Below are 288,358 nucleotides of genomic sequence, written 5' to 3' on the forward strand. Positions count from 1 at the left end.
AACAATTAAAAAAAAAAAAAAAAAAAAAAAACCAGGGAGACGGCGACACCCTGAAGGAAACAGTTAATTCAGGAACAACAAAAACAAAATCCTTAAACATTCTAATTCACACCACAGAAAGATTAGACAACGTAAAGCTTCAGTAAAATAAGAATGGTCTGCTATAAAAAAGAACAGGATGCTACAAAAAAGACATTATAAATCAAGTAAGTGTTCTGGGTATTTAAAAATGTTATTGTCAGACTAAAAAAAATCAATTGAATGGTTGAACGATTAAGTTAAGTAAATTTCAAAGAAAGTAAAACCAAAGAAAAATAAATGGAAAATACAACAGAAACGCAAGGGAGAAAAGGTTAATCTCAGAGGCTAAGACTCAACTAATAGAAATTCAGAAACAGAGAAAAAAAGGCAACTAAAGAGAGGAACTGGAGTTGAAGGGCATGAGTGATTAGAAGGTATCCACTGAATATTCAGAACAATGAATAAGTGAAGACCAACATTAGATCTATAATTTAAAATTACAGAACACTAAGGACAAAGAGAAGACTCTAAAATCTCCAGAGGGGGAGAAAGGCTGAAGTTTTACAAAAGAATGAGAATCAGACTGGATCAGTCTTCCCATCAGCCATAGCAAAAGACAGCGGATCAATGTCTTAAAATTTCTGAGGGAAAACATTTTAAACCTGGAATTCTACACCCAGCCAAATTATCAATAAAGTGTGAAAACCGAATAAAGAACGTTTTTAGTCAAGAAAGGACTCAGAAAAATTGTCTCCCACATGCTCAACCTTAGGACTTTACTTGAGCAAAATGAAGGGAGGAAGGAGGAGTGATGCAAAAAAGAATGACGTGGGACCCACTGCAGAAACTATTGGCTATAATCTAGGAGAGGAATGAAGGGATGTCTCAGCCTATCTGTTGTGCAGACAGCTTGAAGAAAAATTTGTTAAGATTGGAGCAGAAAATGAGAAGGCTCATGGAGGGAGGTTTTAGACAAATAGTAGATTCCAAAGATTTGATACCATACTCGAGAATCTCCAAAACTTACGGAGGCAACAAAGATAGCTAATTCAAGAAAAATAAAAGCAATAGGAAACTCCAGGAAAAACAGAAAGCCATACAAAAGGAAATATAATTACGGTTATGCAATAAACAATATTTATATTGTCAAAACAATTTAAAAACTTTATGGATTTTCCATTTTATATTTAACATAAAAAAGTAGATAAGTTAATTTTAAAAAAAGGAAAATACAATGTTATCAGTTTTAGTAAGACAAATTCAAAACACAAAGAATGCTATTTGGGTGGCAAAAGATTGGAGGAGACAAAGTGTGAATTCAAAGGATATTATCTGTGGTTGATGCACCAATACATGTGAAAATGTATTATTTAAAATTAAAAAGGCAGATAATGTAGAAACAAACAAAAAAAATAGTGATGAAACTAGATTAGGAAAAGGTATGGGAAGTGGTAGAGGTAAGCTATATTCGCATTTCACCTGGCAGGAAGTTTATGACAATATCCAAAATTAATAGACAAAAAATAGATATATAAATATATTATTTAGCAATATGGTGGTAATTCCCAGAAAAGGGAAAACCAGAAACAGTTTTAAACATTTAAAGTGACTCTCTATGAGGGACTGTAGGTGGAGAAGCGGAGAAAGTTAGGGCAGGAGACTGTGGTTTTCCATTGTAAGTCATTCTGTACTACTATTTAAGCCATGTATGTGCTCTACTCTGATAAAAATTAAAAATATTATGTAAATATGTAATTAAATATAAAGCATAATAAATAAATACATAAATAAATGACAGAGAGAACTCCTCTTACAGGAAAATTAATGACCAGATTAAAAAGATTGTCTACTCAGGGCTGGCCCTGTGGCCGAGTGGTTAAGTTCGTGCGCTCTGCTGCAGGCGGCCCAGTGTTTCGTTGGTTCGAATCCTGGGCACGGACATGGCACTGCTTGTCAAACCACACTGAGGGTGTGTCCCACATGCCACAACTAGAAGGACCCACAATGAAGAATATACAACTATGTACTGGTGGGCTTTGGGGAGGAAAAAGCAAAAAAATAAAATCTTTAAAAAAAACAACAGACTGTCTACTCATTTCAAGTGCTCTCTCCCCCTGCACATGTCCTCCTCCTGTTTCAGGCCTCCTCCAGATGAGACATTCTTAATACTTCCAAGACAATACTTTTGATGGGAGCAAGGAGATTGTTTGCAAATTTATCTCTGAACTACAAAGAACATAACTGTTTGGTTTCATTTTAAGTGTAATAGAAACATTCTCTGAAAATAACGGGATAGGAAAAACAGAAGTGAGGTTGTTGTGTAAGTAGCTGGGGGACCCAATCTAACTGAGTACCGGCATTTCAATTTTCAAAATCGAGTCAATGCTATAGTTAGGGTTCAATTTAATCCCAAAATCTATATCCTACTTAATAATAACTGGTATTTATTATATACTTGTTTTATATCAAGTACTTTGTATCCATTATACTTAAGTATTGCAATTCCGTGGGGTTAGTATTTCTATTGCCAATTTACAGTTAAAGAACTGAGGCTCAGAGAGGTTAAGTGACTTGCCTAAGGTCTCACAATTAAAAAATGGGAAGCTGAGGATGTGAACTCATCTCAGCTGACTCTACAGTCTGTGCTACGCTGCCATTTTATTTATTTATTCGTTCATTCACTTACCAATAGCAATATGAGTGTAGTCTTTAGATTCTTGAAAGCACTTGCCATTTTTTCTAAATATTTCTTTAATTCCTGTGTTCTTATACTTCTTTCAACAAATTGCATGATAAAAGCCCAAACCTCAAATTATACGAGCATCAATTTAACACTGTTTTGTGTCAAGTACTGCCTGATGGCTAAGCGCTCTGTCTCTAGGACGAGATTCCTCCGTTTGAATCTTGGCTCCAGCAGCCAGCAGCATCGTATGTTCTGAGCAGTGAGTTGACGTCTCTGGGCCTCGCTGTCCTTATCTGTAAAATGGTCATAATTGCTCATGTCTCAGAGGGTTTTCCTGGGAGATCGAATGAGCTGATCCACGCAAAGCACAAAGAACAGTGCCTGACACTCTAATCTTCTGGTCTTTCCAAGGAAGTTTAGTTTTTATTTCCCCTATTTCCATCTGTTGGAAGACTTAAAAAGAATTTTATGATAATGGCCCTGCTTAACAATTTTATTTCAAGTTTATGATATGTATTTAGTATTTTGTTGTGTTCATTTTATATTTTTCATTTAGAAGCACTTATAATATAGAAACCATGACAGGAATCACTAAAAAGCTGCCACTTCTCCCAAGGTTCCAAATAGATGTTGGGCATCCTGTATATTTATTTATTCACCAATTAATTCACTCATTCTCTCAACCATGTGCCAGGTATGCTGATAGGAATAAGGTGAAGACATACCAGTGTTCTAACTCTGTCTACAAAAAAGCAGGCAAGATGAGGTGCCCAAATTGGTATTTGATTTTCTGTCTCACGTGAATGCGAGCCGTGGTAGGAATTAAGATAATGCTATCCAGAATTCTAGATGTGTCTCCGTTAAGTCACTTGTAATCTGTTAACATTTAACAATTAAATGGTTGTGACTAGTGCAGCAGAATGGTGCCAAAAATCCTGTCAATGAATGCAAGAGGATCTTAAGCAGCTTATTGAACTAAAAAAAAGGTAAAGTTTCAAAAATGGTATTCAGTCTTTATTCGGTGATGAGAAGAAAAACACCAGTGCTTTAATTGCAAACATGATTTCCTAAAGCATTCCAAGTTTTCCTTGGAGACTTTTGGGCCAGGGCTTGACTATCCTTGTGTCTGCTTGGGTAGAAAAGGGCTTGATAAAAGTGCTATGTCTGCTGGCACGGTTTAATCACTTAATACCTTGTTCCAATTGAAAATATAACCCAACCCCATTCATATGGTGGAGCACCTCCACTTGATCTGTCTATGGCTTGTGCAGTCACTGATATTTCCAAGGGAAGTCTTGTGATTGTCGAAATGGAAATTCATTTCAGGGACTTGGGGCCGAACTGAAAAAAAAATGTTCCGTGTTGTAATCTGCTGTGATGATTCCTGAAAATGTTGCTCAGACTACACAAACTCAGCGTCAGCCTGGAACAGTGGGCCTCGGTGGGACTGGGTATTCACCAACTCCAGTAGCTGGAGGAAAAATTTAAGCTCTTTTCAGAGGCATAAAATTCTCATAGATAACACCATTCCTGAGATCTTCATTTCCTACAACTAAAAGGGGTGCTACTGGAGAAGTTCACATGCATTTGGTGCCCTTAAATACTTTAAGAACCAGCTGTTTCATGCATGCAAAAGAATGTGGATGCAATCATTGCTGGAATTGTTGTGTTTTTGCTTGCGAACATTTTCTGTATAGGTCAATGGTTCTTAAACTTTTTAGAATCATGAATCTCATTGGGAATCTAGTGAAAGATATGACCTCATTTACAGTAAAGTAGATATATGCATAAGGACACACAATTCTTTATAGACTTTCCTGCATACTCATGGACCCTCAAACTGTTAGGGCTGGTGGGCCAGGATGGGAAGTCTTCCTAGATAGTTAAAACATAGAGTATTACATAGAGTAGACAGTTAAATACAGATTAATTGTATAAAATAGCCAGAAATATGTTTATTTTGATATTAACATCGTCTTATTTTCTGTAATTGCAAAATATATTGAAGTAAAATATTTCATAAAACTCACCACTTTGTAACTGTAGACTATTTAGTTCTATCTCCAACATTAAAAAAGCTGAGACTCAGTAAGGAGAAAAGACTTAATCAAGTTCATCCAGCTAGTTTATAGCGGAGAAAAGGCTATGTTATGTTCTATGAATGTACTTATGTGTACTAAACTTTTGAATTGCTATATGAAAAGAGTAGACATAAAGGACAAATTTAGCTTTTAAAGGCTGCCATTGCTTGTCATTTCTACCCCAACATATTAGGGCATTATGTAGCAAAATGAGGAGTCAAATTCAGAAATGCATCTATCTATATTTATTAAATCAGAAAACCTCATTAGTACAAATATTCTTAATATCTATACATTTTTTAAAATGTCGCTTATTTCTAACTCAAATATGTAAAAATATAGTGTATTTGTTTTTTTCAAAGAATTCTGGAAGCAATTAATTTTCATGAGGTTTTAAATTTAAGAAGAAATTTCAACATTACTTTCCAGGGAAGATTATTTGAAAATAGAAATACTTTTTGAATTGTTAAGTCGATCAATTTGTTAAAAATCAAATGGTTTCAGTTCATGAATCAGATCCAAACAAGCAGAACAAATAGGAAATAAATTAGGTGCTATTAGGAAGGATTTTAACGCTGCAATATTATCGTAGCTCTGTGCAAGAACCTTCTGTGAAGAATCGCCTGGGGGTGGAGGGGCGCCCTGGCATCTGCGTCTGCGTGCGTGGCAGTTGGTCCGTGGCTCACACTCTGAGAAACCCAGACGTTGATCCTCCGCTTGTCTTGTTGCGGCATTGCTGCCTCCTCTGGAACAGTTACTGTTTTGAAACAACAGTGGCACATGAGAGACAAGAATCGTCCCCACGTCTGCCTCATCCTCCACCCTTGGAAGCTTAGGGGAGGGAATGTTGCTTTGACCTTAAGCTCCTTCCAGAAGACGGGCTTCTGGAGGGGGTGACGGCCAGGTGACTAATAACCACTCCGGAGGCTGTGACCCGCCTGGTGTCCGCTCGAGGACCGCAGGGCGACTTCCTGCCTCCCTCGGTGCCCCTGTCCCTGTGGGCCCAGAGCTCCGCTCAGGGTCCGATTCCTCTCCGCCCCCCACGCCCTGCCAAGGCTGTCAGGGCTCAGGGTCTAGGCTTTTGGCTTCGCGCACAACTCACTTTCAGAGAACTTGGGCCCGCGTGGCCACAGGGATCAAAGGCTCAGGACTCGGCGCCTGCAGGAGGCACAGGGACTGGCCCTTCGCTTCCTGCAAGTTCTGCCAACTTTGCTTTTGTCCATTTGCGAACCAGCTCTCTCCGGAGAGCTGGGGAGGAGAAAATTGCCCCACAAATCGCAGTGCTGGGAGGCGCAGGCTGGGTGGGAAAGAAAGAGGCGTGGGGGTCGGCCACTTTGCGTGCGGCCCCTGGTCCAGGCCTCCCCCGGGCTGCGCTCGCATGCTGGGGACGCGGAAATCGGTGAGATGGGGCGCCCCGAGGTCTACATTCTCGCTTCGGGGCTATTTTTTGTTTTGTTTGACTTCTTTTGATTTCGACTTTTCGCGTCCTGCTTGGAAACATACCTGGTTTTATTTACACCTTTTCCCCAACACATCCTCTTTGCCCTTTTTCTGCACCCCGAACCCACAAGACGAGGGCATGTGTCCACAGCTATCCTGACTCCCCTCAGTGACCTGAGCCCGCCGCCTCAGCCCGCCAGCTCTTACCCCCCGGAAATCCGGGGTCCTACAACTCGATTCCAGGGATGGGGTCCCTCCATCTCTGGTCACTACTTTTGGGATTTTTCCGCCCACAGTGGATGGAAGTCAGATGGGAGCCACTATCGAGGGCGCAACAGCAGCGAGAAGCCGGGGAAAGGCTGGGCCAAACCCCACCTAAATCCTCTCGTTTGGTCTCAGAAAGACTTGAAGGACCCTGGCCCCTGTTCTTCGGAGCTTTACACTTCGCTCTGTTATGAATTCCCAAAAGGAGGGCAGGCGTTGGGGGAGGGACCATGGAGGAAGAAAGAGCGAACAGGAGACACTCGGATTATATATTTATTATATATAAAGAAATGATACATATGTAATTTTAGATTTTCTTCCGAATTAGAGTTCTGAAGCTATAGGAAATCTATTTTTTAACACCCCCTTCTCTCATAACGGCCTTGATTGCTTAAATTGCTTCTAATTGGGTGGCACACATTACTGGAGACGAAGGACGCATGACAAGCAGCCTTCATTCTTTCGCAGATTTAGATAGTGTCTCTGGCTGAATATCTTTTCCAATCAGGAAACACTAGAAAACTCTTAAACTGCCCGCAGTTGTCCTAAGGGGTTTGTGCAGTAGGGGAGAGAAATGTCCTGACCATCACGCAGTCATGCAAATAGATGGCATTTTACAGAATATACTGCAAAAAATCCAGTGCCAACGTTTTCCTCCCGGGTCTGGCATGGCACAAAGACTAAACATGTTTTTTTTTTAAACTCACTTTGCCTTCCTTCCTTCTCTTATTTGGCATCTGTAAAAGTTTTCAGCAAACCTCTTTAAAACATAAACGTTAGCCACTCCCTCCTCTCTACTTCCCCCTGCCCAGGGTTTGGGCAGCCCTGAGCGCCGCGGGTGCTACGTGCCAGCCCCGACAGCAGCGAGCAAAGGTCATCACCGCGCAGAGCGGTGCGTTTCAGCACCTCGGGAGAGTCAGCGGCAGGCGGATACCCGGGGGCGAGGCGTTCTTGGACCAGTGAGAAGTGTAACCCCACTTGAGCGTGCTGAGGACTAGGCTCCCAGGCGAGGACTGGCTTTTCGAAGGTGCTTTCCGCCCTGGTGGGTAGGGGGGTCTCAGGAGAACAGATGGTGGGAGCTGAAATATTATGGTCAACTGAAGAAATCTGACATGGAGACAAACATCTCGTCTCGCCAAACTGCAGTTTCACTTTTTGAATCACCCCGAAACAAACAAATACATGCATAAATAAAGTAATTATTCGAGGCCAGAGGAAACGTGCCAAGAGGAAGTGCCCCCTTTCTGTGGCAACTTCACATGCGCCGGATTTTCCTTGCCGTTCTTTTCTTTACGAAAAGAAAACCCCAGAATGGCGCAAGGAAGCCCCTTCAGGGGACCTTAAATTGCGTCACAGCAGAGTCCTGCGCGAGGCCGGAACACCCCCGGGTAAGGGTGCTTGTGGGTCCTTCGAAGGGAAGCCCACCCAGGTCACCTGCCTGGAGAGCAGGGCGTGGGCAGCACCTGTGCCCCTACGGGGTCGCCTACACCTTTCCCGCTGTGCCCACGCACAACTTTTCCTTTCCCTGTATGCGTCAAAGTGAGAACACCTGGATTTTGGATGAATCTAACTCTTTTGCTGCATTAAAGGCCCACTGCCTTTACACTGGTCCTCAGAATGAGTTTATTAGCCCCATGAAGAAAGCTTTGGGCGGTAAGGAATTCTCAACGATGGCGTTCCAAACTGGGTCCTGTAACAGGCGTGTGCCTCAGCTCTGGCCTTGGTTGGGTCTCCAAATACTGCCGAAACTCCCTGGCTGTCTGTAGAAGGTGCTCACTTACATAGTTGCCCCTCCACCAGTTCCTTGACGAGCAGGAGGTGCCACGCGGAGGAAAACATCACGGACTGGGGGCCCTGGCAACTCTAAGGGGTCAGGAGAATCCCTCCTGTTTAGGAGATGCCTTGCGGCGGCAGTTTAAAAACTGAGAGGCAACATCAAGGCTTCTCCTTTAAAAAACGTAGCCCTGGTGATTCAAACCCGATCTTTGGGCTGGCAAAGAAGCAATTGCCCGGAAACGAAATTGGCATTCACACAGGGTCAGGTAAAGCCCAGCGCCCCTGGCCACATTTTGGACCCCAGAAGGGCACTACCCGTCCCCACTGCTTTTAGAAAGAGAAAGGAAAAGGAAGAGAGAGAGGGCTGAAAGGGGGAGAGGGGAGAGCGCAGGAGAGAAAGAAAGCGAGAAGAGGAGGATATTTAGCAAGTTAAGAGGTTAAATATTTGAACAGATTTGTAAATATATAGACAGCCCTTGTTATTTGGAATGTGTAATAATGCCTTTTGTGGTGCCGTCTGTCTGGGTGGCTGCGGAGAAGACGGATCCCTGGCACCTTGCTCGCTGGGAAATCAACTGGAAAGCTCAGGAGCTCGCAAAACAAAAACGGGCTACCTTGCTTTGGGGAAGGGGGATTTTCCCTCTCTCCTGTCTTAAAAAAAAGAAAAGGAAAGGAAAAGGGGAGGAAAAAAAAGAAAAGAAAGGCAAAGCAGAATAAATGAAAATGTTTTATTTTTCTTAGGATTTCTCAGGAGCATCTCAGAAAGCCATCTTCAGGCTCAAGTAATTTCAAAGTATTGTTTAAGCTGATGACATACTCAAGCTCTCAGTTATCTATTGTGCATCCATTATTTCTTTGAACTCAACTCTCTTGTCTGACAAGCGTGTGTGTGCATGTGTGTGCATGTGTGTGTGTGTTTACAAAACCTGGGTTCACTAACGGTGCTTCGTGGCTGAGCAGGGTGGGTTTCTTTACGTTTTTCTCGCGTTAGTGTTTTCTGGAAAACTGCGCTGTTGATGGCATCTGTGCTCTGCTTGTGCCCGTGGGCGGATGACACAGACTGTGGGTGTGTCCCGCCCACAATCGCGCGTGCGTGTGCGTGGATACACGCATTTTCTGGTGTGTTCCTCAAATGGAGCCATTTTTTTTGCCCGTGTCTGCGTCCTGCGCATATTAGTATTATGCAAATAGAATCCCTTGAGTATTTTTTGGAGGGGGAGGGGATGAGCCATTTAAATTCTTCTCTCATATTTTCTCGGCAGTCTTTCCACTGCGTGTGAATTCACTTGGATGCCTTTTCTGAGGTCCGTGGGTGTGTATGGACAGGGGAATGGTGGTGGTGGTGTGCTGGTCAGGGGGTGTGTGCCTTGGTGTGTAGGAGAGTGTGGACAGCCTACCAGCACCTTGTGAGTGATGTGTGTTCTCCCGGGGTGTCCTGTCTGTCTCTGCCTCCCCCCATGTTTTGTGTCCTCAGGGCGATTATGTGCGTATTTACATATGTGTGCCTATTCCCTTGCCTACATGTATTGTCTTTCTCTATAATCCACACGTTTTATATATATTCTCTTATCTTTTGGCAAAGTGCCTTTTTTATTCCTCTAAGAATATTTATTGATGTGATAATCCGAAATGAAAAGTGCTCTCCCATGAAGGAGATGGAAGAGAAAGGAGTGTTCATCTTTCTTAATAGACGGGGCAGAGCCAGTTGACTGGATCACAGGGTTTCTCTGCACTTTCCGCGTGTGTCTGTGTGTGGGTGGTGGGGGCAGGGACGGGGGGTGGGGTGGGGAGGAGAGAAAAAGAACCTTTAACAAGAACAAAGATGGGACATCACGCCCCCTCGCGGCCAGGCTTCATATTGAGCCGACCTGGCCCTCTCTGGCTTTCTTTAGCCAAATTAATCCTGTAATTTCCTCCGTTAAACCATTCAGAAGGCGCCTCTCAGACCCAGCCCCCGGCTCTCAGCCAATCACCAGGCGCCATGCAAATCACCTCTTCCGTTCTCCAGACTTGGCATCCGCCTTAGCGGCTGCACTTGCCTCCCCGCCCCCGCCACTTTCCTCCCCGCCCCTCCCCCTCCCTCCTCCGCCCCCCGCCCCGAGCAGCTGCCGGGGAAGAGGGCAGTGCAGGGTGCCTCATGCATATGCAAATAATCGTCCTCCTCCCTCCATCTTCTCCTGCCCCCTCCCTCCTTCCCCACCTCCCCCTCTCTTGCCCCCGCCTCCCGCCGATGCCTCCTCCGGTTTCCCCGCCGCGTCCGCGCGCCTAGACGTGCAGCTCTCGGAGCTGTGGTCCCGGGCAGCTGTTTCCCAGAAGGAGGCCTACGCGCGCGTTCTTGGAACAGCCGAGGGAAAGGGAGGAAGGCACTACCCTTGAAACCCTCTCGAAGGTCAAATTTGAGGCTTGCTGAGCAGGGGCGAAAGGCGTCGAAAATGCCTCCGCAGGGTCTGCGGGAAGGTTCTGCACGCAGACTCATTTTGAAATGCCTTTCTCCTCTTAAACACCAGATTAATTTCTCTGAAACACACAGCGTACTGGCCATGTCCAAAGGCAGGATGATGATAGATGATTTTGTAAGCCCAGAGCTACAGTGTGTATTTGTCTTGTACATCAAGGCTACACAGCTCCTTAAATTGCAGAGAATTGTAGATGAGATCAAACAGCGTTAGATCTACTTAGTAGAGAGAGAGTTAGAAGTGGGGTGGGGGAGGGGGCAAGTGGTAGCGCAAGACCTGCTAAAGGTGTGCAGTTTGATGTTAGCGCCTTGAATGGCACCGGTGAGCAGACTCAGCACAAACGGGGACCCATGAAAAGAAAAGCAAATCCTCGAAGCAAAAACAAGACTTGGGAATAGTAGGTTGTTACTGTAATTTACATCCAGACTCTGGTTTCCTGGCCTTTTTACAGCCACCGGTAAAGGGTATTCAAGCTTTAAATACTGCTCTGAACTGACCTTGAGGCACACTGAGGGGAAAAATGTCACTGGAGAAAATCGCGGTTTGTATAGTGCTTTGAGATCCTCTAATGAGAAAGCAGGAAAATTGTGAAGTGACCTTGTTTCATAGATGTCTACTTCGACACGGGAATATTTAAAGGAATTTCTTGTAAGAATTGAGTCAGTTCCCCCTCAAATCTTACACCTTGGAGAAGTAAGGAGAGAGCACAAGATCTGAAAAAATATTTTGTTGGCGTTTATTCATTCAACACATTTGTGGAGTGCTTATTGAGTGCCAGGTACATAGCATCATCTTCCATGCAAAGCACAGTCTGTCACACTGTGATTCCCAGGTATACTGGAAATTAGGGAGAGGAACAGGAATTCTAGACAATTCCTGCCCTGGAGTTGCTCATCATCTTGCAGGAAGAAGAGACATCACAGATAAATGTGGTACAGTATAACGTGGAGCATGGAAGCAGCCTAAATGTCTGTCAGGAGTACAATGAGTTAGTACATTGGCACATTCCTGCAGTGAAATATTCTGCAGCAGTTAAAAGTGAATGGATTGTCTTGAAATCAATGTTGGGTGAAAAAAGCAAATTAAAAAAATACATGTGATATTGATGTAATATTAATCTTTATTAAAATGTAAAATTTTTAAAAAGCTCCCACAATACAAAAGTTGTTGGCACATAACCATGTAGTAAAATTATAGAAACAAGGAAGGATGCGTGCACATTTTGGGATGGAGGTTACCCCTGGGGTAGAGGGATCCTTTGACCACATGGGTTTTAGTTATATGAGTAGTGTTTGCTTCCTTAAAAAAAAAGAAAGATGAGGGAACATAGAGAAGCATGGGAAAGCTTTATTGAAGAGGTGACAGACATTGAAGCTAAGTTCTTGAAGTGATAAGCAAGTTTAACAGCAATATTCAAGACACACTGAAATGCTGAGCTTTTATACATTTTATATCATTTAAAATTTACATATAGGAAAATTCTCTTTTTTGGGGGGTGTACAATTCTATGAGTTTTACAGATGCGTAGAGTCATGTCATCACACCACAAGCAGGAAACAGAACAGTTGCATTCTGCCCTCCCCAAATTTCCTGTGTGCTGTCCTTTGTAGTCACTCTTGGCTCGTAGTCAACTCCCCCATAACTTTAAACTCTGGAAACTACTGATCTATTCTCCATCTCTATAGTTTTACCTTTTCCAGAATGTCATATAAATGGAATTATGCAGTATATGGCCTTTTTGTTTTTTTGCATCTGGCTTCTTTCACTTAATGAACTGATCTTCATCTATGCTGTCGGGTCTATCAATACTGTGTTTCTTTTGGCTGCTGAGCAGTAGGTCATTGCATGAACATGCCACAGATTGTTTATCCTTTTACCAGCTGAAGGCCATTTGCATTGTTTCTGGTGTACAGTTTCTTGATTCCAGGGACTGGACTCGTTGTTCAGGGTGTTGTCATGTATAATGTGGATCTATGGTTATTGTATTATATTGATAAACGTGTTCAGTTATTTCTCTCTGGAGGCCAACTCTGTAATCTGATCTTAAATACTGTGCAGGGTGGGGCTAGGTAAAACCTACCCAGCCAAATGTAGAGAAAAACACACATGTTCAGTCATTTGGAAGTTGGCAACTGATTTAGTTATCTCGAGTGCAATAGGAGAGACTAACTAGATGTGCAGGTGATCAGCACGTGTGAGTTTACATGTGTGCCACTGATGACCTAGATTTCTAGCTCTTTGAGCATCTGTGTGTTTCCAAGTGTGGAACAATGACTTATTTCCAAATATTTCCCAAATCCTTGCTGAAGGATTGACCTTTGCTCTTGGAGGTCCAGGTTGAGCTTTACTGGCAGGCTGAGTTCCCACCCTTCTGATACAGGATGGCAATGTTGCTTCATTAGTCCAGGAGTTCTAAACATTTGTAAGGATACAGAGTAATTCCAGATCTTGGTCTGTTCTTATTTGGTTTCCTCTTGTTTGTATCTCACCTGGACCCTGAGAAGCTGTCGGCTGGACTGGGCAGAGTAGGTGCTGAGGTCAGAAACAGAGTATGTAAACCTGTGTGGGTATATAAGCATTTCTGAGCGTATGCCTCAGAATTCCAAAGTCAAATATCAATTGTTTGTGAATTACCTACTACTTAAAGCCTTATTTATTTATTTTAAAAACCTCTAGTCCTCTAGTCCTGACAAAGACAGGGCTAGCTGTCCCAGTATTAACGTGCAAGATGGAAAGGGGAGAAGTAAACAAACAATCATAGACTACTTTCTGGGTGTGGTTAGAGGAGAGAAGACAATCCCAGCTGTAAAGAGAGATCACAGTGTCGTGATCAAAGGAGTGCTGTTTTTAATCCTTGTTCTGTTGCTAAAACAGGCTGTTTTTCTAACTTAAAACTGTACCCAGTTTACTACATATGAGACTTTGCATGACATCCTTAGTTTTAGTTCTGATAATCAGCATGCCCCTCCGGCAAATGACTCCGGAAACAAAAGGTTCATTTAACCAGACAACTGAAAGAATAGTTAGTAACATAGGTGCTTGGAATTTACTTTGGATAAGTTCTTAAGTAAAGGTTGGAGAGGTTATAAATCAAGGGATGTAGATGCCACATTTTCGCTTTGTTATGTCTCTGTGAGACCTTGGGAAAAAGTCTTTCTTATTTGCACCACAATTTTCTCACTTATAAAAGGGCAAAGGAGTAAACATGGTGCTACTTACGATTTTAAGATTCCCTCAGCAAGAAGCACTTTATGAGCCCTGGGCTTTGCTGTTCTAGATTTCTTTCATTAATCATGCCAAATTGCATTGATGGAGGCATCTACCATTTTCCAGTTTAAGTTAATTACAACACACCTAAGCTTCATGTTTTCTGGTGTACTTTGAAGATTTTGAGAAAGTGGCCATTTCCTCCAAATAAGATAATTTGCAGCCCTTTATTAAACTTAGGTAATGTAGAAGCATGCACTTATAACTTTTGTCATTACTGCTGAAATTGTGTTTAGTAAACATGTCCAAGCTAAGAAGTGCTGGACTCTGAAGATCATCAGTCCAGTGACTTCCCAGTTGTTCTCCCATTAAGAGAAGATCACCTTCGTGCTTTATGCTACAAATAAATTGGTGCAGCCTTTGTACCAAGAGTGTAACTCCTAATGAAAATGAAACTACTGATGGTAAAAAAAGAAAAGAGACACCTTTCAATGACCACCAATTCCATGATCGTGGGTTAAGCCTGTGAAACTTTTTCTCTTCCAGGCACTGTTTTTTAAAATGAGATTCTGTTCAAGAGGTGTTACAGTAGCATAATATAAACCGGTGGCTCTGGCTTTTTAAACTTTGGTTCTCTCTCCTGTAAAGCAGCATAAGTGAGTGCCTTATCATAATGTTGGAATAATGACATCTCAAGGCCTGTGTGCTGCATTCACAAGCAAGGAAAGTCCCAGAACGGGGTTGACTCAGCAGTACCTGACCAGGCTGCTTAATGCACTGATGAATACCATTGCCCCTAGGAATTAAATATAGAGGTGCCTGGAGCTTGTGTAAAGTTCTCTGTGCCATTTGAAAAAGGTACTCAGAGAAAAGATAGGCTGATTTTTAATTTTAATGTTTTACTCATCGGTTTAAGTACATTTATGGTTTGCTTTGCAAAATGTCAACAGACATCCCAAGTGGGTAACATTTAAAAAAGATTGAATTTCCTGTATTTACTCTAACATCGTCTCAAAAATATGGTCATCAATGCCTACAGGTTCATCGGCAAAGACAACCCATTCAAGTGATTATTAAAAAACACCCAACAACACTTTTCATAATTTTCCACAGTGTCCCAAATTCTCATTGATTAGAATTCCAGTAAGATAGATCTGAAGGTTTCATTCTAGTTCTGATACATTTAGGAAGGACTCCAAATGAAGTTCACATCTACAAGGTGGCCAAAGGATGCTACGAGAAGGAATTATCTATTACCTAATGGCGTTAGTGTTCATTTTGTATTATAAATAACATTATAAATTTGTATATTATAAACTCAATGATTGACAAAACACTTTCACATAAATCATCTCACTGCGTGAAAAGTTATCGCACAATAACTTTATAAGATAGATTGGTGATGACAATTATTTATCCTCATTTTATAGTAAAAGATACTGAGGTTCAGAAATATCGAAAATAGCTCGCTTTATGGAATGCTTTCTTTGTGACAGGCGATGTTCTAAGAGCTTTACGTGTTTGATTCATTTGGTCTAGATAGGAGCTGTAGGAAGTGGATATTGTTATGGTCATCTTCATTTTACAGATTGAACCGCAGAGGCACAGAGGGATAACGGAACCCGTCCAAAGCTACAGAGTGAGTAAATCGTGGAGTCAGAGGAGAATCTACCGCTCTGGTTCCAGACCCAAGTGCTTAACCATCACACCTCTCTGCCAAGCCAAAGTTCAGCAACTTGCCTCAGGAAACTTGGCCACTCAGTGTTGGGTCCTAAATTAGAAAATGGGTCTTCTGACTCCCAGTGAAGTGCTTTTCCATTTTGCATTTGGTTCTGCTTTCTCTCATTAGCTTTTGCTTTATTCCACACTACATTTTACTACTTTATGTACTTCTCATCTTCCCCTAATGTATTGTGAACTTCATTCATGCAGGGAAAAGAGGATGATTCTTTTTATCCATGGATTATCCCCTCCCATGTCTGGAAATTCTTCTAACATAAAAGGGAGGCAGGTAAAATGTATTGAATTCAATCAAAGTTGTGGAACTCCTTGAACATTTTGGGTGTACAAATTTATAACTGGAATTTTGATGACATGAAAGTGGTTGACAATGGGAAGGGGACAGTGATTAAACTAGGGAAAAGAGAGAAAGGACTGATATGATAGGAAAGAGCCAAATAACAACATTTATATAGCCCTTGCTGCGTGCCAGAGAGTTTTCCTCTATCAACCCATTTAATCCTTACAACATTTTATTATTATCTCCTTTTTATGAATGGGGAGACTGAGGCACAGAGGTTATATGACCAACCCATAAATACGCCTGTTTGTGGGTGTGTATGTATGGAAAAGAGGGAGAAAGAAAGTGATATCCATTGTCTGGCTTCCCCAGCTCCCACACCAACAATTCCCGAAGGTTTCCATGGTATATTCATTTGCTTTTCATCAGAGGTTTCCTGTCCCGGATGTCCTACCATACTGACTTGTCCTCCTCCAGTCCAGTCTCTGCATGGCACCACAGATACCCTTCTAAAACATGTATCTGATTCTGCTCCTCCTTGGTTTAAAACATTTGATGGTTCCTCGTTGCTTACGGGTTATGTGGCCTGCTACACACAGCCCTGTTTTACATTTTCATCCTCATTCCAGTCTCCTTCCCCAGACCTTTTTTTTTATGATTGTATTTAAATCCTCTTTCATCCCTAGATGGACCATGTACTTCATTCTCTTATGACTTTATCTGTGTTGTCTTCTCTGCCTGGAATCCTGATCCCGTCCTTTTTACCTGGAGAGTTGCACTCATCCTGCAGGATAAAATTCAAATGTATTTCTTGATGAAGCCTTTTATAATCCTACAGAAAGAATTAATATATCACTCTATTAATATATACTTTAACAACAACAATAACACCTCACATCTACTGAGTGCTTAAATGCTACAATTCTATTATTGATGCAGGAAGGGAGATTCAGAGGTTTTCTGTAACTTGCTCAGATCACTTGGGTAGTGAATCTTCGGACAGATCTGTCTGACCCCCAAACCCATAAATGCAACCACTTTGCTCTGCTTCCTCCGTTGATCCCATATATTAGGTTGCATGTTTAGGTATCTCTTTCTCTTCAACAGAATGAACTTCAGAAAAGCAGTTATTTGCTTTGGATTCTTTGTGCCTGGCCCCGTGTCTCTACTATGGAAGGAGATCCATGAACATAGTTAAAAGACTGACTGGATCTCTATGTTCCCTATTGCCTGGGCTACAGTTCTCTCCTCTGGCCCATCGTGTCCCACGCCACAGATGAGGATTGTGCCACTTTACTCTGTTCTCTCACATTACTGACTTCTAAAGTGACTGTTCCGAAATTGACTGTCTGGACACCAGTTGCCTGTGAGAGCCTTTACTTAACGTCTTTAGTAGCTGTGACCAGAAATTAGTGGCATGTGTGTGATCTGCTCTACAACTCTTGGGCTGCAGGCACTATCGTTTTGTTTTATACTTCTGAGTTGAATCAGAACTGGCTTGAATCTTATCTTATTTTTATTTTACTTTTTTTGGTGAGGAAGATTGGCCCTGAGCTAGCATCTATGCCAACCTTCCTCTATTTTGTATGTGAGATGCCACCACAGTATGACTTGATGAATAGCATGTAGGTCTGAGCTTGGGATCTGAACCAAACCACTACACCACTGGGCCCGGCCCTAAATCTTATCTTTTTGATAGGCATAAACTTCAATATCACACCCTCTGAACACCTCTGCTCCTTTTCTGGATTATCTAAGAATTCTGAAGGTTTACAGAGTCCCTAAAGAAGTCCCCTGGGCCCACTGGTCCCAGGAGAACTCTTGTGCCCTGGGTTGTCTGTGGCCATCGTGGCATTGCTTCCTGTTGTTTCTGCACAAAATTGGGGTTCTCTTGCCCAATGAGCATAAATGAGCATTAAAAAATCCAATTAATTACAGCATCAGGTTTTGGAGGAGAAATCAGCTTTATTCTGTGAGATGGATCTGCAGGGAGACAGGGGGCATGTGCCCTCAGATCTGTCTCCCTGATTCAGGATTTGGGGTGAAATTTAGGAGTTTAGGGAGAACAGGCTGGCACACAGAAATGCTGGGGGGACAGGTTTTGATTGGTGGGCTTCAAACGTTTATGGTAAGGTTTTAAACATTTATGACAGGGTTCTAAACATTTTGATGAGGTCCTAAACTTTTATCATAGGGTTCTAAACATTTTTGATGAGGTGGGGAAGGAATTTTAATGCCAGATCTTCCCGAATGAGGTACCCCTGGCTTCTGATAAAAGTCCGACTTTCAGGTTCCGGTCCTGTCCCCGTCCTTGGGTTCCATGGGAAGGAGGATCTTTGGTTCCATGGTCATTTCAGGTCATGATTTCTTCTTTTGCACATGCTCTGGCTACGTGACTTTTCAGTTTTTCTGAAAGACAATCCTTAATCACTTTGTTGATAAGAGATGAGGTCTTTCGAACAGGCTCCAGGTGGGCCTGTGGTTACGCTGTCACCACACTGTGCTGCACAGAGCTCTAGGTCAGGAGGCTCCTTTGAATGAGGCTGATTTCCTCAGGACTCAGATCTTGGTGCCCATCCTTTAAATTCATCCATGGACCCACCAGCAAAATGCCGTGCTAGGTGGTATCCACTGTCCCACATTCAGCCCCCGGGGGATTCACACACAGGGGTCAGCGGTCTTCCCTTTCCCTGGCCCCAAACAAAGGATGCATTCTCCTCCTTTCTCTGACAATAGAGCTCACCATACAGACGCAAATGTCTATTTGCTTCCACAATCTGGAAACATTTCCCTTCCTTTATGAAAATTCCCTCTCCCAAGGAGAGGTTGGGAGACCTCACGGCATCTTCTTGCTAAGGGTCATTAACAAAGCACCACTTAGAACTTCAGCAGGTTATCCTGTTAATTAGTCTTCAGTGGGGTGCCCAGTTTAAATAAAAATGCCAAAACTTAATGGTACACGTAAGTGAGAGTTGCCCTTTTTAGAGGAGTCACTTGCTGTATGTTATTACAATATACCGCCATTGTTTAAACATTTTTTTTGAATTCATCTTCAGGTTTTCAGAGCCTACAGCCCAATCTTTTTTATTACTCCCAAAGAGAGCAAATATTTATATTTGAAAATGGATTTGATTTTGGAAAGAGCCCAGTGTTATTTGGCTTAGTTTTAGGAATAAAATCAGTGTGAAAAGCTGCTTTTGGTCCAAAAGGAGGTGAAATTATAAAGTAATGACACTGATTTTGTGAGTCTTACCGAGTCCAAAAGGGGATTTCCAAATATAGTGTCAGGGATGGCATGTCAGGGAAATAAGTATATAACTTCCAAATGTGACCACCTAAGAATGACACAAATCTGAATACAAAAATTCTGGTACATTTGTTGCCAACTAGTCTCGTTAGTGTCTGGAGGTACAGCTTGCATGTTATGTCCTAAATTCTTGCTGAAAATATCTAGCGGTAGACTGGTGCTTCTCAAATTTGGTGTAAGCGTGAATCCTGTAAGGTTGTTAGGATGCAGTTTCTGATTTAAGAGCTCTGGTGCGGGGCCAGAGACTGAGCATTTCTGAACAGCTCCCAGGTGATGGTCCAGGGATCTCTCCTTGGGTAGCAGTGCTCTTGAGTCCCCAAATAGCCCTGTTAAGCAAGTTAAATCTTGGTTCGCACATGGGTATTGGCTGTTCACGTGAAACCGCACATGGGTTGGTTTGTTCCTTAGCAAAATATTTGTTTGTGCTCACGTACATGTGAACTTTGCCTCAGAACAGAGAATTTTCTGTGTACTTTGTCAATGAAGCAGCAGCAATGACCCGGTGCCATTTTCCTTAGATCAGATGTTTTCTTTATTACAGAACATAACAGAAATTTCTATGGAAAAAAATTAAGTATTTTAACTGTTCAATCTCACTAATTATTACATGGCAGCTATTATCACATAAGAAAAAGCAAGGTACATTTTGATATATTTAAAGCTGTTATTTCTGACTTGACAATTTTTGAAACTGATGTAACAAAAGTTTTCTTGCTAGCTAACAAAAAACAAAATCCGATTTCACAGCTAAAATCTAAACAGCTAAGATGTAATCGGAGGACTAAATTTCACGGCTACAAAAACACAGATGTGCGACATAACTTTAGAGTGTAATAAAGCCAAATAGCTTTGCATGCAATAATGGATATTACAAATAAAGATGAGAATGACTTCGTTAGGATTTTTTAGTGTTTACCTGTTAACTGAGGATGTTCTCACTAATGTTACCTGTTTAACAGAGAATGTTCTCGAGTTACCTACCACATATGCATCTATTGAACATCTTCTGTGTATGTCTTGCTAGGAACTGGTGATATAGAGTTGAATATGACATTAAGTCATTCTTTCAAGGAGTTCTTTCTTATTACATAGTATGTCCTGTGTCAAGTAATTTTTTTCGGATTATAGAACTAGTGTATGCAAATTGGAAAAATATTAGATTATACAGAAAAGAATTACAAAAAGTAAAATATACCTTATTAAAAATCCCATCACTGTTAACATTTTAATGTTGTATTTTAAGTCTCCATTGCCCTAACTCTAAGTATTATTGTTTCTGACATCTCGGTGTCCTTCATTATTATTATTTTTTAACTGTGGAAATAACTCTTACTGGCCAGTGTCAAGGTATATTTCAGTTGAGTTTTTATGCCTATTTTGGTCTGGGCTGAAATGTGGAAACCAAAACAACTGTGTATATGATGTGTGTGTGCTTATGTGTATATTAGGGTGGAGACAGGGAGCTTCGCTGGGATCAGCTCTTCCTTAATATTTGAAGGCCTCTTTAGACTTGAGTAAGGAACTGGAGAAGCAGCTGGAATCCCATCCAGCTCTGCAGGCCAGAGACTCTTTATGATATAACTGATAGGGTTTATATCCCCAGAGCTACTCACGCCCACATTGTGTTTTGCTTTCTCAATTTTGTGATAAATTTCTTAGATTGTGCTAATTTTGGATTGGGGGATCAGTGGACTTGCTCCTTTACTAAAATCTCTTGTGAATTTTTATCATCTGTAAAATAAGGTACCTAAACTACACGTTCTAAGTTTTCTTGAATTTTTGAAATTCTGTGGCTATTTTCTTCATCATAGCTTGCATGTAAATAGATCCATCCTGGTAGATACCTTTGATAATCATTTTTGAATCAATGTAAACCTAAAGTCTGTTTTAAAATCTACAATCTAGAATGAAAATATAGAACAGAATTTGGCAAACTACTGCCTGAAGGCTAAATCTGGCCTATTGCCTATTTTTGTAAATAAAGTTTTATTGGAACATAACCATGCCGGTTCATTTCTGTATCGTCTATGGCTGCCTTCAAGCTACAACGGCAGAGTTGAGTAGTTGGGACAGAGGCTGTATTTACTCTCTGAACTCTTATAGAAAAATTTGTTGACCCCTGATCTAGGTTAATAATCTTCTGGATCAATAGGTATGCTTTTCTTCAGACACTTAGAGTAAGTATGAGTAAGTATGATATCAGAGTTATGAAAACAGGAGATATGGATATGGAAGATATGCCTGGGCTATATAAACCAGCTCCTGTTTTTTTTAGGGTTATTCCTAGATAATACATACTTGAGCTTGATTTCAAGAGTCAGCTAGATCTGTATCAGGTAAATGTCACATCTGCTGTGATGAGAGAAACTAGGGTGTCAGAGTGACACTCTTTGAGCCTGGCAACATTCTTCTTGAATGACTCAGGCAGGAGAATTTTCAGTTAATGTGGTGGTCCTCTGTAATAAAAGCCAAGCCAGGAAAGCCAAGAGCTTTTAATATCATAGGGTTAGAGGCATTATTTCATAAGGAATAGGGGTCAAAGTCATGTTAATAGTTGATATACACATTCCTCAGGAAGACTAGACAGGGCCTTGCTCAAGGAGACCAGACCATGGAGTCTTTGGAAGAAAATGAACCCTCCCTGTGATATGGGGTATAAACCTCCATGTGTTTAGGAGGGAAGTGAGTTGCAACATTGGTGGTGGAGAGCATCCTAAATGACCTTGAAATACCCACACTTTTCATGGACCACTGACTCAGAAGAAGCTTAAACAGAGACAGACCTCTCTAATTCCCAACAAAGTCTGAGATAGCAGAGTTTGCAAAACAGAAGATGAGACCAGGCCCAGGTCTCAGGTCTCCTAAGGGGAAGAATGGCATGTCCTGTGCTGAGAGGACCTAAAGAGTAGATGGCTGTGGGGAACCTAATGATGATTGGGAGAAAGCTAAGAGAAAAGGAGGGACAGTGTCCACAGGGAACACTCTCCAAAGCCTAAATAGGGAGACCTTGCCTCTGGTACTGCAAGAGATCTAGATAAGTGTAGATAACTGCGGAATTTAATGACCTTGAAGTTTTGGATCCTGTGCTGTTTTGGGACACCCCTTGAGCCTTTGGCAAAGGAATGCTAAAATATCCATCAAAGTCTGGTTTATATCATTCTAAGGAAAGAGCTCTGGAATGAATTTCAGTCTGAATCTGAATGAGTACCGGTCTGGTCTGGCCATTTGTAGACTACCAGCAAACGGCCACCCAGCCCAGGTGATCAGGAGGCTGCTTCCTGATTTCTCCCTCCTCTACTCGACAGAAAGGAGACTCCTGCTGTCTGTGCTAGAGAGCCTTTAAACTGTTAACTTCATGGGAAATTATCAGGCATTTGAGATAAGTGGAACCAAATCGAGGTTTTCTTTTTTTTAAATTATTTTAATGAGGTCATATTGGCTTATAACATTGTATAAATTTCAGGTGTACCTTATTATATATCAGTTTCTGTATAGACTGCATTGTGTTCACCACCAATAGTCTAGTTTTCATCTGTCACAATACCTATGTTGCCCTCTACCCCTTTTGCTCTCCCCCTACCCCCTTTCCTCTGGTAACCAGCAATCTGTTCTTCTTATGTATGTGGGTGTTTATCTTCCACATATGAGTGAAATCGTGTGGTCTTTCTCTGTCTGACTTATTTTGCTTCACATAATACCCTCGAGGGCCATCCATGTTGTCACAAATGGCACAATTTTGTCTTTTGTGACTGAGTAGTATTCCATTGTATATATATACCATATCTTCTTTATCCGTTCATCTGTTGATAGGCACTTGGGTTGCTTCCACATCTTGGCTATTGTGAATAGTGCTGTGATGAACATAGGGATGCATAAATCTCTTCGAATTTTTGATTTCATGTTCTTTGGATAAATACTCAGAAGTGAGATAGCTGGATCATATGGTATTTCTACTTTTAGTTTTTTGAGAAATCTCCATACTGTTTTCCATAGTGGCTGCACCAGTTTGCATTCCCACCAGCAGTGTATGAGGGTTCCTTTTTCTCCACAACCTCTCCAACACTTATTATTTCTTGTCTTGTTAATTATGGCCATTCTGATGGGTGTGAGGAGATATCTCATTGTAGTTTTGATTTGCATTTCCCTAATAATTAGTGATGTTGAACATCTTTTCATGTGTCTGTTGGCCATCTGTATATCTTCTTCGGAAAAATGTCTTTTCATGTCCTCTGCCCTTTTTTTTTCTGGTGAGGAAAATTGGCCCTGAGCTAACATCTGTTGCCAATCTTCCTCTTTTTGCTTCAGGAAGATTGTCCCCGAGCTAATATCTGTGCCAATCTTCTTCTATTTTGTATGTGGGGCACCACCACAGCATGGCTTGATGAGTGGTCTGTATGTCCACACCAGGGATCTGAACCCATGCACCCTGGGCTGTGGAAGTGGAGCACACAAGCTTAACCACTATACCACCAGGCTGGGCCCCTCTGCCCATTTTTAGATTGGGTTTTTTGTTTTTTTATTGTTGAGTTGTATGAGTTCTTTATATATTTTAGAAATTAAATTCTTGTCAGATGTATGATTTGCAAGTATTTTCTCCCAGTTGTTGGGTTGTCTTTTCGCTTTGTTGATGGTTTCCTTTGTTGTGCAGAGTCTTTTTAGTCTGACATAGTCCTGTTTATTTATTTTTTCCTTGGTTTCCCTTGCCTGAGTAGACAGGGTATTTGAAAAGATGCTAAGACTGATGTCAAGGAGTGTACTGTGTATATTTTTTCCTAAGAGTTTTATGGTTTCAGCTTTCAGTATTCAAGTCTTTAATCCATTTTGAGTTAATTTTTGTGTATGGTATAAGTTAATGGTCTACTTTCATTCATTTGCATGTGACTGTCCAGTTTTCCCAACACCATTTATTGAAGAGACTTTCCTTTCTCCATTGTATGTTCTTGGCTCCTTTGTCAAAGATTAGCTGTCCATAGATGTGTGGTTTTATTTCTGAGCTCTCAATCCTGATCCGTTGATCTGTATGTCTGTTTTTGTGCCAGTACCATGCTGTTTTGATTACTACAGCTTTGTAGTATAATTTGAATTCAGGGAGTGTGATACCTCCAACTTTGTTCTTTTTTCTCAGAATTGTTTTGGCTATTCAAGGTCTTTTGTTGTTCCACAGCGATTTTAAGATTCTTTGTTCTACTTCCATGAAGAATGTCTTCGGGATTCTAATTGGGATTGCATTGAATCTGTAGATTGCTTTCAGTAACATGGACATTTTAACTATGTTTATTCTTCCAATCCATAAGCATAGAATATCTTTCCATTTCTTTATGTCTTGTTTGATTTATTTCAATAATGTCTTATAGTTTTCAGTATATAGGCCTTTCACCTCCTCAGTTAAATCTATCCCTTGGTATTTTATTCTTTTTCTTATAATTGTAAGTGGGATGGTATTCTTGACCTCTCTTTCTGCTAGTTTGTTCTTAGTGTATAGAAATCCAACTGATTTTTGTTAGTTGGTTTTGTACCCAGCAACTTTACTGTATTTGTTGATTATTTCTAATAGTTTTTTGGTGGATTCTTTAGGGTTTTCTATATATAAAGGTTTTCTTTTTGAAGTAAATAAAAGACAAGAGATTATTGAAAATAATTTAATTTTCAAGAGAAATCAAGCATCTTGTATCAGCAGCAAATAGAAAAATTAACTTCTCTGTTTATTCCTTTCAGCCTTTTTCTTGTTGACATAGTGTTAACTACTCTGATGTTATCACAGAGAATGGAAATGTGCCAAGTCCTTCTCATTTAAAAAATTACTTTCTGAGGTTCAGAAGATTTGGGGAAAGATTAAAACTGCAGTTTATTCAGGTAGCTGAGTTCAATTTTTCTTTTGATTCTCCCCATCTGCTGGGCCAGTGTAACTACAATGACAGCCTGAGTGTAGGCACCTACTACCACTGGAAAGATCAACACACTAGGCAGCATTGTAGTGAAATGTCTATGAGAATTGACCCAGATCATAATGGCTTCTAGAGAAAGGTTGATAAATCACTTACATGTTTTTATGTTTAGGTAGACATTGACCCTCAAATAACTGATTAAAAAATTTAATACAAATTAATCATATATAATAGGGTAAGTTATCAAGAAGAAAATATTAGGCTGAACCACATGAACTTGCTGATATTTAGACATCTTGAACTAAGAAGATAGACATTTTGTATGTTTCAAGCTAATATCTAAATGGTCTCTTGAACTTTTTCCCCCTATTTTTGTTTATTCTATTGCAGTTTTCCCAAGAGAAAAAAAGTTATTCCTTTCTCCACTCCTGGAAGAAGAATCCAGAGTAGCATCTCTAAAGATCTTAGGTGTCTTTACTGGCGTTCTCTTGCTCAGTTTTCTTCTTCTGTTTTTCAGATCCGCTGATGCCCTCGAGCAGGGAGGGATAGAAGGTGATCTGCATCGAGTTTAAGAGGGGAATAGCAGATTTTCCTGGTTCTCAAGGGGGCTTCCCCAGAATACAGGGAAAGGTTATAGGTGGCATGATGTGTGAGAGAGCAGAGCCGGGCCACCCTGCCACTCAGTGCCCTGTGAAGGGGCAGGACCTGTCAGGCAGTGGTGAGTGGATCTTAGGTTCTAGAGTCTTGGGGGGCCTTGGAGAAAGGTCTCCATACCCAATCTTTGAAAATTGCCTTTGAGTGGATGATATGGGCCTGGTGAACATAATACACTCAAGACTGGTGATCTTTCCTCAAATTTTCTGGACTATTCTCTTATATGATCCTAGGAAACACTCCTAAAACAGAATTTGGTTTGAATTTTCCTTTGACTTCAACTGATACGGGCAGAGCCAGATCCATCTGATTATACACACACACATGTGCACACACACTATGTTTCTTGCACCCACATATCATGGAGGAAATTCATGCTTTTTGCCTGAATTTGGTACTACACAGATAAAACAACTCATTGACTGGACTTTTACTTTCCAAGTGGTTACTTTGAGTCTTAGAAACACAACTGATACTCATCCTTTCTTGTGGCTTTTACTAGGAGGGAACCTAATAAAATTTCATTTCTAGTACTCTTTTCCCATCTCTCTCCCTCACCCTCCATCTTTAATAGTGCCAAATGAAAAAGAGGTGAGAAACACAACTTGCAATAATGTTGAGCATTCTGCAATAGCTGAATGAATGAGGGAAGGGAAAAGATTTGGGATGGGGTTGGTTAGCGCATGAAGCTCCTCTATTCCACCAATTAACAATGCATTTCTTCCCACCTTTCCGTCTCTTTGGATTACCTTCAGTGCACAATCTTTTTTCTGCTGATGAGTTGGTTTTAATTTTCTCTTGAAAACATCTGTTTTTCTTTAGTTTCCTGAATTCTCTTTCTCTCTCTCTTTTTGTTCAGGGACAAATTCTTTTCAAATTTCTTATAATGTTTTTTCAGTTGAGTTATCAATTTGTTCTATTTATCCTTTCTATCAGCCATTAATGCAGGTTAGACTGGGCACAACTCTGAGTGTCACAGTGTTCTGGATACATTCTGACCACACTGTGCTTTTTTGTTGGGTCCTTGGTTTATGATTCTTCATTCATTATTGAACTTTAGTAACTGAGCATGCATTCACCATAATAATTCAAGATAGACCTAGTAAAGATCTGAGATTCACATTTATTATGGTGATCTTTAGGTGGAATTCTGGCACTTCTTGTCCATGATCAGGCGGTATGACCACCATGAATTAAACGTGGGACTTTGATGTGATTGGCTGACTTCTCACTGATTTTTCTTAACTGTATTTCTGCTGTGTGGCTCACATATGGTGAGAAATTTTCTTAAGCCTCAACTGGAAAACCTAGGACGGCAGAGAAATTTTTTGTTCCTTCCAGATGTGAGAAGTAGTCTGCGAAACTGCCCAAAATACTGATATTTGCTGGGCATTTTTACTATTACTTTCCACAATGGACAGAATATTTATTATTGGGACTGTTTTGGGAAATCGAAGAAATATGGCAGTATAATCATGTTGACTCAAATTTTCTGTCTGGTCCTCTCTGAGTGTGGTGGTATAGACACAGCTTATTGTTACCCCTATTCATTTTGTAACCTTTTATATTTTTGGAGAAGGCAGTCCTTGTTTATTAGCATACAAGGTAGTCACATAGGTGGGTATAACTTAGGGGGAATCCGAAAGGTGTCTGGACAAAGAGATGTCTTCCAATGCTTCCTTAAACTTCAACTTAAGTGATTCATTTCCATATGTTGAATGTATTTTTATTTCCTGCTGTTGTCCTCTCTTAACAACTCAGTGTGAATAATTTTTATCAGATTCCTTTATTCCTGTTTTGAACAGATTCAACCAAAATCAAAGATGTTCAAGGCAGTGAGTCTAATAAAGAGGAGAGAAGAAGACAGAAAAGGGAAGAGAGAGGGACATTTATCACATTACTTTACTGTACAAATGTTTCAACACCTTTATTAGAGGCCTCATGGGTTTTCTCTCTTCAAAGGGAACTTAAAAGTTGTGCTAAAGTCAATTTCAAGTGTGACATGATTTAATTCCTTGTTTCCCTATTACTATATAGACTCTTTCATTAGAGTTTAAAGAGAGTTTTCCTTCGATTGTAAAGATGGGGACCACATTTGGTGTGAAATATTTTGAGTATTTAGCAACAACTTAAAGGTGCTCAGCCACATCTTTCGATATTTGCATGATGAATGTATTCACAGAAACCTGCTCTTATATTATCTTGACATTCTTGACTCTAAAATTTTTTGTTGCTTTTTGTTCAACTATTTTCTTTTCTTACCCCAGCTTTATTGAAATATAGTTGACATTTAATGCTGTGTAAGTTTAAGGTGTACAACCTGTTGATTTGATACACGTATATATCGTGAAATGATTACCAACATAGTATTAGCTAGCACATCACCTAATTGCCATTTCTTTTTTGTGGTGAGAACATTTAAGATCTGCTCTCTTAGCACCTTTCAAGTATATAATCCAGTACTGTTAACTGTAGACACTATGCTGTACATTAGGTCCCCAGAACTTATTTGTCTTATAACTGGAAATTTGTACCCTTTGATCAGCATCTTCCCATTTCCCCCACCCCTCGGCCCCTGGTAACCACCACTTTAATCTCTGTTTCTATGAGTTTGGCTCTTTTAGATTCCACATAGAAGTGAGATCATACAGTATTTGTCTTTCTCTGTCTGACTTATTTCACTTAGCACAATGTCCTCAAGGCCCATCCATGTTGTTGCAAATGGCAGGATTTCCTTCTTTCTCATGGCTGAATGATGTGTTCAACTATTTTCTAATTTCTCTCTTTTGGATTTCCTGGTTTCACATCTGTACACATTTGAATGCTTGTCTCTATTCTTAAAAGTTCAGTGGATGTATTTCAATCAGAAAATACACCGCTATGTTCATTAAGGATTAATTTAAAATATTGCCTAAAGATGGCAAGTTTTTTTCTTGTATAATTTTTTAATCTTAGTCTGGTGGAGAAAATACCAAAAGATTTCAGTTTTCTGCGATGGGGAGAATTTAGTTTAGCATCTCATTAATACTGGCTCCAATCAGAAGTCTGCCATTTCCTTGGATCAAATACATTCTCTCTCTTTTTTTTTTTTAGCATGTTGAGACGTGTGTTTAGTGGAAATGTACATTTTACTGTAAACTGTGGGGTGTGTTTCCAGTGAGCAATTTGGTAACTGTTGGGGTTGTGTTCTCCCTATGATATTGTGAGCCCCGTGGGAGTAAGACAGTGCTCTACTCATCTTTCTAGCTCCGGAGCCTAGCGCGAAGTCTAGCGGAATTTGGGTGCATATCTCCTGAAATGTTGAACCAATGACTTAGGGTGATGTAATAAGAGTAAATAGGCATGACTGGGTAAGTAAATATGGCATGGGTGAAAGCAAACACTCCATGAAAACTTTTGTGATTTTTTGTTGATACATTAGACTATTACTATGAAAATACCACATGAGAAAATAACATAGATTTGAATATACATACTTAACGAAGTTTATTAAACATCTTGGTCTTCAGTGACTTATTTGTGGAGAACATCTAAAAGCAAGAGAGATTTGTTGGGAAGATAATTATGTGAAAATGTGAGTATCTGACTCTAATAGTTTATCTTATAGTATTTGGTATTGCAGTTTTCATATGTGTATCTGAATCATCTTTCCAACTAGATTGAAAGTTTGTTGAGGGTGCCTGGTCTTCCAGTAGCTTCCATTCCCCACATATAGTAAAGAATCAATAACATTTATCAAATGTTTGTATTGAGCTCATGATTCATTGAGTGGTTTTGTATATGACCTTCTGCATGTTTCCCAAAATGTGAAATTGGAAGAATAATACATTTTCTATGCTATTCATACAAAGTTTATATTTATCCTTCGAGTCCTATAAGAATGATTTTGTAATGATAAAATTTAAATAAGAATAAGCATGTTAGCAGTTTTACAACTAAATGTTTCAATATGTGTGATAAAAGAGAAAGGTACCAGGGCTTCTGGTTTTTTTTGAGGAAGATTAGCCCTGAGCTAACTGCTGCCAATCCTCCTCTTTTTGCTGAGGAATACTGGCCCTGAGCTCACATCCGTGCCCATCTTCCTCCACTTTTTATGTGGGACACCTGCCACGACATGGCTTGTCATGCGGCACCATGTCCGTACCTGGGATCTGAACCAGCGAACCCCGGGCCGCCGAAGCAGAAGCGGGCACTTAACCACTGCGCCACCAGGCTGGCCCCTTCTGGTTTTGTCTGGCATTGGAATCCTGCCTGTGCTCGCCCTTGTAGCCTGGAGGATGCGTAAGTTCTTCAAGCCTCTGTTTGCTCTCCTATAAATGGAATTTGTAGTATTTTCCTTATGGTGTTGTTGTGAGGTTAAATTTGTTGACACCTGTAACTCTTAATGGTGTGCCCAATACATGTTAGCTGTTCAGCAAACATGAGCAATGTCCCCTACCCTGGCTTTCTGTTGCATTCTCTTGGCAATTTGACTGATTTCATAGCCTTAAATAAAGTGGGTCTGCCTTTAGTCAGCATTCCCCTGTAAGCTCCAGACCTGCCTTTCCAGTCACCTTCCGGAGAGCCATACGTTTGTATCCCTGATTGCCCCTAAAACTTGACTTGGCCCAAACCGCATTTAACTTTTCAGCCCATTTTTTCCCCTTCGCAAATTCCCTATTTGTTACTGAAATTACCGTTCTGTAGTAACCGGTCCAAAGACTATGGGCTGGGTTTTACTCACTTTCTTTTTCTCGTTCTCTGTATTTAATTTGTTGAAGCTTAGGAGAACTGATTTGGTATATCAGAGTAGAAGCCCACCGTCTCCCCCACCCCCAACCAATGCCTACAGGGAAAGTCAATTGCTTGAGCTCAACGTCTTCCAAGTCCGGCCCTAGAGCTGTCCACAGCCTGCAGGTCCAGGACTCTCCTGAGACAGAGCAGGGTAAACGCTGACTCGTTCTTCTCTGGCTTTCCAATGTAGACTCCTGGCTGTGCACTCCAATTTGGGAATAATTTTAAAATTCAGACAGGCATAATACAATTGATTAAATTGCAACTTTCTTCATAATAATCATATTCCAAGTCTGCCAGCTGGGTTAATACCTGGGTTAGACTTGGTTACACCCAGGTCCCCTTAGCGACACCTTTACACACACTTATTTTACTTGCCAAGATTCCAAACAGGACGCGTCTGTTATGGGTTGATGATTCCTAATTTTACTATGAGAGAACTTATTATATACAATGTTGCCAATCAGTCCATGGGATTTATATTTAACCTGACATATTTATCTTTCTTCATCCTATTACTTCCAGATCCATTGACACCATCCTGGCAAGCATTACCTTTCACCAGCATCATTGTGGTGACCTCCTGTATCAGGCTGCTTTTAGCTAAAATTAACAGAAAAAGTAATAGAAAAGTTGCAGAAAAACAAACTTAAAGCAGCTTAAATGGTAGGGACTTAATTTTCCACCCATATCAAGAAAATCCTAAGTAGGGGGCTCCAGGATTGCTTTAATAGTTCAGTAATACCAAGGCTCTGTGTTGCCATTCTGTGACTCCCTTGCCCCGAGCCTCACCCCACCGTGGCCATAATATGGCTGCAGCAGCTCCAAGCATCAGGTCCTCACAGGAGAACATTTAACAGCAGGAAAAGAGAGGGAGAATTTCTCCTCATGTGTCTTTCTGATCAAGGGAGAAAGCTTTCTCAGATAACTCTTGGAAGACTTCCCTTTACATCCTATTAGCCAGGACTGGATCGCTTTCCTCTGCCCTACTGCAAGTGTAGCCAGGACAACGAGTATCTGCTATTTTTAGCCCTTATATTTGTTAGTGAGAAAATGGAAGACTGGGAAAACTCTCAGAGAGGTATTTACATCCATCCTGCATTTCTGCCAAATGTGCTTCCTTGAGTACATTTCTAAAGAGAATGTCATCACTCTGGTCATAAACTTTCAGTAGCTTCTATTGCTAGTGAATACAGTATAATCCAGCTCCTTCTTTTTCTCTCCTACTTTACTCTCTCGTGGCTATCTAGTGAGTCCAGAACAGACCCATCTCATCCCTGTGTTCACACATTTGCTCATGACATTTCCTCATCTTGGAATCTCTTTTCCCCCATCTCCCACTGGATGCCAACTTAGACGTCAACGCTCAGTTCTGAGGCTGCTTCTCTGTGAAGCTTTCCCAGTTTCCCTCCGTCAGCTGTGATTTCTCTCCTCTCTCAACTTCCTCAGCACTTTCTGTATGCTATAGAACCTGACCACTTATGGATTTGACCTTTGAATTTTGATTACTCACAAGACCCCACAAAGGTCCAATTCAAGGGCATTTTCAGCATTGCTGAGGTACAATCCCAATCCTGTCCACTGCAAAGCTGGGTGTGCAGTAGTAAACCTTTTCACTGGGAATTGTCACATGCTGTATAGTATCTAGACCTCAGTGAGGCTTCACTGTTCTTTCTTTGTTGTAATATAGGCCATAAGTTTTGTGAACTCATTAAAGGCTGTGTGCTCCATTGTGGAAAATGTCTGTTAATTGAGAGACAAAACTTTCTTCTTCTTTTTTTTTTAAGGAAGATTAGCCCTGAGCTAACATCTGCTGCCAATCCTCCTCTTTTTGCTGAGGAAGACTGCCCCTGAGCTAACATCCGTGCCCATCTTCCTCTACTTTATATGTGGGACACCTGCCTCAGCATGGCTTGACAAGCGGTGTGTAGGTCTGCACCTGGTATCCGAACTGGGGAACCCTAGGCTGCTGAAGAGGAATGTGCAAACTTAACTGCTGTGCCACTGGGCTGGCTCCCCTTCTTATTTGTTTGATGAGGAATTTTGGCCTTGAGCTAACATCTGTGCCAATCCTCCTCCAGAGCACAGCCCAGTGAGCATTGTATAAGTTCGCACCTGGAATATGAACCCAGAACCCCAGGCCACCAAAGCAGAGCGCATGAGCTTAACCACTATGCTACGAGGCTGGCCCTGAGAGAGAAAACTTTAGAGGAAAATTGAAAAGGTAGTTAACTTTCAGTTTGAGGAGAGGCATGGGAAAGGGGTAATTCTCCAGAAAATGTGATTTATAGGATAGCCAGGAGCTTGGGAAAATACTTGCACATTCTTGAGCTTGTGGTATAGATGACTTCTTACCTGTATTGCAATTAATTACGGACAAGACCCCTTGAAAACAGTTAGACTTCAGAAGACAGCAAGCAAATCATATGGTATAGTGTGGTGGCTCTGCAGACAGAAGAACTGAGATTAAGTTTCAGCTCTGTCAGTTCCCCCAGACTATGTGACCTTTAAGAAGATACTTGACTATGTGAGACTTTTGTTTCCTCATCCATAAAGTGATGGTAAAAATACCTACCTCACAGGGTTCTTTGAGCTATTAAATGGAATAATATTTGAAAAAGTACAATGCAGGCTGTAAGACTATAGACCATTAATTACCATTATTTATATCTCCACAACGTCTATCATGAGAGCAGATACTCAGAAAAGATTTGTTTAACAAATGAATGAATGAATGAATAAATGAATGAAAAGCTATCACAATAACCTAGTTATAAGAATAAAAATACTTTTCTTTCCATAATAGCATCTCTGGGGTTCTAAGGCATTTTATTTGCTTGCATTACTAATAAATGGAAATCAATAAAAATCATTACTGAGAATTAAATACCAGTAGATTATATCAACTTTAATATGAAGCTGAATTTCTTCTTTGAATACATTGGCTATTCATAAACTGCTGGGCCTACACTTTCACTGTTTATGGCATTGCTGGAGGCCTTCATGTGCATCACAGCTTTGTAGTTCCTCTGGGACTATCCATTATCCCACGGATCCATTATCATCTATAATTCTCTTTAAAAACCTAATAAAATTTGCTATAAGATGCCTGTGCTATGCATTGTCTTCAGACATAACCTTTTCCGCATCCTTCTTGAGTGTTGAGCTTTTTAAAGGATCTGGTGTGATTGGAATGGTAGCTCACTTGTGCTTCAGATTTACATCTCTCCAAGGTCACCGACAAGGAGCCGCTGTCCTGGCTAGAAAGGGATTAGGACCATGGGAATCTGTGACCAACTTTACACTGCTGCTGCGCCCACCAAACCTAACAGGCAACAATGCCACGAACCAGTCTGGGTGGGCATTAAATTGTTTAGTTTTTCTATGACCAATTATAGCAAAAGAATTATTTTCCTTCCTCTAGAGAACCTGCATTATTTCCGTTAAATAATTTGCAGGTATTTAAATCAATTACAAGTAATGGACTAGGGGGACCCGGGACACTAGAATGTTTCTCTTATAATTCCACTACCACTGATTTTTTAATTTCAATTAATTAATTGGAATTTATTTATTTATTTTTTAATTAATTAATTTTTATTGCAGTAACACTGGATTATAACATTATATAACTTTCAGGTGTACATTGTAATATATTTCGAATTCTGTGTAGATTATGTCATGTGCACCACCCAAACACTAATTACAATCCATCACCACACATGTGTGCCTAATTACCCCTTTTGCCCTCCTCCCTCCCCCCTTCTCCTTTGCTAATCCAATCTCTGTTGCTATGTGTTTGTTTGTCGTTGTTTTTATCTTCTACTTATGAGTGAGATCATATGGTATTTGACTTTTTCCCTCTGATTTATTTCACTTAGCATAATACCCTCAAGATCCATCCATGTTGTCACAAATGGCTGGATTTCATCATTTCCTTATGGTTGAGTAGCATTCCATTGAGTATATATACCACGTCTTGTCTATCCATTCGTCCCTTGATGGGCACCTAGGTTGCTTCCAAGTCTTGCTATAGTGAATAATGCTGCGATGAACATAGAGGTGCATGTATCTTTATGCATTTGTGTTTTCAAGTTCTTTGGATAAATACCCAGCAGTGGAATAGCTAGATCATTTGGTAGTTCTATTCTTAATTTTCTGAGGAAAGTCCATACTGTTTTCCATAGTGGCTGCACCAGTTTGCATTCCCACCAGCAGTGTACAAGGGTTCCCTTCTCTCCACAACTTCTCCAACACTTGTTGTTTTCTGTCTTGTTAATTATAGCCATTCTGATGGGAGTGAGATGATATTTCATTGTAGTTTTGACTTGCATTTCCCTGATAGTTAATGATGTTGAACATTTTTTCATGTGCCTGTTGGCCATCCATATCTTTTCTTTGGAGAAATGTCTGTTCTGATCTTTTGCCCAATTTTTATTGGGTTGTTGGTTTTTTGTTGTTGAGATGTGTGGATTCTTTGTATATTTTGGATATTAACCCCTTATCTGATATATGGTTTGCAAATATCTTCTCCCAATTGTTAGGTTGTCTTTTTGTTTTGTTGATGGCTTCCTTTGCTGTGCAGAAGCTTTTTAGTTTGATGTAGTCCCATTTGTAGTTTTTCTGTTGTTCCCTTGCCTGGTCACACATGGTATTTGAAAAAATGCTGCTAAGACCAATGTCAAAGAGCATACTCCCCATGTTTTCTTCTGGGAGTTTCACGGTTTCAGGTCTTACATTCAAGTCTATAATCCATTTTGAGTTGACTTTTTGTGCCTGGTGTAAGATAATGGTCTACTTTCATTTTTTGCATGTGGCTGTCCAATTTTCCCAGCATCATTTATTGAAGAGACTCTCCTTTCCCCATTGTATGTTCTTAGCTGCCTTGTTGAAAATTAGCTGTCCACTACCACTTAAAGTTGGCGTCATCATTGGACATCGTTCCTGAGACTCAAGTGCGTTGAAATTGATTTTTGTTCCCAATAAGTGGTTGATGCTATTGTATCAGTGGAGTTATTGACTATTGTCCCTGCTCAGGGATCGTAAGCTTGTTGTGTTTTGTGTCCTCCGCTCCTTTCCAAATACAAGGTTGTAGCTTCTCCTATGCTACTCTGTTATATGTCCCAGTTTCCTGCATTTTGAGCTTACAAGTACCCTAGAGCATTATATGTTTTTAGGGTGGCCATGGGGGAATATTTGAAGAACTAACTGGTTCTTTGACACAGGCAGACATCACTTCTGCAGAGCTGTCCCTGGAAGAGGTGATGTGTAGAGAGAGTGCAGGGTTCTCAGGCACCAGAGGATGGAGCAACCACATAGGTGGTGTGGTAGGCTGAATAATGGCCTTCCAAAGATATGGACATCCTAATCCTCAGAACCTGTGAATGTGGCCTTAAATGGCAAAAGAGGCCTTTCAGATGTGATTGAGGTAAAGATCTTGTGGTGGGGAGGTTATCCCAGATTACCCAAGTGGGCCCTAAATGTAATCACCAGAGTCCTTACAACAGGGAGGGTAGAAAGTCAAAGGTGGAAGGTCATGTGATGACAGAGGCAGGGAGAGAAAAGGTGATGTGATGCAGGGCCATGAGGCAAAGGATGACAGCCTCCAGCAGCTGGAAAAGGCAAGGAACAGATTCTCCCTTAGCACCTCCAGAAGAGACTGGCTCTGCTGACACCTTGAGTTTAGCTCTGTAAGACTTATTGAGACTTCTGACTTCTAGAACTGTTGAAAATCCATTTGTATTGTTTTAAGCCGCTACGTTTGTGGTAATTTGTTACAGCAGCCATAGGAAACTAATACAGGCGATCTGCTTTGAGTGGCCTGAGCCTGAGTGGTTGGCAGTGAAGCCTTTTCTCCCTCCACAATCCAGGGCATTCTGGCAAGTGTGTAAGCAGAAGCTCTTTATTCTTTTATTTTTATTTATTTTTTTTAAAGATTGGCACCTGAGCTAACATCTGTCACCAATCGTTTTTTCTTCCTTCTCCTTCTCCCCAAAGCCCCTCAGAACATAGGTGTATATTGTAGTTGTGAGTGCCTCTGGTTGTGCTGTGTGGACGCTGCCTCAGCATGGCCTGACGAGCAGTGTCGTGTCCTCACCCAGGATCCCAACTGGCGAAACCCCAGGCTGCGGAAGTGGAGCGTGCGAACTCAACCACTTGGCCCCGGGCCGGCCGCAAGAAGCTCTTTAATTCCCGTGCCTGGCTCCTCTTGGGCACCTCTCCCTTGGGGCTAACTTTCTAGGATCAGACATCTGGAGATGAGTGCTTGGAGCCCATCTGGTGAAACCTCTTTCACTCTTCCTTCCAATCTATCCCTTCACTCTTAAAAGAAGTTTTTCCTTTCGTCTTCTTTCTTGATAGACTTCAACGATCCATAACGCCTAGAACCAGAATCACCTGCAGGCGTTGTCCGCCTTCCTCAAATCCATGTAGGGTTTAGTTTTCAAATGTTCCTCGGAGAAGAATGGAAATGTCTCTATTTCATCCTTCCAATGCAGCAGTAGGAGGAAGGTAAACAGAGCAGTGTATTGCACACGAAAACAAGTAGAACATTCGTGTCCTGCTACATGATTATGTCCTGGGATTCCTGGGTGTCCTTTCTTCCTTGTTTTTAAGGCAGAGCTGAAATTACTACTTAGGTTGATGCCCAAACTCTTCCTGGTATGCACCTCGAAGAGATAATAAAAGAGAAAAGATTCCATGCTGTGGACAGAGCTCTGACAAATTATTGTCCACTGGAATTTCTTGTCTGGGAAAAACTTAGCCATAGTCCAGGTTTTATATCACAAAAAGGCATATGACGAGTGCTTGCACATCAAAAGCAAGTATTGTGTAAGAATTGGGAAACAATCTTATCTAGCCAAAGCCATAATTTCCAAATAAAACTGCTGTGAGTTGGCACCACATATGTCTGATTTGGGTCTATTCTGAATAAAAGTGGCTGAGTTATCAAAACTCCATTAATCTAATTTGTTTAAATGGAAGTAGTACCTTATGCTTGGCATAAACAGAATTTAAGTGGAAAAGGAGAAGAAATATTATTCTATGTAATTAAAATGGCAGACCCCACTCATTTATAAAAACAGAAGATGTAAAGTCACTAAAAGAAATCCCATGGTATGGTGTTTGGCTTTGCAAATGCTAAATAAATGAAAAATAATCTAATGGTAACAATAATAGATACGTGATGTTTATTCAGAATCTTCAAATGCAAAATTTCTCTCCCTCTTTGCCTCCTTTTTTCTTATTGATGCACATCTCACTAAAATGCATAAATGAGTTGCATTTTATCTTCTAGACTGTGGCCTATAGTGTTAACTCCTGAGAGCTTTTAGTGTAACCTAAAGAAAACTGTCAATAACATAGCTATGTCTAAATGCTGCCAATAGGAAACTTTATTCCTAGAAGCCATAGGCTCTGGAATTATCCTTGTCAGATCTAAGAAAGCAGCCAACCTTCCCAGCAGTCTCTTTTGCATCTCTGAACCTCTGTATCCTTGCATTTCCAGGGCTAGGAGTAATGGTGCAACAATTGCATGGTGCTCCCTCCTCTCTTCAATCCTGTTTCTAAGGGTTGGAATGACCTACAGTGTGACAAAATAAGCTAGTTTTTCAGTTGAGCCTGGTGTCCTTTGAGAAGCTAAGGAAAGGAATAACAGTGTCACGAAGTCATTAGTGTACTGTATATAATAAGCCATAAATGACAGCTGTGAGTGAGACTATTCAGCTTGGGAGTCTGCCAGGTCCTGCTGAAATCATCCCATGGCAGGCGGGGACTGACACCCCACCAAACATCTGTGTCATCAGGAAGACGAACCAGGGTCCATAAGCCTAGAAATTGGAGCAGGTCTAAGAGAGTTGATTAAAAATGGAAAAAGGAGGATCTAACTAGATAGATAGATAGAGATGGATGATAGATTGAGAGAGCTTCTTTGATTTAGGAGACAAAATTTTTAACACAGCATCATCACTGCCAGGCTATTTTAAAAAATTAAAATGTGGTGAACTGACAAAATTTTCTATAGTTGCTGGAAGGTATAACTGGAACCATTACAGACACACCAAATCCTGCTCACCATAGCTCCCAGTCTGTGAAAAAAATATAAAGAGAGAACCAAAAACAAAATGAAAACCAACATCAGATTACCCATCTAATATTGGAGTTGGTTGATCCTATCAGCTCCTGAAATCCTCTGGTCACCAACTTCTGCCTTCTGGTCGGTGCCAAACTGTGAAATACTGGTTGGATGAGCCCTAGTTAGCTTCTTCTCTCTGAGATTGTAGATTCTATGTCTGGTTAACCTCTGTACCAATTTCGTGCTGATGTCTCATGTATTCTCTGTACGTCATCCAGGCACACACTGTTTCCTTCTGCTACCTCATCCGTCTCAAGCTCAGACCAGGTCTTTTCCCAAGAGTGACCCTCGCACCTGCATTCTCCCAGAGTCTGAAGCATAAGCTTAATGATGTGAATAGGTTGGGGTAGCCGTGAGGTTGGAGAAGAGAGAGCAGGTCTGAGGTGCTGCTGCTGGTCCTAAACTATCCATGAGCACTAGGGTATCCAAATCTTGGAGTATTCTTGCCTAAACTCTCATAGTACTTTCTATGTTGATGAAATTTTGACATTTTTAAATACTGTTGTATTTGATGAGAAGTGTGAGTAGAACATATCTCAAGTATATTTTAAAAAATGTTTCTTGGTTCTAGTTACTTGGGTTGCATACCAGTCAGGACAGGTTAGGCTGTTGTAACAAACAGCCCCCAAATCTCAGTGGTTCAAATCAACAAAGGTTTATTTTTTACTCATGCAACATGTGTATCATAGGTTGGCAAGGGGCTCTGCTTTTCAGAGTCACTCAGGTTCCCAGATGACTGGAGCTCTATTATGACACATGCTTCTAGATTGCCTTAGGTCTTATAGAATGTGATGAATTGTGTACCAGCTTGCAAAGCTTCAACTGGAAGTGACACATGTCAGTTGATCACATTTAATTGGCCAAAGCAAGTCTACATTATGTCTGATTTGTGAATCAGAATATTTGTGAATACCCCTAATGAGTCCTAGATGTGGCCTTTGCCTTTTGGTGGTACCAGGTCCTGTGATTACGCTTCTGCGATTTTTCCTCTATTTTTACGAAACTTTCCTATAGCCTCTATCTCTTTCTCACAACTGCTCCTTCTACTGCTCCTCTATAAGTGAAACTGGCATTCTCATTCATGATGTTACTTTCCATGAAATTCCTCCCAGTACAGCCTTTGCCTCTTCCCTTCCTTTATCACTAACATGGGGAACAAAGAAAAGGGTCAACATCCTTTGTTCTCCACTGACAATTCTAAATTATTGTGCTGGCTGTTGAAATTCAGCAATCTCTCCTCTTTACAGCTATCTCACGCACCATCCCTCTATCCTAGATGCAATGGGATACTAAGCCCTGTAGTACTTTTTTTCCTTGCTCACTGAATTTAACCTGTCCATCACTTATTATCATATCAGCAACTCCACGGTTCCTTATTTCCTTGACACCAATGATCCCCAACGCCACTCCATCCTTGGATCACGTCATCTATCTCCACAATCTCCAATTCTGAGTATCTTGCCTCTTATCATAATCTCTTTAATGTCAGTCATTTTAATTTGTTACTTGTACTGACCCGGATCTTCACTTCCCTCACAACCCTGCCTCTGCTCTTTTTCCTCTTGTCTGTTAGCTTCTCTCTGATTTCAATTCTTTCCTGTCTGTCCTGCTTTCCATGGCCAGCCAGCTCAGCAGTGTCTTTGCTTATTCCCTAAAATTCTCCACTGACCTTGAACTTCGAATTGCTTCCTTGCTGGGCTGCAGAGTGCTGCTAGAGAAAGCTGTCCTGATTGAGTCTGCCACAAATTCACGCTCGTTCACTTTAACTGAGCCGTCATTTCTGCTCAGCACTTCTTTTATTCATCTCTTGCTGACTCACTGCTCATCCCACACAGCAGTTTTTCCAAACATTTTTAACTTTCTTTAAGATTCAAGCCCCGCTCCAGATATGGCCCCAAAATACCTTTCCAGTTTCATCTCTCATTCCTCCCCAAAAGCTCTTTGCCTTGTGCTTTCCAAACTCCACACATTTGCTCATCGTTTTATACCTTCCTCCGTTATCTCCACTGAAAATGCCACCTAATTTACACAGCCTTTTCTCCTCCGAGAGAGGTCTCTATTTGTTGTAAACATCCGTATGATTTTTATTACTTCTTATGGGACTTAGCAAATCCTACCTTGTGCTAGGTACTTGTACACATGTACCATCTCCCAGTTTACTTACTGCATGCTCTGGGAACATAGAAACTGTGATGGTTTGTATGCAATAGTGTTGATAGATACTATCTTGCCCTTAGCAGATGCTCAATTGATGTTTGGTGAATGTATTGGAGAAATAAATGTTAGTCAACTGGCTGGAGAATAGTTTTTCCCCCTTTCTTTTCCAGAAAGGAGTAAAGGTAATACTAAAGAGAAGGATTTTTTTCACCTGTTTTTATTGTTTAAGTTTTTATGTGACAGTTGCAATTTGGGATGCTAGTACTGACAGGTTGAACGTATTTGGAGAGTAGTGAAAGAGTTATATGAAAGAGCAGTATTTCATGTAAGGTTCTTGCATTCTGTAGTTCCTTTATGTGCTTGTTAATTAAGATTATATTTCATTTCTTTTTATTTTTATCCATATATTTAATAGCTGAATCAATAAAGAGAATAGCTTATGCATAGAATTTTTTCTTATAGCAAGCTACTTTAAGTTCTGAGCTCCTGAAATATATTTTGTTTAAACGTGGATATACGTTTCTGGGACTTGTGTGTAATATCTTCTCCCAGCCTGAGTATGGAATTATTCGAGAGCAAAAACAAAAAATAGTCAGACGGAGAGGGCCTCCTTTTCATTGGTAAAGTTGATGTTGGAGAGCGTGGGCAACAATGGAATTCGTCCTGTCATCCTGCACAATTAGCCCTGCTCATCCAGCAGCAGACAGCAGCAGATCAGAGTAGGCCTCGCCACATGGGGTCTGCCCCTGTACAACTTCCAGCACGGAGGAGCAGAGCAGAATACCAGCTTCCTACGGTAGATAGGAGCTACGCACGTCTCTGACCTCGCCCTATACCCGCAAACAGGTAAGTTTCTCTACATGATGAGAACGAAGGGGAATCTACAAGGTGTGAGTGCTTGGGGAAAATTACTTCTTCAAGGAAACCAAAGGAATAGGGTAAGAGCATTCCTCTCTAACACTCCTGAACAGATGATGTGATGTGTGCACATATCAGATGATTGATGGCCATCAAAGATGAGCAATTTTGTTGTTTCTCTCTCTGTCTCTGGTGATACTTCTAATATTAACCAAACGGTATGTTTATTTTGCAACTTTTATTAGACACTCTTAAGACTTTAAAATTAGGTTAAAAATGGTTAGCTTCTTAGATAAAACAAATTGTTGTATATTATTACTTTGCCATTTTCAACTGCATAACACATGGGAACAAAGTCCCTAATCTAAATAGTTAGATTAACAGTTATGTGGAGGCTGCAATATCACCCCACAGTTGAATACTTCACTGATGTGAGATTAACGTTAACAGAAAAAACTGAGCCAGGACAAAACACATCCAGGCAGTTTTTGGCCCATAGTAAGCAGCTTCCCTGAAACCTCTAAGGGATATAAATGTTGTTTTTACTCTTGACAAAAATCCCTCTTCTTACTTACTATATTTTACATAATATTTACTGTATTTTATATAAATATAAAATTATTTTTTTGGCCCCATTAAGTAATCAGCCCAATTAAACAAACAATAGATTGAGGTAAAGAATTGGTTTGAAGGGCCAGCCCAGTGGCACAGTGGTTAAGTTTGTGTGCTCTGCTTGTGTGCAGGTTCGGATCCCAGGTGTGAGCTTACACACTGCTCATCAAGCCATGCTGTGGCAGTGTCCCACACTCAAAATAGAGGAGGATTGGCACAGATGTTAGCTCAGGGACAATCTTCCTCACCAAAAAAGAAAAGAAAGAATTGGTTTGATGGCTCAGACAATGGACAAGTTATTTCATTGGAACCCGGTTTTACCATCCTATGTCCTTATTTTATGCTGTTATGTATTGACTCTCAGATCACTCTTCCATATTTACTGAGGTTTTGCTCCCAACTGTCCACAGTCTACATCTTGCAAATTCTTTCATTCCCTCCCTGAACAATGCTCTTTGATCTTGTCAAGGTCTTCAAGCACCAGGCATCAGAAGGAAAGTTCTGATTCCTTTCACCCCATTGGTTCCTCAGTGTGTGTGCATGTTTTTTTTAAAGTATATGTTTTTTGGTGAAGAAGACTGGCCTTGAGCTAGCATCTGTTGCCAATATTCCTCTTTTTGTTTTTTTTCTCCCCAAAGCCCCAGTCCATAGTTGTATACCCTAGATGTAAATCCTTCTAGTTCTTCTATGTGGGATGCTGCCACAGCATGGCTTGATAAATGATGTATAGGTCTGCACCAAGGATCTGAACTGGTGAACTCCAGGCCGCTGAAGTGAAGCACGTGAACTCAAACACTTGGCCATGGGGCCGGCTGCCTCAGTGTTTTATATTCTGATGTGCACACATGTTCTTTGTCTGCTCAGTACCCCTTGAAGGAATCACTCCTGTCTTAATCTTGGCTTATGGATTAGATGGCACTGATATCATTCCCTGGATCCAGGGTGGGCATGTGACCCAGGCTTGGCCAATTATAATACTCCATTTCTTTAGTCATAGTGACTGAGTCAAGGGTGGACATGTCAATCCAGATTCGGTTGGCATTATTGGGGAAGAAGCATCCATTTTCCCATGGGGTTGCTGCGTTGGTGAAGTGTATGCCTGTTCCTGCTGCTGATCGTTTTGGCTATCATTTAGGGAGAACCTTCAGAGAATAAAGCCCACACAGACAGAGAAAAGCAGAGCTGAGAGATAGCATTAGGTTCCAGTTCAAGCAAATAAAACCAGATATGCCTAAAGAGACATTTATTCTTCCAATGTTCAGTTTCATGAGCCAGCAAATTCCTTTTTTTTCCTAAGCAAAATTGAACCAGGGTCCCAATGAAGTTCCCTTCTTATCTAGTCTGGATGCCATTGAATGCCATTTTGGCCACTTTTTTAACTACCAAGGCTGATGCCACTACAATCCTATGACCTCCATTCCCAGGTGGGCCCTCAACACTGCCTGTTGATCCCTGACTATGTGCCAGGAGCTTTGCTAGGCACTGAGAATACAGAAAAGAATATATCAGGTAAGACTGCTTCCCTGTGAAACATTCTATTAGGGCCAACAGCCAAAAAGCAAAAAGGCAAATAAATGGATGATGTAATTACAGGTAATAATACAAGTTATAAAGAAAGAAAAAAGAGCATGGGGCTAGAGAATGATGTCGGGGTTGGAGTTTATTTTGTATGAGGTGGCAAAGAAAGGCTTTCTGAGAGCCCTGTGAGTGGAAACTTGGATGAAGTGAGGGAATCAGCCATGCAGTGTCCAATAGCCCTGAGGCAGGAGCAAACGTGGAGTGTCCGCACGATAGTGGAAGGTTAGTGGGACAGGAGTGCAGGTGCAATGAGAGGAAAGGACACAGATCAGAGAGGCAGACGATGGCCAGAACACACAGAGCCAGCCATCTGTTGGAATCTCTGCCTGGGTATAACATCAACACATTAAGCAGAGCATGTCTAAAATGAAACTCCTTACATTTCCTCTCACTCCTCAACTTCTCTTCTCTCTTTATTTCCCTTCTCAGCAGGCGGAACCACCATCCATATGGGCACCAAGCTAGAACTGTCATGGCCGCCCTCCACTCCTCCTTTTTCTTCATACCTTTGCTCTAATCAGTCACCAGGTCCTGTCAATTCCATCTCTTAAAGTTAGTCCAAGTTTGCTCTCCAGCCTTCCTGCCAGCGCCTTATCAGGCCTCATCCTTTCTCTCCTGGGTGGTGCCATGACTTCTCTACGTCTGTTCTTGTCCCCTTGTAGTTCATCCTTCATATCACTGTGACCCCTCCAAAATATGGATTTGATTTTGTTATTCAATTACATAAAATCCTCTAAGTACTTCCCATTGCCTACTGTCTAAGCTCCTTAGCATGGCATATAGAGTATTTCATAGTCTGGTCCCTGCCTACCTTTCTAGCTCCTTCTTCCTCCTTCATCTCTCATTGTTTCCCAGCTATACTGAATGGTTCCTTTCTCTGTGCTCTGCACACTTGTACCCTTCCTACTACAGCGTTTACCTTCCTAACTATTTTGCAAGTCTCAGCTCAAGGGCTCCCTTGTTTCTATTCCTGTAGAACTCCATATCAAGCCATGCTCTCGCAGTTTTCACATTGCTTTGCAATTGTTTGTGTGTCTGTCTTTTGATCACAAACTTGGCGAAGGCAAATTATTTTTGAGGTCATTTATTTTGTCTCTAGTTCATAGCACAGTATCAGCACACAGTGGTTACTCAATGATTGCAAACAATGACATTATAATCTTTGTGAAATTCTCCCTTTTGAAACATTTTATCACTCAACTAGTTCAAGATTATAATTCTTTTTTTGAAAGTATTTTAGACTATTTTACTATTCTATTTGTTGTTGTTATATAAAAAGATTCTCATGTATTTAAGGATGCACACAGCCACCAACACACTTATATCGGTATATTTCTTAGAAGTCCATCTATAACCTAGTTGTCTAACTTATTTAGGACATTGTTTTCAAATTTATTTTTTCAATTAATAAAATTGTACCCTTTGTGGTTATTACTCCATGGGGTGCAAGCACAAAATTTAAAACTTCAATTAAAATACATAAAACAAAACAGCAGCAGTTAAAATAACATATTTGAAAAATCTCAGCTTAAAGTGATGCCCCAATGGGGAAGGGCAATTTAAAAAGATATATATGTATACACACACAGAAGAAGCTGTGAAGAAGAAAATGTTGATAATTTAAAAATAATCTTCTTGTGTTATAGAAAACAGATGTGGATTTATACTTTGCTCTTTTAAATCGTCATCTCTTATTTTGTATGCACTATCTCATTCCTAATTGTATAAACAGTCAGTATTTATACCATTGTTAAAAAAAATCACTGAGACATTGGGTCACCATCTTCTAAGTATTTTGATGACAGGAACATGCCCATTACAACAGGAGGGTGCCAATAGAAACCTAAAGATTGAGAGGAAAATCCTTCATGGAGCAAAAGATGTTTTTCTGTCAAGTAAGAATGCTACTTACCCTGAAATTCTGGCTGGTTTTATCTTTAACATTTTGTGATAATCAGAGATCTTTTGACTTTTATTTCACTTGAAATTATGTTTTGGGTTTTTGGTCAAAAAGTAGAAGTTGAATGGAAAACACTTATCTAGCCAATGAAAAAATCTAAACAATGAAGAGAAGAGATATAAAGGCTAGTCTACACAGTTCCAGGGATTGGTGACAGGTTTTTATTTAAACGTTTTATTCTAAAAAAAAAAAATGTTAGTCAAGTGCCTTGAAGGGAAATAGGTTTTGTGAGTTTCTGGATAGAATTTCAGGTAGTTTTCCAACTCTCCAAAAAAATAGACATATATCGAGAGCCTGTTATGTGCAAGACCTCATGGGAGACAGAAGGCAGAATAAGTTACCGTATCTGCCTTGAAGGAGTTTACAGTCTATTGGGGTAAAGGAAGTGTGTGCATGGATAGAAAACAGGCATGTTAAACTTAGTGAGTTGAACACGTATGTCCATCTTGTACCTCCTGAAATACCACTAAAATGAGAGTAAAGAGAATATGAACTGACAAGATAACAAGAATGGGAGAGGACGCGACAATAGAGCAGGCCATTTTTAGAAGATAGAAATGGATGGAAAAGTTGGCAGAGGTGGAACACCTGATTCTAAGCACCTACAGGTGGTATTGGCAACGAGAAACCAATCAAATTCTGCTACAGGACTCTAGAAATTCTCAGAAATTAAATATACCTGGTATATTGTAATGTTTCATTTAAGACAGGAATAACACATGGAATTGAAAACAGAATTGTTCGGAAATTTCTATAATGAGAAACTAGAACTCCTTCCTTCTCCAATGTTAACAACAAAACGGTTTTATTTTGCGAAAAGATTGAGCTGGAGAGGCTAGTGGGAATGGTGGGCGGGAAGATACTGTACTGAAAACAGGAGGACTAAATGAACGTCATACTGAGTGGTAGCACTCTCTGACCTCCTTGAACTGCTTGGCTGTAAGAAGCAGCTTACAGGCAGGAGAGGGGAAGATTTTCTCTGGAGGTTCTGAACTATTGTGGAGTGTCTGTCTATATCTGTCTACATAGACTTATCTAAATCTCTCATCTAAAGGGTGACGTCTCTAGCCAGCAATGAAACCCACCAATTAACAAATTCCACCTTACACAGTTTCCAAACAACTTTCTAGTTATTCACTTTTAAACATGAATGGGCTAGAACTCAGCAGATATCTAAGGATAGCCTCCAACAAGAAAGCCGAAGGAGGAGAGAAAGAAAACCAAAAAGAACTCAAAGGAAAATATAGATAAGATGGGAAACATTTCCTGCTTCAAAGCCTTTAATAAAATCCTTAGAGAGCTGAGAGAACATAGCATATGTGTGAATCAAGAACAAGATGCCATTAAAAAGAACACTTAGAAGACAAAAAAGAGCTTTTGGAAATTAAATATAAGATAGCCAAACTAATAGTAAAAAAACAATAAAAAGTTTGCAAGTTAAGTTCATTTCCAGAAAGTGGAAGAGAAAGACAAAGAAATGGCCAAAAAAATGAGAAAAGATCAGAACATTAGAATACCAGTGCAGGGGCTGGTCCCATGACTGAGTGGTTTAGTCTGTGTGCTCTGCTTCAGTGGCCTCGGGTTTGCTGGTTTCCATCCTAGGTGTGGAACTAAACACTGCTAATCAAGCCACGCTGTGGTGGCATCCCACATAGAAGAACTAGAATGACTTACAACTAGGATAAACAATTATGTACTGGGGCTTTGGGAAGGAAAAAAAAAAGACCAATCCAGAAAGACCAATATCTGACTCATAAAATTTCCAGAAAGACAATGGGAAAAAATGAACAAAGAAATCCTGTAGGAAAATTTCTTAGAACTAAAAGACATATATTTCCACAATAAAGGAGCCAACTGAGTGACCAGCATGAGGGCTGACAAAGGATCTACACCAACACACCTTACTGGGAAATTTCAGGACAACAAGAATATAAAGAAGATTCTTCAAAATGTAGGAAAGAAAAAGTAGCTCACATACAAAGCATTGAGAATTATAATGGCATCAAACTTCTTAGTAGCAACAATGGAAGCTTAGAATTCTATATCCATTCAAACTATAAATTAAGTACACAGCAGAAAGAACACATTTCACATACAAGATCTCAGAAAATTTGCCTTCAAAGCATCCATTTGTAGAAGCCACTTACGACTTGCTCTAACAAAACCAAGGCGTTAACTAAGATAGGAAAAGATATGGGAATGAGGACACAGGGATTCTTCCATACAGGAAGAAGAGGAGGGAACAACTGGGTTGATGATGAAGCAGCAGGACTACAGGACGAACAGTCTGGAATGGAGCAGGGGATGGAGCGTTCTAGAAGAGCTGGGGTGAGAGATGACTGTTTTTCATTCTAAGGTAGCAGGATCAATTGACTTAATGTTCAGTTTCTTTCTTTTTTTATTTTGATGAAAAAGTTAAATAATGTTTTTAGAAAGATGCTATGTGCTATCAAATAGATTTGCAAACGTAGCGCCTTGGATATTGAGGAAGCAGAGACTCATTTTGCCTACAAGGCAGTTTTCCTGGAGGAGGATGAGTGGAGCAGAGACTGTCAGTGTTTGGAAGCATCCATGCACACCTGCACATCTTGCAGAGTCCCTTGCAGTTAGACTGGGCCCATGTAACTGGGTTGTGGCCAATGGGATGAGAGTAGAAGAGATGAAAGTAATTTGTAGGCCTGGCCCTTAAAATGGTCTTGCAAAATCCTGTGGCCATTTCTCTCTCTGTGGTAGCAACCTTTAGGGCCCATTCCAGATGGTGAGGAAGGTGCCTGACCCATGTTTCACTTTGCATGAATGAGAAATAAACTTTACTGTGTTAAACCATTGAGATTTTGGGTTTCACTTATTAACACAGTATGCTTCATATATAGGCTATATGGAAGGTAAGAGGTAGCATAGAATAGTTACTAAAGGCAGGGATTCTGGGACCTGACTGGGTTCAAATCCTAGTGCCATCATGTACTAGATGAGGGATCTTTGGCAAGTTAATTTTAATGTTTCTGAGCCTCACTTTCCTCATCTCTAAAATCAGGCTAGTAATAGTTTCTATCTCATAAGGTTGCTGTGAGGATTAAATAAATTAATATGTAAAGCACTTAGAACAGTTTTTAGGACATAATAATTTCTAGGTAGGTGTTGGCCATTATTGTTATCTCAAAAGTAGGGAAGCAAGGAATAGCATCCTAGGGGAAGTGATAGAATGAAATGGAAGATAGGTTCTCCTTGAGTTGTGGTATGCGAAAGTAAGAGTGGGATATAAAGATGGTTAGGGTGTATAGTTTAGTATATTTATGAGGGTTTGGTCAGGGAAGGAGGCACACTAAGAGTGATATGAAATAAGGGATTTATTACAGGGATTGGACCACACATAATTTTGGGAGCTAGGGAAAGAGTCTATGGAAGGTTGTTGCCTCTGCTTCTAGGTCGGCAGGAATGGCAATTGGGGAGAGAGGCTGGATGTAAAGAGGGTGAGAGTGAGGACAAATGCTGTGTGGAAGCTGCATCTATCACCACCTCCAACCTTGATGACATGAGTGCCCTGCAGAAGGACAATAAGGTGATCCAAAGATTCGGCATCAATGTATGGAGTGACAATGGAGCCTGGTACCCTACGTTGGCTGACTTTCAGAGCATAATGGCTGCTGTTGCACTTTTGGCTTCCAAATCGCATGAAACTTTCTCTTGTGGCCAACCCACCCAGAATCATATAAGGAATAGACTTCTGGAAATGTAAATCCAGATTAGGATCAAATTATGGAGGGACCCTGGATGCCAGGCTGATGAATTTGGGCTCTCCTGTGTTAGCTATGGAGGGCTGTGGAAAGTTGACTAGCTTAATAGATTCAGAATTTAAAGCTGCAGGACCCTCAGCCAAGTTGCTTTTGAGGATATTGATACATTGTTAGAGTTGCTTTTAGTCACAATTTATTGCATACCTACTGTGTATTTGTAAATCAAGTCTGCCTCATTTCATTCCTTAGGAAGCCTCACTGCACTTGCGTTTTTTTGGCTCATAAGGAATAATCTTTATTGCTAGTACGTGTTGATAATTCCACGGACAAGAGTATTAGACATAGTGCATGTGATTCAGTGTCATTGCTAATAAGGTAGTAATAATATCTTGTGTTTTTAAAGTACTTTAGGGCCTTTGGAGGAGAGGTATTACTGGATGTGGGTATAAAGTTAAAAAGGAAATTCAAGATGAATGATGGTTATGTGGTGATGGCTTAATAATGTGTTTCAGAGGGACAGGTGAGCTGCAGAGTGTGAGAAAAACGCACGTTGCCACTTAATGGCACAAGCTGCCCAAGTTTAATCATTTTAAAGAGTAGTTCTCTTTTTTGGCAAGGTTAGAAACAAAGGTGTAGTGACTCCAAATAGAAAAATAGCTCACAATGTGATTTCTATGGTGGTAGATATCCTCTTCTCCATCTATTGAAATTCTTTCATCCTTCAAGGTCCACATATTCCCCATTCCTTCCTCGAAGATGTCTCCGATGGCCTCATCCAGAAGGCATACTTCCTTTCTTTCATTTTCATGGTACATTGGATTAGATTTTGAAAAGTTATTCTCATCATGTACTGCTATCTTTACGCTGAGATGTAGAGCAGGGCAGAGAGTCAGAGAGATCTGGGTTAGAATCCTGGTGCTCCACTGAGCATCCCTTAGATTCAATTTTAATTTTCTCAAGTTTTAAAACTTGCATTGAAGTACCTACCACATGGGTATAAAATGAATGCTAATCTCCCTCATTCTGCTTTTTCTTTCTTTAAATTTGTTACAGCATCCCTAATTGGGTTGAATCACTTTAAAGATAAGAGCGCTATCTTAATCATTGTTAAAGCAAACAAACAAATCTTAATCATTGTTGACTCCCTCTCAGCATTTCACCCAATGTCTGACTCTAGGCATTTGAAATAATGCCTTGATGAATAGACTAAGGAACATGGAAGCAACCCACTCCAGTCTGGGCTCCTACTGGATAATGCTGCTGGGAATGGGCAGATTCCTCATCTGGAGTCTTGATACGTACCTTCCAAGGGCACTTGTTGTTTCGTCAGAGAATTAAGGCTGCACATCTCAATGGAGCTTCCATGTGACATCCACTGCTGAAGGTTAAACAAAATCAAAAGTACTTCTGGAAAGAACAGAAAGGAACTTTTGAGATCTCCCCACCTCTAGTCTTCACTAGGGCCCAGGGGATGCTTTCAGAAGTAGAGCATGATGGAGTGTTGGCTCCCAGAAGCCCACCTTCTTGTCTTGAGCAGAATATCAAAGTGAAGGCGGCCTTTCTGAGAGAGCTTCCTCTCATGCTGGGCCCTACTGAAAGACCATTATTAACCCCAACAATTCATGTCCAAGTGGCATCAATCATTTGGGTCACACAATGCCTGACTGTAAATTATGACATTATCTCTGAGTAGGAAGGTGATAATAATAATAATCATTAAAAAAAAACAGCTCCCGGCATGTCCCCGGCCGGCTGAGGACCCTCGCCGGATCTGTCATATTTGTTCTGAACATGAAAGGCCTGGCTGTTCCCTTGCAGGCCCATACATCACTGGGCCTGTCACAGGTTTCTGTAGGACCAGTTGACACAGCTCAGAGCAGCAGCTGCTGGATGGCTTTGGGGAGCCTGACTCAAGAAACAGTTGCTGGGGTACAGGGACCACAAGCATTCTTCCAGAGACTGACATCCTGTTGTGCTGTCCTGCCACTGCCCTCAGTAAGTCACAACGAGGAGTAAACTGCTGTCACTGAGATGAAAGGCCCCCTTCCTCTGATCTCCCCACTACAAAATTACTTCAGTGCCACACTGTATTTTATGTCAATACCTATTTTATTTTTCAAAATTGAAAAAGATATAAGTACATTGTTCCCTGAATTCCTGATGCTCTGGGTAACCTAGCAACCGAGTATGCCACATAGCACACAACAGAATATTATCAGGCTCTCCACTCAACTAACAAGCAAGCAGCACAGATTTCCCTTGCAGATGATTTAGGCTAAATTAATGGTTAATAGTTGCTGTTAATATTAAAAATAATAATAACCTCCTTTTTTTCATTTCTTAGAGGTAGATTTGTAGGGAATAATGCTTGGTTCTAATTGTACATGTGGGAGAGCATTTTTCACCGAGCCTACATCTTCCCAGTGATTTGCATGGGATTTAGGTAGCCAGCAGCATGCTGCAAAGCGATAATCACATGAAACAGGAGGATACCTTCAGGACATTTGGAAACCATGCAAAATTTTCAAGTTCAGAATTGACTCACACTTTCCACCTCTGGGAAGATGCTGTCGATAAGGGACTTATGGGCACTGATCAGGCTGTTTAGCCATGCTGACACCGCCCCCATCCTAAGAGAAGGCTGCCAGGAAGCCCTCTGGCAAGCAGCTCTAGGACATGAACGAAGCCAGAACAAGAGTCAGGGTCATGGAGAAGTTCAAGGAGCCCTGACCTGAAGCAACACAGGCAAGGTCCCGGCACGGAGCAAGAGCGTGCTGAAGAATGGCAGAGGTCACAGGGAAGAGAAGAAAGTAAAACAGAAGTTGGACAGAACAAAGGAGAAAAAAAGGACGTCTCCGGGAACAAGGAGGCAGAGCATGAAACACACGTTGCGTCATGAAACAGGAGGTGGGTGGGCTTTTTCAATAGCAGACCGGAAGTTCAAGAGTGGGTGGATAGGTACCGAAAACAGGCTTTTATGTCCACTTGCCCTTCACTTTAGATTTCCTTTTGAGTCGACTCACCTTTTTTTTTTTTTTGTGAAAATCAGCTACTTAGTTAAAAACGCACACACACACACACACATTTTCATTAATGGGGCCTTGTGAATAATTCACTGTTCGCTCTCTCTTCTTTCCCTCCCGTTAAAAGCAATCAATTTAATTTGGTAGCTTCTTTCCTGAGCCACCGGAACTTTAAGAAGCCTTTGCAACTTTCTTAGAACTCAGACCTCAAAAAGAACCCTTGAAAAGTCCTGCTGTTTCTCTCCTTAACTAGTCACCTCAATCTGAAGAACTAAGGGCCTTTCATTTTGAGTACGCCCTGCTGCTTTTTAATAATCTCCGAGTGAATTAGGCATTTTCGCCTTCAGGTTACAGCTTTTGCAAATAATGTTTCCTTCCAATCATGAAGAAAATATTTTAATACTTTCTGAGACTCTGAACAACCTGTTATGTGGAAAAAGTACCCAGTGTCTCATCTAAATTGAACTAACTTCATTTGCAGATATCGATATACAGCTGATTTTTGAAAGACTGTTGTTGTTTTTTCTTAGTTAGAACAAAAATTTAAGAACACATTTTGCTTGTCAATAGGCTAAGGCAATTTTACTTATTTAGAAAGCGTTTTGAATTGGAGTCAGGAATAGCCCTTCCTGTCTCTGGTTTCTAAGCGCTCTCAGTTTGTGCCGATTAAGTAGCAAACCATTTGGTTGCACTCCTTGCCACCGGGGAACTGACAGGACACTAAATATCGTTGCAGTGCAGCAAAGCATGGAGATGCTCTGAGGACAGCAGAGCTGAAAACATGAATACAATGCATAAGCTTTTGCCTGGATGGCAGCAGGGTGATGGGAATCGGGAATCAACAGAAATATGAAACTGTGCGGTATTTGGATTTGCTCAATTTTAAGAAAAGTATTTTAGAAAGCAGAGAAACCGGTGTGATGATTTTTCCATGGAAGCCTAGAAGGATCAACTGCTTAAACAAATGCCACATTAATGTATTTGTGCCCAAACGCTTGTAAAAGCCAGACCACCCATGGGGAATGTGGTCTTGTCAAAGCCATAGTGGAGTGACCTGTGCATCCGAGGGTTTCTGTTGCTGAGGTGATGGGATGGGAGCTGGGAGAGATGGCTGCCTTCTGAATTTGCGAGAGCCCTTCAGGGCAGTGACACAGAAAGGACGAATCCCTCAGTGCGTTAGAATCAATCTGTTAATTGATTCAGGTATGGAATTTTAGGGAGGGTGTGACTTCAAGTGATGCTCCAAAAGAAGTGAACTTTTCTTTTCCCTGTTCTAAAATGCTTTCTGTTAAAAGAGCATTTGATACAATGGAAAAATGTCAAGAGCAAAACTGAGAAATCCTAGGACAGATTATGAAGACACCTGGCTGAAATGTTCCTGGTTTTAGAGCATGTGGCGAGTCAGGAACTGGGAGCGTCACTGTCAGCGAGGAGACCACGCTTGTTGTTTTCATCTGAAAACAGCTGTGAAGAGATGGGCATCGGTTTAAAAAAAAGGAACAGCTTTAAAATTGAATTTGAACTTTGTGAGTTTTATATTGTAAAATATCAAGACTACAAAAAAAACCCCTAAATACTATTAAAAAATCTTTCAAAGTTTTATCTAGACAGACTAAAAAATTATCCTCACAGGCTTACCTCAGGATGCTGTAGGTAAGTGAACTCTTGGCCCATGACCCGTGCCCCTGCCGTCAGCCCTGGATGAGGGTGACCCAGGTCACACTGCAGTTTTATACCGAGAACTTGAATACCCTCAAGCACAAGGATAAGGTGGGCATCGTTTGCCCTCAGTGAATCTTAATGCTTTTCAGGGTTGGGTCCTGCTTCCTTTCTTCACAGATCCACTCCCAGGTAAGCAGTACCCTCAGGCCTGTCATTAATATTACAGTGTTAGAGATATCACTTCTGGTCTTCTCAGTTGGGCATCTATATCTTAAAAACAGACACTTGGAGCGGCTATCATTTAACCCAAAGAAATACAATGTTAGTGATGGCATTCTGGACATTCCAGTGAAGGAGATTTATTCTGATGGGGGCCAAGCCCGGGACCCTTCAAATTATTTCATGCCAGCAAACTGCCTAGAAGTATACCCATGCTCCGTCTGTCAATTGAGCGCTAAAGGCCTCATGACACATCACATTTTTATCAGAACATTCAACTTAGTGAAAATCTATTATTTTGGACGTAGAATTTTGCCTGTTTACAGACGCTGCCTTGTTATGTTTTAAATTTAAGTTGTTTGATAACAGAAGATAACATTAGGTTAGAAACCATTTTTAGTAACCATCTTGTGGAACTCTTGATAAAGACAATGATAGGCAATATGTATGTAATAGCATTTTACTCTGATTGGAAATCAATATAATATGCTTTAAAAAGCATTAGAAGGTATTAGAGGATAATATGATATGTTGAAAATTCGCTTAAAATGGTACAATGTTTAAGCAGTAGTCTTGCTTAAAAATGTGATTATGGTTCAATTCAGAAAACAACCAAAAACCAAACCAAAACAAGTCCCTTATGTAATTTCAAGTTAGACATTATTTTTAAGTATGTTAAAAACAGGGCTCCTAATTTTCTTTCACCTATCTACCCGCTCCTTTCTGGTTTTCTCCTTTCACTATCTGCCCCATATTGCAATCAGTCAGACATATTCTGGCAAAACATGAACGCTGTTATCCTGTTCCTGCTCCGGTTGAAGCAGCTCCCAGCTTTGGGGAGCGGGGAGGCTGAACTTCAGAACACCGTGGTTGGCAGCCCTGCCAGCTGTCCCCTGACATGGAGTAGGCATCGTGGACGTTTATGATAAACGTGCTTCAGCTTCATAACAAATACCTTCTGTTGTCTTTTAGTGGCCCACAGAGCAGCTTTTTTTTTTTGCCACTTTGTGAGTGGTATTTCTTAAAATTCAAGTGAGGCAGGTTGCCTGGATTTTGGGTCATGTGGGGCGATATGTAGCAAATCAAGACGGCATAGTCTTCGTAAAGATGTTCTGTCAGATGAGAATCCAGAGCTCTGGGCGGGCATGTGCGTGGGGAGGGCCCACCACGCCATTTCTTAGGAGCCCAGGATGCCTGGCAAGGAGAGAGCTGTTTTTCCTTCTTCCTGAATAATTCAGTGCACTTCCTCCGAGCCCTTACTTCTTTTCAAGCATGCAGTAGAGATCAAAAACCCTTGCTGGAGAAGGTTTAAAATTTCTTTCCCATCAAACTAAAGATTCTGAAATAATCCTACTATTTCAAACCAGAGAAGGAAAAAAGTTGAATGGGGAAGTTTGAAATTGTACGTCCCCTGGCCCTCACCTAAGCCCTTTGCATTGAAGTATTTAAAAAGCACATAGGAAAAAATTAGGAAAATCGAAGAGACACTTTTGTTTCAAAAAATAAAAGGTCCATCCCTGAATGTAAACATGAACTATAGTCATAATTTGTCATGTATTTTTGAATTGTAATTATAAGAATGCCAACTATGGAGTAAATGGCTGGTACCAAGCATTGATCAGTTCACGCGGTTTTAATGTTTCTAGTTTCTTTCACTCAGGGAACACCAAGTAACACACAAACACTGGCACGAGCTGGAGAGCTGACTTCCAAGTTGGGAGGATAGATTTGGCCTCAGTCTCCTGCACTGAACAGTTGAGAAGTGGTGTCCAGTGTGTGTGTGTACGTTTATGTGGCTTCTATTATGAGATGCCAGTTAGTCAATACATTTATGTTTCTAAATATTTTTTCTAATAATTTACAATACCATTATGTGTACTTATCTAATTCATAACCCTTGGAAATCTGCTTATTTTCCCAGGAATTGCAGATATAAATATAACTTTATTTCAAGGTCGATTGACTTAAAATGAAGACAACAACAACAAAGCCAAAAAAATGCAAATAACAATAAGAAACAACAAAGACCACTCCACCCCAAAACATACACCCACACATACGCAAAAAAACCTTTACTAGTGAAGTCCATTAGTTCTAGTCACAAATGGTGGACAATGGAGTTAGATATCAGAGGAATATTCTGCTCTGGTCATCTCCCTACAAGGTCATCTTCTTGGCAGTAGGACAATGCTAGACACATGCTAACAGGGTTAATTGCAGCCACATGTAGGTTTTATATTTGGATGATGGGCCACTGCCTTAAAATTGATCTGTGCACTGTCGAGGGACTAATTCTGGGCTTCCTTTCAGCCCCATCCCTCACCCGGTGACAGACTGCTGCTACCTCCAGGCTCTCGGACACACTTGCCTGAGTTTGCACGAAGTGTGGGAACAGGCGCAGAGCTGGGTCAGAGGGCACGGAGCCAATGTCGCTACATGCATGTCTCTGCTTTTGTGCCGGCCCTGGCTTCGTCCTACTTTATGCAGATTCCACCTCTGCGAGATCCAGATTGTGCCATATGGGATTCCTGTGTATTACTAGCGAGGACACATGCCTGTGGGAACTATTCTAATGAAGGACCAACCCAGGCCCTGCTGCCTGAACAGTTGCTTTTCCCAGGAGAATTTTTGTAAGGGGGGCTCAGGGGTGATGTCTGGGGGCAAAGACATTCTCAATGTCTGAGAAAAGAGTTGTGTCTGGTTCTTTACAAGTGTGTGTATGGAAATGGGAAGTTTTAGGGTTGAATTTTCTGAAGAAAAAAATTTACTTTTTCTTTTCCCCTTATTTTTTTTCCTTTTGGCACTTAGTTCTTTTATTACCATTATTTTTTGTGCCTGGTCTTGTGTATTTCCTTTATCATTTCTGATGTTTGCGTTCCTTCAGTCTAATTACGCTTAATTTTAAAATGTCGCGCTTGGATTTTCTCTCCCATAGATTCGGTTGCTTATCTGTGACTTTGAGTCACATTGCATTTGCTGATGCTGCGTTCCGTTATCAACCTGCACACATTTGGAAGCTCTCTCTTGCTCTCTTCCTCCTATATGCTCTAACTTTGTACATTTCTTTCCTGGCATTGATGTTCCTCTCTCTTCTTTTCTCCAAACCGTGGTGTTTGTATCTCTGTCCTATTGTTTCATTTAATTATTTTTGAAAGAAGCATTCATGTTATAGTTATTAAGTAAAAATAAAAACAACAGACGTTCTTTCGGTCTGTCTTCTCTGTTGTCTACTCAAGCTTCTTTACATTTTTACCCCATTTTTAAGGCGTTTCATCTTTTTATTCAGCTCTCCAATCTCAGCAGTAATTTTTGCTTTCTATTTCATGAACGCATTCATCTCTAAAACCCAATTTCTCTCTCCCCCTTCGCTTTTTATAAATTTATTTCTCTCCTCTTTCTAGTTTAAGAATTTTACTGATTGCAGATTTTATTTGCTTGGTGTTCATAGTTACTGTCCTCTGTATAATGCTATTACTTTTCAGAGCCTGAGATTGGCTCCTGCATGGTTGACAGAGTTCGTAACTTGGGGTCAGGTGATCTGAGTAGAGACCTAACTCAGCCTCTAGTTGTAGGTTCGTTATGTCACTTACTCACTCACTCACTCATTACTTACTGAATTTATTAAACATGTCCCAGGGTCTAGTCTGTGCCACCATGGTCCTGGGTAAATGCCTATTCCCTTGTCCTTTGAATTAGCTTGATCTCAGAATTCTTCATCTGAAAGAATCCTCTTCTAGGTTGATTGATTCATTTTGGTGGGGCATTCAGGCTTTCTTCAATAGGAAGGACAATTCAGCACCACCACCATTTCCCTGATGACAACTTTTCAAGTTGTCAATGGAAAAAAATATTGAGAGCTGAGACCTGCAAGGTTTCCTCTGGCTTTTATTTACAACTTCAATGGAATTGCTCAATGTCTGTTTCCACGTAACCTTGGTCTTTCATAAAGATGTATCTCTGGACTTAGTGTCAGTTGTGTTTATGGCTGGAGGTGAATTGATAAGTAAGGCTTTTCTTACCTGTGGATGGTGTGTTTTAACAGTGCTGAGGAGCCTCTTGGATTCCTCAAATACCTGTGCTGCTTATACCTAATACTCTATGGTTAGAAATTAATTCCTTTAGCTTATGAAATAGTTCTGTGTTAAAATGTAAACACTCCTGGGAGGCTAAAATATTCAGTCATTAATGCCTCAGAGGATCTTTTTCCCTAAAGTATATATTTTGTAGCCAGAGGAACCCAGGTTCAGGGGGAAAAATCAGTAATTGTAGGGAAGTTAGTACTAAAGATATAAGAAATGTGTTTTGCTTATTATCAACCCTACCGCAAAGGCAACTATTTACCATAGAATGAAACCTCTCATCACCCTTCATTGCCACAGTGTTTAAAGGTCCTGGCTTACACATGTTGACCAAGAGGATTTTTAATAGGGCCTACTTCTACATTCAAAAATATCCCAGTTCGATGAAATATATAGTCACTGTACTTCTAGATAACATGGTGAGGCAGAGGAGATAAAGGGGAAAAGTTTAAGAACAATGTTATATTTACCACTTTTTAAAAAGTAATGTTATTTATTTGCTTCTTATTTTATTTTTATTTATTGCGTATTTATTGCCATATGCTCCAATTCTTTCCGTTGGCCTCTTTGATTCTTTACTCATTATCAGTACTTCTTGGTATAATTTGTTTCACTTGAGCACTTTTTCCTATTCTCACCTAAGAACCGACGTATTCCTCCAATTCTCTGGTCCGATGCCGTGTGGAGGCTGATGCATGGCCTTCTGTTTTACATGTATCTAAGGCTCGATTTGGGTGAAACCTTTATTCTGGAAATTCTCATGTTGTAAAATCAGGAGCAGGAGATTAAGGATTAAACTTTTGCCTCTGCCCTTTACAGGCTGTGTGACTTTGGACAAGTTATTTAACTTCCCTGAGCCCGTTTCCTCTTCCGTAAAGTGGAGATAATACTATTTACCTCTCAGGAAGATTGTGAGAATTAAATGAGCTCATGTACACAAAGGGCCTGGCACAGAGAAGCGGAACAAAAACATATGACCCCTTTTCTTGTGTGGTTTCATGTAAGGCAGGCTGTTCTTTTAAAGAGGTGCTCTCTGACGAGTGCTATTGTTATCCTTCAGTTTCTTAGTGCAAATGTCCAGATTCTTTCGGAGACCATCTTCCTGGTACCGATTTACATCTGATTCTCTTTTTCCATTGTTCCAGATTTCACTTTAGAGGATTCAGGAGACATGGAGGCATTCTTTCAAGTTCCATCAGCAAGCAACGATGCTGAGAGTCAATTCCTGACCAAGGGCACAGATTTCCCCAGATTTTCAGGGAAATGTTCACAAACACAGAACAGGCATCATTTCTATTATGTTAAAAAAAAAAAAAAAGAAATAGATTCGAATCCCAAAGCCCTTTCCTGGAGCTCTGTGAGTGCCCTGTGAGGCCTTGCAGCCTCTTCAGGTCCGTAGTGCTCAGCGGTAGGTTTTCAAACCAACAACGAGTAATTCTTTGTTGTTTCTCCCCTTACCTTGGCTGCACGTCACCCCAATCATCTTCCATAAAGGATTTTGGAGAGAAAGAAAACCAGACTTTTTTTGACTTCCTCCTTTTTTCTTTTATTTAATCATGCAGCATTTAATATAGAGAATGTTGTTAAATTTTCACTTGGACTCAAAACCCATGTCAATGTGATTACATGATTTAGGTTCAATTTAGATTAAAAAAAAAGTATTAGGGAAATAAAAAAAATTCCTGCCTGAGTCCAATTTTGCTTCTTTTTGTCGTTTATTCAAACACGCAGTTGAAGGCATTATTATAGTAGGATGACTTTTTAAAAAGTTATGTTTAGGGCAGTTCCAGAGTTATTCTATGACTTTATAAGAATACCATGAGTCAACATAGATTGGGTGATGGTTGAAGAGGATTTGGGCAGGGCCCCATCCTGTTCCTTGACAGAAGAATAAGAATTTATGGTATAGAAATGGGATGGCTTCCTCCTGCCTTCACCTACATTGCTGAAATACTTACAAGGTTAGTCTGCACACAGCAGGACATTTCTTTGGCTGATCTGGTGGTGGTGATTAGGGCAGATCCTATTGCTGCCATTTAGTTGAAAGCCAGAGTAAAGTCATTTTCTTATCCCAGGAGCTTGCATGAAGCAGTACAGAGGGTTAAAAGACTCCTTATACACATTGGGTTGTACCAGTATCCTAAACTTGCACCATAAAGATGATATTTATGTTATCCTTTCAAAAGAGGATTCTAAGTTCTGATTTTCCATTGTTAGAGGTGATAAGCTACTATAGAGACTCAACTCAGAGAGCTACTAATCCCCATAAAAGGCCAGAAAATGAAGAAGAGAGGTTAAGGTCATTGACTACGGGCTACCCTGTTCTTTACTGATAGAGGGATGTTGGCTAAAGAAAGTTCTTTTATTTTCAGAACTACTCTACCAAGGGAGAAAGCATGAACTTGCCACTACAAAAATAACCTTGTTTGAAACACAACTAAGCCAATTAAAGAGATGGCTTCATTTTTGGGAGGAGTCCCAAAAGAACCAACCATGCTTTGCGTAAAGGAAATACTGTGCCCAAGTTTTCCACAGTCATTTTCTTTTTCATCTAGGTTTTGTTGAGCTGCTCCATATGCGTACACAAGCTATGTGTTTATGTGTAAGAGATACTTCTCTATTCAATAGAATAAGTCACTTTTACTCACTGATTCTGTGATAGCTTATGTATTGGTAAATCTTCTCTGCGTTTTCCCATACAAGAAGATTGAAATCATTTGACCCAGATAAAATCTTAAGAAACATTTTTATTCTCCAAATAGAAATAAAACTCTTCTGTTTCCATGTACTGGTCCTTGACTTCTAATGTGTAATGAAGATGAGAGTCTTCTTGAATAGTGGCTTTTGTCAATCACATGTTTGCAGGGGCCTAAGAAGCCAGAGATGTCAGTATTCTAGAAACACATTTTACACAAAGTGTGACTTATAGTTCTCCAGTATTTCTTCTCTAAATTTCATTCAATGAGGTAGACCATGGTAGGGTACGGAGGGTAGATAAGAGATAACGTCACACATCTAACTAACATGGCCTTGGCTAGGTGCTGAGCACCTAGAGGTTTTTAAAAATGCTCAAATATTGTCTTTCATTATGAAAGACATTAGAATATGATGGATACCATTGACACGTACTATCATTGTAATGGCAATATGGATTACTGAGTCCCTTCTAGCCTAGTGCAATTTGCCTTACTGTACATATTCTATATTGCTTTGGATAGTAATTCTTGATTTACTCAATTCTGACCAATAAGACAAGTAAGTTAGTTATCTGTGGATTTAAGTCATATTAATACCTTCAGATCTGGGATAAAAATGAAGTATGAGTCAGGTTGCATTTTAGGTATGTTAATTTTATATTGTTATATAACTAATTACCACAAACCTAGCGGCTTAAGATAACATCCATTTTTTAGCTCATAGCTCTGTAGGTCAGAAGTCTGGCACAGCAAGACTGGATTTTCTGCTCAGCATGTCATAAGCCTAAAATCAAGGGGTTTGTGGGCTGCGTTCTTTCGAGCTCACATGGTGGTGGCAGAATTCAGTTCCTTGTGGTTACAGGACTGAAGATTCTGTTTCCTTGCTGGCTAACAGCTGGGGACTGCTTGCTACTCCTGGAGCACCCCACATTCCTTGCCACGTGGCTCCCTTCATCTTCAAACCAGCAATGGCAAATCTACCTCGTGTCAAACCCCTTTCACGTTTTGAATCTCTTTTTTTTAGGAAAAGCCCTGTTCCTTTTAAGGGCTCACCTAATTAGGTCAGTCCACTCAGGATAATCTTTCTTGAAGTCAACTGATTTGGGACTTTTACATCTGCAGAAGCCCTTCAGAGCAATACCTAGGTTAGTGTGCAATTGACTAACATTTGGTTGGGAGCAGAAATTTTGAGTGCCATCTGAGAGCTCTGCCTACCTCACCAAGAATATTGTTCATCCAAATCTGAGTTAGTGGGATTACCTCAATTTTTCCTTTTTTTTTCTATAGAAAGGAATCAGTGATAACAAAAAAATTTGGCCTTTGCCTTGATGATCAACATCAAAGCACTTACTGAATTACTTTATTTAATCTTATACAGTCTTATGCATTCCAAAAGAATCATGCCAGTTTGGTTCAGTATTTTTATTGGCATAGATATAAAAATAAATATAAATAAAGATATACAAATATAGATATATACTTTATATCCCTGTAGGGGACAGACCTAACGTACTAAGTATCTAAACTAAAACCAAAAATGCAGTGATCTGCTTAAATCAAGTAAGTATTTAACATTCACTTAGGATTTGCTGTGTTTCTGGCACTGTCTTCAATGATGGAGATAGAAATGAGACGTTCTTTCTCAAATTAATTTCTCAATCTAACTAAATTTCAATTAAAACATTTAAGGCATTTTTAGGACATTCTAATTTATATGCAAAGACAAGCAAACAATAATAGCTAATTTTTACAAAAAGTATTAAGAAGGGAGAAGAATCCTTCAAATGATTTAATTTGGCAAGATTACAATGGTTAACACAGTGGGTCAGCACAGGAATGTAGGCAGATCAATGGAACATAATTAAAAACCCAGAAAAATAAGAAACATCCTAATATATATGAGACTTTAATATAATTTTAATATATAATAAAATTGGCATTTGTAATTACTGATAATATGTTATGAGAATTGTGAACTATTTGGGAGAAAATGGAGCTAGATTCCTTTTTCATCACACATAAAAAAATCAATTCCAGATAGTAAAAAATGTGAAAGTTAACAATGAGAATTTAAGATGGTATGAGAACATAAGGTGAGTATTTATGTTATTTTAGGGCAAGGAAAACCTTCCTTTTTGGTGAGGAAGATTGGCCCTGAGCTAACACATGTTACCAATCATCCTCTTGCTGGAGGAAGATTGTTGCTGAGCTAACATCTGTGCCAATCTTCTTCTATTTTGTATGTGGGACGCCACCACAGTGTGGCTTGGTGAGTGGTGTGTAGTTCCATGCCTGGGATCTGAACCTGTGAACCCCAGGCTGCTGAAGCGAAGCATGCAAACTTAACCAGCGTACACCACTGAGCCAGCCCCCCAGGAAAAACTTCTTAAGCTTGATCCCTAAGCATATGTCAACAGAGAAGAAATTGACAGATTTAACTCCGTAGGAAACAAACTCTTCTGCAGATCAGAAAACATCTCAAAGAAAATAAAAAAGTGATAAAATAAGAAAAAATGTTTCCACATATTTGGCACAAAGGAATTAATACCACCACTGCACAGTGAGCTTTTACAAATCAATAAATAAACCAATTCAAGAAGAGAAAAAGGGAAAGGAGTAAATATGAAATTCACAATGAAGAAACATAAACAACTTCCCTCAGAAGAAAAAGAAAAATGCTCAAAGTAACTAATAATAGAAGAAATTAAAATTAAAACAATGAGGTGTGTTTTTCATGTAAAAAACTGGCAAAGATTTAAAAAGTTTGTGTATTAAGTATTGGAGAGAATGTGGTGAAATAGGCACACAGACTTTCTAGAAGTTAATCAAACAATTTATGGAAAAGTCCTGAAAGTATGTATACTCTTTAACACAGAATTCAGTTTTTATTAACATATCTTTTAAAATAGCGAAGAATAAATACAAGGATTTAACCACAATATTTTTGCAATATTGTTTATAAAAATTAGATATAATCTAAATGTCCAACAATAAATCATGGTAACTTCATAATATAGACTATTATATAGTATTCTGAATTATTTTATAAAAGAATATTTCATTCTCTAATGACTGTTAATTATATATACAAGTAAAAAATATCCTTTCCCCACTGTCTACATCTAACTTTCTCTCTCTCTAATTGTTAATTTGGGGGATATATAGATATAAAATTTTTTTGTGTAACAATTGTGTTTATACATATATGTAGACAGTTTTATATCTATATCCCAAAAGGTAACAATTTAATTGTCACATCCTAAAAGTTCACAATTTAATTGTCTCTGGATTATGGGATTATAGGCAATCTAAATTTTATTTTAGCTGGTTTTATTTTCTAAATTTCGCTTGATAAATGTGTTATTTTTGATGATCCATCCCACTCTTATTATAGATATTTTTATTACAAAAAGAAACTGGCAGTGGAACACAGCCTAAAGAGCACAGATTTTGGAATTTGGTGCACCTGCATTTGACTCCCGGCTCATGGGTCTCGGGTCATCCTGTGAGGAGTGCGTCTGCATCAGGTGCTTGCCCTGATCCAATCAACCATGGCTGGCGGAAGCAGAGTCACAGGAAGTCGTAGGCTTTGGGGCTGAATAAAGGGCTGTGGAATCACGAAGAGAGGGGAAGAAGTCTCCTGAGAGAATGTCACTGAAAAGGTGACTTTCGAACGACCGCTGTACACAGTAAAATTCACCAGCTGGAGAAGAGGAAGCAGGGCAGGTAAAATGTACGAGAAGCAGAAGAGTCCTCGTGAGAAGGGTGGAGGCACGAGCAAGCTGAGTGTATCTGGAGAACAGCAGGAAGAATGACTAGAGTGAGGAGTGCGTGCAAAACAAAAGGCCGGCAAGGTAGGCTAGATCCTGACTCTGATATTTAGGGCAACCAGTTTTGTCATGTGTTTGTTATTTCTGAAAATGATCATATTTCAATTTAAAGATTCCCTTGCGATCACTCAGGGGTTCTCAGTCTTGGCAGCACTTTAGAATCACTTGCTTTTGAATCATTTAAAAAGCAGGGATATCTCGGGCCCCAACCTGGATCCAAAATCCAAATTTTGGGGAGATGGGGATAGAGTACGTATTGAAGCTTCTCCGGTGATTGAAATGGCAGCAAAGAAGGTCAAGAGCCTCTGTTATAAACTACGCTATTTGACCTGTCTCCTGTTTTCCGTATGGTCTCTAACTCCTCTTTCGAATTCACCCTACAGTATTTAAAAATACACGCCAAGCTCTCTGGGTATGACTAGAACTTTAGCCTTGGCTTATAATTTTCTAAGACTGTGGAGTCCACTGCATGACTGTTAGAGCTTGATAAACTCTAATAGTTTCATCACATTCCAGTTTCTTCATGATTTGCAACTCTCAAATTTCCAAGATAAACTCACCAAGAATTTTCTGCCACCATTAAACCTTTGTTCTAGAGCCAGGCTGCGGGGACCTCTCCAAACACCTTCCACGGCCTCTGTTTCCAGCTCCTTACACTCAACCCTGCAGCCCTTTTCTTGGCTATGACAACCATTAATGGACTCTTCCCCTTGGGGTTTTTACCTCTCCTGTGATACTTCCCATAAAAGTGGGTATGGCTTTCCTCTAATCTTGTAGGCCAAATTTTTTCCCAAGGTTTTCATTTACTCTTAGAACATTTATTTTTCCTTATAATTGTCAATACCCTGATTTTTTTTTTTTTTAAGACTGACAACTCTAGGCTTTCTTTATTACCACATTATTTCTGAATATGGCAAATGTGGAAGAATTCAAACTCTTAAACAATGCTACTTTTTAAGGAGGACACTGGTAGGATGCAGATTATTTCAGTTATAGGAAGGGTTAGCCAGGCTGCCTAGGTTTTCTCACTTCTATTATCTCATAAGTGTATCAGGGGATTCATTAACAAAAAAGGCACCAACCATGGCCCATAGTCCTAGAACTGATGAATGTGTCATAAATCCCAGCTCTCTCCAGCAAACTCTCGATGACACAGGTTAAGGAACATGATCTTTCAATTCATCAATTTCTGTCTTACCTTGATAGCAGTCATGAATGCCTTCCAATATCCAAGCAGGGCAGAGTTGTAATTCAAAAAGAATAAGATTTGCAAACCTTGAAAAACTTCTTTGGATTTATGGGCCAGAATCAAAATTTTATTTCTTCTCCCAAGTGTAGAACTCTCAAAAAAAAAAAAGAGGGCCATATGGGAGCTTACCTGCCTTGCCTTCACAGGAATGCAACAGACTGTGATGTTCTTTTATGGGCCTCCAATGCATCAACCCAAACGTTTCCAGCTTTGAAACTCATAATCTATAAATGTTCAAAAATAACTGTTACCTCAATTTGCCTAAACATGAATTTGTCATACTGACTGTTGGTCGAGTGGATGACAAGGACCGTTCCTCTCCTCCAGTTAATTGTTCTCTGACAACTGGTGTGCTTGCTTCTTCAGATTTTGTCTTGGCTCTCCGAAGTCTTCACTATGTTCTCAGCTTTTAGGATTTCTATAGGCCTCATATCCTTTGTCATTTAATGTTAACTTCTGGTGCCCTCTGAAAAACAGAATGATAATCTCTGAGAAACTAAATGCTGCCTTTTGGATGGTGAACAACCTATACTTAAAGGGCTGTTTTTAAGTTTTCCTATCAGCTGAAGACATGTTCCTGATTTTCTGTGCAACATGATTAGATGTTCAATTTATAACTTAATTTAGGAACACATTATGTAATCTACTCTTAAAGACTGTGATGGAACAAATACAGTTTTTCCAGAACTGAAGTGAAGTGAAACTAAAAATGTTCAGTAGTTTGGCCCACTGTTAGAAATAAGAAAACTTTTCCTACATGAGTAAAAGCAGCCCACCGTGAACTGACACTTGGAACACACCTGTCATACAGGAATAGGCAATCAATTAAGAGGATCAAAAGTTCTTTCTAAATATTTCTATCCACTGGAGACTTTTGTTAACATTAAAGGAGTGATTAGGATGAAAAGAAACAGTTAAAAATTAACATCTTATTTTCAAAGATGAAAATTGGCAATGTAAAAGGAAAAGGTATATTAGGCATCATTGAGGGATGATTGTGATGCCAGAATATTCAGAGACCATCCAAGTCATCCCTTCCACTTCTCATAGAGGCCGGACCATGAGGGACTTGCTCAGGGCTCCACAGGAAGTCACTGAAAGTGTGCCTCCATTATCTCAGTATTAGAGATGAAAATGGAATTGGGGACATGTGTCCTACATCCCCTTTGGTAAATGCTCAATCTTTGCTTGTTTTTTATGTAGGGTGTATATAATACTACATATAGTATATATATATATAAACTATAAAATGTATATAGGTTTAATCATCATTAACCCTTTCCTTTATAAGCATATGAGAAGGTAACCATTGAGTTTGATCCAATTATGACTAGCTGCTGTTTCTGAGGTGGTTCTCACTGGTGCTGTATGCATCTTTTGAAATATTATACTCTAATAAAAGCAATAATTTACATAATATTGTTGATGGAAAAGGCAACATGTAACTAACTTATGGATATCTAGATGAATGGTTTCAAATTGTATCCATGAAGATGACACTGTGGTCTGTGCAAAAAGCGTCCCTGATGAAAGAAGTTTGGAGAACCCAGCTTAAAGAAAGTTTAACCAGGTTCTTTCTTGTGGGGCGATTTAAAGCCTGTAATAATCTACTGAGCCCTGTGAATCCCCCTGTTGGGGTAAACTATGTAACATTTCCCAATTATATTTGCTCATGGAACTCTTTTTTTATTTTTTATTCACTAAGTAACTATTAACAATCTACCAGGTTGCTGGTGTTTTGAGAAATACTATGTAGAAATATAATTCTAAAGCTTCTCTTTCAGTGTTTCTGAAACTCAGGTTTTCATGTAATTCAATTCTAAATATTTATATTGACATCTATGATCTCAATTAAATTTCCTGGAGTTCTGTTATGAGAAGAATATAGTCGAGGTGGGTTCTGTGACTTGCTGGTTGGCTCTTGGTTCTCCCCATGACATTTGTGCAGAAAGCCTCCCTTGACATCCTGCTCTCCCCAGTCCAGGGGACCTGCCTTCATTCCATTACCATGGATATTACCATTGTTTGTTTGAGTGTGGGCCCTTTTCACAGGACTGTGAGCTCCTTCAGGTCAGGGACCATGCTCTATTCTTTGCATTCCCGTTTTCTAGTACAGGGCCTATTGTTTGTTAATTTAACAAATGTATTTTTGATACTGCAACAAGACAGACAAGAACTCAGGCTTTCTAGGTCTTCTCTAGGCCAATGGAGGAGAGAAAGAAGCAATTGCCATCATGTGAGAAACGCTGTGGTAGAAGAGATGCAGTCTGTCCTCGGAGGAGCGGGCTCCTGAGGGAGGGATACCTATTTGGAGACCCGAAAAATGGCCAAGAGATAGCGAAAAGGGGCATGTAGTAAACTTTCCTGGAATGTGTGTTGGAAGAATTAACGTATTTCTGCAGGAGACAGAACCTTGCTCACCTTATTTTTATGAAGCTATTCTTTTTCCTTTCATCAGAAGCAATTTCTTTTTGACTGTTAAAATTATTGAACCCATTTTTGAAGTTTTATAAAGCTTTTGGAGACATGCTTAAGAGGTTTACTTTCACAAAGTTTTTCTTGCCCTCACCTTCTTATTGCTATTATTATTGGAATTCATTTCAAATTTTTATCAATATAATTTTTTTGTACATATTTGTTGTGCAAAATAACTCTTATAACATTTACAATTAAAATTTTATGCGTAGAAATGATATAAAGCATTGAAATATTTACATCCACATGTATCTGCATCAAAGCATATTTTATAGACTGATAACTTCTATTATACTGATTTTACTCATTACTATAATGCTCAACAAGTTTTCAAAGCCCTTTTGCATATATTATCTCATTTGATATGGTAAATTCACAACATTTTCAAATCAGTCATTAACTCCCCAAACAGCCATGCAGAGTAGACAATACCAGCATTGTCCCTTTCTAAGTAGTCCAACTCCACACATGAAGAAAGAAACTGAGTCAGAAAGATGACAAGTAATTAGTCTGGCTGCAAAGTGGTATTATATAGGGCATTTAGCTATTTTTGGATTACCAAACGTTTATTCATTTTGTTTCTTATGTAAATGTGGCAGATATCTTTATCTCTTGGATAAGCACTTCATTGTAGGGAGCCTTGTGAATTGCTCTTAGTCATCTTACATGAGAAATTATTTGTGCTTAGAGAAATAATAATTTATGCTTTACTTTATGGACCAAATAATGGCCGGGGAAGAAAGGCTGTCTGATACGAGTTTTGGTTTTGGCACTTTGATGTTCATCTGCAGAGACTATTCAAAATGTTTAAGCTCTGTATTGTTACTGTTCTAATGCTATATGTAGGTGCAGACTGCTTGCACACGCAAAGCTTTGTCATTGGTTGTGTGTTTTATGTTTTCTTAGCCTAGGTCCCAAGATGTCCTTCAATGTCTTGAAAGTGACTGCATGAGCAGCAGATTAAGATTTACCTCAATCATAGGTGATTTTTTTCCTAAATACTAAGATAGGAATCATCTATAAATGTAGCAGTTAAAAAAGAAGGTTGTGAGGTGGTTGACTTTTTGGGGCATTAAAAATGACCAGATCAGGTGGTCAGCACAAAGCACATTGAATTTAGCTGTCCTAGTTCCATTTGCCCTACAGACTCAGTTAGAGGTTTGAATGCAGGAACACCTTTTTATCAGGAGATCATTTATTCATCTACTGAAAGTAATGGGGGATGCAGCTAAGAGCAAGGGTAGGCAAAGAAATTTTTGAGAAGTGAACACAGATGCCAAGATGTCTTTGCACTATATTTCACATATTAAAGATAAGGAGAATGCCTCATTACCTCACATAATTCCAAAGTTAAGTTATTGGTTTCCTAGCCAATTAGAATTTGATATTAGCGTATTAAAATGACTACTGGACACAGGAATATTGATAGCAGTAAGTAGGGACAGCTGAAAGCCCACAGAGATAAACATACATAAATATCAGATATATGGAAATAAAAAATAGCCGTATGGAAGAATTTCTTTTCAAAGCAAGTAAACTCATTATTAATAGCCAATAAGAGTCTTATTGCACTATAATTGATGTTTATGATGATGATTCCAAGGCATCAATAAAATGATGATTACATCAGTATAATCAATTTGAGAAGGCAAGGAAGTATGAACTACATTTCAGAAAGAGTTCTATAAAAAAAATATTGAGGTCAACAAGAAAAGCTTTGGTATTGAGCTTCGCTTGTGCGGAAAAGCTTAGCCCCCGTCAATGCTAGAAATGTGGGGTCATTGTACCTTGTAAAGTAGCTGGGGACTTCACAATAGGGTGGAAATTTCCCCCAGACATTTAAGTTTTTAAAAATAATATTGAAGGGCCCCAAGTTTGGAGGCTTTATTTTCTGAGTGATCCTATGAAAGGAAAGAGAGATCGTAATAACTATTCTCTTTTTAGTCATTTGCCCTTCCATTTGTTTTGTTTTATTGTATTTTTCATGAAAATTCTGATGTCTCTTATCTCTGTGCCCTCTTCTCTTCAGAGAGCCATTTAAAGTCTGTCGTGTTGTATGTTATAACAACATCACGTTGTTATATATAACACCATAAAATATATGTATGTGACGGCTAGTCATAACTACGTCAATGAAGATGATCAGATTCCATAAAACATTTAAAAAATTCTATATGATATTTACATCATAGGCTACTCCCATGCTCATCTCTGTGGTGCTAATTTTTAAAGCCATCCCTATTTTTCCCTTCAAATTAACCGTTACATGGAAAACAGATAATTCAAAGCAAAATTACGTTTTTGGGACTTAAAGATACATTCTTTAAAATCTCAGATTTTTCCTATTCAACTCTAGTGGTCAATGCATAAATTCCACGCCATCTGAAATAAATTATTTGTAAGCATAAAGTAATGCTCCCAAGCATGTTATTTTAGAAAATTTGCAAGAAAAAATTTACAGTGACCTTGAAACAGGGGAGAAAGTGAAGTCACGTGAGACTTGATTTGCTGGGGACCCGTGATGGCTACAGCCGGCCTCGGAATTGCTGCATTTAGATCTGTAGAAAACCTTAGGAGGAATCCTGAGGGACTACTTTTGCTGCCACGACCATCATTGTGGCATTTCCAGGGGAAGCCCCTCTGCTTCTTTTGGGATTCTTGTGTCATGTTTTTGGCAACTTTTACATTTTTTCAGAGGTTTCATTAAAAAAGTCTCACAATGAACATTTCAAGCAAGTGCAACAGAAAGCCTTTAAACAGACCTGAAGGATCTTAACCATTTTCTCTCGGTGTCTCTTAGAAATTAGCTGAATTAAAGCCACTTCGTAATGTTACACTATCAGAACTCAAAATGGAGGAGACAAAATGTTTAATATTCCAAACATGACCCAAATACACAAAACAGAGATCTGAGAGAAAAGACTTCTGCCGAACCCTCTGTAGAGAGCTATAATTGAGAAGAAAAAACCCAACGAAAATAACCAATCAATAAATAAAGTAAAATAAAAAGACAAAGCCTCAAACCAAACCAACCACACAAAATCTCAGTGGCTACCTAACTTATACTTCACGTCATTTTCCTTCATGCTGAGGGAATGACTAGCTAATTAGGATTTTTGAATAGAACTATGTGCCCCCCCACCCCCATTTTTTACTTTGCATCCTCTTAGTCAGGTATCTGCAAATACTATTCGTGCCAATTGTCTGAGAGAAAAATATAGACTAATTAAAATGCTAATCTTTAGTAAACACATAAGTACTTGCATGAAAATTAAACACTTGGGCTGCTAATTTATGAATACGTGCTCACACATCAGGAACACTGCAACTAGTGTGGACTTCACAGTCTTGAGCTTAACAGCTTCGTCTACATGTCAAATCCACTTCGGGACTGAGAGTATCTACCATTGAAATCACCCAGTGTGCCTTCTCTCAAGAGCGTCTAAGGAGAAAAGAAAAGTGATGTGCACTTTGAGAAGATTATTTAAAGCCTGCAGATTCATTAGGGGAGAACTTAATTGTGATCGAATCTATAATCCTTTCGGTTCATCCCATAAATAATAACAGTCTGAACTCTATTGAATCACATGGCCTCTTTTGCACAAACCTATAGAAGAGAGTCCTTAAAATTGAATAGATGGAATTGAATGGACCTGGGAAGTGGGAATTGGAATTGATGGACAGCCTTTCACCTCTAGGTTATTGGTTTGTCTCTGACCCAGGTGATGAAAAGTCGTTGTTCTACAATGGCTGTTTAGTAGTTTTCTGTATAATGAGCTGTTGGCTCCAGTCCATTCCTCAGTGGACAGGTGTCTGCTCACATTCCCAAATCACCATTCCACTTGTCAGTCACATTTGAGGTCAAGGGCTAAATAGGAACTGGGGCCGAAATACTTTCTCATTCTGATGAGTACAGGCCTTCCTTTGTTGGTTGACTTCGTTGAAAAAACGAAAACTGCCATAGTCACTCTTCATGTTCTGCCTATTTTCTGTGTAAGAAGATTTTATTGTTTAAGACTTCTATCATAATGAAAAATTATTAGGTTCATGAATGTACGTGTTTTTATTGTTACATATCATGAAAAGACATGCCTAAAGACACTCTCAGACCCAAGAGATATTAAAATTTAAATTTATTAGTCTAACTGCAACAGGATTCTATCATGCCCAGAAAGTATTTGCATCCGGCTTTTCTTCACTGACATACAAAAATCGTGGTATAGGCTCCGAATCCCCATAAAACTGGCAGGTACAAGATATCTAATGGCCAAACATTTTAGATATTTTGACCGGAAGAACAGCCCTTTTTGAGTTGGGAGGTAGAAGACATATAGACAAGTATTTAATGCTTCTAGGAATTTATGAAATGGTGATGAGACGCTTTAGTTTAAACCTGGTTTAAATACTTTTGTTTCTATAATTTCCACAATTCTACAAATATGTATTTATATTTATAAGCATTTCTGGAAAAGTTTGTTCCCTAGAGTGACTGGTCAAGGTCAGAAGCCAGGACACTCAGATCTCTTCACCCTGAACTCCTAGGAGAGTTTTCCACCACCAATGTATGATGAGGTTTTCTGTATAAATTAACTGGATATTTCAGACAAAGATGTGTTGTGAATAAGAGTTGTACAGTTCTTGTTCACTTGCTCTGTAGATCTGGTCTCTGTTCACTTAAGAAAGAGCATATCAACTTAGGTCATTTTATTTTCTATCCTGATGGAGTTTATTGCTGAACCTATTTCTAACTTATTGAAAGTGACTGGATTGAATGACAAACTTTAACTCAACTTTAATCATCGTGGGCCTCCCAGCTCCTTTTTAAGCCTGAATCTTTTTTTGTGATTACAAATTGTCAGTTAGCTCATCAGACTGTTTCTTTATAGATCTAATAGCAAACGTTTTATAGCCATAGTTCTTTGAAATGACAAAAGTAAGAAAATATAGGAACTCTGAGGTCTAATATGAAACCAAGTATTTCATCATCTCTTGAGAGAGATATTTTCATACCTTTGGTCAGTTTTTTAGGCCCATTGAGAAAATGATACATTTTTCTAAATCTTTATTGATAAAAATGAGTGGGAGAATTCCCATGAGACCATCTGAAGATAAACATCAATTGGTGTTTTCTCTATGCCCTCGTGATACCAAAGGTGATTAGCAAATCTAAAGGATAAAAGTTTGACTTGAACCCTGACAAGGCCTAAATAGAAAACAAGCTTTATTAACATCAATAACTTACTTAAGTTTTTGAAACATCAGCAATACCATAAATATTTATTGAATGCCAGGTAGATAAGAACTAGTGAGGGCCAAGAGTCTCAGAAGAAATTATGATAAATTTTATTACAAATTAGAACCAGTGCAGGTAATCAGGATTATTTGTATTATATTCTCTTTCTCTAATGAGATTTTAAGAATAGAATGAGTACCCCTTTGTATGGGAGGAGGTTTCTTGAAGCAAGGGGTAGACGATTTTATTGATGGTTATTTCTACTGGACTTGAGGGCCTGTGAAAACCCTGACACACCGGGCATCTTGTCCCACCAAGGCATCCATGTTTAACCTCCTCACTTGATTCTTATTGCTCTTGTCTGTATTCAGTCCGATCAGTCAACACCTGCCTCATTTGGAAGGATTTAATTCTTAGTGCTTTTCTGATGCTTGTTCAATGATGCTTACTGTGCTCATCATGGCTTCAGGCCCACAATGCAGGATCCTGGTGATAGAGTGTGGTAAGGGGGTGCCGCTCAAATTTCTAGTGCCCAGATCCTCTACCAGATCCTCCACCTGAAGAGATTAATCTTCAGAAAAACAAGCAAGTTGAGTCCAGAATCCTCCAGGTTTGCTTAAAAATCATGCCAGATGCCGGTTGCTTAGTAGCTGTGTGCCGTGAAAGTTTTGGGCGGGTGATAGAGGCAGCTTGTGGCAGCCCCCCTTCAGAGTAAGTGATGCTCAGTAAGGACAGATAGGTGGAGGGGGACCTGCTTAGGAGCCTATACCATCGTCAAAGGTGTGGCACGCGTGCGTGCGTGTGTGTATGTGTGGTGTTTTAAACATAACTCTGTTCAGTTAATTGCATTGGTGGGAAACAAGTCTTGTGGTGACATTAGTAGGAGGTTTGCATCAAGTTATTCAGTCTGGCAATTATTGCAAATTAGAACTTGATTCAGGGAAGGATATCAATTTAAGAGTAGACGGAACACATTTACTATAGTTAATTCAGACCCTCTTTGAATGGGGTAGATTTTCTTAGAAGCAGCCATAGAGATAAATGCATCACGTGACCCTCGGAACCAACCTGCTGAATGAAGATATTGGAAGACTGGAGCTATTCATTTCCATTTACAGAATCCAAATTGCCGAAAAGTCATGGGAAGGCAGGAAAGAGACTTGTTGTTTTTTAAAATGCTCCCTGGCATTTGTCTGCCTGCGTCATCCAATGCAGTATGTCATTCTGCTGCCACCCGGAGTCCCATTCACTGGTTTGTTTAACCTCAAAGTGGGAAAGTAACTAACACAAATACATTCATTGTCCATGCTCTAATAGAATTAAGATTCCCAATACACTGCCTGCATTTGAATGAGGTTTGTTACACACTAGCTTTTATGGTCACACCCTTTTCCCTTGATAGTTCTTAAGAATGGCAGAAGCGAGAGACCAGAAATTATGTAAGCTCATAAATATGAAGCACTCTGTGTTTAAATAATGCCAGGGTGGTGATACAAATGGACCAATGCCAGGAAGCTCAAAGTTAAAGCTAACAATTCATCCTTACACCACTATGAATAAGAGGGAAGGAGAAAGGGGCACTGTGTTCGTTATAGTTGTATTGCCAGCCGACTAGGACAGCTCTGTCTAATGGGCCAGCACAGAATTTGAATTGTACATTGTTTACCCAGAAGACAGGAAATAGATCTATTCTGCTCCAGAAAGGCCGACTTGGTATTGGGGAACTACATACTGTAGTTTATTTCACACTGCACATTATCAACTTGAGTGATTGCAAGCTTTTGGAGTAAACCTATCTCTAGTACCCTGCTGGTCAGGGGCAAGGACCAGCCCAGGGCATTGGAAATGGAAGTGGTCACTCTGTGACCATGTGGGCAGAACCGGAACAGGTTTCATCAGCTCTTCTTCCTGCCCTGCTGCTTAGCTGTCGCTGCCCTCTGTTTCCTCCACCTGCAATAATAGCAAGAACCTGAGCGTTGTCTTGTAAACACTGGGATGAAGAATATCAGAGAACTAGGCTCGCTGTCCTTTAGAGATGGACTCACAGCTTTGAAACAAAATGCTATGTTTTGATGGCTTTAAAACATTTTTTTTGCTTTGACATCCTGGAGTTTGCCTTTGGTTATTTGGTGACTCTCAGGGATCTTAATTTTGCTCAATCTTTGCCAAAATGAAACTAGTGGTGTGCTTTTGATGATTAGCATGAATTACAGTTGAGATTGTGGAGAAGCAAAGGTTTGTCTTCTTTTAAGGCTAAGGTGAGAGGAAGATAAACTCCTTTTAATTAGCAATTCTTGAAGAAGTAATTTTCTAAAATACAAACACTTTTAAAAAAATAAAATGATAAATTACATGTCAATTTCTTCTTGATATGTGACTACATTGAAGTGGCCTTGTTCTTAATATATGCATTTTGCTTTCATAATATTTAACTCTATATTTCATATAAACTAAATTTCTTATAATTCCAAATTGCAATGCTCTGCTTTTTGCTTTCTTTTCATTTCTTTTTTAATGAACTTTAGTGCTGGCCTACATTTCTCAATGCCTGGGTAACCCATGATTGTAGACAATGCCCCTTTGGCAACCACATTAGTTCTTTTGGGGTTCTAGCTTCTCTTGTAGCCTAATTAAACCAGAAGGATGCTTGAATCCTTGAGTGTTCTCTACCCCAGGCTCAGGACTCCAAAGGTAGTGTGCTTAGTGTGCTTACCATGTTGGAGGTATATTCTTTTTCCTAGCAGGTTTCAAAATATAATAATGATGATGATGATGATACTATTACTATTACCACAACTACTAGTACCACTACTAACTAATAACAGTTTACTCAGTTATCCCTATGTGCCCGTCCTGTGCTTAAGTGCTTTATACGAATTATTTTGTTTAATCTTTACAAACAGCTCTCTGGAATAGGTACTATTACTAATCCCATTGTATCAGTTAGAAATACTAACAGCTGCAAGTAACTGAGAGCTCAGCTTATAATAACTTAAAATGAGTGTTTATCTTACATAAAAGGGAGTTTGGCAGTCAGCAGTTATGGATGATTATTCTGTGGCTCAATGATGTCAGGCCAGTGTCTCTGGGATTCTGCTTGCATTTCCTTCAGGTTGTAAGATGTTTGCCTCAATTTCAGACATCTCCTCTGTGTTCAAAGCAAGGAGGTAGACAAAAGGGTGGAGCCAGCTACCATGGTCCCTTTTACAGGAAAGCAAATACTTCCCTAGTAACTCCCACAGACTGTTGGTTCTGTCTCACTAGCCGGAATGACACCATGTGACCAGCCCTAACTTTCCGGGAGTCTGGTAAGCAGGTCCTTAGCTCTTTCACCTTCTGTAGGTAAAGGAGAAAGATGTTAGGAATGGCACTGAGTTAGCCTGACTCAATGCTGCTCCCACTTAGAGACCAGGAAAGCAAGGCACAGAGGGGCTACATGGCTTTTTAAGGAGCTGGTACATGGCAGAGCCAGGATAGGAACTCAGGGTCTTCCAGAGCCCACCTGCTTTAAACATGATGCTACACTGCTTCTAATTCTTCAGCTCATTTTTTCCTTTATGGAGTCTTGGTGACCGGAAGAAATGCTTAAATAAAATAGTTCTCATCAAATTTGAATCTAAGACTGCAGGACTGTACCAATGTTAGTTTAGTTTCTACAGCCCTTATTTGCCACTGTATTGCTAAAGATGGAAATCTCAGAGCATATTATCTAACTGTATTTAGACAGGCTATCATCTTGTCACTTTCGTGTGTTGTTGAAGAATCTCACCACTTATGGACAAATGCTGGTTTTTAAAGAGGTTTAGTTCCTTTTATTTATTCATTTTCCTGCAAACCAAGCATGCCTAAGTACACATTGTTATCTGTAATTAAGATACAGGCTGTCTTATTTCCAAGCGATTTTTCCTTCGCACCACAAACCCAGTAAGATTTTTCTATTGCAACCAATTGTCAGAGATATTAATATATTTTCTCCAAATAAAAAAGTGACATCAGAGCTTCCTCTCACTTTTAAGACCCTTTGGTTTAAATTTATTTGTTAGCTTTGTTATCTGACCAGGAATTAGTTGTAATAATAGACATTTTGGGAGATATCTGCGTATCTTACCAGAATATAAGGAAGATGGAAGATATACAGGATTAGTTAACTAGAAATTAAAGCAACAAGGAATGGCTTTCTTCAGTTCTCACTGCCGCTCTTTTCTCTGCTATTGCTAGTGAATAGCACAGGTGTAATACCTCGCAATACCACATATATTATACACTAGTTTTATTTGGTTCATAATAGAGGTGATGCATTCCAATTCCAAAATGGATGAGACTTACATAAAGTCTAAAAAAAAAATCCAACAACTTTACACCGTGAAGGTCCTGGGATGTGTAAACATAAAATATGTAATCTATCTTTGATTTGCGCCATAATGCTCCTTTGCTTTGAAATCATGGCTGTATTACCAAACTGACAGTTTTAATGGAAAAAGTGGCTTTCAAAAGCTGCTGTTGAAAACACACTGCATAATTCTCTAAGTCGTGAATATTTTACTACCAACATATGCAGGGAGGCAGGGAAAACACACTGACATTTTATTCCCTGGAAGCTGGGATGGAGGAAATTCACTGGTGTTAAAACCACGTGTTTGTAATATGATGCAAATTCATAAATACCTATGAATGTACACTTGTTATTGGCAAGCAACAACGCTTTGTAGAGTCATTTGAAAGATGATAAACGGGTATGCTTTCATTTGTAATTTGCTTATTCAGCAAACATCTATCAAGGGCCCACTATATTTCAGGCACTGTGCTAGGCTCAATACAAAGATGAATGGGGAAAACACACCACAATTACTTTAAATGACTTGTGAAGGTGTTTCATGCAGAAGGTTGTGGGCTAATACTAGTCGCCTGGGCAGGCTAGAACTCCTGGGCACTGATCATCGAGTGCATAGTTCCTTGAGTCTCTTGCATGCTGTGGAGGGTGCATTTGGGCCAGAGCACTGTTGATATAGCCCTGTTTGACTGTGTACCAGGAGATAGACCCCATCCTTTCTAGACTGTCACTTTTTATGAGGTGAATGTGAGAGTGGCCCATGGGATGGTGGTTGGAGGCCTGGGAGGTAAGTATTTTCAGCTCAGGAGCTGAGGAGTCTAGCATCGGTGCTAGCTGTTTAGGGGAGAGATGAGAAATGTCAGCTTCCTACACCTAGAGCTTTGGGACCTTTCGTCCCTTGGGAAGTGAAGTTGGGGTATGGTCTTTTTTTCTGAAGGGAGAGATTGGCCCTGCTTCCTGCCAGCTCAGTGACAGGCCACCAAGGATGAACCTCGATTGGATCCTTGATAAAAGAGAACAAAAAAGCTATCAATACCATTTTGAGGATAACTGAGGGTATTTAAATATGGGCTCTATATTAGATGATCATTGATTTAATTTTAATTTTTTTTGGATGTGATACATTTTTATAGAGAATGTTAAAGTACTTAGGGGTAGGGTATCATGATAGAGGCAAATGATGTTCACATTTTGAAATGTGTGTGGGTGTGTGTGGAGAGAGAAAGAGACAGAACAAGCAAAAGTGGCAAACATTACAATTAGTGAACTTAGGTGAAAGAAACAGGAATGTTTATTTAGTTTTTAAAACAAAATTTTAGCTTTGGACATTTCCAAAATAAAAAGAAGTTGGGAATAAAAGGAACGTAGAAATAGCAGCAAGTTGGGACCTTCATCCCATTTCCCTTCTGGCTAACCACTGCCCCATCAGGAGCCCTTCCCTGGCCTCTCAGATCCAGGGGAGGGACCCTGCACATCCCCGTGAGCCACGATCACCCGGTGTGCAATTGCTTATCTTCTTGTCTGCACATTTGTCCAGATTACAAGCTTTCTGAGAGCAGGACTGCAAGGGACTGGAAGATCTCATTTACCGCCGTATACACAGTTTCTGGCATATAAGCATCATTCAATAAATATTTGTTAAATGAAGGAATCCATGAAATTCATAAATGTTGACAGTATATATGCCCTAATTAGGAAAGCTCGCACAGAAATTGAGTGGCTAAGCTTGGCTCACTGTTGTAAAGGACAGAGTTGTGAAATTCAAATATGTTTATGAAGCTAAAAAAACTCTCATGTATCATTATGTTACAATTATATTGTAATTGCTTAGCTAAATGAAAATTTAGTTATTTTGAACAAAGTCCATGATGAAAGTAATTAATACATTTTCTGGTTTTTCTCCCAAGCTAGGCATATTAGTCAGGTTTCTGATATTCAGTGTTTAGAAATGGATGTAGAAACAGATTTATACTTAGAGAAAAAGATTGTACAATTGGATTTGGCAAAAATCTGTCCTCTGCTATCTCCCCAACCCCTATCACTACATTTTTGGGAATGCTTCTTGTTTTGTTATACAATCTACATCAATACAGTTAGATGTTGATTAATCAGTAAGATTATCGAAACTTTTGGATTTTTCTATCTCATTCTTACTTCCTGCTATCTATGTTAGTATCCATTGACTTTTTGTCAACAGAGCAGGTGGGAGAAGAATGAAGAATGTTATGGACTGAATTGTGTCCCCCCAAATTCCTATGTTGAAGCCCTAACCCCCGCCCCGTACCTTAGAATGTGACTGTATTTGGAGACACGGCCTTTGAAGAGGTAATTAATGTCAAATGAGGTAGTAAGGGTGGGCCTTAATCCGATATGACTGCTGTCCTCATGACAAGAGGAAGAGACAGCAGGGATGCTCATGCACAGAGGAAAGACTGCATGGGGACACAGCAGGAAGGTGACTGTCTGCTAGCCGAGGAGAAGGGCCTCCGGAGAAAGCAAACCTTGATCTTGAACATCCAGCCCTCAAAACTGTGGGAAAATTAATTGCTTGTTGTTTAAGCCCCCCAGTCTATTTTGTTATGGCAGCCCTAACAAACAAATGTAAGAGGAAAAGACTGAAATGACTTAGCATGATTGGTGATATGTAAATGTTTGTAAAATCTAGGCTGGGGAATGTATGTAAATCCAATGGTTGATTCAGTGGTTTCTAGTTCTGTTTTAACTGTAGTTTAATATTTGATGGTTTACTACAACGTTGGAAGTGACCTACCTGTAAAGGTGCTTAGATTCCAGTTTGGCATTCCTGGCACGTGACCATCTAGCTTTTGCTGAGAATAGCTCTAGTGGTGAGGAACATTCAACTTCTCAAGAAACTCTGCCATTCTAGAGTTATTTATCAGTTAGAAAACATTTCCTTATGTTGATTTGGCATCCCTGTGGCAGAGACCACTGGTTGTCTCCCAATATCTGTTCTTGTCCTTTTTAAGTGGTAGAACTCTGATTATTAGCCAGATGCGTGACTACCTGGACTAAAGATATATTCCCCTTTGAAACTGAGTATGTACATGTTATTAATTTCTGCCTAATGGAATATAACTGGATTTTGTACGTACATTCCAGAAAATATTCTTAAACAGAGAGAGTGTAACTCTTTCTCATTCCCCCTCCACCTTTCTTTTCTTTGCAGCTGACTGGAATCTAGGTAGGATGACTAGAACTTGAGCAACCATCTTAGACATGAGGAGGCCACATGTTGAGGTTGTTAAGAGCCTGGGTCTCTGATTGTAGACTCTTTCAAAGAGACTGAACTGTTTATTTCCAGATTTTGTTTACTTGGGAGAAACAAAATTCTCTCTTCTTTAAAGTAGTTTGTATTTTGGGTTCTATGTTATTTACAGCTAAACCTGCTTCTAATTGTTAGCTAACTGCTCCTATGTAACTTTCACTCATATGTCCTCCATCTACTCTTATGAATTATGTAGTATAGAACAAGTCTAAATCTATTTCCCATGAGAAACATAATATTTGAGGACTGTTGCCCCATCCTGCCTAGGTCAGTAGACAAAACATAACTGATTCCTCAACTCTTCCTCTTAAGACAGGATTTCAAGCTCTCTGACATCTTGATTACTCTCCTGGGGTTCTGATTTACTCAGACTTTCTTTATTTCCACAAAGTGAGAGTTAGCTGCATTGTACATATTTCACAGAACTAGGAATGGTACAAGTTAGAAAATAATACCAGAGTGCAATAAAAGGACATATTTGGTAGGGAATGAACTGCCTTAGAAACAATTTCCATAACAGACAAGATTTTCAATTTATTCCCATTCTTTGAATCACAGATCTCAGTTGTACTAATAGATGAGTCAGTTTGTTTAGTTTATTACCCAATAATGTTTATCAATATCTGACGATTGAAATCACTAAAGAGGAGAGAGAATCTTCGGTCGTTGGTGGGCAGAAGTAGGCATGTTAATAGGTAATTTGTTTCTGACAATTCTGCAGCTGGTCTTCTAGTTAACATGGTGAAAGGTAAGCTGGATGGTCAACATGAGTAATTTGCTACAATCTGCAACATGGAGAACATTTTTCAAAAACCGTCTTTTACCTTTGCATGCATGATTCTCACAGACTTGAACAAAAATACCCCTGCAATGTGTACATCCTGGGTCTTGGTCAGTTGGCCAAGAACATTTACTGAGAATTTAAGTAGTATACGTAACACATTCTGTTGAATTTAAAGGAAGAAGAAGATAGAATTCTTGACCTTGAGAAGTTCATGTGCAATTATAGACTTTTTGTTAATTGTCCAAGATTTAAAAGAAACTCAAAGAACTGAATCTCAGTGGTAAAATATAATCTATACTAGGACAGGGACTTGGTCTGTTTTGCCTACTACTTTATCCTGGTACCAAGCACGGTGCCTGTCACATTTTACGTGCGCATGGTTTATTTTATTTTATTTATTGTAATTTAGTTTCTTGTGCTTGAATGGAATAGAGATTTTAAAGTATATTCTTCTGATTCAATGCCAAGTGCAATAAACACTGGTAAAACTAATATCTGTTTTGATCAGTGTTTGTATAATATAATACACAAATGGAAATTTAGCATTATTTAGTTGATCCAACTAACTTGGCAAGTTAGTCCAAATTTCTGTTGGTATATTTGACAGTCTGAACAATATAAACATATATTAAAACTCCACCTGTTTGAATTTGGTGTATATAAACCCATAGAGATACTCTAAACTATTTTAGTAGTGTCTTCTTCTAAAAGGAATTAATTATGATGTATATTTTTAAACTTTTTATTTTGAGATAATTTTAGACTTCTGGCAGAGTTACAAAGGCAGTATAAAAAGTTTCCATATACTCTTCACTCAGCTTCCCCTAAGGTATCAGAGCACAATTGGCAAAACGAAGAAATTAGCATTTGTACAGTACTATTGACTAAACAAGAGACTGGATTTTACCATTTTTTTCCACTGACATCGTTTTTCTTCCAGGATCTAATCCAGGACCCCATGTTGAATTTAGTTGTCGTATCAGCTTACTCTTCTCCAATCTATGTTCCTCAGTCTTTCCTTGACTCTCATGGAAGAGTACTAGTCAGGTGTTTTGGAGAATGTCCTTCAAGCTGGGTTTATCTGATGTTTTTTCATGATTATATCGAGGTTATGCAATATTAGGAAAAATACCATAATGTTTATATGTCCTTCTCAGTGCATGCTATGGGGGTACATTATGTAAATGCGTCTTGTTACTCATATTAATTTTGGTCACTTGGTTAAGGAGCTGTCTGTCATGTTTCTCCATGGTAAAGTTACTATTTTTTCTTTGTAATTAACAAATATTTATTTTGAGGGAGGAACTTTGAAATTATGCAAATATTCTGTTTTCCTTAACTTTTACCCCCTGATTTTAGAATCCATCACTGGATCTTGCCTGCAGGAATTATTACTGTGGTGTTCTAATGGTTATTTTCTATTTCCCTTATTTCTTGTACATTTATTAATTGCAAGTAAGTAAGTAAAGAAGAGTTGTCCCTTCTGCTCCATTTTAATGGAGCTCCATTATAAATAAATATTTTTAGGCAAATAAATATCTTAAATCAAGGGTACTTATTTTTTGGTTTATAAACCAATATTATTGTTATTTATTTTGTTGTTCAACTTGTAGATTTGGCTGTTTGGGATACTTTCTTGTTGGCTCCTGTATCCTTGCTGTATCTGTATGCCCCATTCTATTTTTGGCTCCACAGGATGCTCCCGGCTTAGCTTGTATTTTACCTGCCCCAGCCTTGGAATCAACCACTGTTCCAAGGATGCTTTGTTCTTTTTATTAGAAATGGTACTTAGAAACCAAGATCTGGATACTAAATGTGCTAATTCCTACTGGGATGTCACTATTTCTAGGTCTTCCCAGTAGACAGAGCTAGGAATATGTATGTATGTATAGTTACCTGTGCCTACACACATCTATATTTATTTTTGCATCTCTCTATCTGCGTATATATTTTAAAAAGAAAGAAGCATGAATTGGTACTGATATGATGACATTCATACTGACGAGCTCATACTGAAAAGAAACAGAGTTCATTCTAGTCTTTCCCCTTTATAAATAACTTCTTTCTCTGACAGTGAGAAACTTAGCTCTGAATACTACAATACATTTACTTACTTTTTCAACCTTATCATTCACATAAAGCAGTTTTAGGATTCCTATTCCATACCCCTGTGAGAAGAAGACTTATCAACTAGAGTACACAAGTACAATGTTTGGGCACAGTTCTTTTTGTCTTTCTCTTACCATCTCTAGTCAAAACACTGTTTTCCAGAGTTGCTTAGGTCAGCCCCATTATTCCCCACCCCCTTCAGGGTTGTTATGTGATTTATTTGTTATATTGTTAGACTAATTTTTCATAATCTGCATTTACTTTTGGATTCTCTCATATCTTAGTACATTTTAAAAAATTACACATAGCAAAATTCACTGTGTGATGCACAGTTCTATGAGTTTTGACAGATGCAAAGAGTTCTGTGTGTACCACTACAGTTCTTTACGTAATAGTTCCATTACTCCCCAAATTCTCTTGTGCTTCTCCTTTGTAGTCCACCTTCTAATGTCTATTTTTACTACTAGAAAATTAAATTTTTGAGAGCATCCTTTTATGTCAACATTTTTCCATTCTATGTGCTTATAACACTAAGTTGATGCTCAATAAATGCCTGTTGAATAATCTGTGCCCTAACAGCCAGCACAGAATTGGCACTGAAAAAAATTCTAAGTGAATGAATAAATGAATGACTCAATAGACATATATATGACAAAGGTGACATGAAATGACATTTTGTTTCAAGACTGAGCACTTAACTATTGTTGTTAACAAACTGTATCAAAACCCAGTAGCTTAAAACGATAAAGATTTATTTAACTTAGGAGTCTGTGGGTTGACTGGATAGTTCTTCCGGTCAAGCTTGACTGATCTTGGTTGGGCTCATTCATATACTGGTGGTCAGCTGGTTGGTTAGCTGGAGTCTGGCTGGTCTAGGTCAGCCTCACTCATCTGTCACTCACCAGGCTGGGCTTGTTTCATATGGTAATGGCAGGGTTTTAAGAGAGCCAGTGAGTGGCAATGTGCAAGGCCTCTTGAGCTGTAGGCTCAGAACTTAACAGCATGGCTGCTGCTGCATTCTAATGGCCAAAGCAAGTCACTAAGGCATGCCCAGATTCGAGATCGGACATAATCTCTCTTTCTACATGGGAGAAGCGTCAATGACAGATTGTTAAGGACATAGATACAGGGAGGAGTAATGAATTTCAGCCACTTTTGCAACCCATCTATCACAGAATCTATGCAAATACATTTGGAGGCCTCTCAAATACTCTTAATATAAATATTAAAGTCTTCCTGCCCCCTACTGGTCATGATCTTGCGTGTTCATGTTTCTTACCTGCTTCCCACTGCCCCAGCATGCCTTTAAAAACAATCTGATTCAGCAAAACTGATGTGAGACTCAGAGACCAAAAATTGTCTCTTCTGAGGGGTTCGTCAATATTAGAAAAAGAACTTCCAATTGTTAGTCATACTTTTCCCCCTTTGTTTTCTCCATTATTTCTACCCATTTTGGTTGTAGGCAGTTCTCCAAATCTAAATTTATTAACTTAATTGAGCAGAGCCAGTGAAATGACAACCACACATTCACACGTGATAAAGGGAAACTTTGTGAAAATTGATATCCTAGAAGTGAACTATATGCTGAGAATGTAAAGATTTGATCTTACGTTCGCTTCTGTCGGATGCTTGTTTCTTTATTGTAGGCTTAATTACTTGTACACGATTACTTGTATAGATTAAATTAGTTGAACGATATTATTTCTGGTATTTGAACTGTTTTCCTCCTAATCATCCCATTCCAATCAAAGTTTTTCATAAAATTTCCTGCATTGTTTTCTCTTCACGGTCCGCATACCACTCCCAGTGACAGCTTTCATTAGAGTGCAGTCAGTTTTGCTTTAATAGTTATTCTAAGCATTGAACAGTGATGGTGCATGTATCAGGGCTGACATATTCCATCAATCTAGGATACTTGAAAAGGAATGGTTAAATTGATGGCCCAAAGTTTGATTTTTGCTTCAATACTTTTTGTTGGTTTAAGCAAACTGCTGGGTACAGATGTCTCAAAGTTCCCAGACAGCCTCTTGGAAATTCAGCACATCTTGAATAAAAATGTGTTGGAGAAAAGAAAATGATACCCAGAGTCTAAACAGGTGCATCAGGCAATGCATTTAATGAAGTTGCTAAATTTTGATTGTGCAAAACAAGGCTTCAGTAGGAAAAAAAATCCTAAGAAAGATGATAATTATGTGATTTGCTACAATTGCAATATATGTGTATTGCTGTCTTTAGGGAACAATGAGTTATTCTAATAAATCCTACATCTATCGTGGAGAAAGAAATCCTCTTTAACTATATTTAATAGTGTTAGTTTAGAGGCAAATGATATTAAAATGGCTGGACATTTGGGAATAAAAACAAAAATACCTTACACTTAAAATCTTTTAGTCATTTGCTAAAAAGATAACTCTTTCTTATGATAAAACCACCCTGGAATTGTACCTTTAGGAAATGAAGGGGAGAAAGTAAAGGAGGCAGTGCGTCAGTCAGCTGCCCCAGAGCAGGGAGATTTCAAACTGGGCTCTGGGGATCCCGAGGGGTTGGGGATCGGGGGCTGTCATGTGGGGCTCGTGCTGGTGAGGATGCACCCTAACTACTCTCCCGTTTTCTATCTACCATCACCATCCTCAATCTAGGAGTGTAATTATAATTGAATTTGTTTTGTATATTAAGTTTGTTGGAAAAAGTTCTTAAAAAAAAAGAGAGAAAGAAAACTACTATCTTGGAGTATCAAAAAAAAAAAAAAGCTGAAATTACAGTAGGTCTTTTATCTATTGTGTCTGATTATTCCACAGTATAAAAGTGGATAAGGCCAGAAACATGGGACAGTGTTGGTGCAAATATAAACCAGCACATGACAGGAACGTGCACATGTTTATAACACCTTTTACTCACATATTGGAATTGTCCCGCCACTCCAAGTAAGAGCGACCATAAATCAATGCTCACGTTTTTCATTTCTACATGATTCATTGGTTCTTTAAGAAAATATACTTGATCTTATTTTAATGCTATCCTGTTCCTTGTCATATTTTTGATTCCATATTTTATTTCTTTAATATTAAGCATGTTTATTTAATAGTCTAAGTTTTATATCTAATCATAACAATTATGTAAAGTTTATAGGAGTCTAATTGTACTGTTTGATGTTTCTGTGGATTCTCTCTCATGGTAACTTACTTCTTTACGTGCAACTCTAGATTGTGAGATTATATTTGGCTGAGCCTTACCTTTGGGAAGCCAGTAAGACCTAGCTTGAGGTTGACTTTGCTTCCTTCAAGCGTCCCAGTGTGCCAAGTCCACTTTAGATTAATTTTCAGTCTGGAGTTTCCTGGGCCACATGGGTAGCATAAATTTGAACCTCAAATCTGTATGAAGCAAGGCCCACACATTCTCAGGAGAGATTTTTTTCCCCACTCTGCACCTAGGCTGAAATAGATAGATTTTCTTCACTTTCTTTGTTGGTGGAAAGACTTTTTCTTCTGGTCCACTTTTTCACTAAGGATGGAGCTCTGCCAACGTCCAAACTTTATGTTGGGGTCCTCAGCCCTAACACTTCATCTTTGCAGGTTCGAGATCATGTCTCCTACCCCTGGTGTAGCTGCAAACACTCTCAAAACTGTTGTAACTTATGGTTTTCAGCTTTTTTGCTTTGAGCCCCTGAGGACGTGCTTTTTGTTTTTCCTTGTGAGTTCAGCTAAACATTTAGAAGGATATTTGCTATCATATATGTGTTTTGTATTATGAACTTTTTCAGGATGTCTGGTCTGTAACATTTCCTTCAAATGGAAGTCAATTAAAATTCAGTGGCACTGTTTTGAGGATGTTTAGAGAAAGCAGGCATGGTGTATATAAGACCATATATCTTAGAATCATGAAAAATATTGGGCAACCAAAAAGGAATCTTGAATCGCTCTTTCTTCCACGCAGGGGCAGTTGGAGTTGTCTATCTTCTACAGTCATTAAGTGATAGTTCTCAGGATGTTGAATTTTATGGACGGTAAGATTTTAAAAATGATGAGGAACAACATAGAGGATGGCTTCACGTTTTTTGAGGACATTCACCAACAAAAGCTACATCTACTGACATCATCATTTCATAAAAGGAAAGAGAGTTTAACACCAAAACTCTAAGAAGGATGAAATCTCAGAAATTTCACTCTGTATAGTAACACGCCATCTGTCTCTCTGTCTGTCTGTGTCTCTTTCTCTCTCAAACAGACTAGTCCAAATTGTTTTCTCTCTATTTTTTGTTGGCGCAGTGGTGATGGGGATCGAAGTTGTTTGTAGTCTTTTTTTTTACTGATGAGTTCTAGAAACTTTTCCAAAACGTTCTGACAAGGTAGTTCACTCAGGCACAAAATGTATCATGGCTGCCTCCAGGATGTCCTGGAAATGGAGATCGCACTAATCGGTTTCACTTTGCATCAGAGAAGGTGATGGCTAGAAAGGAGCCCTCAAATTTACTGTCGGCTCCCTAGATATATCTAGGTTTCTGTGACTTGACCCAGATATTTATGGTTAGGGGAGTTAATCAAAAACACAAAGTGACCTTGTCACAGACCAGATTTCAGATCTTTGAACATTCTGTTAGAGGCTCTGTGAGGTAGGGAAACATAATAGTTAGTATTTATTGACCGCCTCATGTGTTTCAAGCAGGATAGTAAGATTTTTACATACGTGTGCCATTTAATCCTCAAATAACCCTTGTTTGGTAGTTACTATTATCTCCTTTTTACTGATTGGGAAACTAGTCTTAGATAATGTAATAGTTTAAATAACTTGCACAAGAATACACATACACACGCACATGTACACGCACACACACAGGAGAGAGAGAGAAAAAGGCTTGCCTGCAGCCTGGGCTGCCAGGACCGTGGATAGGTGGGAGGAAGTCTTAAACTCAGCTCTTGCTTCTCCCCTCTGTGGGGCAATCACTGCATCACTTCCTTGCATGGCAGGAATCAGTGGCATGGCTCTTTTACCAGTGCAGGAGTCCGCTGAGTGGTAACATGGCAGGGCATAGGCCTTGCGGTGGTGAGGACTGGACGAAAGTGTGTGCTGGCTCTTGGTCACTCAAACATTCGCTCTTCTACTCTTTCACCTCAAACTCCTAGTGTTCAGCTCTCCCCCAATGGCACTGTCAGACAGAGAAAGCAGTATATCCAGGGCTACATGAACTCACAGGTGAAAATAACTAGATACCTGAGAGGTATAATTCACAAAAAAGAAAGACCACGGTGGTGGCTACTGTTAGCTTTCTACAAAATTAATTCTGCTCTTCTTATAAGTTAGACAACATTTCCAAGCCTCCCCTTTGGTTAGGTTTGGCCGTGTGTTTAAGTTTTCATCAATGGGATATAAGCTACTTGCATTTCTGAGTCTTAAGGTGCTGGGCATGCCTCCTCCAGGCTTTCCTTCTCCCTCTGCTAGCTTGGACCCTGACTTGGTGGCTATCCATCTTCAACTACGCAGAGAGTTCTAGTGACCTGGGGCTGGCTGAGCAGCACAATGGGAGGGATCTGGTATTCTGAACAATCACGTGGGACAGGGCTACCTTGCTGACCTTTGCTTTCCCCAGATCTGTTAAATGAGAAAAGTAAGTGTCCATGTTCCTTAAGCCACTGCATATTTGGGTCTTTCTGTAATAGCAGTTTGGCCTAATCCTAACTAATGTAAAAACAAATTGAACAATATATGTACTTATGTGATCTAAAGCAGATTATTGAAGCAGAATTACCATGAATTGAAAAGAAGCATGATAAAATACACTTGAGGAGATTAGTGAAGTGAGTAACCAAATGAAATAATCAGGAATGATAACACAGTGGAAATGTTAGCTATCAGAGTACCTTGCTTTTCTACCATTCTGCTTTCTCTGAAAGTCACAAGTACCTGCGAAGTCACGGGTACCTCTCATCTGTCCTCTCTCCTCCTTTCTCAACTTGTTGACATCTCTTGTCTGCTGTCATCTCCCCTCCTGTTCATCCTTGTGAGTTTATGTCTTTTATATTCCTTTGCTGCCATCTTAGGAGGAAACAGAAAAGGCAAGCGTGTTCATATTCCACGTCTAATGGGAAGGCTCAGTTTCTTCTTAGAGATCTTGTTTTTTGGATCATGGATGCTTTTTACACGTTTGCATTTTCTATAGTGTAAATTGCTTTTATAAAACGTAAAATTTATAAATATTTGTTCGAAATTAGGAAAAAGCTAAGTACATTATGGTATCCATGTGTTGGAATATTATTTGGTCATTAGAAATGATGTTTATGAAGAGTTTTTAATGAGAAAATATTCTTGTTACAATGTTAACTTAAAAAACCCATACAAAATTGTATATACATTAGGTAACTCTAGTTCGTCTAACATAAAACGTGCATAGGATAAAGATCAGTAGAAAATCGGACAAATTGCTTTGTCACATCCAGGAGCTAGGGTTACCTTTCTTTAGTATTTTCTGATTATTTTCCTCAAATGTTTATTACTCTGCTAAACAAACAAATATGAACCAATTGTTCCATTGAATTTACTCATAGCCTTTTAAAAGGCCTTCTTAGATGATTTGCCTCTATTAAAAGTTTAGGGATAAATCATGTATTTTTCTTTGACCTTGTAGATTTATCTGTAGCTCAGTGATATACAGTTGGGGTTGGTAAATTACTGCCTGCAAGCCATATGTGGTCTGCTTCTGTTTTTGTAAATGAAGTTTCATTGGAACCTGGCCACACTCATTTATTTATGTATTGTTCATGGCTGCTTCCATGCTATGATGACAGAGTTGAGTAGTTGTGTCAGAGACCAAAAGGCCCTCAAGACCTAAAATGTTTACTTTCTGCCTCTTTACAGAAGAAATTTGTTGACCCCTGGTATAGAGGAAGATTGCTTTGCCATGTCTTACACATAATATATGCACCTGTCCCAAAGTGTCTTGCTAGAGGTCTTCTAAATTGAGCTGATCTTTTTCTCACAATGCTACCATGGATTATTTTTAATAAGTTGAAAAGCAGTCAAATTATTATTTAATTATCCTAATAATTTGAAAGCACTTCAATTTAAATCAATTCAGCAAATATTTAGAGAGGTCCCACTGTGAACCAAGACATTAAGCTAGTCATGATGGTGGGTGGGGTAACAGTGGAATGAAACAAAAATGGATATATAACCCAGCCATAACATTTTTACAGTCTAGGTCTAGTTGTGGGAGAACTGATGTTCTGACTTTATCACTTAGTCTCCCAAAGAATTGATTTCTGGGTGATTTTTGTTTTTTAAACAATGCAAAGAGTGAATTTAAATGCTGGACACAAACTCTTGTGCTGATAGAACTTTTGCTTGTGCATGCAGGCAGCCATGTGCCTTTTTTCATCAGCTGAATACTTTCTGAACACTCTGCCCCACTTCCTCCAAATAACTCTCCTAATGACCTTCTGGGGAGATCTCCATTCAGGCTGAAAGTTCCCACCAGTAGAAACTGAAGGGGATATTGCTGCTGGAGTATACTCTGGGAGGGCAGAGACCCACCTACTTTGCTGGCAGTTGTATTCCTTGTATCTAGTAGTGCAACTTCTAAGAATAGTAGGTACTTAATTACTACTTGGCCAACAAATAATTACATAAACAAATGAATGAAAGGATCTGGCTAGTCTTTTCCTTTTAGCATGCTACCACAATTTTGATGCAATTAAGGAGCTGATTCTGGGCTGGCACAGAAGGCCCTGCTAAAAAAGGAGTCAAATAGAAGAAAAAGGGCCCATTTCATAATTTTTTTCCCAAGTGGATGCACATATAAAAACTACTATGGTCAGTTTAACGTAATAATAATAATGCTTGTTAATTCAATTAATACTGGTATTTGTATGGTACTTAATGTTTCCCAACATAACGTCATCTGCCTTTATGATTTTAATAAGGGACAAATCAAATTGACGTCAATTTATTCAATTTAATAGACATCTTGAAATATCTACCACATGAAATTCACACTGATATGCCATGCTCAGAAATGCAAATTTGGAAAAGATCTCAGAGACTTTCGAGTATCTTGGTTTATTTCCAAGAGGATAAAGTCCAAGCCATCAGTTTCCAGAATAAGAAAAAATTGTGGCTTTTTGAAGCAATTACAACTTGTCTTTTAGCAGAACTGCAAACACAATCACCACATTAGGTGATAGTTTGTTTTACTCTGATTTCAAAGGATGTTGGCTTGCTTTGTATTCCAAATTTGCAGCCTGATCTAGAACTCCTACCATTGAGACTTGGCTGAGGTTCCTTAGCTAACCTCAGACTGTGTTGTAACCATTTCTCACATTGCAACTTGCATTGTGCAGCTGGCTGACTTGATCTGATACCTGACTTCTGGAAGAGCCCAAAGCTCAACACATATTTAAAAAAAAGTAGAGAAATGAAATAATAATTAAGTAAACAAATTTTTCTACTAGTTAACATTGACTTTTAGAACTAGAAGATATCTTAAAAATGAGCTCATTCAATTCATCCCTAGTCATAGTGCCCTGATAGGGAATCACCCAGGTTGGGGATGATTTAAGTTTATAAAACTTGAGGATCTACTCTATGTCAGATGCTTCATGTACTGTTATTCTATTTGTAAATCCAGTGATGGAAAATTCCTTATGTCAAAAGAGGGCCTGTTTCGTCCTCTGGAAGCTCTAATTGTTAAAAAATTATACTGTATGTTGCATATTAATATATGCCTTCCTGCAAATTTGAATCATTGACCCTAGTTTCAGGAAACTAAATTCTTCTGCTAAATGGCTGACATTCATATAGTTGTAGACAGCTATCATGTCTCCTTGGAATCTGGAATAATCTCAAACTCTGGGGCTCCCTAGAACAATTTGAAAACCAGTATGGCATGGACGTATTGAATCACACATTTTCATTTTTTTCTTTTTTTGATGTATTAAAAGAATGTCTTTTTTAGCAAAAGGCCTGAAGATCTTAAATGAAAAAATGTTTCTAATATTCTGAAAACAATAATGCTACTATCAAATGTTCAGCCATTTTGAACATCAATAAGCAGATTTAGTAGCATGTAAACTAGAGATTATATCATTTATGCCAAATTCTACTTTATGACCCTCTTTTATAGACTGTTCCTCTGTGAAATCTAAGATCGGTTTTGAGTTGTCACTGACCCAAATGCTGTTCTTTCTTTTTATTATTTATTTTGCTGAGGATGATTTGCCCTGAGGTAACATCTGTGCCAATGTTCCTCTATTTTGTATGTGAGTTGCCACCACAGCATGGCTGCCGATGCATGGTGTAGGTCAGTGCCTGGTTGCACCAAACTTAACTGTTAGGCCATGGGCCGGCCACCTGTTCTTTTGTTTTAAAAGAAATTAAAAAAAATATGTTGGAAACCAGCAAGACCATGGTTTTCCATCATCATGGATACAAAGCACATTAAAATCTGCTCATACTTAACTCCGGGGAAGGGAGGAAGGGTAGTTAATAGGTAATTCTCCTTACTCTTCCACAGTCAGTGAGCATTAGGTGTGAGTTTGCTGTTCCCCCTGCTGGCTACAGCAATCTGTAATTCTCTTAGCGTGAACCTTTTGTTGCCCTGGTTGTAACTCTAGTGTTTAAATATCCGTCTTTTTCCAATGACATGACTCCTAATTACAAGCCAACTCCATCATCTGGTTCTTAACTGAGGAAATAATTGTTGGAATCAGTACAGGAAGTGCCTGTGTTGGACTTACCGAGAGATGTCACTTAACTCTACTTTGTGGTTAATTTGTGGGATGTTTTCTGGTAATTGTGACTATGTTTCCTCTGTTTAGACTTTAAAACTTATCCACAACTAGAAAAGATTTAGCCTAAAGGCTAACGATTTTTTCTTCTTTTAAATGAATACTTTACAGGGGAAGAAAGGAAGATTTTCATAGAGATCCTAGGAAAGGATGAGGCCAGCACTGCATTAGCTGTTGAGTAATTGTTATCCAGACCGAGAGTGGAAATGCAAGTATTAGAAGCTCATTCAAATCAAAGGAAGAGGTTTTGACTTTAAGCTTAATAGTTTTACAAGAATAACTGGAAATTTGGCTTTCTTTACAAAGATGCAGAAATATATGGATTGGTGGAAATCTCAGTGTGTTCTTTGGGAAGTTACTCTCCACCGGACCAGTGCTGCTGATATAGACAAGCAATATGCCAAAGTGGTTGCTGCAGGGAAGTTAGAAGGAAGATAATAAAAAGCAAGTCCCTTTAATCCCTTGATGTCATTTCCTCTTGGCATTTTTGTGTTTCCTAGAGACTCTGAGTGCTTCTCTGGGTGGGAAATGGAGAGATGCAGTAGTCACTTTACTTGTCATTTACAATTTTTTGCTTACAGGAATTTGAGACATGTGAGTGACAAGGTGAATATATAGGATAGAGGAGGAAAGTGTTGTTGAGTGATGAGAACCGAATTGGGTCAATGTTACTGTTCGGTTTCACGTGTGTCATCCAAGTGATTTTAAACAAAAATACTTTAGTTTCTTGTTCCCCCTCTATCTACACAATAGGCAACAGATTTTAAAGCAAAATGGAGTTGATTTGTTTTAAATATACACTTTAATTTAATAGAAGACTACTGACATTTTCTTGTTTTCATTTTTATATAACAAATACTTAAACATTGTTTACTAAGTGAAAGATGCTGTTCTGAGCACTTGACAGATACTAATTCATTAATTCCCATAACAACTTCATGAGGTATGTACTGTTATTGTGCCCATTTTACAGATGGGGAAACTGAGGTGTGGAGTGGTTAAGCAACTTGTCCAAGGTCATATGCTAGTAAATGGCAAAGCCAGGCTTAGTCTCTTCTGTTTAACCTCAGAGTGCCAAGTAAATATTATTTAAAAAGATGAGTCCTGATGAAAAAATGGTTGAGAAGTACTATTCTAGAGAACAAAAACAAAACAACACAAAACACAAAAATCCTACTACTACAAAGAACTGAAAAATAACTAACATACATTTAAAGGCATGACTGTTCTCACAAGAAAGTAATCACTGCGTTTTAGAAATTAACCTCAGTGGTGAGCCCAATAGCTGATGCTGCAGCTACTAGGCGTAGGGGTGGGCGATAAACTGGGTAGTAGAGATTATGGGACATGGAAATCACAGGACTTTATTTCTGATGCTCAAAGCAGAGTACGATTTGGGCCTGTCCAAAGAGGCGTATTGAAACTGAAATCTCCGTATATTTTAGGATTCTCAACAGGCTGCAAATTCAGTGAAAGTAGGAATAGAAAAACATCTGCCATTTTCTTTGGGCTTGGATTCTAGGTGGAATAAAAGAGTGCTTTTTAGAATGTGTAACCATGGCCCGTGCTTCTTGCAAAGGTGAGTGATAAACCACCAAGTGGAGAAGGCAACAGGTCTAAAGAAATTCTCCATAATGCAGCAAAGCGAGTTACAGGTTGGAAATTATAAAAGAGAGAAGGAGGATAAATGAGAAGTTTCAACCTATGCCTAATAGGACTTTCAGAAGGAAAGAATGGAGGTATGGGGGAGAGTTTTCCAGTAGCACAGTGAGTCCCAAGTGTGATGAATAAAAGTGTTTTCAGACCTTGAGACAACACAGTAAAGCTTCGAAACACCAAAGACCAAGAGAGAAGTCTTGAAAACAGCAACAGAGAAAAGAGGGATTGTCTATAAAAGAATTCCAACTAGACTAAACTGTAGACTTCTCAACAGTAATAAGAAGCCAGAAGATAATGGAAAGTCTGCAAAATGGTGAAAGAAAATAACCGTCAACCTAGAAATATACATCTGGTTAAACTCCTAACTATCCAGGAGTTAGGGAACAATATATCAGCAACAAACGAAAAAAGCATCTACTACAGTAAGAAGGAAATTGAACCTAAGAACAAGGACTAAGATGTAAGAAAGTTGAGCAAATAAATTTGTAAATGTGTCTTTAAACAGATATTGACTATAAGTAAATATAATAAAAATTGAATAATTTGAGGAAATTAGTTCAAGTAAAGTGGAAACAAATCGCTTGTATAATTAACATACAACGGGAGGAAACACTAGAATGAAAACATCCTGCAGTCCTATCCTTATTTGCTTGTCACGTAGCCTCTTTGATTAAGTCTGCTCAAGTCTTTAGCCCATTTATATATTCTGGGTACAACTCCTTTTTCAGATATATGGTGTACAAATATTTTCTCACAGTCTAGCTTATTTTTTCTTTCTTGTAACACTGTTTTTTACAGAACAAATGTTTTAAATTTTGATGAAGTCTGATTTGTCAATTTTTTTTTCTTTTCTGAATTGAGGTTTTGATGTCATATCTAAGAACGTTTTTCCTAATGCTGGATCACAAAAACTTTCCCCTATGTTTTCTTCTAAAAGTTTTATCATTTTGAATTTGATGTTTAGATTTGTTTCATTCTGAATTGATTTGTATAAGCTGTGTCATGTAGGTTAAGATTCGTATTTTGGCATATGGATGTCCAATTATGCCAACACCACTTGTTGAAAGATTATCTTTTCTTTCTTGAATTGCCCTCCACGCTTTTTGTCAAAATCAATGGGAAACATTTGTGTGGGTCTATTTCCGTGTTCTCTGTTCTGTTGTGTTGGTCTATGCATCTATCTCACTACCAGTACCACACCATCTTAATTACTGTAGTTTTATGGTAAGTCTTCAAATTTAGTAGTGTTATTCAACTTTACTCTTTTCTAAACTGTTTTGGCTGTTCTAATTCTTTTGCCTTTTCATATAAATTTTATAATATGCTCGTCTATATATATATATAATTCTACTGGGATTTGGATGGGATTGTGTTATAAACGCCGCTCGATTTGGAAAGAATTGACTTTACTATACTGAGTCTTCCAGTCCGTGAACACAGTATGCCTCTCCATTTATATCGATTTCTTCTAACCATGCTTTATCGTTTTCAGCATTGTTAGGTATCCCCCTCCAAATTCATATATCAAAGTCCTAACCCCCAGAATCTTAGAATTCGACCTTATTTGGAGATAGAATCTTCAGAGAAGTAATCAAATTAAAATGAGGTCATCAGGATGGGCCTTAATATAATATGCTTGGTGTCCTTATAAAAAGGAGAAATTTGGAGACAGACAGGCACACAGCAAGAATGCCATGTGAAAATGAAGGAAGAGATTAGGGTGACACAGAAGCCAAGGAACACCAATGACTACCAGCCAACTACTGGAAGCTGGAAAAAAGCATGGAACAAATTTCTCCCTCACAGACTTCAGAAGGAACACGCCCTGCCCGCATCTTGATCTTGGACTTCTAGACTCCAGAGCTGTGAGATAATGCATTTCTGTTGTTGAAGGCGCTTGGCTCGTGGTACTTTGTCACGGCAGCACTAAAGAAGTAATGCAAACTTCAAATGTACATATTAGATTTATTTCTAAGTATTTAATTTTTTGAACTTTCAGTTCTGAAGTTCTAATTATCTCCCATTTGCATCATAATGAGACAAGAATTTCTCAAATTTGTCAGTGTTTGTGATCTTTCAACCAAAAATTCTGCTATTTAAAAGGAAAATACAAATTTCCAGTGAGTTCTCTAGGCCCTACCACTACTTAATTTGTTCACTTTTATTATCTCTTTAATTTAATTTGCCCAATTAAATATCCTTGGGTGCTATTTGGAAGCTTCATTGCATATTTGTGAGGAAACACTTTGAATCAAATTGTATCCTGACAATCTGTGATTTACGCTGCGTGTATTTTCTTGAAAGTAGCGTTAAGGCACACACTCACTGAATTCTCCCGCATGGACCACCGATGCGCAGAAAAATCATTTACATGTCTCATAAAATTCAATCAGTTACATCTTCACTAAACCCATTTACTTTTCAAATAGAAGGCATTTTAAGGCCATGTCTATGAAGTCTGAAAGTTTTCCTTTAACTTCTCCCTCTTTTCTCCCCAATTCTCTCATCACCACCACAATATGAGACGAAAACCAGCCTCATATTACATTTAAAATCAAATGACTTTTCTAAATATGTCCTGAAGCCATGCACATCTCTTTCTTGCCACCAGGACGTCTGCCTTGGTTGTCTTTGGGCCCTTCCTGGTGGGTCAGGGGCCTCCATGGAGCACCCCATTCACTGCACTCTGTCGTCTTGTGTATCAGGGACTGTTTGAATGCACTTCGCGGCTCTCCTCTAGCAGGGGGGACAGAGGGTGTCCTCAGCCCAGCACAAGGCCTAGTCACTATGCTCTTAGCCCTAGTGTACGGCAGCAGGTGTTCCATGTACATCTGTGCATTTAATGAATGAATAAAGGGAAAAGAAAACCAAGCTGAGTTGAATAGTTTTCCCACAAAATTCCAATTTTATAACCATTTAATGTAGACAATTATCTTTTTGGGCATTCATTATCCATTTTACTGGAAGGCTAAGAAAGCCAATGTATTCAAGTTTATAGATATAACCTAAATTAATCATACCTTCCCAGCTAAATTTGCTTCCAACACTTCATTCCAATCTCCTAATACTTACCTCAGGATTGACATCCAATGTTCAAATAAAATATAAGCAGCCTGAACTTTCTTAGGGAACTTAAACTGAACATGCCAGGAGTTGCAGGGCCAAGGATGTTTCTTCCTTCACTGCAGGAAGCCTGACTTACTAAGAAGTAAGCTGAGGCATGAGAAGGAGGTCCGTGTTTTCCTGAACTGAAACTCTGCTCGGCTGTCTCTGGGTGTTTTCACATATTGGTGAGAGCCAAGTAGACCTACATTAGCCTGGATAAGCAGCAACAGTGATGACTCTAATGGACACGTGAGGAGTATTTCTGCAAGTGGATTGGTGCAGAAGACATTTTAGACAGTGGATAAAGTGCTGCCCTAAGGGGCCAGCAAGTGGGTTTCTAGACTCAGTTTCTTCACTTAGGCAAATCATTCTAAGGTCTCTCTTTGCTTTCGTTTTCCCTCTTTATTGTGGGTCTAATGGTACCCACCTTGCAGGAATGAGTGTGAATTAATTGCAGAGGGTCCCAGGAGCTCCTTAGAAAAGAATAATATTCTTAACCTGAACATGTGTTTTGTACTGAAACTGAATTAAATAGAGTCTAGGTCAACTTTATTTAACGCTTATCTCCTAGGACATTAGCAGCTAGAAGGTTAGTACTTGAACTTGGTGAAGTATTAAGCATCCTGGGCTTGTGTCCACCCAATTGTGGCTCCACAACTGAGTTTTTCTGTTTTTTTCAGGATATTTGGAGGTGCTTAAACCTAGTCTGTGAATGCTGAGGAAATGCTGACTCAGTATGTTTCATGAGTGAGTCGTTCATCATCACATGTTTGGGCGAGGTAAGTAAGATATTGTCACCCTCACCTGCCCAGGCTTACTTGATAAATGCTAATTGATATCATCTGACTTTCAAATGAATTGTGAGAAGGTGGGTTTGTTACATCCCTTCTTGTTAATTTCAGTGACTAGTTCTGACTTTCGCCTAACCCTGATGAATAGCCGGTATCTGATTGTCTTGTGTTTGCTTCACACCTCAACACTGTTGGGAACAATACAAAGGAACTCTGCCTTCCCTAAACAGGAAAAGCAAAGAGAAACCTAAGGGAGTCAGCATAAAAAAGATAAAAGAAGAGTGAATACCATGATTATATAGAGGCTCATAGATCCTTGTATATCATCACAGCCCCCTAGAAAGAAAAGTCTTCTCTAAGGAGGAGTCTGAGGTCCTACATGTTTTCTATTAAAAATATAGACTAATGAAAAATTTGTAGTATTTAATTTTAATTATTGTCATTTTTTTTAAGATTTTATTTTTTCCTTTTTCTCCCCAAAGCCCCCCTGTATATAGTTGTATATTCTTCATTGTGGGTCCTTCTAGTTGTAGCATGTGGGACGCTGCCTCAGCATGGTTTGATGAGCAGTGCCATGTCCGCGCCCAGGATTCGAACCAACGAAACACTGGGCCGCCTGCAGCTGAGAGCGGGAACTTAAACACTCGGCCACGGGGCCAGCCCCAAATTATTGTCATTTTTAAATCAATGTGCGCAAACATATGAGTTGAAGCAGTCTTTCTTTGTATATGTGTGGATTGCCTTAATGATTAATAGACTAATATGTTTTAGAAGAACAAATCTCACCTTCCAAATGCTTCCAGTATGTCAATTATTTAACTCAAAACCTGTTATTAAATTTAACAATTAAAAAATGTACTTTGTAGAGTAAAGGATTTTCATTCCCATAATGGTTTTATGGCCTTAATCTTTCAGGCTTTTTCCTGTTTTAGCAGCAAATCAATTGAAAATATAGTAAGAGTTGACAGTACAGAACCAATTCACCATAATTATTTTGATGAAGGAATTAACCTCAAGCTAGGCTACACTCTCATTTGCTTGTGACCTGTGTTCAGGGACACTGATCGTAGAAGAAAATGGAATTAGCTTTTGCCTAATATTTCTCGGTTGCACTGTGGTCTTAGCTTTGTTAATGGCTCTGTTCCCTAAACTGTTTTAAAAGGAAAGGAATAGTCATACGGCCAGTGGAGAGGCCTGCAGGGCACCTAGAGCTCTCTGTGTAGAATGACTTGGGAATTCAGATGGCTGAAACTCTTGACATAAAATTTAGTTTGGAAGGCACTCTGAAAATCACTCTCAAAAGGCACACTATCAATCATTCTTCTCCACTAAGTCTACAATATCATCTTAAAGGAGCAGTGGAGGTACATCTTAAATTTCTACCAAAAGATAACTGAGTGGCTTAAAAAAAGTTTATTCCAACAACATCATTAACACTAAATCACTCTCTGGAAGAAGGTAAAAGAGTGGAAGCTGTGAGGAATGGAAGCAGCGGAGAACGGGTCATCATACTACCATTTTCTACGGCATCCTAAACTGCAATGGGTACCTGAGCATAGCTGTGTTGCAATTTCCAGCCTCTGAGTCAAGTTAGCACCACCTGGTGTGATTTGAAATGACCCCAAAAGAGCTGGTGATGCCTCATGTTAAATTAAGAAAGACATTCTATTTAGCAAATGTTATCCCTCTTCAAGTCAAAAGGTTATTGTTTTTTCCCAGTTCATTTTGCTCCCTTCATTTCTGACATTAGCTCAGAGGATCTTTGTTCATCAGAGGATCCACTTCTGCTTTATTCACTCCAGATTTGCCTTTAGGTTGGGGCGTAATAATCCAGCTCTATTCTTGCAAAGTAGATTGGGCCAATATACCATGGATTACTTAGCCTGTTGCTTTTTCAGGTGTCCTGGGTATTGCAGAAACACTGCCACTGGAGTTCTATCTCTCAGACTTTTATTTTATGTCTCCCTGTAAGTTCTGTTTCCAGTCCTGATCCTGGATTGCCAATGCATCAGTGACGGGAAGTAAAGAGCAGAGAGGGCAGATTATTGATGCAAGTTACTATCAACGCTCCTTCCTAAATCCTATCTACCCAAGGGTATTGTAATTTCAAGAGACATTAAAAGCCATAAAACACCATTTTGTTCCATGGGCCAGTCTTGCTGATGATAATGTGCTGATTGGCTGTAGTCCAGAGAGGTGCCTTCCTTGACCCCTGCCCACTCTCTGTGAGTCAAGGGAATAGGTTGATATTAGAGAATTTTAGCCAAAAAAATTTAGTGAAGCGTCGGGGTAATTGGTTTGGCAATCTCCGGTCACTTTGTCCCTGGGCTCAGCAGCCTAGCTTTAGGAGTGCACAGTAGCACTAGAAAGGATGATATTTAAAAAGGCAATGGTGATCTGCTCTGGAGCCCAGTGGGGCTTCGACGTATTCTAAAGGGACCTAAAAAAAGTTCCCAGTTCAACTAAGACCTGAACAATACACCTAAAATGAAATAATCTGGTTTCTCCAGGGCGTGACTGAGATTGCAAGATTACACAGGCTTTTAGGGGGAGACTGAGAGTCTTTCACATCCATGTCATTCTGGCTACAAGTGTGTGGTGACCTTTTATGATGCCTCCTATACATTTTTAGGGGTTTTGCTCAAGGAAAAAGACATATGCAAACTCCTTTCCTACCCACCTATGGAAGGGTAGATTAGAGCTCTCTCGTTTTTTTTTTTTTTCACTTAAAGCTACCATGAGACCACGTGGGATTATCTAGATGAGGGGCTGGCCTGGTGGCACAGTGGTTAAGTTCTCATGTTCCACTGGCGCAGCCTGGGGTTCGCTGGTTTGATCCTGGGCGTGGACCTATGCACCACACATCAAGCCATGCTGTGGCAGGCATCCCACGTATAAAATGGAGGAGGATGGGTATGGATGTTAGCTCAGGGCCAGTCTTCCTCAGCAAAAAAGAGGAGGGTTGGTAGCAGATGTTAGCTCAGGGCAAATCTTCCTCACATACACACACAAAAAATAGATGAGAGGATGAAGAGAAATGAAAAATTGCCAGAAAGTAAGAAATGTGGACTTCTTATTCCAAATCTATTGTTTCATAAAATAATCTAAGCCTTTTCCCATCTCGCATAAGGAGATGACACTTCTATTCATGATTCCTTATGAGAATAGTGTGATATTCATCAATTGCATGTGAGGAAACAGTGAAGAATATTACATAAAACAATACTGTTATTTATGTATCTTTAAGTGGAGAATAGTTGCATGTTGTTCAAAAGGTGTTTTTATAGAGTCCAGCCCAGCTGCCAGAGTAGCCTAAGCCAAAATAATTTATTTCAGAATGTCCTGTCACTTGGTGCTGGCACATTAATGGAAAAGGTTCTCTCACATTCGTTTTAAAGAACAATTAATTTAGGGGGTGTCGCCTGGATAGATAGATTGTCGTCTTGTACTGCAGAGTTGAAACTTAATGATTTCAACACAGTGGGCTTCAATACCAACATAAACCAGAGATAAATTGTATCCAATCAGGGGCTGGCCTGGTGGGGCAGCGGTTAAGTTCGCATGTTCCGCTTCGGTGGCCCCGGGTTTGCCCGTTCAGATCCTGGGTGTGGAAATGGCACTGTTTGGCAAGCCATGCTGTGGTAGGCGTCCCATGTATAAAGAAGAGGAAGATGGGCATGGATGTTAGCTCAGGTCCAGTCTTCCTCGGCATAAAGAGGAGGGTTGGCAGCAGATGTTAGCTTAGGGCTAATCTTCCTCAAAAAAAAAATTGTATCTAATCAGTAAAAGGGTTTAATATATGGCCTCCAGATTATGGTAAACAATATTTATAAGCATATTATTTTAAGCATATTTTTTATTATTATTTAAGCATATTAATTATTTAATAATTAAGATAATTATTAATATTATCTAAATTCTTAAGTGAAAGGCATCATAGAAGTTGTATTATAGTAGATTGTGTTCAAGTCACAAAACAGTTCTAACTTGTATTTTTCCTGGAGAAGAGGAAATGAAAAAGAAAAAAAGACACTTTTAGTTAGGCTAACACTGTATCCTCAAATGTAACTTGGATGTTATAAAGAAGAATAAAACACTTAGAAAAGTTTAATAAAACTAGCTTTGAAAAGATTGACAAAGAGCTGAGATTTTTCCCCTTCCTTTTCCCAAAGGCTAACCTCCAAACAAAATCTTAGGCTGAAGTTTTGAAGCGTCTGCTGCAGACAATTGCCACTCCCCAAGTGCAGACTGCCAAATGCACAAAGAGCAAAGTTTAGTCAAAGTTCATTTTCAGGTCATCCACCCTGGAACCATCAATCTGGACAACCTCTGGGTAACCTCTCCCAAGCTTGTGGACTGGAGCGGGATCCTTTGCAGCCTCATTAGAGCATGCAACGATTAATTTGTCTTAAATAGGAAATTAAACAGTCATGTACAGTGTAGAGAGGAGGTCAGAAAGTGGGTCTTGAGGTGCATTCACAACCTCTGTTTGGGAGTCTCCCAGGCCTGCAGGGAGGTGGGGCAGACTCAGAAGAGAAATAATTGTGTAGGACAAACATTACAAAACCTCCGTGAAAAAAAGCATCCATAAATAGGAGAGAAATTTGACCTGAGAACAAATCGCCAGTGTTTTTATGTTGCTCAGGCATGCCTGTCTTTCAGCAGACTTAGGGTGAGAACTCAGGCAAAGATGACTTCACAAATCCAGTGTGTATTAACCCAGAAAACTCACCGTTGTCCTTGAACTTACTTCTGATTGTATCCTAGACTTGTATTCATGAACTAGAGATTCTGCCATGAGAAAATGGGAGAAAAGGTCTGATGTGGAGTTCTATTGAGTCAATGCTATTTGTGAATTCATAATGAATCGAACCATTGTCTTCCAGGATACCATTTTGACATAATTAGAAAAATTGAATGGTTAGCATTAGCAGTGCACACAGGAAATTTTGAAAAATAGATAAAATCCTATTTATTTCTTAGCAATAGCAGAATGCAAAGTTTCCAACTACTGTCTTATCCAAAAACTTATATTTATCTATCTAGTTAGAATTTTACTATAATAAATTTCATTAATTGAAAGTTAATTTGTACATAGTAAAATAGAAATTAAAATATTGTGGCATTATATATTATATGTGAGGATGTGATCAGATTTATGAAGATTTTTGGTCTTTTATTTAATGAACTTATTACAATATGTCCATAATGACAAATTATAGATTTATTAAATAAGATAGTATGCCATGTATGTAGTAAAGAATAAAATTTAAACAATGAAATAAAGGTAAAGGCAGGTAGTTGAAAGAGCAATTGTTCAAAGTTGCAAGAGTTGGAAAGTAAAAGACTCTGAAAAATTAGAGTATATTAGGGAAATCTATGGTTACACAGCATCAAGAGAAAAAATGATATCATCCCCCAAGTCCATTGACTATTTTTCCATAGATCTAAAAGAACCACATCTTTGAACATTAAAAATTCTGACCATGGCACTACTATTTGATATTAACTCTCTATCTCTTCTTCCACATCATGCTCATTGTGAAGGCCAGCACCTTAGTCCCATAAGACTATCATTTTAATTTTTTCTCCGAAAATAAGCAATAGTCTTGTAATCTGGGTTTTTTTCAAACATCAGGTTCATTGAAGTATAATTGACATAGAGTAAAATTTAGTCTTTTAGGTGTACAGTTCCATGAATTTTGATAAATACTTATGTAAATATCTAACCACCCCCGGAATCAGGATATTGAACATTTCCGTCATCCCATAAAATTTCCTCATACCTCTTTCCCAATCTCCTTTCCCAATATCCTGGCTACCACTGATATGATTACAATTCTTTTAGTTTTGCCTTTCCAAAATGTCATATAAGTGACTAATTCATATGATTGTTTCTGTCTTCTTTCACTTAGATAATAAATATGTTATATTCAGTAGTTTGTTCCTTTTATTGCTGAGTAATATTCCATTTTATGGTTGTACAACAATTTGTTTATCTGTTCACTGGCTAATTGATATTTGAGTTGTTTCTAGTTTTTAGTGATTATGAATCAAGCTGATATAAATAGTCATATACAAGTCTTTGTGTGCACATAAGCTTTCATTTCTGTTGAGTAAATATCTAGGAGTGGGGTTCCTGAGTCATATGGTAAATGTATGTTTAACGTCATAAAACTTTGCAAGAAATTGCCAACCTATTTTCCAAACTGGCTGTACCGTTTAAGATTCCCACTGGCAATGTTTGAGTTCCAATTGTTCTGTGTCTTCACTGACATTTGGTATTGTCAGTTTTTGAATTTTAGCGGTTCTAATGTATGCATAGTAATATCTCATCATGATCTAATTTGCATTTGCCTAATGGCTAATAATGTTGACCACTTTTCATGTGCTTATTTGCCATCCATATTTCTTCTTTGGTGAAGCCAAAATACTATCAAATTGCTGAACAAATGCCAGTAGTTGCTTGCCTCCAAACTTCTTGTTTAATGAGGAACATAAACCTTATTTGTGTTAAGCCACTGGTAGTCACATTCTTCATTGCATCAAGCTGGATAATCATTCCCAAAGTATACAATCTTCTTTTTAAATTAAGATTTTGTGTTCACATTCCTATATTTCCTCTTTTCATTAATGGCATCACCATTACCCTATCATCTAAGTCAGAAAATTAATCCCATTTTTATTTTTACTGCTTTCTTATCTCCCAAGGCAACAATTCACATCTATTGCATGAACTATCGCAATAGCTCTTTCACTAGTCTCCATGCCACCAGTTTTTCCTCCATATTGATATTAGATTTAGCACTTTAATATGTAAATAAGATATGGAAATTCTTCTGCTTAAGACTTTTGGTAGTTTATCATTACCTATAGGACAAGATCTGAGCGTCTTAGCATAACATGCACAGTCTTTGACATTCTTTCCCCTACTTCTCAGCTTGGTTATGTGCCTCTGCTGTGCCCTTTCCTTCCCTCCCTCACTTACTTCCATTGCTCCTGTGCAACAGAACCTTTCACCCCTCTCTTTCACAACTCAGGGTCCTTGAAATGTTTTTGTTTTGTTGGGAAAGACCTCTCCCCTTTTTCTCCTCTGGACAATCTCAATTCATCTTTCAAGGCCAATGTCCTATGTCACTTCTATAAAACACTCCCCAATTCTCCTAATGAGAATTACATACTTTATCCCCCCTGCTTCCATGAAACTTTACTTTCTCCTTGATTCTTGTACTCTCTCATATTATGTTTTTATGTGATTGTTTCTCCTACAGTATTTTTGAAGGAGGAAATAAGTATAAATGCTACTTTGAGATCTTTGATATAAAACAATCTGTGGTTTTTAGAAAATGGTTACAGAGCGACAGTTACTGTAATATTACCATAGTTTATTGTATACCTTCATAATTGGAGACAATACTGAATTTGAGTTAGAGGTTAGTGGAAACAAAGATTTAACTTTTCCTATTCAAATTCACTTCTGCTTTGTTAAGAATCTCTGTTGTAGAGTACAAAGAAGGAAAGAAGGTGAGGGTACAATCTTTAGGCATTCTAACATTTAAGGGTGGAGCAGAGGTGAGTAAAGGAGGCTGAAAAGAAATGGTCAGAGAGGTAGAAATGGAATCCGGAGAGTAATTAACTGAGCCAAGGAGTGGGAGCACCCAAGTTTAAGGGAAGAGGCCAAGAGAGATTTGTTTTAAAAAGAGTCTCTAGGATTTGATCGACAGAAACCTTTACTTGAATGATTTCTGACTTTTATGGCAGCCATTAGCTTTATATAGGTTTGGGAGGAGTAAGTTATTTTTTTCCTCTGGCTCATCAGACCATCAAGTTTGCACTCACAGAGCTTAGAGACCAAATCCTATAACACAAAAAATAACCTTGAGGTCTTTTCTGGCCATAAAAATACCAGTCTCATAAAATGATTAAAAGTGATAATGTTCAGTCTATAAATTAATCAGGGGAAATGGGGACATAAATTTTAGCAACTTTGTGTCATTACAAGTTTGTGTAAAGGATTTTCTTAGAAGAAATAAAGAGTTAAGACCACGTGACTTGTGAACTATGTTTCCAGATAAGGAGATGGCTGGGCAAATGACTCCTTGTTTAATCACCTGTTCTATTTTTTATGATTTAATATATGAATCTCTTTTACATGATTGCATTTTAGATTTGATTGATTTTCCTTTTTAATTGTTAAATATGGAATTGATTAGACTTAGTTTTATGGGAATATAATTGGACGTAAATTAGGCTTTGGTAAAATTTAAATTGAAAATACATTAGGGCAAATTCCTTAACCTTTTTTGTTTTTTGCCTCAGTTTCTTCATTTGTAGAATTGAAGCATTGGACTAGACAACCTGGAAGGTCCTTATGAGATCTAATAGTCGAAGGCCACAGTTTTATGTAGAGGAAATAACTATGTAGTTAATCAAATCCTTCATTTTTCAAGTGATTATTTTGGCTTCTGAAAGGTTCTGAGAAATCCCTTCATTATGACTATTTGTATCCATTATCCAGACATTGTCCTTATATAGATGGGGGCGAGTAGTCGCATCAGTCCTAACTTGGAAAATGATGTCTTTCTTTCCAGTTACCAAATTTTAAACATGAAGGATGGCAGGCTCCAAGCAACCAGTGCTCTCTGTCTGACTTACCTATATGGAATTATTGCAAAATCATATTAATGTTCAGAATTGCTTCAAATCTTGAGAAAGTTTAATACTATAGAACCTACCAGATCACACGACCTCGGAGGCTGAGCTGCTTGCCTGCAGCCCATTGCCGTGCTGGAGAGTTCTTTCCTGTCCTCCGCCACAGTCAAAGCTGGCTGCCTTTCAAGTTTATGTAGAAAGTTGGGCAGAGCATGGAATATGCTGCTTCCAGAACTTGAAGAGGATACCACGTGCCATTCTTCTTTCTTAGTGGTGGGAATTCCAAGATGTAATAATTTGTGCTTTACTTTTGAGGGGATGTTCTAGCATACTCCAGACCATTCGACCCCTTAAAATGTCTCTGTTATGGGAGGTCCCTGCATCTTTGTAAGGTTTAGTCTCCACTCTCTGGAGCACATGTGTCTTACCAAGGCCTCCCACGTAGTTGCCAGTTCTTGCTCATCTGGGCTGATTAACATGATGTCATCAATATAGCGGGCCAATGTGATGTTTCATGAAATGTCCAGGTGATCCGGGTGATTCATTTGGACTGTCTTCTGACAGAGGGTGCAGAGTTAACATCGCCTTGGGACACAACTAAATGTATTGTCCATCCATGTAAACGTAACTGCTTCTGATCCTCTTTCCTGAAAGAAGCAGAAAAGCTCACATTTGCGATGTTAATGGCTACATAGCTTGTACCCGAGGCTATATTAATCTGTTGCAGTAAATATACCACATCGGCACAGAAGCTGCAATTGTTTGTTTGTGGTTGTCAAATATCATATACAGTATCTATCTGACTTTGTAGAATTCATTTAGGGCTATGATGAATTTAAATGGCATGTGATGGTGTCTACCACCTCTGCATTCTTTTTTTTCTTTCTTTTTTTTTTGCTGAGGAAGATTAGCCCTGAGCTAACATCTGTTGCCAATCTTCCTCCACTTTATATGTGGGTAGCTGCCACAGCATAGCTGACGAGTGGTGTAGGTCCATGTATGGGACCCAAACCCACAGACCTGGGCTGCCCAAGCAGAGCATGCCAAACTTAACAACTACACCACGGGGCTGGCCCCTCTGCATTCTTTAGGTCCACAAGGGTGGCACTAACCTCTGCTACTACCACCAGGATGAAATACTTTTAGTTGTGGAAGGGACGTTCCAGAAGTTCTCACTGGGCTTTCTCTATCATGGTAGCTTTTACCAGATGTGGAGGTTCTGTTCTGTAGACTACTAAGTGTGTCCAATCCGATTATACACTGGAGACCAAGGCAATGACCATCATGGACCTAGTAGACCTGTGGTAAGCCAGACTTAGACCAAGACTCTACTTAGTACATGGCTCACATACATCTCCACTCTAACAGGGGGCCATGATACCTCTTTGGGCCTCAGGTTATCATTGCTAATTTGGACCCTGTGTCCAACAGTCCTGAAAAAGTATGGGTATTTCTCTTTTCCAAGTTTATGGTTATCTGAGTAAATGGTTATAGGTTCTTTTAAGCAAGGACTACCATATACATTTGCTGTGCTGTTGCAAGTTTCTTTCTCCTAGGGACCCAGTGTCTCTTCCAGTCATTGGATTTTAGGTCTGAGAACTGGCTCAGGTCTACAAACTTGGCTTTTTACTGGGGCAGCTGCCCTAAGCATCTTGATTATCCATCCTTGATTTCTTTTTGTTCTACAAATTAAGAAATATACTTGTTGGTTGCCCACCTCTTTCTCTTAGGAATACCATGTTCTTTGAACCGCCCCCATAGCAACTTGTGAGTAATTACCCACTCACAATGCTAATAGCTTCCAATTTGCTTCTGATGGCTCAGCATCATCACTTGGCCTCTATTATCACCCCTATCAACCCTATGGGACTCTCTCATCTCTACTGCTTTCAGGGAGAGAAGTTTATAATAGAATCTCCTACCATTAGCTCTGGCCTACAGAGGATATTCACCGCTGATGTTTTCAATGATTCTGGGGCCCCTCTAACCAGCACATTCTTTATCATGTTATTTAAGCCGTCCCATGGAATGTAGTCCATGGGTGTGTTCTCCATCCTCATGTGGTCTCTCTACTCTAGAATGCCTATGTCCCTGAACCTGTTGATCCTTCCTGCCACATCTGCCGTGGCAGTCCTGGCATTCTACTCTACTTAGTATGGATCATAGCCATTTTGGGACTTCTAAGCGCCATCTAGGAATATCTTTGCACTGTTACCACGGTCCTTGCCAGGGTATTAAATCATGAATCAGAGGAGAATGCTTCTATAACAACAAACTCTCTTTTATGCAAATTTATGCTCCACACTCCCTTCACCCAGCACCATCAGGATCTAGTCCGACTCTCCTGGTTCCCACTAGTATGTTTTCTAGGCCCTGTAACTCCTTCAGCATATTTTTCCTTTTCTCCATCAATAAGCTCAGAACTTTCTTGGCCAGGTTATGTGGTGACTTGACCCTAACAAGTGTTTTGGTAGCCAGAGAAGGAAGAGGGGGTGGATTCTGAGGAGGGAATGTCTTGTCTTTCAAGGTAGAGGCTCTGTAACACCTGCAATGAAGGGTGGAACACTAGCCTTTAACATGAATGAATGGGCCACTTATGCAGGTCCAGAAGGTTCAGCAAAACTTAAGGATTCCAAATTTTTGAGTGCGTCAACCTAAATGTTCCCATCTCATGTTTCATGGTCCTATTCTTTCCTCACTGGGGCCCTGACCTTGGAATAGCAGACCTATTGGGGCTGAAAATTCAGCATTTTCTGGAAGTATGCTACCTCATAAGTACTGGGTCTGATACTTAACTTTTCTTGCCTTTTGGCTGCAAAAGGTTGGAGCCCCTTTATATGCTGCCAAGGAGCCCCTCTGGCTTTCAAACTTAGCCTTAAATTAATGGTTAATTATCCTTAGCCCTTCATGATAATCTCCATTACTAAATCCTCCAGGCTTCTCAAATACCTGACATATTGTCCACACTATTGCATTCGCTTCCACCAGTTTGCCATTGGTGAAAGTTATACCAATGGAACTGTTATAGCCTGCTAGGGGCTACCAGTAATCCATCTAGCCCCAGTGACAAGGTCCTCATTGCCGATTGGCCAGTGGGTGATCCAGCTCCAACATTCCATCTTAGAGTCTGCTTCCTAGAATTACTCTTGGTACTAGCTTTCTTAGATCAAATTCCCTGGAAAAAAGACTCTAAGACAGAGATATGTGTTCAGGAAGTTTACTGGTCAGTGTTCCTGAACCAGTAAAGGAGCACGGGAAGATATGTAAAGGAGTAAAGGAAGCAGAATTGGGCAAAAAGAGAGATTGATTTGCAATGTAGTTGTAAGAAGGGCCTCAGCTGATTGTATGGGGAGCTCTGCAGCTGGGATGGCCATTTGGAGCTGTCCTAATTTGAGGCAGGCAGGCCAAGCTTTTGTATTCACACATTAACCAGATGGTAAGTGAAGGCTACCTTTAAAGATAAAGTGAAACTTTGGGCAGGTGGCTTTCTTCTATCAAAGGCAATTTCCAGAAAAAAATTTGATTGTAAGCAATCAATAGCCAACACCCTGGCAGATAGGGGAATAAATGTCATGGTCCTGGAGGGGGTCTTGGTGACACACCACAGCATTCACTACTCACGTCATAGGAAGTGATGCTTTAGCATTCTTTAAATTTTTCTCTGATTTGTGTCATTTTGTGTTAGTACTATTCTTTAAAGTGAGTGTTCTCATTTATAAGAAAGTAACTTGAAACTTCATCAAAAAAACCAAAGCACATAAGCTTTGCAATTTCTAAATTTCTAATCATCTTTTCTCTGATTTTTAGATTAAAGTTTTTTCAAGTTTTGAAGTAATTAGAGAAATTGATATGGTTTTGGAGTACCTTAATATAATTAAATCAGCAGAAAAGTCAATGTCAGAAAACACTGATTGATGAACCATACTTCTTATGTAAAAATGCCATGATATGCTACCCAGATTCTTCCCAAGGGAGATCTCTCCCCAGGTCCCCCATCAGGACCAAGGCATGCATTGTCTCAGCTGCTGAGAGTGTTGGTTGCCATAACTCACAGATGAATTCCCTCTATAGGAATTGCTCTTGGCCAAAGGAGGCCACTTTGATTATGGTTATGCCTTGCCCCAATTCCATGGCACCCCTCATCCCATGATAGGGCCATGTGCGTCCAAGGCCTTGATCCCCTTTTCTCAAGTCAGGACATTCTTGAAGGACCATTGCAGCGAGAGCTCACATAGGAAAAGCTAAGATCTCTGGTGCCGTTGCCTCATAGTTCAACACTTCCCTCTGTCCCATTCTGCCTTCCCTTTTTCCTTACGCATATTGTGCCTTAGAGCGTTTCCCAGTAAACTTCCTGCAGGCAAACATCCTTCTCAAATCTGTTTCTAGAAAACACAGCCTAAGTAAACACTGTTTTTGTATCTTGATTATGAGAGATTATCGTTATCCTCCAAATAATAATGAGCTAGATACATAATACGAAGTGAATACATAATGTATTGTGTTCTAAAATTCAATTTTCAAAGAGAAGAGTTACATTTCCAATTAAGCATATCAACATGAAAATATGTTTAAATTGATTATTCTGACTAAATTTTTAGTGGCTGTTATCCAATTGTAATTAGCAGTTTGTTACTGATAATCAGAAATTTTCAATTACTCTTTAATTCTCGGAGTGGTCTTTCACTAAAATGAGCTTTGTCAGAAAATCCAGGAAAAGACATTGCAGAGATTTTAAGGGAACTATACCATTGCCAACCCTAAGAAAAAAGACAAATAAAAAAAGAAAATAATGTTCTCAGAAACAAAATTGGAGTCACCCTGGCAAAGAAATTTAATGTTTCTGAGCATCACTTCTTCTTTATATAAAACAGAGACAATGCTGACATCTTAGTACAAACTTTAGTTTTGTGTTCATTCAGCCTAGATTCCACTTAAAAGCATCTTGAAGTCACATTATAGACTTCTGTTGCAGGCAACATGGCCGAGTAGATGTTTGAATATTTCTTTATTTTTTAAGTTTATTTTATTATTTTTTTCTATTTTATTGATGTCACAATGATTTATAACTGTTAAATTTCAGGTGTACATTATTATTTATCAGTTTCTGTATGTACTGCATGGTACTCACCACCAATAGTCTAATTTTTTTTTGAGGGGGGGAGGGTTGAGGAAGATTGTTCCTGAGCTAACATCTGTGACAATCTCCCTCTGTTTTTTATATGTGGGATGCTACCATAGTGTGGCTTCACAAGAAGTGTTTAAGTCCATGCCTGGGATCTGAACCCACTAACCCGGGGCTGCCGAAGCAGAGCACGCAAACTTACTGACTAGGCCACGGGGCAAGTCCCGGCCAATAGTCTAATTTTTATCCGGCACTATACATATGTGCCCCTTTACCCCCTTTGCCCACTCCCTGACCCCTTCCCCTCTGGGAACCACTAATCTGTTCTCTTTATCCATGTGTTTGTTTATCTTCCACATATGAGTGAGATCATGTGGTGTTTGTCTTTCTCTGTCTCTACTTACTTAACATCATACCCTCAAGGGCCATCCATGCTATATCAAATGGGACAATTTTGTCTTTTTTTATGGCCAAGTAGTACTCCATTGTATATACATACCACATCTTCTTTATCCGTTCATCGTATTTTGGGCACTTGGGTTGCTTCTAGATCTTAGCTATTGTGAGTAATGCTGCAGTGAACATAGGGGTGCATAAAGGGAGAACACTTCTTAGGGAAGAACATTGAATAAGGGACAAACACAAAAAACACATTTCTAAATGCATGGCTAATTCATGAGCTGAAGGGAAATCTTTGAAGGCCAAACGAGAAAGCATGAATCTAGAGATGTGAGCGAGCACAGTACTGGGCATTTGGCGGAGGGGGAGTATCTGCATTTCCCGGTAGCCTACTTGGATTTGTTCAAGTTGCATGTGTGGAACAGGCAACAAAGTCTGAGGCCTGTATAGGCATCAAGATCACCTCGCAGACCCTGCACAAAGTCTGCTTTGCTGGCAGAGGCCTCTAGAACAAACTCCTCTCCTTAGATTGCTTAGGCATGATTCTGACATCAGTCCACTGTGCTTGCCACACTCAGAGGACGTGTATTAGGACCTCAGGATGGTCACTAAAGTGAGAGGCAGGTGCCTCCCACCCTTCCCCTTAGGATCTCTCCTCACCATGTGCAAAAGTCAATTCCAGATGGCTAAAGGAGAGGCAAGACTTCAACACTTCAGAAGTAAATATGTAATCTCTGCATAGGAACGGATTCTTAATCAATACATCAAGATCACAAAACATGAAGAAAAAGTGATAAATATGATATTAATTTAGCAAAAGACCCCCCAAAATAGAGGAAATTTCAAATCACAAGCTGGAAGATATTTGCAACACATATAACCAAAAAAGGATAGTGTGCAGAACATAAAAAGAATGTCAAACCAGTAAGAAAAGACAATCTACTGGAAAAGAAGGTAAAGGACATTAACAGACATTTCACAGAAGAGGAAAAATAAACAGCCAATAAACTTATGAAAAGATGTTCTACTTTATTGGCAATCAGGGATACGCCAACGCAAACCACAATGAGATATATGTTACACCCATTATATTGGTAAAATGTAAAGGTATTGTAATATCAAGATTTGGAGAAGATATGATAAACTGCACAATCACTTTAGAAAACACCTTGGCATAATCTAATGAAGTTCATATGCATCATATACTTCTGCAACCCATCAATTGCGTATATATACTTTATAATGTTTTATAAGCCCTGGTATGCCTAGAACAGTCTGATTCATACCACTTTTCCTAGGATAATTTTTAATAGCATCTCTTTGCTCTCCTAAAATTTTTCTAGTTTGATGCAAAAGTTTATGGTTATTTTGTCATCACCATTAAAATACATATATATGTATATGATTTACTTAATGAATTCCTATTATTAGGGATTAAGTTTTGGTAATTTTTTACTCTCAGACTTTATACCATCATTTTTTTTTTCCTTCTAAAAATATGCAAGCACTAGAAAACAATTAGATTCAACGTTTAGATTGTGGCCACCATTGATACGGGACACATGGCCCTCCTGTGGAATCTGCTCAAGTCAGGCTGGGATTTAAGAACCTCCCGACAGAGAGCAGTACCTGATGGCTAACATAGGGGAGAATCTGACCCAAACATTCTTTCTACTTCTTTATTCATCTCTTGATGATCATATAAATCTTTTTCTGATTTCTCAACATCGTAAAACAAAATTATTTTCCTTCAGAGAGACAAATTTTTTCCAGATTTCCTTAGAAATACTTTCAGAAAGAATTACCCCTTGAGACCACCATCTCAACCTCTAAATCACTTAAAAATGTCCTTGAGAGTCTCCTGAAAATTTTCTACCTGGCTTCTTACAAAAATAAGTCTATTTTTCACGAAACAAAGCATTCTTAAAACAACTAAAGAAAAAATTATAGTAGTCTTGTTACTTTTTATTATGTCTTTACATATTTGTAAATTAGTGTTGCAATGGTGGTTCCCATATTTTTCATCATGAATGCATATTTTTTCAACCATCACCCGTATACGTTATGTTCAAATATAACTTAGCGTTACATGAAAAAAATGCATTCTGTGTAAGTAAATTGCAGATTGACAATCATGCTAAATGGTGCCACCTTGTAATATTTTAGGGCCAAGCACTCTGTCTCAATAATTCATAATGTGTTCAGCTCATCCAAGTAAACCCCATTTAAGCATGAAGATATATTTTACCTTTAGTAAACTCCTTCCATAGTCCCTTCCGTCTTCCCATCCTCAAATACTTATTAAGCCTGAAATTTGCTAATGATAGAAAGATACAATATGTGCTAATGATATAAAGGCAGTGTTTCTCAGTGCTGGGTATATCCTACTATAAGTTATCTGTCTTTTAGAAAGCACATTATTTTCTGATGTCCTAAGACATTTTAGAAAATAGACACCGTGGCCTGGGCTATTTGACAGCAGTAGAAATGTACAGCATACAAACCATGTCAGTATGTATTGTCCTAGCAGTCTGTTAAGCTGGTTCTAAGTGTCTCTACCCTTTATATATTATATCTCTCTCCCCTTTAATATCTCCACTCTTTAATATTATGGTATGAAGGTCAACTGTTCTAAATCCAACTGGCCAAATTTCTTAGTTACATACAATTCTACCGTGAAATAAAGAAAATTCTATTTGTAGACTGCATAAAACACTAACAGACTGAAAGAATACCAGCAGCTTAAAGAGGTTCCTAACACAATGGCGGAGCTGTGCCCATGGAGGGTCAGAATGGCTCAGTTCAGGATGTTTTGGAGGCTTGCATAAAGGCTATGATTTTATTGATCATTTTGCCCATGTCATAACCCAAGAGAGTTCATAAGGGGCTTTCTAAAATTTTTCAGAAATAGAAGGATATCCTTTATATCTTCATTGGAAAAATAATTTGTTTAACAGCAATACTGATTAACACTTACGTGAGAAACTCTAGGTTTGTTCTAAAAGAACTTCATAGCACAAGCTTGGGACAGTTCTCCCCCTTCTCTTTTTTTGTATAAAGAAAGAAAAAAATCATTCTCAATGTCACTTCAAAAGTAAGTTACCCAGTTTAAAAATGATCAAAGAAAGAGGAAAACATGTTGAAGAGCACTGTGACTGTCTTGAATTGCATTTCTAAGGGCGTGACACCAGTGACATGATTGCTTACCTTTTGTGTTATTATACTACATGGGAAATAACCAGTGAATTCTGACTGAGGTAAACCATCACAAGATTAAGTGTTTCCCATATCAAACTGTCAACTCGTGCATCTTATTTATCTCTTGGTTCTTCCCATGGGAGGCCAAATATGGGTGAATGCGAGTGTGACATTGGAAAAGACTTGGACTGTTTTCACCTTTCAAGACTCAGCAGTTTTGCTTTTTCTGCTAAGTACAAGACACCTTCAAATAACTTTTGCATTTTTTTTAGCTTTATTGAGATAAATTGACATATAACTGTGTAAGTTTAAAATGTCCAACATAATGATTTGATATATGTGTATATTGTGAAATGGTTACCACAATAAGATTAGTTAAAATATCCACTACCTCGTATAGTTACAGTTTTGTGTGTGTGTGTGATGAGAACTTTTAAGATCTGCTCTCTTAGCAACTTTGAAATATACAACACAGTATGTTGACTATAGTCACCATTTTGTACATTACATCCCCGGAAGTTATTCATCTTATAACTAGAAGTTTATGCCCTTTGACCATCTTTACCCTTTCCACCCTGTTATGTTGGACATTGAAGGGTGATTAAAAGGGAACACTAGAAAAAATACTTGGCCTGGAGGTGTTTTCAGTTAAGCCAAGAGGAATAAGGACAATCACAATAACGAAATTTAATTCGTATTACAATCAAGGAAAAACAATTATGAAAATGATAAGTTTCTCCTTGCCATAGATCAGGCTATCGGGGAGGAGGTACTGAGCGCCTGAAGCATGCAGTAGGACTGAGTGTGGGCTTGAGGAGTTCACCTGACCAGGTCACGTTTCTTCTCACCCGGGTGTCTCCCAGTCAAAGGAAAGAATGACTTTCGGGCCTGCTGTTCTTCCTTCCCATCCTATAACTTTCAGATTTAATCAGCATTTTAAACCTTCACCAAAAACTAAACTTCTTATTCAAATGGTCTTATTGGAAAATTCTACCTACTATAGAAGGAAAAAATAACACCAACCTTATGCAAAGTCTTCCAGAAAATAAAGAAGAGTGACTGCGTTCCGATGTGTTTATGAGGCCAGCATAACCGTAACACCAAAACCTGAGCAGGGCAGTATAAGGCAAATATCAGGCCAGTCTCACTCATGAACATAGATACCAAAATCTGAAAACAATATTAGCAAATTGAATCTGGCAATATATTAAAAGGAAGTTATATCATGATCAAATAGATTTTAACCCAGAAATGCAAAGTTGGTTTAACATTTGCAAATCAATTAGTGTGATTTACTACATTAATAAGGTAAAAGAGTAAAACAGATACAGGAAAATAATTTTATAAAATTCAACATATATTCATGATAAAAACCTTCAGCAAACTAGGAATAGAGGGGAAGTTCCTTAATCTGAATATGAGCATCTACAGAAAATTTACAAGCATCATACTTAAAAGAGAACTGTTGCAAGCTTTCCTCTGAGCTAGGAATGAGTGAGAAAGACCTGACTTCTCGTCAACATTGTTTTGTAGGCAAGAAATATTAAAAGCCACAAGGATTCAAAGGAAATGAAAATATTGTTATGCTTAGACAATATGATTGCATACATTGAAAAGCCAAAATAGTCTACAGACAAGTTCTGTAATTAATCAGTTTAGCAAGGTTTGTGGGTACAAGGTCAATCAATATACAAATTTTTATATATTTCTATATAACAGAAAAGTGACTATTTTCAGTAGCAATGAAAATATAAAATTCCTGAATATAAATTAAAGGAAAGGTATGTAAGGCGTTTACACCCAAATCTATAAAACATTATTGATAGAAAGTAGACATAAATCAAGGGATGTATGTACCATGTTCATTGATTAGAGAATGCAATATTGTAAAGATGTCAACTCTCCCTTAATTCATTTATCGATTTAAATCACAACCAAAAGTTGAGTGGTTTTTTTTGTCATTAGTGTTGTGAAAGTTAACAAGCTGATTCTAAAATTTATGTGGAAATGCAAAGGGCTGAAAATATCCAAAATACTCTTAAAGCAGAAGAAAAACGTGGACAGCTTGTGTTACTGAATATCTTAGCTAAAAGCCATAGCTATTGGTGATAGACCAATGGAACAGAATAGAGAATCCAAAACTAGACATACGCAAACATGAACACTTGGTTTATGATAAAGTTTACAATATAGGAGAGAAGTAAAAAGAGGGTCTTTTCCATTGATGGTGCTAGGTCAATTCGTAGGATATTCATACGGAAAAAAAAAAAAAGAAACGACTACTATCTTATACCACCATTAAGAACAGTTGGATAGTGGAGCTAAATATAAATAGTAAACTAAAAAAATTTCTAGAAGGCAACATAAAAGAAGATCTTCATGATTTCGTCATGAAGAAAGATTTCTCAACAAGAGGAAAAAGCATTAGTCATAAATGAAAATATTAATAAATTGGACTACATTAAAATTAAGACATTCTAATCATGAGAAGATACTATGAAGAAAGAAAAAAGGTCAATCACATAGTATGAGAAGATATTTGAACTACATCCAGTTGACAAAGGTCTCACTCCCAAAATATAGAAAGAATTTCTACAAGTCAGTAGGAAAAAGACGTAGACAATCCAATAGACTCTTGAAGAGGTACCTTACAAAACACCATCTCCAAACGGTCAATAAGCGTATGAAAAGGTGCTCAACTTTATAAGTCATCAGGAAAATGTAAATTAAATCCACTCTATGATACCACTACATATCCAACAAATTGGCTAAAACTTACAAAGACTGATGCAGAGAAACGGAACACTTTATATCCTGCTGGTAGGAGTTTAAGTTGATAAAACTCACTTTGGGAAATTGCTTAACATTATTTACTAAAGTTGTACGTGTCCATAACTTATAATAATTCTACTTCCAGGAACACGCTCAATAGATATTGACACAAAAATACATACATACGAATGTTCATGGTACCATTATTCATAATAGCCACAAGCTGGGAACCACCAATGCTTGACAACATTAAGATGGATAAACAAATTCTGCATATTTATACCCTTAAACGCCGTGCTGCAATAAACATTAATAAACTTCATTTGCATGTAACAACATGAATTGATTTCAAAAGAAGAAAGAAGACAGACACAAAAGAATATGTATTGTTGATTCTATTTACATAAAGATTGAAAATACGTGAACCAACGGTGTTAGAAGTCAGGATAGTGGTTATCCTTGTGGAGGAGGAGACGTGAGTGGCCTTTTTTTCCTCCACCTGAGTGATGTTTACATGGGTGTGTTCACTTTGTGATAACACATGGATTCATATGTCTGTATACATGTTATCCAGAATCTGAACCAATTCTCTCCAATGCCACTGCTAACCCCCAGGTCCAAGCTACTATCATTACCTTTATTTCTCACCTGACTTGCTGCAATATTTCTTGATTTTTCTCTTTGCTTCTACTTTCGATCCCCTTTAATGAATTCTCAACATAGTAACCTGAATGTTCTCCTTAAAATTAAGTCAAGTTATATCACTCTGCTGCTCAAAATCCTTCAATGGCTCCATGTTTCACCTAGTGTGAAAGGTAAAGTCCTTACACTCGCTGGCAAGAACCTACATGGTCTGGTGGTCAGTTAGCTCTGTGTAGTGATCTCCTACTCCTCCCCCTGAGCTTTCCCATCTGCTTCTGTCCGCCACTGCTCCATGGTGCCCACACTGGTCTTTGTGTAGTTCTTGGAACACACCGGCATGCTTCTTCCCTTAGGCCTTTGCAATGTTGTTCCTCTAGTCTGGCGTGCTTTTTCTCAGGCTATCTGTGGGCTAACTCACTTCCTCCAAGTCTCCTAAAGATGTGAGGTGTTACCCTCACCACCCTATTTAAAATGGCAAGTTGTCCCATCCCCATCAGTGCTCCTAGTTCCCCTTACCCTGACTTCATTCTTATTTTTTGTGTAACACTTACATCTCTTCAACATAATACATTGTACTTTTATTTTTCATTCTTATTATTAATTTTGTCTTCTTGCTAGAAATAGAACAATGCATTTATCTGTCACTTCCCTTCAGGGATCTTTGTTTCATTCACTGATACATCTCAAGCGCTTAGAATATTGTAGGTTCTCAATAGATATTTGTGGGATGAATGAATGAATGAATGCATTTATTGAATGTCTAACATGTGACAAGAATTCTGCTGAGCACCAGAGTGTAATGCTGAGCAAAACCAGAAGCAGTTGCTGCTCTTGTAGAGCATTTGCCAATTTAAGAGACAGTTATCATTTGATAACACAAACAAATATTTAATTACAAAATGTGGTAAGAGCTAAGGGTGCTTTGAGAATGCATAATTAAGGAATTTATCCTGATCTGAAGGTGGGTCAGGGAAGAATTCCCAGAGAAAGTGATGTTTGAGCTGAGATATGATGAAGCTGGGTGATTCTGATGTCATAGGCCTGGAGCGGGGTGCAGGTTTGGACATTTTTAAGAGAACTCCCCAAGTATTTCTAACATGCAGGCAGCACCGAGAACCACTCTATATGAGGGCTTCTCCAGCTTTGATGGGTATATAAATCACCTGGGAACCTTGTTGAAGTTCAAATTCCAACTCAGAAGGTGAGATGTGGACCCTGCGATTCCGTAGTTCTACCGAGCTCCCAGGTAATGTTGATGTGGACGACACATTGAGAAGCAAGGCTGTATAGCACTGGCCCCACAGGGCTTTCTCATGACCGTCGTGTTTTCTAAATTACCAGCTGCTTTGGAATCCTCCCTCTTTGCTTCAGCTACGTGAACTATGCGCCCTGAGAATCTAAATATTTCAGCTCAGCCACGTGGATATTGTTCACCTGCCTTCTGAATTTGTGCTGTGTAGACTTTGCATGTTTTGTGTGTGTCTGTGTATGTTATGTTTTCTTCCTCCCCTATGGGGCGCGTTCTCCCAAAGGGCAGGGATTGGGTCCAAGTCATCTTTGTGTCTTCTGACTAATCTACTGTGGCTGTGATAAAGACTCGGTTAATTTCTATTGAACTACTGACTCTACCCAGGTAAGTCCTTTTCTTTCCATATTATAAGTATAAAGGATAATTTAAATCATCCTTTGACATCAACCATTCATTTTCACCTTGCCATGGATATGAATGACAATATTTATATTTACAATATGCCTGATCAAACACGTATTCATGAGAAAAAGGCAATAATAAATGTAAAAACTCATTGTTAACTATGGAATGTTATTGGATTTCAGATATTATCATTATTATTTTTATTACTTAAACAGTAATAATAGGAAATATTCATATTTCCAGCTGAGCATCACAGTATTTTCAAAACTATGGGGAGAAGTTGAGTTTATAAAAATAGGACACTATGGCAAGTTTATTTGATGAGAATAGAGTTGTACCACGGAAAGCATGCTTAATTTTTTTTCTTTTTTTTTGAGTCGTATCCTAATTCTACAGCTTTGCTGCAAGCTTTCTAAGAGCAGGGATTTTAATAACTAATTTTTGAATTAGTATTTATTTAGCACCTATTATTGGGGCTTGAATTGATAGGAATATTAAAGACCTATAGTGGTGATTAGGAAAAGGTCCGAGTATATCAGAACGTTGGTGTTTACCTTCAGTGGAAGGGATAATGCTCTCCTGAGATATCTGACCTATATTGGCCAAAGTCTCATACACTGATTTTCTCTTTAAATCAGAAAGCCAATGAATTGATTGTTTAAAATTTCAACAACAACAAAGGAACACTTATTGAGTGCTACTCTAGGTACTTTGCGTGTATTAACTCATTTAAAAGGCAATTATTATTATTAGCTCAATTTTACAGGTTAGACCCTGAGGCTCAGAGAGGCTAATATTGAAAATTACCTCTTCCTAGGACTAGAGTGTATCTCAGATACCACTGAAAATTAGAATATTTCAGAGAGGCAATGGAATGGAGGAAAAAAAAATCATAGCTCTGGAATTGGACAGATTCACATGAGAATCCTGGTTCTGCCACTAATTCCCAGTAAGTCCTTGGGCAAATCACTTAACTTCTCAGGATTGCAGTTTTTCGTCTACAAAAGGGGATAAAATCACATATCCTACTTAGTTTACTTGAGTCACTTATGTCATTTCTGCCCTATCACTACCATGGCTAGGAAATGGGTATCAAGAGCAACTGGCGAAGACAGACCTGTCATCATAACGGGCACCTTCCAACACCAACATAATCAGACCGGGAAATCACCTTTCCTCTCCCTGTTTCCCTCCCTCCCTTCCTTCCTTCCCAAGTAACTACCATTTGTTATCCACCTGCTTCATGCCGAGTGCTTTACAGACACAGACTAAGCTTTTCTTTTTTTCTTTCTTCTGTTTTTTTCCCCCCAGTTATTTTTTCCAACAGTCTGGTGAAAAGGAGTTGGTAACCCTAAATTACAGAGGGGGTAGGGAAGGGGGCTGGTCTAGGTTGTCATTGCACGTCATACAGGAGTGCTTGGACCACACACTTCAAGTGATAAAAAACTAGAGCAAGGTTAATTTAAGCACAAGAGGGATATGTTTGTTGATATTTAGTTACGTCACTTGGGAGTCAGTAAGGAGAAGGGATTTGGAGAGAGTGTTATGAAAATTGGGATGACCAGTTAGAAGGCAACAACCACGGCTGCTGTTGATAAATGTGTCAGGAACTGTGCTAAGCACTTTCTGTGCATAATCGCACAGCAACTCCATGAGGAAAACAGTATTAACCTCATTTTACACGTGAGAAACTGGAGGCCTGTGGACATTAAATAACATAATTTTGAGTTGATATCCACCTTTTTCTTTGCATGTTTAATAGATTCAAATATATAGTTTCTTGCATGTGATGAAATTGTTAGTTTAAAAATAAATATTTGATACCCCTCGTAATGCATTATACAATATATGAATATGGATAAGCCTCACAAACAGAATCTTCAGTAAAAGATGACCAAAAAATCACATACTGTATGATTCCATTTATGTAAAGCTCAAAAATAAGCACATCTTAGCTAGGATTTTGGAAGCAAGGATAGTGCTTAACTTTAGGGGGTAGGAACTGGAGGGGGCAGGTGTTCCTGGGGGCCTAGTAATGTTCTTCTTGATCTGGGTGCTATTTTACATTTTCATTTTGTGAAAATTTCTTGAGCTACACTTAAGATTTTTATACTTTTATGAGTATATGCTGAATAGATGTACACTTAGATTAAAAGTAAGTAAATAGAAAATTCATGAGTAATCTTTCTCTTTAATTCCACTTTTATATCACTTCTTTTCCTCTTTGAACCTATATTTCTATTCTGTTTTCCTCATAGAATTGTATACTAATTGAAAAAAATTTGGTTATTTTATAACCATAATGTTCTAAGTCTTAAAATGTTTTTTTAAGATTAAATTATCCTTAAGATCTTTTATTAACACACAATTGGTAATATGTAAATATATTTTGAATTTTGATATAAAATTACTAAGCATTAGAAGTAAATTTTATTAGAAGTGCATTTTTAAGTCAAGTGGTTAGCTTTTTCTCGGGGATGAATAATTGGAACGAAAGATGGTTCCATATCAATTCTATTCCCAATATAGAGCGAGCATGGAATGGATTGGAAGGCCTGAATTGGAATGAAAGGAATTTGTTTATTTTTCATAACAATCTCTCACAATTATTTGAATTCATTCTGAGTTAAATAACAAAAACCACAGTAATAAATCACAAAAAAATCGTTTTTAATAATCTGTCATCGTGATAGGTTCTTCAGTTTTGTTGAGAGCAAAGAATTGTGAAAGAATTTGGAAAATAGCCTTTATGTTTATTCAGTTTCAGAATTTCTGGTGAGTGTAACAAAAATGTTTCACTGAGACTCGTTAAGTAACTATTAATTGTTAAGTAACTATTAATTGTACCTGTTTCACTTTCAGTAAGAGGCACTTTTAAAAAACAACTGACATATTCAGAAACTTTTGGGAACATTGAAACATTGTTAATTTCAGTATACTTTTGCCAATTCTGTAACTTTTTGGTAAATTGCATTTATTATATCACATGGTTTAAATATTTTTTTCATCAAAACTTTGGAAGTACAGATTCAACTCATTCAAATTATGGAACATATCTGTCTATAACCAAATAGGCAAGGCTAGTTTTCATTATCAAACCAATCATGTAAATTAGGATTATTTTCTTTTAGACAAATCTGACTTTATTTATCAATTTGAATAAATTTGTTAATACACACTGCCTGACATCTCACTTTTTTTTTTTTTTTGAGGAAGATTAGCCCTGAGCTAACTTCTGCTGCCATCCTCCTGTTTTTGCTAAGGAAGACTGGCCCTGAGCTCACATTCGTTCCCATCTTCCTCTACTCTATACGTGGGATGCCTACCACAGCATGGCTTGCCAAGCGGTGCCATGTCTGCACCCGGGATCCGAACCCGAGAACCCCAGGCCACCAAAGTGGAATGTGCACACTTAACTGCTGCACCACCGGGCCGCCCTGACATCTCACTTCTTAATGCTAGTTTTAGGATAGATAAGTTACAGAGCCTTACTAGGAGTTTGTTGCCTAAACGAAAAAACGTTCCGCTGTTTTCAATATTGCTTACCCATACCCTCTATGCTTTATTCTCTTAGGCTGTCCTTTAACAGTGTTGCAGTTTTTGGTAAATAGTTGAGTGATGGAAGAGATGAAGTCCTTAAACTCATTGTCACTCCCTCTGCTGCGCTGCGTAAAACCCCTAAATCCATGACATCCCTGCAGAGCCCCAAACTTCCTATTGCTATGCCACACTTGGCTTTTAACAGAAATATGTATAAGACAAAGAAAAACATGAAGCCTACCCAAGATTTATGAAGTCTTGATTAAGGGAAGCTTTAGTACCCATATTTTTGAATTTTTTCTTTGGGACCCTGGAGGTTTTCAATATCTCAAAGCATTGCAATACAGTAAAATTAGAATGAGAAAGATTTTATTCACTTATCTACCTATGTATGTCTATATGTATGCATTTACGTGGGAAAAGGACAAATGAGGAATTGAAAAAAATGAGGTGGAAAGGAGAACTGTCACGATGCCTTCCATCTAAAACCATCCTCAGACAGATCAAGTTCATAAAAGAACATATATGCAAGGTGAGGGGCTGGAAAATGACCCTTAAAACCAGAACTGGTTGTGTATTCTTTGAAAACTTGGTACGTACTCTCAAGGGTTCTTGTTGTCTTTTTGAAGAATGCTGATATAGAATTACAGATGAGGAGGTCAACAGAATGGTCCCCAGAGTCCAGGGTGGAGTGACGAAGGTGACCGAGGTAGCTCATGGAGTCAGTAGTTGTGAAGCTGAGTGTGTTTAGAAGGGGACAGAGGCCTGGTCTAGGTCAGGAGTGAGTGGCATTGGGGGGCATTGATAGTATTGAGTAACTTGAAATTTGCCCTACGGTGGTAGAATGCAGTAGATTTACTGTCTGTGGGGAAAGAAGCAAGGTGCTTATCTTTTGTCAGAAGGACCTCCACATGGGTCAAGGTGTGGTCGTTTGACACAGTGATTGATTTTTGGGATGACAGGATAAGAAATTTGAGGATCAGGAAGAAGATGGCAGGGATATTTCTGTCACTGAAGATTGTATTGTGATTAAGGGGATGAGAAAAGAAAACATATTTTTATTATATCCTTATTTGTTTCTAGCAGTGTTACATATACAGTAAATACTTTGTTAATTGGTTTCATTAATTAATTGCTATTTTAAATTGTTATATTTAATTGTTAATTATTATTGAAAAATACTTGTTAATTGATTGGCTATATTAGTTTATAAGCAATGTAATTCAATTCTGTGTCTGTTAAAATCATAAGAAGGAAACTCCTAAAAAGGAAACATGGAGAGTGACTCTTCTGTATTCATCACATATCAGATAAATGGTAGATCAAACTATAGTAACTTATTAAAGAAATTAGAATTTGGGGAATATTTCCTTCTGAGAAATTGTAAAGAAGTCAAATAATCTCTTTGTAGGCTAAGTTACTTCAATTTCCGTAATCAAGTCACTCAATAGTGGACTTTTGATAATAGTTGTGATAATACACTGCATGTGTTAAACAGTATCTGAGAAACATCTTTCCTATTACTTCTGCATCTCTCTAAAGGACAAGTATTATGTAAAACAAACATGGAAGGAGGTTCTGGGAAAGAATGAAATTGTGTATATGCTTTAATTAAAGCAAGGTTTTATTCTTCAGAATTTGTGATAACCTCTGAAAGTATGAGAGAAAACACACAAGAAAATATGAATGCAGTTACGCGCACCTTGGTAGTTTCCCAAAGGAGAAGAAACCACTCACATTAGTTAGCAAAGATAAGAATAGAAAGAATGGATTTGAATTTGAACAAGAAGCATTTGGAAAAGTGCGGAAAAATTTAACAGGAAGATCAACTGGGGAATCAAACCAATTTCTGGAAGACATGATGGGATCAAAGTCACATGAAATCTTAAGGTTGCCACTTGTCGCACAGCTAGAAAGAAGAGGTGAGAGATGAGATAGATGCTGTCCCACGAAGGAGAGCAGATAAGAAGACCCTCCAAGAGTCTCCTTGAGGCCTCTGCTACAAAAGAAAGATGCACCCACGTGCTTAGTGTCCCCTAAAGACACAAGTGAAGGAAGCAGGTGCGAGCATTGAGCAGAGGGACAGAGAGGGTGTAAATCTCTATTTTGGGGGGGCTTTCTTTCCTCTGCAGTGTGACAAGAGAGGAGCTGGAGACCGTGCCTGTGCCTGCATGGTGGGTGGGGACAGTTATTCCATTGTTGTGTGATAGCCGTCTCTGCCTGAGGCTGGGAGCCAAGCACAGGAATCCTACGCTTCTTTTTTCCTCCCATTGGTGTGGAAATTCAGGGAACATGGAGTCAGATTTCCTCTTTATCACCAAGAAGTGTAGTTTTAAAGGGATAACAAATACTCTCTCCTGGAAGAATGGGGTCGATAAGTGGTCACGGGAGATTCATTACTTTTTAGGACACAATGAGGTCTAGGAGAAATCAGGAAAGCTGAGCACATAGGCTGGACAGATTTTTCCCTGAGTAGCTCAGGAGTCACTGTAGAGAACACTGTCCTGTGAGTGGAATTTATCTTCCCAAAGCAAAAGAGGATATGGAGAAAATAATCGAGAAGAACAGAAAGTGCCTATGACCATTTCTGTCATACCTTAGGAGCCGACTTGAATGCAGAAGTAGTGATGTAGGACTGATTATAAAAATGATGCCTTAACATGTTTTGTAGCTTATTTTATAAGTTGACTGTCAGAGGGTTAGAGTCTACTGCACATAAATTAAGCTATCATTTAAACAGATTCTAATGCTAGCTCTTTTGCTGTGAGAGTAGGCCATTTTGTGAAGCACAGAGGCCCCTGCACATGCTTCCCATGTCCTTGAAACAGCTGGATTGTATTGTGGCCAGCTGTTCCCCCTGTGGAGAACGTCTTTGTCACCTGTGGTTGTGAGTTGACTTGTCTTCCCCTCTAAATTCATATGTGGACGTCCTAACTCCTGGTGTCTCATAATGTGAACTCATTGGAGACAGGGTCTTTACAGAGGTAATCAAGGTAAAATGAGGTCATTAGGGTGGGCCCTAATCTGGTACGACTGACGTCTTTATAAAGGGGAAATTTTGACACAGAGATATACATGGAAGGAAGATGATGTGAAGACGTAGGGAGAAGTTGGCCATCTCTAAGCCAAGGTGGGAGGCCTGGTAGATCCTCTGCTCATGGTCTTTGGAAGGAACCAACCCTGCTGACGCCTTGCTTTTGAACTTCTAGTCTCTAGAACTGTGAGCCAATAAATTTCTCATTTCTAAGCCAAAGTACCAAGTATCACTTTGTTATGGCAGCCCTAGAAAACTAATATACCCACTAATTATGGATTCACATAGACTAGATTCATTCATTCAGTCATCCTGCTATGGAGCACATGCTATGTGTTGGACACTGAGAATACAGTAGTCTTGACCCTCAAAGAAACTCTAACGACTTGATGAAGATAGATACACAAACTGACGGTTTTAAAGTGCTGAAGTAGAAGAAGTAGGAGATATTCAATGTAATTATTTGGTGTTGATTGCGTACTAAGCTGCATGATTTAGGGTTAAGAATTATATTTGAAATCCTGCTCTGCCACTGCATTTTCTTCAGGCTGAAGAGCTATTTAATCTAATTGTCAGCTTCCTCATTTGTAAAATGGGGAAAATGATATCTCCTAATGGGATTTTTGTAAATTTTAAATGGGATAATGAATGTAAAATGCTTAGCATAGTGCCTGTGACTTAGCTCAGGCTCCTCTAACAAAATACCATAGACTCGGTGACTTATACATAAGAAATTTGTTTGTCTAGTTCTAGGAGTCCAAGACGAAGGTGCCAGCAGATTCAGTTTCTAGTGAGAACTCTCTTCCTAGTTTGTAGACAGCCACCTGCCTGCTGTGCGCTCACGTGACCTTTTCTCGCTGCATGGGTGTGGAAAGGGAGCCATCTGTATGTCTTCCTCTTCTTTTAAAGGGACTAATCCCACCTACTCTAAACCTAATTACCCCTCAAAAGCCGTGTTTCCAAATACTATCACATTGGGAGTTAGGATTTCAACATATGGATTTGGGGGGGACACATTCAGCCCCAAATAGCCTATAATAGAATGCATAGCAGATATTATTAATTGCTGCTTGGGGAACATTTGATAACTGGAATGATATGCAGACAAACAATTGAGTGGAGGGCTGAAAAAATAACCAAACAGAACATGTAGTCCGGAATTCTACTTTGCTATTCAGGTAAGCTTTTCATTGTGTAGTGTGGGAGGCATGGCTTGAGTTTGTACAAAGATGGCAATAATGCTTTATTTAGAAAGATCTGGGTTAGGTATTCCTGCCTGGTCTCAAGGTCTTGGGGCCCTGAAAGCACTCTTCCTTTAGGAGCAATGGGTTTTTTTGGAATCTCCAAGGGGAGCAAGAGTACTTCTGGATTTGTCTATGACATTCCCATTTTGAGCTGGGAAATGGAATTTGTATGAGTGGTGTCTTGATGATTTTGTGGTTGTAACTTGGGAAGGTGGACATGAGATTTGATGGTTAAAGCCATAAAAAATAAATTTTGGCTATTTGGAAATTGCCAGCTTGTTAAAATAGCAAGCTCAAGCAGAGTGGGAAAAGGCAACTATTGTTTTAGGAGGAGTTGGGTAAAATGATCTTGCAATACAGTTCAAGAATCTTCTCTTGCATTTTTATTTCAAGAGCAATGACAGAAAATAATTTTAGCTTCAGTGTTCAGAAGCTTTTGGACAATGGAGGTGTTGGAAATAGTTTAGTATCTGAATGGCACTTGTCTGTCCTTGACTTTGTTAAGATAGGGATATTTTTAAAGCATAGAACTCTATGGTTCTCTCTCAGGCAAATACAGTCATCAACGTGCCATGTTCTTCCTCTGGAGAAGGCTCTGGTCACCCTTCAGGCTGTGTGGAACCTGAGCCAGGCTAGGATCTTCAGGATCTGACGGCTTCTGCTCCATCCTTGTCCCTGAGTGACTTGGGATCACTAACAACCCTCTGGCATATAAATGTGGCAATTTTCCTCATTTCCATTAGAACAAAAAACAAAAAGCAATAGATAAACCATTTCCTTAAAAAGGCAGTAGGACAGGGGCCGGCCCCATGGCCGAGTGGTTAAGTTCTTGCCCTCCGCTGCGGCAGCCCAGGGTTTCGCCAGTTGGGATCCTGGATGCAGACATGGTACCGCTCATTGGGCCACACTGAGGCAGCATCCCACATCCCACAACTAGAAGGACCCACAACTAAAATATATACAACTATGTACCAGGGGGTTTTGGGGAGAAAAATAAAAATCTTTTTTTTTTAAAAAAAGTAGTAGGACAAATCACTGAGGACATAGTCAAAGGAGTTGTGTTACAGTTGCATAAGTCTGGGAAATGATTTCATCTCTCGGAACCTCTGGGTCCTCTTTTTAAAAAACTAGACCTGGACTAGATGATCTCACGGATCCCTTCCAGCTTTGAGGTGCTCTTGGATGTACACAAAAGTATCTGGAAAATGGTACAGTGCTTTGATTTCTGTAGAAGGAGTAACTGGCATGGAAATCTTTCCGCAGAAGGTAAGTTTTGAATTATATTATGAATATTTGTAACGATATAGATTGGCAAATTGAGGATTAGAAATGGAATAAAAAAGGCATTGTTGGGAAATGGGAAGAACAAAACGTTTGGGATGGAAGTTTATGAAAGCCAGAAACATCAGGGCCTCCCTCAACTCTGGCCCCCAACTCAATCAGACATCAAGTCCTTTCCATTCTTTTTCTTTCCATCTACTTTCCTGAACTGAAACTGGCGGGAGAAGTTGTATCACAACTTGAAGTTGTGCTAGGCTACGCCCAACGTTACACTCCTCAGGCATTGATTCAAATTATGACAGCATTAACGGAGAGTGAGAAGACTTAGCTTTCATCCCCACATGGCTCTTTCAGGTGAGGCTTCTGTGTGGCCTCACCTATTAAAGGCAATTGGTGATACCTGCCCATTTTCATTTCGCCAAAGACTAATGATTTTAACCTCACCAAATTTGGAAAGAAATTCCAGATAGACTTCAAAGGAAAACAGTGATCAGTGTGTTGATGCATTTTCTATATTACAGATATGGCTCTTCATAAAATTATTTTTAATTATTAAAAATAGGTTATCTTATTTCATGCATTTGAAGCAACAGGGATAAAACCTGCTTTTGAAGTAAGGATGTCAACCCAGATGTGAGGAACACGTATGTTGACACCAAAGTTAAAAAGACCCCACAAAAAAGACAAATGATAAAGAAAAGCACTATTACAGCAGATTCTGACCTTTTGAAAATATGATCAGCCTGTCAGCACTAATGGTTTTCCGTGTTCATAGCAAAAAGCTATGAGCGCCTATATTTGGATAGAGGTCAGATGATATCTCAATATAAAAATAATGAAATGGTACCCTGTCAGACACAAAAAGATCATTCTGCAACTCTCTTTTTCCTTTCTTCTCATTTTGCAACATAGATGTACACGTTTGCATAATATGCATATGCACACTGGGCCTGGCTCTTTTTCCTGCCAGCATCCCAACTAATCCAGTCCCAAAGAGGAGTCTTAACGTCTCTGAAAGGTATAATGGCACCTAGACTAGTTATTAGGACCAAAGGGTTTTTTAAGACTTCAGAGAATGGGGTAAGGAGTCCGGAAGTGGAATGTAAGTGGAACGTAACAGTGACATCGAATCAATTTGATCTACTTAATACCCTTATCATGCGCTTGCAACTATCGCCTTGAAGCTTTCTTCAGAGGAATCGCCCATGGCGATAATACACCTCCTGGAAATTTATCCTTTTGCCTAAAAATTCTTCCTCCTTACCTAAGTTTCTTGAATTTATCAAAGAGAAACGTAGTTTTCTGGAAAGGTCCAGCAAAACAATGTTTTCCTGATTATCTGGATTTTTATTAATGGGTCTCATAGGTCGATAGACAGGAACTCAGGAGAATAACATCTTGATTTGTACAAGAAGTGTGTGCAAGGTGGGAGGAAGCCCTCTGGAGGCTCCTTTTGTTCCTTGGCAAAGATTGACCGTGGTTATGGTTTAAAGGATAGTAAAAGAGAGAAGGTTAAAGGTCGGGTGAATTCCTCCTGAAAATGAGAAAGAAATAAGACTTCAAGGACTGCACTGGTACACAAGAGTGTGTAATAATAGTAATAAAATCCTCGTAAAAAATATGAGAAATAAGAGTTACAACTGAGGCAACCCGCTATTGCGGATGGCTGGTTACTCAACAGGAACCGTGAGCAAGTCAGGTACTTTGACCCAGTGTCTGGATATGAGGAAATTCTAGTTAAATAGGATTAGCTGCTTTAACTGGGGGAATCAACTGGTCCATGCAAAAAAGGTATTTAATTCATTGAATTGATCCAGCAAACAAAAAATAGAAATCTAATATCAATTTGGCCTGTATCAAGAGATTTTTCTGTAGGCTTCTTGCCTATGTGTTGTGTTGTTATAGCCAGAGACTGTATCCAAAACTGTTTGAGTTTAAGGATAAAGTTTCAATTTGTAATTTTTTTCTTGTTTTTCCTCACCCCATCAATTCTACACTTATTGTACCCGTGATGTCACAGACCTGCTTGGGGAATCGTTTCTATTTTCCCCCAATTCTCCTGTATGAATCAAATTAAGAGTGACTTTTTCTTTTCACCTCATGTGACATAGCTTCCCAAGGCAGGGCAGCCTTGTCTGTGGAGAAAGAGGGTGAGAGAAAGTTCAGTCAGGTCTCTGAACTCTGGAAAGGCACAGTTTCAGGTCTTAGAAGTATCTTGAGGGATTCTTCATCCTCAGGTTACATTAAGTCAAAGATTTTCATTTAAATTTTATATCTCAATGGGTAAACTCCATATTAATCACCTCTGTGGGTCATGTTCTTGCTGGCATTTCTCTTATTCCCAGTCATTTGACATTTCCTCCTCAGGGTAGCATGACATACATGAGCTATCTCAGAATTTCTTGAATAAATATTCACTATAATCATTTCAAGGGAGGCAATGGTAAGTCATTGGCATGAAGGGTTCATTGGAATTTTCCTGAGTTTCGAGACTATTTTTCTTTGTGGCCCAGCAGATAACTGGGAGTCTGACATTTATTTCCTTCCTGTTCCATTTGGCCACAGGGGAAATATGCGTTGTTTTACCTCAGTGATTTCATATGCAAAATGGGAATAATTATACTTTCTCTTTGGCTCACTGGAGGATTAAGAAGATTAATGCATTTTTTTATTTAGAAAATACGTGTACTTCATGAGTGAAATATGCTTTGAGTAGGAATTATTATTAGGATTATCATCGATAAGGATTTAAATGTATTCTTTGTCAAATAGAATCCTAAAAGTTAGAATTCAAGCTAATAAATTAAAACAAGCTTGAGGGGATATGAACTTGAATGTCTGTCAATGACAATTGGATGCAGTGAGTAATCCAATTTACTTCAGGAAATACGTGGCTGTGGCAGGGGTGAGAAGTAGGTATGAGGATGGAAGACTAACAAAGGGAGTATATAGATATTCATTAATTCCTTCAGGAAACAGTGGGAGGAAAAGGAGGGGTCGGAAGACATATTTACCAAGAGAGGAAAGGAAGGAAGTGTAAAAGGATAAAATAAGAAGAAAGCCCTGAGAAGCCAGAATCACTGAGAAACTGGCAAAATTCACAAAGCACAGACTTGGATGTTCAGGAAATGTCAACTGACTGACAGACGCAAAGGAGATTCAAGGAGAAATCAAGGGGTTTGAAAGAAATAAAAAAAAGCCACCCAAATTATTCCATAATTAGAGCTAAAGTTTTACTTAGGAGGAAAAAGAATGGTGGAAGATATATGAAGCTGGGAGAAACCACTGAAACTGTTCCGGAATTCTATATCCCTAACTAAATCTACACGTCTAGAGAAGAGAACTAAGGTACTCAAGGGCATGGGGGCGCTGGCCTATGATGATAGACTGAAGAGCTTGGGCTCTTCTGTCTGGAAAAGGGGAGGTGGAATAGGCACACGATAAAAGTCACTAATGTCACAGATGGTTTCTATTGAGAAAGTACAAACTTCTCCTGTGAGCCCCACAGCTGAACTGAAGGCAACTCCCCTGGAAGCCGGGAAGAGCCCATTTAGAGAGCGCAACAGTCCAACAGGTGGTAATAACTACATGTAAATAGATGTAAGAAGATACGTTAAATTCAGATATGGATTTTTTTAAATGCTTTTTACACTTTTATTCTTTACAGTGAGATGAATAACTCTAAATTAAAATTGGTATAAACTATTGGTTGACTAGGAATACATTTTCATTTTAATTTAAACTTTTTATTATAAAATAAAACACAAGTCCAGAAAACCACACCAAACAAATGTATAGCTTAATGACTTACTTCAAGCAAAAATCTTGTAACCAGCATCCAGGTCAAGAACTAGAAGTTTTTGTCAGTCACCTTCCCTGTATGCACCTCATCCTGGTCTTACCTCCTTCTTCCCCCAGAAGTAATCACTGTCCTTTTATAGCAGTCACTTCAGACATGAATTTTTAATTTTGATGTTAAGGTGAGCAGATCCTGCCCTTCGTCAATGTCTCCCTGGGTGTTTCTTCTAGACGCAGACCCACAACCTGCACGGGCCAGGAATAGCACTAACTGTACATATTCACATGTCTTCATATCCTAAGTAGGAAATCAGCGATTTTATGTCTCACCGTCTTTTGATGTGAAGGAATGAAAAAGGCAACATTCCTCTTCTTAACACAACAAGCTTCATTCATGCATAACTCCCTGCTCATGGACCTGAAAATGTGGGGCGGGTAGGGGAAAAGCATATCTGTTTGCCCTCCCCTCTGGTGCATGCCTTCTCCTGCCTGTGCAATCTGGGGGCAGGGAGGGGGTGGTTAGAAGGTGCTGGATAGCATTCTGCAGCTGAGGCTGCCACGTGGTGGTAATTTAAGCTTAAAGAGGAAGGCCTGAACTGAGGTTATAATTTCATCAATTTTTGCTTCATCAGAAATAACTCTCAAAGGCCAATTTTCCAAGGTTAGCTTCAAATATGGGAGGTTCTTGAAATTTCTGTGTGAGCTTTGTTGACAAAGCAGTGTGTTGCACATGACAATAGTGTGATATTCGTTTACTTATTCAACATGAATTTTTGAGTACCCTTATTTTCTAGGCAACAAGATACAGAAATAGTCCTATTCTTCGTGGAGTAACAATCTGAGGCAGTGGTTTTTGTCTCTAGCTGCACATGAGAATCACCTTGGAAGTTTAAAAAAACAAGATGAGTCCTTCCTTCCCCTCTCCTCCAACACACACACAAACCTGTAGATATTCAGGTGTTTTTTTTTGTGGAAGATTAGTTTGAGCTAACATCTGCTGCCAATCCTCCTCTTTTTTGCTGAGGAAGACTGGCCCTGAGATAACATCCGTGCCCATCTTCCTCCACTTTATATCTGGGACACCTACCACAGTATGGCTTGCCAAGCAGTGCCATGACCGCACCTAGGATCCGAACTGGTGAACCCCGGGCCACTGAAGTGGAACGTGCAAACTTAACTACTGTGCCACTGGGCCAGCCCCAGAGATTCAGTTTCTATTGGTCTGGAAATTTTTTAAAAGCTCCTAGGAATTTTTTAATGTGCACCCAGAATTGGGAACCATTGGCTAAGAGAAAAGACATTGAATACATGTAATCACAAGATAGTGACTGTTATGATAAAAAGTAAATGTGTTACAATGGAAGTTTGGAATATCATGGACAAACATCTATGTAGAATAGATGCAAACGTTTTAAAATTTATAACGTAAAAGTAGCAGGTTTGAAGGTTATTATTTTATTGTTGAGGTTTTTATCATTAAGGTTACGTCTAGTTATAAAATTCACTTCCTAAATTGCCTTGCCTAAAAAGATCAATGGAAGACAATTAGTGGGTGATAATGTACAGGTTTTCTCTGAAAACTCTCTGGATCAGGATATGTATGCACTTGCTTCACTCCAATATATTACAGCAGAAAGAAATGTAATGGAGCACACTCCTTCCAGGGTAAGGGAAGAAAGTTTCTCTCCAATGCTGTAGTTTAAAAACAAAATTACTGGGTTAGAGTATAGAAAACTAAGCCAACTTGAATCCTTTGGAATGTTGCTCTAAAAATTGACAGTCATTGGTCATCAAAATAATCACAAGCCAACAAGCCAATAACAAGACAGGAGCTTAGCATCTTCCCGTTATTGGCAGGTTACATGAGAGTTCTAGTTTCTACACGGCATTATCACACCGCCACGCCTCAAGTACCACCTTGGCAGAGGTATTTTTCATAACAAAAGACTCTCACACATTGTGGTTTCTCTACAACAGTGCCAGATGGTGGTCATGGAAATACTCTTTCTTAAAATCACATGGATCACTTAGACTCTTATTTAACCTGTAGTTATGGGCAGGATACTATATGAATGAGAACTCAATCTGAGGTCACAGGTTACAAAAGACGACTAATTACACTCGTGCAATTTTATCCTTCTTAAAGTCACTCTTCTTTTTTTATGGCACATTTTAGAGTAGCTCTTCTCAGCAGTAGAGTTCTTGTTTATTTGCAAATAATTGACTTTATCCTCAACATCTAAAAACAATGTTACCAGCATACTCCAGGAGGCAAGGAAGTTAGACAGATAGTTCAGAGCAGAAAGGCCCATTTGTTTTTGTAATTCCAATCTATGTAAAGAAACATCATCCCCTGAGGGCCAGTCCGGTGGTGTAGTGGTTAAGTTTGGCATTCTCCATTTCCTCGATCTGAGTTTTATGGTTGGGATCTTGGGTGTGGACCTACACTACTTGGTCAGCCATGTTGTGGCAGCAACTCACATATAAAATAGAGGAAGATTGGCACAGATGTTAGGTCAGGGCTAATCATCCTCAGAAAAAAGAAAGAAAGAAACATCATCCCCAAACAGATATTTAATAGTGACTTCTGGGCCTCCGGTGCATTCTACAATTATGGTCTGATGTAAACCTATCAAGATGGAAAATGTATATAAGTTACAATTTAACTTCCTCTGACGAGCTCTTCAATGTCAATGGATCTATTTGTGTGCTCTGATTCGTTAAAAACAATCAGAGCTCTCCACAGACCTGGGGCCTCTCTGGATGGATTATCATCAATATTGGAAGACTTCTCAGCTTAAGTGGAAACTACTGAAAAATTGGTCCAGGAGCCATCACTGACAAGCAAGTGTTTCTGTGGCAACAGGTGCCCTTTTTGTGTAGGAAAAGAGACCTAAACCAACCTTCCAGGGGCAAGGGTTGGGGGCAGAGTGCTCAGCATGTAGGTCTTTCAGAAGGCAGACCCAAGGCCCCTCAGGAAAGAAACTCCAGATCACTTCCTTTGTTACTTGTGCCTTAAATTACTTCTGTTGACCCTCTGAAACTCAGGGGGACACCATTTAAGCTTGACATGGAAGTATCTAATATTTTGGCATTTCTTAAAAAATGTGCTCTGTTGGTAAAATAGTGAAGCATTCTCACTTAGCAAGCACTAAGCTCCCTTGAGTCTCCTGTTACTGGGTATACACCGCTACATGCTGCTGTTTTAACCAGACATTTACATACAACCAAAGATTGCAGATGGTCTTAGATTCTTATCACATTCTCCTGAGAAATGCTAGGAGGCTATAAACATCTGGGGTTTTCATCCTTTGGCAAAACATGGATATAAATGCTTTTCATTTTGTTAACTACATATAGTTTTATCTCTGGGAGGTGCTCTGCCTTTGTGGCATCTCAGCAAGACACTGACAGTGTCTACTTTTCTTATGAGTAGAATGCATTGCTACGAGGTTTATAATTACATGTTTGTGACTTCATCCCCAACAGCCTCCTCCCATGAATACAGATAACATCTTACAAAAGGGGAGGCTGGGAATGACTCAGACAGACAGGAGGAAGAGAGGGAGACTGATGTGCTCAGTGACCATCTCCTGGAGAGGCTCAGGGACAGCCAGTGGGGGAACTCGGCTCTCCACATTTCCAGAGCGGCCTCTCGTCTAAAACACTGGCCTTCTGTTTCACGGGCCGTGAAGCACCCTTGGGAAGAAGAAGAAATACTCAACCTATAGGTTGACATTTTATTTATATCACATCCGTTGTTGAATCATTATGAAGAACCCAAGGTGGCTGTGGCATTCCTTCTCTTTCTTCACTTGGTTACAGTTTAAAATTTGAATAGCTGTTTATGCTGGAAGGCTGAACACCCAATCAACAGTCTTTGAACTGAAGCTGTATTGTTCACTCATGGAAATGCCTGTTTCATCTGTCAGCTCTCTTTTATAGCGAGCCTAATAATTTATGCTTCCTAAAGATGTTTTCTGACCTGTGATTCCATTGCCAGTCAGGAAAGGGCTTTGGCAGTATTCACACTTCCTTTTGTAATAGGGGACCACTAAGGTACAATTTAGGGAAATTACTGCTCCAGTGCGCTAATGGTACCCAGACCCAGACTGAGGGAGGGCAGGGAGCAGGGATGAGGGACGGATGAGGGACCCTATCCTTTAGAGAGGGCCACTAGACTCCGAAGAAAGATCTCCTGGAAAGGGGCCTCCCTGGGGGCCACCTCCCTCCTGGAGGTCTGCATGACCTGGTGGTGCCCTGATGGCTGAAAGAGTTAAACACGCCGCAGAAATGCCGGAGGGCACCGCACACATGGGACTTCACACAGTGTCCACTAAAACAAATGAAAATGGATCATTTCATCCAGGAAGTTTGCATCATCTTTTCCAATTTACCTTATTTAAAAAAATATTGTGATCCTATTAGATAGGATGACCCATTTAAAAAAACTCGACAGTAAAAATCCCTTGTGCCCTTCAAAAAAGAGGATCTATATGCGCTTGAACTATGTACTCTTTCTCTTATTACTGTTGAAATCACATTTTGTTAAGTGGGACTTCTTTAAATGGGCCACCTTGCATTATAATTATAGTCTTTTCAGATATTTAATTTGCAAGTTATTGGCAGACCCGTCCTGAAAAGAACTTTTCTAATTGCAAATGGAATTATTCTCCAGGAGAAGTGTACCTTTTCCTTTTTGTGATTCTCTCATAAAACTTTATTTTTATTTCTCTTAGAGAATTTATCTTATCCTCAGTAATAATCATTTGTGTACCTGTTTTATTCTTTACCAGTTGGGCTGTTTCTTGAGGTCGCTGACTTAATCTCATTCGTTTTGTATTTATCATAGACGCTATCTCAATGCCTTTCTTTCAGAACGGACTTAATGAATATTGGTGAATTGATTTCAAGAATATTTTTAACAAAACATCCCAAATTGAAATAGACTCTCTCCCCACATATTCTAATTAGTTTGAGAAACAGATCTGAATACGCAATGACGTTGATGAGTATGTTCAGAAAGCAGACTTTGCCTTAGCATATAGTTTAATACGACAAGGAAATAACAGTCGTAAATAAACACTTCAAAGAAGAGATTCCGTGAGATTTTGTAATTTTAAACAATGTAAGTAGATATTTTGCATAAAATATTTTAGAAGTTTATTCTTATTGACTTTTGGCTTTAATTGTTCTGGTAATAAAAATGCTGAAACAGCTCTGGAGAAGCTGAGGTGTTATGGGCATATTGTTGAGGCGAATAAAGGTTCTGAGGTGTTCTAAGACAATAATAACTGGTGGTGTTAGAGCACGTTGACGTTCACAAGGGGCTTCCATATTGAGGCAAGCATTAATAATCCATCTCTGTGGATGACTTCAGAAAGCTTCCCTGACTTGCTTGGGGTCATTCAATGAGTAAGACCCTGAGCTGGAGCCCAACATGAGACTCTGCCTTTCTGTTACGCCTGCTGCCTCATTTTTGTCTTCCAAGTTATGTCTCCTTTTTAAAATAAATAAGCAAAAGATGGTCTTTATCATCTTATTTAATTATCGATTTCTGCTTTACAGAAGCAGAATTTCAGAGTTAGGAGAAACTGCAAACTTTGGACACAAAAGTTTCTATTTTACAATTAAGGAAAGGAGAGCCCTTATTTTATTACTTTGTTGTTGTCAAGAACAACCAGTTGTGGAGTTTGTGGAACTCATTATATTCTAGCTGTTGAGCTAACAGCTCTGTGACATGGATATGATTTCTCTTCTACCAATAAAGAAACAATGTGCAGAAAGGAGCAGTAATTTTACAAACATCACACTTAGAATATGACAAAAATGGGTCAGCTATACTCACAGCCAGGTACAGCAGTTCAATCGTATGTTATGCCAGCTATGCCATGCATTAACTACAGTTAACACAAACAGTTAATGGTAGAATTAGGTGTCATGACAGATTATAGCATTCCACCCAATGCTTTTGCTAAATAATCAATAAAAACCGCACGAAGCTCCTTGCCTCCATCTTCAAATCCCTTTCTCTAACGGAACCTTTTCTTGAACTGCTCTATAGGAGCAACGGACATAAAAAATTGGTTCTAATTAGTATTTTTCTTTCTTTTTTTTTTTTGAGGAAGATTAGCCCTGAGCTAACTGCTGCCAATCCTCCTCTTTTTGCTGAGGAAGACTGGCCCTGAGCTAGCATCCATGCCCATCTTCCTCTACTTTATATGTGGGACGCCTACCACAGCATGGCTTTTGCCAAGCGGTGCCATGTCTGCACCTGGGATCTGAACCGGTGAACCCCGAAGGCCACCGAAGCAGAACATGCAAACTTAACCGCTGAGCCACCAGGCCAGCCCCTAGTATTTTTCTTAACTCAAAGTTTTGGCCTATATTACTCTGGACTTAGATCTGACTAAATTTTCCTTCATGAAGATTTTTACATACCAAGTTCAAAAGTGTGTTTATACTTAAACATACTTAATGGAAAGTGAGAAACAAGTGAATGCCACTGGAAAATGTCCAGAGAAGAGCCACTGAAATGATAAAAGGGTTAAAGGGTGTTTTCTGAAGGCAGATAAACTAAAAGACAAAATTTGACTTCAGTCTAGAAAGATGAAGGCTCTAACGTGGGCAACATCTTGATCAAAGTTAAAAAGTTGTTATGTAATATTTCTAGGGCAAATGTGGACACGTTCCCAAGACCCCAGCACTCTCCCTAGGGGATACTTCTTTTAGACTTTATATACAGCTTATGTGTAATTTTCCACAGCAAATTTCTTGCTCCACGATCATTGCAGACACTGTGTCTGTGTATGTCTCCCTCTAACTGATTATCTGTTTTCTGAAGCTTCCTTGCCCACCTTTGCATTTCTGGTTGTTCTTGCATAGTTCCAGTCATTAGAGAACTGAACTGTAAGTGTCAGATAAACAGGAAGCATGGTTTTATAAGGTGCCTAATATATATATGAGTCTTGTTACCCCAAGAAGTGACGATAGATTTAAATTCTCAGCAGATTCAAGAAATCTTCAGGTAGGTTAAATACTGGCACACCTATAGTTCACTGTTAAGGAATTAGTTACATTTGCAGAAATAAATTACTTTTGGAGGTGTGAACCTGAATGACGTATGTCCTTCCATAGTACAAACGCCTGTGGCATATTGGACTGAATGATCCTTGGTCTGACTTAATAAGACATTATCTTTACTGATATTTTTACAAGTTGTACTAGATGTGTGTGGAAACTTCATCTATCAATTTCTTTCAAACATTCTGCCAGGTCATAGTCGTTATGAAATATTATCATGCTTGTCATTCTAGCTGATATTCCTTTGACTAACCTCAGTAGTTTGGCTTTTTGGTGAGGTGAAGACTTTGAGAAAGCCAGTGTGTTAACACACTTTTAACTCGGTGTTAACAATGGGAAAGAAGGATTCTGTTTTTCCTTCCTAACCAGTATCACGCTGTTCCTCAGCTGAACTTCTTGGCTACGATCTCCAGACCTTCTAAGATAGGCCCACCTAGGCTGCTGACATAGATGGATCAGAAACAGGTCTCAAAGAACAGCTGTGGATAGCTTCTGATTATGACTTGTGATAGTGGAAAGCTCTTATTACCTATTGTCACCTCTTTTCCCTTCCTCTCACCTTCTCAGTCTCCGGTAGGGATACAAGCACCACAGCTACTAATAAAACAATTTGGCTTTTTGTAACAGATGGGGAGCTCCATCTGGTGTAAACATGTAGAGGGATGCCCTTGGTGCTAGTGAGAAATGTGGGAAGCAGAGACGAACTCATCTTCATGAACCACTTGCCCTGGGATGAGCTTGTCACTCAGTAAAGGCTCTGGCAGCCCGTTAGGCCCTCCAACTCAGGCATGACTTAGGAATAGATTGTGGTTACTTATGAACCACAACTCTGCTGTTGAAAAGTAGTTACTGGTGTAAAAGTACAAACAACTCTCCTACACTGACTTTAAAAAGTAAAATGATCTCAGTTGTTATATTTGCACAGAATAAAGCTATTGCTCAGAACCAAGCAGATTGTAGACACTCACTCTGAGATGAATGCATGAAAGATGACCAAAGCACAGCCTGACTATGTCTAGGTGAGCTGGCAATGGTGGAGGATATGAGGGATATGTTTTTCCCTTTATATCTAAAATGAGAGGGTAGAGGTTGAGGGCAGAGTGAGTTGGTCATAATTAAGCTTCAAGGATGGGGGCAGAATTCCTCTTGCTTATGTTTATCACCTTTTTTCCCAACCCAACAACTAAGTTGCGTAAAACAGGAGAAGTTAAGTGAGCATAGCTTCTGTACAGCTTCTATAATCGGGGAGACTCCGAAGAAAGTAGTTTAGCGTGTGGTGCTTTCCTCGTGGAGAAGGTATGTGGTGCATCCTGATGGTTAATTTATATCATCATGCTGTGGCTGTTATTCTCGTTTCTACGGACTAGGCAGTGGGCCGTACTTTTCTGTGGGGCAGATATCACTTCTCCACAAACAGAATCCTTTGGCTCTCCTGCTTTGGTTAGCTATTTGATGAAAAGATTAAAGAATAAAGCTGTATCTGAGACCCATTTTGTAGCCTACATATATTTACATAAATTCTTTGAAAAGTAAACAAAAAGAACCGCATGAATAAAATGGCAAAGACATGTGAGATCCAGAGCAACTACTTCTTTGAAGGGAGGAAAAAGACAGTCTTGTGTCATTACAATTAAACCCAGGACGCCGGTTCATTTACTATTTTCGGTGAATTTTAATTGAGTTGTGTCTCATTTTTATAAATGTTGTCAATCTTCATTTTCTCTGTCTCCCATGCACCAACTTAAACACACACACACACGCAGATCTACACCGTTGTTCTGGGAGAGCACTATCTACAGACACACCCTGGCACCAACTTATATATAGTGACACGTAGTGCTATAAACACTAAAACATCCAACCTTGAGAGAACACCCGTAAGACTGAAAAAAAACCCACTGCTTTTAATGCATTTATTTTATCGACACAAAAGCTCAGCTAGTAATCAGTTTTGATAACTTTAGATGTCTGTTTCCCTGATGTAATGACTAGACTGAGGCAATAACAATACTTCATTATGCTATTCAAAGTGTACAGCAGGATTCAGTCAGAGCTACACTCAAAACCTGGCCCACGGCTGAAAGCAGAGATGATGCGTTAATCCACAGCAACACCCTCTCCCCCACTGCTCCCCTCAGCCTTCAGCCACTAATAATGGATATCATTTTTCTTCGTAAAACTAGTGGTACTTGAATCAAGCACGTGACAGTTAAGGTTTGTTGAGTCTTTCAAGCAGGTGATTACAGGATTGAACTTCCCAAGTGAGAAGCCGATGGAATACAAATAGTTAAGAACACGTTTGAAGGGGGAAAAATTGTCCAGCCCCATCTGTCAAACTGTGCGTATGACATCATCAGATATTCTGCACTTGTCCGCAGCTATTCAGGCCGGCCCGCCCCGCAGTCTCGGCTTTGTGTTCCAGTTTCCTTTACAGGGCCAGCGGGCTGGAAAATTACCACATGCTGTCACAGTTAGCTCAGCCAGGTCTTGTTATCATTGTTTCCAAGGAATCCATTCATTCCGTTATTTTACATATTGGGCAGACGTCCTGCCACTGAGGCTTGGGCTGCAGTAACTTGAAGGGCCAAACGTTAATGGGCCTCTATTGTTGGTACAATGGCAGTGCAATACGTGGGAAAAAATGCCCAGACAGCTCCCTGACACTGGTTTAGGACCTCTAGACTTAGGGGGTAGCCTGTGAAGATCTTTTATGTAAACAAGCCTTCAATAAACAATGAATATCTCTTGTGTCAATATTCATAACCCATCAATAAAAAAATATATAAATCTTCAACTAGAAAGAAACCCAAATGTATTATGGATGATGGAGCTTTTCCTTAAAGTAATCTATAGAGTATGGGCAAGTCTCCTTCTAAACACTGCTAATTTATGGGGGGGAGGGCAGCATTGTTGGGGCTTTGAGGAAAGAAAGGCATTTGATTTGGGGCTGGCAGTATTCTCATTGCAATAGATAATACAGTGTGTAGGTTTTGCAGCTTCTACCACTGCTAGATGGAAATAAAGACAAGGGCCTTGGTGACACATTACGTCTTCACCATGCTGGCAATTTAAAGAAAGTCAGTGAAAATATTAGAAAAGTTGCTTAGGATAAAGTCTAACTTTAGGATGGATTATGTCATCTTGATTAAGTACAGCACAGATAAGTATAACGTTCCCAGCATTGAAAAAACCCTAGCAATATAGAAGTAGGAAAATACATTCTCTATGAAAAATATACAGTGGAGCTGAGGTTCTTATTATTGCCCCTCCTTCTTTAAAAAAAAAAAATGGGAAAGTTTCTGGTTTGAAGATGAATCTGATTTTTTTTTTTTTTTTTTTTTTGGTGAGGAAGAATGTCCCTGAGCTAACATCTGTTGCCAATCTTTCTCTTTTTGCTTGAGGAAGATTGTCCACGAGCCAATATCTGTGCCAATCTTCCTCTATTTTGTATGTGGGATGCCGCCATAGCATGGCTTGATGAGTGGTGTGTAGGTCTGCACATGAGATCTGAACCCTGCATGGCCTAAGCAGAGCGCGGGAACTTAACCACTACACCACCGGGCTGGCCCCTGAATCTGATCTTTTGACCACATAGTGTCTTGGGAATGGATCGCAAAATGATATGGCTGTTCCAATTCTTATTACCAGCTTCAGGAACTTCTTCCACTTGATTGTCTTTGCCTCAGGCAAGAGAGGACTTGATGATAAGACCTGGATACTCAAGCTGGGACAGATATGGTAATTAGCTAAGTTCGTTGGCATTTAAAAAAACTTTAATTCAAGTCATCATTTTAAACAGTCTCATGATTAGTTCAGCTGTAATCAATTTGTTTTATTGTTTCTCCACGGATGGATCTCCAAATGGCCTTCTAGAAGTTTACATCAGAATGGATCTTATCCAAAATCAGTTTTGAAAAATTGGAACACAGTGTTGAACCCCAGGAGTTGGAGAAAATGAGAAAGAGATGGAAATAGTCTGGTTCTGACAAACACAATCCATGCCATATTTAAGATAAAATATACTATATTAAAAAAGTTGCCTTGCCCTATCCAAAAGTCGTTTTTGTCATGTTGTCTCTCTTATAAAACATATTCTAATTTCAACTAAGATGATTTTTGTGTCTGGCAGCTAATTTTAAATGGTTCCCCTTTCCAGCTGACATTAAGAGCCAATTGAGATAAATTTATTTTTCCATAAAAGTAATATATGTCAGGACTAGATTTCCTAAGCCAAACCCTTCAAGCAATCATAAGCATTTTGTAAACCATTGATAATGTCGTCTTCGAGAAAAAAATCTTTCTTCAGTGTATAAAATGTTACATTAAGATAAATATTAAAATGTGGCAATCTTCATTCAAATATAGTATTTTAAGAAATCTTATCAAATTTCAAAATCAGTATTTTTAAAAGAGTAAATAACATCCTTTACATTCAATTATTTTATTCTTCCAACATTTCTTTCTGTTCTCAGCTTGATTCCTTATGCCAGGTTTCTGCAACATGAAACATAGGTTTTGATAAAGAAGTCTACTTTGAGTCTAAAGTCACATTAGGCACATTACTTCTGATACCCCAAGGTAACATCCTTATGCCCAGATTGAAAGTAAGCTTTAGGTTTCTACACTATTTAATAAAGCAAACTACTGAATGATATTTTATCACATTTAATAGCTCAATAAATTAAAATTTTTCAGTAAGCACTAAAATACTGTTCTCTTTACTTAAGCAACACCCTTCATTTATTCTCGCATAGCATATATCAAGCTTATTGCTTAGCAATTAATAGTAACTTTCACATGAAAGCAAATTATGAAGGGAAACATTACTAATAGTGGCTTTCCCTACAAAAAAATAACCAGAAAAACAAAATCACTGTAGCTACCTCCTGCATTAAAAAAAACCCACCACCAACAACAAAACTCAACCTACTAATCAATACTCATAATTGTTTAGAATGGATAAAAAAAATTCATGTGATATATTATCTACCTGAAAGAAATATTTTCCATTCATGAATCTGTCCAGCAAGGATGTCTTCACGCCCAATTTCGCCTTCTTTGTCACCACCTGGTTCCTATAAGGAAAATATTTCCAAGAAATCACACTGAAGTAACTTAAACTTTTTTTTTCCAGATGGGCCTTCACATCGCATTAGAAACTTTTTATAATATTAGCAATTTTCTTTCATCTTATATTAGAATCGTATAATTTTAGAATTTGTCGCCTAACAAGATATGACCATGCAATCATTTTAGCAATTTTCATATCATATTAGTGAAAACAAAAACTAATGTAATAGGATGCTAACATGAAAAACCTTAATAGAACATGACACAACTTTTCATATTTTATTTACGCATTCTTGTTGTTCTTTTCCATCTCAACATTTTCTACTTCAGTTTATGGGAAAGTAGCATGGGCTTGCATGTTTTTGAATATCAATTAAGCAATATTGTAATGCAACAGTAATGCAAAAGTTAACTACTATCATTTTGCTATAGGACCGATAGACTTCTCTGGGTCATCGAGGCTTTGAATGATAATGCTTTCATTTGGTGTTGTTATTTATTTCAATTAAGTTTAGAAACTGAACTATTTGCAAGAAGAAAATAGAAACTTTGAAGTTGAGTATGAAGATGCTACAAGTTAAAGAAATAATGCAATTATCTGGATAGTTTACTGCCTCTCCACCACTCCAAGTATCCAGGTAATAGAGAGAAAAATGAGCTTTTGCCTTGACTTATGCAGCCAATTGCTTTCATTTTATACTCTCATTCTCTTTCATTACATGGAGCACGTTCATCCAAAGAGTCTTAAACCCAGTTCGTCTGAGCAGGGTTGCCAGCAATGCCCAGTGAGGAAACAAACTGGAAGGAAATAGTCTAATGTCTCATCCTGAGAGTCTACCAGTAGAAAGGAAGAGCAAAGACACTGTCAAGGGCTTTTTATGCGGGAGGGGATGGTGAATCCAGCTCATTTGTGTCAAGAAGCATTGCACTGCCATTAAATATAGTATTCTTTCAGGCAAGAAAAGATCTCGTCCTAATGGTAAAATGCTTTGATCTCAAAATTGCTTTGCAATACTCAACAGTTATAGCTAAAAGAAAAGAGAATGACCTTTACAGTGTTTGGCAGAAAACACAACCCTACCATCGCCCCCTGCACTTCATTTGTGTACATGTATTGTGATCTGTGAAATCAAACAGGAAAAATTTTGGCCACTTAAGTGCCTGGAACTTTTCTTTCCTATCATATACCACCTTGTCATGGAGTAGAGACATAGCTTATACATTTCAGTAAACAGGATTCACACAAGGTCAAAATTACCTTTGAAAAATCCTATAGGAAGGAAGCACATTGGAGGATATATTTATTCCTCCTGTCTTTAATAATCTACCACAACCTATTTGTTTTCTAGACTGCTATTAATTTGATTGCAGATAAAATGAAGGCAGTGACTTGTGTTTGATGGTCAAGGCGTCAAAATACTCAGATCATTCATGGCAAGGTGTTCACATTATGCATGGCAGGTGGTAATTGAAATTTCATATTTTCTGGATCATGTTTACTTCCAGACACGTTATCAATGGGAAGAGAGGCAGGCAGAGTTAAAACTTTTTATGTTTCTCTTTTCCCCTCTGCCAACTCTTCCTCTTCTTTCCCTTTTTTTTTGATCTGCATGAGTATAGGTGACAATGAGTAAGTTAAGTACATCTATGACTGTCTCCACTGGAATTACTTGGCTAATTTTCTGTCTCCCCCTATAATGGAGGCTCCATGAGCAACAGAACCAGGTTTATCTTGCTCACTCTTGCGTTCCTGGCATCTAGTTCAGCTTTTGCCATGAAGCAGGCACTCAGGAAATATATGTTTAATAAATAAATGAATTACTCAACCAATTTCATACTGGTAGGCTCACGCACACTTGACTTAGAAGCAGAAACTAAAGGTATTTCACACCACAGATGCAAGCAATGTGGAATACTCTTGGAGCCATTGCTAATGGAGGTCCACTGGGTACTGGGGCAGCCATGCTTCAGTGCTGGCATTGGGAGAGGTTGGACTGAGAAACAAGTTATCGGACTCCTTTACAGAGCAAGTTTGGAATTGGAATTGTGGTGGGAAATGCCCTGGGACCTAGGTTATGGCAAAAGCACTCAACATACTTCCACACAGTCATAACTGTGCTCATTCACTCCAAGGTGCTACTTTATTACACGCTTTCCTCTCCTGCCAAATGTTGGTGAAGCATGGTAGAAAGGGAATTATAGGACCTGGTTCTCCAACAGATCAGTTGAGTATATGACATAGTTCTCCTTTTCTAACAGTTTTCACAGGAATATATTTGGATAAAGTGCTCTATAGGGTGATAAGACATTACCAATAAGATGCTGCCTTTTTACCCATTTGGGCTAGATAACTCATCCTCAATGGATGCTCTCCATCGCAGGACATGACCTTGCATAGGAGACATGACTTAGGTATCTTTAGAATTAGCAGTGAAATACTGCCAAGTGGCTTTTTGTGTGATGGGCTTTAAGCCATGACCAGAGGGACATTGTAGAAATGGAAGGAAAATGAGAAGTCTTGGGCTCATCAATATGCAAATCTTTTAAACAGTACATGAATGATTTACATGTAACACATTTGGTTTCCTAGAGAAAATAATTTTCTTTCAGTGATGGCAATACGTCTCAGAGAACAAGCAACATAGTAGCAGGCTTAATGTCCCCTTTTTCACATTTAGGGGAGAGCCATAGTAACCTGTCCCTGCCCCACGTTTTGTGCCTGGTGTGGAATCCTGGAGCCTCCTTCCTATTCATATCTTGACTGTGACAGTTCCAAGAAGCTCCACGTTATGCAAAAGTGCTCTGTGCCTCCTGAGATGATCTTGGTGAATTGGGTGGGGATAAGGAGGTGGTGATACAAGAAGCCAGAAAGGCTGTGGCAGAATTTCTTCATTTTGTTGAAGCATCACAAAAAACAAAATACCTAATCAGAGCAGCCGTGTATGGCGAGAGTTGTCGTAGCTAGGTATGCTCTCAGAACCTCAGGTGAAACGGAGGCAGGACAAGGAGGCAATTAGAAGGGCAAATACAGATTAAGCTATATTTATATTTTAGCTTTCTCACCTTTATAACTTGTATGACTTTAGGCAAGGTACTTACCTCCCTAATTCTTAGATTCCTTGTCTGCGAAACGGGGATAGTAATGGTACTTGCCTTTTAAGATAGCTGAGAAGATGAAACAAGATAATGCATCTAAAGGGCTTAGACACTTCCCGGCTCTGTAAAGTGTTGGTCTTTATTCAGATGTTGGAAGCCTGCTTTAGATCACCCCTTATTTCTCTCTCAGTTGGAGAAAAGTAAGTTTGTATATAATACGGCATATATGAATGCAAAATTTTAATTAGTTCCAGGAGATTTATTTTGGTACTTGGATCTTCTAAGAAATGGGAATTTTAGATTTTGTTTCTGGACTATCTTTTAAGATAATATTTCAGAAACTACACACATTTCTTGTTTTAATTTTCAGTTGTTTTAATTATTGTTCAATTGTTTTTCAAACAATTACGATTTTTAAAAGTGTACAACAAATTACTTAGTGAATTCATATCTTTTCAGGAATAAAGTAATGTGTAAATGAATAAATAAGATTACTCAAAATCAAATTGCAGATGATTGTATTTTTTCAAGTAATTTTATTGAGATCATAATGGTTTATAACATTGTGTGGTTTGGGGTCAGCATTATTATTTATCAGCTTCTGAATACACTTCATTGTGCAGATGACTATCTTTACTGAAAATATTCTATTTGATAATTTGAAGAAAATTAAAAGAATGTGTTACTTACATTTTGTATCCTTGGCAATGCATTTTGGATGTTCATTCATTAAACACTGTGCAATCTTTCTTTTTTACATATATCTTTAAAAGTCTTTTTTGGTAAAACCATTTTCCCTTCTGATTTTCTTGAGTGTCTTTTCTCAGAGGTGTTAATATGATTAGCACAGTCTTCCTAGTGAAAACACTTAGAGTCAAAGAAATCAGATAAATTACTTTATACTCTTTAAGTAGTTCCACATGTTTTCTTATTACTACCAAGGTCTTGCCGAATTAAGTGTTCTGTTAAAAGAAACCCAGTTTGTCCCCGGCAGAGTAGGTCCCAGATCCTGCCTCTTTCTCCTCAGTCGGTGTTATCCACCACCATTCCCTCAGGTAACAGCATTCTAGCAGAAATGCAATGGCTGTGGCAGACCCACCGGGGGCCATGTCAAGATCTTTTTACGGTTCTTTAAGTAGAGGATGACTTGGGTTGTACTCTCTCTTTGGGTTATAGCTGAGTTCTTAAGTTTCTATTCTGATATTTCTATCCTGATATCATAAAAAGTTAGATTCTATAATGCTCAGAATGTATTTTAAATCTTTATATTCTCGTTATAAAATACCAGGCAAAATTATCTGACCTATCTTAAAAGCTCCTGATTTTATTTATTTGGAAAATCCCAAGGAACTTACACACTTTTTTGAAATTCTCTTCTAGGATGCAAAGAGATTGTCCTTTGCTTTGGTGTTCATTCTGTTTAGTTACGTTTTACTTTGCTTGTCTATTCATAGTTCATTCAGTGTAGGACTACAGCAATAGACGCACCTGATAATTTTACAAAGCCTTATATGACCTGATGTTTTCATTCTGTGATTAGAAATTTTCAGATTAGTTTTAATCTGAAGAGAACTTGAAAGCCATGTTAGTGCTGATTCCTTTTTTCAGGGGACACTTAACTCCTGGAATACACCTTCAAACAGAGTTTGACTATCCGAAGAGATGGGAGTCTGGCTCTGGGGCCATTTCAGGATATTGTTGACAGCTGCCCATTTGGGATTGATTTGGGATTGGGCCATCTCTTCCAGTTAGAGCAGAGGTTTTTACACTGTGTAAAGAACCACTGAAGCATTTGTTAAAAATGCACATGCCTGTGCCCACCTCCAGAAGTTGGTTATAGTAGATCTGAATTGGGTTCCAGGAATACGTATCTTAAATAAACTCTCTCTGTGATTTTAATGAATGCAAACTCTTCACTCAACTACTTCAGAGAACTCCAATGACCTATCATAGTCTGTCTGCTGTCCTTGTGGCTGAGCTACAAATGGGATGGAAATGAAGAGAAATTTCACACAAAGTTGGCACTCTTTGGACAGAAAACAACAGGTTTCTCCCCTCTGGAGAATTCCTATGTTTCTCGTTTTGGGAGGCAGCGTTGAGGAAAAGATGGGCAATGGAGCAGAAATCCTTCATGTTTCAAGTTCACTTCAACTTCTGACTGGGCCGTTTGCTTGCTGATCGAGCTTGGACAAGTTATTTGACCTCTCTAGCTGAAGCTAAAGCTCATCTCAAGAATGGTGATCGTGTCATTGTAGGGCAGGTTTACAATAACGGAGGTATGTGATTGTGTCTGACAGGTAGCGGGCACTCGTTTTTAGTTTTTGCTTTCTCTCGGAAATGTGGTATTAATATTCTTCTATCCAAGGGTGACACAAGACAAAAGGAACTGAAATAGGCCCTGGATTAATGATTTTCAAATACCTTGGATGTGCTAATGTTCCAGCACATTGCATAAGCATCTGAACATTTACTTCATTTCTACTCCTAGGGATGTGGTCATGACTACTGCATGCATGTTATCAAGTGCTGTCATAATTTAGGAGCAACTTCCTTTCCCTCTCCTTATGAAATGTTGACTTTTCTTTGGGTAAACATTTCAATGTGGTCTCATGATGTGAAACCCATTGCAATGTGGAATTTTATTATAGGGAAGCCAGTGCCCAGGCTGTGATCTTTTTGTAGATTAATCTGTAGTCTGGGTACTTTTCTGGGCTTTTATAATATGTGCCTTAAAAATAAAACTCAACAGGGGCCAGCCTGGTGGCATAGCACTTAAGTTCTCCTGCTTTGCTTCGGTGGTCTGGGGTTCGCTGGTTCGGATCCTGGGTACACACCCATGCACCACTTATCAAGCCATGCTGTGGCAGGCGTCCCACACATGAAATAGAGGGAAGATGGGCACAGATGTTAGCTCAGAGCCAATCTTCCTCAGCAAAAAGAGGAAGATTGGTGGTGGATGTTACCTCAGGGCTAATCTTCTTCAAAAAAATCAATAAATTAATTAAAATAATAAAATAAAACTCAACAAAACTCCAAAGAAAATATATTAACTTACGTGACCACCTTCTGTCTTTTGTTGGCAAATTTTCCATTCCATGACATTATACTAAATTAGATGTTTTTCTTTTTTGCCTCTGAAACTCTTGATTTGAACCTCTATGGAGATATTGGAAGTTTGGGCAATGATCTTCAAGCTCAAACACCACACAAATACGTTGTTAGGACTTTTTTGAGACTGAATTATCTCAAGTGACTTTCTATGTTGTCTAACTTCACTGTAATTGCTCAATTCTGTTGCTTGAAGAGAGACCATTTCTGGTCGTATTTAAACACAGTTATTGGCTCACCACAGAATAGAAGTGGCCAGTATATTTTCCAAAGGCCTGTCTTAATGATTAAGTAGAACATAGTGCATTTGGCCACCATTCATTTAAACAAAACAAAAGAAGTGGTTTCTACATGTTGTACCTGTTGGTTCTGTTGCGGTGCTGACTGACTCACAGTGACAGGATGTTTCTGTCTATATTGTCATTTTAGTAGAAAATAGCATACTCATTCTTCTCCCACTGAGACAAACATTACAGACATTTGTCAATATGCCGAGGCAGCATGGGTTGGATAGAGCATACTCAAAACGACAAATGTGACTTTATGTTTTTGCTGAATCATTCTGGAGTGCCAATTTTACTCCATATTGGGGACCTGTTACTTTTATTTTAAAAACAAATGCGTAGAGTGAAGTCCAAAATTCATGTGGGATTTTATGCTAAAGTATTGAGATATTAAGGAAACATTAACCAGATGGTAGACCAGTTTGGGCTAAGCTCACAGGCCACCAGGGGTTTAAATTCACTTTTTCTGGTGGGAGAGTTTGAGACCAAGCATCTTCAGGGACCCTCGGCAAGCCTGTCACCCTCCGCCCGAATCTTCTCTTATCCACTGGATAGTGATAGTTCTTTTCATAACACTTTGAAACCTCTTAAAATGCAAATATCTCTGGGAAGGTAATGATTCAAGCTATCAGCATTATATAACTTTTTGTGTCCAAAGGATACCAGAGTTATTTTTGATATGGGGAGATTGGGAGGAACTAGCCATTTTCCCTTCACAAACTGTACCAGCGACTAAGCCTAAGAACAACCTTTTCATCATTCTGTCATCATAGGAACATACGTAATCATCTTTGAGCTATTTCTTTAACCTCATGCTATGGTATGTGAGTTACCTTTTGGTGTACTGAGCTTTATTAGGATTAAGATCTACTTTAAAATTCTGTTAATCATAAGACGCTATAGTAAAGGATTCTCCCAGTTCCATAACTCAAGCCTTGATTGCGTTGAGTTCACAAACATTTGCCTGAATCTTAAACCTCTAAACACTTACCATCTAGAAAATATCATTTCTTTCATTTCTGCCTTTATATAGGTTCGTACTTTATAGTTTAATTGTAAAGTCCTTTATGTTATGGTTTCTTGTTTCTTCTCTGATAGATTCTACCATTATCTATCATATTTAATACCAGGAGTTAAAATTTCGCTCATAGGGCGTTTGTTCATTGTTAATTAGGAGGGCATTTTATGGAAATGTGACAGATGGAAGAAGCACATAGCTTTAGGAGGGTTAATTTTCAATACTTGAGTATTTGTAGATTCTATTCAAAATTGGGGAGGAAACCACAACTTATAGGAAAAAAATTTCCAGGAAAAAATATGCTTTTCCAACCAACTAATGGTTAATATAGCAAGAATACACTTCCAAGAGTTGTGGAATTCTTCCTCTAAAGGAAGAAAATTCTCTGAACAAGTGGATTATTTAGTTCCAGTCTGTTTTCTTGCTCAATTTTGAAAGAGAAAATTGTGAATTTAAAACAAATAGGTGTACAGAAAATTGACCCATTTGAGAAGGCCATTACAAGACAAAGCTTTGAATTAGGAATTTTTTTTTTTCTCACCCTGAGCTAACATCCATTGCTAATCCTCCTCTTTTTTTTTCGCTTGAGGAAGATTAGCCCTGAGGTAACGTCTGTGCCAATCTTCCTCTATTTTGCATGTGGGATGCCTCCACAACATGGCTGATGAGTGGAGTAGGTCTACATCTGGGATCCAAACCTGTGAACCCTGGGCGGCAGAAGTGGAGCACGCAGACTTAACCACTTGGCCACAGGGCTGGCCCCCAGGAAATTTTTTTTTTTTTTTTAAAGAATTAATTTTTTTCCTTTTTCTCCCCAAAGCCCCCTGGTACATAGTTGTATATTCTTCGTTGTGGGTCCTTCTAGTTGTGGCATGTGGGATGCTGCCTCAGCGTGGTTTGATGAGCAGTGCCATGTCTGCACCCAGGATTCGAACCAACGAAACACTGGGCTGCCTGCAGCGGAGTGCGCGAACTTAACCACTCGGCCACGGGGCCAGCCCCAGGAAATTTTTTAATTTGACAACATCTGTATCTCTCCCTAAGTGCTTTTTCCTTCTTGGCAGTATTTTCCTCCTCTGATCATCTTCTAGGCAAGTTCATGCCAAAGTTTTACTTTCTTTCTAAATTGTCCCTCTTCCTTTCAAAACTTACCTGTGTATATCTCTTTGCCCCTCAGCCAGTAAAAATTATGTAAGTTTTTTATCACCAGATAATGGCTTAATATAATAACTCTATTGATAACTTTACAGTTTTATGAGGACTTTTGGAGATAAGCATTCCAAAAATTAATTCAGAGAAATTAAAAAGTGATGGTGGAATTAGAAATACTAAGGAATATATATTTTTGTACTGACAAAAGTTTTGCAAGCATCCTTCAAATTACATCTACTTACTTTTATATAACTACTCTGCTAATATTAAACACACTGAATTCATATAACAGAAATGGTTCACTTGTTATTTGAAAATGGAATTCATTAATTATTACAGTGGTTTACATTTCTAAAGTAATTTCATATGCATTTTCTCATGTGATTACCTCAATAACCATAGGAGGAAGAGCACATTGTTTCACTTTTTTGCAAATAAGAGAATTGAGTCTCAGAGAGGTAAACAGATTTGCTCAAGGTTGCCAACCAGTGTGTGGTAAGAATAGGCAGAGAATCAGTCTCTGATCTCCTGGTCTAATAATTGTTCCATCATTGTTAGTTAAGAGATATAAGTGATTGAAATTCAATCTAATATCCTTCGCTTTATTTTGTACATGTATATTAAGCACCTGCAATATGCTTCGACCTATAGGATATACAGACAGGCACAGACATGACCTTGCTCAGAAGGAGATCCCAGCCTCGTTGGGAAGGTTAAGGCGTCTAAACAGATTAATGTAATTGAAGGTAGGAAGTGAAAGTTCCACAGTTGAGGAAGAGAAAATGATGAATGAATCTAGAGGCAAATTCTTTAGCTGGGAAGGGAACATCGTAGTCTTCATGCTGGAGTAGGCACTTGGGCATGGCTTTGCCGGATATCTTGGACGTGGGCACATAGAGGTGAAAGAGGAAGAGAGGACACAAAAGCAGAGAGAAGACTAAAAGCAAAGATTCAGACAAGGTAAAGGGAAAGTGATACAGAATTTGTCTGCATTTTGTTTGCCTTCCATCAATATCCCTTCCTCTGTTCACACAACCCTAATGCTTCTCTGGGCAGCCACCTCTCTCCAGCTCTAAATTTATGTGTTTTTTCAGGTGACCAAAGAGGACCATAGTACTCACGCTTGGCCAGTCAGAGTTACAGTGGTCCATGGATATGCGTGTTATCCGGGACTTTTGAGAGAAAGCACATTTTTTCTTCCTGCCAAGGTGACTCAGATGGTAGAATACAATTGGTGGGCTTCTTTGCTACCTAATAGAGAACGCCTTCTGTTGGGAGACAATTCTCCATGGGTCTCTCATGTTTCTGCACATCTTGTGGACAAAATACTGATCATTCTTTGTTCCGACTATATTTTTATATATGTTTGCTTAGTAAACAGCCTTGGGAAGAGAGGGTTAGGGATCCAGAGCAAAGAAAAGGAATGCTTACTGCCTATTATAAAAGATTCAGGTTCCCCAAGCTCAGGGTTCTTCTCCTGTAACACAACATCCTGCCTTTGCAGGCATCTACCTGGGCTTGTCTGTGTCACCCCTGTGGGACTTGGGGATACGGGAGATTCACAGAAATATGCTTATGTTCATACTGCTGGCTGTGCCATGGGCAATAAAGTCCTTTGTCTGTTCAGGAGTCTCATGTCTTCTGTCAACATTATGTAACTGAGGCAGATTGACTTGTTAGCTTACAAGCTGGGTCAAATCTCAGACTTGTCATTTTCTGATGCTTTCCACATAAAAAAATCAACATACAGGTTTCTAGAAGGGTATGTAGAGAGAGAAGTTTGTGACAATATTTTTTTAAACATCTGTATCAAATTGTGCCTGAATCCAGATGTCTCTATACCTCTCAGTTACTTGAGCCAAACCATTTCCTTTCTTGCTTATGCTTTTTAAAGTTCCTATCACTTGCAATCAAAGAATCCTGATTAATCTTGATAATGCGCACTATCTAACAATTTATTTTAGCTGAAAGTATAAGATTCAGGAATGCGATGACAAAAAGATTAGATTAGAAATGGATTTCTAGAATAGCTGTGGATTCGACTTGGAGAAAACTAAAGGAATGGGATCTTCCCATTAGACTGCAACTTTGCACACATCTAATTCTTGAATTTCAATATGGTAATTTCATTCCAGTGTGTTCTATGCTCCTACTCAAGTAGTGAAAAATATATGTAGGTCTATAATTATCATCAACTCTGAGAAGACAAGGAACAGACATTATTTACCCATAAGCAAATTCAAATCGAGTGACTTACCTGAAGCTGCACTGGGGTCCGAGAGCAAACCATAGTTTATGTGATTGCCTTTAGAGACTCTGTGCCTTTTCTCCTGGTATATTTCACTTCAAAATATATCATCAGGCTAATAAATTTGAAAAAAACACATAACATAAAATAAGAGAAAATTTGATATATACATTTAAAATAAAATGATAGTCTATAAACTCAAGGGTTTCATTTTTTAAGTAAGGGACAAGATATATGTAATATTATGAAAAGAGCATTAGCTTGGAATAATTTTACTACATTTTTACTGGAATTCTGGGTAAGACTTAAATTCTCCAAGTATTATATGTAAATTAGGATATTAATCCTATGTTCACAGAGCGATTGAGGATGAAGTGAACTATACGTGAATGTGTTTAGCAAGTCCTTGGAAGAAACATAAGAGGTACTTTACAATATTTTCTTTCTTTTCTTTTGTATAAGGTGCAAATATAAGAAGTGTTTTTTGAAATACTCAAAGATAATAAGAGGGGATTTAAAATAAATAAATGTTTATCTTTTTGGAATAAATGCTGAAATTCTTACGATAAGTTCATCTGAAAGATTAATACATGACATATGAAAAATAAAAACGATGGGACTTGCTTGCCTTCCCAAATATTAAAATGTAGTACAGAATGAAAATAATTAAAAGAATGTAACATGTATATAAGAATCAACAGACAGCTCAGTGGAATAGGCTAGATAATTTTAAAACAAATGCTAATTTGTAAGCTAACATAACATGAAACAAATAGAAAAGAAATGTAATTCAACAAATGTTAGAAAAATCGGCTCTTTGGGGGAAAAAAATCAAATCATTATATCATTTACCAACATAATTTTTATTTGAATCTACAAAAGAATTCTTAAATGGCAAGGTATTTTTTAAGCATGAAAACATGGACAAAACCATATAGGTAAATATTTAGTAAATTGACCACATATAAACGTAACACTTATGTATGTCTAAATCTAAATACAAAGCAAATGATGATCTGGGAAAATATTTATGAAAAATGTGAAAAAAGTATAGTTCTTGAAAATGATTTAAAAATTACAACCTAGTGGAAAAATGAATAAAGGTCATGCACAGGTACGTAAATGAGAAAGAAAAACAAAAGGGCCATTTCTAGATGGAAAAACATTCAACTTCAGTAGTAATCAAAGAAATACTGATAAAATGAGATTATTTTCATCATTATTGGAAACTTTATAGTGATCTGGATTGCTGATAGGTGTGCAAACTGATACAAATGTTCTGTAAAGAAGTTTGTTAATATACATGAAGAAACTTAAAAGTTCACATCTATTGCCTCCCTAATCCTAAATCTAAATTTAATTCTATCCATAGCCATAATCACTATTTCCTAATCTACTTTAAGCAAATGATTCAAATAAAGTAATCAGTAATCCTGATCCAATTTAATATACATTTACTATAGTGGGATTTATAATAAAAAATTAGGCAAAGAAAAGAATACAAAAATAATGAAATAGTTAAATACTACATATACATGTAAAAAGTTTTATGCCACCATTAAAAGTTACAGTTTCAAGAACCGTTTGAGAAAATGTCTATGATATAACATTAAATGAAATACAGAAGAAAACATGGCACAGACAAGAACACGATCTGATACCTATTATGACCAAAAGGAAAATACTTTTAAAAAAGAAGGAAAAGAATTGCACCAAAAATGAGATCATGCTTATTTCAAAATGGTAACATTATAGGTGTTTTTTATTTTATATTTTATAATTTTGTATTTTCTAAATCTTTTTTTACAATGCAAAATATTTCTATAATAGAAAAAAATCAATGTTTTAAAAACAAAGTGCACAAGTGAAAAATAAACATTCTTCCCTTGGATCAAATCAGCCCATCTATAAAATTTTTTACTACTCAAGTTTGAGTGTATCTAATAAGTAAGAAAATTAATTTGATTTTTGGTACAAAGGTTCAAAATTGAGATGCACACTACATGCTTGTGATATGAATATTTCTAATACTGGAACCACCAACAGAGAGTACACTATTTTGCATATTTTAGCTCTTTTCTCTTAGCATTACGTGACCTTATGCTTGATTTGCATAATTTAAATGACTCCTTTGAGTGGCATGTAGTTGCATAATTATTCTTTTAATTACTGTTATTAACCTGTTTGTGTAATAGCAGATAATTTGAATAGATCATTTTCATCTTTCAATTTTTGCAGTTTCATATGCAATGTAGATAGACTATATTAAAATGGCAAAATTACATGAATAGGCATAAAGAGAACTGTAGAAAGATCTTTAGGATCAAAGATTTGTCTTTTTCCTAAATAAGCACAGAAAAGAAGAATCTACATTATTTGTCTAAAGAATCAAAAGGTAAATATTTAACTGTTACATCGTGCATAATTGTGCCAAACCATCTGGAACAAAAGAATGGAATAAACATTAAATTGTTTGACTCTGTTAAATAATATACGTTATCTTATTATCTTTTAGGAGAATTTTTCTTATATAATGAATCTGAGAAGAAAATCATATATCAGTAAAGTACATATGCTCAATTCTAGATCATGATATAAAAATAATATTCAGTCAGATGAATTTTGATTCTATTTTCACTTTCTAGAGTTCTCTAAAAGCAAAATAATTTGTTACTTGTAAGAATCCTTAAAATTTAAATTATTTAACAACCACTCCCACTCTTAGATTTATTAACACTAATAACAAAGCTCTTAGAATTATAGGGCATGTCAGATCCTTTAAATTTCCTTATTTATCTTCCAAATAGAGTGGGCATAAGGATTGTGGAGGTGAGGCAGATGTCTGATACCCCATGAGGCTCTGAGCATGGTTCTGTAACTTGGGATCAGAAGGGACTGGGCAGCTTAGGCTGGGATGTTACAGCTGTCACCTCTTCCTATAATTAACCAACATTTCTTTAAAATTCCCTCCACTTTGCCATAAGGAAGCATCTGATCGGCCATAATTGAAGTCAATTTTGTTTTCTTTGGGCATATGTCTATGTCAGGTGTTGTGAAGACAACCAAGAAATAGAAGGCAGGGTCTTGTCCCTCTCTACAAAGAGTTCACACTTCCATTAGGGGAGGCTTGTCAATGTGTATGCCTCTTGCCCCCAAATAACAATAGGACAAAGTCGTGTGCTTTTGAGCATCAAAATGTGTGGTATAGAAAACAAGTCCCCCAAAACAAGTCACTGAGGGAAGATATCAGTGCAGTCAGAGGACTAAATGCAGATGGAGGGTTTTAGCTAAGGTGGAAGGGCCAGGGCTTGCCAGGACCAACAAGCGGCCTGAATCAAGATACAGAAGAGAAAAGCAACAGAGTTAGAATCAATTACACTAAACAGTAGATGTGTAATTACCCACTTGAGCCAGAAAATCTTCCTAGGAGTATCCTTTTATCTCTTACATCATAATTGCAATAATTTACCAAACTTGTCAGTTCTACCGCTTTAACATCTCTCGCACCTGTTACTCCTATACCATGTCATCCTTAGTGCTCTTACCCTAATTTAGTACCCCAGGAGTGCTCAACTCAGCTGTTGTAATATCTTCTAACAGATCTCCTTGCTTACTGTTTTAGACCACCATAAATCCATCCTATATTCTGCTGTCCATCTGACCATTCTAAGGTGCAAATCTTGACCATGTTAATCCCTCACTTAAAACCCTGATCTCTTCATATTAGCTCTAAGGTCGAAGCATATGTAATTGCTGATATTGGACTGCTTTTGACCTATTAAAAGACCAATTCTATAATAGAACTGCTTAAAACCTGTATCAGGAAACTTTGGGCTGCAAGTAACAGAATATCCAACTAAAAATGGTTTTAAAATGAAAACATTATCTCATATAAAGAATGCATACATATCCTTCAAGGTTATGCTTCATACCATCCTTTTTAAAGAATTTCTTCTCATTTTTACTTCCCCTAGGTAGAATAAACTATTAAATATCCTTCCTAGCAACAGCATTTATTATTAAAGGTCATTCTTCAACCTATCATAAGTTTTAGTGCCTTCCTCTCATAATAACTTCAAGTTCTCTGAGGGCAGGAGCTATGTCTGATTCACCTCCATATTTCTGCAGCCTTGCACAGTGCCTTATGGTTTAAGAGAATAAATGAATGGCTAGACAGATTAACAAATAATTGCTAAATAGGGTGAGTCAGATCTTATACTTTAGTCGTATGGATGCAATACAAATGTCCCCAATACCTGCCCCCCACCATAGGTTACAGATTGAAGATTTTCAGAAGAACACATCCTTTTCCCAGATTGCTCCAAGTGAGTATGTGATAACTGAGGTTGTTGCCAAAACAACTATCTTCTCGTTTAAAGGTCTGACAATATAAGTACAAGTTAACATCCATATCATATTAATTGTGTAACTTGTCATCCAGAGGCAATCAAAGAAAATCAGTGCCCTCAAAAAACATATTCCTTTACTCCTATTCCACATAAATATTGCAACCATGTATATTTATAATTGTACTCTCAGATAATGTGATTAAAATAAACTTCTATTTTTTTAGTGCTAAATTTCAGCATAATATTTACTACTGTCTTCAGAAAGTATTTTTGAAATTGCTAGTTAATATTCCCTGCAATATTTGTAAATAGAAAAATAAGGCTTGCTTCATTCAAAAGATGCTCATCTAAAGACGTGTAAATCCCATATGGAAATTTAAGGGATTTATTACAGCTTATATCTTACTATATCTTAAATTAAGTGTTGATGCACTTATGTGAGAGAGTAAAACAAAAACAAACTGCATTCTGAGAGCACACATTAAGTATCCAATGAAATAGCTCTGTAGGTTATCAACCTGACAGGGGTCGTAAGGTTATATAATATCTTTGCTTTCCATAAAATATTTTATGGTATATGCCAAATGATTTATCGTTGTTCCAGATTAATAGAATAACATGTTTGTCCAAATCTAGACTCTTTGTACCGTTCTAAGCATCATATAAAACATAGATCCCTAAGAGGTTTCGCTGAGGTTCTCATAGCTTATACTCAAAAGAAAGTTCCCTGCTCAGAATTGCATACAATGGAGTAAATTTATGATTCCTAAAATAGATTGCCATTTCTAACATTCAGGGAAGTACAGTGGAGTCAGAGGTGTCTGGCCTTACTTATTAATTCCACCTCTCCAATTCCCTCTTTGAGCTTCATACTTTTGTTTCCCAGTTGAGAATTTTGCAGAGGTGAGTGCTGAAAAGAATATAACCAAGTCTTGCATTATATAATAAAACACACAGTTAGAAATTTTATGTGGGCTACAAAAAAAAGAGTAAATCTCAGAGTACAGAAAGTTAACTCTAGGATAACAGTATATTCCAAGGTGACTTATCATTATAAAATGGAAGGACGTGTGTGTGCAGGCATGTGAGCACTATTATAAGCAAAAGTACCATCCTGCAATTTCACTATGAAAGATGGTTCAACAATTAAGTACCCAATTTTTATCTCTTATTGACGACTTTATTTTCAGAAACTTTAGTGAAATTCGAGGCATCTAACATATGGCAAATTGGAGGAAGCACTCTGGATTTGGGAGGTCCCTACTCTGTGACTCAGTGACTCAGGAGGTATCTAAGAGTGGAGAAAAATTCACAGCAATTTACCGGAATTACACAAATTCGCAATTCCACATAACAAGTGATACCACCGTGAATTTCTGACCTTTTTCTCCTACACTGTTCACATCAGGAATGAGGAGAGGAAACGTTAAGCCAGACCAAGGGAGGACTATAACCAAAATCTGTCCTAAATTCAGTTATAAGGAGATGGGATCTGCTGCCCAGTCAAGACTAGAGTATCTGGATATATCATATGTCACAGGATATATCAACCTAGAAGGTGGATCTGAGACAAGCATAAGGCAAAGAGACATGTGGGACACATCGGAGTCCCTTTGAACAAGTCTGAAGTCATATCTAAGATACAGGCTGTCAGTCCAGGTAGAGGAAAGGGTTATGGGCAGCAGCAAGTAGTACAACTTGTTCACAGAGAGCCTGGAAACCAGTCAGAACCAAGTCGGCCACAGGAGGATTTAATGGTGAGTGCTCTCAACAGCTGGGGACCCTTACCTCCCCATTTTTGTTGTTGTTAATGCTGTCGAGTGGATTCTGACTCCTAGCCACGCTTCATGTAGCAAAGCTGAACCCTGTCGAGTCTTTCTGCTCCATTCTCTTACCTTTCAGTGCCGTATCAGATAATGCTCACAGGGTTTTCATGGCCAATTTTTTCAGAAGTGAGTGGCCAGTTCCTTCTTCCTAGTCTGTCTAGACTGGAAGCTCTGGACACTCCTGTCTACCTTGGGTGACCCTGCTGGTATTTGAAATACTGGTGGCATAGTTTTCAGCATCACAGCAACAGGCACCTGCCACAGTATGACAACCGGCAGATGGGTGGTGTGGTTTCCTGACCAGGAAACCAACCCGGGCAGCAACTGTGAGAGATAAATATTAACCACTAGACCACCACGGCTGGCTTCCTCCCTACCCCAGGCCTACCCAGGATTAGTCCAAGTGTGGTCTCCTGCTGAGCCTACAGGTGGGAGAAACAGAGGAATGCAGAGGCTGGTACTGTCAGTTACTGTTAATTTTTGAGGCAACGCAACCTGGGCTGATTGCCAGGCAACAATGGCAACCCTGCCTCTGCCTTCCTCCAATTGCCCCAATCAGAATCTATGGCTACCATCTGCCTTCATCCTCTAACCCCGCCCTGCACACACATCTCTTGGTTTCTCCCTGCACCTCTTTGAGAATGTTCCTAGAATTTTCACGGAAATGGATAAGGAATTTTCTTCCCTCCTGGACAAGGAAATGTTAACACTATCCTCCAATCAGCAATCTGTCCACATCTCACTTCCAAGTGACTCTAAACCATCTTACAGATTTATGTCACGAGGTTGTTAGGCTCGCTAATACGTTCATTTTGCCATTTGACTCCTTGCTTTCCAGATAATCTGCCATTTCTCTTCTTCTCTAAACAAGTGTTCTTAATGTGAATTCTATGAATACATAAGATTTAGATGATCTGTGAGTCTCTTGAAATTATGATTAAAATTTTGGGTATATTTTTGAATGGGAATTTTTCTGAAGAGATGCCATGATTTTCATCCAATTTTCAGTGGGACTGGTGACATAAAATAGGTGACATTTATTTTCTTCATTGGCTTCCTGTCATTTCCTTTCTAATGCAACAATAGTACCACTACCACAACCACTAATGGAATTTGTGCAGCACTTTACAACCTACAGTATTCTCTAAAATGCTCTTTCGTGTTCATACTTTCATTTGAAACTCATGACTCCTCAGGGGAGGGAAGGTCTTATTACATCCATTTTACAGATGAGAAAAATCAGTCTCAGAGAGGTTAAGATCCATCCAGCTAAAGATATGGCAGAGCAGAGTTGGGACCAGGGCCCAACTATCTTGACTCTTGCTCTGAAAGTAAAGAGATGGATCCTTGCATGGGCAAGCCATTTAGTACCTACTTGGGACTTTTCAATCTTTGGGCTGCATTTTTTTCCTCTTTAATACTGTCCTTAATGCTGTAGAATAAGGTTGATGTGCATTTTATCCAGATTTCCTCTATTTCCAAATGGGGGGCTGCTACATAATTTTTCCATTGGACTGTAAATCTCCTCCAGTATATTTAGAAGCAAAATGATTCACTGACTTAAAACATAAGACAGGAAGCCAGTAGTTCAAGGAACTAAATGTGCCCCTGGTTTAGGTTTGCTGAGCGACCTTAGGCAAAACACTTAACCTTTCTTTCTCAATTAATCTGTGAAATGGAGTTAAAACATTATCTTGTACTAGTAAAGTCACAGTTAATAACTCATTGAACGCTTAGAGATTTACACATACTATGTAAATAAAAATGTTTCTCATGCTATTTTGAGCAGGTCAGTGTTTCCTGGGCTAAATTAATAAAAAAAAAAGTCCTGTGAGTACAAGATTGAATGTGTAATTCATTTCCTGATTAGACTGTTTATAAAAGAAATCCACATTTTTTTTCTGCATTTCTGGTTGATTATTTCTCCCACTAAATTTACTGTCTCATCAAAGCAGTGTTTGTTCATTTGTAGAATCATTTAGCATGTATTGGACTATGGGGACCTGAGATGGAACTTTTCCCATTTAAGAAAATAGCCACTCTGTATTTAGATTCCTGTAGGGGACACTTTAGGAGAGTGATGTTGTTATAGCATGCCTGCAAATACCTCATCTGGGTTTGGAGTCTCTGATATATCTGCTCATTCAAGATAGCGGCATTTAGCAATTCAACGAGATGTAAGTTGGCTAATCAACAAAGCCAGTATTCTCTGGGGGTTTGAACAACACTTCCTGTGTTTGACTCTGGTTGCCCTGAAGTTGTTTTAAGCCCAGCACTGCTGGTGATGTTTCCCCTGGTGCACTGAACAGCTCATGCCATGTCAAAGGGCGTTGACCTTTTCACTCCTAGAACAAAAAGACTGGAAACAAATTATGCTCTGAGAACTGGTCAAAGGATAACAAAAAACACAAGGAAGAGGAAGAAAAAAAAGTGCCTGACCCAAAAAACGAGTGATGAACACAAATTCTAAGCTTTAGGGCATTATCTTTAGAGTATTTGCTCTTTAACCAATTTTTCTTGAAAGTGTAATATGAGCATTTGCTTCAATTTACTCTGAAACCGCCCACCCAGACCCCCTTGGCTCCCTTTGCAGAACACGATGAACCAGCTACTGTTGTCTCCACTCCCCCTTTCCAACTGAATCTATTCCAATTTACGAGCTGTCCACCACGGTGCAGAGGCTTCCAGGGAGGGTGACTCATCTGCAACTTTCACTTGTGGTTTCTAAGAGTATATTTAGTGTGAAGAACTGGAGAATGCAGCATCTCCAAACACATGCTGGGGTACAGAATTTGAGTGGGAGGAAGAGGATGGGGCTAAAATAGAACTGTAAGAAGCCAACGAATTGGAGGCCTGGCTTAGCCTTTTCAGCTATGTAGCTTCAGCAACACCTACAGTTCCCCGCCAAGAATGGCACGCCATATTAATGCAGTGAAAAGGAGGCCTCTCTGGCGGTTTGCTTTGGAAGGGAAAAAACATACTGTAAAACATACTTAGTGTAAAAAGTAATCGAAAATAAGATGAATAAATGATGCTGTGCATCACTATTGTTTCAAGCTGATGGACAAATAATTTCTCCTTATGTTAGTGAAACCAGACAGCAACACTTGCCCAGGAGCTACTTATGCAGATAGCTGTGTTGGTGGGCTGATCTTAGTGCTTAAGAAATTGTTTGGGCTGGATCTTCCATAGTCAACCCAAGTTGAATTTGACGCAATTGCAGAGACTGCTCTCCTCTTCTTTCTCCCAACTGTTGGAGGTCATTTATGGAGACCCAGTTATGATCTCACGTTGGGAGAGTTCATCACTTCATCAGTGTTCTGCTCCTGAGTCCGCATTTAAAAGCAGTGACCACAAAAGTTAACAATCAGGGGTCCAGGTCCCAGCACACTCTACAGTGTGACCAATGTACCTCTCTTTTGCTGGAACTAACACTCCCGTCAGAGTCTTTGACCACACTTCTGTCTTCCTTCTTTCCTTGCTTTGTGGCTGTTTGTTTGTGTTTCTCTTTTTCTGTGGTTATCACCCTCTTTTTCTTGTGCACCCATCTCTTGTCTTTTTATTTCTTCTGTGTTCTTTTCATGCAATCTTTCCTCTCCTGTTTCCCCCACCTTCATCTATTTTTCTTAACTGATCATGTCATTGAACTAAAGACTGTTTAACTAATTGTTGTAAATCTCTGCAGATTTTCTCTTCTTTAAATCTATAATCAATAAAACCAAAGTTTTATACTGCTCTCTTAAAAAACGCTTAAGTTATTGTGTCTTTGTATGAAAACTTGATTTCGTTTTTCTCTTAGCAACTTTTGATAGAAAAAGGAAAAATTTTCCTCAATCCTGATATGAAAACAAAATGGATTTTAGGAGTAAAGCAGTTCAAGTTGACCAAATAACCAGGAAAAACTTGTGTCTAGCCAGTTGCCTTGAAAATGATTTTCCTTCGGTTATCCCCCAAACTGATTCTTGGAGAGATAGTCTTTGATTTGCTTTATGGACAAGGCTAGCAGGCTTCAGTAATTTTAATTGTAATTTCAGTCATACTTTATAAATAACTCAGATGGTTTCAATTTTCATATCTTTTGTTGTTAGTCTAATGTATGATCCATTATATTTAGGTTAAATCTTTACTGTAGTCTATAAAAATATGGCAACAAAATCATCAACCTATCTGATAATCAAATAAATATAAATTAAAAGAAGAGATAGATATCTCTCCTTTTTTGGCCAATCAAGTAGGCAAGATGAAAAAAATTATACCCCCAATGCTTGCAAGGGTTCTATGAAATTCAGAATTTAGTTTATACATTGTTAGCAGAGTAAAAATTGGTTTTCTTTGTCTCTCTCTCTCTACACACACACACACATATATATACACATACATACTTATGCATAATACATATGCTGTAAGAATGCATATATATTATGTATTTTCTCTGTAAGAGCACACACAAATGTGTGTGTGTGGGTGTGAGTACATACAGATACTCACACATATACACATATTTATATCTTTTGACCCAATAATTACACTTTTGATAACTTGTCTTAAAGCAACAATTCTAAGTTTAGGGGTAGGGGTATAGGTATTATGATGTTTTTTAGAGTATTATTTATATTTTTGAAAAAGATAAAGCAAATCAATGCTCAATTATAGATGAATGGTTAAGTAAAATTTCAGTGTTTACTTAATCTACTCAAAAACGTTTTATTCAGACATTGAAATAATGGTTTTGAAAAAGAGGTAATAATGCAGGCAAATCCTTATGATATAACGTTACACTTATGCAATCTACGTACAGGAAAAAAAGCTGGAAGGAAAAACAAAATTGTCAAAAATATTTGTATCAGTATTAAAACTGTTTTTCAAAAATTTCTTGTGTTGTCAAGTTTTATTAATGCACACATATAACCTTTTAAAACACATGTAAATATCTATACCAGTCACTATTTTCAACTCCTCTAGTAAGATAATTGTAGTTGTTTTTGAGAATCTTAATGCTCTTGTGTATGCTAATAATTTGGAGGAACATTGCACCAGAGTCTTGTAAACTTTAAAAATGTTGAAAGGTAATATCTCTAAATTACTCTGCACTCTGAGGGAAAAATTGTATTTGAACATGTGACCTCTCTTGATGACCATTATTTATGATGTTGTAGTAAAAAGTTGCTCTCCAATGCCACCAAGTAAAAATACTGTTTTCTAAATATATAAAGAATTTTAAAAATCCAATTCTTATAGGCTTATTCATACAAAAAAAAAAAAAAAAGAAAAGATAGGGAGAAGATGTTGTTAAGAGTTTGGTACCACCATGAGGACAGAAAAAAAAGTGAAATGCAAACAGAATTCTTATTCGTCTTACAAAACAATTTTATTTCTGAAAATTTTACCTTACTTTTCTCTTTGCGCAACACTTAATATCTGGGGCTTATACATAACACAGACAAAAACATACCTGAACAATTGTGATTATGAGTGTTGTGTTAACAACTACTGCTGTTCTATCAAAACTGTGAACAGAGAATGGGTATTAATTAATGGGAGACATTACCAGGCGGGAAAAGTTGGGAGAGTATTCAATAAGCTGTCAAAACAGGAGCTGAATTCTATAGAACGGGTGTTCACATATCTGACAAAAATTGATCCTGAAACTTTGCTTTTCCGTTTTTGCACAGAAACAACATTACCCAGACTCTCACCTACTAATCTTTCAATAGCTTAGAATAATGGTGTTTATAGCATGAACATCAAATTTATTTTAGTACCTTTGAGATCAACAAAGCCACTATGAATTGTGACACAAAAGGGATACACAAGTGTGTATTTAGATCTCTGCTTGAAATTGTCTTATTTTATCTTGGAGGATTAAAGACTTCCGAAAAGTAGAGCTTGGCTTGGGAAATAAATTGTGTCAAATATTCCGGTTAAATAAAGGCTATAGAAATCTTCAGAAAATAAACTGGTTTTTAAATTGTAATTTCAAGTATGTAAATTCTATTTTAATCTGTGTATTTAAAATTCCTGTGGGAAAAACAGATGGTGCAGTGCCGTGTAAACCATAAATAAAATCTCTGACTTCAGTCAATTAGTCATAAGCATTTTCAGTGAACATCGTGAGGGATAACTTTGAAGAAAAAGCAAAAAATTTAATAGACAAATACCTTGATTTTCTAAACTCCTGTCTCACAATGGAATACAACCTAAGGAGAAGCTCCCGTCTCTACAATTTGGACATCTGACACAGTGTCATTGTTATTCCTGGCAAAGGCTCATAAAGGTCTATGATCTAAAGGACACTTAAAGGCAGATTTACCAAAAAAAAGTCTTCATCCTTCCCTTCACTCCATACCTGAATTTCCAGCATTAGTTACGTTATTATGTTTCGAGCATTGACAATCATTTGTGAAACACTTATCAGAACACTGCAACAACGGGCTATAATAGTAAATTACAAAAGAGAAAATACAAATGACCAATAAATCTATGAGAAGATGTTCTGCCTCACTGATCATTGTAACATATATATTTCTAGCAAAAATCATTGTGTCAATATTTACAATGAAAAACAATAGTCTAAATGTCCATCAATATGTTAAAGTATGTTATATCCATATTATGAACTACTTTGTTGCTGCTAGAATGAGATTTACATGATATTTGTTGACACAGAAAAGTGTCTGTGGCATATAATTGAGTTAAAAAAATCAGATTACACATAAGAGCTTGTGTAGAATGATACCATTTCTGTAAAATTGTATACCTGTGTTTATAAATGTCTGTATGCCTAGTTATCTCTGGATAGCTGGTCAGCCTTGTGATTGTGACTTTCTTTCTGGGCTTTTCTATACTGTTCAAATTTTTTAAAATACTCTAGATCATTTTACAAAAAAATTACGCTATAAAAATACTGTATGCTGTTCAAAAATGTCTTAACGTGCTTCTTAAAAATCAGTTTGCTGTTAAGTCTTCTAGTTGGACATAGTTAAAGTTCAACAGATCATTTTAGCATTCATTGATAGCCTACACTAGTAGGCCTTTGGATAAAAGAAAGACTAAGACATGCTTTGTCTCCAATTTCCAGGTAGCCACAGTTTAGTGGACGAGATCTACTTGTAAACACATCATTATAAATCCATACAATAATATAAAAATGAAAAGGATAGAAAGGCTATTGGAGAAAGAAGAATAACCTATGACTGCGGGGTAGGAGTTGGAAGTTAAGGAGAACTTGAGCAGAGGAAGTAAGGCCTAGGCAAGGTTTGAAAAGAAAGGGTAGAGAGTTGTCAGGAAGATGGCGAGACAGGCAGAGTGAGAGGGAAAAGCGAGAACAGAATACGGAGGAGCATTAAGTCTTGGCAAAGCCATGGAGTTGTGAACCTACAGAGCTCAGTGTAGTTGAAAATGAGGCTGGACAGGCAGGCTGGAGAGAGACACACGAAATGTTTCCCAGGATTAGATGTTGGTTCTAATCCCCTTTTAGGAGCTGATCTAATTACTGGACACAGTTGTAATTTTAATCAATCATGTCAGGATTTTATAATTTAGACTTAATGGGAATGTCCACACTTTATTTTGTCCTTTAGGATGAGACAGCAGAGACCCAAAATCACCAGTTTAACTGGCTTTTTCACTGGCTCTGCTCCTGGTAGATTTTGATTCATAAACTTAAGCTAGTAAAATAAACAGTAACTGAGATGTACAACATTGTTCTTGAAGATACTCAGTTAGCTGTGCATGTCTAGTGGCTTTGCATGCTGGCAAACTGTCATTTAGTTGGAGCAGTTATCAGCCAAGTCGGGCGGAGGAGATGGCCGCCTGAAAGCTGTCAATTTCTACCTCAGTGGTCACTGAGACGAGCTCTGCCGTCTGTACCATAATTCTTCATTATTAAGTAACAGATCCGTGTTCTTCTCGTGCGATGTTATTGCAACACATATCAAAGCAAGGAGCAGCTTAGAACTTCCATTAAAGTGGGAATTAGAAGGCTGGCCTGTGGAGAAGATACTTGAAAATTATAAGTGGAAAGAAAATTAGGCTGATGTGCAACTAACTTCAGAAACTAATCAGGAGTAAAAATGCTTTAGACGCAATTTCTCTCCGTGCATAGACATGATTCAGCAGCTTTCTTCTTTAGGTCTATCAGCAACTTTGAATTGATTGTGATTTCACTGGCCGTGCTTCCTGGACCGGGTCCTTGACAGGGCCTGCTTGTGGTACCATCTGAGAGAGGGGCCCTGCCCTGCAACTTAGACACAGTTCCACTAGACTTATACCTGACATTTTGAACCATTTTTATCTATGGTCTCTTCAGAGGATATCACAAACTGCTGCCCCATATTAAGAAGGCCCTGGGAGGCACAACTGATAAACTAATTGCAAAACATTCTGCAATATAAAGTGCTATGCAAATGCTACTTAATACTAATATTCAGAAGTTCCTAGATGTGCGAGGCCAATGCTGTATATTAGAAATTTGAAACCATGCACAACCAATTCAGCAGTTCAAAGTATTGAAGGTAAGTCATGTGTTTTAATCTTCATTGAGATAATTGTCATACATGTGTGTATCAGGAAATACAAGTAATTTACTTTTTATTTTAAAATATAAAAATGAACGATCCATAAACAGAAGAACAAATAGTGCAGTTCAACTCTTTAACTGACTCTTAAAATTTAAATAGAAAATAAATTAGGTGACCTTATTTAGTGACTCGCACAGAGGGAGACGTCTGGACTGGTAATGAAGGCTCCAGGTTTGGGCCCTAACCTGGGCTGACAGGACTGTGATGAGATCAAACTCACAGCTTCAGAGCCAGGCAGCCTGGCTTCAACTTACTCTCTGGACTTGTTAGATAGGTGCCCTTGGGCAAGTCGTATGACCTCTCTGAGCTGTGTCTATTCAATGCAGGAGGACTGCAATGAAGAACAATACATTTAACACACTGGCACATGGTATGAACTCCAGAGGTGTCAGCTACTTTGACTCTCATTTACAAGCTACATCCCCTCGGGTAAAACTAACATCATTTATCTTCTGTGAGGTCCAATTCTTTGTCTACAAAGTATGGAGACTAGACAAGAAGAAAAAAGGGAACAAATGGATATTGACAAAAAAGTTCAATGCCCAAATCTATTTGGTAAGAACCTCAAGTACAGCTCTCTTCGGGGGGTTCACAATCCCCATCAACAACGTGAGGAAGGCTCCAAGAAGCCCTTCAGGAAAGAACCTTCTATTTTTCTTTTTAACCAAACGTTTGAAACTTTGTTTAAACACGAAATACTTACACTTTTCAGAGCACCTGTTAACATCTCTTAGAACAATTTGAGATCTATTTGATCAGCATTTTCCATAGTCTCGTTCTGGTCCGTGAAGGGGTCTTTGAAAAAGATTAAACTTTTTATTTGGAAATAATTTCAAACTTATAGGAAAAATGCAAGAATAGAAATAGTTCAAAGAATACTTTTTGCCCAGAATTCACCTGTGTGAACATTTTGCCCCATTTCTTTTATCATTTGCTCTATCGTCTATCTATGAATAATACTGTTTTCTGAACCATTTGAGGGTATGTTTTATACCACATGGCTCTTTATTCCCAAATACTTCGGGGTGTATTTCCTAATACAATATTCTTTCACATATCCATGGTGCCACTTCTGTAAGTTTAACATTGAGACAGTACTTTAATTTATTGTCCATTTTCCAAATCTTAAAATTGACCTCATAACGTTCTTTACAGTATTTGCCCTCCAGTATAGGATCCAGGTCAGATAACGCATTCATCATCATGGCTCTTTAGCCTTTAACCTGGAGCATTTCACAGTCTTTCTTTGCCTGTAGTAGCATTGATTTCTCCCTTCTTTTTAAAATAGAACATGTCTCAATTTGGGTTTGTGTGGTTGTTTCTTCAGGAAACTTCAGATCCAGTTTATTCATTCTTGGCCAGAACACTTCCTGGGCAATGTTGTGTCCTTCTCAGGGTATTACCTCTGCACATGCGTGATGCCCTTTTATTCCTCATTGGTGATAATATTTTTGTTTATATGGTCAAAGAGTTGTTTGATTTCTCCACTGTGTAATTGCTATTTTTTCTTCCTTACCGTTAATAAGCAGTCTATGGGGACATAATTTAAGATGATGCAAATATGCTTCTCCTTGTCAAAATTCCCCTCTAGATTTAGCATCTACTGATAATTTTTGTCTGCCCCAATATTTTCTGTAACGATTGCAAAATGCTGATTTTTCAACTTCAGCACTCTTACCACATTTATGAGTTGGCAATTGACATTCAACCTTAAGCAAGATCGCTTCCTTTTTATTTATCTATTTATTATTGAATTATTGATATGGACTCATGAATTCTTGTTTTTTTAATAGTTTTTTAACTTATTACTGTTCTTAATTATTTTAGTTGACAAACTGTCCAAGCTCTGGCAGTGGGAGTCCCTTCAAATAGACTTCTTTGTTCTTGTGACATATTCCATCATTATTTTTTTGACACTTTCTGGCCTAACAAAATATTCCAGGCTCATCTTGTATGTTCTCTGCTCCAGCCCTGAAATAAGATGCTTCTCTAAGGAGTTCTAGTATTAGAGACTAGGTGTGCTCGTTGCTTTTTGGGTGTCATTGTTTCTTGGCCCTATAAAAGCGTCTTTTTATTATCCAAACATCACGACATTAGGTAGCTAGCTAGTTGGATAAATAGATGGATGATTTTTTGGTCAACTCTAGGATAAAAATCTGGCAATGAGGGGCTGGCCTGGTGGCATAGTGGTTAAGTTCACGTCCTCTACTTTAGCGGCCTGGGGTTCATGGGTTTGGATCCCCAGCACCGACCTACACATCGCTCATCAAGTCACGCTGTGGTGGTGTCTCATATACAAAATAGAGGAACACTGGCACAGATGTTAGCTCAGGGCCAGTCTTCCTCAGCAAGGAAAAAAAAGTCTGGCAATGGAATGACAACAATTTAGTTGTCATCTGGTCTGACTTTTAATGGATACAAGAATCTAATCGACAAATACAATGAACCTCTAATATAATAGATTTAATATCACTAAATCTTGCAGAAAACTTTCATTTCTATTTTAGTTCATATGATAAATCTATAAAAATTTCCTATTGATATCTTCTCCACTTCCACATTCTCTCTATTTTCATCACCTTCCTCAGATTATTAAGATGTCTTAAACATATTAGTGAGTAAAAATCTCAAAATATTTTTAACACTTTGCACAAAGCATAAATCACTTTGATGTAGGCCAACAATAACAAAAAAGAATGAAATTTGTTATAAAGATACAGGAATGTCTTGTGAAACAGGAGAACAGCATTACACTCACGTGTTAGGAAAGCCTGTGATCCAGAGACTGTTATGAGCCTCTCGTTTTGGCTTCTTTTTAAGCGCATGCTTCATTCTCCTATCTTTACAGTCCAGCTTTCTCTATTTCTCCAAACACATCTCTCACAACCCCTGAATTTCAGGTCACGATTTTTGCAACATGTAGAAATAATCTAACTAATAGTCTCTAAGTATAATTGCATAATTAGGGGAAGAGGATCTGATTAGAGGAAGCTAGGTGAGGTGACCACCCTGGCCTAGTCAGCCCTAGTCATGAAATATAAGCTGGCTGGCATAGGGCCCATTTCTGTAGAAAGCCATTTTAAGGTAAATCAGGAATCCTTGCGAACTGCGCCGAGTATCACAAACAGGGGTATACTGTATTGAGCCATGTTCAACACGGAATCTTTCTAAAAATATAAACTAGAGAAAGCATGCCAGGGTAAGGATTTTCACTGGAAAAAGAAGACATAAGTATCTCCAATATATGGAGAATTGCTTTTTCTTAACAAGGGTGAAGGAGTCTAACAGAGCCACGGGGCATGGAAATAAGCTGTTAGAACCCCTTTCAGAATATGTATGTGAATTAACAATGGGAAGCAAAGTTAGAGGCCCTGTAAATTTTAGGATCTGCTTTTCCCCTATTTACTATTGATGACACAATGAATTTTGTAAACTTTACAGTGCTGAAATACATTATTATCACAACCGCAAGGAGGACCTGGGAAGTGGGCATCACCGACATTTTCCTCACTAATGAATGCTTTTGAGTCCCTTAAAAGGGCCAGCGTCAGAGATGCCAGCAGCCAGAGAGTTTGTTTGGGATTGACCTTGTGCACAGTGGAGGCAGACAATCCCAGGAAGCATGATCACCACTCACTCTACTGGACAATTTAGATGGCAGCAGGAGGTAATAAAAGTATTCATTTTGGGGGCCGGCCCAGTGGCATAGTGGTTAAGATCGTGTGCTCCGCTTTGGCAGCTCGGGATTCGTGGGTTTCAATCCTGGGTGTGGACCTACACACTGCTTATCAAGAGATCTGTCATGATGTCCCATATACAAGAAATAGAAGGAGATTGGCACAGATGTTAGCTCAGGGACAATCCTCCTTATCAAAAAAAAAAGTCTTCATTTTTCTGTTGTATATCCTTTTAAACTAAATTAAGTTAAATACCCTTTCATGCATATTATTTTATTGAATTTTCATTCAAAAAACTCGATAGGTGAAATTTGAGAGCATTGGCGTTATCAACTCTATTTTACAGATGTGAAAACTGAAGCCTGGAGAAGCTGTGCCAAAATCAAGCACAGGCAGTTGGGCCATGATTCAAATGTGAGTCCCCGACTTCACTGCCTTTTGTTCCATCCCACAATACTTAAAAGCGACAAGCAAGAGTCTAAATCCTGGCCTTGTGTTTGGCTGGACCAGGCCTGGTGCTGAGGTGGGGGCTGGCTGACAATTATACAGCACATGAATGAACAAACAGGAGCATGCTGGATATTTGTTCTAGATGGCCTGAGTAATAGGAAAACTCCCAGACTCTCTCAGTGGGTAAGGACTCGGCCTCGCATCTGCAGATAAAAAATATTTTACTAGCCTAATAAGACCACATATTTGTTATTTTTTTATTGGTCCAAAATGAATTTTTAACTTTTGACTAAATCTCCTTTGCAATTTAGAATATGTTGAACTAAAGAAAAATCAGAGTCAAATTTCGTGTAGAACTCAGAATAAGAACGCAGAAAGACCTTGAAATTATTGAGTAGATTTCAACACGGAGCCTTTTCTAACGAAGAGATTCCTTGCAGAACCCTGCAGGAGAGAACGAGGTCATAAAGATGCCCCAGGAATGATGCCCCTTGCTGAATTTGTACTCTAGCTGTGTTGCTCTTGGTCAAATGCTCGGTTTCCCAGGCGGGGAAAGGCATCTTCTCTTCTTTGGATGCCCTTGGCACTCTCTCCTTTGTGCAGGTTGTGTTTGTTGCAGGCACTTAGCAACATGTTTTCCACCCCATGTTTTTCAACCACTGCTGTGTGCTTCCCACACTGATTTTGACTTTCATCTTTGAAGCCTACAGGTACTGTTTGCTGGATTTTAAATGCTGGCATGGCTGGATGACAGTCCCCAGAAAGATGTGCACTACCTTTCAAGCTTTTATGCCACAGCTTTGACGTGCCGTTGGTTGTCAGACATAGACCAGTGTGACTTCCAGCTCAAAGTCCTTCAACGTCTCAAGTGGAAGGAAGCTGGAAAATGGTGCCTGGGGAATTGTACTTTATGATTAAAATCCCCGCACCAACTTTCTTCTTATCAAAAGCGGAGGGAAAAAAGACAGGTGCAGTCTTACACAAACATACACTTTTTTAAAAACCAATTCAGAAAAAAGTCATGCTACCTGCCAAGACATGTAAAATCCCAAATATCTGCCAGCAGTCTATAAGATCACAAAGTTCAAAATTGGCCAGACCCTTCAAACAAATTAAAATAAAGAGGTCGTGTCTCAATCAAATGCAACCTACTTCTTCCTACTTTAAGTGTAAGTGTTGAATTTGCTTTGTTGCAGCTACATTTTCTGATGTTGTTAACAGAGGCAAGAGACCTCTGGCAGTTCAGTAGCGGGGTGGGGAGAAAAGTCTTTTTCAATGTAATGGCCGTATTTTAGTTAACATGTTGTCAGTCTTTAATGACTAGTGGTGCAACAGCTGGTTTTGATGTAATTTCTTTTGAGACCACTAGATTACAAGCAGTTTATTGCATTCTTCCTCTCAGACTGCTCCCTGGATACAACCTAAAGTCAAAAGGTTAAAGGTCTAAAGCCATAATCTAAAGGATTTGTCTTCATTTAACAGGTCACTTGTTGCTATGTACTATGCAAACTGAAAAATTTTTAGTGAGCCTGCCATTCTGATATACATATATATGAACATATTGTATATAAATATAATATTTGAATATTTACATATACAAATTTTTTTCTATTTCAATAGGAAGGAACTGAGAAAATCCAGTTGGAGACAAATTCTCAGAAATCAGAGTATACTTTAAATGTGTATATATGTATAAGTCTTCAAAAAGGTGAAAGAAAAGTTAAAAAAATTGATTTAACTTTCGCTCAAAGGATCTGAAATTGGGTAATTAACTTCTGCAGAAACATGTTAAGATGACACCAGATCTTTGAAAGAGCTGTAGGTAATATATCCAAAACTAAAAGTGAGAGAGACAAAGGAATGGGGTCAGACAACTCAGGGAGGTGCTAAAGGTCACGGAGCCCTATTGTTGGTTCATTGCAGATTTGTAGCTTTTCAATCTGTCAGAGTCTGATGCTCCAGCTACACTGTCCCAGCCAAGGGCTTTCTTTGTTTAAGGAAGGAGCCAATCTTTGAAGAGCGGGCTGGGTAAAACAGGAAAACAGAAAATCTAGAAGAGAATTATGAAACGGAAGCCTAATTCCTGTAGACATCAATGGTGGGCTTGAGGGAGCTTTGCAGAGTATGTTTACCTATGTAGAACTCTGAAAGAAATAGAGCCAATTTCCATTGCGTTTGATTTTATGTAGGTTAGCTTGTTAAAAAATTCATGTTTTTATATTGTCACAAAATGCTGTAAATAAAATTTCGGAAATGTTCCTAGACAGTTTGGAGTCTTTTGAACCCATGGCTCATCCATAGCATCACCATTCTGGACTCTGCGTCAAGATGGTGACACATTGTGTCACTTCAGTCAAACCCATTTTCTGTGTATCTGTTGCCCTCTAGGGACTCCAACACGAAAAGAAACATCCGATGTGGACATTTACCAGAAATCATTACACCATTGGCTTTTCTTCCTGTCACTCATTCAATTTAATCTCAATTTTCATTCTTAAAAACTTGTATTTAGCATTTCTGTGATCTGAGTAAAATTAATTTTAAAAAAATAAACCTAAAAAAAATCAACCTGAATTATCCTTCCAAACTCTAGATATATTGCAAATATTACAACTTGGTAATCCTGATTATTTTCTATTTGGTTCTGTGAGTTTGACAGAAACAGAAAAATAGTATAACTTTTTGGGATAGAAAAAGAATAGATTATAGTAGTAGTAACATGAAAAAGATTTCTGCATTTAATAAATTAGTTTTCTATTACCTTTTAGAGTTTAGGTAAACTTATATGAGTAAAATGTTGAGTTTAAAATCACCTTTGTGCTAAATGCATAGTTTCTTCACAAAAAAAGGAACAGTCTGTAATAAGTGGACATGTTTTAGGCTATGCTAGCAAATCTTCCTTGGCTACAGCTGGCTAAGTGGGTGCCTGATCTGAAGACAATAATCAGCTGGCTGGACAGCTGCCTATGAGGTAGCCTGGGGTAAAATGGTATTCTGAAGTAGAAAATAGCTAAACTAATCTGATGCACACTTTTAGAGATATTTGGGACATATGAAGAGTATCAAATAGGTAGCAGCTGATCATGATTATCGTGATGCCAAGGGGCATGCACTAGAGCTACAACGAAGGAAAAGCTGTGAGGTAGAAAAAAGATGCAGAGTAAATCCAGATGGTAAGAAGTGGAGGAGAAAACACAGAAAAATAACCAAAGACCAACAGAGAACTGTTTTACGTTAATGGTCAGCACTAGGGTAAGATCCCATAGTCTGACTGCCATGATCCCCAGAGCTGATGCAAATCTGGAATGACCTAGTCCAGCCTCCTTGAGAGCAGGTTGTATCTCGGTTCCTTGCCGGTTCCATTCCTTTCATTACTTCTGGTAACTGAATTGCACCTGAAAAACCCAGACTCCATTCAGTATAACAAAATCCCTATAATGAAGATATCAAAAAATTCTCTTCTAATTAATCAAGCAAGGGCAGGTTTTCTCTAGTATGTTACTTATGTAAAAATTGTTTGTCTGGATGTTTAGAATAAAATTGTTTTTAGTCAGTGTTTGTGAGCCTAGATGGGCGAGGAGGTTCTCGTACAAAAGCAGATATTATTCTCCGCTGTCACCTGTGTTTCCAGTTTTCATCTTCCTGTTGCCAACAAACATGTAAAGGAAACTCCCTTGGCCCTCAACACAGGTTATTTAATTTCTTAGAGTCTGTTTACTCAGTGGTATTGAGGAAACTCAGTTGTAGGGAAGTGAAATAAACCATGTTATGTGTGAAATTATTTTTTAAATAAAAGAAATTATCCAAATAGGAAAAATTGTTACTCTGTTTCTGGACTGCCATCGGGATTACCACCATCTAGCAGTGTGACCCTAAATTCTTAACTTCATCTCTTGGAACGTTGGTCTCTATGTTTACTAATTCTTTGTTTTCTTGATTTCTCAGTTTCTGAGAGAGAGTCCTTAACTCTTTCATTGCTATTATAAATTGGTCAATTTCTCCTTGTCATTCTATTGAGTTTGTTTTGATGCTGTGTTGTTAAGCACATGAAAATTCAGGATTGTTAAATTTTATGGGTGAATGTGTTTATTTACCACTATATGATAACTCTTATGTTCTTAATCTTACGTTTTTACTTAAGATCCACTTTGTCTAATACATATATTGTGACACCAGCTTTCTTAGATTAGTAGTTTTCTGGAGTATATTCTTTTCCAACCCTTTTCCTATCCTTTACTTTCAAGCTTTCAGTGCCATCATAGAAGATAGTATAGCATTGTGGTTAAGAACATGGCTTCCAGAATAAGACTGACTGTGTTACTTACAGCTGTGTGTGCACCTTGGGGTAGTTATTCAACCTCTCTATGCTTCAGTTTCTTCATCTGAGAAGTGGGAATGATAATAGCACTTACTTCATAGATTATTGTGAGTGCTGAATATGTTAGTATGGGAAAATTACTTAGCACTTTGCCTGTCACGCAGTAAATACACAACAAATGCTGGCTATTTTATTCTTACGAAAATGATAGTAGGACACAGTGGTTAAACACAGATTATGGAGCCAGACTGCTTGACTTTAAAGTCCCTTCCCACAACTTCCTAATAATAAGGCTTTAGGGGTTGTTGCGATGACAAATGTAGTATTAAATGTAAAGTCCTTAGAAGATAGCCTAGTATGCAAGAAGCTATCTATTATTAGTCAACTGTAGGATGGGTCTTGATAATTGCTTATGGTTGGATTTTTTTTTTTTTTTGCCCAATCTGAGAATGTCTGTTTTACATTTATCTATGTTATAGTTATAAATACATTTTCTACTTATCATGCTTTATAAAAATTTGTTTCCTCTTTTTTTCCTGCTCTGTCTCTCTCTCCATTTTAAAATTCCCTTTTCTCTTCTAGAGGGTTAAATGTTTGTATTCTAGTTTTTTATTGGATATCTTTAAAATAATTCACATACATGCTAGATTTAACAAAGTCTACGATTAATATTTTTTCCCTTCTTACCAACAGTACAAGGCTCTTTGAATTATTTGATTCTGATTATCCATTATCTTATCTTCCAAGTTATTATTGTCCATTATTGTCTCTAAACCTGTAAAATATACATTGTAGTAATTTCTTTAATAGCTAATGCTTTATCAGGCATGTATTTGTGTTTCTCAATATTTTGCTCAAATTTCCTCTTTCTAGTTTTAATTTCTCACTTAAAAGTAGCTAAGAGTATTTAGAATCTAGGAATGGTAAATTCTCTCAGTTTTTAAAATAGAAAATATGTTTATTTTGTCCTCTTGAATGATAGTTTTAGATTAGCAGTTATTTTTTCTTGCTCTTTAAAGATATTATTCCATTCTCTTCTAGCATCCATCATAATTGATGAGAAACCTTTTCTCAGTACAAATGTCATTCACTTGTACATCTTTTTTCCTCTAATTGCTTTTAAAAATTTGTCTTTGATGTTTTAAGTTACATATATGTATATTTCATGTATATACATATGTACATATATAATGTATATAAACATATGTATATACACATATATACACATGTAAATATATAAATAAACATAATATATAAGTATATATAAATTTATTTTTACTTTTTTTATACCTGGGTTAATCACACTTCCTTATTCTAAGTATTCATGGTTTTCATATGTTTTTGAAATCCTTAGCCATATCTTTGGCTATTACCTTTCTTCTGTTCTATTCTCTCTTTCTAGAATTTCTGTGAGATATATGTTGAACTTTCTCAATCTTGCTCCATTCCTCTTAGTCTGTTTTTTGTATATTCAATCTCTTTGACTCTCTGTGCTGTAGTTTGACTAACTTCCTCAGCTCTGTCTTCTGGTTCACAAATTCTCCCTTTAGTCGTATCTAATTAGCTTTCAGTCCATCTACTGAATGTTTAACTCGTGACTATTTTTCATTTCTACAAGTTCAATTTGAGTCTTTTTCAGTTTCAACTGCTTTTTTCTTCATTGTGTGTTCTTTTATTATAGTTTCTATTTAATGTTGTGAACCTACTTGTTTTGTGGTCTCTTTCAGGTTATTTTATTATGCCAAGGTCTTGGAGTGCTAGTCTTATTTTAGCCCTGCCAACTTTCCTTCATGGTAAATCATATACTGTGTGGTTTGTAATTTTTGATTGTATACTTATCTTCAGTTGTGGTTGTTTTTTGGAAGCGTCCAAATTCAGTATTTTTGTGTTAGCTCTCGCAGGCACCCCAGAGGTTTTATTGGTCTTTAACTAGTCTTTACTCTAATACCTTTTTGTGAGATTCCACAATAATACAGGTAGCATAATTCGGATTGCAAATCTATGTGTGGGAAAGGGTTGGAGATATTCTTTCTCATGGCACTTTTTATTTTTCTTTTGTCTTAAGGCTAAGACCAGAGATTTTACAACTCTCTTTTCCCATAGGATGGAGTTGTCCCAGGATACCAGATTTATGCAGCACATTCAGTTTCAGCACCACATTTCAACTGAGTCCAAGGCCACATGTCTTGAAACTCTCTGAGTAGGAAGACCAGAATCCTTAACAATAAGAGTTTATAATGACTACCTCCCTGGCCTAATATGGTGTCAACCATATTATAAGTACATAATATAAGTACATATTTGTTTTTAAGTCAACTAACCTAAGTATATATCTGTTTTTAAGTTTCTTCTTCATTCCTGGTGTCTGAGAATTTCTTTCCTTTCTTCAGAGCTCAGCCATATATTTTAAAATTCTTTTTAAACATTCTATCCAGCAATTGCGTATTTACAACTAGATCAGAAGGTAGTTTTTATTAGCTCAATATGCCATGTAGGAAAACTTAAAATGAAAGAGTTCACCACAATTAGGATTGGTAAATAGGTTTCATGTTCATAGCTATTCCTGATAATTGGTAGTGGTCATCTGGAGCATTGGGCTACACGTGATGTCAAACCAAGTTTAGGAACAAAGGCAAAGAATGTTGTGATCGATTAGTGGTATCTGCATGGGGGTTTAGGGTGGTGAATGTTAACATGCATGTCTTGCATTTACTCACGAGGGTCAAATAATTTCTGTCTTTTACAGTATTAAGCTTCTATGATATCTTAGTGTGTAAGTGCATACCTTTAAAGTCTTTGATTAATTTTAAAAGGTCAATGAAATATTCCTTTTCATTTCATTTTCATTCTTTTAGTTAAAAAGAGGTTGATAACATTCTCTTGATGTGATTTTACTGTGTAGTGTCTTCATCTTCACAAATATTACTTTGCCCAGATCTTTTTTTTCTAAACACAGAAAGTAAACAAAATAACTTTTACCTAGGTAATTAGATAATATTGGTTTTCTAAAGAAGAACCCACCACACTTAAAGATATTTAAAGAAACGAAAAAAATTAAGATATGGGCATCCATAAACAAAAACCAAGGAATTGAAACGTACGATCTATCCTTTGGTCAAGGAATTACACAAGTCCCTTACATGCATCCCATAAGTGAAGCACTAAAACTTGGACCTTCATGGCTTCTTTTGTCATTTTTATATATGCCAGTCTTCTTTGCCCTACTAAAGATTTTTTTCTTAATTCATCAGAGTCTCATGGTTTCCTCTAGTATATTTTACACAAATGTATTACTCAGACCACTGTTGCAAATGAATGAGAAACAACTTCCTGTTTCTCTGTTCATTTCTGAATAATCTGTACAGAAGTACCAGGAAGAGGGGAGTGGCACAAAGTACCCCATACAGCCTGACATCCTGCATTTCAAGGGGAGTAATAAAACAGCTTTTTCCCTTTCCTTGGGTTAAGATTTATTACTCGTATACCATCATCATTCATCATATAATAAGTACCCATTGGACACCTGGAAAAATAGTAGTTGCTATGGCAAACCTCTTCATCTGAAGAGTAATACTTGCATGCATTCTTCATGGCTTGATAGGAAAAGAGGAAATAGATGGGTGACGAAGAGGTAAGAGAGTTGGGAAATCTTTCTAATGTTGTTTTTCAGGTTACCATGAATCGAAAGCATTTTATATTGGGAAGCTTTCTCTCTCTTTTGTTTAGGAGTATACATGCTGGCTTTTAGTTTCATCAGACTCAGATAGGACTAGCGGTGTGCTGACAAATGTTAACAACCTCTATTCGTAGCATTTACTGATTTTTCTGGTATTCTCCCCATAGCAATTTTCAAGCTACCAATTTGATGTTACTGAACATAGAATTTGGAAGAAATGCATAAAATTGGCTCTCGTGAGCTAGTAAGAGCTGGCTCCAGCACACTGCTGACTAGAATGCAAACTTTTAGAAGAAAAGGATTTTGTGTAACCTATAATATATAACTATAATAAATTTGCTACATGGGCCTTTTTAAAAGTTGGGTATTTAAAACCTTAAACTTTCTATAGCAAATAAAGAATCAATTTTTAGCAATTCATGGTGACAGAAACAGGCACTATTATGTGGATGAAATTAAATACATGGAAATACCCAAACCCTATTATTAGGCTTTAATTTTTGCATTATATCAAATCTTTAATTAAAGCATCAAACAAGTAACAAAAAAAAAAGGATATCACTTTTTCCTACTTTTTTTTGTTTCCATCCTTACCTACAGGTCACATGTAACCTGAAACCATAAAACTCCTAGAAGAAAACATAGGCAGTAAACTCTTTGACATTGATCTTAGCAATATATTTTTGGATCTGTCTCCTCAGGCAAGGGGAACAAAAGCGAAAATAAACAAATGGGACTACATCCAAGAAAACCATCAACAAAGCAAAAAGGCAACCTATTGAATGGGAGAAGATATTTGCAAATGATGTATCTGATAAGGGGTTACCATCTAAAATATATAAAGAACTTATACAACTCAATATTAAAAAAACAAACAATCTGATTAAAAAATGGGCAGAAGACCTGAATAGACATTTTTCCAAAGAAGATACACAGATGGCTAATAGACACATGAAAAGATGCTCATCACTAGTCATCAGGAAAATGCAAATCAAAATCACAATGAGATATCACCTCACATCTGTCAGGATGGCTATTGTCAAAAAGACAATAAATAGGAAGTATTGGTGGGGACATGGAGAAAAGAGAACCCTAGTACACTGTTGGTGGGAATGTAAATTGGTGCAGCCACTATGGAAAACAGCATGGAGGTTCCTCGAAAATTAAAACTAGAACTACCATGTGATCCAGCAATTCCACTTCTGGGTATTTATCCAAAGAGAATGAAAATACTAATTCAAAAAGATATATGCAGCCCTACATTCATTGCAGCATTATTTACAATAGTCAAGATATGGAAGCAACTTGTGTCCATTGATAGATGACACTGTGACATCGATAGATGAATAAAGAAGATGTGTATGTATACATATATGTATATAAGTGCATGTATATACACATTGTATATATGTATATACATACACACACACACACACACACACACAATGGACTATTACTCAGCCATAAAAAAGAATAAAATCTTGCCATTTGTGACAATATGAATGGACCTAGAGGGTATTATGTTAAGTGAAATAAGTCAGACAGAGAAAGATAAATACTGTATGATGTCACTTACATGTGGAGTCTAAGAAACAAAACAAATGAACAAGCAAAACAAAACAAAACCAGACTCGTAGATACAGAGAACAGACTGGTGGTCACCAGAGGGGAGGAGGATGAGGGGATGGGAAAATAGGCAAGGGAATTAAAAGGTGCAAACTTCCAATTATAAAATAAGTAAGTCACAGGGATGTAATCTACGGCACAAGGAATATAGTCAATAATATGGTCACAACTTTGTATGGTGACAGATAGTTACTAGACTTATTGTGGTGATCATTTTGTAATGTATATAAATGTCGAATCACTATGTTGTACCCCTGAAACTAATATAATATTGTATGTCAACTATACTTTAATAAAAATAAAGTCAATATAATCCACAATCTGAAAAATAAACATCTATAGAATTATACTAAAGCAAAGCTGCAAAAAGATTTGAAATAATCTTGTAAATAATTTACCTTCATTGGCAGAAATTAGTATATTTGATTCCATTTTTCATAATTTAATTTGGTAGAAGAGTCTCAAGCAATGATTGTAGGTTCATTTCATTCATTCATTCATTCATTTAACAATATTTTTTAAGGGCCTTCTATGCACTAGGTGCTATTCAATATACTAGGACACAGAAGTGAACAAAACAGACAAAAATCTCTACCCTCATGTGGCTTACATTTGGGAAAGGGAACCAAAAACTAGATAAATAAGCAAAATACATAATATGATAAATAGGGATCATTGCTAAGGAGATAAAATCAAGTAAAAAAGGGAAATATTGTGAATTTTAGATTAAAATGTTAGATGGGTAGATAGAGAAATTGCGGCAGCCATAAAGAGAAGTCACCCAAGGTCTTGACCTTTGCCTTGTCTCAATTTGTGAAGCGCTCTACTAACCAACCCAAGCACCCAAAGCTAGTTCTGAAAAACAGCAAATTTCCAAAGCCCTTGAATAGATATTTCTTTAGTCTGAAACTACAGAAAAAAGAAAACACATCTAAGGACACATTTAAGAGATAGAGCCCGTGAGGGGACACTCTGTAATGAGATGGGAGAGAAGTTTCCTTTGTCTTCACCAAGAAAGGCTCAGGGAGGAGAGGGTCAGCAGTAACAAAGGGGTGAAGAAAGCATATATTTTCCCTTGATTCCTTATTTTTTTGCTCAAAAAATAAAAGGTTAAACATGTTGAAGATTTTATGTAAAAAATTTGAGATAACGAATTCAAAATCGCTCTTAAAAGTTAGGACATATTGCCACAAACCACATTCTCCACTTTCTGATTTATAAAAAATTTCAGAAATGTCCAGTGTAACAATGATAGAGAGTCTAGAGAGCAGAGGAAGGGCATAAGTACCCATGAAATGAAGAAATGGTGGAAACTCCTGGGCAATATGTTGGTGGAATGTAATTTTTATAACCTCTTTAAAGCTACATCTTATACTTCAAAAATCATTAAAGATGAAAAATTTTAAATTTATGAAGTTTTACTCGATTCCATTTATACAGTATGCCATGAGTAGGCAAAATAAAACATATATTTCAGTTACTATGAGTTCTATCTTTTAGTTTAGAATGTGAGCCGTTTGTCTCACAGTGTGGTGAATGCCGAGATGGGGGTGGGGCGGAGATTTGGCGCGATTCAGGATAGGGCAAAAAGGATGGATTTGATCTTGGTGATTCAGGGCCTGGGAATTCAAGTCGACTTCAGAGTGTGCACTTAGGCAATTTTTGTTTAAATAAATGGAAAATTGGCACACGAATGACTCAGAAAGAGTTCAAGCCTGCCTAATATGCAATCTAGGGAGAGAGAGAATCCAATTTGATAACAACATTCTAGAGAGAAAATTTTACCAAAAAAATCACAAAGGGCCTTTTGCTCTCTAAAAAGAGTTCTTTTGGCAAAGTGCCTGCTTTCACATTAGACTCCTGCTTATGATGTTTTCTTTATACAATTTACATATTCTGCTTTTTTTTTCATTTCACAAGTTTTACTTAAAAGTCTTTCTACAGCATTATTTATATTTTATCTTATTCTCATTATGGCAGTTCCTAAAATAAAACATACAAATGCTCCTTGGTTTTGCTTTTTTTTTTTCTTTTTTAATGCTGCAGAATCCTGGGTACTGTGCGTGTGGTAATAGACAAATGAGAAACTCCACGGGGGGTATAAAATTGCAGATACATAGGAATTTGGGAAGATACACCGGTGATACGTGAATTGTTAATTTTAGATTTTTATGATAAAATACATCAACTGCCACTAAATTGTGTGCTCCTTTCTCTATATTGTTTTAAAGAAGAGAAAATAATAACACCTAAGATTCCACATATTGTCAAACTGAAAACTTGCAGTAATTTCTCCTTATTACACTAATCTCAGACATTCTCAATAAAATAAATAGAGAGATCAATAGCTCTCTAATTGGTAGAAACTCTTGGTATGGTTGTATAAAGTTCATTACTGTTCAGACATTTAATAAGCAAATGTCCTCTCAGCAATTCCAAATAGCTTCAGTTCCTATTGAACACAATTCTCTTTACAAACCATTGATGTGAAATGATTCTATTGACACTAGCTATTGAAGAAAACCTTTAGTTGGAGGGAACTATGTCCAACATTTATCTCTATTGGTGGAATTTTTTCATTTTATTTATTATTCTTTTATTTTTCATGTGAGAAGGAAAAAACAAGGTCAGATCAAACACATCTGTAGAACAAAACAACAGGGTTCGCACCAATGTACAGGGTTGGGAAGATTCTACTCTCATTTGCTCTGAAAAGCCCCAGTGCATTTTCCCATACACAGGCAAAACAGGGAATGCCTCGGCCACTTTTGTACGATGCCCAGGAAATGTGTCACTTATTAACATGCAGTTTTCATGCTTTCCTGGACATACCTCTTGAACTTCCTTTTCCTTCTTAGTTCCTGTCCTTTTTTAAAGAAAATAGTAGATAAATTTAGAAATAAGCATGAGTGCAGTGACTTATTCAATTTGGAGAGGGAGCGGTACTTTTTCATTCTCCCAGGTGAATATTTGAAAAAGGGTCTGCAGCTAAATTTCCCAGACTGACTGTTTTTATTCCACGTTAAGTAGTGATACCAGTTGAGTAAAGACACTCAGAAAAGCCCTTCTGAGCATCACAGGGTTTCTCTTCCCTTTGGCTTTTGAAGTCAATGCTTACTACCTACCTACCGTCCACCGGTCCTTTAATCAGTGTCCAGCCTGTCCGATGAGAATAGCCCCAGGATGGTGCCCCAGACCAGGCCATGGGCAGCACCCCTTTGTCCCTCTCACATAGATGGGACATGATTCCACAGGATTAGCCAACAATTATATGCTCTGAACTGATCAATTCAGTCAATTTACTGTGCAAAGTAAATTGATCCTTCAGAACAAAGGGTTCTGTCAGCAGGGAGCTACCTGAGAAAGCAGCATGCCTGTGTAAACAGTTCTGTCCTTGTCCCAGTGTGGAGTGGCCCTGCGCCATATGGTGCCACTATGAACTTATTAGCTGACGGATTAACTGATCTCCGCATTTGGGATCCCCAGTTTCCAGCTGTGAGAATGATTGATGGGCTAACTACTGCTCCAGTCTTGGAAGTTATTTCCTCCATTTAACAGAGTCAAGAAGACAGAAAATTGCCCCCTTTGTAAATGCTAATCTCACCACTCCTTCGAACACCCAACATAGCAATTTATTCAAGGCAAAGTCTTAAAATTGGTATAGTGCACATCAAATGCATACTAATTAGCAATTTCTTTTGAAGGCTCCATCACTTATTAAGGGTCTCCTTTTCCATATGTTCATCATGCCCCACTTCACCCTTTAATTACAAAACAGCACTTTCAACTAATTGTGAGAAGGTATATTGTGCCCGGAATCTGTATTAAACATTATACCTTCTGAGGCCTAATTTAGGGTCACATGGAAGGCAGACAGATAAGCGGGCAAAAAAGCTCACAACTGTCGTCTGCAGTTTTCGGCATATTTGGGCGTTGTTCAGGAGGAGCATTTTATCTAAGATGGCAGCTATGACACTCATCAGTGGCCATTACAACAAGCACTGGGCAGAAAGAATGGGATTAATCGTAGGTTAATAATTGAGACCTTTCCTAGTTTGAGAGGAACTCACATGAAATCAACAGATACATGATAATATTACTTGCAACTTAACAATCCCTTCACCCACAAAAGGACCACACAATTTTATAAAGCTAATAATTTGTTACTGGATTAAATGCCTCACAGTTAAATATATATACCATAATTGCCTTATAGAAAGGGGAATTTTACAAAATACACCTGAACTATACTTAAAATAAATTCCTCCTCTTTGAAATCTTGGTGTTTTGCTTTATTAAAATTCAGAGATTTCAAGCCACCCAGGTAACTCTAACCTTGATCCCAATGATACGCCTGTCATTTGGTCTGTTATTGTTAATCTTGCTGCAATACTGGGTGATAAAGAACTGGTCAACTCCTTTCCCTGGCCAGTTATTTCCACAGAATTTTCTAGACAATGTAGTGGAAATTCCTCCTCAGGACGCTGGCACTTACAGAAAGACTTGGCGGGAGTTTAGGATTCAGGTATACTTAGGCTGCAAAATGGGGACTGAACCAAAGAACCCTTTGGATTAGTGGTGGGGAAAGGGTAGAGAAGGGATCCACACTTTTTAAGAGAACTTCCTTTTCGGAATTGAGGGTTTTTAGAGACTGTCTCTGTGGAATAAGTCCCATAAAAGTCCAGTGAACCTGTCTTCATCTGATAAGAACAGCATTCCATAAATACTCCAAGGAACTAGTCAGATCCGTCCATCTGTAAGTGAAGACCGCTTTGAAGCAGTCTTCAAAACCCTTGCTGAATTTGCAGCTGATGGATGGAAGAGATGGAAAGAATGTGAATGGCAAAATAGGTATAGACTTTGCTTTTTTCTCTAGAAAATAATTGCAGGAACTCTCGAGCAGCTTCTTTGTTGTTGACTGTCTTCAGCCAAATGTCCTTGTTCAAATCCAGACTGCCTCTGTTTCTGATGGTTATTAACACTTTAACTCCCAAGCTCTCAGGTTCAGAATCACTTTGCTTCACGTTTGTTTTAGTGAGTTCCAACCAAGCTTCATCCAGGATTTGGATCCTGGTTTTTTAGCTGTGTGACCTTCTGCAGATTTTGATTCAGTCTCTGAGTCTCAGCTTCCTCCTCTGAGACTCATGAGAGAATCATACCTCACCTCAGAGGTTTGGGTTAAATCTGATATGCTGATATGTGAGCACACTAGAGTGTCATGGAACAGAGATGGAGGCTAAAACATTTCTTTTCTTTTCTTTCCTTCCTTTCATTCACTAATCACTTTGGCAACTTGATTTCATCAATTCTCAGTACCACACTCACCATTTAGGTTCCTTCTGTGGGAAAAGAGCTTGGGTATTTCTCTTCCCTAAAGTTAAGAACATAAAGAAACTGTCATAAGGAAAATGAAAAATACCATATTATCTTCTTTCAAGCAATACACAATATACTAAATATTAATGTAGTATGAGGTCAATCATTATTTTAAAATGACTCTCTGAAATTTGGTTGCTCTTTCTTTTAATAACCAGTTGAATTTCCATATTGAAATTGTGATGTGTGCAAAGAGAACAATTCATGCGAATACTGGAGTTAGAGAGACGATCATCATATTTATGAAAAATTGGTGTCAAAGGCAACTTGAAGAAGTCATCTGTATAAACCTGGCAAATAATTGTCAGGTATCAAGGATCTCAGCATTCTTTTTTTTGTCTTTTGTAGGTTTAACAATCTTAGCAAGTTTATGTTGAATTGGGGTTGTGCAGATAGCCAAATAGACTGCCCCAAATATCTTCAGATTCACTAGACAGTAATTTTATTTTAGCTTTGAGGATCTGACCAAAATAAATGCTTTTATTATAGAAAGGTTTACAGTATTTTAAAAATTAGATTCGATGTATTTTGTTGGGATATTAAGGTTGTAAGCTACAATTTGTACTTTGAAATAAAATATGTAAATCTTGTTTCTGATTATCCATGCTCATTGAGAGGTTTACCTGAAAATAGTGTGTGGCAGATAAGTGATTTATATTTGGTTGGGAAATAGAGTCTATTATTTTTCCATCAGATTTATCTTTTTTTCTCTGCCTTGTCCTTCCCCACTTACGCGATTCTCTTAGACAAATGCCAGCAAGCTGAATTTCCACCTCTATATCAGATTACTCAAGGATAATCACATGTTTAATAACGACAAAGGTGCCACCAGATTTCAAAAAGTTGCTCTTTATATTTGCTGTTGATTTTTTCTGCACAGGAGAAACCATGAATGATATAGCATTCAGGTTAAAGAACTTCCACCCCCAAATGTTAGGGGAATTTTATCCCTCGGAAAACCTCTCCCCAACCCTTCACCCTGACCAATTTTTGAATTGCTAGTGACTTGAGGGTAAAAACCCTATTTTGTATATCTATTTATATCTGGTCTTTGAAAATCAGTCAGTATTCAGAGTAAATGTGGTTGAACACAAGAGATAGTCATGGTCTATGGAAAGCAAACAGCTATTTGTACTGTCAAATAGGAGCCGAGTGTCCAAGAGCATCTGTGATATCCACCAGCCTTGTACATGAGTCAGAGCTATATATTCTGAGTTTTTAAATTGTGACTTTTAGAGAGTGGAGGACACAACTCACACCTCTTCTCATCTTCTCTAAACGTTTACCTACAAAGATTGAGTTGCAGAGCGTTACTGATTCTATATGGGCTTCTTCACAAAATTTTATCTGTTCCTCTGTCCTTCCATTTGTGTGTGTACATATGGATGTGTCGGTGGCAGGATTGGAGTGGGTAGGCCAGTAATTAGGTGAGGAATCCTTCCCTCCAAAGATTGATTGAGCTTGGGAATTTCATTGATGAGTGTGTATCAGTTCATTTGATATTACAGAATGAACAAGAGCTGTGAGATTACCTTAGTTTTATCCCTTGTGAGTTCACAAAAGCTACTCTTCACATTTCCTAAAGGCCACATTTGGAACCAGCATTAACTCCTTAGTTTAGCATAACTTCTTCAAGTGTTTGGACTTTTTAATTTTACAGTTCAAAGGTTGCTACTGGATGTTGTTTGCCTTCAGGACCCTAATAATATGACCAAGCTTGAAGTGTTCTATTTTGAGTGATAAATATATTCACAGTACAAAATGTAGAGTACCTAAGTCAACATCAGAGATTTTCCAATTTTAAAAACCCTCACAAGTTTATATGCTGAAGTTTTCCTGAAAGAAAAGAATTGGTTTCAATATTGCTTTGTATTTCCTGAAAACACATCAGTCCCAGCTTGGGAAAGGAAGGCAGACAATGGCCATAGGAGAATTAAGTGTTTCCCTCATATCTGTCGTAATGTGGGTAATACACAGATACACAAGCAACAGTTGACCAACACTACACTTCCTTCTCAGCCACAGACATGGAAATGCTTTACAAAGCAAGATGAGTAGTAGTGTGATGTTGGACTTGGCACTATTTTCGTAACAGAAAATGAACGGTCCTTAAGAATAACCAAGTCAGAAATGTGCATCAATTTGTCAATAACTACATCATCAATGAAAAAGAAGGTTACATAAAGAATGGAACATACATGAGATTCCAGAATTTTACATTTAGTGGAAATTTTTGAGATTTACTCCTAAAACTTCTAAAGATGAATGTAAAATTGCCGAAAGAAATCATTAGTCATATTAGAAATACACTAGGAACTATTCCTATGCTGGGAAATGGATCAAAACCCACATTTCTAACTGACATTTTACAGGTATTTTGTCTTCTTTTTTGAAAGAACAGTGCACTTTTTCTCTCCTTTTAAATATTTGTTATGACAGTAATCCCCATTCAAATGAATAGAGATATTTTTCATTCATTTGGATCAAAACCAGTATTGAAACATTTTTAGACTAACTCTTTTGCACATTTCTTTTAAACTAGAGATTGACAAAAGAAGCATGAAAATTGTATACTTTTTTATTTTTTTATTCAGAACTGTCTTGAAAGACTTCAAATACTTTTTTTTCTTTTCCATAATGGCAGCTGGACTAACAGCCCATATGCCAAGTTAAAATCTGAAGTAGTTTTAAATGACTGAGATTTTAAACCTCAAAAATTACTGTTTATAATGGAAACTCAGACATAATAGTTCACGATGGAAATTCAGTCACCATGGTCAGGTGGATGGCGATGCTGCAACAAGGAAATGTAATTAAATTGTCTATATCAGGAAGAGAGTTGACTAATCATACATAGGGAGCCTTATGTGCTATAGTTTTTTAACTTTTTTCCTTAATCATCCTTAGGTATTTTATTTTCAGCTCTAACTTTGTGCTGATCAAACTTGCTTCTGATTTCTCTTAATTACCAATGCTGTGAAGATGTTGTATCTTTTCCATGCTCCCTTACAACCGACTTTCAAATCAATTTAGGCATCTCAAAAGCATTTCTAAAATACCAGATGCTCTGTCAGCTGCACAGAACAATGTGCTAATAATTATATTTCTCGTTCTTACAGCAGATCAAAGCCAGAGATGAGGTGGCATACACCTAAGATATTCAAACTCTGGCTTGAAGGTCAATTGGATCTGCCGACATGTGTTGCTGATTTTGTAACATGAAAGCCAGCTAGAAAGAACAGGTCAGTGAAATGCATGTACTCCGTATTCCTCATCTCAGCCCTATCCAAATGTTTACAGAATAGTTTGAAGAGACTTGCAGTTTCCTGTTATCAGTCTTAGTAAAGCTTGGCAAACCTTTAATAACAAGTCTATCAACAACCCACCAGGGATTTGATTTTAGTCTTTGAGTGCTTGAATTTTTATGTTTATTGAGCAATTTTTAATTGGATGAACCAAGACCTTTCTTGATCAGTTGCCCACATTGCCTCATGGAAGTGTGGCATGCATGCTCAGCTTGAAAAGGCAATGGCAGCTGGGGAAAAACAGCACTTTGTGTAAGCCGAGAAGAGGGCAGGCAGACAGACAAGAGGCAAGAGTCCCCTGGAAGAAGCTTTAGTGTGAGTGCTTTAAGCCATCCAGAGAAACTAAACTCGACTAATCACTACCTTGCACTTGTGTTATGTTTCCACGGTTGAACGTCAAACATTGGAACAAGGAGACAAGCACCATTCAAAGGCCAGAGTCCCTCAGCTAAACCAGAACTGGGGGTCAGATTCACGTCTGTCAACTACATTGCACATTTGAAACTGCACTTTAGAAAAAAGAGAGAAAAATAATGTAGCAGCAGTTTCCTCTGTAGTCAACGCCACACACCAGTGCCAGATTAATTTTATCATGTTTTAGAAATGTCAAAACCTTCAAGGATTTCCCTGTGCTCCCAGAGTAAACCGCCAGCTCCTACATTTGTGTTTCGAAGCCTGCTCTAATATGACTCCATCCTACATGGGAGCCAGGGTTCTGAAGCCAGAATATCTGGGCTCAAATTCCAGCTCCCTTGCTTACTAAGCTGTGTCACCTTGCACAAGTTACTTAACCTCTTTGTGCCTCTGTTTTCTCCTCTGTAAAATGGAAATTAAAATGCTGCCTGTATTATGTGGCTTTTATGAAGATTAAATGAGCTAACCTGTGAACGTTCTTAAAACCATGCATAACACCTGGTGAGAATGACACCGTACCAATGCCTAATAAGGAAAGGAGGAGCCGCTGTACCACAGTGCGAGTCACGCTCATTCACCTCTCTTATTCTCTACTCATGGCCTTCTGCCCTCTTAAAATTCTTTATAAGGTCAGAAACGGTAGGAGGCAAGAACCAGAAATCTAACTAACATGAGAATCCCTGGGACGGGGTTTAGGTTGACCTTCCAGAAGGGTCTGCTCAGAATTCCCCCAGCCCTTTTCAGGCTCTACTCCTTTGCTTATTTGGTTCTTCTTCTTTGCTCTGTCTTTCCTTCTCCTTTTTATTCAAAACATACTCATCTTTCAGTGTCAAGATCAAATTCTCTATGATGCCTTTCTAGAATGCTTTGGGCTCTCTCTTTTTTTTAATCAACTGTATCTCTTATGGTAGTTGCCATTTTTTGAGTCCTTAATCATACACTGATTTGTTAAGTTAATATTTGCTTGTATATTGATCTCATTCTTCCCAAATATATATATATATTTAATATATATACCATATAGATAATACCACTATATATGTGTAATATAGCTTACCAAGGACAGGGGCAGATGCTTCTTTTACATCTCCTGTGAAACTGAGCCTAAAGTAAGTGCTCAATAAACTTTATTGAATATAATTTAATACAGTCAGTTAATGTCTTTTCTTCCAGTCCTCTCTGCAAAACTAGTCACAGTAACTCAAAAGAAAATGTTTAAGAAAAGACCAATAAAATACTAAAAGATACCAGGGACAAAAGAAACCTATAGCTACCAAAGCTAAAGTAGATTTTCATGGGCTGAAATGAAAAAGATGGCCTTTCCTCTGAGTTACTTTCTAATTTATTTCGCATATTTAAAATACATTTACAAGCAAAGAAACTGGGCACAAAGAATCCCACAAGTTAAGACAGAACTGGTGCCAGAAACTCTGTCTTCTGGGGTTCTGTCTGGTTCACCTTGTGTCTACACCACCATGGATTAAGTTGAGAAAAGGAATATCCAGAGTGGTTCAGTCTACAGATTTGTTAATCTAGGTGGAGTTAGGAATTAGATAGGCAATCATATTGTTCCCTGATTTCCATGAGTAACTGCTATTAGAAAACTATTGTCATCTGAAACTCAGTGTTTTAGATATGCAGTGGGCCTTTAGCCCTTGATGAAAACCAGCAATCTCATTCTTGAATTTTGATGCCAGGCTAGTTGGCATGTGTTCTTATTTCTTGACTGGTTATGGTTTATGCCAATTATGCCAAATTTATATTAAATTTGTCCAAATTTTATTTGTCATCCAATAGTAAACCTTGGCTATCTTGTCAACTTCTCAGTGCATATTTAGCCAAGAAGAATTGAATTAGAGTCAGTATCATTCTGATGCCAGTAAAGCTATATAACAGAAACTAATCTTTGGTGATCATATCTGTATATTTAATATTAAGTATAGATCAAACATACATGCTTGACTTCTGATGCCACTATTTGAGTTTTGAAGTAAATCTGAGGCTCCTTGTAGGGCTATACGATGGTCTCTTCAGTTGAATTTTCATTGACTTTTCTCAACATGTAAAAATCTCTCTCCCTTAATTTCCCTGACTCTACCCAGTCTAGATTCTCCTTCTGTGTCTTCCTCATCCCTTTTCTAAACCTTAGTACTTAGCCCTTATTCTATTTGCTTTATAACCCCTCATATTTCATCTTAGTCGCTTAGTGGTTTCAATTGCTATCCCTATATGGATGACTGAAATCTACACCTCAGCCTTCAAAATTCCAGCTAGCGCTCCCTCAAAGGCCTGCTAGACATTTCTTCTTGGATGATCTCCCATTATCTCAAGTCTAATGTGTTTTAAACTGAATTCATCACTTCCCTGGACTTGTCTCTGCTTCTTGTTTTTCTTACATATTCCTTCCATTAATTAGGAGGGAAACTTCGGAGTCTCCTTTGACTCCTCTCCTTTCCTGACTGCCTATAGTACTGCCTGTTCGATCTTGCTACCTGCAAAGTCCATCCCTTCTTTCTGGCACTACCTTTCCCGTTTCTTCAACTCTGTTGGCACAATAGGTCAGTGCCCAGAACTACACATAATAATTGCTTATCAAATTAATGAATGAGTAACTTCTCTGTCTCAATTTCATCACTCCTTCAACACATTCCAGATTAATTATTCCTTTAAAACTATGTATTCATCATGTCACTGCTATGTTGGAAAACCTTCAATGGCTTCCACTGATCTACAACAGTGTTTTCCAGCCCTGCCTTCATAGGAGAATCATCTGGGGAGTTTTTAGAGCATTCTACATCCAAGTCTCACCCAGACCAAATAAAAGAGACTCTAGGGGGAGGGCCCAAGCATTGAGGGGTGATACTCAAAGAATTTGACAAGTGATATGACAGAACACCAACCAATCAGACAACACTTTACTGACCAATCAGTATGGACACTGGCTGCAAAAAAGATAGAATGGCCCTGAATACCAGGTAATTGTTAGCCTTGCCAGTATCCATAATTTTTAAGATCCCAAATAAGTCATTTTAATGAAGCACTGATTTACAAAATAAACTGTGTTCCTGACCCTGACAATCAAGGTTCTTTATACTATGGCCAAATCTCCCTTTAGAACTTTATTGGTTCTACCCTTTATATGAGAAATCTGCTTTAGTTCCCATGCTCATACTCACTAAACATGCTCTGTATGTTGACACTTCCTTGCTTTTACTTACAGAGTAGGTTGGCTATGACAGAGCACAACTTTGCCTCACTTAATTTTAATGAGGACTACAACAAACATAAACTGGGACATAACATACTCAACCAGTGATGCAGCAATTTACAGTGTTGGTGAACTTTTTAGGACATCTATGTTTACTTACCAATAGTGGCACTGAATACCAAAGAATGATGAAAAGTTATAATAATGGAATAAAAGGGAGCAGAAATGAGATTTTCAAGCCTTGTGTGTAGAGGAAAGCAATTGCTGAAGGAAAGAGAGTAGCTGTGTATGTCTATTAAACACTATACTTCTAATCTTTTTAAAAACACTTGTTTATGAATTTCTCACTTGCCTTTCATGAAGTTATGTTTCCTTCTTTTACATAATGTGAGGACATGTTGACTAAAGAAATGATGAAGTGGGTTGAAAAAAGGATAATTTCCAAGAATAATGAAAAGTAATCCCATTATTCCCACTCCATGGAGCTCTTTCCTCCCATGGCATTTCTCATGTCCTTGGCCACTTCTCGTATCCAGCATCGACAACAAAAATGCTAAAGAGTAAAGGGCATGATTTAGGAACCAATAAAATTTTATCTGATATATGTCTCATTCATAGGAGGACTCAGAGGACACATAAAGGGCGCTGATGTAGGGATGACTAATCACCGTTAGCTGGACTCATGGCCATGTGAACCATAATTCCCATATTTAAGCAAGAGGAAACTTTAGATCACTGGATTACATCACTCAGTCTCAGAAAACTGTTTCAGGCTATATTTGTGTCCTGAGCATTTCTGCAAATTCAGAGGCCCATTAAGAGGATAAGATGATTTTATGGGGTTTGATACCAACCTGGAGTGGAGTTTCCAATTAACTCCTAAAAGTGTGGGCTGGGGGACCGGTTCTCTCTTTTATGTCTACCTGGAATAGAGCTTCTGCAACATGGGGCAGGGCGTATGAAAATTGGCAGCCTGTTTCTCCTGGGGTTAAAATGTAGCCCCTCACGGGTTGCTTGGAGGAGACAGGACTCCTGTCTTAGCTGCACATGCCCAGTGTAGACTTCCTGAACATGGAGCTTGGGACGAGTGGGTAAATGGAAGAGTTGTGGCTCAGATGCCACGGCTGTTCTTACTGAGACTGGTAGATTTTCTTTAATGAACGTTTCTTCATTTGTTGTATGCCTTTAGGACAATTTCCGGAGACTTTAAACACATCTTTTGGTTTGGTTTTTAATTTTCACCAATTAAATTCTTGTTTTCTTATGGAGAAAGTCTGACGAGCTTCTTACTTTGTCGTTCTGAAGGTCCTCTCCCCTCATATTATTTTCTTGAAGTATTGCAGGTGGCTTTTGCACACTGTTAACTAGCCTGCCCAATGCTCACCCATTACTCCTTTTATCTTAGCCACCTGCACTTCACATTGCAGGTGCCCAAGTGAGAAAAGGCCACTGAGATGTTAGTAGAAGCTTGTTTGGCGAGAGGTTTCTGTGTGAGCTCCTGCTTTCCATTTGCCATTTGCCTCTTTCCTCTCTTTCTGCTCATTACATGCTTGTGGTATCTTGAGTGCTGCAGCCACATTGCAATCATGAATTGACCAGCACATGAACAACACGCTGAGATGACAAAGACGACTTGGAATCCGGATGGCAGTGTTAATTCAATGCTAAGGAGCGACCCCAGCCTGGCACTGTCTACCTTTGGACTCCTTTTTATTTAAGAAAAGCTAACCTTCACTTATTTAAATCACAACAGTCCGAGTTTCTGTGGTTTGTGAAAGAATGCACTAACTGGTGTAGTGCAGAATGCCAACAACCAAAGGTATCCTTTACTCTCTTTGAAGTGAATGTTGAAGATAAAGTTTATTAAGTACATACCTCAGTTTAACTCAGTTATACGTTTACTAACTATTGAAGAATCAGGAATTTTGAGGGTCAGGACCTAGTTCTAGACCCACTTGCTGAGGCGGGGATGTACACGTCAGAACCAGTTTGGTATGTGGAACGTAGAATCCAAAGATTATGAGAACAACGGATAGTGGGAAGGACAGGTAAGTGGTGAAATCTGAGAACTTAGAGATTTAGAGAAAAGTACAGTGGATCTCTTCAGGATTGCATATGCTGCTGAGGAGAATCCAGCAGGAGGAAGGGCAGAGATGAAGGAAATTGGTATTTATTGAATCACTGAATTAGGCAGTGGACATATCCGTGTCATTTTTACCCTCCCAGCAACTTATAAATTTTCTTACTCCTATTTCATGTGGTCAGAAATTGAGGCTCAGAGAAGCCAAGATATTTACCCAAATTCACAGAGGAAGCAAATGCTGGAATGGGCTTAACATCCAGATCCATTTGTGTTTGGCATCCATAATTTATTCCTCTACCCTGAATGGCATTGGAAATGCAGAGACCAGTAGCTAACACCAAAAAAAGCTTGTCAGTAGGGAGTATGGCTCTAGCTAAACGAATGGTGGTGTTGGATAAGATTCAAGGCCCAGAGAAACAAACTGGCAAGGGTAAGATATAGACCCACTCCCAGGGACCATCTTCCTAATCAATTATAAGGAAAGGGACTCAGACACAGAGGTGAAGCAGACTTACAACTCAGACTATACGAGGCCCAGATCTCTAGACAAGAAATTCAATTCAAATCAACTAGTATATTGAGCACTTGCTGTGTGCTCAGGACCATTCAGCACACTAGGGCTACAGCAATGCACAAGTCACTATCTGTGTCCTCAAGTTGTTCAGAGTCTAACGGGGACTCAGGAAAGTTGACAGGCAGTTGCACTGTTGTGTAATACCGTGTCAGAGAACATAAACCTGGAAGTTTTACAGGTTTACAGAGAACATAGGCGTATCTAACTCAGTCATAGGAAGTCAGTGAAGGCTTCCTAGAGGAGGTAAGGTTTAAGCTGAGAACAGAAAGACAAGTTGGACCTAGACAGGTTGGGAGGACAAAGTGGCATTTAGGCAAGGTGAACAGCAAGTACAGAGATCCTGAGGCAAAAGAGCACATGGCATATTCAGGAAGCTGCAAATGGCTGAGTCCCACTGAAGCCAAAAGTGTGAGGGTGGGGTGGTGAGTGATGAGGCTAGTAAAATAACCAGAGGCAATATAAAGAAAGACTGGCTTGGCATGCTAAGACATTTGGTCTTGATTCTGTGGACAATGGAGAGTCATTATGGGATTCTAAAACAGGGAGTGATATGTCCATATTTTTAGTTGAAAGTATTATTTTCATTAGAAGGCAAAGAATATTTTATAGAGACACAAATCTGGGAGCAGGAAGACCAGAGTGGAAGAAAGTTTACAAGCTGTAATTTAGGTAGAGATAATGATGAAATACAGTTACAATGAGGATGGACACATTGATGGAAATCTAGAGCTTCTAATGAAGTAAAGTTAGCAGGACTCAGTGATTGAAGAGGATCAGAATTTGTAGAAATCTTTAATTTGCAAAAGAAAGGCTTTTATCCCATTAACATCAGGGAAAACTGAGCATATTTTAGTTCTGTTGGGAGAGAGTCAGTAGTAAGAAGAGACAAGTAAGGAGTAGAGCAAAGTCCTTGAGGAGAAAGAAGAAAAAAGGGGTTGAGAGTCCAGCTGGAGAGGTTAGCTTTCTTTATTCTTAGATGAGGAACAGCATTTCCTCCATGACAGGAAGGGATAGAGGTCACATCTGAGAGATAGCAAGAGCTCAGGTTGTAGATTCCAGGTCCTGGGGAAGGGATCGCCAAGTGAAGAAGGAGAACATGGATATGTCACCTTCCCTAGAAAATTACTTGAGACCCTGTCCACTTACCTGTGCTCATCCTAGTTGAGTTCCTGCTTGGAAACGGCTACTGTTTTGTTAAGTAAGTTATAGTCTAAGGGCAAAGAGAAAGTTTTGAGGAAGGTGGAGATGATTTGAATAATCACCAAAAGGCATAAGAGAGAGCACTGACTAGGAGAACAACAAGATTGCCAGGGACTGTTAAGATCCCAATTAGTGGGAAATTATAACCTTTTGATGGCACCAATCTTTGCCATTTTGTGGCTCTCTCTGTAGGCACTTGGCTGCCTCAGTGTGAGGGCAGGAAGGCTGGCAAGTTGATCAACATCAGGGTTTTACCAAACAGAGCAATGACAGGGCAAGGTAAGCTGTGATCAGAGAGTAGGGATGTTAGAATCTAAAACGGTAGAGATTCTTCTCTTCCACGTGTTGACCAGGTCCACTGGTTGAGTGTAAAAGAAAGCTGATGAGGTAATGTGGAGGTGAAGATCTTCAGAGATGAGGAGGTCAAGATTTGGGATTTTCAAGGGAAATATATCACTTATAGGGTGTAGAGTCTACATGAACACGTTTGACAGAAATTCTGCTTTACATAGATTACAGCAGTCAGAATTTACAACATACCTATGAAGAAAGTACTTTTGTTCCAATTTTCAGATTAAAGAATGGAATCTTAGAAAGTTTGAGTAACTTGCATAAAGCTACACAGATATTAGCAGTAATAATAACAAACATTTTACAGAAATTTACTATGTGCTCCCAGGCATTGTTCTAAGTGCTTTACATTCTAAATTTAAGTGCTCAGAAAATTTTTATTATTTTTTATTGCCACATTAGAGAGGAGACACAGGAAGTTTCTGTAACTAAGGTCACATGGCTACCAAATGGCAAGAGCTTGGACTTAGAAGTGTCAGAAATAGGCTGTGAATCAAATTCCATATTACTCCAAAACTCATGTGTTAGCCACTCAGAAATAGCATGTATTTATGACATTTAGAGTGCTTTTTGTCCAAGAGATTCTATTAAAAATATCTTTCAAGAATACTAATAAACAGTTTAACCTGTACAAGTTTAGAATTTTAAACGTAATGAAATAGATGAAATGAGGAGTTGGTGTCAAGATAGTGGCATATGTGGACTCTGAACTCACCTCCTCCCACAGACACAGCAAATTTACAACCACCCTTGGAACAATTACCCCTGAGAGAGAACTGAAAACTGAATAAAAAGAACCCTCACAACAAGGGACAGTGCTGACTGAGGCGGAAGAGGCATAAATTCCTTTCTGGAGAGAAAAAAATGCCACCTTCCCAAGCCATGGTGCTTCATGGCTGACTGGGAGCAATCCTAAGGTACACAGCCTTCCCTGGAAGAGTGAAGAATCTGAGTGGGGGAGCATACCAGTCAATAAGCAGCTGTTGGACTCAGTACAATCTAGATGAGTGTCAGAATACCTGGCTTTGCTGGCTATTAACTACAACAGAGAATAACCCCAGAAAAGCTATCAGACATGAGGGGAAAAAAGCCAGTTCCTGAAAGGCCCATGCACAAATTCTCCCATTTCAAAAAGCAACCTAAAATAACCAGAAAGAAAGGTGCACAGTCCTTTGGTGAAAAGAGACTCACCTGATAGGCTTTGGGTGCATTTTGGTGAGAAGTGAGACCTCTCTAGGGACTGAGACATTGGCAGCAGCCATTATTGTGACCTAATACAGGCGTGCTGACCCGGACACTGGCAGACACTGTTGGAATTCTTCTCCTGGCCTATTAGCCCAGGGTCTGCCCCACCTACTAGAACACTGATTTAATCCAGCTCAGCCAGGACAGGCAGCCCACCCTAAGGACTGGTCCCACCCAACACCAAGCCCTTGGGCAACTTGTCGGCCTGCATAGGCTGGGTGCCTGGATCCTCTGCAGCCAGGTGAGTGGGTCCACCTCTGCAGAGCAGGCATGCAAAAGGAGCAGGTTGAGTGTGTGAGGCATTGGTGGAGTGTGTGGGGCCTCTGCAGCAGGGTGACTGGGTCCACTTCTGGGGGTCGGGGCATGTGCATGGAGCAGGGCCTTGTTGATGATGTATGTATAGACAGTGGGGTTTGTCAGCAGCAGAAGACTTGTGCTTCTCAAACAGTCACATAAGAGATTGGCCCTACGTTCCAAAGCCTGAAATATTTGGGTGCTCCCTTGCCTGGGGCAAGCTTCATTCAGCTGCAATCCTGAGAGAGCTGATAACAACCTTGCAGGCTGGAGGCCTGCAGCAATTGTAAGCCCCTGAGACTAGCAACCAGTCACACTGGGGGCCTACTTACTTAACAGAAAAACTGCAACAGAAATGTGCTATTAGACCTCGCAGCCAACTGTGTTGGGGCTCCCTATGCCTGATCAAGTGACTGAAGGGTCCATAGCAGCCACATAAAGCTGTGCATTACAGCCAGCTGGCCAAGGGGACAGCCTAGCTTGCCTGGGTACTTGCAACAAGAGCAACTCTGCTATAGCAGAAGGACACATGTAGCCCACACAGTGGTCACTCCTGGAACACTTGGAACTGATGATGAGAGGGAAGAAAATTGCAGGGCCTCATGAGGCATCTCTTATATAAGGTCACCTCTCCAAGATCAGGAAAGGTAGCTGAGCTACCTAAAACACAGATATAAGCACAGAGAAAGAGGCAAAATGAGGAGGAAAAGGAATATCTTCCTAGTAAGGGAACAGGACAAAACCTCAGAAAAAGAACTAAATGAAACAGAAATAAACAATCTGCCTGACAAAGAGTTCAAACAAAAAATTCATAAGGATGCTCACTGATCTTGGGAGAAGAATGGATGAACTCAGTAAGAACTTCAACAAAGAATTAGAAAGTATAAAAAGAAATCAATAAGAAATTAAGAATACAATACTGGAAATGAAAAAGTCACTAGAGGGGCTCAATGGCAGAGTACAAGATACAGAAGAACAGATCAGCAAGCTGGATGAAAGACTAGAGGAAATCACCCAAGCTGAACAGATAAAAGAAAAAAGAATTAAAGAGAACAAGAACAGTCTAAGGGACCTCTGGGACAACATTAAGCACACTTACATTTGTATTATAGGAGTCCAAGAAGGAGAAGAGAGAGACAAAGGCACAGAGAATCTATTTGAAGAAATAATAGCTGAAAACTTTCCTAACCTAAGGAAGGAAACAGACATCCAGGTACAGGAAGCACAGAGAGCACCAAACAAGATAAACCCAAAGAGGCCCACATCAAGACACATAATAATAACACATCAAGAATTAAATATAAAGAGAGAATCCTAAAAGCCACAAGAAAGAGGCAAAAAGTTACAAACAAAGGAAACCCCATAAGGCTATCAGCTGACTTCTCAGCAGAAACCTTACAGGCCAGAAGGGAGTGGCACAATATATTTAAAGTGCTGAAAGGAAAAAACCTATAGCCAAGAATACCCTACCCAGAAAGGTTATCATCCAGAATGGAAACAGAGATAAAGAGTTTCCCAGACAAGCAAAAATTAAAGGAGTATATTACCAAGGAGCCAGTCTTACAAGAAATGCTAAAGGGACTTATGTAAGAGGCAAAGAGAAGACCACAAATAAGAACAAGAAAATTATCTGAAAAAAATCAATAAAATCACTGGTAAAGGCAAAAAAACAGTAAAGGTAGCAGATCAACCACCTGTGAAGACAATATGAAGGTTGAAAGACAAAAGTACTAAAATTATCTGTTTCCATGATAAGAGGGTAACTGATACACACACACATGAAAGAAGAGGTTAGACATGATACCAAAAATATAAAATGTGGGAGGAGGGGAGTAAAAGAGTAGAACTTTTAGAAAGAGGTCAAACTAAAGAGACCATCAGCTTAATATAGATTGCCATATATGTAGGTTATTATATATGAACCTCATGGTAATCGCAAACCAGAAACCTATAATAAATACACAAGAAATGAAGAGAAAGGAACCCAAACATAATATTAAAGAAAGCCATCAAACCACAAAGGAAGGGAGCAAGAAAAGAAAAAAGGAACAGAGAAGAACTACTAAAACACCCAGAAAAAAAGTAACAAAATGGCAATAAGTACATACTTATCAATAGCTGCTTTAAATGTCAATGGACTAAATGCTCCTATCAAAAGGCAGAGGGTGGATCATAGGAAAAAAAAGACAAGACCCATATATATGCTGCATAGAAGAGACACACTTCAGACCTAAAGACACTCACAAATTGAAAGTGAAGGGATAGAAAAAGATACTCTATGCAAATGGCAAAGAAAAGAAAGCTGAGGTAGCAATACTTATATCAAACAAAATAGACTTCAAAACAAAAACTGTAACAAGAGACAAAGAAAGGCACTACATAATGATAAAGGGAACAATTCAACAAGAGGATATAACACTTTTAAATATCTATGTACCCAATGTAGGAGCACCTAAATATATAAAGCCATTATTAACAGACATAAATGGAAAAATAGACAGCAAGAGAATAATAGTAAGGAACTTTAACACTCCACTTACACCAATGGATAGATCATCCAAACAGAAAATCAGTAAGGAAACATTGGCCTTAAACAACACATTAGACCAGATGGATTTAGTACATCTATACAGAATATACCATCCAAAAACCACAGAACACACATTCTTTTCAAAGGCACATGGAACATTCTCCAGGAGTGATCACATGTTAGGCCACAAAACAAGTCTCAATAAATTTAAGAAGATTGATATAATACCAAGCATCTTTTCTGACCACAAAGGTATGAAACTAGAAGTCAACTATGGGGAGAAAATCAGAAAAGCCACATATATGTGGAGATTAAACAAAATGCTACTGAATTGCAATTGAGTCAATGAAGAAATCAAAGGAGAAATAAAAAAAATACCTAGAGACGAATGAAAATGAAAATAGAACATGCCAAATTTTATGAGATACGGCAAAAGCAGTTCTGAGAGGGAAGTTTACAGAAACACAGGCTTGCCTCAACAAACAAGAAAAATCTCAAATAAACCATCTAACAGTGCACCTAGAGGAACTGGAAAATAAGAACAAGCAAAGCTCCAAATCAGTAAAAGGAAGGAAATGATAAAAGAGCAGAAATAAATGAAATAGAGACTAAAAAAACCCAGAAAAAAATCAATAAAACTAAAAGCTGGTTCTTTGAAAAGACAAATAAAATTGACAAACCTTTAGCTAGACTCTCCAAGAAAAAAAGAGAGAAGATTCAGATAAATAAAATCAGAAATGAAAGAAAAGAAATTGTAATGGACACCTCAGAACTACAAAAGATTGTAAGAGAATAGTATGAAAAGCTGTATGCCAACAAATTGGATAATCTAGAAGAAATGGATAAATTCTTAGAATCATGCAACATTCCAAAATGGAATCAAGAAGAAATAGAGAATTTGATTAGACCAATCACCAGTAAGGAGATCGAAACAGTAATCAAAATCTCCTAAAAAATAAAAGTCCAGGACAAGACCACTTCACTGGTGAATTCCACAAAACATTGAAAGAAGACTTAATATCTATCTTTCTCAAACTCTTCCAAAAAATTGAAGAGGAAGGGAAGCTTCCTCACTCATTCTATGAAGCTAACATTATCCTGATACAAAAACCAGACAAGGACAACACAAAAATGAAAATTACAAGCCAGTGTCACTTATAAACATCAATGCAAAAGTCCTCAACAAAATACTAGCAAATCGAATGCAACAATAAATTAAAAAGATCATACACCATGATCAAGTGGGATTTATTCCAGGAATGCAGGGATGGTTCAACATCTGCAAATCAATCAACTTGATACACCACATTCACTAAATGAAGAATAAAATTTGCATGATCATCTCAATAGATACAGAGAAAGCATTTGACAAGATACAGCATCCGTTTACGATAAAAACTCTAAATAAAATGGGTATAGAAGGAAAATTCCTCAACCTAATAAAGGACATATATGACAAACCCACAGCTAATATCATTCTTAGTGGAGAAAAACTGAAAGCTATCCCTCTAAGAACAGGAACCAGAGAAGGATGCCCACTTTCACCACTCTTACGTAACATAGTATTAGAAGTCCTAGCAAGATTAATCAGGCAAGAAAAGGAAATAAAAAGGATCCAAATTGGAAAGGAAGAAGTGAAACTGCCACTATTCGCAGATGATATGACTTTGTATACAGAAAACCCTAAAGAATCCACCAAGAAACTTTGAGAAATAATAAATGAATACAGTAAAGTTGCAGGACACAAAATCAACATATAAAAATCAGTATAGAAACACTAACAATGAAGTAGCAGCAAGAGAAATTAAGAATACAATCCCATTTACAATTGCAACAAAAAGAATAAAATACATAGGAGTACACTTAACCAAAGAGTTGAAAGATCTGTACCCTGAAAACTATAAAACATTGTTGAAAGAAATAGAAGACACAAAGAAATGGAAAGATGTTTCATGCTCTTGGATTGGAATAATTAACATAGTTAAAATGTCCATACTTCCTAAAGCAATCTACAGATTCAATGCAATCCTTACCAAAGTTCCAACAACATTTTCACAGAAATAGAACAAAGAATCCTAAAATTCATATGGAACAACAGAAGACTCCAAACAGCCAAAGGATTCCTGAGAAAAAGAACAAAGCTGGAGGTATCACACTCCTTGATTTCAAACTATACTACAAAGCTGTAGTGATCAAAACAGCATGGTACTGACACAAAAACAGCCACACAGGTCAACGGAAGAGAATTGAGAGCCCAGAAATAAACCCACACCATCTACGGACAGCTAATTTTTGACAAGGGAGCAAAGAACATACAATGGAGAAAGGAAAGTCTCTTCAATAAATGGTGTTGGGAAACTGGACAGGCACATGCAAAATAATGAAAGTAGACCAATACCTTACACTACACACAAAAATTAACTCAAAATAGATTAAAGACTTGAATGTAAGGCCTGAAACCATAAAACTTCCAGAAGAAAGCATAGGCAGTACGCTCTTCGACAGTGGTCTTAGCAGCATATTTTCAAGTACTGTGTCTGACCAGGCAAGGGAAACAATAGAAAAAATAAACAAGTGGTACTACATAAAACTAAAAATCTTCTGTACAGCAAAGGAAACCACCAACAAATGAAAAGACAACCTAACAGTTGGGATAAGATATTTGCAAACCATATATCTGATAAGGGGTTAATATCCAAAATACATAAGAACTCATATATCTAACAAAAAAACCCCTATCAACCCAATTAAAAAATGGACGAAAGATCTGAACAGACATTTCTCCAAAGAAGGTACACAGATGGCACATGAAAAGATGTTCAATGTCTTTAACTATCAGGGAAATGCAAATAAAAACTACAGTGAGATATCACCTTGCTCCTGTCAGAATGGTTATAATTAACAAGACATTAACACTTATTTAACAAGCGTTGGAGAGGATGTGGAGAGAAGGGAAACTTATACACTGTTGGTAGGAGTGTAAACTGGTGCAGCCACTTTGGAAAACAGTACGGAGATTCCTCAAAAAATTAAGAATAGGACTACCATATGATCCAGTTATTCCACTGCTGGATGTTTATCCAAAGAACGTGAAAACATGAATGCGTAAAGATACATGCACCCCTATGTCCATCACAGAATTATTCAAAATAGCCAAGACTTGGAAGCAACCTTTGTGCCCATCAAGGGATGAATGCATAAAGAAGATGTGGTATATATGCACAATGGAATACAACTCAGCCGTAAAAAACGACGAAATCTGGCCATTTGTGACAACATAGATGGACTTCTAGGGTATTACGCTAAGTGAAATAAGTCAGAGGGAGAAAGTCAAATACCTCATGATCTCACTCATAAATAGAAGGATACACAATCCCAACAACAACAAACAAACACATAGAGACAGAGATTGGATTGGTGGTTACCAGAGGGGAAGCAAGGGAGGGAGAAGGATGAGGGGGTGATCAGGCACATGTGTGCGGTGATGGATGGTAATTAGTCTTTGGTTGGTGAATGTGATGTAAGCTGCACAGGACTCGAAATATAATGTTGTACTCCTGAAATTTATATAATGTTATAAACCAATGTTACTGCAATAAAAAATAAGAAATAGATGAAATGAAACTAAAATTCATGTTGTAAAAAAATATGAAACAAAATAGAGCATTTGAGTCTAAAAGAGGAGAAAGAAAGGACAGGCAAGGCAGAAATATGAAAGACAGTGAGACAAAAGTCAGAAATCATTGAAAAGTTCTCTTTGTTAATGTTTCCTATCTATAAAGTGGCAACTGAGTTTTCCTGCTGAGGATTTGGGTTCCCATGAGCATGGTTGCAGTTTTCTTAGGCCAACAGCTGAAGTGCAAGGATTTTGCAAGGAGGAGTTTCACACCTTGTGCAGTTTTTCCTACTACTGTCCACCTGAACCCCTGGGAAAGAGGAAGGCTGGCAGCTTCTCTGACAATCAGCCACCGCTTTTTCCTATCAGTCCACATGGACCCTTCTGTGCCTACTTCATCATCTGGACACCAGCCTCTGTTTTCCCTTCTACTCAGTGGCCTACTGCCCTCTCTTCCACAACTACTGATTAACATCTGCCAAAGGGGCATCAGGAAAGTGAGAGTGGTATGTCTCTTGGCTTGCTAGTTATGCTATGTTTAAGTGTTTCTATATGAGTCTGGACTTACTACAGTGACAGTGACCACAATTTTTTATTTACAAATAACATTAACAGACGATGGGAACCCAAATATTGAAGAAGTGTCACAAGCACAATACTTTTCCTTCAAACTTAGGAAATCAGTATAGTTTAAGGAAAATAAAAGCCTGTGTGGCTGAGGTTGAGTTTTAGAGCCTTCTCTGTCACATCATTTGATCTCCCTGAACCTCAGTCCCCTTGTCAATGTAGATAATAACCATGTTCAGAGAATCATTATAATAACCAAATTATTGTAATGAAAAGAGGTAACATACGTGAATAGTCTGTGACCTATGACAGAAAACTAGCTCATTAGAACTCTCTCCTTCTTCATTTGGAAGACATACATCTCTAGACCTGGGCACTGTTTTATTTGCTAGGTACCTGGTACTAAGATCAGTGTACACAGCTGAAGTCAACGCAGAATGCTCAGGTTATGACAAAGACATTATTTCACATTTGTTTCCTCGTGGAGCAAATGAATATTTCATTCACTAAAAGATGAAGGTGGAGAACTTTCTTACCAGCCCAGATGTTCAAAGTGCACAAAATATGTAGATTATTATTATTTTCCTTTTTATCTGCATAGGTCTGTTTTTTGAATCAAAAGGACTAGTGCACGGGAGCAACATATAATTGGAGTTACTGTAAAACTCACAACTAAATGAGAGCATATTTTTTCAAATATGTGGTTTTGTCAGCAAAACACTTGGGGATTTTATTATCAATTATTGTTTGCTTTATTTTGGGGGAAATAAGCAGAAAGTAGGGAGATCTTTATCTCCTTTAAGATAAAGGAGACTTATCTTTTGACTTGGACTTTTAACCAAAACTCTGGCTGGTAGAATATTGGCTTTCTTAATTGCTCTTCTGGTTAATTTTAATTTGATTATATCAAAATTAAAAACGGCCTGTGACATCTAGTCTCTGGGCTGAATTCAGCCAAGGGATATGTTTTGTTTGGGCAGCACAGATTTTACAGGTTGAGAACGGTTGGACCCCTGGGACAGGTGTGCACTGTCCACCATTCTAAGGCCCCACCTCCGCACACTCTGTCTTACACCCAGTGGCTTCAGTCATTTATGTAAGTTGCCTGGTTCCAGCGGGCACTGGAGTTTGGAGCTGCTGATTCATGGAAAGGAGGAAATCAGAAATCACCTAGGTATTTCTTTTTGCATGACTCTGTCACTGTAGAGTGGAAAGAGAGTTCCATTTTTATTATGAATGCTGTTACTGCATTCTCTGACTTTGAAAAAGTTCTGCCACTGAAATAATCTAGATGGGAACTAGTTTTCCAACAATTCATTCAAGCGTTAAGTAAACAGCCGAAAAGAGAGTAAAGGCCACTGGATATTCAATTAGAGAGAGAGAATTCCTGCCAACCTTACTGAAGGAGGCAAAAAAGGCCAATCGGGCAGGTGGACGGCAGTATGACTGCCTGCAAAGCTCTCGCGATCTGGCGTCAGTGACAGCACAGCTCCCTTTGCTCATGCATGGGAACACTTTTTGTTGAAGCTACTTGAAAACATTTAATGTTTATTGTCTACTTGTCATTCCGAGAAACTACACACAGACTGTTTAGGTTACCCCTAATGGCAGTTTTTATTCATTTTACAGTTTAATGTTTCTTTTTATTTAGCTTTGTTATGGTTTCACCATTCTTTTCATTTATTGGAATCGTAGACACGTTTGAAATGTGATTGCCCCCATAAGACAAACACACTTCCTTACCTTTCCCTCTCCTGGTGTGCAGCCCTTTGTGAAATCTGCCAAGGGAGCAAGATGTGGCTGCGGTGACAGAGAGAGGGGAAGGATGACTCTGGAATGCTGGTGGATTTCATGGATATTTCTTTGAGAAGGCTTCTTTGGTGAGAAGGGAGCTGTGGGATAAGGGACAAGGAAGTCTACAAAGTGCAGGGCAATAATAAGACTTCAGCAAGGATTTTTCTAAAAATGTAAAGTCCTTGGGGAAAAGCTAGCATTTAGTTCCCTTTCCTCCCTAGTCCTTTGGACAGGAAAGTTATACACACTTGTGATTAGAAAGGAATCACCTGTGGAAAATCTGAATCTACACTTTGCACCCTATCCTACCTTCAAATTAGCTAAAACTAGGAGGTAGAGGAATGAATATTTTACGTGGGATGGGATATTAATGCATATGACAAATAATTAAGAATATTGACCATATTTGACTTACTTTGGCCTTTATATCACAATAAGACTCACAAAACAAGGGAGCTGTTAGCTTTTGTGTACCTGCCTCCAAGAATGTTTCAGCTCCTGGATCCAATGCTGAAATCCATTAAGCTACATGGAGAAAATGAATGTGAGCCAAGATGCCACACTTTTGGTGTCCAAAAGAAAGTTACGGAGCCGAAAGAAAAAATTGAAAATACCATTCAGGAATAACCTGATATTCAAATAGAATCAAGGAAATATTGACATTGGTAGTTGAAAATTGTAGCGTTGGACTGGAGAAATTTGAGATAAAATAATAGAGCTTTGCTGAGAGTTTGCTGTATACAACAGCACAAGTTTGGGGAAATAACTAAGGCTTCCATAACTACTTGTGCAGGTAGTGGCCCAGAAGAAGGTACGTCTCAAGGGAGGGTAAAGCTACAGAATAAGTTGAAGCTCAGGTCCAATAGGAGCTTTGTGAAGGCAGGGAGAGCTTGAGATGGAGGCCATACGTCACAGAGCCATCTTCAGTCCATGGGTGGTCCCAGGGGATTTCATCAAAAGCAAATTGAAACTACAATCTAGTTAAAAATGAATAGTCCCAGCTAGCAGTTTTTTCGTGTATTGCTAATTTGGGTGAACCATCGGAATCAGATTTTCCACGTTTCACGAGTCTTTAAACAGTTAGATCAATTTTTAGTTTTGGTTACTTGTTCTCTCAATCATGGTTTTATTTATTTATTTTTTTAATTAATTTTCAGGCCACTTAGACTTGCTGTGATGTTTGACTATCTTCATGATTTTTTAAAGAAATTACAAATTGGTGGCAGATGAATGCTTCCAAATATGAGTTTATATTCCTACAACCTTTTCATACTTATGGGTGATGTTAAAACCCTAAAAAATTATTTCAAATAGGGTTGATAAGGCTCCTACCACAGGAGGAGGGAGTCCCAACAGTGAAATCTCTGTGATGTGGAAGGCCGGTGAAACAGAAGTGATGAGGGATGGCGAAGGGTGAGCCAAAGAAATTGTGTCTTTCATGGGTCATGGAGGCTGTGGTCAGAGATGGTCAGTGGGGCTTCTGAAGAGCTCATGGATGTGCCGCAAAAGAAAGAGTCCACTTTCAACATATGTCTGGCCGAGAGAGTGGGAAGCCAAAATACGATTTACCACCCATCAGCCAAATAAGAGCCATTCCATTCTTTCCCTTGATCCTTCTCCTCCCATTACCTGTGACCCAGAAGAGAAAATGAGAGCAGCTAATGAGGTGAGGAAGAGGTTAGTGGAGAAGGCAGGTGGCTTGCCAATCACAGGCTGGAGAGAGGAGAAGGCTTCCTTTGTAATGAAGATTGAAGGTTTGCTTAGTATCTTGAACTTTTGAGAGTTAACATTTCTAAATGAGACTGTTTTATGACTTAAAATGACTATAGGATTTTCTATTACCTGAGTGTGAGCAGAGGAATCAGGGGTCCTCTTGAGTTTTCATTCAGTGTCATGGGGAAAAATTTCTACCCACTAAATAATATGTCCAGGGATTATAGGAAACAACATAAAATCACATTTACTCACATCCCATGTATGTTTAACACATTGGCTAAAAAGTAATCAAAAGAAAATCTTCCTCAAACCGGCTTAAACAAAGAGAATTTATTACGTTATGTGACAGGGCGGTCCAGAGGTTGGGTTGACATCAGGTAAGGCTTGACCATTCACCCCTTTGCTTGGCTTCTGTGTAGACCTAAGATGTTTGCTAACAGTACCCAAAGCCACATACTTTCTGTTTCTTGTCTAGCTGGAAAGAGAGTTTCTTTGTTGTGACTTATTCAACAAAAGTCCTGAGATTCCTCTTAGTTGAAAACACCCATGAAACGATCTGTGTGAGCGGGAGCTAGATGTTGATTGCTTAGTTTAGACCACATGCCAGAGGGTAGGATCATCTTCCCTGGAACCACACAGGCCCTGCCTAGAAATCACTGCATTGGCAAGGGGGAAATGATTAATGAATTCCAGAGATACAACTAAAAATGCCTGTTAAAATCTTTAATCTTCATAGCAAACTTGTGAGTTAGGTCATATTACCCCATTTTTCAGATGAGAAAAATTTCCCAAGGGCAAATAGCTTGTAAGTAGTGACTTGAGAATCAAATCCAGGTCATCCTAACATCCTCAGAGTCATTCTATTTTACTGCACTCCCAAGGTTGCACAAATTAAACATATATAAGGTTATCTGATCTACGTCAGGAAAGAATTTTAGGTTTTGTCTTCCATAAATTTCAGGCAGTAAAGGAACCTTATGGGAAACTTAAGAGTCTTGAAGTGATAAATAAATAACTTTCTCTTCCAGGAACTGAAAATCTTATCAATCATATATAAGAAGAGTTTTACTTAACAATCATATATAAGAAGAGTTTTACTTAAATTTTTGGAAACTTTAAAAAGATTCTTTTATTCTTGTTTATGGAAAACTCGGAAGAAATATACCTTGAGAGCAAAGCTCCTGTTGATTTAAGAATTATCTAATCACCCCAAATGCCACATGTAACAATAGTGGTTTTTAAAAAACAATTAGTTTGGACTGCGTATGGCAAGGTGTCAAGCTTAGGAAGTCAAAGAAAGAGAGATCCTAACAGCCGAATCGACTGGAGAATTCAAGAGCTGTTAGCATTATGAATGGAAGCTATTACCTGAAAAAATATTGCTGCAGGAGGTTTAGAGTGGGACATTAAAACAAATCGTTGTCCTGGGCTTTGGAGTTAAATAAGGGGGCATGATAATGAAGTTTCATTGTCTTGAATCTGTGGGAAATAGATATTCCAGGGCTATGAGCTCTTAAGCATTAATGCTGTAGGACTGTACCTTGATGAGGCTCCTTTGGGGAAAAGGGAACTGAGCAAATTATGCTGGTGGTACATTGGCATATCGTATAACCCACTTCTTATTTTAGAAATGCTTAATATTATTAATTTACCTAAATGCCAGGGGAGACAGATGCTCAGAGATTTTCTAATTGCCCAAAGAGTTATAGTCTAAAACTGGAACCCCCAGGAGGTCCCACCTCAATTCTGAATGGCAGGAGCGTTGGCTCGCTGCGGTTCTCTCCCCTTATCCAGCAGAGCGGATAATGCCTGGTCACTTTTTCCAGCCAGCTCTCGCCTTGTTTCTCAGGACAAGATTCAAATTGAATTGCTGAACAATGACAGCAGGGGCTTCAGAAAAAGCAGGATGGATTCTTTCATATTTAACCACCTCCTTCTCACACCAAGTTTCTGAACTGACACTGAAGCAGGAGTAGGGGAGCTTACACAATAAATAGAATTCCAAGGCTTATCTTAATCAAATTTCTTTCAAGAGGAGCCCCATTTCTTACTTCTTGAAGTCTCTCTTCCCAATAAGAAAGAAAAGGAAATAAGAGACATGACTTTCGTATTGCAACATCTATATGTCTACTTTATAAATGTTATTACAAATGCTTTTAATGTAAATCTGGGAAACTGATGAAGTAACAGATTTTGTTCTGCCTGTATAGGCAAGTCGCAACCATCCTGAAATGTCAAAGTCTTAGGGAGCTCTGTCTTTAGGGCCTTAAAACTAATATCCTTTTAGGGACACAGACATATTTACTGAAATACATAACATAGAAAATAAAGTTCTTTGCCTTGCTTTACACCCTGGAGTGTGATAAATTTTGTGGGCTGTAGAATAAGCCAGTCTCCTTATTTCTCAGAGGATTTAGTTCAGGCCCAGAACGTCATTGGAATTTTAGTACTCGATCTTTCGGCCTTTGGAATGACCATTTGTTTTGTAGAGTACATGATGTAAACTCCTCTGAAATGTTATTAATGCCTTTTAACCATTTCCTATAATTATTTCAATAACTTAAAGGAAAATTCTTGTTTTAAAAGATCACCTTTCTGGTGAAGAACAATTTATAGCTGATGCGTAACTCAACAGGAAGTCAAGAGAGCAATCACCAAGAGGAATGAGATAGTTGCAGTTGCTCCAAACTAGCACATAAAAGGATTTCTTGGGAACTAAACTCAGCAGTAAAAGAACACAGTATTAGTCATACTGAATTGGATGCACCAGCCCCGCTATTCTTTCTCCTGAGGGGAAATGCCTAGTGTTCTATAGGAAAATAGGAAGGCCTCCGGATATATTCCACCAGTTGTTTCCTTAAAGGGAAAAGATTATTTGAAAAATTCTTGGGTGGGAATAGGAGAATAGAGGCAATGGAAAAAAAATGTACTGAGTCGCCAAGTTTCCATAATTGGTTAATTTTTAGTTTTTATGGCTATAGTTATCAGAGCAAAGAATGATCAAGTCCTCAATTGTTTCTACATGTAGAAATTATCACTTTTTTGTCCCATAATCACAGAAAATATTTCAGTAGAAAATACCTCTCCATTTTCATCATCTACTGTAAACTGGCAAAATATAATGGTGAGTTCCTATTCAATGGGCACAAATTTGTTATGCAAGATAAAAGTCTTAGAAAGCTGCTGTACAACATTGTGCCTATAGTTAATAATACTATATTATACACTTAAAGATTTTAGAGGATAAAGCTCATGTTAAATGTTCTCACCACAATAAAAAACAAGAAATCAAAAGCAACAACAACAACAAAAAGTAATGTTCCAGAAAGTGGAGCCCTCACTTGTTGTCAAAGGCAATGCTAGCTTGGACAGAATTGGGTACCGGATTGGGTTGGAGCCACTTTGATTCCATCTTCTCTCCAGTTCAGAGGTTTCAGTATGTTCCTTGGGATTCCATGTTGGCCCTGGGAAGGGCCTCACAGGAGCCACCAGTGGAGAGACTGGGCCCTACCCCCATCTTCATATGTAATTCAAAATGAAAGTTTAGTTTTCAAAAGGATACTACTTAAAGTGGTGTAGAAAGGAACAGCGTTTCCTTATAGATATTTTTCAGTTTGCAAAATTCTGGATACATTCATCAAAGAGGAACTTGCCTCTTTTTGATTTCATTCCCCACCTCCCTGCTTTGTTGAGACGAGCGACTAGTCTGCTTATTGGGAAAGCCAGCACAGGCCTTATGCAGCAGTAGGTTCTATTGCATTTTCCTTTGATCTTCTTCTAGATCTCAAAGCCGTTTTAAAAAAATCAGAGCTGACATATGCTTTGCAAAAGTTTCTTTGTCTCTATTTTTGTGGTTAATCAGCTTAGTTTCTAAAGCAAACACATTTCTCAACTGCATTTTAATTTTTCTGGTCATAGCTGTTTTTATCTTCTACTGCACAAATTGATGCAAAACTTGGCAATGTAATATCCCTTTAACAAAACGGTCTCCACAAAAATATTTGCCACAAATCACTGCCTTCCTAATGCCACTAAGTGTAAAGGATTTTATAAACCTCCCTGGTTTTAGGTGGGTCAAGCAACGAATTTGGAATTTGTTGTTGTCTAAAAACCTTGATCATCTAGAAACTCTTTACTGTAAGTCATTCTCTCATCCTACTCTTAAATATGCCACCATCTCCCCTTTCCTCTGCCCAGATACACTAGGGAGAACTAAATATGTCCTCTACTGCCCAACCTCAGTTCCTTGCTATGATTTTCCCGTGTCAATTCTCATTGCCTTTTGAATACTCTTACCCTTCGAAGTGGCTTGGGAAGTGGCTTTTGGAAATTTGCTCTTAGTGGTATCTCCAGTTATTTTGATTTTTTTAGACCATTAACCCTTATTTTTTCTTCAATACCAAATATGTAGGATTTTTTAGAATAGTTTTGTTTTAACCATATAATTTTTTGCTCTCTTTACTTCTCCTGGCTGTATCTTTGGAGAGATATCAAAGTGGAAGGAAGAATTGGAGGAGTAACCAGCCCTCACCAAAGACATGAAAGTCAGCTGTTAATTCACAGTACAGAGTTTTAAAGATGACAATGTTGCCTCGGATACTTAATCAAGAGTCACCAGAGAATGTGTGCACTTTAATAACTGAAGGTCCCGAGGAAAGAGTCTCAAGTGTGAGGAAAGAGGAAGACAGGGAAATGGACTAAAGTCAATATCTCAAGTTTGAGAATCTTGAAACCAAGAGAAGTTGCAGGAAACTTCCAGGATCCTATGAGACTCAAATTTTCACAGATGAAAGAGACTTCCAAAAACTTCTCATAGATTTTCTCTTTCATAAATTAATTTTTTAATAATACTATAATTAAGTTAAGACCAACAATAACCCAAAGATTCGTTTGGAGCAGTTGACAGATTCAGATATGCTAGGGAAATAATTTATAAACTCCACCCCTACATGTAACCACCATCACCAGTTCCTCCGTGCTGTCCTGGATTAGGGGACACATGAAAATCAAGGGCTAATTCTACCATGGTGTTGCCAGGGACATGAGCACTGAGGGACCAGAAATACAGGAAGAACTGACTGTCCCAGTGTTTGCACTGCTACCACTAAAGATTTATTTCTCTGAGACATGAGCCCTTGTCTTCAAATCACAGAATCCTAAGGATGAAATGAATCTTAAAAATGAGTCGAATTCCACCATTTTATAGATGAATAAACTGAAGTATGGACTAGTCAGTTTCTCCAAAGTCATAGTTAGTGTGTTAGCTATTTAGCTGGGACTAGAAATTAAGTCTTTTTTAACCCATAACAATTAGTTATGACTGAAATCTAACCCAAGGGAAATTTGCTGAAAGAATACTGGGTGTCTTAGCCTGGGTTCCCTCAAAAGCAGAGCCTGACACAAAGGGCTCCTTAGAGTTTATATGGGAATATGATGCCAGGGAACAGGGGTACAGGGCAGAGGGAGAGAAACAAGGAAAGAGGAAAAGTCAATTGAAGGAAGAGTTATTAAGGTGGCCGCCCTAACTTGCATCAGGGGATCAGGTGACTGGTGCTCAACCTCTCTGAGACCCTTATGAAATAAGCCTGGGACAAGAGGAGAAAGACTTTATCCATTGGCTTCCATTGGTCAGTGGTGGCTCCATGGGCACTAAGTCCTCAGACTCCCATATTGTGCACACAGGAGTATGGAGCAGATTCCCACACTGTGGCATCACGGAAGTCCCCAGGTAGGAAGCAAGAAGTAGAGAGTTTGGGCCTTCCATGAGATGCCATCTAAATGTACCTTCAAGAAGTTGATGGAAGCCTGCATCGAACCAGTGGCCACAGTATGGCCGCCAAAGAAGTTAGATCAGAAGGATTCTGAAGGGAAGCTTGAGAGGTGTCTTCTGGACTCCAGAGAGCTGCTAAAAACAGCTGTGGGAAGGGCAGGAAAACTGCTTGGGCCCCGTTCCTCACCACTCCTCCAAATAAGTCTTGTGGAATCAGCATCTCTAATGTTTCCCAAATTCTTTCTGTCTCTAGTTGCTATATATCAGTGTCATTCTTCTTTCTTCTGGTAGGCTGGCTTTCTCTGTATAATATAAATGTGGCCACCACTGCTTCCCAGGTTTACTATCTTATATGTTTAATCCAGGAGAGAAACTGCTCTGCCTCTCTCTGCCCCAAGTTTTAAATATGAAGGATGGGATATTGGTCTAGCCAAGGCCGAGTGCCAACTCCTGGGTCAGAAGGCAAGATCATAGAGGACATGGGAAATGTGAGTGGAGTAGGAGGGAAAGTAGTTGTCATAAGAAAGAAATGTGGTTTGTGATAAGTGGATGAAACAGTAGGTACCCCTAAACCAGCCCAGTGTTTTTCCTTTTAGATGTTTTCTACTAAAATGAGACTAGAAGAAGTAACACCAAATTAACATCTTAGTGGGCATTCTTCAAGCATGGATGGTCTCTGAGACAGTGGAATTGGGACCCAGGATAGATCCCTAGTGAGGGGGAGATGACACCACAATAGGAAAGACCACTTTTTCTAGAATTAATCAGAGGGTTATCCCTGGATTCAATCCTCCTAAAGACTATGAAGGTGTAGGCAGTATGACACAATATTAAGAATGAATACTCTTTTTAAACCCTTGGATAATACTTTTGTAAAAAGAAGAATCTCTGCAGATTTTTTTCTATCTTCCAGTACATCTTTATCTATTGAGGTCATTTTTTTCTTATGGTGGAACTCACTTGGAGATGACAAGAGGGAATTAAATCTTCAAATATGGCAAAAATGTTGGTTTACACCCTCTCATCAGAAAATGAAAAGTCAAATGGTGATTTCAGCACTTGACACATCTAGAATACTTGTTATCCCCAAATAATGGCTAATATCCTCTGAATACTTACCATGTCAGTCCACGTGCACCCCTTGTGCATGCGTTCACTTACATGATCCTCAGAACCACCCTGTGAGATAGATGCTATTCCCTTTTGATTTTTCCGGTTGAAGAAACAGAAGCACAGAGAAATGATGTGCTCTAGTTCTAACAGCTGGTACACGATAGACCTGGGATTCAAACCCAAGCAGTCTGGTTCCATAGCCTGTTTCCTTAACCCATTTGCTATATTGCTTTTCGGATGAATTATGAAATTAACTTGAAAGAGATTGCTCTGAACCACTACATCAAAAGGGAAAAGCGCCCTTCAGATGGGTTTTTAATTGCAGACTTATTTTTGTTTTGCCTGAATTATCCTGACTTCTGCCTCTACAATGATATTTATATAAAATTGACATCTGTTAGGAATGTTATGTTGGTTCACGTCCTTTCTGGATTGTGAGATAATTGTGGTATTTCATTCCCTATATTTTCAGAGATGTATACCATAAAGTAAACTTTTGACAAAGTAAACCAAAGAAAGATATAAACAAACAATGGTAAACCTGATAATTAAGAATGAGCAAAGTACATGGGAAAGAAGCTTTAAAATATTTTTCCACCTGAACACAGGTAGAAGTGAGAACCTTAGCCACGATAATATTCTTATAAAATACTCCCCATACCTTGTTAGATATTAGATATCTGTCCTCTGATCTCATATTCTTGAGATCATTTAATTCAAGTACTGCCTGTTAAATTGAGAACTACAATTCAAAAGACGTCCTGAGGGGGCAGCATAAGCTTAAATACTGGTCCATCAGAAAAAAACAATTGTGGGCCCCCTTAACCTTTATTAATCACTAAATAATATGTATACGTATGTGTGTGTGTTCAGTGGAGAATAGTGTTCCCCTTTTCTTTCAAATTTCCCTTCCCAATCCTGCTTCCTGGAGACACTAGGCTCCATGAGATGAACAGTATTTACATTTATCAACAGCAGCCCACTCTTACCGAGCCCTCTCTGTCCACGCAGTGGCTGTGATAGAAGCTGGGGCTACATCAGATTCTATGCCAGGGTGCCTGTCTTACAAGCTAAATGTGGAGGCAGAACCTGCATTCAAAAAGGTAAACTATAATGATAATCACATGTTGAGTTCCAAATGAATGATGCTAACACATGAGCGCTATGAAAAGTCATGGAAAGACCGGTTGCTGAGAGCTGGGGTGGGGTGATAGCAGTAGAGACAGGAAGGGTGGGATCTAGATCCCTAATTGTTAGGGTTTTCTAACATATGAATGTTTTCCCTAGCAAAACATTGCCTGGATTTTAAACACTCATTTGAATCCAATGTTTTGGGGAGATTTTGAGATTGAAACTGTTAAATTATCACAGGTTTGTGCCAAATTTGGCATTATCACAGTTGAAATGAAAGTATTTAATTTTAAAAAAAGATTTTATTTTTGGTGGTGAAGTGGGAGCAACTTATTACAGGTTGTTCTTTGCAACATAGCACAAGAGGAACAGAGAGAGAAAGCTGCCAAGTGTCTAATGAAGCAAAAATAACCTTTATTGGTAAGTGAGATAAGAGCTGAGTGGCAAACTCTAGTCCACTTTTCAGAGTCGGGATGAGAGATTGAGAATTAATGGAAAAATTGGGAAATGTTGTTTTGCTCTAGAAATTGAGTGGTGAAACAGTGTCCAATAGTGATAATTATTAGAATATATTGGATACATCATGTGTCATCTACTGCGCCCACAACTGATCATATCACCTTTAATATCACCTTTCTTCCAGCTTGGGTAGCAGTGGAGGAAGGAGGTTGGAGTAAAGATCTGATGGACGGACAGCAGTCCAGATGCAATAAAGGAATTTACTCTTTTATAATTGTAGAAATGAATATAAAAATAAAATTCTATGTGTGCCTGGTTAATGCTACTATCATTTCACCTCAGAAAACTGCATATTAATTAGAGGGAATGCTATGTTCCTATAAAAAAGGAGGTCCAACAATCTTCTTTTTTTAAAAATTGGCACCTGAGCTAACAACTGTTGCCAATCTTCTTTTTTTTTTTCTGCTTTTTATCCCCAAATCCCCCCAGTACATAGTTGTATATCTTAGTTGCAGGTCCTTCTAGTTGTGGCATGTGGGACGCTGCCTCAACATTGCCTGATGAGCGGTGCCATGTCCACACCCAGGATCCAAACCTGCAAAACCCTGGGCCACCACAGTGGAGCCCGTGAACTTAACCACTTGGCCACAGGGCCAGCCCCCCAACAATCTTACAAAAACAGAAATTTATTTATCTCTGATATAACAGGCCTGCTTAGAATGGTAGGTAGCTGTGCTCCACCAACTTTTAGGAACTTGGATTCCTTTCATCTTGTGGCTCCGTCATCATTTACAAAGTTAGGGTTTGGGTTGCTGTCTCATAAACAGTCCTGCTTAGTGGAAATAAGAGCCCAAATCCAGGAAACGCAGGCTGTCTTCAAGTCAGAGATAATTCAGAATTCATATACATCATTTTCACTCACATCCCGTTGGCTCCAACTTAGTAATGACCACACTCAGCAGAAGGAAATGTTTCTGGCTGGGCATTTTCATCAGTGACTAGAATAGTGCCTGGCACATAATAAATGATCTATAAGTATTGACTGTTGTTATTATTATTGTCAATATTATGACATCATTTGCTGGAGATTTGTTGAAAACGTATCTGAGCTATTAAATCAAGGACCCAATTTGTGTCTTACCCTGACCTTGGAAGGTCCTAAGCATTGTTCAAGACTGGACAACTAACCTTCTCCCTTGACTCCTGCTCCTCCCACAGTCTTCCCCATCTATCCTTCTACCTTTTCAGCTTAGAAACTGTGTAATCACCTTTCATTCCTCTTCCTCACACCTCAAATCCAATCCATCAGAAAATCTCATCCCTTTATCTGCAAGTAATATTCAAAATCCACCTGGCAGAATCTAGTTACATCTCCATCGCTCTTGTTTGGGTCCAAGGCACCATCATCTCCCACCTGGATTATTGCCATTGCTCCTAACTAGTCTCACTGCTTCTAAGGTTTTGTATCCTGTATATGAAAATACAAAAGAGGAAATGTGCAGTAATATTTTAAAACAATATTAACTCTGTTAATATCTTGGAGTACTTTGGAAGATATTTCTAATCTTGGAAGATACCTCCAAATGTAAGCTCCTTCATGCCAAGGATCATGTCTATCCTGTTGATTGCTGAACCTTCAAGTTATGGTAGTTAGTAAATACTCAATGAATAAAGAGGTAGGAGTTTATTTAAAATATTCCCTCTCTAGTTCAGAATACCTCCAGAAAATTACCTCACAGATGCCAATAGACTCTGCTGGCAAAAAACAATTAATACTAGTACTCCATAGTGCTCTGGTCCCATCTGGAAAGTTATCCACCTTTCTATTCATCTATCTGTCCATTTATGCATTAATCTATTGATCCATACATCCATACTTCTATCTACCCAACAAGTCGTCATTGAACACTTACCATGTGCCAATTATTGTTCTGGGTGCTAGAGATACAGTTGTGAATAAAAAAGATAAAAATAAAAATTTTTTCATCCTAATGTAAATTCTTTTCTAGGGAGGGGAAACATCTCATAAGCAATTATGTAAAACTATAATATTTTGATGATTATAAGTGCTATGGAAAAAAATAAAGTAGAAAAGAGGATTAGGGAGTGTCAGGGGCAGTGTTATTTTAGAGTGGTTAGGCAAAGCCCTCGTTGATGGACATTTAATCAGATACCTGAAGGAGTTGAGGGAGTAGCCATTTGGATACCCGAGGGAAGGTCATTCCAAGTAAAGGGGACAGGAAGTGCAATGTCCCTGAAGTGGCACCATGCTTACCAAGTATGTATCAAGGGGACAAGAAGACTAGAGTAGAAAAAGCAGAAGATTGAAAGGTAAGAGAGAGAGTGGAAGCAGCAAAAGTTCAGCTCATTTAGGGCCTTATAGGCACTTTGATAGAGGCTTTTTCTCTAAGGGACATGATCTAATTGATAATATACTACATGATTAAAAGCAGGAAGACAAATTAGGAGGCAATAGCAATAATCTAGGTGAGAGATGATGGTGCCTTGGACCAAGACAACAGTGGCAAAGATCTATTAGGTTCTGCCAGGTGGATTTTTAATATTATTTGAAGATAAAGAGATGGGATTTTCTGATGGATTGGACTTGTGGTGTGAGAAAGAGGAATCAAGGATGATTACATGGTTTCTAAGCTGAAAAGGTAGAAGGGCAGATGGGGAAGACTGTGGGAGGAGCAGGAGTGAAGGGAAAGGTTAGTTATCTTGGACAATCATATGGAGAGTTCAAGTAGCCCATTGGATATAAAGCCTGGACTTTAAGGAAGACATCTGTGCTGAGATACAATTTGTGCATCATTAATGGATCAATGTGTTAAATCCATGAGTCCAAATGAGATGGTTGAGGACATATAGAGAAACAAAAAATATATATTTTTGAATTCTTTAGAAATAATAACTATCTCAAACTGACTATCAGGCTAGGGAAAGCATTCACTTTAATTTTCAGAGGTACTTAATAAAATTTGAATTCATTTCAACCAATGACTAATGTTTATGCTAGATCCTGAGGATTCACATATGAACAAGACATGTTCCCAGCACTTTGGGAACTCACATCCTCGCGATAAGACAAAAGTATCAACTCTCTAACTCTCTAACTCACTAACAATGAGAGAGGTTTTGGGGAAAATTCTCATTCATTATAACATTTTATAAGAATATCACCTCTAAAAGCCACTTAAGATGATGGCAGAGAAGGTGTTAGCTAGAAATGTTAAGCATATGTAACAAGAATAATATTGTTTTAAAATATCACTGCACTTTTCTTTCCTCTTTTGCATTTTCACATACAGGAGTTTCCTTCTAGTCATCCAGAAACATTTATTTTTATCTGGAAATATTAGTCATGAAATAGGGAGAACATGAGGAGATATAAACAACCAAAATTCAGGTTTTCTCTACCGAGGTAGAACTTTTCAGCACCTAGTTAGGAAACAATCTTAAAAGCCATAAAAGTCGTAGGAGAAAAATTTTTTTTCTAAATTCATTGAGCTCCCAGCTTTACCGTGTGCAATGAATGTGATGTATGGGAAGATCCTACTACATAGTAAAAATCCAAACTTCAGATGCAAGGGGAATTGGAAAGACTAAGAAGTCCAAGCATGCAGGCGGACATATGCATCCAGACTTCCCACTCAGGGCCAAACTTGGGGAATAGCATTGAATGAAGGGGGGAAGGTAGAGATATCCAGAGAGAAATGAAGGAATCTTAGTTTATCTGTGATAGTGGCCTCTTTTCTTAAAAGTGGCCAGAGGATGAAGCCAATGCTTATCCCAGAACCATTTTCAACCTAAAGCATAGCAGAAGGCATATTTATTTAAATAGACATGAGATAACCCTCCAGGTTTCTCATGGCTGCACATAGCAAGTAGATAATCCAGAAGAATGGTCATACAATGAGTTGACCATTGAACCAACAGAGGTATAGCCTTGAAAGAAGGGGTTATATAGGGTAGTATAGGGTATTTGAGACTAGATGCAAATGAATAGGACCATGAATATCAGCCATGGGAACGTGACGTTTCATATGCCTCAGCAGATATTGCAAAGGGCCCTACAAACTCAACCAGACTATCCTGGATCAGTCACCCTTAACTAAATCCTTCCAGGGTCCAGAGTACAGCATAAAGCACTCTGAATCAAATCCATTACTTCTCCCCCTTCCCAAACTTCCACAAAGGAACATAATCCACCTCCCAAATACCCCAGTGCTATCCTGGGATAATTCAGGGGCAAAAGAACTCTGAAGCGGAGCATTACTCCCAAATAGACTGTTTTGAAATGAAAACAGTCAAATGACTATTGTCAAACTGGAAAATAGTAAGACATACTATTTCTCACATATATAACTTACAGGGTAGGTGTTCAAGTAAGATGAACTCAACTATATAAAATGACCCACATTTCAAAAATACAGTAGCCATTTGGGTTACTGAGCATCTTTTAAACACATAAAAAGAAAAGCTTAATTTTCTTTGCATATTTGAATATTGTAGTGACATAGCTATCAAGCAAGAACTACTGGTCAAGGAAAGAGACTTAGAGCACAGAGAAGGTGGACAAGATAGCCCATGGTCAGATGAGGGGAAAGTAGACTCTTTTCCACTGGAAAGAGAGATGACCACAGTTCAGGCTCATGGCTAATACTTTCCCGGTCAAAACCACACCACATTGAGCTAACAATGGAATCTACAAACTTCAAAAAATTCAACATAAGCAGCAGTTTCACATACTTCTCTCCACTTGCAAATTCCATGGGGAACACCTCTGTTGCCCACAATGGTGAACCAGTCCAGCTGGAGATGATTCAGGCCTTGCTTGGTCAACAGTAAGTCAGCGAAATCAGCGAATGGTTGTCTGGCCTCTCCTTTCCTAGCCCTTCTGTTCTGGTAAAATAGGAAGAGAAAGAGAAACAATAAATGCAATTTAGAAAAAGTTAAGTACCTCTGCCTTTATTCTGTTTGGTTTTAATTCACCTTAGAGGAAAGCTAAGAAGAAGATTAACATACTTTAATTTGAGCTTTGAGATTCAAATCCAAGTCAGGGAATTTTTCAGAAATAAGGTATCAGGCTGCCAGGGCAGAATCAGGGGAGTCCTGTAGGCAAGTCTGCTCTGAACAAAATATCTCTGTCTATCCATTTAACAAACAAGAGATTCATTTGGGTTAAAATCTGCTTTTAAAAATTAAAAATATTTACTAGTAAGATTACAGGTTGTCACAGTCCCGGAAAAAAACATGAGACTGGTAAGTTTTCGGTAATATCTAGCCTTGCCACACTAGTGTAGTGGGAATTTTGATTGGGCTGAGAGAGAGGTAGGAGTAAGGGAGCAAATCTGCTTGTGGGGGTGGGGGGTAGGGTGGGGAGGGTTATACAGAGGCATGGTGGACACTGTGGGTCTTTCACCCACACTGAAGGGCCACTGACCAAATGGAGGCACTGATCAATTGGGGACCTAGGAAACAGGAGAGTTTTTAGGAAGGTGGAAGTGGTCCAAAGGCAATTGTCTTCGGTTTTGTGGTTGCCCAGGTCATCCTGGGGAGATAACTCTTCATACCACAGGAAACTTACTCTTACAAATAGTTAATCTAAAAAGCTAGAAACAGTTCAGGCAAAGTTCTTTCTCAATTTCCCTATAATTTGAAATCATAGGAATAGTTGAACAATTTCCATGATCTTTTGTTTGTAATGAGAAGTTGATGATCTTCCTTAATTTCCATACCTACAATGATGTTATTCTCCCCAAAGGTGTTCTCGCTAAGCAGAAGAGCAGAACAGGAGAGAAGCTTGTTTCTGGAACATGAGGGAATTAAGAGAAGATTTTGGGGCAGTTTTCAAAATCCTGTGTGAGTAATTATAACAGGACCTGGATGACAGTGATGGAACCAGCAAGGTTTCTTTAGATTACATAAATCTGTATAAAGCTAATTTCAAGGTCCCTGCTTTCTGCATTGGGTTGTGTTCTATTTTAGAGCAACACGCCCAGTTGGAGAAAAAAAAAAGTCCAATAAAAAATAGGCATTCTGTGATGAAATAGGTTCCTTAGGAAATAGGAGCAGATAGACTTCATTCATTTATTCACCCATTCACTCAGTTATTGAAACAACCATCTTGAAATGATCCTGATTTCTCAACCAAATCAGCTGAAAATTGTCAAGTCTAATTTAGCTGAAATTGCATCCTGAGCACAATATTAAAATGCACAGTTATAGTCAGAGAATTGATACGTGTTTTGGCATTGTCACTTCTCGCCTCACTATTTTGTTATATTCTTACTGCCTATCAGTTCTGGAGAAGGTCAGGAAAGGTCAATGCTAACTTTGGGATGGTGTAGATGGTGGACTTTTGCACTAGTGTGTGCGTGTGTGTGTATGTGTCTGTATAAATAGTGTGTGTGTGTGTGTGTGTGTGCCCTTTAGAAGAGAAACAGAATTACAAGCTCTCTGGGCTCAGGTGGAGTCTCATGACTCATCACTCTGTATCTAAATCAGCCTCCAAAGACACAAGAGCTCCTGCAAATCCTGAAAGCTCCCTTTAACACTTACTTACCCCTGACCTCCTATTTAGGTTCCTGTATGCGGCACTCTTGTTTCAGAAACAAATCGTTTTCTATTACAATTCAGAAACACTCAGGTCCCCAAACGAACCTGAGATTTCAGCTATTCAGCAAAATTTTTATTTGCAAAGCACATGCCTGCTAGCCTGTGCGATTGCAGTTTTATTCATATGAATGTTGGCAACATTTCATTGTAGGGGTCAATTATGGTCATTTACCATGATGACATAATAACAACTGCAAAAATGTGAAAGCTAAAGTAGGGTTATTATTACTGTTTGTAAAGTGTGTGTCCCAGATGTTCCTGCCAGGAGAGAGAAAAGCTGGAGCGCAGAGATAGCTGACAATCGTGCTAACCATTCAGATCGCCAGCGGATTGAACAATTTGCAAGATGGGATGTAACAGGAGGCTAAAGCTGGCATTCGGGTTGCTGCCCCTCCCTCACCTTGAACTACAAGCTCCCCCCGCCACTGCGCCGCATGTCATACAGAAACACTCCCTCCACACCCCTGCACTCTATCCCGGGGTTGAAAGAAAAGGAAGAAATACAGGCAGAGCATTGGCCCAGAGAGATGGGCCAACAGCCAATGTCATCCAATGATATACAGCCAAGAAGGAATTTATTTCCAACTAGTAGAGGATTGGGGGGCTCGTAAAACTGTATAGCTTCAACCCAATGAATTAAGGTTAGTAAAATACATAAACTCTGATACAGCGCCGTGAAGTATGCCTCTAGTCACCTGCAATTCACCAATGGCTGCGTGATAGATATTGCCAGCACCTGGCTGTTCCTTGTCAGCTGTGACCGGCGTGTGCCTTTCAGCAATGCTTGCCCTCCTTCCCCCCGCGACTCTCCTCCTTTTCCACCCTGGGCACAGGGCTAACGCTCGGCCAGCAGCAGGCTTGCTGATTGCCAAGGTGCTTAGCAGACCATCCTACCACACATACCTTGAGTTATAACATTCTGACAGCAAGCACCAGCATGAGACAAAAGCAGCGTGTTTGTCGAATGAAAAATACGGCTGCGGTTGAATAGAGGAAAAGGTATAAAAAAAATCTAGCTCTAAAAAAATATTCAGATCTAATGATGCCTGTTTTTTTTAATAGAGAAAAAAATCACAGTAGGCAGAAGCGCCATTTTTTTAACACTTCATACTTCTGTCAGTGTGATGTAGAGCAAGTGCCATTAATCAAGAGTGCTGTTATTCATTAGGCACAGTGATGTACTTGAATTGTTACTTTAGTATCATTGTTCAGAGCCTCTGGAACAGCTTTAAAGAAGAAGGGAAAAATTTACAGCTATAGTTTACAGTTAGGACTGGAGAAGAACTTTCCCACTATTAACCGAATGTTAAACTTGGTAATAACAGTAATAATACCTTCTATTTATACAGCGACTGTCTTCTGAGAAACTCAAAGCACTCAACAAACAGTAGTATATTCATTGTCAACAACATCCTTTCGAAGAAAGCTACGGGGGATATTGTTATCCTCTTTGCTATCAGGCCAATAATAGGTTCTTTGTGTTTACAGTTGTCTCTGATGTATGCTGCAGGGGAGGTGACAGCCGAAGGGAAGGGAGGATGGGGAGATGGTGTATGTGTGGTGGTGACGGGAGTGGATTGAAGGAACGTGTACCATTTGAAGAACTAAGCCGAAATGAATCCTTTTACTGTGTAGTGGTTGTGAGGGATTTGTATACACATGATGGTAAAACTAGTCTTTCTGGGCATCAGAAGTTAATTACGGCATACTACAAACAGAATGCACTTCCTGAGTAATTAACCTGATGGACTCTGCCTGCTGGGAAACGGAAGAGCCCCTCAGGCTCTCGGGCAAGGGCTCTGATACCCAAATCTGAGAGAGTCAAGCTCCTTCTCAGAGCGGCTGGTTCCGGCCCTGCCCACTTACTCACAGCTGATTGGTCCAGGTCTGGACCAATCAGATTCCTTCTCCCTGGTGTTTGGAAATGGTCTGTGAGGAACCTAGTGCGTCTGATGGATTCCTGAGCTGTAAAGTGGCTTAAACCAGACCTGTAATGACTCTGTTTGGCCCATGTGGATAAGAAACAGAGAAAAAGAAGGAGAGGAGCAGGGAGAGAGAGCACTTTAGTTCTGGATGGACGTTCTGTTTCTATCCTAGTCAGAGCCTTGTCAGGCTCTACGGTCTATCCCTGATTTTCTCCAATAAATTATCCATCCAACTTAAGAGCTGTTGATTTTTTTTGCCTGGAAGAAACATACGTTCTCTGATTAAGATAGGAATGTCCCAAGATAACTGCACACAGAAGACTTTGTCAGGGTAAAAGACCCTCCACATATTTTATTTGGTGGGCCCTTAGCCCCTACATATCTATTAGCTCTTACAGAGAGTTCAGCCCAGCAGAGAAGTTTCTAACTCAACTCTGAAAAAGGTGATTTTTGTGTGAGTTTTATTAGCCTGTTTCCTTTTCCTTAAATTGAATCCTATTTTGTTTATTTATTTGTACCCACTGCAAATCAGTGGTTTTTAAAACAGCAACAACTTGAAAGAGCTTGGAGAAGATCGACCCGTATTTGTGAATCACTTTGATCCCATAAAACAGGAACAACAAAAATCTTAACACTTGACACTTGAAGCAGACATTCAGGTCTGAGGGGAAAACCAGAAGTCTGCTGAATCATTAAGAAAAGTACTCAAATGCAATATTGCACCCTCCAATTCTTGCTCTTTTGACACAAGAAAAAGAAGCCACATTTCAATTCTATTCCTCTGCACATCTCCTCTTATCCTGAAGCATTTTCATATCCACCTCTTTATAACAGAATAGAACAATGGGTGTAGATACTCAGGGCAGAAAAACAGCAGTGCTCATAACAATAAGTGAACAAGAATGGGCCATTTAAAGACTTCTCCAGGAGATCAGACCTGCCAAAACAGTGACCCTGGGGGTTGTCTTAGAGGCTGTGACAGGCAGGCCAAGGACTTTGGCATGAGGTAGGCCTTCCCAGCTTTTTAAAAGAATGACTTTGGATAGGTTATTTAAACTTTCTGAGGCTGTTTCCTTGTCTTCCTTACTTGTAAAATTGAGTTAATAATAGCTACTATGTTGTGACGATGAAGTAAAATGATGTATATAAAATACCAGGCATTTGGTGGCAGAAAGAGAGTTCTGTGTGTTTTGGAAAGGATTTGCAAAATAAACCTGCACTACCATGACTCAGTACCCCAGTGATTATATGAAGACACTGAGATTCACATACATTTTTCCCTGGATGTTTTTAATGTTTGAAATTTAATGATTAAGCCTCAAAATAGATTCAGATGAAATTAGATGATCTTGTGCCTTGTGTTACTAAAATAACCAAAGCGTTTCATAAGGTTTCAAGCTGCGATCCCTCAGCATGAACACTGCTGACAGTGAGGCTGACAGGACTTCATGGGTAGTGGAGGGACTAATCTGCACCCTCTCATTTTGGAAAGCGCCACTTACACGATTAAAATTAGACTTTAGGGTACAAGGGGGCTGCTGCCATCACTGAGCAAGGCAGCTGTATTCTGAAGTGGCTTCAGCAGCTTGTATGTGCTAACTGACAGCAGACAATTCGAAGCATCTCCCAACGGACTTAAACTACAAGCTGAATAAAGCCTCGGGTCCTTAGTGCCGTGACCATTCAGGTCCTTACTCAAGAAAACTTAAATATTACAGGATGTGACTTTTTTACACTAAAAATGTCATAAATCTTTAACATGTCTGAATCTATTCATATTCCCAAAAAGTTCACTGGTTCTCTGAATCTAGAGCCCAGTTTCCCAAAGAAAGCCTGAAAAAGCCATCTCTTTAGGACTTTTGATTAAATTTTACTTCCATCATTCATTCATTCGAGAAAAATTTTTTTAGTCTCTACTTTGTTTCAGTAGTGATGATACAACACTGAGCAAAGCTGATTTGGTCCTGTCCTGGAACAGATCCCCCTGTCCCTGTCTCTTCAGCCTCTGGTCTCTGATCTCACCATTGACAATCTATAGTTTCCACTCCTGAGCTTTCATTTCCCCTTATATCTCTGCGGGTGGATGTACTTTCTTGTTGGAAATCATGGGATTTAGGATAAAGTCTAAACTCCTTAGCAAGGCATACAGGGGTGTTTACAATGTGGCCCCAACTTAAGTCTTGTAACTTCCTTCCTCCAGTCCCACAATAATCAAATTAAACTCCCTGTTCTTCCTGGTGAGCCTCCCTCTCTTTTCTCCCCTTGTCCCTCCCCCTTGTCCCTCTCTTGGCTGTCCAGGCCCCATGGAACATGTAATTACTACCCAGAATTTCCTCTGTGACACCATAGGATAAGCAAAAGGTATTTGACATTGAGTCACTGTGCCTATAAAGGGATCACCTTGGGGTGAAAGGACCTCAAGAATTCTCAAGGGAGCATCTTAGTGGGGGATAGAAGGAGGACTTTGATGAATCTCAGGGTATCAGCTGTGTCATCAAGAGTCAAAGTGGAAGCCTGGTCAGTGGGAAGACAACCGGCTCTCCAGAACCAATTGTGAGGCATTGCCCACTCCAGGGCAGTGTTGCTCTTGGTCACTGCCGCAGGAGAGGGGCCAAGTCCTCCAAACCGGAAGTGATAAGCTCAGCTGTGGGTCAGAGAGAGCCAGCAGAGACCTTCATGTGAAAACCTGAGCCCCTCTGCTGGGATTGCAAGACCTTCTACGACCTGATATCACTGGGGAAATAAATGAGGAGAAGAAGAATAAAAAGCACACAATCTGCATAGTAACCTCCCCGACAGCCTTCACCTAACATGAAATCAGGAAAACTGATTTACATTAAATTAGTAAATTAATGTTTAAAAACATTTTTGCTGCTGAGTGAAAACAGAAGCACAAGAACACGATGAAATCGGCTAAAGAAAAGAGGTGTGTGTGTTTGTGTGCGTGTACAGTGCAGTATTTTTAAGTTGTAGTGAGTAAATTTTGACTCTACTGTACATTTCTGTCTATTCTACTAATTTGGACTCAGCCCATGTTCTGTAGGATTGTTATCCATCCCTTGTTATATACCTCCAAATAGATTTAAACTCCTTTTTTGTCAAAGATTGTGTTTTACATCTTGCTATCCTCAGATTCTGATGATGTCCTATACAAAGTAGGCTCTCAATGTAATAATAAATCTAGTCATATCCCATGTCATTATTACACCAACGGAAGGCTCTATGATACACTAATTCTGTGAGAGTGCACTAATTCTATGAGAGACAGCAGTGGCACAAATTTGACGGCATTTACTTCTCCAAATTGAGGAAGTTTTCTTGAGGGAGGTAAGCCTTGAATAAAAGGAATGAAGAAGCTTGGAAAGTAAGGCTGTCCTTGATAGAATGCTGGTTTATGAGAAGCTCCATGCCAGGGAAAGGATAAATGTCCATGGGGACTGGCTTGGAGATCAAAGTAGACAGGAGATAATGAAACTATTTTGCGAAAGAGAGATGGAAATGTGATGGTCACTGTCAAGATATTGAAAATGATTCAATGTGACCTGGGGACGAAGAGATTTATCAGCCTGTAAAAGAATGACCAATGGGACAAGAGGTGGGAGATACATTTGGTAAAATCATTTAGGATGATCAAAGGAAAGAGAAAAAAGAAGTGGAGCAATCTTTAAGAAAAGAGTAGGTTTCTGTGTGTGTGTGTATGTATGTTTGTGTGCAGGGAAGTGCCTTGTGAAAACTCATATTACAGATTAAATGACTTAATTACATAACATGAAGTACAAATAAAAACAAATAAGACATACAAAATGGTTTATGAATGCGATTATATATAAAATATTGTGCGGTATCAAAGTTATATCTGCTTCACTGTGAAATATTCATTACCTATTTCTGAAGTACTAGTTTTCAGCATAACAATTCATGATCCTAAGTATTATTAATGTTTTTTATTGGATGGCTACTGAACTTCAACGTATGCTAAGTGCTATAGAGGACATCAAATAAGACATTGTTCTTTCCCTGTGGGTTCATAACATAACTTAGAGGGGCTACCTTTTTTTCCCCCACTTAGTGTGGTCCATGGCTCATCAAGCATTTTAATATCCCAAAGGCCAAAGATGCACTGCACATTTATATTCAGGTTCTGATATTTATATATTGTAATGTGCTTGGATCCATATTACTTTCAGTAACACCATCTAGTTCTAAAGGGCAAAGTACATAGAATTCCGAATAAATTCATCTTTTTTTTTCTTCTTCTTCCCTAAAGGAAGGAATGGGAAATTGTCAATATTCTTAAGAATTTTAGAGCGGGGAACAATGGAATCTTCTTTTATTCATTGCTGCTTGTACCAACTACTTGATATTAAGGACTCTTATTTTCATTATTTCAATAATTATTTCTTAATTTGCAATGAATCTTCTTTTACTCTAATCAGCAGCAACTTTGATCACTAAAAACTGATTAGAAGGGATGCAGAATCCATTTTTTTCATTGCCTTTACAGAATCATAGCACTTTAGAATTAGCAAGAATCCTAAAGATTATTTATTCCAGTAATCCCTGAAGCCTGTCCATAGACTTGTTGCCACAAAACATTAAAACATATAGGACATTAAAAATGCTAATTCCAGGGACTCACCTACCTTAGAGTTATTGAATCAGAATCTGCAGGGTGTAGTCCAGATATTTGTGACAAAAGGGATTCTGATGAGGAACCAGACTGGGCCCTGGTGCATCGAATTGACTATTTTTCCGTTAGGGAAAATGGCTCTCAGATAGGCTCACATAATGCCTTATGCCAGGTTCATGCAGGTAGATGCTGTCAGAGTTGGAAACAAAATCTGGATTTACCTTTTCTTAGTCTAGTCCTCTTTCTGATACACAACACTTCATGAGATATTTCTTAGTTCTGGGCAACCTGTGCAATGTCAGTTCAAATCTTTTATAATCACTAATAGAACTCTCTTCAAAGCCAGTTCACACACTGGGCAAAAAAATTCATACAGTTTTGACCCAGTGGCTTACCTAGATTGATCTTTCAATCTGTGTATTTTGCCAGTTTTGACTCTGAATGATTTTTGGTTTTAGCAGAATTCCAATCCATCCTCAAAGGACCACTCTTGTCCTCAATGGAATCTAAGTCCATCTTCTACAAATTCTGAGTTGCCATAATATTTTAAACAATACTACGTCATTGGAATTAACATCTAGCTTCTGTAAAATACTTCTTTTGATGAAAAACAGGTATTTAAAGCACTGAATTCTGCCCAAGATAATTTAAACAAACCTTTCTAGGCACACCTTTGTGTTGTTTCACTTTTTTCAGTTTTAACCAACACTACGAAGAACATCCCACTACATACATCTGTACTAGTGGGTTATAGTTATTAAAATTTAAAATGTGTATAATCTCTGACCCAACAGCTATACGTCAAGGACTTTATACTGATTACTTTTTTTAAAGATGAGAAACTCCAAACCATAGCCAAAGCAGAAAGATAGCACTTCCATTTCTACTTATATATATCTTCTAGAGGATTCTACTGTCCATTTGATTTGGCACATATGCTGGCTAATAATAACAGCAATTTAGGGTGCTATCTGCTGTATGACTCTTTTATTTTTATTTCTTTTTTTGTCAATTAGTTCATTTGGTTGAAGTATGCTGCAAATGAAAACAGTCATGGGCTCAATCCATATATCTATAACATATGTAGATTTATAACCTAAGACATACCATTTACAAAAACTTCGAAATACATGAAACATTTAGGGATAAATTTAACGAAAAGAGTGTAAGATCTGTTCATTGAAAACTACAAAGCATTGATGAAAAAAATTAAAGACCTAAATAAGTGGAGAGATATATGGTGTTCATGAATTGAAAGAATCAATATTAAGATATCAATATTCCCAAACTGATCCATAGAGCCAAAGCAATCTCAATGAAATTCCAACAGTTTTTTAAAAAAGAAAACACAAAGTCTATTCTAACACACACAGAAAAATCCAAAGGACCTAGATTGGCCAAACAAGATTGAAGAAACAATTTGTACTACTTATTTCAAGACTTATTATAATGCTAAAGCAATTAAGACAAAATCGTGTTGTTATGAGGATAGGCGTATAAATTAATGAAACAGAATAGAAAAATCTAGAAATATACCTACACAACAGTTGTCAATTGACAACTGATAATCCAGGAATTTCACGTCTAGAGATTTATCCTAAGAAAACAATTAGAGATACACACTAAGATTTATCTACAAAGATGTTTAATTTAGCATTATTATTAATAATAAAAAATTGGAAATAACATAGTCAATAATAGAAAACTAAAAAAATTAATTTTGGTATAGCTATATGATGGAATGCTATATGTCTTTCAAAAATACATATGTATGTGCACACATATGTATTGTATGATTCCAATTTTGTATAAATAACTTAATGGATGCAACAGAAGTGACCAATACAGCATAAATGAAAATGTTAACAATGGTCATTTCTGGGCTACAAAACTGTTGCTGATTTTATATACTATATACTCCCTAATACTATATGTTAAACGTATATTGCCTTTATGATTAAAAAAAATTTAAAAAGTAAAATAGTGATCATCTTCCTCAGCAATATTTTGATAGCAAATGGATACAGTTATGACCAGCCATGTCTCTTTCTGTTATAATTCTTTAGCCTCATTCAAGCTAGAAATCCAGAAGGAGTAAGGATTTTCTATGCTTAGATATTCAGCAAATGGATTTTTTCAATAAAGTTGAATGTGAAACTCCATTATATGGAGTTCTTTCTCCAGGATCAGATGCTTAACTAAGTCCTGGAGAAGAAACTGGGATACGAAAAACAAGATATTGGCAAAATCAAGGAAAGAATCTCATTTTTTGACTTTCCAGTCCAAATTTTGTTTTGCTTTTTCCTCCTAGGGATACTCTACCTACCAGGGTACGCTCCATCCCCTGCCATTGCACTTGACAGTTGGTTTTTGCGGTCCGAACCAGCAGTTGTAGACACACTCTTGTTTTCTAGAGCAATGGTAGTATAAATCCACTACAATACATCAGCATTCCTGTTGCAAATGAGTTACTCCATGAGGATTTCTAGTCCATAGGCCAGTATATGGGTTTATTCACACGATCCTTCTTCTGCGGAAAATAAAGTCACTCTCAGGGGATTTCTGTTTGTTTCTTTGCTAGAGACACTGAATTAGCTATTTCTTTTCTTAAAAAAATCTTATTGATGTACATTAACTCACACTTGACTCTTTGAAACCTACATATGTAGAAGGAAATGTGTTGGAAGGGGATTTGAAGTTGGGAGAGGTTTGGTGTGAGGACGTGCCCAGAAAGAAGGGAAGGAGGGATGTGAGAAGTTTGTGTCATTTCCAGAGATATAACTGCCCACACAGTTCAGAGGCCTCCTACAGAATCCCCTCTCGGAGATTTCAGGCAGAACCCTCCCCTGTTCTGCATAGCATCTGTGCACAGTGCTATGGTACCACTTTGCCACCAGTTACTGAGATTGTCTATTTCTGAGTCCATCTATCATTTAGCTATGAGCACTTGGAGGCCAGGAATTTTTCTTTCTGTTTTTATTTTTTTTTTTCCCAAACAAGAGGTATAGTTGGCATACATTAATTGCATATATTTAAGTTGTACAATTTCATAAGTTTTGATATATGTCTTCACCTCACCTCAATCAAGTTAATGAACGTATCTATTACCTCCTGCAGTTTCCTGATGCCCCTTTGTCACCCATCCCTCCCACTCCTGCCCTCCCCTTCTAAACCCCATCTCCAGGCAACCACTGATCTGCTTTCTGTCTCTATAGATTACTTTGCATTTTTTGAATTTTGTATAAGTGAAATCATTCAACATATGCTTTTTAAAAATCTGTTTTCTTTCACTCAGCATAATTATTTTGAGATTCATCCATGTTGCTGCATTTAACAACAGGGCCTTCTTTGTTATTGCTGAGCATTACACTGTTGTATGGATATACCACAGTTTGTTCATCCATTGAGCTGTTATGGATATTTGGATTGTTTCCAGTTTTTGTCTATTATAAATAAAGCTGCTATGAGCATTCATGTATTCACTTTTATATAGAAATACGCATTCAATTCTTTTGGGAAAATACCTAGGAGTAGAATGGCTGGTTCATATGATAGATATAGATTTAAGCCTGTAGTTTTCTTTGTCAGAAAGCTTTTGACTCTAAAATTAAATATCTTTGCTAGACATTGCACTATTCATTTTATCTATATTTTTTGTGACCTTTGGTGGTTTGTGACTTTCAAGGAATTTACCCATTTAATCTAGGTTGTTCACAATATTCCCTTAGTGTCCTTTCTAATATCTGTGGATTCTACAGTGATATCACCTCTGTCTTGCACAGTCTTGGTAATTTGCGTCTTTTTCTTTTTATACTGAATAGTCTAGGTAAAGGTTTATCAATTTTATTCACCTTCTAACAAAACCAGATTTTGGTTTCTTTGATTTTCTCTGTTCTTTTGTGTTTTCTATTTTACTAATTTCCTGCCTGATCTTTTAAAATTTTCTTTCTTCTCCTGACTTTAGGTTTTATTTGCTCTAGTTTCTTAACATCCAAACCAAGTTCATTCATTTGAGACCTTTCTCCTTTTCCAATATAGACATTTAATGCTATACATTCCTCTAAGTCAGCGTTCAGCAAATCTTTTCTGTAAAAATACCAGATAGTAAGCATTTTGGCATTGCAGTTCCCATGGTCTCAGCCTCAGTTACTCAACTCTGATGCTGAAGCTTAAGCAGTCTTAGAGATTATGCGAAAAATTAGTGTGGCCATGTTCCAATGAAACTTCATTCACAAAAGTAGCTTATGGGCAGAATTTGGCCCATGGGCTGTAATTTGCCAACTGTTTTATCTGCATCCCGCAAATTTTGATATGTTTCTGTTTTTATTGTGAGAAATGCTGTCCAATTTTCCTTTTGATTTATTCTTTGGCCCATGTTTTGTTCAAAGTATGTTATTTCGTTTTCAAATATTTGGGGATTTTGCAGATATCTTTTAGTTATTGATGCCTAACTTAATTCCACTGTGGTTAGAGAACATACTTTGATTTGAATTTTTAAAAATTTATTGAGACTTGTCTTACGGCCCAGAGAATGATCCATCTTGGTAAATGTTCTGTGCTCATTTGAAAAAAAAATGTGTATTCTGCTGTTGTTGAGTGAGGTGTTTTATAAGTGTCTCTTAAGTTGGTTGATAGTATTTTTTAAGTCTTCCAAATCCCTATTGATTTTCTGTCTACTTATCTTACAGTTATTAACAGCAGGATGTTTAAATTTCTGACTATAATTATCGATTATTCTATTTCTTCTTGTAGTTCTATTAGTTTTTGCTTTCTAGGTCTTGAAACCCTTTTCCTTCTGTCTGAAAGACCCCTTTTAATGTTTCTTATAGTGCATATCTACTGATAATGAAATTTTTCATCTTTTTTATGTCTGAAAACAATCTTTATTCCACCTTCTTTTTTGAAAGACAGTTTCTCTGGGTGTAGAATCCTAGATCAATATTTTTTAAAATCTTTCTCAGTACTTTAAAGATAGTGCTCCACTCTCTTCTTACGTAGGTTGTTTCTGACAAAAAATCTGTCATCCTTGTGTTTGTTTCTCTGTACATAATGTATCTTTTCTCTTTGGTTCTTCATCGCTGATTTTGAGCAGTTTGATTATGATGTGCCTTGGTATAGTTTTCCTCATGTTTCTTGTGCTTGGGGTTCATCGAGCTTCTTAAATCTGCTGGTTTATGGTTTTCATCAAAGTTGGAACGTTTCCAACTATTATTTCTTTTAATATTATTTCTCATTTCCCTCCTCTGCTTTGAGAATTCCAATTACATTCTTATTAGGCTGCTTTAATTTTTCCCCAGAGGCCACCAATGGTCTGTTAAACACTTTTTCTCTATTCAATTTGGATAGTTTCTGTTGCTATGTCTTTAAGCACACTAATTTTTCCCTCTGCAGTGTATAATCTGCTGTTACTCCATCCAGTGCATATTTAATTGCACAGATTGTAGTTTTCCTCTTTATAAGTTCAATTTGTGTCTTCTTTGTATTTTCCATGTCTGTACTTAACTTGTTCAACTTTTCCTCTAACTATTGAGTACATGGAACACAGTCATAGTAACTACTTAACGTCTGTCTCGTAATTCTAACATCTGTGTCAGTTCTTGGTCAGTTTGGATTGGTTTGTTTTTCTCCTTATTATGGATCATATTTGCCTACTTCTTTGCATATCTGGAAATTTTTAATCAGATCCAGATAGTATGAATTTGACCTTGTTGAGGCTGGATGTTTTTGTTTTCTTATAAGTTTTCTTGAGCTTTGCTGTTGCCTGCAGTTGAGATACTTGGGACAAATTTTGGCCCCTTTGGGTCTTAAGATTTGTGACACAAGACCAGGCTCTTTTTTCCCTACTACTGAGGCAAGCGCTTCTACTCAATGCCTCATGGATTACAAAGTTTTCCAGTTTGCCTGGTGGGGACTGGCACTATTTCTGTCCCTGTGAGTACTGGATGTTTCTTCCTCTAATCCTTTCAGGTAATTCTTTCCTGGGCCTTGGGTAGTTTCTTTACATGCATGTAGTGATCAGTACCCTGATGAACACTCAAGGGGGCCCCTCTGCAGATTTTTGGAGTACTTTCTCCTTGGAACTTTGTTCTCTCCGATATTCTGCCCTTTGTACCTCCTTTGCTGGATCTCCTTCCCAGATTCTCAGACACATATTCTCAACTCAGGGAGTCCACTGGGCTCAACCTGTTCCTCCTAGTGATTGTTCTTATCAACATGTATTCCTGGGGTCTACTATAGTGTCTAAAACATGGAAGGTTCCATAGAAATTAAACAAAATAACTTTTTCTGGATAAAAAATTTTTGCCCTAGCCACAAAAAAATGAGTGGCTTTCCACTAGAGTGAAGCATTCATAGAAACATATCTGTGCCTCTTAGCCTTGTGGAATGCCTTATGAATCAAAGACTGGTCTGGATATCATTGATTTTCTCAAGGAAAATATTGAATCACCTGTAATGATGCATTGGCTTTAAAAAAATCACAAGATGAGCACTATTTACTCAGCTTTCAATGGTGATAATACAGGTGAATATAAATATGTATTGAATTAGTGTAAAGATATGTGTAGATATACAATAAGCAATGATATTTAAAATCCATTACATTGGTGGTTCTTAACCTAGTATGCATCAAAATCCTCTGGGGAGCTGGTTTGTTCCTGAGAGATTCTAGTTTCATCAATGCCTTCTAGATGGTTCTATTGGGGGTTAATCCACAGGTAAAATTTAGCGGGTCAATTTCCTCTTCTGCAAAAATGAGGACAATGGTTATTCTCTACCGTATTGGGTTGTTATGAGACTCAATGAAATAATGCATTCAAATCATGTCACTCAGTGGTTGCATTTAGTGAATACTTAAATATCATAAATAATACGTAAAACAGATTTTCTCGAGGAAAGATATACGTGTATGCAAGAGACAATTTGTTGTTTGCTTTTAAATAGCAGTAACTTATACCTAATCTCCGGAGTTTCCTATTAATTTAACCCAAGTAGTCTCTAATGACTGTTAAATTACTGAGAATTTAGGAAATTAGGAGTTTTCTATCAACAGATATAAATGTAAGTAATTGGGGCTGAGGACCACGATGGAAAATAGGCAAGTGAGAATAACTGGGAAGTGGCCTGATTCTAACTACAGGAGTCATACAGAGTATTTTCTTCAAGAAAGTGAGTCACAGAGGGTGTTCAGCTTAGAAGATTTCTTCATAATATTGTGAGAACCCAAGGGAATCTTTTCTCTAGGCACCTCGGCACTTCTAACTGGTCTTATTTCCTTTTATTTCCTTGGATGGAACCAAAACTTGGATAATAGCACAGAGAGGTGTGGGAGCATTAGTATTAGAAAAGAGCTAGTTTTCCTAATACTTACCTAGGAATCCAGGTTTTTGCTAGCTGTATTAAGTTGTAATTCTGCAAACCTGCCTCAGGTAAACTTCAGGGGCAGGTCTCTCACAGCTCATCTGGGAGTATTAAGTGTCTATTAACAGACTCTAGTCAAGTCACACTTTATTCTTATAATGTACCAGGTAATATAGGTCAGTAATAGAAGTGGGAAAATCCCATGATCACCTAAAAATCAGATCAAGTTGGAAGGTAAAACTGTTGAACAGTGAAAGTATCTACTATGAAATGCATTACAAACAAGGAGATCCCCCTTATTTCTCTATGATTGTCCATATTATGTATGTCTGGGGAGTGATTTCTTTTGTTAATAACCACCCCTATAGAATGTATTGAGATCTTACAGGGTGTAGTTCACTACTTTGCATGAGACATGGTGGGAATTTCAATAGAAAAAGAATACTGCATCTCCCAAAGGTCCAAGATATTGAAAAAGAAAACTCAAAACTTAGAATTCCTTAACAGCATTTTAACTATATCCAATACAAAAAAATGAAGGATTCACTCTTTGCCTCAGATCTGAAAACTTTCCAATCTACATTTAAGCATATTCAGGATGTATTATTTAGCTAAAAAAAAAAAAAAGAGTTATTATGAAAAGAACTCCATGGATCTGATGCCCAAAGATCCAAAACATAATACTGTATGCTTGCAATTTTCAATGATGGATCTGTTATTTGTATCAACAAGAGCAATTTTACCTCCTAGTAATTAACCCTTCAGGCACCTCCTAAATTCATGATATTGTATAATAATGCATGCCAAAGTGCTTTGAGCTTGGTTAATGACATGTAGAATCAATTGTTCTATGTCCAAAAATAAAGCTAGACAATTAAAAGGAAAACATCATCTGCTGGAATTGAGACATCACAAGGGCACTTACACTGTAGATTGTGTATGTGTGTAGATCGTAGGGGGAAAGTGCTTTACTGAAATAAAGGTAAGAAAATGATTGCGCTAGCTACAAAAACTGAAATTGTGTTTCATTTTCAAAACAACTTTCATTTTGATAGGAGTGATGTTAGATATTTTTTCCACACCATTTACCTAGCTCTTCTCTTTATTCAATTATTTAGCAATGATAAGTCAAATGGCATTTAGTTTACTAAGGTTTGTGTAGTACCATTTGTTGAAATCAAAAGTGATTTATAGCATGCAAAAAAAATTTCTGTGTACTAAGTCTAATTAATTATATTTATAGCAGACAGTAAATATTTCTGTACATACTAATTATACTTTATTATATTGAGAACAGATAGATTGATTTAAATAGCATAGCCACAAAGGACACTGTTAATAAAGTTAGGGCATGAAACTAACCACAACTGCTTTTTGGAAAGACATGAAAAACAAGTATTTTTATGTTAAAGAAATGATTTGAATGCATATCTATTTTCTGCTTCAATTTTACCTAATAAGTCAATGCTCATTTAAAGAAATTACACATTGGGGCTGACCCACTGATGTAGTGGTTAAGTTCAGTGTGCTTTGTTTTAGCGGCCCAGGTTTGTGGGTTCAGATCCTGGGCATAGACCTACACCAATTGTCAGCCATGCTGTGGCAGTGACCCACATATAAAGTGGAGAAAAATTGGCACAGATGTTAGCTAACCTTCCTCAACAACAACAACAAAAACTATGCACACATCTTTTGGATATATAATATTTTAGGGGATTATCTAACCTGTTCTGTAAAGTTCAAGCTTTTTCCCACAGATGTTTGTGGTAAGTGATTAAATACCTGTGTCCAGTTTGAATCAATAATGAAAGTTGGTTGGCAGCTAGTGACTAGATGTATTTTTTTTTTTTTAAAGATTGGCACCTGAGCTAACATCTGTTTCCAGTCTTCTTTTTTCTTCTTCTTCTTCTTCTCCTCCTCCTCCTCCTCCCCGCCCCCCCAGTACATAGTTGTGTATTCTAGTTGTAGGTCCCTCTGGTTGTGTATGTGAGACACTGCCTCAGCATGGCCTGATGAGCGGTGCCATGTACGTGCCCAGGATCCAAACTGGCGAAACCCTGGGCCGCCAAAGCAAAGAGAGTGAACTTAACCACTCAGCCACGGGGCCAGCCCCAAGAACGTGTATTTTTCTTCCTGAAGAGGTTACACAGTGCACCTCAAACAATTTTGACATTAGGCCTATTGAGAAATCATCTTTATAAGCAGCGTGGATTTAACAGTAGCTTCCTCACAGGTTTATGTGTTTAATTAGCTGACAAGACAGACATAACAGTAGGAGCTGAAGACTCGCAAGAGAAAATAACATGGAAGTGTAGGCTAGTTCTTATTGTGTCAAGCACTATTAATAACAAAAAGTGAAGAAGAGGACTAACTGAACTTTTTCATGTCTTAAAGAATCCAAATTTCATAATTCACCTGGTTGTAATAAATTGTAGATCCCACAAACCACTCACTCAGTTAAAAAATGCCCCAGTTCAGTTCAGTGAAACCAAATTGAAAAATAGGAATGAGATTGTGGTCCCGGAGGTGGTGAATGACGAGAGATTGATGTACTCTAAGTCAGCCTCTCATTTTATGTTTTTAATATCTAAATGGGAGCTCAAGAAATAGTTCCCTCATGCCACTTGCTTTGTTGTATCCCAGATAGTATGTATTTTTCTTATGTTTTGATAAAATCTCACGTATTTAAAAAATATACATACATATTCAAGATAGTGCTTTTATTTGCGCATGTTTATTTATAGAAAATAGTCACATGAATATGTAATATTAGTATCTTATATATTATATTAAAGCATGGAAATACTTTTTAATCAATACTTCTATAACACTACCAAAAAATATGTGAGTTATAACAAAAACATATTTAAGAAAATAAACTAGTCTAGGTACTGAGTTCGCTGTTGCATTTTACGTGGTGATCACTGATAATGGTAAAATGAATTCGCTAATTCAGAATTTGTTTGAATCTCTTGGTTATAGTACTTGATTTGATTTGAGCCATGTGGGAGTTTAATTTCTCTTCAGATTTTTTCAAAAAGAGAACATCCTTATTTTGAGAGAAAGAGAATGACTTTGAAGAGATTATACCAAAGATTCTAGGGATTCTTGCATATCAGTTGGTTACAAAATAGAATTTTTGAGGTGTTATCTGTGAATAATTCCAAAATGTGTAAATTTAGACACGACTGCTCTTACTTTAGGATCAAGCGCTTGGAAAACTATATGACAATTTTTGCAGGATCAAAATGCAGGTGGCAAATGGGGAAACCTTTCTCTGAATCTCAAGTAATAATTATAGATTAAATTATACTAGCTGTTTCTTAAAGTTGTCAGTTCATGCATTTGGGTCATCTGCCGTATACTTCTTTGTACCTGTGGTGGGACTAGCAAGTCTCATTGCCCATGAGGTTTCACAGTTGGAGCATCTGGACTTCGCCTGAGGCACACAGACCTAAGACAGGTGGGGACCCATAACACTCCTTTATCAAGGGAACTCCAAAACTCCTTAGCCAAGGAGTTTAAAAGCCCTTCGAGGCCTGGAGATGCTGATCTGTGAATGCAGCCCCAAGGGCAGATTTGAACACATCCGGCTGGGGAGAACCATAACAATCCTTGGGGTAAAAAGGGTTATTTGAGGAAAAAATAAATATTCGAAGATCAACCCCATTCAGAAGAGAGCAGATCACCCGTATTCACCTGCTTAGCAGGAATCTAGGGTTTCCAGAATCAACATGGGAACCTTGCCTGTGGTCAGAGAAGCCCTGGTGTCTGTACCAATTGGGACTGATGCCTGGCTATTGGATATGGTAACATAGCTAATTTCCCTTTCTAATTAATTTGAAGTAAAGATGTTAGTCAAATTTATTAACATTCTGCACATCATTGGAAATTGGTTAAAGCTAAAGCCCCTTTCTCCAAGAAAATCATATAGTTCCTGAAGGCCTGTGTGTGGGGGGGTGTCTCTGATAGGAATAAAGATAAGAAGTGTTGTCAACAGATGGCTCCCACTGTTACCTTAGCTTGACAGACTTACCTTGGCCCCAGCAATATATCTGGTTTGGTTTATTGTTGTCTTTTGAGAGTGAGTCGCCATTGAAACATGACAAAGACTGGCTTTTACTTGGGGAGCCAGTCCAGGTCTGGTAACTCAGGTGCTTGGGGAAAATAATAATTTTAGGTCTATAATTTTGTGATCAGTGCAATTCTTGATGAGTGAAGGTACAGTAATAATAGTGGCATTCACTGAATATGCTCTGATAGGTACTTTCTACACATTATCTCATTTAATCCTCACAGCTCTCTGAGGTCGGACTAATATTGTCCCTAGTTTACAGATGAGGATAGGTAATTTGCTTGAGAGGGCAGAGCTAGAGCGATAGTTGCAGGACTGGAAACCATGTGGTCTGACTTCAAGCCCTGGTGATCACTATAGCCACAATAACAAAGCCATCTTTTAATTCTGCTTTTGGTTGTCCCAAACCCACTCCCCACACTTCAAGTGGGTAAGAAGTATTCGAGAAACAACCTCCCATCTTTTGCCTTAATTCACTGCTCTGCTTCATCTTCTCATTTTCTTTTTAAAATATCCTCCCTTGCATTCTTTTCTTGTAACTTCCCAGTAGAGTCAAGAAAGGGAGACTAGCTGGGGTGGGAGGGGGAGGTGCTCATGCTATTTCGATGACACAGTCAGGGTTGGTAAGAAGGAGACAGAGTCTGATTTTTTAATTATGGGGATTACTGCAGCTCTTTTTCTATCCCACCTTAATCCTTCACTAAATGGTGACGGTATCAACACAACACTCCTGAATAACTGTTCATGTGTACGATCTAAGAGAGCCGGATAACACAGGTGAGGGAGAGTTTGAAAAGACAAGTTTGAATATAAGACAGAAAAGATCAGGACAAACCAATAACTGCCACACGAATAAGGCTCGCTCAACTTTTCCTATTAAAGTGTTGCCCTCTATAGCTTTTTCTTGTGTTTTGTCTCTTGCTTAAAAACAGTTGTAAATATTTATTTTTAAATAAACTTTTAAGATATAAATACAACTAAAAATTTTGAGTCAGTCACCTAAAAGTTTAATGCTATCTAGACATTTCTATTACATTAAATCTTTGCATCCAATAAATCATCAGGGACTCTTAATTTTTACCAAAAAACAGACCAAATAATTGAAAGGCAAGACAAAAGCATGACTTGGAGTACAAAACAATTGATATTTGAATATCATTATTTCAAAGAGCTGCTTTACTTTAATTAAAATAAATTGATATCATTAACATTTTGTTCCTCAGAATAGTCTATATGATCAGTATTATCTTTATTTAGAGATTAGGAAAATAAAATAGGCTATGTTTTATTCAGGATTTTGAAGTAAATTGATGAGAAAAACCAGTTTTACATGAAGAAAATGAAAAGGAAAATTGAGATAATCATTCATATAATAAAATCTCAAACTGCCATTTTTTGCATTGATTGCATTTTGTTCGAATGAAAGGTTTTTTTATTCCTTAAGAGCAAATTCCTAAAATAGATATTTTTCTCTCTTTAAGAATGGCATTATTTAATTATGGAACAGGCAAGAAGGCTTTCGACTGACTGACTCACGTAGCATTTCTTTTGGTGCATCTATTTAAAGAAAGTCATAAAGGAGAAAATCACAGCATGGCTTTATGTTAATGACTGATGAAAAAAATACAAAGTAGAGGACAGTTTTTTGGTACACAGTTAACCCTTTAAAACAACTAGAGTACATAGCTGAATTTGATAGCTATATTTCCTAAAATTTTTCTAAAATGAATTCAAACGCCCAAACTTGAAAACTACACTCCACGGCATTTGTAACAAACTAATAAATTATTCTAATTATATTATATTAACAACTAACTGATTTTCAAAACAGATTTTTGGACAAAAACACAGAAATTAAATACAAAAACTGGAAGTGTGGATGTCAGCGCCAATGAGAATAGGATTTAAATATATGTTATCATTCACAAAATCACACAAGTTCTTTTCTCTATAAAGGGGCTAGAGCATAGAAACGAGAGCTGTATCCCTTTACTCTCCCATTTGCCTCTGAAAAAACAGTCTAATCTCTTTGTTTCCTAACCTGCAATGCGAAAACACAATAGTGTGTGATTTTCCTGAGGAAACTATTTCCTTTTCTTAAATCACAGCACGAACCAGAAGGCTCAGTTGTTCTTAACTTCCTATTTTCGCATATCAGCAATTCAAGGAAAAGGAATTCTGTTGGGTTTTTTTCCTCCTGGGGAAGGGGTGAACTGACTTGAACCTTCAGGATGAGCTAATGCGTCCTGACAATTCTTGGAATTGGTGAGTTGCTGTGGTGATCCCCTACCAGCTGCTCTCATTTGGAGCGTGAGTGCCAGAGAAGCTACAATGGGTACAGGCATCCTCTTGAACAAAAAAGAGAACATTGTGAACCAAATATGTTAATTGGCCAAAATGTAAAATCCGTAAAAATAAATGAACTGGGAACCAAAGCAGATGGACGCTGGCAGCTTGACTATTTTTTCACCAGATGTTTTCCGTTTAAAACTATTTCAAGAAATGTCACAATGAAGTGAGTAAGCAGGACTCTGCTCGTCACAAAACACACACTGTTGTTAGTTTACCATCTTGGAAAACATTCACGAAGCTGATGTGGGACTGGCTTACATATCATGCCCTGCATTTGTCCAAGATCAAGAGTGATGGATGAAAACTTAGCTTCAGGTGGCAGTCATGGATGCAGAGAATCAGGTGTTACTAGTATTTGGTCAACAAAAATTGTCTGAGCCATTGATAGCTTAATATCTTGCCATTTTGTGTAATAATTTCCTATGTCATATAAAATTGCTTTGAAGCCTGTGATCAAACACTGTCCCACTGGAAAAATATCTAACATCTGTATTTTCTTGCTAAGGTCCAAATTGGATCAAATGCAAACTTTATTTGAAAACATAAGGTATAAAATGGTCCTTCTTATGTGTTGTAATTGGAAGCATTCATTATCTAACATGAAGGAATCAGAATCATAGAACTGCAGAAGTAGGTTTTATTTTCAAACGGAAATAATAATTTCCATCATTTCTGTTGTTGGCAATTATAAGTAGGAAAAAGTTGGCTCTCTATTGATCATTTCAATGGAACACAAACTAATGGTTACACTATTCATATACTGTCAAGAAACAGGCCTTTCATAAGCAACATCTTTCTCATTCTTACTACGTACCCCAGATATGAAGTAGATATTAACTGGAAATACCATCCTACATTATGCAGATGGTAAATGTTTCTCCAGAAAAGCACCGGTTTGATGTAAATTGCTCTCAAATGTCCAGGTGCTTAAAGTTATTATGGGTAACATAATCAATGATTGGCATATAAAGATGTGTTTTGTGCCTCATTTCTTTAAAAAAATAACCTCTACATTTTTAAAAACCATTTTATACGTTCGGGCATGGAGGCATAAAGAGACAGAAAGCCAGCATTTCTGTTGCTCCGAACTGCTTCAACATGTCTAGACATAAAGTCAAGATATGGAATAATTTTCAAATCGACTGTATGATCCTGGTACTGGGATCGTTATTTTAAGAAAGCCAGTTGGCTATTACTCATTGGGGTTCTTGCTATCATTCTGCCTGTTACTAGACTGGGGTGCAAGTGGGATCAGAACTTTTTAAGCTCCCATATTCTGTTCACAAATGCCTTAAGTTTAGGCGTAATAGAAGCACAAGCAGCATCAATGCAGACATACGCAGACACGACCAGGCTAACAATAACAGTGGCAAAACAGAGCAGATTCGCAGGGCCCCCGCTTAGCAGTAGATCTTTATCTGCACCAGATAGCCACGGGGTGGGCACCGACAACACAAACCCCGAAGCCTTCTCTGGAGGACGTGGCACAGACCCAGAGGATCTGCAAAGTGGCAATGGTCTCTATTAATAAGAGGAGCCCAGGACAGGGAATCCAGCAAAGGGGGAGCATGGTCTCCAAAGGCAGGCAGGGGAAATCTGACAGGGAATTCCATATCTTGGCTTTTATCTTGAAAGTGTATACGGTCCATTTGCATGAGGTAAATTCTCACAATTGTTCAAAGACTGACTCCAGCCTCAAGGGGCATTAATAAGAGCAAGGAAGGGTCTGGTTTTGGAAAAACAAACAAACAAACTATTATATGGGAAATGACAGAGATATTTACCCAGACAGAGAAATAAGGCAGAGCCACCTGACTCAACCGAGGTAGAAGATCAGAGCTGGTAGGGGTGACTGTAACTCCCCAGAAGGACAGGCTAAAGCTTCATAAATCCAGACCTCTTTCTGCCTGCTGGTCCAGATTGGCCCTCTCAACTAGACCAGGGAGTAATAGGCACAATCAAATGACTCTATCTCTGGAGAAAGGAAGGCTTCAGAGTCTAGAAGACTCTGAATATTTCAGAGAAATACTCTTAGAACCAAAACAGGAAAAATTTTCATCAGCTGACTCTGCAAGAAACTGTCTTGTGTCCAGTGGATATCTTTTATTGGATTCCCTCACACGCTATACAAGTTTCACTTCAATGGAAGTATTAATGACAGATGAGGCCTCCAATAAAGTTCTCTAGCACCTACTATATGCAAAACAAAATTTCCCTAGTCATAAAACATAATTAAGAGAAAAAGTAAATGGAAGGCTCTCTGCCCTCCAGAAATTTAGAATCTACTACCCATGAAGAAAGCCATATTGAGGTGCCCTCCACGTGGTAGAAGCTGAGAACTAATCACAGATGCTAGATGTTGGAGGTGAAAATCTCTTACTGTACTAGAAATAGGAGCTTTGGGGCCACAATATCAGAAAGATAGTCCAGCCCATGGCTCTAAGAACCAACCCAATACCAGCATACAATACAAGCTATACTTTAATACACTGATGATTAACAATTGCTAAACTATAGTAAAAACAAACAACAAACAAACAAATGAATAAGAAGGAAAAAGTAAAGGAAGCCAAAAATGGGGAGGCAGAAAGACCAGACCTGTCAGAAGCTTAAGAAATTGTTCTCTACACACCAGCAGAAGGAACCAGAGAGGCTGGGGAAGGTGACATCTGTAAGCTTCGGGATAACTGCCTTCAGGGAAGTTCCAGTATCCTAAGGAAAATATGTCCCCAAATTCCCACTCGTTATTCTCCAATTTTGTCTTAATTACTAAGTCAGTGTTCCTGTTATGTCAGTATTTTAAGAAAGCAGTTATCCAGATCTATCTTATTTTGATGTTGAACTTTTTTCTCAAATGATCCAACTTTCTTTTTCTAAACTGAATATGTCACAGAAATAAATTGCAGTAATCGGAAATAGAGTTTATGATTTTTTTCCTAAGCTATTAAAAAGATTCAGCATTAGATTCTTACCTACGTCAAAAGAGAAATAAAATGACCCAAGAGGTGGCATGGTCTTTTGCAGTCAAAACTGGAGGAGGAGCTCACTAAAACTCCTATTGCTTAAGAAACAAAGCTTGGAGGAACTAATTTCTAAGTTCTAAACCATGATATAATATACAAATAAAATACTGGGTACTAACTTGCTAGTAAAAAAATAATCTCTAAGAATAATTTCAGAGCATCACAAATAAAAAAACAATGATTTCTTCTAATAGAGAAAAACAGTGATTGAATGAAAACCTGTAGTCAAACTTAAAAATCCTTAATAACATAATGACATATAAGAAAAAATGAATTGGCCACACAAAAGACAACACATTCATCAATCAGAGAGTGAAGAAGTTCCTATCACGTGTTTAGTACAGGGTCTCTTGGTCATGACGTTTATGATTTCCCTTCTAGAAGATGCCCATCTTCTAGAGGCAGAGGTGGTAGACATTTCTGAAACTTAAGCTGCACCAAGGTTAACACTGAGAAGACTCCAGTGCTGAATGAAGATAGAGAAACCTGAATTCACTTTCATTTTTTCTACTGGAATAATTCGTTTATAATGGCAAGACACACCAAGCATGCACAGTCAAAGATTCTAGAGTCCGCCTACATTGTCAGGCGTGACCAGGAATTCTTACATACCAAATACATCATGTAGCTCCCTTACTGTGGCAAATTGCACTCACAAGACAGTAACAGAATTTTCAGAAGGGAAAAATGTGTATCATAAATATATGTCTTTATTGACAATAGGGTAATTAACTATAAAATAAAATCAGAAACTCAAGATTTGGCAATACAGAATTGTACATAATTGAAAACATTACTCAATTTTTAAAGAAAATGCATATATAAAACAACTGTTACTAAAATCATCCAATGATTTTTTTCAAATCCTTTGAAAACGTTGAAGAACTGGTGCATATACTTTACTTTAAAAAAACCAAATTTAAATGTGTGCATATATATTGATATGTTAACTAAATGTCCACGTAACTGGATTCTAAATTTGTGTCTTTTTGGACCCAATATTTTTCTTTAATTTAAACTTACCTGAATTAACAACTGAATTCACATGTGTGGTGAATCAATGTTATCTGAACAATATATTAAGTATTAGTCTATATGTTAAGATTTGTCTTAAATTTTATCTATTGTGGACATAAACAAAGAAGCCTTGTCACTCAGAAGGCCTATATCCAAAGGGACTGTGACTATGAAGTGTAAGTTTTCAAGTCGTGTTTCATGCAGAGCTGCAAGAGATTGTGATCTTGTAAAGGAGAGACAGGCAGATACCGGGGATATGACTCCAGGGCAGTGTGATTATTTTGATTAATATAACCAAACATTTATCAAAATCACATGTTTCAAAGTGGTCATCTTGCCAGGTGTTAAACATTCATTTCAATGATACTACCATTGTTCAAACCCAGTATTGGATGTCCTCTTTTGATAACTGCCTTCAGATGCCACTGCCCACTCCTTTGAACATTTTTTTATAATGGAAAATCTTTGTCCAATAAATGAAAATTGACTTTGGGAAACTTATATGGAGTTAAGCGTGGTGAACATAGATGTCTTTGCTTTGGGTTTAAAAATGAAGTATGATTATAACATAAGAATATTTTTCTAGCAGCTAATAATCTTACTTTGAAGCCAATTCCAAAGAGTTTGCTAAATGGTTTGAGCAATGGGGAGAGGGGAGGGCACTGGCTTCAATGAAACGTGTGTAGACTCTCAGGGTAACTGCTGTCAAGAAGACCATCCAAAATATCTCGTTGCTTCATGGTGGTCATACTTTGTAAAAAGAGACAAAAGAAGAATTGCTCACTGATTTTCCTGTGAAATCCCCCAGTGGGACCTGGGACATTAACATTTAGCCTGAAAGTAAGGAGATTTGACTTTTCTTCTCAGATTTTCCCTCTAAGAAGGAGTTTGGTTTCTAAGAATTGTCTTAACAGATGTTTCCAATTTCCCTGTGCTGAATGAGAAATTAATGCATGTTCTTCACTACTATGAGCTGAGCATGAACCAAAAGGCCTTTAGCTTCGAGCTACAAACATCTTTTGGATATTCTGATGAAACTGGAGAGAATCCTACTGATAGTCTATTTTCACCCCAATGAATCTTAGGGAAACTATAGCCAAGTCCATCCAGATATCTTCTCATGAAAACTCCGGGAACAAAGTTAAGCAATCTCACACTTTTACAAAGTTCTATGTGAAAAATACTGCAAAATTTCCTGTCCTGGGAAATTAAATTTTCATAAATTTTTCAAAAGTAAAATATAGAGAAAATGTAAGATTCTGAAAGAGGAGAATCCTTATGTGTAGAAAGCACTATACTGGGTACTTACCAACTTCAGAAATGACAATTGAAACATTTTGTCAAAATTCGTTCCCATGAATCCATCACAAATAAACATTATCACAAGTGAGACATGTCTGAAAATAAAGTATTAAAATGTTACCACCAACTCAATTTTAAAAATCCAATATCTATTTCATTGAACTAATATTTCTCTTAGTATCAATATTACTTCAACTTAAATGAAAATTTGCCCTGCCCCCACTAAATAATAAAGTGAGCATGACACCTGTCATTAGAAAAAATAAATCATATTGAATCCAACAGAAACTATTTTGTGGACTACATTCTAATAGCATTCAGGATATTTTCAGTATAGCTATTCAATTTGAAAAGTTTATTTAATTTTTATTTTTATGTCAGATGCATGGGACTGTTTGAGGCAATGTTTTTCTAGTGTAGAAGGGAATAATGCTTCATATATATATATCACTATAATCCCGCAGCTTGGTTTCCTTTAGGAGAGTGTTTAGAAGATATGAGAGAAAAATCTCTTTATTTTTCTTTAGCACTTCGATAAATGAGTCATTTAAGAAAAAGAAAGATATATGTGATCATACAAGAAGAGTAAACTTCTGTCATACAGGCTGCTTTCTGTATTCTCAGTAGTTTTAAAAAATTAGGCAAAATATGTCACTTTTTTTCACTATAGTTCTAATAAAAATTGAAGTAATTTTGCAGTATTGTTAAAACTGCTAAATAAGTAACAAGTGGGGCACAATGTTTGTGAAGATGTAAGCATACGAAATTCTAGACAGAGATGGCAGAACTTACTAAGAGACCATATATGTAATTTGACCACAAAAAGTCACATAATAAAATGAGAAAACAGAATTAAATTTCAATTTTAAGGAAAGTGATAAGGATTGGAATTATTATAATTTAGTGCTGAAACCAAAATAATTTCTAACTTGTTTGCAATCTTTAAATGTGATGGAAGAGAAAGAATTCAGGAAAGGCACCTCCAAGTACATAACGATATGACTATTTGGTAAACCTCAAGTATTATTCTTCTCACATATGACAGCATCCTGAGCAAAATTTTGATATTTTTCTTACTACAATGGTTTATGATTAAATAGAATTGTTTCAATATAGTTTTCCCAAACAACTTAAAGAAGAGGTAAAATTCTAGCATTTTAAAAAATAGAAAATGTACTTCAAGGACACTTAAAAAAATACTATTATTACAACTTAAAGGGTCAGTTATTTTACATTCTAGCTACTTGCCTAAGATAGAGGGCAATCTACAATCGCCAATTGATGACTGAATTAAAAATGTATCGTACATTATGAGAATAATTCTCAGGTTTCTTTTAGCAAACACAAATCAGCAAAGGAACTGAACTAATCAGTATAAAATTAACAGGTAACACTCACTTAGAAAAAAAATCAAATCTAGTGAAAATAAAATTAGCAACAGATTTTGTCATTTAATTATCTATATTAGGTAGCATATGAAAATTTAAAGCTTTTAAACTGGCTTGCAGCATTTTTAAAAATGCATGCACATCCTCATGCTTTAAAAAGAGACAATTATCCAACATATAGCTTGGCAACTTTTTGTTAACTGTTCTGTTCAAAGTGCTTTAAAATAATAATCGAATATATTGTTTCAAAAGTATTAGGCATACGTAAAACTTTAAAATTTTTAGAGTATGTCATTAGAAAAGTGTCGAAATAAAAATACAAAAATAAGATTTATAAATTGTAATATCTGATGCCAAATATTTAAAAATGTTAAAGGAATGTAATGCCTAATTTCAAAGTTTAAGCTAACAAACCCGGGAGACTCCACAAATGGAAAATATTGATCAGCAATAAGATCAAGTTTTGAGTGACATTTATGTCATTCAATAATAAAATCTAATTTATAAATGCAATTTAAAACTTTGAAAATTGTGTAAAAATAAGTTATGCAATATAAACAAATAAAATTTTTCCTAAAAATAATTTCATAATGTCCTCATTCTCTATGTTTATTGTGTCCAACTTAAAAACTTTATTTCCTGTGTGTGTTTTGGAAATCCATGATTCAGAGGTGGATTTTAACAACAAAATAGAACCTCTGCATTCATTCTTATGCTTTATTTTTAAAAAGAAACATTATTATTAATGCTTTATTTTCAAGTGGCTACTACTGTTTTTATCCATCAAGGAGAAAAGAATTCACCAAGATAAATTTGATATTTAAATTTCTGTTTCTATTTTATACAAGCCTTGATTTCTATATTCTTCTTAAGACAATGATAGTTGCTAGAGATTTCTTTTTCAAATGTCATTTTCATGGCATATAATGCTATTTCCACAAATAATTATTTCTCTTGAACTGAAAATTACTTACCTTTGAAAGCAAACTAAACATTTTAGTATCTGGTCCTTTTAACCATGATTGTTTTCGATAGCAACACTAACGGCTGCTTTTTTTTGAACTGTGTAACCACTATTTCTAACACAAAAGTGTTGGCTTTACACCTGCATATTTTCTTTCTCCTTCTTTCCTTCCTTCTCCCTTCCTTCCTTCCTTCCCTTTCCTTTTTCTTTTCTTCCTTTTTTTTTGGTTGAAGTTATTGAATCAAGTAGCTATCTAGAGGGAGGAGAAAATGTTATTACCTGTAGTTAACTGGCAAGAAAAATGAAAATCTTTATCACACAAGAAATATTTAAAGCAAACAGATTTACTCAGAGTAAGGCCTGAAAACAGGAGAGGTTGCTGCAGCCTAGGACATAAGCTTAATTCTTGTTTAGGAGTTTTTGGTGGAATGTCTTTACTTTCTGAAATGCACTCTGCTGATTAAAAAAAAAAGCTGACAGTTAATTAGCACCGAGTCTTATTACAGAAGTCTCCTCTCAAGCAGCCATATTTGAGTTATACTGAGGTGATTGTCATAAAGGGGTTGTTTGCTGTGGCGCTCACAGATGGCGGGAAAGACAGCCCAGGAACGCAAACAGCCTGATAATCAAGATAGCCTTAAAATGTGGGTGAGTTTTCAACTCTGATTCTGGCAGCAGCCTCTTTTCAGATATCTTGGGTTGTTATGTCCAAGTGGTTTACTTTAAAGCAGGCTTGTCATCAAAGGGGTCCCAGAGTCAAGAATAATTATGATAATTACCCAGAATTGCACCCCCCCAAATAATCATAATAATAATCCTGAATCTTAACCAAGTATAATATTGTTTGTGCAATACACTGCTACATTCAAAACGATGAAGTGCTAGACAACCAAGATCTATTCTTGACTGACAAAGCTGCTATAATTGTATGACTTTCTGGGATAATGGTTTAAACAAAAGTAAATAGTTAAAAAAAAAAAAAAGCCCCTTCCCCTCCCCCCCCAAAAAAAGGATTGGAAAGCTTAGCTGTGTTTAGTGCCCATTGATGAAAGCAGTGTTCTCTGATCCATGCTGCTATTGTTGGTTTTAGTTTAGCTCCCTCTCAATCAATATCTAACAGGGCATGATTTAATAAGGTTTTATAATCTCCAAAAATGCAGGGGGGGAAGGGGGTTGTGGTATTGTCATTCATCAAAGGGGGCCTTTCAGGTTTCTTTGCTTTCACCTGCTGGGACCCATTTGGTCTCTTTCAAAGAGAATGCAATGACAAAATGAATGAGAAATGCAAGAATAAGAGTCCCTTATTCTACCCAATAGTATAATCAATGGGTACTTGTAATCCCTATTGTACCTCACAGAGGTAGTTGTAAGACAATTAAATCTCGCTTCTCAGGCAAATGATTTTGGTAGTTAACCTGAAACAGCCAACAATATTGAAGAGAATGAATGCATATGAAGCAATGATGTAATGGGATACCGCCTGGCCAGAAAAGCATGCATGTGTACTGATGTGTCTATGTATGTGTATGTTTATCTCAATACTCTATGTCCATAGTTTTCATGGTTTATAGTCCCTTAAATATTACAGAGGTAGGTGGCAAAGATTTTAAATAATTTTACAACTTGTCTTTTAATTTTCATTTTAAATGAACATGGAAAGATTCTTATTTTTGAAACATTATAGACTCTAAACTCTAGTTTCATAAACAGAAAACATTTACATAGTTAACATCAGTTTGATGTGACAACCAATTTAGTTTTAATTTCATTTGCATCAGCTAAATTCAATTTCTCTTTCCCTCCTTACTGAGTCGCTTGAATGTCAAAAGGAGGCTCGTAGCCTTTGGAAGACACACACACGCATTTCGGTTTGCATTATTTGTCCACCTTTGTTGTGTTGACTTCATACTCCATTCCAAGTATTGTCTATCAAGAAACCTCATGGTTTACCCTTTTTGTGAAAGAATAAAAATGTGACCACTGATAAAATTTCATAGCACACACAAATTCTAAAAGATTTGTGAAGAAAACGTATCCTCTTGCTGAGAAGTCCTGTGCCTAGTGATAAATATTAAATACAAAATAAAGGGAGCAAAGAGACTGCTATATCAGATATACAAAGATGCATTTTAGTTTGTAATAATTAAAAAATTAATGGGCCTTTCTTTAACGTATAATTTAAATATGCTCTTTTGATTTCTCTTACATCTCATTTGTGTTTGAAATCTCATTTATGTTTGAACATCTCATTTATGTTGAAAATGCTCATATTCCTTAGCCAAAATTCTCTGAGAAACCTCAATGTTACTGTTGACAGTAACATCCAATTTTATTCCTGAGGCAAAATCTTACATTTAATTAACACACAAATATGTAATAAACACACTTTTATCTCTGGAGGTACACATTTTCTTACCGACCTAAGGAGTTTTTAATAAAGAGCTGATTTAGTAGATCTATACCCAAAAAATATATTGACTCAGACACAGCAATATTCACAGATGTGTGCTCTGCACCCAAGTGCATATGTATTTTCTTTAAGTTATGCAGACGTATAGTTACCTTGTATGTAAATAAAATAGCTCTTCATTGATGCTTGTACACATAATTCTTTCAATTACCTTTAAATATTGAAAAGCAACTCTCAGGGAACTAGAAGTGCTGTCCTTTTTGACATCCAAGGCAGAAATATTTGGCATCGGAATTCTACATACTTGTAGATTATTTTTTAAACCTGTTATTTTGCTATGTTTAGATCATACAAGAATAAAGAAATCCACTCGAAAAATAAATTGACCTGAATAAAACGATGTATTCTCTCATAATGCTGAGTTTAGCGAAGAGTAAGACACCTGACTCCTCTGGATACTTCCAAATGAGCCTAGCTAATTGGGGTAACCCTAGCCAATGGCCATTTGAAAGACTCAAGGTCAGGTGTTTTATTACTGGGATAGTATTCAAAAAAATGACTGTCAGGGGTGAACGAAGAATTATGTCAAGAGCATTCAGCATTACTGCCACTAAAGAGAGAGGAGGGGAAAAACATTGTGAAGAAAAACATGTCATTTTCTAAATGAGCTAGGGGAGGCGGATAGGGCAATAACGTGGCCTTCAGCTGTTGGTTTATTAGGTTTCCGTTCCCATGATCCACATCTGCATTAGGCAGAAATAGTTTTACTTTTAATACAGTTGCACTCCACTACTTTGCTTTCTTGTAGAGTAAAAAATAGCTGTGAAAAACCAGCAGATGAGGTTTGCTCTTTGTGGTGGTTTGTTTCCCCATTCCCTATGCTGTTTTCCTGCCTCTACGGCCGGTCTCAGCATTGTCGTGTGATTTGCCATGCAACAGTGAACATTGCTTTTCCTAGCCAAATCATCCAGTGTTAAATGGTATGTGATACAGATCAATAGGGCATCTACAGCTGTACAAAAAGGGCAATGTTGTTTCTATGAACGATTTTGAAAGAGAGTGTGGCCTAATGGTTAAAGGATTAAATTGGGTACTCAGGTTTTTGCTGTCTTGAATTCTAATTCTACTGAAGCCATTGGATTTCTGAAGAAGTTGTTGGCAAGTATGTTCATTTCTCACTCTCTCTGGACAATGACAAAAGTGATCCACAGCAGTATATTCATGGGTTATGTACTTGCCCAATCGTGTGACCATTCAACAAACGATGAAAATCGGGAGGACTGATGAAGAAGATTGGAAAAACATCTTCAAAATGTATGGTACTTCAAACATTCTATCAGATTAATTGCTCATATTCTTTTTCACATAATGTTTCTGTGCTTCAGGCTGTTCTTCCATCTCGTCTGAGCCCATTCAGCAGCAGCTTCATACTTATACATTTGGAGTTTAGTCAAACTGAGACAAGGGCTTGTTTTGGTTCTGGTTACCTGCGTTCTCCTTCGGGAACAGGACACGTTTTGTTTCACGTGAGCCCCTTGTCAGTGGCATTTTAATGAACTGCAACGTAGAAAATAGCTTTGGGAAAGCGGTCGGCTTTTTGTTACCATTGCCAATGCCAGGTGCAAATGGTCGCTCATGAGGATTAGCAACACACATCGCCCTTTATTTCAGTTTGGGGTAGAGGCCTGTGTGACTGTGTGTGTGCACATGTGTCCATGTGAGAGAGAGAAAGAGAGACAGAGACAGAGGCAGAAAGAAGAGTTTTATAAAGTTGTATATTGTTATTGACTTGAGTGAAACTTTGAAAGGAGGCTAGGCCCTCATATTGCATTTCCTGCTCAGATTTCTAGATTCTGGTTTATCTGAATCCTTTCTTTCTTCCTCCTTCTCTCCTTCACCTTCTCTTTCTCTCTGTTTATCTCTCTTTCTCTCTCTCTCTCTTTCTCCCCTCTCCCCGGTTCATTTCAGAATGTTACATGTTTTGTAAACAATTCACTCAAGCAGCAAATCAGAGAAGGAGGAAAGTGACATATTATTCTTGGTGTAATCAGATAATAAGGGTCCAATATTAAGCGTATTTAAATGTCTACGGTTTTATTTTATTTTATTTTGTTTTGTTTTATTTGTTGGGTATTGTACTCAGTAGAAGTGGAAACGTGGTCCTCTAGTTGAAGACTGGTGAAAAATTAAAAGTTCTGAGGCTGGAGAGATTGCCTAGGAGATAGAGATGGGGGCGCTCGTTTTGGGTTTGGTAGTGCCCCAGGTTAAATGCTTAGGGCAGTGCATTGTGGGAAGACACTGTGAAAACACTTCGAAACTAGAATTAATATATTGATAAAGTAGTTGCCTTGATTTTTAGGATAGATAACTTAACCATTTATGTTCCTGTGAAGGAAGTAAATGAAATAGCCAACAAATACATAGCATTCTTCCCCCAAATGAATGGCAAATTTTTAATCATTTCTTCTATATTTTGCATGCTAAAGAGATATAAGATTTAGTCACCTCCAGTGGCTGCCTTGTTGACTATGGCCTAGATGCTTTCTATGGACTTCTTTAAGTTTTTTTTCTTCCTAATTTGTTCAACTTAAGATTTTCATATAAAAAGTGTAATTCAAAGTTAATACTCCAAATCACAAGGGGATAGGTCTGTGGAGTTTTTCTCCCCAAAGAAGTATATTTATTTTATTAACAGTTTCCGAATTATTAGTGGGTCTCTTTAGTTTTTCTTAAGGGTATACAATGGCTTGTAGAATCTTCACCACAAGCATGAAACAAAAAATCACTAAGCGAGAGCAGCAGAGGAGCTTATTTCTATGTAATCACTACTCTGCTATTTAATACGTGCAATTTATTTTCACAGAATGAATGTGATATTCAATTATTAAATAATTTGATATTCAATTAATTGGTTAGCTAGATAAGCCAACAATATGAAAGGAACAAAGCCTCTCTTAGAAAAAAAACAGAAACAAACCTTTTATCGTTTAAGTGAGATTCTGATCAATAGATTTTCTTCTATATTTAGAAATACTGATAGTACAGAAAATCAATGACAAATGAGAATATAATGCATTACTAATCATTGCAAATATTACTTAAGTCTGCTTGATGCGACCTAAAATATATTTGAATGTAGGCTTTTCTGCTTGACTTATTGTGTCTACAAAAGCATTTTCAAAGTTCTTCTTTTTCCCAGTTGTTTTTGTGTAAAATGATATGTTTTATCAAACTCTTTGAATATATGAATGTAAAAAGAACAAAACAAAATGTTAATCTGTGTCACTTACACCTACCATTCCTCTACCATGAATACTTGGAAGTGTCTCCATTTTCCACTTTATGGAAATAATTTAGTGATTTATTCATATGGGAATCAAATTTTAAAAAATAATTTAAAGAAAGGTTTTCATTGAGATAATTCATTGCAATCATTATGGAGGCAATACCCCTCTTAGAACCAGTGAAGAGCTATTATTTCGCAGCAAGTGATCAAATAGAATGAGCGGGCAGTGTCTATAACACATACATAGACTTCCAGGTGGATTTTTAAGCATAAAGTGACTTTATGCCCCACTGGTGTTAGTCAGATGGCACAAAAAAAAAAACTTAGTGACCATTCATAATCAGTTGAAATTAAACTTCTAAAAATTGTTTTAGATTCGTATATAAAATCGCTCACTTTTAAGTATTAAAGCATTAGTCTTGTGTTATATCCCTTATGACCAACGATGAATTACACAAAATGTCTAAGGAAAGAAATGAGTTGTTCACACAAGGCTCCTATTTCAAGAGATCTTAGCTTATCCATCTATCTATCTAATCCATTTTATAGCAACTTATTGTATAATAATAATGGAGTTTGGGAGAAGTGACGATTTTAAGTGATATATAATATTAGAGCCAATCAGAAGATGACTCCCAGGATTCATCCCGTGGACCTACTCACATAACAGATTAACTTACGGTCCTACAAACCAGAACCACACAGGGTGGAAACAAGATATAACATTGCCAATGCAGCAAGTTTTACCAAGTTGTTCATTTGGTGTCTGATATTTGTATATTAAAGAGAAGTGATTACATTTTTTAAATCCTCATTTTTCCAAATGTTTTAATTGAATGTCCTCATACAATCTCTGGTTTTCATAAATTCATTGAAATCAGAGCTAAGAAGGTACTTGAAAAATGATAATCTTACTCTGAGACACTATATATATTTAAAAAAAACTTTTCAAGGGTAGCTCAAAATTTAAAAACATGCTTTTAGAAATCTTTTAGATTTTGAACTGAGATGATATATCAAAACGGTAAAACCCATCATATGTATAAACATAGCTATATCAGTAGCACATGAAATAAATTATGCAGTTCAGTTTGCCAATGTGTAATATAATTTTTGATCATATGTAAATTTGCTATAAGAGGTTTTAAAAGGAATCTTTTAAAATATACCCCAAACTACAACAGATTTGTCATTCATGCGCTGCTGAGCATAGAGGCCTAATTTTACCTTTTTGCTATTATTTTAAATTAAGGCACTTATCCAAAAGATCAAAACAGCTTTTACAATGGACATTTCGTGAAGAGAGATGGTGATAAGATCCGCAGGAATATGGTAATTGTTCCTGTTGCGGAGGCACAGGGAGCTCTACGCGTTATGCATATACTGGGGAGCTGGAAATACACCCACCCGCTATAAAAGTAGATCCCACAGTTTGGAGGGTGGATTAGAAGGTGCCTCGTGATCAGGCAGAAACATTAAATGAAGCAAAAACATTGCATTTGAACGGCAAGAACAAAGACATTTCCTTTTGCTTTTCTGGTAAAGAATATTAAAAGAGGACAACCGCCATTCTAACAGCAGTTTTAAATCCAGCTTTTCATATTACGATCCTTAATGAGGGACCCCACAATATCAGATGAAGAAAGACAAAGAGAATTTTTGATGAAAAAAAAAATCAGGGAAAAGGAAAAGATGACTGAGAATATGCAAACTTTGTCTGCCGATGTTTGCGCACAGGGAGAATGCTGAAGGGACTTCTTTCCCCCTCTAACCACCTATTAAGGAAGGCTGCATAACAAATAGCAGACTATCCCCTCAAGAGCTGAAAGGTAAAGTTCTCAGGAAGCCCCAGTAAATACTGAAATGATTTTTACTATTCCAAATTTAATTCGACATTTTCTGAGTGTGTTGGGGGGAAGGGTGGAACATCCCCTTTGTGTCCTGAAAAGTGTCATGCGACACAGAAAGATTTCTCTGAAAGAAAATGCATCTTACTTGACTAAACACTGAACTCTCGGCGGGAGAATAAACGCCTGGACGTTGCGGCTTCCGTTGGCTGAGCGGGCCCAGTGCAGTGCTCTCATGCCATCTAGTGGCTTTCTGAGAAGTCTCTCGAGCACCCTCTGATCTCAAGGAACCCTTCCTGTTTGTATTTAGCGTCTACAAGGCAAATGAAAGAGAAGAATTGTCATAATTATTCAGAGAATTCAGGCAACAAGGAGTTATTTTGCTTGAAAAACATAAAGATTTTAGGTTAAGGCATCCTGGCAGTTTAAATAACCGGCTTTAAATTTTTGGTGCCATTTTGGTTTGGGTGGATATAGTCGAAAAATTAGGGTTCTTTTTCCTTTCTTTTCCTTAACATTCTATTCTATCCCATTATTTCTGCCCCACTTCTCTTTAAATTTCCTGTTTTGATTTTCAGTTTCTCAAAGACGAAGCTTTTTTAAAAAAATTTTTGGGCCTGTATCTATCAGGCTTTCTTTCTTTTCCAACAAAATGTCCCGTTCAGCGCTCTAATATTGAGATAATGAGAGGTGATAAAGTCAAAGAACCACCTTCTTGGAAACACCTGAAGTAGTTACACTGACACTCTTCCATCCCCACTCCTCGGAGCTCTGCCAGCAAGCAGCACTTGGAGCATCAAATTGTAAAGGTATTGTTTACAAGCTAAGGTATTTTTGTGGCTCTCAGAAATACAGCTTTCCATTGTTATCCTTGCAAAATGTCATGCAAATGGCCTTGTCCACACTATGTGTGTGAATAGAATGTGTGCTTGAACTTTCTCTAACAAGTCAATCTTCAACTGGTATCCAGTGCACCTAACCAAAATCACACATCTCTGTCTTTCCTATCTGAGATTTATTCCATAGGCATAGGAATTCTCCCTTTTGATCTCATTCATTCACTTTTTAATATTACATTTATTGTACCTCCAGATATAAGCCATTCTACTCTGGGAATGTAGAGTTGCCTTCTTGGATAATGTGAAAAGATTAGATTTATAGCGTTTTCACTGATGAGTTATAGATGCTTTCTAATGATGCAAAGAAGCTGATTTCTAAATTTGTATAAACAAGCATCTGCATAGTTTTAGTCATGGACCAAGGATTGAAGTTTTTAAGTAACCATGAAAGGGGCTGTTATTGAAAAGAGCTGAAGCATTATATAGATAAGACAGGAATTTTGAAGACCTCATGGCATAAGAATCATATATGTTTTACTGTGGTTAAAAATCATTAAGAAATTCAAGTTGTAACTTTGTTTATATGCATAGTGTTCAATGGCTCATAAATATTTTCCATAAAACATCCCTACTTGAAAGGATTTAGTAAATGAATTTAGTACCTGTTGAAGAAGTGTAGAAGTTTAACGTTTCCTACCTTTTCAGTAATATTGCAGTGGGAAAATAATTGTATTGGTTATTTTCCTTATTTTTGGCATATGTGTTATAGCATTCACTTTCAAAGATTCAGTTATGAAAAAACAGAAATTCATAAAAGATGAATTTAACATCTGTCTGATTGATAGGATGTATTTGCCTTAGTTGTGCTCTTTTTGAACATTTGTGTTTCCACCATTTAATTTAGACCATGAGCAGATATTTTAAAGTAAGGACGCTTTTTTTAAATGCTAAACCAAGCAGAATGTTCTTTAATTTCTTCACTTTGTACTAAATTTTAGTATAAATGTGCTTAAAGAGAGGTCAAGTCTGGGTTTTCACCTGTCTCCTTACTTATAGATTTTAGACAACTATGGGGGAAAACTCATGTGACATAAAATACTAAATATTTTCCCTAATTTTCCTCCTTAAATGGCAATATTAGATCCTAAACAAGACATATTTACTGATATATATGTGTATACGTATATATGTTTATTGTTCAACTGTTTAATGATTTTTTAAAGTGATTTTCTTATATAATTTCTTACCTGAACGACCTTAAAAATTATACTCAATTTTTACATTTTCTTTTTACATACAATTATTATTACATATTACTTCAGTTTTATTCCCATATGTAAAAAGAAGCTACTTATAAAATTCTGAGAAATAGTCGTCCAATTTTTAACGTAATATCTGTACTAGTTTAATGTATACATATTTCAAATCCAGCAGCTTTTCTACACTTTTCAATGTCGATAATATTGATAACCATAAAGAGTAGTGTTCCTTAAAATGTCATTCAGCTAGAAACTTTTTTGTTGGGGAGCATAATATGCTTTTTCACATTTCTTCTAAGTAGATTCACATATACAGAAAAGAAAGATAAACTTCCAAAGAGTTTCTAAAATATGTCTCAATAAAATGTCATTTTTCTGATACAGATAAATTGAGTACAACTACACATATTCATTGTTTTAAAGACACAGGAAAAAAAATCTCAGGAAAATTTCGTTTCAGAGAAAAAGGCATATGGGCATCGTACATGTTGCCGTCTGAGGACAGTCCTGAATTTTGATGAGAACAAGGAGCTATAATTGGAGTAATAATCTTTTACACTGTTTTTAATTGTAATCAGTGCAGATGTTTGTGGCTTTATGATAGGAAAAATGGTACTTTAAAATATGTATAGTTGATCATTTTTTAGGCCACAGGCTGCTCAACTTGGCTCATCTTAAAAGATGAATTTGATATTCAAAATTACCGCAAAGCACGAAATCCAAAAGTATTTAAAAACAAAGGAAAATCAACCATTTACGATGAATCAAAATGTATATGTTTTAACCTTTATACTAAGCTTACATAGGTAATTTTCTTTTTCTTTTTTGTATCTTTTCTGCATGAAGTGAAATAAAGAAAGAAGTTCCACCTATAAAACTAGAGAAAAGGAGAATTCAATTATGATTAAAAATATTTTTGATAAAGAAAATATTAAGATCCTCATAATTTAACCTTGGTCTTTCCAAAGATAAAATAGTTTGGCTCATTCTTTAGGTGTGAGAATTGAATCCTGATGAAAGCAATTCTATGCAAGTATGACATTTTGCATCTCTTTCTTTTTGCCTATTTTTGTCTTAGGAGGAATTTACCTGATATATATATATATCTCCAGGTAAACTCAGATTTAGATCGATACAGATGTCTGCATTTTTCAGTTTTTATTCATATGCTTTTAATGGAGTTAATTGACTTTGGCATTTATATTATATATCCGAGGGAGAGTCTTCCTATATTTTCTGGAAGAATGATTTGCAATCTCATAAACACAAATCAAGGGCGCCCTTTCCTCCCTTTCATGTGTAGGAGTGCATTTCGTGTATAGGAATCTCCTAATGAATGTCCTTGCTCAGGTCTTCTCCACCTCACACTGCACTTAGAGGCAGACATTCTGGGTAGCGGATGCATCGTTCACTTTTTCTGGGCTGTATTCCTCTTTGGGATGCACAGCTAGGCTGCAGCACTGCCCCGTTCTAACTGCCTCATGAGTGAAGCAGAGGATGGAAAACCACGCCTCACACAGAAGCATCTGCTGTATTTAAAACAATACATGTGTTCAAGACTCAACAAGGCCTTTTGAATCACAGTGAGGCTTAGAAATGAGCAGATTAATTTTCCACAAGAATCCTAGGGGAAATCAGCTTTTTTTCTTTGTATCAAAAACACGGTGTTTTAACCTATCTGAAACATCTGATTATATTTTGTAGAAAAGTGAGTATACATATGTTATAGCTAAGATTCAGAACTGGTTAATATCTAAATGAAGGACTAAAGGCAAATAAATTTAAGTAGTGTATTTCTGCCTACAAGACACTAAATTCCTAATTTAAGAAAGATGTCCTGCCTTCATTACAATATCAATTTAGAAATTGATTCATTACCAGAGTGTTTATGAATTTTATAAGGGAACTTGCAATTGTTATATGACTAATATGATAATTTTAATAATAATACCTGCTATTTAATGGCACCTGCCATGGTTTACATTTCACTTTTGTTCATCTTGAGAACAATCTCACAAAATAGGAAATATTCATATTTTTTATACATGAGGAAATTGAGACTCAGAGAATTTGGTTGACTTGCCCATGACCACCAGGCTATCAAATGACAAAATAAATTCAAATTCTTGTCTGCTTCATTCCACCACACTTTCTTCCCTGCCATGTTGACTACTAATAGGAGTCAGAAACTGTTCCAATGTTCTTTATATATATCACTTGTTTGATTATAGAGTCTGTGGCTTTTCCTAAATGTTTCTTTAATTGAACTGAATATGGATTTGTAAATAGCAATATATTTACAATTCAGTCATGCGTCGCTTAATGACCGGGTATGTTCTGAGAAATGTGTCATTAGGCAATTTTGTCATTGTGTGAGCGTCATACACAAACCTGGATGGTATAGCCTACATGCACACAGGCTATAGGGTATGAATCTTATTGGACTACCATGGTATATGCGGTCCATTGTTGACTGAATTGTCATTATGCAGTATGCGACTGTGCTCACTTTTCAGAAAAAGGCGACTCAGAACTCTAATCAGTTATGTCAGTAACCATAGCACTATTCTTTGGTCAAAATCAAGGGCCATAATGCTAACAAACTGGTTTAATACAATATTAAAATAAACTCTAATGGATGAATTTGATAATTATTCTCTTTCACATATTCTGTATACATTATTACTCCGTTTTATGGATTGTAGATGCCACCATTTTTCCCTTGTTCATATCTGCTGCCATTTGTCTCGTCTGCCTAGAGCTTCGTGCACTTGACTCGTTCATCTTACTGCTTTCAGCATAAAACACAGTAGACTTAGCATGACTTGTTATTCTCTGCCTTGCCTGGCCTCATGCCTTCTTCAAAGTTCAATATGAGACTCATCTCCAGGGAGTTTGTGGTGGTTGATCTCACTTGATTGGATTCCTTTCTGTCTCGACACTGCTCACCATTAATTTTTACCATATCTGCTTTACTATAAGCTTATTTCATTTCATATATGTGCTTGATATCTTAAATCATATTCAAAGCTTTTAAAGTGGAGGCAATTTTCATTTCTTACATTTCTATAATATCCGTCCAAGATCCTTGGTGAAATGGTCCAAAGAAGAGCTACCTTGTTCAAGAGTTAAAACTGAGCCGGATGGATGGCAGGTCATTAAGTCAATTCCCCAGTCTTAGAATTGTAAGATATTGTTAGATAAGATGAGGCCAAGACTAATTCGTATAGAATATTACTTGTTTAACATTTTCTGGGATGGTCCAGAGTCTGATAACCTTTCTCTGGGTACAGTTTTATGTCCACCTGAATATTGTTACTTAATCTTAACCATAGGTTACGGATGAGCACATCATGAGGACCAGAACGAAAAGTTTTGCTGAAGTTACAGTACATTATAAGTATTACTATTTCTCCATCTACCAAACATTTTCAATAGAGTAAGAGGAATTGTTCTTAATTTAGATACGCTGATTGTGACTGAATATCTTTAATTTTTAAAGGGTGTTTGCAGCAGTATCTGTTGGAAACAGCTGCATACATTTCTACCCATTGCACGGGCCACATAAACAGAAACGGATCATCAGTCCACACTGACAAAGGGATAGCTTCTAAGTCACATCCCACCCTCACACGTGTTTTGTTTGGCCTGCTCAGTTTTCAAAAGGAATTTTTTTAAATTCAAAAACAAAGACATTTCACATTTTTAAAAATCTTTCCTTCTCACCGAAGATTTTGTAAGACTGGGTCCTCCCTCTTGCAGGGTAAATCATCTGAGACTGAACATTAGCTATTCTCTTTAGACAGGGCATACTTTCTCCAATTTGCCCCAGTCCTCTGTTCTTCTTAGGGAGATTTCCACCAAGCCCACTTCAGGCATTCATTATCTGCCTTCCATCTGTAAGAATTTCGGTGATTCTTGATTTAGTCTAAGCCCTGCATTTTAAGCTATTAAAAGGAAAGCTGAGTCATTTGTAGTGATGCATCTAAGCCCTGGGTGTTATCCACTGAGCCATTAGATGCTTTAGGAGGGAGTTACTTTTAGAAATTTCAAAAACATGTTTTAAAACAGTAAAAGCTTTCTATTATAAATTTTCACATACATATGTATATAATATAATTACTCAGATCAGCTGTGACATGATTTATTATATAAAAGATCTTCCATATCACATTTTTCTAAAAGTTGGACAATAAAATGGGTAATATGTGTTTTCGTTAGATATGAAAGACGCAAGGTGTTCTGTATATATAAAAGGAGAAAACATAAAAAGTTTCAATGTGGATAGTTCTTCCTAGCTGAGAGAGTTGATTTCTCGAGCCTGTGGTTAGAGCTCCTTCTTCCTTGTTGTCTGTCTGTCAGTTGGTGCTAGAGTTTCTGATGGTGCAGAAAATCCAGCCCCTGAGAGATGTGCTGTTGGGACAATCTGACACTGGCCCCAGCACTAGAGGCTTGTCCTGCTCCATGTCCCCCCAAGAAGGATTAAAAGAACTGAAGGATCTTACTGCTCCCAAGAGCTGCCTAGTAACCTGAATCCTTGGAATGTTCTTGACATCCTTAAGCAGAAATTCTGACTCTAGATTAGGGAGAGATTCTTCTCTAAATAGATCCTTTTCTTGAGAGTGAGCTAATTCAGTAGCACTGAATTCATTTAAAGAAAAAAATTGGCAATTTAATTCCTTTTTTTTAATCATTCATAACAGAGCATTTCTTAAATGAAAATGAATACTTCCCCCAAACACACACACATGGGCACCACCTTGGGACATGTCTTTTTTTGTCTATCAGGTTTACTCCAGGCAAACTGAGAAACCTAGAAAGCCAGTTTCAGCATGATAGCAATAGCTGATAAGCCCACCTGCCACCATATACAGGAGCTTTTATCAAGGCATAATAGAATGTTAGAGAACTAATTGTAGTATCATTTTTCAAACATGACACTCTTTAGAAGCTCAGGTTAATTTGTTCTCTCAATAAGTATTTTTTTGAATGCAAACTTGATGAAAGGAGCTGGTCAGCATGCTGAAGATGACGGAACAAAATGTAGGATCAAAGCCCTGCCCACCAGTGGCTTACTGTCCAATTAGAGAAAAGTCACAATGCAAAATTGTGTTATGACCAACATAAGGGAAATGGGCAACAAATGTTATGGCTCTAAGACAGAAGAGCTTAATGAATGTGTTATAGGAGAGGCAAGACTTGAGCTCAACCTTGGAGAATAGGGAAGATGGAGTTTGAAAAAGACTTGAGGTCAGAAATGTGCTTTGTTCAGTTGATAGTGAGGATCTCCGGCTGTCTAGAGAGGAAGCTTCACATTGGCAAGGAATAAATTAGGTAAGCAGGAGGCAGCTTCATGGCTCAAAACTCATGTAGGGCGAAGCTGCCTGGGTTTGAATTCTGGATGTGTCACGTACTAGTTGTGTAAACTTGGGCAGATGACCTCACCTCTTAAATCCTCAATAAAGCATCTGCAAGGGTTATAATTAGAATAGGACTGATCTTATAGAGCTGTTTGAGAGATTATGTGAGTTGATTTATGTAAAGCACTTAGCACAGTTCCTGGCACATTAAAGCCACTCTATAAATGTCAGCTACTCTTAGAGGTGGTAGAGAAGCCAATATTAGACAGATTTGAATGCCAAAATGAGAAGTCTAAACTTGATCCCATAAGCAAAGTGAAAGCCGTTAGTGTTTTTTGCTTGTTTTTTACTGTATTTGAGACATGATACAGATGATGTCTTAATAAGATTGATTTGGTGGTATTACTGTAGAGGATGAGTTAGAGAAAGGAGATAGGAGAGAGGGAAAGCATATGGGAGGCAGAGTCAGAGTGTGAAGCACTGAAGATCGAGATGGAGAAATTTGAAAGGAAAAAAATCATTGAGAAGTTGTTATTGATTAGCAACAGGATGCTGAATCTTAACCATTTGGGCGCATGGGCTTTTTGTCAGTGTATCTGATGAAAGCTAGGGGTCATATTCTCACAAGCGTACAAATACACTTGCATAAAACAATCTGCATACAAGAAAGAGAAATTAAGAATACAATCCCATTTACAGTTGAAACAAAAGGAATAAAATACATAGGAAAAAACTTAACCAAAGAGGTGAAAGATCTGTACACCGAAAACTATAAAACATTGTTGAAAGAAATCGAAGAAGACACAAAGAAATGGAAAGATATTCCGTGCTCTTGGATTGGAAGAATTAACATTGTTAAAATGTCCATACTTCCTAAAGCAATCTATAGATTCAATGCAATCCCTATCAAAGTTCCAACATTTTTCACAGAAATAGAACAAAGAATTCTAAAATTTATATGGAACAACAAAAGGCCCTGAATAGCTAAAGGATTCCTGAGAAAAAAGAACTATGCTGGAAGGATCACACTCCCTGATTTCAAAATATACTACAAAGCCATAGTAACCAAAACAGCATGGTACTGGCACAAAAACAGACACACAGATCAATGGAACAGACTTGAGAGCCCAGAAGCAAACCCACACATTTATGGACAGCTAATGTTCGACAAGGGAGCCAAGAGCATACGATGGAGAAAGGAGAGTCTCTTCAATAAATGATGTTGGGAAAACTGGACAGCCACCTGCAAAAGAATGAAAGTAGACCATTCCCTTACACCATGCACAAAAATCAACTCAAAATGGATTAAAGACTTGAATGTAAGACCCGAAACCATTACACTTGTAGAAGAAAACATAGGCAGCACACTCTTTGACATCGGTCTTAGCAGCATGTTTTCAAGTCCCATGTCTGACCGGGCAAGGGAAACAAAAGAAAAAATGAACAAATGGGACTACATCAAACTAAAAAGCTTCTGCACAGCAAAGGAAACCATCAACAAAATGAAAAGACAGACTAACAATTGGGAGAAGATATTTGCAAACCATATAGTAGATAAGGGGTTAATATCCAAAATATACAAAGAACTCGTACAGCTCAACAACAAAAAAACCAACAATCCAATTAAAAAATGGTCAAAGGATCTGAACAGAGATTTCTCCAAAGAAGATATACAGACAGCCAACAGGCACATGAAAAGATGGTCAGCATCATTAGCAATTAGGGAAATGCAAATCAAAACTACAATGAGGTATTACCTCACTCCCGTCAGAATGGTTATCATTAACAAGACAGGAAACAACAAGTCTTGGAGAGGATGTGGAGAGATGGGAACCCCCGTACACTGCTGGTGAGAGTGCAAACTGGTGCAGCCACTATGGAAAGGAGTTTGGAGTATCCTTAGAAAATTAAGAATAGATCTACCATATGATCCATCTATCCCACTGCTGGGTATTTATCTAAAGAACTTGAAAATGCAAAGGCATAAAGATACTTGCACCCCTATGTTCATAGCAGCATTATACACGATAGCCAAGACTTGGAAGCAACCTAGGTGCCCATCAAGGGAGGAATGGATAAAGAAGATGTGGTATTTATACATGATGGAATACTACTCAGCCATAAGAAATGATGAAATCCGGCCATTTGTGACAACATGGATGGACCTTGAGGGTATTATGCTGAGAGAAATAAGCCAGAGGGAGAAAGTCAAATACCATATGATCTCACTCATAAGTAGAAGATAAAAACAACGGCAAACAAACACATAGCTTTGGAGATTGGATTGGTGGTTACCATAGGGGAAGAGGGGAGGGCAAAAGGGATGATTAGGCTCACATGTGAGGGCATGGACTATAATTAGTTTTTGGGTGGTGAACATGATGTAATCTACACAGAATTCGAAATATGAGGTACATCCGAAAGCTAAAAAAAAATCTCTATACAGTTTCAGGGCGTCATGGTTCCTGAAAGCCCTCCCTTGGATTCCACATATAGGGGATGAAAGAAAAGGCAAAGGATGAGGGCACTATTATGAAAAAATGCAATAATAGAAACAGCATAAAGATAAAGTAAATGTAATAGATCATATTGCATATTTTATATTGCTACTTTGCACTTATTGGTTTGTAAATTGTTTTGCAATTTTAGTTTGCCCCATAGAGCAGTGACATATTTTTGTGTCTCAATTTGTAATCATATTTCCTTTTATCCTTAATTTTTTCCTCCTGAAAAATCTTACTTCGTTTAAGTGATCTGTCAAATGCTGCTTTCATACTCAAATGGTAAATACAGGATATCGTATTGTGCTTCACACTGCCAGATTATTCTCTTCTCTCCTGTTTTGAAAATTGGTGTCTTGTGTCTTTTCCACTTAAATTTCAAAGTTGGATAGTAAACATTGCACGAAACTATTTTTCAGTTTGAAAATTAAAAAGAAACCAAATGGGAATCTTGCCTTCTCCATTTGTAACACCAATTAAATCTGAAAACTACGAAGAAGGGCCTGAGGAGTCTATTGTATCAGTCTTAAATCTTCACTGACCACTGATTGCCCTTATGACTGCCTCTGTCTACCAATCCTATGCCCCTTATCATAGTTAAGCTGGCTAAATAATAGCCACTGTACCCCTAATTTCATTTTCCCACATTCTTTCCACAAAAGGAGACGAGAAAGTACAAGCAGAGGATGTGCATTTTCTTTGGATCAGCTCTCTGATTCCTAATGATCACTCCAAGTGCCTATCTTTAGGTCTTTTATTATTTCTTTTATATTCAGAGCAAGCTCACCCATACTTAATTTTGTGGCAGAAACAAAGAACGAATTGTGTCTTAATTAAAAGTATTCATATATCACACAAGATGTGAACATAAGTTTTTACTAATAATCTATCCATCTTCTTTCTGTCACATTGATCCTTTAGGAAATCTCAAAAAACATTTTATGAATATTTCCCAAGCTATCATCCATCCTGAGGATCAACGATCTCCTCCTGCCATTCTGGCTACAGCTACCATGAGACTGGATCTGCTGTCTTGAAAACTGATCAAATTCTGTTAAACAGGGTAAACTGTGGCAGATAATAGAGCAAATAACAAATCAACTCTTTAGTTGGGTCAAAATTTTAATATTTTCATAGATGTTCATCACATGAATATATCTTTAAAGTTGTAGTAATTATTATTACAAATGTAATTCTCCCCAAAATACATAGGCATTGGCCTTTAAAAAGGAAGTGCGGTATCTGAGATCTTCAGTTAGTCCTACTCTAATCACTGGAAAATGTAGATGTGCCCTGACTTAGAGATTCAGTTTTATATGATGCTAAGTGTGTTAGAATTAGTCTACAATTTTTTCGATAATTATTGATATCTTATGTGTTCATAGAGGTTTAAAGATGCTAACAAACTAAAACCAATTTAGTTTGTCAAAAATTTTAAATTTAAAGCAATAATTGAGTTTAAGTTAGACCTAGACTAATTAAAAAAATTTTTTCTTAGTTTCACTGACCGAGGAGAAATGACAGCTTTACGCATGGTCAGCCTGCCGTGATGAAAGCCTTTCTAAACTAGAAGTCTGAGGATTTGGCTCTCTATTGATTACATTCTGTCACTTAGGCCTCTGAGGCCATTTCCTATCTGTAAAATGGGAATTAAAATACCTTCCGTAGCTCTTTAGCAAGATAATTGTAAGGATCAAATGAAATAAAGAGTGAAAAGAATTTAATAAGGAATTATTAATCTTAGGTGAGACAAAGTTACTTAAAGAGCATATTACACTATTCTGAATATTGACTTGTTTTCCTGCAATGGTCATTTTTCCCTTTGATTTCTTATTTATGGTCTCTGCCATCTCGCACTGGAGAAAACCTTGGAACTATTTTATGTAATTGAATAAAATTAGTAAGAATCCTGTATCAAGTAGCAAGATGCCTTAAGTATTACATGTAAAATTCCGAAGAAAATCCTTTAGGCCTGCAGGCCCCATTCAGGGATTTCTATTTTATAAGCTATTTGGTGGCTAAGTGTGTGAGTAGACCTCCACTTACTATCCTTAACTTTAACCCTAACTCCTGCAGACAAGGCCGTGTGAAAAGAAGCCCAGATGTCCACTCTTCCTTCCAGTTCTCGTGGTAACAAAGAGAACTGTGTCTGTCCATTTCAGCAAAGCAAAGGAGGAACCTCTTTTTCCTCAGCTACCTTTAACTGGCAACATGCCACGTGACACTACAATCCTGACATGGCAGGAGTGGACACAGGGGAGCCCTGCACATCCTTTACTGTCCAGACCTGGGCCGAGAACTTGGCTCGTGCCCCCAGGGGGTGGGGAGCTGTGGAGCTGGGAGGAGGGTGTGACTCTGGGCTCCCCTCAGCACTAGAAACAGAGAGGGGGAGGGACACACCACTTGGTATCCTTTCTAAGTGATTCTTGGGTTACTCTGATTTTGTTTTAGTCATCACGTGAGTTAATTACAATGCTAATTAGCCCAGTTTACGAGACTGCCGTGCATTTGTACACGGCGTTCTTTGTTTGATCTGCTACATCATAAGCTTAGTCATCTGCTTACCAGCACGGAGGGACAGCATGTATAATTGAACGTGGGAGAACACACCTTCATCTGTATTAACGAAGAAAACTATTGAAAACCAGCAGACTAATTAAGGGTAATGATGAACAGTTTTGATCAGCAATTTAATATTGAAGTCTGCCACTGGAAAGAGTAGAGTAGGGGAAGCTCGCTTTCCAGCTTTCTACCCAGAAAGGTAAAGAGAGAGAGCGAGATCCTGCTTCATTTCCATTTCTTCTCCTACAAACTGTTTTAACATATAATTGAATCGATGCCTTTATTTCAAAAGAGAAAAAATAATTATAGAGCTGTTGGATCATTTTCTGAAGAGAGGACATTATGCGTGCATGAATTCCATCGGTGATCTGAGGAGGAGCAGGCTACTTGGACCATTACCCATCATTGTTGAACAGCAGAGTAATTAATTGGGCAAATACATCTAGATCTGGTGAATTCACATGCACAATAACTGGGCAGCAGCAACATACATACTCTTTTAATATGAATAAAATAGTAATAGTTTTATGTGCTGGATGCTATGTCAGATGCCATTTTTTTCCCTCTTGGCTTTATCCATTCTAGATTATTTTGTCCATGTTTAGGCACTTGCTTGAAATGGGTTGTTTATTATAAAGGGAAAAAGATCTGCAGGTGAACAAGTTCGATTTGCACATGTCTGTTTATTTGTAAAGAAATGAATTTGGTTCAGTATTCCTTCACTATATAATTTTTAAAGTAATTTGATATTTGCACTAAAATGGGTTAAATCAGCAGGAGGAAAGAATCTTTTTACATTCCAAGGCACTTCTCAAGTAACCACTACAGCCTTCTAATTATTGTACAATATTAATGCAAAAGTTTAATTTTTCATTTAAAAGTTATCTAATGGAGGTCAAAAATAAGTCGCAGCTTTTGCTCTGGATAAAATGATGAAGGATATTTGATCTCCACCTTCTTAAAGTAGTTCTCTGTCAAAGTAGAGGCCATCAAAAAATCTAACATTTTATTTGAACGTTAACAAAAAAATCTGACAAGTGTTTAGAGGAAAAAGTATTTATTATTGTTTTGTTTCAAATGTAAATCATCTATGATCGTTAAATCTAAACATTAACAAGAAAGCTTAGGTCTTGATTTAAAAGGAACTCAATTCCCCAGTATCTCCACTTCTCAAGAGGTTAAATGACAATTTTTTTTTGTTCTGATCATATTTTAATCCAGATAACAGAGGACTCGCACTTCTAATTCAGACTTTCTGGTAAGGCTCAGCTTGTCACAATGTATAGCTTTCTTTCCTTTGATAAGGTCAGTTTGCCAAAAAGAACAAAGTGCATATGAGTAATACATTACTCAACCACTTGTATACATACATCTATTTTTCTTACCAGGTCTCACTATTCAGAAAGGTACAGACATGGCACCATGATAAAAAGGGTCATTTAAAAGACTTCGCAGAGGCTCTGTACTGTGAAGGATTGAATTTTCACTTGAATGCCTACATTTTCACATCTTTTTCTTTGCAGAAATATTCCTTTTGAATGGCAGACTGCAATTGGGTAGGCTTTTTTTTTTTTTTAAATCACTGACCGGGAATATATAAAATATTAGAAGGCGTTTGTCCCAGTGGAAGAACACAGTTCACTAGAAAGTACTAGGTGGGTATTAAGGAGGTTTTTCAACTTCACCTCTTCTGATTGGAGGGCTCCCTTCGACAAGAGCCTCAAGTCCAGTCAAGGTGGAACACCAAGGCATGCCTCTTCTAAATGATAGACAATTTAAATAACTTGTGAAATCATTAGCCCCAAAGCCATCTACCTGGTAATTTTTCATAATCACGCTCAGTGTGTATTTTAAGGAACAGGCAATGCTGATTCCAATTTATTTCATCTTTCTAGCTACTTCAAAATTTGATCAGAATATTAGGAGAAATATGCTCATGACTAATTTTTGAAACCTCTAATTTTTCCTTAGTGGTTTTAAATGTACCAAATTCACTTAAAAGAGGAGGAGGCAGCAAGACAGAAATCTATTTAATAAATACACTAAAACATTTAATCTTGGTTATTGGATTCTCTGTGGAGTTAGTGTTAATTCAGTTCAATTGAATGCAACAAATATTACTTATCTCTTACTATCAGTAAGGAATTGCACTAGGATCACGGGGAGATATAAAAGGCATCTTCTCTACCCTTAAGAATTCTCCAATCTCATGAAAAAGGTAAAGTGTACACTCATAATAAAAGGTAGACTGTGATGAATAAGAACAGGAAGTCACAAAATTCCATCAGAACAAATCAATAGGTTTCTTCTGGCTGAATTAAGGAAGACTTCACAGAGGAGAAACCACTTACCCACAGTCTTGAAAGATGCCTTCAATTTAGGGTAGCAGCACAGGAGGGACAGAAATAGTCTGACAGACAGAATTGATACATCCCAGATAGGAAAATGGCAAGAAGAAAAGCATCAAGGTGGGCAAATGCAGGACGTTTTTGCAGGGCATGGAGTACCTAGGCTGGGTATAACATAAGCTGCTTGAGGAGGAGTGATGGAAGAAGAGTGAACAACTCTGTTGACACTTAATGACTTTACTAAGGAGTTTGGGGTTTGGCTGTGATTCTGTAGGCAAGAGGGAGTTTCTGAGCAAGAGTGTCTATCAGAACTGTGATGTTTATACCTCACAAAATATTATTTCGTTCTTCTCGTGTATAATTTGTCTGTGTTTGTCTATACTACTAAAGATTTTTCTTGAACTTTAATTGTTTTTTTTTCCCCTCTCCTGTTGGAACTAAATCAGAGGGATATAGAAGTCGCAGATGATCCCTGCCACACGCAAGTATTCATGTCCGTTTGGGAACTAAACTAAATTGTTAAGAAACTCCATAGTAACAATAATGATTTTGTGACTCTAAGTCTAGTAGAAATTGCATGTTGTTATTTTGTAAAAATACTCAGAATTACTTCTGAGTTATATGGAATCAGAAACAATTTTAAATTCTTTTGAAAGCAGAACAAGGACATCCTGTTCATATTCTATAACAAAAGTGGATGGAAAGATGTTTCTCAGGCTTTTAAGAAACAAATTTGCAAGGCTACCTAAAGTGTGGACAATTTTATTTCTAAATTTGACTTTTGGAAAAGTTGTAAGGAACAAAATACATTGATTAGTTTGTATACAGATCTTCCTCAACTTACGATGGGGTTACAGCCCAATAAACCCATTTAAGTTGAACATATCGTAAGTTGAAAATGCATTTAATACACCTAACCTACTGAACATCGTAGCTTAGCCTAGCCTACCTTAAACGTGCTCAGAGCACTTACATTAGCCTACAGTTGGGCAAAAATTATCTAACATAAAGTCTATTTTATAATAAAGTGTTGAATATCTCATGTAATTTATTGAGATGAATTGTGTGGGTACAGAAAACAGGATGGTTGTATGAGTACAGAATGGGTATAAGGGCATTGACTGTCTACCCTCACGATCGTGTGGCTGACTGGGAGCTGCAGCTTGCTACCTCTGCCCAGCATCACGAGAGAGTATCGTACCACATACCATTAGCCCAGGAAAAGATCAAAATTCAAAATTTGAGGTATGATTACTACTGAATACACATCTATTTCACATCCTCATAAAGTCAAAAAATTATACGTCAAACCACCATCATCATATTATTCGAATGCCTTGTTTAGCAAGCTCCACCCATTGCCGTCCAATTCCCTCCCTGATGCTTTTACGGCAAACTGAAAAAGCACTTACATTTTACAATTCAAACTCAGATTAGTAAATGATCCCTTTCTAAATTTTATGTTATTACTTAGCTATGGAAAAATAAAACAAATTCTACTTTGAAAAAAAATGAGACGTTGAAATGGGAGAGAAGATGGCTACAAGGGTGAATTTCAGTTCAATATGGTTTCCAGGCAAAACAGGTTATTGTGAACAAGATTAATAAAATTGGAAGGTGAGCTAGAGCCACTCTGATGGCCGAACAGATCAGTTGTACGTGGGTGAATGACAGATTAGACACATTTTATTCATTTTGGTGTCACATGTTTTGTATCCAATCAATTGTTAAATATTTAGCCATTATGACAGCTGAAGCAAAATATTTGACACTGAAATAATTGAATTAGTGGCCCCACATTCACGCTCAATATCTGGAGTGGGCAGACACAATGGAAAAGTGGGAAGACAAAGCTCATAAGGCAATTGGATGAAAAAAGAAATGCTGTTCTTCCATTTACATATGAGAATATTTCTATTCTCATATATAAACTTTAATAGTCTTTTGCAATTTCAAAACCAAGAGACCAGTTTTTTTAAATATGAGAATAATGGCATTAGCTTAGATATTCTGTCTTGGCTTGAGATGTTGACCTCAGCATATAAAATCTTATTTCTCCTTTTGTTGAAAATTGCTACAACTAAAAATTACAATTTAGAAAGGGAAAAGAATTGTGATCCCTGGAAACGTAATATATTCACAGACATGGCAACCAGCAATAAGCCTGCATGACTCATATTTTCTGGTTTCATGAAATGTATTATACTGGCCTCACTGTAACATTCTTAAATTTGGACACCCATGTTCAGTTTATGCTTATTTTGCCTTCCAGGAAATATAGTTCAACTAAGAATTTCTATCTCTACTTAAATATCCAGATAAACATCTGATGAGGATGGCAATACCTAGTCCATGGTCATTCTTCTTAAGAATTCCATGATTTTTTCTATTCCTTGGTACCCCCAAGTCCCTGGAATCTCTCACTCTCCTACCCCAGAAGAGCCATTTCATCCACATGATATTCTCTTGCTAGATGTATTATCAATACATCTTATTCCTGCCATGAACCGTCTTCTAAGAAGTGGTAGATGTCTCTCTCCCAACTATTTTTGTAAGATTCCCACTTCCCACTCCTTCCTGCCGTATAGTGTATTTCTCCCTTTGTCCCTCAGATAATCACAGCATCACTAATAGTGGACTCCTTACAGAGAATAATTCAGAGACCTCCCTGATCTCTGAAAATATTTGATTAGGTATAGGTTTCCCTGGTAAAAGTTTACGTGTGACATCCAAGTTCAGGAAAATGGCTTCCTGTCTTTCCAAACTAGTTCTGAAACATATGGCCTGGCGTATCTAAATGTAACAAATTAAGTCAATATTATTTCTTGGAGAGCTAGCATGAGCAAAAAGCTGTGTTAGACAATGTGTGAAATACAAATCAGGATCTTCCGGGTGTTGTGTAGGGATGAGGGGAAGGATTTGTAGACATATGACCTGAGTTTGAGATCCAGTCAACACTTGGTAGCTCTAATATGGGGTAAAACACTTAACCTCTATAAACCTCATTTCCCTCTTTTATAAAATAAAGACAGCAATACCCTCTATAACAAAGAATACTTGAGAGATTTAAAGAGGATGATGTAGGCAAAAAAGTTTTTATAAATAGTAAACTATTAAACAAACAGGAAGAAGTGTAGCAGGGATCCACTAGGAGGGATGGCCTGAATTTGGGGATGAGCTGGGTGGAGACAAGGATTTGCCTTGAGGAAGCCCCAGTCCCTAAATAATAAGGGAGATGAGAAAAATAGCAGTTCCCTCTGGAGGTAGGAGGAAGTACCCAAGGCTTCCTGGTTTAGATTCAAGGAATAAGAGACTTGAGAAAGATGTCAGCTCCTAGTAAAAGGAGAAGTTACAGGTCCCAGTCTTGGGAACTGGAAAGGCAGCCTCTCTCTACTCTCAATACTGCGATGGAAATACAGAAGTAGCAATACCATTCTTCCAGCTTCATTTCAATAGCTTCACTTTGCAGCCACACAGACAGATAATATGAGAGGGCATACTGCTCTGCCTGGAACTTAAAAACATAGCTGACTAAAGAAGCAAAACCAGCACCAAAAGAAAGAGAAGTAACTAGAAGTAGAACCTGTGAGAGAAGAGACATGGGGAAGAGTTCCAACAATCACTCCAATGAGCCCTCAGGACCATCAGTCTTGTTTTATTATTGCTGTTCTGACTCCTATTGCTTGATTTGACTCCTTTGGCTGGTGAAGCCTGGAAAGCACCTGATACTTAAACACACAAGAACTCTATGTTGAGGTAAAACTTCCTTTATGGGATGTTGCACATGATTGGGAAGAAAGAGCATCCTAGTGCTCTTTGTCTCCACTTTCCAGAATCCTGATTGGATTCAATTTTGGCAGGATAATTAACAGGATAATTTGTGTTCCATTCTTACTGATATACATACTTCCCCCTCCCATCTTAAGAAAATTGCCAAGTCCTTGTCTTTCTGTGACTCAGGAGTTGTTACATTTCCAGGAATCCAAAGACAATCCCCACCCAGTACTTTGGTTTGGGAAAGCCCAGTCTCTTATAAGGATGAAGACATACTTACTAATGAGGAGAAGACCTCCAAGGATTAGAGGAGCCAATTGGATAAGTAAGAGAGGTTTAGAGAGGGTTTTTTTTTTTGGAGATAGAGCAAGGAAGTATCTAGGGTCTTCCTGATTCTGCAGGGGACAGGATCAGAGCTTTGGTCCCATGCAACATCACAAAGAGGCAGCTAGACCTCAGATGGCGGCAATTATGGCACTACCTGGAGAGGGTGGAACCAAAGTCCTGAGTCTCCAATTTGGAACAATGAAGCCACCTGTTTTCCAGGGGCCTTGCTCTCTCAGACAATGGGGGCCAGCATGGACTGAAGACCAGAGGGTGTTTCGTGGAACAGTCTGGAGTGGGTAGCACCCTGGAATTCTTACATGACCTAAGGAGTAGGAGTTTCCCAAATTACCACTAATATCAACTTTCCCTCCATCCAATTGGGAAGGCGCTTGAAGTAGTTTTATCTGCTTTATAAAAAACAAAATTGAAAAAGTGACAATTCTTAAACTCCATGAGTTATAGAAAAGAATTCATGCCTCCTATGTCATGAAAGGTTTTAATATTTTTAAGTACCTACATATTAATAGTGACTGTGTAGTAGACCCTGATTTATATTTTTAAATGTTTCAATAAGATAGGTATTACCATAACGATTTTACAGATGAGGAGAATGAAACTCAGAGATATCATTTATCTTACTCCGGGTTTCATAACTCATAAATTATAAGATCGTGATTTAAACTCAGGTCTCAAGCTGCAAAGTCAAATTCCTGCCATTAACTATGCTGCCTCCTAAAGTATAGTTTTCAGAGAATGATATGGCTGATGTTAGAAATGGGTCAATTGAGAATCCCTTCATTCACTCATTCATTCATTCATTCATTCATCTAATATTTATTGAGGGTCTCCTATGGGCCAGGCATTGTTCTAGGGGCTGAGAAAACAGCAAAAAAATGGTCCTCATGGATCTCATGTTTTAGTGATGGAGAGTTTGGGAGGAGACATTAAAAAAAGATGGATATATATGTCAGATGGTGATAAGTGATAGGAAGAAAAATAAAGCAGTGGAAAGGAGACCGATGGTGATAGGATGCTGTTTTGCAAATCATGGGGGAAGACATCCTTGATCAAATGACATTTAAGCAAAAATGTGAAGTCTTTGATGGAGGGAACCATGAAGAGGCAGGAGGAGAAGCTTTCTGGGCAGAGGAAAGAGCAAGTACAGAGGCCCTGACAACACAAGGAGGCTTGGTGTGTTGAGGAACAGGAAGGATCCAGGGTGACTTCAGGGGAGGCGAAGAAACATTGAAGGAGAGGTGACAAGATGGAGGTGGGTGGCCAACCACATCAGATGGGGCCCCCCAAGCCAAAGTGAGATAAACACGGATAAACTCAGAAACCACCTCCTCTGGCTTGACACTTAGGCTTCAGATCTTGGCAGAAGTTGTTTCTAATGTTGTCAACCAATTTTGGGTTCTGATGAACTCGGTGCAAAGGTCTTGATGTATTTTTGTACTTACTTTGCAGGTATGGTCTGTGGGTCATATTTCCTGTTGAAGAGTCAAGTAGGATCACTTAACGATGATTATTTTAGTCACCTTATGAGATCAAATTAATGATCCCTCTAACCCAGCGTTGTAACATGGTTATGGTGACACTGCTGAGAGGGGCATATCTTGCAGGAAGGACAATTTTCATTCATAACTAAGCACAAATGTTCAAGGATGAATATCAGAGATGGTGAAATATGACTTTAAAGAAAATAAAGCTAGGAATGGCTTGGCCTTTCCATTTGAAATTTGGAAATCTTGTGATTTCCAAAAATAAATTTTGTTTTGTTACTCATTTCGTGCCAAGTGATTATCCTTAAGTTTTGTCTCTGTCTCAATCTACCATGCTTTATGAGGGCAGAGTAAATTTTCCAATGGGGTGAAAAGATTTAAATAATATTTCGTTCTAGTAGTTTGGTCACATAACGTTAATTAGAGAGATGACAAATAGAAAAGTTAATTTCAATTTTACATGACCTGCTGTGTATCTCAGCTTCCGGTTCATCCAACTTGTGTCCTTCTCTTCTCCAACAGATCAGGTACTCCGTGTGGGGATGCCATCTGAATAGAAATTAAATGATCTATTCTCCCACCAGTGCCTAAGGAATTTCCGGGCTAACTTTCATTAACCTTGATGGATCTTGCACATCAAAAGCCCTTGAATGTCAATGGGAGACTAGACTCCAAAGAGTTTCTTCTATTTTCTTTAATCTTGTTCACTTAATCAAAGAATGACAATAAAGCATTTGCCATCAGAGATTTATGCAAAAGTATTTTAAAACTTCGAATGGGACTGACAAATGATTCACTAAAACGTGTCGAAGATGATTGCTACACTTTCAAAAATATTTATTGGTAAAAAACCAAACCAAAACAAAACACAAAAACTGCTTCTCCCATTCTTTCTCACAATTCACATGTGTTAAAGTAAACTCCTTTAGAGAAATAAATCATCTGTACCAACATTTGTCACTTGCCCTAAAACTTAGTTTCCCAGCACATCATGGCAATATGTCTGAAAGCAACCACAGTGCTCTGTACTTTGCATCATTACTGAGCTCCCTGTGCATGGGAAGTGCTGCAGCAGGCCTCTTAGAAGTCTCAAAATTATGCCCATTTTGGAATCAATAAAGTAAATATTAAATACATTAAGAGGAAGGACAGCGCCTCTTGCTCTCCCACTCTGTCACCCCTCACTCACTCACTCATCAAGCACAAGAGCTCATTGACCTTATTGATAGGAGAGGCCACTGAGGATTGCAGAATTTTGCAAATTAGTTTGTGTTCCCCTGTGAGCTACACAGTAATTTATACTTAATAGGAATTATAAAGAGGTCTTCCACCAAAATGTGTCAGAGAGGCAATGGGTTAATAAGAAATGTGAACTTAAATTCCATAGAGAGGAGGCTGAAAGCCCCACTCCAAAAGGAATGGATGCATGAGGGAATGCAGGGAAGGCAGCGAGGGAATTCTGGAAAGGTGTGAGCGAAGTAAGAGGAGCCTTGAAGTTGGAGGCAGCGGTAAGCCATTGCCAAGGCAAGTGACTTTAGTAGGGAGGAGGCAATTTGATTTAAAAAAAGAACAACATATCAGTCAGTTTAATTTTGATGGGTTTGACCTCTCTGGTGGCGGGGAGAATAATGAGACAAATTGTTAGATGTCAGAGTAGACAAAAATATTCAGTTAACTGACGCCAGTTCTTCATTTTCCGACAGACCGTTGTGGTTTATAAATGCAGCATTGGTACGTGAATGTGTATGGCTGCGTGTGCCCACGCATGCTTGTATGAGTGAGGTAGGAGAGGATAAAGAGAGTCAAAAAGAGGTCCTTACCATGGGACAGGCCTGTGATAATAACATATGGGGCTTCGGTTTTCCTGACGTTCATAGTCGGAAACTTTAGCGATCTTTGCTTAAAAAACCAAAGGTAGATATCTAAGAAAGTGAAATTGTTTTAGATTATGATGCCTTAGTTTTGAATATGGCATTTCTGTGTGTGTTATGTCACTGGTAGTTAGCAAGATTATCTTTTACACATGCATACCACAGATACAGAACTACACACATGTGGAAGATTATTGGGTCTATGCCATTGTATATTAGCAGTGGAAAATAATTTCAGACCAAGAGTTCTCAAAAAATATATCAAAAA

General features: G+C 38.1%; 1 long non-coding RNA gene across 1 annotated transcript; it reads left to right on the top strand.

Annotated features, from left to right (window-relative positions):
* The first annotated feature begins 8,418 nt into the window (after window positions 1-8,418).
* Window positions 8,419-195,420, top strand: LOC138917574 (uncharacterized). Its single transcript, XR_011425762.1, has 3 exons — window positions 8,419-8,531; window positions 99,796-99,894; window positions 195,298-195,420. It is a non-coding gene; the product is annotated as an uncharacterized lncRNA (long non-coding RNA).
* Window positions 195,421-288,358: the final 92,938 nt, after the last annotated feature.

This window comes from Equus caballus, chromosome 14 (genome assembly GCF_041296265.1).
Source record: "Equus caballus isolate H_3958 breed thoroughbred chromosome 14, TB-T2T, whole genome shotgun sequence".
NCBI lineage: Eukaryota > Metazoa > Chordata > Mammalia > Perissodactyla > Equidae > Equus > Equus caballus.